General features: G+C 42.9%; 1 protein-coding gene, 1 long non-coding RNA gene and 1 other non-coding gene across 19 annotated transcripts; 2 read left to right on the forward strand and 1 right to left on the reverse strand.

Moving 5' to 3' along the window:
• Positions 1-24,326: 24,326 nt before the first annotated feature.
• Positions 24,327-101,174, reverse strand: LOC103878451. 5 transcript variants are annotated; one of them, XR_004177814.1, is made up of 9 exons: positions 101,015-101,174; positions 59,617-60,206; positions 57,991-58,098; positions 51,553-51,664; positions 49,951-50,083; positions 44,857-44,969; positions 37,825-37,910; positions 34,052-34,101; positions 24,327-25,013 (listed from the first exon to the last, which is right to left on the reverse strand). It is a non-coding gene; the product is annotated as an uncharacterized LOC103878451 (long non-coding RNA). The 5 variants fall into 5 exon arrangements; XR_004177815.1 differs by lacking the exon at positions 24,327-25,013 and adding an exon at positions 32,010-32,201; XR_001895988.3 differs by lacking the exon at positions 37,825-37,910 and having other exon boundaries at positions 101,015-101,171.
• LOC116270212 lies at positions 71,616-71,722 on the forward strand. Its single transcript, XR_004178127.1, has one exon. It is a non-coding gene; the product is annotated as a U6 spliceosomal RNA (small nuclear RNA).
• Positions 101,175-101,418: 244 nt separating the features above from the next.
• Positions 101,419-208,619, forward strand: TLE1 (TLE family member 1, transcriptional corepressor). 13 transcript variants are annotated; one of them, XM_031654097.1, is made up of 21 exons: positions 102,186-102,762; positions 103,546-103,646; positions 105,081-105,144; positions 105,257-105,301; positions 137,518-137,580; positions 139,577-139,681; positions 157,892-158,096; positions 158,829-158,845; positions 171,609-171,725; positions 175,541-175,594; positions 176,105-176,257; positions 178,374-178,518; positions 179,863-180,053; positions 181,520-181,596; positions 190,608-190,691; positions 199,310-199,559; positions 201,224-201,471; positions 204,455-204,602; positions 206,681-206,831; positions 207,777-207,853; positions 207,996-208,619. In XM_031654097.1, exons 1-21 carry the CDS (start codon positions 102,739-102,741, stop codon positions 208,101-208,103), a joined length of 2,427 nt encoding a protein of 808 aa, XP_031509957.1. In that variant the 5' UTR covers positions 102,186-102,738; the 3' UTR covers positions 208,104-208,619. The 13 variants fall into 13 exon arrangements, with proteins under 13 accessions (XP_031509962.1, XP_031509960.1, XP_031509957.1 ...); XM_031654098.1 differs by having other exon boundaries at positions 179,866-180,053; XM_031654099.1 differs by having other exon boundaries at positions 139,577-139,651.
• Positions 208,620-288,358: the final 79,739 nt, after the last annotated feature.

The following is a 288,358-nucleotide window of genomic DNA, read 5'->3' on the forward strand; positions in this document are numbered from 1 at the left end:
AAAAAAAAAAACGCAAGCTAATCTACTGCATACGCTTTAGCATCTCACCAATGAGACTGTTTGGAAGGAAACCTGAAGCCATTGACCAAAATGAAAACTCTGGAGTTTGAAGACCCATGCCAATTTCTCTTCTCCCAATGTTAGAGTCAATGAAGGGGTCATTTTTACACCTCAGTGTTAGCAAGATAACCACAAAATCCAATTCTTAAATACTGTGACTGAATGTTTATGAGATTTTTTCAGCTAGTATGGTATATATAAACAGTACCCCGTGAGTATTGGGATCCTAGCTGGATGTCTGAAAAAATCATAGTCTGCATCCTACAGTAATCTTTGTGTTTGAATTCTTACATATTATCAATGTCTCAAAGAACAGTTGAAGAATGAATTAATTTAAAATAATTTTTTAAAATTTTAAATAAATTTTTAATTTAAAGAAGTTAATTTTCTCAGCACGTTTTAACATTGCCAAGTTTAGTTTTCTTGACGTTTCTCCCTGTTCCCTTTCATTTCCTTCTTAAGCATTCACTATCACTGACCCAGATCTCTACCACCAGATTTGTACATGGCGGAGAAGAGGGAAACATGCGGAGAACAAGGAAGGGTGAGGAGGAATAAAAGAGCCAACAGAAACTTACTGGGGCCAGGGTTTGGAGATTAGGCTGCAAACTAAACACAAAGCAGCCAAATTGTTTATTTTGCAGTTAGTGGAATTTTCTTCTTCAACGTCAAGAGGCAGGAGCCAGACTTTTAGAAAGTCACAGTTTTCCCAAGACTTAAAAGAAAGATAGCCTTGATCATGCACATATTCTTGGAATGCTTGTAGGTTAGCACTGATGTTCTTCCACTGGGTGTATTTATAGGCCAAAATGCAATCAAGCCTAGGGCCCTTGGCTCCAGCTCCAGCTGCAAATGAGGTAAGTACAGATTTCCAAATCACATCTTCAATCTGCCAATGCATTCTCTACCACCCAACCCCCTTCCCCAAATTTGAAATTCTAATAATAATAATAATAATGACTCCGTATTATTTGAAGTATTGTAATCTAAGGAATTCACCTTATTTTCTAAGTCTTTGAAGGACAAAAAAAAAAGGTGTGCAGAGGTCAAAATATGTAAGGTGTTGAATGCCATGCCAAGAGACAGTTTTCCTTTAGTAGGAGTTAAACAGGTTTTTAAGCAGAATATAAATGAACTTGGTTTATTTTAGAAAGATAGTTCTGGGCCGGGTGCAGTGGCTCACGCCTGTAATCCCAGCACTTTGGGAGACCGAGGTGGGTGGATCACCTGAGGTCAGGAGTTTGAGACCAGCCTGGCCAACATGGTGAAACCCCGTCTCTACTAAAAAATACAAAAAATTAGCCGGGTGTGGTGGTGGGTGCCTGTAAGCCCAACTACTTGCGAGGCTGAGGCAGGAGAATCACTTGAACCCGGGGGCGGAGGTTTCAGTGAGCCGAGATCGTGCCATTGCACTCCAGCCTGGGCAACAAGAGGGAAACTCCGTCTCAAAAAAAAAAAAAAAAAAAAAAAAAGATGGTTCTGCTGATGCCGAACTCATCCAAAAGAATGTATAAATTTATTACAATCAACATAAAAATCTCAGTACGTTTGTTTTCTTTAAAAAAAAAATAAAATGATATAAATTATATTTGAAAATAAAATGTGGGGAAAGAAACATTGGAAAGCCTCTGCCAGAAGATAAATAAATAAATAGATAAATTAAAGGGGAGGAGCAAAATAGGAGGACTTGGCCTACCAAATAAAGCTACTACATTTAAAACAACAAGGCATTTTTGTTTAAATTTGCAGCCAGGCTGATAGACTAGAATAGAAAGCCCAGAAAGAAGCCCAAGATATATGTAAGAATTTAGTGTATGACAGAGTCGGCACTTCAAAATCATTGGAAAAAGATTGCATTTAACTACAAATAACATTGAGAAAGCTGGTCAAATATGTTAGGAAAAATGAAGTTCAGACCATGAATTCATACCTCATGCCAAGGATTTCTAAATAAAAAATTTAAAACTTAATTATAAATCACAAAACTACAAAAATATTAAAAGAAGTTGTATGTGATCAAGAATTCCATTTTACATTGAGAGATTAGTAAACAGATATGAAATATTTTCTTATTAAAGTTGTATTTATATGCTAAAAAATTCCATTTTAAGTAAATTTTTCCTAAGAAACAGAAAGATGGAGATATATGTAGGTAAATCTAGAAAAATAGTGAACACATCATTCATAAAAGCAAAATAACCTGAATGGCTATTGTATTAGTCCGTGTTCACGCAGCTGATAAAGACATACCCAAGACTGGATAATTTATAAAGAAAAAGAGGTTTAATGGATTCACAGTTCCATGTGGCTGAGGCGTCCTCACAATCATGGCGGAAGGCGAAAGATACATGGTGACAGGCAAAAGAGAGAATGAGAACCAAGAGAAAGGAGAAACCCTTTATAAAATCATTAGATCTCGTGAGACTTATTCACTACCACAAGAACAGTATGGGGGAAACCGCCCCCATAATTCCATTATCTCCCACCAGGTCCCTCCCACAGCACATGGGAATTATGGGAGCTACAATTCAAGATGAGATTTGGGTGGAGACACAGCCAAACCATATCATCTATCAAAAGAAAATCATATACATAACTTACAGTACACTCATATAATGAAATAATTTCAAGCCACCAAAATTGATGTAGCATGTTTACTCATTTAGAAAAATACCCATGCTCTATTAAATAAAAATGCAGATTACCAAACAGAATTATATTAAAATCCAATTTTTGCTAAAATAAAAATAGAACAAAGTTGTGTATATCTGTATAATCATAGAAGAAAGTTCTAGGAGAATGCACATTGGGTTTTCATTGGGTGACAGAATTTTGGCTATTTAACAATAATGAAGTTACTACTTTTGCAGTGGAGATAAAACATTAAAAGGCTAGCATTTTTAATAAAAAATAAGATTAGTTCTGGTAGTAGGGGTTGGAGTAAAGAAAGCTGGTGATAAGGTAGGAGATTGCTACAAAAGTCCTGGTAATAGCTGATGATAACCTGAAGAGAGCAGAGATAATGAAGAAATCTGAGAAATATTTAGGTGGTAGAAGAAGCAGGACATGGTGATCATCTGGGCTTCTGTAATTGGATTGTCATTTAGGATGCCTGTAACTTGAGTAAATCACTAATAAAGGTAGAGCATACCACTGAACCTTAGAGTAGGTGAGCAAGCAAATAGATCTGCCTTTAGACATGAATTTCAGGACATTGTGGAAGATCTGTCCAGCAGGAAATTGGAAATAGGCTGGAAATTCAGACTTGGAATTTATTTGCACGAAGGTATTGGTCAAAACCATAATTGTGGCTTTTAAAAGTACCTATAATTCTCAAGGGAAAATGGTCACCAGGTCCACACTGCTTCCAGCGCTTTTATCACACTAGACTCCATTTTCCCAATTACATGGGATTTTATTTTCTGAAACTCTAATCATCAAGTTCTCCTATATCATTAGGACTCTGACTCTACCATATTCTGGATTAAGTAACTGTCAGTCCCTGCTTTAAATCCTTCACTGGCTTCTCATTTCATTTTGGAAAAGAAAAAAAAAAAATTCCTGGCTAGGATCTACCAGCCAGGAAGATGATCTAGACCAGTGCTATCTCTGACCACATTTTCCTTCACTTTCTCCAAATAATGGGGAACAGATCTATTAGCTTACGTGATCTGAACATTCTGGCCTTCTTTCTGATCCTTGAGCACACTGAGTTCTCTATTTCTGGGCTTTGCACATGCTCTTCCCTTTGCTAGGAAGGTTCTTCCTTGGCTTGTCTCATGGGTGGTTCCTTCTCTTCATTCAGATCTCAGCTCAACTGCTACTTCCTCCAATGGACCCCATTTCTGAAGAACCACCTTCACCCATATTTGTCCACTCTGTCACATCACCTTATCCATACTTCTTTTATAGAACCTACCTCTACCCAAAATTATTTTGTTACTTGTCAGCCTTTGTTTATTGTCAATCTTTCCTTCAAGAATGTAAGCACTATAAGAATGTAAGCACTATAAGAAAGACCATGGAGTACCTATAAAAAAGCCTGACACAGAGCAAACTTTCAGGTAACTGTGGGATACTATAATGTGGAATGAATGAAAAATGGAGATATTTATCGTAAGTAGAACTAGATTTGCAATCAGAAGACCCAAATGCAATATATGCTTGGCTAAGCCAACCTCAATTCCCATATTTCTAAAACGTGGCCACAAAATGTCTACTCTGCCTATGTATTAGGGTTTTCACGAGACTTGTTACACATTCATTCATTCATTCATCAACAAATGTTTCCCAAGTACCTTCTCTGTGCTAGGCACTGTGTTAATGCTGGGGCACTGCTATGAATAAGGAGTTTTCCAGGTGCGGTGGCTCATGTCTGTAATCCCAGTGCTTTGGGAGGCCAAGGCGGGCAGATCGCCTGAGGCCGGGAGATCGAGACCAGCCTGGCCAGCATGGTGAAACCCTGTCTCTATTAAAAACACAAAAATTAGTCTGGTGCGATGGCAGGCACCTGTAATCCCAGCTACTTGGGAAGCTGAGGCAGGAGAATCACTTGAACCTGGGAGGCAGAGGTTGCAGTGAGCCGAGATCGCATCATTGCACTCCAGCCTGGGCAACAGAGTGAGACACTGTCTCAAAAATAAATAAATAAGTAAATAAATAAATAAATAAGGAGTTTCATCTAGTATATGAGACAGCCAGGTTTACAGGCAGTTACACATAGTACAACTGTTATCAAAAGAACCAAGCACAGAGTGCTATAAGAGCACATAGGAGCAGGGGCACCAAGTCTATCCTCATGGAATCAAAGAAGGGTGACAGTAGTAAGAAATCAACATGGTGAAGAGGGCTGGGGAGGTGGGTGGGCAGAGAAGGGGAAAATGGTACAGACAGAGGTAACAACATGTGCAAAGGCCCAAAGGCAAACAAAGACAAGGCATATTGAGGAACTGCATGTTATTCAGTATGGCTAAGACTAGGAAGAAGGATGATGGCAAAATTGAAGACTGGAGCCCCAGCGAGAATCCAGGCCATAACGGGACTCTGCACAAGCATGGATATTTTGGAGAATTTTATCAGAACCAAAACAAAGGAGGCAGTGGAGACGGGGCAAGGTTAACAAGGACATATCAGAGGTATATCTAGAAATAGGGAAAAACTGATTAGAGAGGGTTTTGGATGTCTTGTTAGGGGGTTATACTTCACTAGTGTGAATGAATAGGTACTCAAAGAATTTTAAGCTGGGCAATGACCATCCCAGCACAGAAAAAAACAAATTGGAAAGAGACAAAACAAGAGAACAAGAGAGTTGTTCATTAAGCCAAGAGAGGAAGAATGGGTGGCTTGAATTAAGAATAATGATGGTCATGGATCAGAGAGACAAGTTCAGGAGATACTTAGGAGACAGTGTGTTGTGACTAGGGAACACAGGAGAGGGAGGTGGGAGGTCTGAAGGACAACTCCCAGGGTTGGGCCTGATCAGCTGAAATGATGTTGGTGTCATTCATGGGCACAGAAAGCCCAGCAAGGAGATCAGATTAGAGGGAAAGATGACATGTTAAATTCTGGCGGAGAACAGTGTCCTGAAAATCAAAATTGCCAGCTGTCAAGCCATGTTGCTGGGGAGACATCAGTGTGTTAAAGGCTTCCACTGATGAGTCTTTTTTTTTTTTTAAGACAGAGTTTCACTCTTGTTGCCCAGGCTGGAGTGCAATGCCACAATCTCAGCTCACCACAACCTCTGCCTCCCGGGTTCAGACGATTCTCCTGCCTCATCCTCCCAAGTAGCTGGAATTATAGGCATGTGCCACCACACCCAGCTAATTTTGTATTTTTAGTAGAGACAGGTTTTCTCCATGTTGGTCAGGCTGGTCTCAAAACTCCTGACCTCAGGTAATCCACCTGCTTCGACCTCCCAAAGTGCTGGAATTACAGGCATGAGCCACCATGCCCCGCGATGTCTTTAATGATAGCTGTCTTTTTCCACATCAGTGAAATTATAATAATTAATGGATAGGATTTCCTTAATCTTACACTCTTCCACGCATGTTTCTTAAGTTTTGTATTCTGTTTCTGCTTGTTTACAATTATCTAGCTCAAGATAAAATTCTATGCTTAGTGAGTGTTCAAGATTGGGGTCTGTAGGAAGCAGACTCTAAGACAGAGTTTAATGTGCAGGATATTTATTAAGGAGAGTCCTTGGGATCAACATCTGTGGAAAGGCAGTGGAAGCAGTACTGGGTGAGGCAGAGGTCAAAGGCAGTGTGGGCCAATGACAGCCTTGGACAACCCCACAAGGAGCTCTGGAGCTAAAAACAGTCTGTCAGGGTTGTCCCATGCTAGACTGAAATGGCCAGGCCTCTATACCCATCCCAACCACCCACTGTGTGTGGGCCATCCCGAGAACGGTGTACTTGGGCAAGGCAGTTTTCTGCAGTTGAGATAATCCCTGATAACTAAAGACTGTCTGCGGACCACGCTTCCAGCAGCTGAGCCAATACATTCCTCAATGAAGGGGAATCAGAGCAGTGCACCTCCATGCCACAAATCCATGCCACAGGGTAATTATAGGTCTGTATTTCTTTCCTTTTTTTTTTTTTTTTGGAGATGGAGTCTCACTCTGTCACAAGCTGGAGTGCAGTGGTGTGATCTCAGCTCACTGCAACCTCCATCTCCTGGTTTCAAGCAATTCTCCTGCCTCAGCCTCCCAAGTAGCTGGGACTACAGGCACATGCCACCACGCCTGGCTGATTTTTGTGTATTTCTAGTAGAGATGGGGTTTCACCGTGTTGTCCAGGCTGGTTTCGCACTCGTGAGCTCTGGCAATCCGCCTGCCCCAGCCTCACAAAGTGATAGGATTAGAGGCGTGAGCCACCGCATAAGTCTGTATTTCGATATCTCAACATCCTCAGAGGACACCCTGCCAGCCAGGAAATATGCCACCCTGAGCAAGTTTGAGAACTTCTCCCCTTCCTGTATTCTTTTAGTAAACATTTATTGAGCACATTTTTTATGTCAGGCACTGGGTCAAAGGCAGACAATACAGAAATAGCCTTCTTCGAAATTATAATCTAACGAGGGAAACTTTAAAACATAATAATCAACATCATCATCATACAATTAAACAAAGTAGTTTCCCATAGAGATAAGCACTCTAAAGGAAGTGAGGCTGGGTGTGGTGGTTCATGCCTGTACTCCCAGAACTTTGGGAGGAGAAGGTTGGGGAATCACCTGAGGTCAGGCGTTCGAGACCAGCCTGGCCAACATGGTGAAACCCCATCTCTACTAAAAATACAAAAATTAGCCAGGCGTGGTGGCGTGTGCCTGTAATCCCAGCTACTTGGGAGGCTGAGGCACCAGAACGGTTGAGTCCGGGCGGCGGAGGTTGCAGTGAGCTAAAATTGCATCACTGCACTCCAGCCTGGGCAACTGAGGGAAACTCTGAAAAAAAAGAAAAAAAAAAAAAGAAAGAAGAAAGGAAGGAAGGAAGAAAGAAAAGAAAAGAAAGAAGAAAAGAAAAGAAAAGAAACGAAGGGAGAGAAAGTGAACAGGGTAACTGGGATGAGTCTCATTACACAAAGTGTCCAGGGAAAGCCCCTCTAGAAGCCACCTCATTCCTGGGCTCAAGGCCCCTTCATCTTCAAAGCCAGCTGTGTGGCATCTTCTCTCCTCTCTGATCTCTGCTTTTGTCCTTATATAGTCTCGCTCTCACACCAATCCTCCTGCCGCCTCATATAGAGGCCCTATGATTACATCAGGCACACAGGAATAATCCAGGATAATATCCTTGTCTCAGAATTCTTTTTTATTTTTATGAGAGGGGGTCTCGCTCTGTCATCCAGGCTGGAGTACAGTGGCGCCATCTCGGCTTACTGCAAGCTCCGCCTCCCGGGTTGACACCATTCTCCTGCCTCAGTCTCCCGAGTAGCTGGGACTACAGGCGCCCGCCACTACGCCTGGCTAATGTTTGTATTTTTAGTAGAGACGGGGTTTCACCATGTTGGCCAGGACGGTCTCAATCTCCTGACCTTGTGATCTGCCCACCTCCCAAAGTGCTGGGATTACAGGCGTGAGCCACTGCACCCAGTCAGAATTCTTAACTCAATCACATCTGTGAAGTTCCTTCTGCTATATAATGCAATATATTCACAGGTTCTGGTATTAGGGTGTGGAAGCCTGGGGGATGAGGGCAGCAGTATTCAGACTACCATATTCAATTGCCTCATCTTTGTTTTTTGTTTTTGTTTGTTTGTTTTTGAGACGGAGTTTTGCTATATTGCCCAGGTTGGAGTGCAATGGCGCGATCTCGGCTCACTGCAACCTCTGCCTCCCGGGTTCAAGCTATTCTCCTGCCTCAGCCTCCCGAGTAGTTGGGATCACAGGCGCCCGACACTGCGCCCAGCTAATTTTTTGTATTTTTAGTAGAGACGGGGTTTCAGCATGTTGGTCAGGTTGGTCTCCAACTCCCAACCTCATGTGATCTGCCCACCTTGGCCTCCCAAAGTGCTGGGATTACAGGCGTGAGCTACCGCACCTGGCTCAATTGCCTCATCTTTAAAATGGGTGTAATAACAGGTCCGCCCTATATGGTGGTTGAGAAAATTAAATTCGTATAAAATGCTAAGAACACTACCTGGCCCAAAGAAAATCCTCAACAAATGTTAGTAGCTGTTTTTACCATGTGGACTTTTTTTTTTTCTTTTTTTTTCTTTTTTTTTGAGACGGAGTCTTGCTCTGTCGCCCAGGCTGGAGCGCAGTAGAGTGATCTCCGCTCACTACAAGCTCTGTCTCCCGGGCTCACGCCATTCTCCTGCCTCAGCCTCCTAGTAACTGGGACTACAGGCACCCTTCACCAGGCCGGCTAATTTTTTGTGTGTGTTTTTAGTAGAGATGGGGTTTTACCCTGTTAGCCAGGATGGTCTTGATCTCCTGATCTCGTGATCCGCCTGCCTCAGCCTCCCAAAGTGCTGGGATTACAGGCGTGAGCCACCGCGCCCGGCCCCATGTGGACTTCTTTATCTACCCCCTGAACTTCATGCCTAAGGTTTCTTAGTTCTGCCCCTGATGATTTCAAATGTTTTCACAATCATCTCTTTGTCTTCAGTTTTGGTCTTCTTATACACATATCCCTACAACCCCCACTCACCACCCTCTATACCACCATCGGATAGAAACAAAATAATCACGTTTCATTAATTCATCCACTCAATCAATATGTAGCAGGCATCTACCAATGCCAAACACATGCAATTACTGTCCTCATGTCCAATTCCTCTGCCAGCTGGACTTCTTCAGCCAGGTGTTGAATCCTGTTTATCTCTTTCCACCAGCAGTTTACAGTCCCTGGACTAAACTAGAAGCTCAATAATGCCTAATGAATGAGTTAATGAATGGATGAATCTAGTTATAACATTCTATAGTTCTATGATTCTATAAGGACAGGAGCCCTATTAAATTCTCATCAGCGGAACGTATTTGCATTATTTGTAAGGCAGTTGAAATGCTGTAAATATTCACCACTGTAGTCTGGTGCCTCCCCAAGAAGCGTAACTTAAGCCATCTTAACCAGACTGCACAGAGACACTGTTGCAGAGAGAGCAACTGGGTAAGCTGACAAAGAGGCAGAATCAAGGAATGTCGCGACCATTTTGGTTAAGATATATTTTCTCTCTTTCAGCATAATCTCATTTCCTCTTCACCACAAAAATTTAAAAAAATGAAAAGTAAGATACTGAGAAGGGCCTTTCTCAGTGCTCCCCATTCAAGAGTGCCTGCCAAACCAATTAATACCTCCTGAATGTTATCTCCCTGCTATGTTAATGTTATGTTAATAAATGCAATTAAGATAACATTCAGGAGGTGTTAATTGGTTTGGCAGATGTACATGAATAAGAAGCACAGATATTTTGCTTTCCCTATTTATGGAGGCAGGAAGTGACACAAAGTTGGACAAAAGGAAACTTAATTTGCCTCCAGTCTCTTTTGATACCACTTAGGCCTTTTCTGTTAAGTAATATATGGGATTTTTTAAAATGCTAATTTAGATGGTATTACAAAGATGAAGCGATTGTCAAATATTGCAAAAACACTGAAATTGTCTTTTGCCACAGGAATTAGCATGATGTTTACTCTCTTGAAAATGCTATATATGCCATATATGCTATATATACACATACACACACTCTCTCTTTTAAATGTGTCTATAGCATATATGCAAATGAGCTCTCATGCTAATCTATGAAGCAGATTGTTCCAGAAGACTAACTTCTAGACTATTCTTGATGTAATTAGTCTTTAATGTATTCCAGTGATTTAAGAGCTAATGGTTCTTTTATTCTAACTTACCATAAGATGGTGGCTTTTACTTTTTGTGTTGGAGATTACACACACACACACACACACACACACACAACAGTACCTTACTTTGCAAAACAGAGGTTTTCTCTGAAATGAAGCCTAAATTTGCATAGACTTGGAGCAAAGAGAGATTACATCGCCTTGCCATCGCTTTGCCATCAAAGACATTGTGTTCATTTCTGGAAAGTGGCACTTGCCTGAGCGTCACGTGGCCTTGGTCAGGCTTAGCCCTCCCAGGGCTTTATCAGGACACAGCTCTGGTAGGAGTCCCACTAAGATCTGAGATAGAAGAGGACGTCAGTGTACAGACCCATGGAGGTGCCTTTCAGTTTTGGAGGGCAAATTATTAATGTCTACTCTGCAACCCAATGGGGAAAACTAAACGGAGACACTATTAAAGACTTATTCAACCTAGACTTCAAACAAATTGGAAGTGCATTACCTCAATTCCAAGACGCCAACTGTAAAATGCAGCTGCTCTTTAATAAGGGTTTTCCAGGAGGAGAAAAAAAAGAAGGGAAAAGAGGATGAAGAGAAGGAAGAGAAAGAACACATTACATTTTATATTTATTGCGAGACTGAAGTCCAACGGCAGACATGCTAAAATGTGCATCTCAAATTAAAGAATAAGCTGGGCATGGTGGTATGTGTTTCTAATCCCAGCTACTTGGGAGGCTAAAGTGGAAGGGTCACTTGAGCCTAGGAGTTTGAAACCAGCCTGGGCAACATATCAAGACCCTGTCATACCCCCACCCACCAAAAAGGAAAAAAAGAATATTATGTATTACCTAGAAAAAAGTAAGAGTAAGTAGCCAGAGCATAGTCACTGCTCCGGTCCAGGAACAGTGTTTTCAGCCAGTATCTGTTGTGTAATCCGCAGAGAATGCACCAATCCTGAGAAACATATGTAAGTTTGTTTGCTGAATGCCCATCTGTAACCCTTGCATGTCCCTTCCTCACTTTTCTCAGTGAAATTTCCTTGACTCTTACATATAGAATATTGGGAGTGTTCCTAGCTTTCAACCTGTGGGTATTGGTCTTAAGTGATAAGGAATTACTGTTGCTCTCCAGTGACAATGTTAGAAGAAGATTGTTGCGAAATACCTTTTTAATCTATGAGCATGTGTGTACAAATGTAACTGCAATATTTTCCGGTAACATAGAATCATTGTGGCTCAAATTCTTTAGGTTTTACAGTCCTGGCTTTCCTCCAGGCTAAGGAGGTAGAAGAACCCTCCCAAGTGCAGTGACGCTGACTCAGTGTTTAGGGGCAGTCCCCACTTGGCTGTTGGCCTTGGTTGTCTCAGGTGGCAGCAATGCCTGGACACCAATTCCAGTGAGAACCTCTTTCTAGACTATCCTGCTGTATCCTTTAGGGGAGTGTTGCTTACACTGGATACCTCCCCCTGCACTGCCCTAAAAGCTTAGGAGGCTGCCTGAAGATGAGATTATGCAATGAACTCTCATGCTCAAAGCAATGAACTTTAGTCAGGAGGTTGACAAACATTTTCAGGCTATTTCCTTTTAAGTAGGGTATCTTCGCTTATGGCAAAGATAGCAAATAGATTATATCTGAGTGCTAGGGACTGAATTGTGACACTCCAAAACTTGTATGATAAAGCCCTAACCCCTCATACCCGAGAATGTGACTGTATTTGAAAAAAAGGTCTTTTAAAAAGATGATTTAAGTAAAAGAGGCAATTAGGGTGGGCCCTAATCCAATCTCACTGGTGTCCCTTGTAAGAAGAAGAAGAGAGACACCAGGGATATGTGAGCCCAGAGAAATGGCTGTGTGAAGACAGAGCCAGAAAGCAGCCATCTAAAAGCCAAGGAGAGGCCTTAGGAGAAATCAAAACTGCCAACATCTTGCGCTTGGACTTCCAGCCTCCAGAGCTGCGAAAAATAAATCTCTGTTGTTTAAGCCTCCCAGTCTATGGTATTTTGTTGTGGCAGCCCTGGAAAACTAATACACTGAGTGGTTGCTGTTGGCTGCCTGCAGCACTACATTTAAAAGGATTCTGGCAGTGGGGAGCAAAGGCATGAAAGCAGAGGGGTGGAGCACACAGCAGATATCAGCCACCCTTACTCCATGAGGTGAATGGGGAAGGTTGGACCACCTATAAATGCACCTGTATATAAAAACAAACATGAAAGTACTGCATTAGAAAAAGCTGGGTCATACTCAACGCTGTTTACACATTCCACCCTCTAGTTAAAAACATGGCCAGGTGCAGTGGCTCATGTCTGTAATCCCAATGCTTTGAGAGCCCAAGGTAGAAGGATCATTAGAAGCCAGGAGTTCAAGACCAGCGTGGGCAACAAAGCAAGACTTGGTCTTTATAAAACAATTAAAAAAAAATAGTTAGTCATGATAACACATGCCTGTAGTCCCAGCTACTCAGGAGGCTGAGGCAGCAGGATTGCTTGAGTTCAGGAGTTTGAGGTTACAGCAAGCTATAACCTCAAAGCTCTATTGGCCAGGCTGGAGTGTATCACAGTACTATACTCCAGCCTGGGCAATAGAGTGAGATCTTCTTTTTTAAAAAAAGATAAAATGTGTGTGTCAACATCAGGTTCCTTAACTTTCACAAAAGAATGTCCATCTTACCACCAACTTTGCCAATTACTAAGCACTGCACTGCAAAGGAATTGCATCAACAACCCAGAATAGCTGCTTTTCCTGTCAGGAAGAAAAACTGGAAACTTAACTAATAATATTAGGTGGGAAATCAATAAATATTCTTTATAAATACATGAATTTCACTTGATGATTTCATTTTTTCTTTTTTTGAGGTGGAGAATCACTCTGTCGCCCAGGCTGGAGTGCAGTGGGGTGATCTCGGCTCACTGCAAGCTCCGCCTCCTGGGTTCACACTATTCTCCTGCCTCAGCCTCCCAAGTAGCGGGGACTACAGGTGCTCACCACCACGCCCAGCCAATTTTTTGTATTTTTTAGTACAGATGGGGTTTCACCGTGTTAGCCAGGATTGTCTTGATCTCCTGACCTCATGATCTGCCTGCCTTGGCCTCCCAAAGTGCTGGGATTACAGGCGTGAGCCACCGTGCCTGGCCGTATTTGTTATTTTTTGAGAACACTCATGTTTAGCTTCATTTCTCCCTCCATAGGATTTTGGAAAACCAGTATTCCTTCCTTAAAGGATTTGTGATCAAAAGCCGTAAGTTGTATATTTATGAAGGAGGGCCTATATGAGAGCCTAGTAAGGTTGCTTGATTTTTATTTCATTTATCTTTTAATACTTGCATTCATAATTTGGGGTGTGTTTTTAAAATTTAACATATACTTTTGGTTCTAACTAATCTTAACTGAAAAAGTGGATAACTGGGTTTGGGGTTTTTTGTTTATTTGTTTGCTATAGTTTAATGTGCCCCTAATGAATAAGTGTATTAATTTGCAAACGTTCCAATGGGGTGCACAGTATTAAAAGTGGCTAAAAGTCCAAAAGAGATCTTGGTATAAAAATACCAGAGACTTGGACCGGATGCGGTGGCTCAAGACTGTAATCCCAGCACTTTGGGACGCTGAGGCAAGTAGATCACGAGGTCAGGAGATCGAGACCATCCTGGCTAACACGGTTAAACCCCGTCTCTACTAAAAATGCAAAAAAAAAAAAAAAAAAAAAAAAAAAAAAAAAAATTAGCCAGGCGTGGTGGCAGGCACCTGTAGTCCCAGCTACTTGGGAGACTGAGGCAGGAGAATGGCATGCACCCGGGAGGCAGAGCTTTCAGCCAGCAGAGATCGCACCACTGTACTCCAGCCTGTGTGACAGAGCTAGACTCTGTCTCAAAAACAAAACAAAACAAAATACCAGAGACTCACAGGGCACAATGGCTCACGCCTGTAACCCCAACTCTTTGGGAGGCTGAGGCCAGTGGATGACCTGAGGTCGGGAGTTCGAGACCAGCCTGACCAACATGGAGAAACCTCGTCTCTACTAAAAATACAAAATTAGCTGGGCATGGTGGCTCATTCCTGTAATCCCAGCTACTCGGGAGTCTGAGGCAGGAGAATCGCTTGAACCTGGGAGGTGGAGGTTGCGGTGAGCTGAGATTATGGCATTGCATTCCAGCCTGGGCAACAAGAGCGAAACTCCATCTCAAAAAAAAAAAAAAAAAAAAAAAACCCCAGAGACTCTTGCCTGATGGACCCATCCTCCGTTACTCATGAACAAGGAAGAGGGGACAAGGGTGTGGTTATGCAACGTTAGAACTTCAGAGAAACTTTTATTCCACTTAGTCTATTATTTGTTTTGTTGTTGTTGTTATTGTTGTTTTTGTTTGTTTGTTTTTTTGAGATGGAGTCTTGTACTGTCACCCAGGCTGGAGGGAAGTGGTGCTATCTCGGCTCACTGCAAGCTCCACCTCCTGGGTTCACACTATTCTCCTGTGTCAGCCTCCCAAGTAGCTGGGACTACAGGCGCCCGCCACCACGCCCAGCTAATTTTTTTTTTTTTTTTTTTTTTTTTTTTTTTTTTTGAGACAGGGTCTCACTCTGTTGCCAGACTGGAGTGCAGTGATGCAATCTCGGCTCACTGCAACCTCTGCCTCCTGGACTCAAACGATTCTCCTGCCTCAGCCTCCTAAGTAGCTGGGACTACAGGCGTGTGCCACCACGCCCGGTTAATTTTTTGTATTTTTAGTAGAGACGAGGTTTCACCACGTTAGCCAGGATGGTCTCAATCTTCTGACCTCGTGATCTGCCGCCCATCTTGGCCTCCCAAAGTGCTGGAATTACAGGCATGAGCCACCATGCCTGGCCTCCGCTTACTCTATTCTTGACCAAGAGAACTAGCCACATATCACCAATACAAGTAAACCCAATTTGGGCAATTCAAGAAGAACTCAAGAACTCAAGCAGGCCACTTGTATCCCTTTCACACATTTGAATCTTCCTTACCTGTCCTCTCTAACTATTCATTGCTTTCTCCAGCCCAGAGCCTTTCATGTTCCCCTACTATATAGTCCTGCCAACACCATGCACTTGATTAGGTATCTACATTCTTTTCTAAAAGAATTGTAGTTTCCACTAGGTCAAGCGGCATAGGGGATTAGATCCTCTCCTCCAAGCTTACTGCATTTGTGTGATTTTCAACCTAAAGCCATCTTTTTACTATTTACAACTCTATTTTTAATTTAGATACAATAAAATTTACTTTTTTGATATATAGTTCTAAGAGTTCTGACAAACGCATAGGGACTGTGAAAATAAGTAATTCAAAAATCTAAGCTGGTAATATTTTGAACCTAAAGGGAATGTGTTTATGGGACCAGAGTCATGTAAACAGACAGCTATAACTTGGGCAGCTGTAACCTTTGTTTCTTTGATTATAGATGAGCCTTTTTCCTTACATACATTGTTTTGTAAAATGTTGTGAATGACTTAAGTGCACCAGGGGATACCTCATTTCTCTTCACTGTTGATCTTTATTATAGATTAATTTTCTTCTTTCCTTTCTCACATAAAGACTTCGTGACTGTCACGTTGTCTAGGATGGAATGTTAAATATGTGCTTTTCAGTAGGAAAGAAAAAAAGCCATATTTTAAAAAAAACTGTAACTAAATTGTTGTCACTCATAAACCAGCCTTATATAAAAAAATTGTAATCCTACTAAATTTCTTTGCTTTTGGCCTATATGTGAAAGACGTTAAGTTTTATTTATTAATATAATTTTTTTTTTTTGCAATGGAGTCTTGCTCTGTCGCCCAGGTTAGAGTGCAGTGGTGCGATCCCAGCTCATTGCAACCTTCGCCTCCCAGGTTCAAGCGATTCTCCTGTCTCAGCCTCCCAAGTAGCTGGGATTACAGGTGCCTGCCACCATGCCTGGCTAATTTTTGTATTTTTAGTAGAGATGGGGTTTCACCATGTTGGTCAGGCTGGTCTCGAACTCCTGACCTCATGATCCACCAGCCTCGGCCTCCCAAAGTGCTGGGATTACAGGCGTGAGCCATTGTGCCTGGCCGATGTTAAGTTTTAATTCTGGAGCACTGACCCCCACTTCTCTGATGTCCATATCTCCTGGAGGGCCATTCCTAGCTTTTCTCTCGAATAAACTTTTAAAAACTGGATTCTGATCCTTTTGATTATTTCAGGTTGACAAGACATATAACCAAAACCATAATCAAGGCACAAAAGAGTTCCATTACTTCCCCAAACTTCCTCAGACTGTTTTTAGTCAAACACCCCTCCACGTCCACACACACGCACACAACCGATCACGGAAAACAACTGGTCTGTTCTCCATCTCCGTATCTTCAGCTTATACAGAATGACATATAAATGGAATCACACGGTATGCAAACTCGGGAATTTGGCTTTTTTCACTTAGCATAATGACTTTGAAATTCATCCATGTTGTTGCATGTATCAAAGTTTGTTCTTTCTATCGCTGAGTAATATTCTACTGCATGAAGGTACCAAAGTTTGGCTATCCATTTGCTCATTAGAGAACATTTGGGCCGGGCATGGTGACTCATGCCTGTAATCCCAGTAGGATTTTGGGAGGCTGAGGCTGGTGGATCACCTGAGGTCGGGAGTTCGAGACAAGCCTGCCAACATGGAGAAACCCAGTCTCTACTGAAAATACAAAATTAGCCAGGTGTGGTGGCGCATTCCTGTAATCCCAGCTACTCGGGAAGCTGAAGCAGGAGAATCGCTTGAACCGGGGAGGTGGAAGTTGTGGTAAGGGGAGACTGCGCCATTGCACTCCAGCTTGGGCAATAAGAGTGAAACTCCGTCTTAAAAAAAAAAAGAACATTTGGGTTGTTTCACTTCACTTTGGGGCAAATACAAATAAAGCTGCTATAAACATTCTTGTACAACTTTTTGTGTGAACATAAGCTTATAATTCTCTAGGATAAACAGCCAACAGTGGTATGGCTGAATCATATGGTAAATATATGTTTAATTTTATAAGAAACTGTAAAACTTTTTCGGAATGGCTGTACCATTTTGCATTCCCATAGCAATAAGATAATTCCAGTTGTTATGCAACTTCATCAAGACTTGGTATTGTCACTTGTCTGTTTTTTATTTTAGTTATTCTAATACATGTAGAGTATATCTCACTGTGATTATAATTTGCCTTTTCCTAACAGCGACTGCCTAATGATGTTGAGAATTTTTCGATGCACTTACTTGCCATCTGATATGGTTTGGCTCTGTGTCCCTACCCAAATCTCATCTCGAATTGTAATCCCACATGTCAGGAGAGAGACCTGATGGGAGGTGATTGGATCATGGGGGTGGTTTCCTCTGCACTGTTCTCATGATAGTGAGGGAGCTGTCACGAGAGCTGATGGTTTTAAAAATGTTTGGCAGTTCTTTGTTTGCCTCTCTCCTGCCACCGTGTAAGACATGCCTTGCTTCCCCTTTACCTTTCACCATGATTGTAAATTTCCTGAGGCCTCCCCAGCCATGTGGAACAGTGAGTCAATTAAGCCTCTTTTCTTCACAAATTACCCAGTCTCAGGTAGCATCCTTATAGCAGTGTGAAAATGAACTAATATAGCATCTATGTGTTTCCTTTGGTAAAGTAATGGTGTTTGACAATGTTGACCTGTCTCTTCTTGAACTCCTGACCTCAGGTGATCCACCCGCCTCGGCCTCCCAAAGTGCTGGGATTACAGGCGTGAGCCACTGCGCCCAATTGGCTTTTTTTTTGGCTTATAGTTGAGTTTTGAGAGTTCTTTATATGTTTTAAGTTCAAACCCTTTGTCAAATATATGATGTGTGGATATTTTTTTCCACCCTGTGACTTGTCTTTTTATCCTCTTAACAGCAACATGGACAAAGTCAAAAATTTTAATTATGGTAGTCTAATTTATCTATTTTTCTCATATAAATCTTGCTTATGGTAGCATGTGTAGAAAATCTTTGCCAACTCAAGGCCATTAAGATTTTTTTCCTAGATTTTTTTCAAAACCTTTATGTTTTACATTGAAGTCTATTATCCATTGTGGGGTAATTTTGTCTAAACTGTGAAGTATAGGTCAAGGTTCATTCTTTTCTTTCTTTTTTTTGCACATGGATGCCCAATTGTTCAAACACCAGTTTTTGAAGACGGTATTCATTCTCTATTGAATTGGCTTTGTACCTTTTCCAAAAATCAACTGACCATATTTTTGTGAATCTATATGAAGTCTCTACTCCATTTTATTGAACTGTGTGTCTGTCTGCTCACCCGTATTTCATTGTCTTGATGACTGTAGCTTTATTCCAAGGCCTGAGATCAGGTAGTATGAGTCCCTCAACTTTGCTCATTTTCAAAATTGTATTGGATATTCCACATTTTTGCCTTTCCATTATACTTTTGTTTTTCTTTTTTGAGACAGGGTCTGAGTATATTGCCCAGGCTAGAGTGTAATGGCTCAATCTCGGCTCACTGCAACCTCCGCCTCCTGGGTTCAAGAGATTCTCCTGCCTCAGCCTCCTGAATAGCTGAGATTTCAGGCAAGCACCACCATGCTTGGCTAATTTTTTATATTTTTAGAAGAGACAGGGTTTCACCATGTTGGCCAGGCTGGTCTCAAACTCCTGGCCTCAAGTGATCTGCCCACCTTGGCAACCAAAGTGCTAGAATTATAGGCGTGAACCACCACGTCCAGCTATCCATATAAATTTTAAAATTAGTTTGTCAATAGATACAAAACCCCTGCTGGGATTTTGGTTGGAACAGCATCAAATCTATACATCAAACTGGAGGGAACTGACATCTTAACTATATTGAATTTTTCAATTATGAAAATAATATTTCTTTTCTTTTCTTCCTCTTTTTTTTTTTTTTTTGGAGACGGAGTCTAGCTCTGTCACCCAGGCTGGAGTGCAGTGGTATGATCTCGGCTCACTGCAACTTCCGCTTCCCAGGCTCAAGCAATTCTCCTGCCTCAGCCTCCAGAGTAGCTGGGATTACAGGCACACACCACCACGCCCGGCTAATTTTTGTATTTTGGTAGAGAGAGGGTTTCACCAGGTTGCCCAGGTTGGTCTTGAACTCCTGACCTCAAGTGATCCGCCTGCCTCAGCATCCCAAAATGCAGGGATTACAGGCATGAGCCACCATGCCCAGCGAAAATAATATTTCTTTATTTCATCACTGTTTTGTAGTTTTCCACATACAGATCCTGGTAACTTTATATCCAAATATTTTTTTCTTTCCATTTTTTAGGTATTGTAAATGGTACTAATTTTGATTTTTGTTTCCTGTTGTTTATTGCTATTATGTGAGAGTACAGTGGCCTTTCTTAGGTTTTTTAGGTGAAAACAGATTACTGACTTGAGACCTTTCTTCTTTTTTTTTAGAGATGGGACTTCACTATGTCACCCAGGCTGGAGTGCAGTGGTGCAATCATAGCTCACTGCAGCCTTCAACTCCTGGGCTCAAGCAATCCTCCTGCCTCAGCCTCCCAAGTAGCTGGGAACACAGGCACATGCCACCACATCCAGCTAATTTTTTGGTTTTTGTAGATGGGGTCTCACTATGCTGCCCAGATTGGTCTCGAACTCCTGGCCTCAAGCGATCTTCCTGCCTCAGCCTCTCAAGTAGCTGGGATCACAGGTGCAAGCAACCATGCCTGGCTCAGTTAAAAATATTGTATAACTTCCTAGTAGGTGTCTTCTTTGACACATAAATTATTTAGTATATTTTTATTTGCAAATATTTGATGGTTTTCCAGGTATCTTTATTATTAGTTTCTAGTTTAATTCTGTTATGAACAGAAAACATACATTTATAGTATATCTTGGTGAATACTCAAGGTGCAATTGAAAAGAGTGTATTTTGCTGTTGTGTGAGGTGTTCTATAAATGGGAACTGGTTGCTCAGGTGTTCTGTATATTTGTTGGTTTTCTGTCCACATTTTCTGTTAATTAGTTAGAGATGTTTCAAGTTCTCTATATTAAATGGATTTGTCTATTACTCCTCTGAATTTATAATATATTTTGGAACTCTGTTGTTAGGTGCAGAGATATTTAGGATTTATTTTATTTATTTATTTATTTTTATTTATTTTTTTTTGACAGTGTCTCACTCTGTCATCCAATCTAGAGTGCAGTGGCATGATTTTGGCTTACTATAACCTCCACCTCGCAGGCTCAAGCAATCCTCCTGACTCAGCCTCCCAAGTAGCTGGGACTCCAGGCATGTGCCACCAAGCCCAACTAATTTTTGCATTTTTTGTGGAGATGGAATTTCTCCATGTTGCCCAGGCTGGGTTTTTGTTTGTTTGTTTGTTGTTTTTGTTTGTTTTGGTTTTTGTGCCCAGGCTGGAGTGCAGTGACGCCATCTCTGCTCACTGCAAGCTCTGCCTCTCGCCTCCCGGGTTCACGCCATTCTCAGGCCTCAGCCTCCCGAGTAGCTGGGACTACAGGCACCCGCCACCATGCCCAGTTAATTTTTTTGTATTTTTGGTAGAGACGGGGTTTCACTGTGTTAGCCAGGATGGTCTTGATCTCCTGACCTCGTGATCCGCCCGCCTCAGTCTCCCAAGGTGTTGGGATTACAGGCGTGAGCCACCGCGCCTGCCCCCAGGCTGTGTTTTATAATGAATGTCATCATTGATTCATTGGTATATGTTGTATTTCTGTCTCTGACCCCTCCACTGGTGTCTGAACTTGTATATCAAACTACAAACTTAGTATATCAACCGAGTGGCCTCATAGGCATTTTAAACTTCAGAGCAAACCAGAACTCTTTCTATCATAGTTTTCTGCTTTCAAAATACCATTCAACCAATTGTGCAGGCCCCAAACTTTAGTGTCATCCTTTATTCTTCTCTTATCCTCACACTCCACGTCCAATCCATCAGCATCCCAACTCTACCTGCAAAATATATCTTGAATGTGTTTACTTTTCACCTCTGAATTCTTGGCACCCTAGTCCAGGCTACCATAATATCTCACCTGCACTAAGGTGACCATCTCCTTACTGGTTTCTCCTTGCACTGGGTCCCTGTTCATACTATTTCCATTTTGGGCGGGGGGGGGGGGGTTTGTTTTGTTTTGTTTTGTTGTTGTTTTGAGATGGAGTCTTGCTCTGTCGCACAGGCTGGAATGCAGTGGCATGATCTCGGCTCACTGCAACCTCTGCCTCCTGGGTTCAGCCGATTCTTCTGCCTCAGCTTCCCAAGTAACTGGGACTACAGGCGCCTGCCACCATGCCCGGCTAATTTTTGTATTTTTAGTAGAAACGGTGTTTTATCACATTGGCCAGGCTGGTCTCGAACTCCTGACCTCGTGATCCACCTACCTAAGCCTCTCAAAGTGCTGGGATAACGGGTGTGAGCCACTGCACCTGGCCTCATACTATTTCTCATATAGGAGCCGAAGTATACTTTGGTTGTTTTGATTAAAGAATAATTTTAAGGCCAGATGTGGTGGCTCATGCCTGTAACCCCAGCACTTTGGAAGGCTGAGGCGGGTGGATTGCTTAAGGTCAGGAGTTTGAGACCAGCCTGGCCAACATGGCAAAACCCCATCTCTACAAAAATACAAAAAATAGCCAGGTGTGGTGGCACACGCCTGTAATCCCAGCTACTCAGGAGGCTGAGGAAGGAGAATCGCTCAAACCTGGGAGGTAGAGGTTGCAGTGAGCCGAGATTGCACCACTGTACCCCAGCCTGGGCAACAGAGTGAGATCCTGTCTGCACCCCCTACCAAAAAAAAGAAGAATTTTAGTAGGAATTGGATCATGTTTAGCTTTAAAACTCTGCAATGTTTTGGGTCCCCATGCTTACCTGTCTTCTGTTTCATTCCCACTCTTGGCCCTAGAGTTAGGCCCTATCTTAACGTGGTATTTATCACCCCGATGCATGTCTTCCCACCTCTGCTATATATGTCTGCTCAGGTCGCCATCACAAAATACCACATAGTAGGTAGCTGAAACAACAGCTCTGGAGGCTAGAAGCCGAAGATCAAGATGCCAGGAGGGTGGTTTGGGTTAAGGCCTCTCCTTCTGGCTTTTAGACAGCTGCCTTCCTGCTATGTTCTCTCATGGCCTTTCCTCTGTGGGCATTGAGGAAGACAGAAAGAGAGCACTCTGGTAGCTCTCCCTGTTTTTATAAGGACCCCAGTCCTGTGAGATTAGGGATTCACCTTATGACCTCATTTAGCCTTAATCACCTCCATATAGGCCTTATCTCCAATACAGTTACTTTGGGGGTTTGGGCCTCAGTGTATGAATCTGGCGGGGAACACAATTCAGTCCATAAGAGTATGTATCCCTCAAATATAGGCAGGCAAATAAATAGGCAGGTAGGCAGGTAGATAGATAGAGTTACACTGTGGTAAAAGATTATCTAACTATATTATATTTACATCAACTAATGAAACCTAAGGAAATTGCTATTAGTAATTTTCCACTTAATAGTTGTGCTATCCTCCACCAAAAACTCATATTAATCATGTTTTCAAGAACTGTTTCCAAGTTCTAGTTTTACAAAATCTATATGTGAATTCAAATTACAAAGTAGTAAAGTCACCTCTGAGACTTCATTATATGATTTACACAACATGATGGAAATTATGATTATACAATTTTATATTCTCCATCTTTATATCCATATACTTGAAATCTCTCCCATCTGAAATAAGTATTCTGTGATCATACGAATTAAACTTTAAAATGTTTCTCAGTCCAGGCACAGTGGATTACACAGCTGTAATTCCAGCACTTTGGGAGGCCAAGGAGAGCAGATCACTTAAGCCCAGAAGTTTGAGACCAGCCTGGGCAACATGGTGAAACTTTGTCTCTACAAAAACTTAGCCGGGTGTGGTGCACACCTGAAGTCTCAGCTACTCAAGAGGCTGAGGTGGAAGGATTGGTTGAGCCCAGGAGGTAGAGGCTGCAGTAAGCCAAGATCGTGCCACTGCACTCCAGCCTGGGCAACATAGTGAGACCCTGTCCAAAAACAAAACATGTTTTTTAGAGGTTTAAGGATGGGATGAAGAGACTCAGCCTTGGTAATACTGTGTCACATGAAATAGTCTATATCAGAGAGAATACATTCTAGTATTCAATAGCACAGCAGGGTGACTATAGTTATCAATAATGTATTATATATTTCAAAATAGCTGGAACATTTGGAATGTTCCCAACACAAAGAAATGATATCTATTTGAGGTAAGAGCTATCCCAATTATCCCAATTTGATCATTACACATTGAATGCATATATCAAAATATCACCGGTACCCCATAAATAGGTCACAATTATTGCTGCTAACTTAAAAAAATTTCAATTTCTTTCAGGAATGAAGCCAAGAACGTTATTTCTAATAAAAAGGAAATGTGGATTGAGCACACCTGCAATCCAAGCACTTTGAAAGGCCGAGGCAGGAGCACTGCTTAAGCACAGGAGCTGGAGACCAGCCTGGGTAACAGAGTGAGACCCCATCTCCACAAAATAAAATAATAAAAAAATTAGCCAGGCATGGTAACATGCACCTGTAGTCCCAACTACTTTCGGAGGCTAGAGATCTGGGAGGATTGCTTGAGCCACTCAGGAGATTCAGAGTGCTGCATCTGTAAAATGCGGGTGATCAGACCACCTAGTTTTCAGGGTTGTTTTAAGGATTAAATAAGTGAATGTACATGAATATCCCTTGAGAAGTGTAATGCAGTGATGTTCATGTTTGCTCAGTTCAATAAACATTTCTTTAATAACTAATAGGGGTGGCAAACTCAAAGGACTACAGGTAACAGGTAACGTAAATGCATGCAGCAGGCAGGGCTCCATGCCTCAAGGAGTGGGGAAGGTGCGTGTCTGGAGACCTGGAGCTCACAAGCCTGTCTGAGGACAATCTTGGCTCAGCTCCAGTCTACAGTTTCCACCTCAGAAAAAGATCTAGTTTTGGCCAGATGTTTGGATTTTTCAAGAAAAGCTAGAAAATATGATCATTTCAATGTGAAATCTTTTTATTTTTAAATGTTGCCAACTAATTTTTAGAAATCCCTTTGTGGGTGAAAACACAATACTCATCTACCAGCTGAATTTGCCCCACAGACCTCCAGTTTTGCCTACTATGTGCCACATACCATGGGAGGCCCTAGGAATGCAAAGAAAAAATATATAGTCCGTGGTGGACATGGAGATGCAACTGCCTTGATCCCCTTTTGAGAAAGGATGTGCTGCCCAGCTGCAGGGAGCGCTGTCAGCAGACGGCCCTCAGCTGTCAGCCTCTTCAGGTACTGCTTCAGCTGCAGAGCTGCATCACTCATGGTCACGCCCCTTCCTGGTTGGCCCATACCTAATAATGGGTGGTGGCAGGGGTATAAAGACCTAGCTACCTCACACCAATTCAGAACAACGGAAGGCCATTCCAGCTCCAGAGCTCTTCACGGTGTCAGGTGAGACAGTTGTCAGGTTTGCATCAGAGCTTCACTTCACCTTAGGTCCATTCCTGTTTCCTTGTCTTCCTTTCCACAGGTGATGACCCAAAGGCCCACATACATATTTTGGTCACTAAACTCCATCTCAGAAGCAGCTTCCTGGGGAATCCAGCATGCAGCATGATCCTTGAACTCAGGGAACAATTTGTATGATGAGCCAGGTGGATAGATGAATTCAATACTGTGTGAGAAGTGCTAGGATAGACACATAAAGAAAAAGCGATAGGAAGGGAGGAGAAGTACACCAATTCAATCAATGAGGCTCAAGTTCTTCCTGGAGTGAATAATCTTGAGATAATTTTGAAGGTTTTTAAGCATATAAAGAAGGAAGAACAGGCCAGGCTCAGTGGCTCACACGTGGGATTTGGCTCAGTGCTGCCAAATCCCATCACTTTGGCAGTCCAAGGTGAGAGGATCACTTCAGGCCAGGAGTTCAAGACCAGCCTAGGCAACATAGTGAGACCTTGTCGTTACAAAAAAAAAGAAGAGAGAAGAAAGGAAAGTAGAAAGGAGAGGAAGAAGGAGGAGGAGGAAGAGGAGGAGGAGGAGGAAGAGGAGGAGGAGGAAGAGGAGGAGGAGGAGAAGGAAGAGGAGAAGAGAGGAGGAGGAGGAGGAGAAGGAAGAGGAGAACAGAGAAGGAGGAGGAGGAGGAGGAACAGGTATTTCAGGCAAAGCAAACACTGAAAGCAAGCAGTAAATAGACATCCAAGAAACAGACGCCATATACATGGAGGATCAGCAGCAGTTTGGTACTAACAGAGCTTAAAATATTAAGTTGGGAATGGGCCTGAGATGAAGTTGAAGAGAAAGTTTTAACTTAAGAACTTGGCCTTGATTCGGTAGATAAAGTGAACTGAAAATTTTTCCTCCTAGTTTACTAAACACTTATTCTTTCTTTCCTCCAATAAGCTTTATATGTTGGTCCTTCCTGGAGTCCATTTTCATTCAATAGGCATTCCTTGAGAAGTTTCATCTTCTATCATAGTTGAAAATCTAGACATGAGCACCCAACTCATCTCCACGTAAATGGCCCATAGGAATCACAAATTCAACATGTCCAAAATCAAGTTCATCACCTGATTCTCCTACACCTCATCTTTCCAAATTTCCTACCTTAGTGAATATTAGCACTGTCCACCCAATTGCTCAAGCTAGGGTCCTAAGCATCAGTCTTGGTTCCTTTCACTCCTTTACACTCCAAATTCAGTCTTTTTTAATGTGTCCTATAAATAATCTCACTTTAATATATTTCTGATCACTCCATAGCCAGTGCCACTTCTTTAGTTCAATCAGAGCTCTTTACAGTTGGCTCATTTGCCTCTAGTCTTATCCCCTTTCAAGTCTATTCACCAAATAACTGCAAGAACAATCCCTCCAAAGCACACATATGATCATATCAAGCTTCAACCTAAAGTCCTCCAGGGGTCTCCATAATCTTTGAGATAAAGTCCAAAGTTCTCAACAAAATTCATCATCTGATACTGATTTCACACTTTCTGCTTCACACACAATGTATTACTTTCAATTCCTCCAGCTCTTTATGCCCTCTTTCACTCCAGAACTGGTACCAGCTTGCCCACATAGTCTGAAATTTCTTTCCCTGGCTGTCTCTACTCTCCTTCTCTTCACCTGGTTAACACCTGTTAGTCGTTCAGGGATTAACGTATGTGTTGCTTTCTCTACCACCTTTACCCCTATTATAAGCTAAATGCCTTGTTTATAATTCTGCCATTGCACCTATCAATCTGTACTTCTGTCTCTCTTCTGTCACAAGATACAACTGAATGCAGAGAACATATCTATTCATTCCCAAATGTCCAATGCTTAGCACAACATCATTTCCAAATAAATGAATGAACGAAATATATTTTATTTCTAAATGTTCCCTCTGATAGCAATGTGACTAACTGTTTCAAGAGGAACTCACTAGAGGCCAAGAGACATGTTATAAGAGGCAGTGATGACCTAAACCAGAAAAGTGGGAGTGGCAAAAAAGTAGCTATATGGAGAAATAGCTTACAGATAAAATCAGCAGAATTGATGATTGGATATTGGGGCTAAGGAAAAGGTTATGGTATGAAATAATTTTTGGATTTCTGATTTGGGCACCAGGATAGTGATATCTTAACTAGGATACAATATGAGAGGAGAAGCAGGTTGGATAAAGGGCATAGCGACGATGAGTTTTAATGAGTTTGCTCAGGGCACGTTGAGGATGAAGTGCATATGGAAAGACCAGGTGGATTTATTTTGACTTTGGCATATGGAGTGGGGGGAGTAGTAAAAACCATAAATGAAATGGTATGATGAGCTGGGCATGGTGGCGGATGCCTGTAGTCCCAGCTACTTGGGAGGCTGGAGAATGGTGTGAATCCAGGAGGCTGAGCTTGCAGTGAGCTGAGATTGCGCCACTGCACTCCAGCCTGGGTGACAGAGCAAGACTGTGAAAGGAAGCAAGGAAGGAAGGCAGGAAGGAAGGCAGGAAGGCAGGAAGGAAGGAAGGAAGGAAGGAAGGAAGGAAGGAAGGGAGGGAGGGAGGGAGAGAGAGAGAGAAAGAAAGAGAGAGAGAAAGAGAGAGAGAGAGCGAGGGAGGGAGGGAGGGAGGGAAGGAAGGAAGGAAAGAAAAAGAAAGAAAGAAAGAAAGAAATGGCATAGTGAGGGCGAGCGTGGTGGCTCACACTTGTAATCCCAGCACTTTGGGAGGCTGAGGCAGGCGGATCACCTGAGGTCAGGAGCTTGAGACCAGCCTGACCAACATGGAGAAACCCTTTCTCTACTAAAAATACAAAATTAACTAAGCATGGTGGCACATGCCTGTAATCCCAGCTACTCAGGAGGCTGAGGCAGGAGAATCGCTTGAATCTGGGAGGAGGAGGATGGTGTGAGCCGAGATCGCGCCATTGCACTCCAGCCTAGGCAACAAGAGCAAAACTCCATCTCAAAATTAAAAAGAAAAAAGAAGAAATGGCATGGGGGAACAGCTGGTGTAAGGAAGAGGTCAAGCACAGTGCCCTGGGAACATCAACTTTGTTACAGGTTAGGCTAGATTTCTTCTTTTTGCCCCCTCCAGATCCACTGTCCATCCCACCCCAGGAGACTGACCTATATGGACTAAGCCAATGGGCTTCCTTGCCCTCTGGTTTTGCTTTGGTTTAGCTCATGAGAAAGACTACCAGTAGATAGAAGGAGAGAGGAGAATGACATCCAGGTATTTATTCTCCAGCTCACTCTCTGCTTCATCCCTTTACCAACTACCTCTCCAAGTTCCAGCAATGGCCCTCCCTACCTATCAGGGCCAGGTGTGGTAAGGAAGGCTTGCTGATACTAGCCAGGGGTACTGTCCTAGTCCTTCTTACTTTTCCTAAGCCATACACACTTTTTAAATAACTCTTTTATTAAAATCTCCCCAATTACGGCCAGGCGTGGTGGCTCACACCTGTAATCCCAGCTCTTAGGGAGGCCGAGGCGGGCAGATCACCTGAGGTTGGGAGTTGGAGACCAGCCTGACCAACATGGAGAAACCCCATCTCTACTAAAAATACAAAATTAGCCAGGCATGGTGGCACATGCCTATAATCCCAGCTACTCCAGAGGCTGAGGCAGAAGAATCACTTGAACCCAGAAGGCAGAGGTTGCGGTGAGCCGAGATCGTGCCACTGCACTTCAGCCTGGGCAACAAGAGTGAAACTCCGTCTCAAAAAATAATAAATAAATAAATAAATAAATAAAATCTCCCCAATTATTCAGCTTGAAAATGCCATCATTTTCCTAAAGAGACCCTGAGTGATAAACAAAGGATGCTAGGAAAGAGAGGCAAACTAATCTGATAAACGAACTCTATCATGGTGCCTTAGTAGATTACTCTTCCCAAGTAAACAGAGTTATCTGAAAACTAAAGAATAACCCTAAAAGTGGAAATTTCAGGCACCAGGACGAAGGAGGAAGTGGTTGATAGCTAGAATGAATGTAACGGCAAACAACTTGGAAATTCTTAAGGATTAAATTCCAACGAGGCATATTCCAAAGGGCTAAATAACTCTACATATAAGTCACTTCTAAGTGCCTGTGGTGACATGGTCTCATATTATAATAAACTTTGTAAGAGTTAATAATAGCAAGGGTTCCAAATAACTGAGTATAAAATACTGGTGTGTGGGGATCTAAAAGGATAGCAATCTTGCTAACTTAATGGGATCCAACTAATGGGGTCCAACAGCTGAGCATCAACATAGCACAAAAGATAGGCAAAAATATTAAGAGAAATTCAGCTGTCTGCTCCATTGGAACCACAAAGAAGTAATATTAACATATTCGGTTGTATTAAAGATAGGATTTTGACATACATGTATATGGCCTCAACATTATTTTGAATACATTCAAGCTGGACAGTGGCCTTTATTGGAGTTCTTCAGATTGTAAAATGTAGGTCACGCTGACTCTGGGCCAGTTCTGTGATATCCCCTTCCCTGTCTGTATCCTCCTGGTCATCTTTACTGCTCCACAATGTCTGACTCCCTTCCTACATGAGCCCTCTAAACAGATTCTACTTCATTCTAGGCAGCTGTTGTCGTAGCTACAACCCCTCAGGACCCTTATACTGCCAGCTTGTTTACGGAAATTGGCTAGATTACAAATTTAATTTGTTTTTCTATGATTTAACCCTGCAAGAATGTAGAAAAAAAAAAATAGTGGGGGCAACTCAAGAACAATTAAAATGTCAGCTGGGCACAATAGCTTGTGCCTGTAATCTCGTGATTCTGGAGGATCAATTGCGGTCAGGAGTTTGAGGCTGCAGTGAGCTATGATGGTACCAGTGCACTTTAGCCTGGGTGACAAAGTGAGACCCTGTCTCTAAAAAAAAAATTCTTTTTTGTTTTTTGAGACGGAGTCTTGCTCTGTCGCCCAGGCTAGAGTGCAGTGGTGGGATCTTGGCTCACTGCAAGCTCCACCTCCTGGGTTCATGCTATTCTCCTGCCTCAGCCTCCTGGGTAGCTGGGACTACAGGCGCCCACCACCACGCCTGGCTAATTTTTTGTATTTTTTAGTAGAGACAGGGTTTCACTGTGTTAGCCAGGATGGTCTTGATCTCCTGACCTGGTGATGCGCCCGCCTCAACCTCCCAAAGTGCTGGGATTACAGGCGTGAGCCACCATGCCCAGCCAAAAAAAAATTTTTTAAGGAACAATTAAAATGTCAACGTGTTTAGAAAGAGACCTATTTGTAATGCAAATATGAAATACTTTTGATGTTGATATTCAGGTCATTAGAACTCAGTGTCAATCACGGCGTTAGAATTTTGCTTTGACTTACCAATGAGGCAAAAAAAAAAAAAAAAAAAAAAAAGGCAGCAGACCCAGAGCTTGTTTCCCCTGCTTATCTCAAGTCAACAATCTAAAATCAAAGAAAAATCCCGAACTTCGAAATAACTCTAAAGTTCACCTCTTCTAACTTGCTTCTCCATTTGCTAACATCTTGTATGATGTCCCTGACAAAGTCACTTGTTCATGTATTCAACAGACACAAATTGAGCACCTGTTCTTGCCAAGCACCACTTATTTAACTCCAAAGATGAAAGCACTTTTGTTGCTACTTCCAAGAAACTCACACTAAGCCTGTCCTTGAATGGTGACTTCATGACATAAATCATTATGATCAAGTTCTCTTGAATTGAAATTGCCTCTGCACTACTTCCAGAAGAGAAAATTTGGTTCTGTCTTCACATATTTTTAGGGAGTATTAAGTTTTTGTGCTGTCCACCTTGACCTCAAGATTTTTTGGCAAAACATACGAAGTTCACTCAATTACTCCTCATATGATTTAGCATCTAAAACACTCAGAACCCTGGTCACACTCCTCTAAACACATTCAAGTTTGTCAAAGCCCCTCTTCGAGTGAGGAGATCAAAATAGAAAATGTATCACATTTCTATTTCTATCTTCTAGAATGACCTGGTTACTGACTTTTTTTTTCTTTCTCTTAGACGGAATTTCACTCTTGTTGCCCAGGCTGGAATGTCATGGTGCGATCTCGGCTCACTGCAACCTCTGCCTCCCAGGTTCCAGTGATTCTCCTGCCTCAGCCTGCTGAGTAGCTGGGATCGCAGGCACACACCACTACACCTGGCTGATCTTGTATTTTTAGTAGAGATAGGGTTTCTCCATGTTGGTCAGGGTGGTCTCTAACTCCTGACCTCAGGTGATCTGCCCACCTCGGCCTCCCAAAGCACTGGGATTACAGGCGTAAGCCACTGCGCCCGGCTGATACTGACTTTTTCTAATGCAACTACAATTCCTTGGCCTTTGAAAACACTTCTGTCATTCTGCTATATGAGCATGGTCTTTGGAGTCAGACTCAAGTTCATATAGATAGATGATTTTGTAATCTTGGACAAGTTGCTTCACATCTCTGAACTCTAACTTCATCTGTGAAACAGAGATAATCATTATTTCCTTATAGATTTTTTGGTAAGGGTGAAAATATATGACATGTAAAGCCCCTTAGCACAGTACTTGGTACATAGTAGATGCTCAAAAAATTGCCATTGGGCTGGGCGCATTGGCTCACACCCAACACTTTGGGAGGCTGAGGTGGGCAGATCACTCAAGGTCAGGAGTTCAAGACCAGCCTGGCCAACATGGTGAAACTCCATCTCTACTAAAACTACAAAAATTAGCCAGGCGTAGGGGTGTATGCCTATAGTCCTAGCTACTAGGGAGGCTGAAGCACAAGAATCTCTTGAACCCGGGAGGCAAAGGTTGAAGTGAGTAGAGATAGCACCACTGCACTTCATCTCAAAAAGGAAAAAAAAAATTGCTAATTGATGCCCTTAATATCATTTTTATTTTCACAGACACAGCAATTGCTTTATTTTTGAAACATAGTGTCTCTTTGTCGCCCAGGCTGGAGTGCAGTGGTGCGATCTCGGCTCACTAGAACCTCTGCCTCCTGAGTTCAAGTGATTCTCCTGCCTCAGCCTCCCAAGTAGCTGAGACTACAGGTGCCCATCACCATGCTTGGGTAATTTTTTTATATTTTTTAGTAGAGACAGTGTTTCACTGTGTTGGCCAGGCTGGTCTTGAACTGCTGATCTCAGGTGATCCACCCACCTCGGCCTCCCAAAGTGCTGGGATTACAGGTGTGAGCCACCGCACCCAGCCTTGTTTTTTATTTTCCACAGAAACTGACATCAAATTCAGGCCCATCCTTCCTTTATTCAACTGATTTTCTCCCTGACATTTCAGACTTCACGTTTGTTATTGTAACAGTTCATGTGTGTTCATCTTCTCTTCCCAGTGTATTGAGATTTTCTTTAGATTTGAATACTGTTGTGTTACCTGCAGATCAGATCAGACCTTTAAGTCTTCATCCTGGTTACTGATAACGCTGCAAATAGAGAGACCAAGGACAGACAGCCCCATGACACACTAGGAGACCTTCATCAGGTTTATGCCTGTTCCCAGTTTTCAGCAGTTGTTTAATGAGTTGTGAATAGACGTGCTGCACTGACACCTTACACAAATGCTATTATCTTTCCACAAGCACATCCTAAGAGAAAAACTGGAGGATCAATTTGTCTCTGGCATCCCCCAAATCTATTTGCCTAGTAACTCTGTTACATAAGAAAATATCTGCTATGATTTAATGAATTTATACTGGCTCTCGATGCTGATTTTCTTTTCTAATTATGTATAAGTCATCTCTCTAATAATTCACAGTATGTCTTTTCCTCCTCCTCCTTCTTTGTATTAAGCAAAATAATAATGGGTCCCCAAATATGTCCATATCCTCATGCCAGCCTGTGAAATTGTTCTTTCTGTGACAAAGGGACCTTATGGATGAGATTTTAAGGCTAAGGACTTTGACATAAGGAGAGCAGCCTGAATTATCCAATTACTGAATCCAATTACATAATTACATGAGTCTTTTTTCTTTTTTTTCAGATGGGAGTCTTGCTCTGTTGCCCGGGCTGGAGTGCAGTGGCATGATCTCAGCTCACTGCAACCTCTGCCTCCCATCCCGACTCAAGCGATTCTCATGCCTCAGCCTCCCGAATAGCTGGGATTATCGGGGCCTGCCTGGTTAATTTTTGTAGTTTTTAAAGTAGAGATGGGGTTTTGCCATGTTGGCCAGACTGGTCTTGAGCTCCTGGCCTCAAGTGATCTGCCTGCCTCGGTTCCCCAAAGTGCTGGGATTACAGACGTGAGCCACTGTGCCCGGTCTAATCGCATGAGTCTTAAGAGCAGAGAACCTTTTTCAGCTGTGGTCAGGGGGTGATCAAGTTCCTTGAGGGAGGTGCAATGTCACTGGCCACAAGCCAAGGAAAGTGGGCAGTCTTTAGAAGTCAGAAAAGGCAGAAAACAGATTCTCCTCTACAGCCTCCAGAAAGGAATGCAACTGTGCCAAAACTTGATTCAGTCCAGTGAGACCTGTGTTGGACTTCTGGTCTTCAGAACCATAAAATAATAAATCTGTGTTGTTTGAAGCCCCCAAAGTGCTAACTTGTTATAGCAGCCATAGGAAACTAATACCTTCTCATCATCTTTCTCCCACTCTTTTGTGAATTTATACTTTGAGTTAACATGGATTTTTTTTCAATTTCACTTTTGGCCAATTGGGGTTTAATTTGGCCAAGACATAGGAGACCAGGATAAATCTGGTGAGTAGCAGGAAGTCATCCGTTAATCTCTCAATAACAAATCATTCTTGTCTCTCCATTCATGTAGGTTGCAATGACACGTCTGTGTAGCAAAACTTTGCTGGAATTGTAATCACTATGACTACATAACTGTATTTCTTTTTTGACACAAGTTCTCGCTTGGTTATTGAGACTGAAGTGGCGTGAATATGGCTCACTGCAGCTTCAACCACATGGGCTTAAGTGGGCTCTGCCCACCTCAGCCTTCCAAGCAGCTGGGACGACAGGTGCACCACCACACCTGGCTAATTTTTTGCTTGTTTGTAAACAGGAAGTCTTACTTTTTGCCCAGGCTAGTCTTGAACTCCTGGGCTCAAGTGATCCTCCTGCCTCAGCCTCCCAAAGTACTGGGATTACAACTATATTTCTTTTTTTAAAAAAATCTAAAAATTCATCTAGTCTTCACTCCCTTGCACTTCTGATATAAATCAACAAAATTTGATGTAGTTTTACTAAATATATTCTATGCTTAAAACCTGTACAATTATGTCACTGTGGAAGCTACACTTGTGAGCCAGAGCCCAACTCTGTCACTTACCAGTTTGTGACTTTCAATAGTAATTTCTTTCTGCACCTCAGTTTTCATACCTAGGAAAACAAGGACATTTGATAAGACAATCTCTAAAGTCTCTTTCTTACTCTAAATTGCTGTGTTTTATTAGAGTATAGACCAAAAAAAAAAAAAAAAAATTGTCTCTGTTTCTTTGCCAAAAGGATAAACTGATTAAAATACATTATTTCCGTTATTTGTTCATGCCAGTCCATTTACATGAAATGCACTCTCCTTCTCCTTTATTTTCTTTTATCACTTAGATTTCCAGCTAGTAAAATGCTCCTCTGCTTTCAAGTCCCAAATCAAATGCCACTTCTCATGAAAACTTCCTTGATCACAGCATCAGGAGTTAATCTTGCTCTCCTCTGAAATACTACAGCACTCATTTCCTGTAGGCTTATCACACACTGAGTTATTCTCCTTTGTTGCCATGTCTTGCCACTCTAACCACACTTCAGCCTCCTGGAGATGGGACCATGTTCCTTGTCTGCCAATCACAAGTGTTGAGTAAATATCCTGGCCGGGTGCAGTGGCTCACACCTGTAATCCTAGTACTTTGGGAGGCCCAGGTGGGTGGATCACTTGAGGTCAGGAGTTCAAGACCAGCCTGGCCAACATGGTGAAACCCTGTCTGTGCTAAAAATACAAACATTAGCTGGGCGTGACGGCACGCGCCTGTAATCCCAGCTACTCGGGAGGCTGAGGCAGGAGAATCACTTGAACCCAGGAAGCAGAGGTTGCATATCATCTCCTATCTCTCCGTTTCCTTAAACTTTTCCAGCTTCAGCCCAACAGCTCAACTGTCTCCCATTTGATTAAAAAAAAAAAAAAAAAATCCTCCAAAGGCCCCATATCCAACTCCAGCCCCATCCCTGGATCTCCCACTGTCACATGTCATGGAGGAGTGGAGGTGTGTACATCTACCCCCTCTATTTCACCACCTCCTCCTTGTGCTCCACTGCCATCTGCCTTCCACCCCATCACTCCACAGAACACACTTCTCCCAAGGCTACCAATGCCCCCAACTCGCTGTAGACAGTGGACACTATACTTATCCTCTAGGCATCACTTTCTGCTATTGACCGAGAACTCCTTCCCGAAACCCTTTCTTCCATGGCCCTCTGTGGCAGGACGCAGCTCTTTCTGCCTGGATGCTCCTTCAGTCTCTAGCGCCTGCTCTCCCTCCGTCATTCACCTCCTGCACACTTACCCTCCTTAGAGTTCTATCCTGGGCCTTCTGCTGCACTTGGTCTACAGGTTTCCTTGTACCCCTTCCATCCTCAAAGCACCCATTGTCATATAAAAGAGCAAATTAGACTAGCAAGGCCTTTGCTCTCCAGAAGTTTATATCCTAATATGCAAACACAGACAATAAACAAGCAGACGAATAAATCCTAAGATAATTTCAGACAGTGATAAGTGCAATGAAGGAAATAATTAACTGGAGGAGGATATTTTAGGAAGGGGGGTGAGAGAAGGCTTCTCTGAGGAGGTGACACAGAAGCTGAAAAAAAAATACCTCTGATTACAAAGAGCCAGTTCTGAGATGAACCAAGGAAAAGCATTCCAGGCAAAGGGAATTTACAAGTTAGAAGGTCCTGAGATGGAAAAGATTCTGCCCTGTTTTAGAGAGACAATAGGAGGTCATGGCATTTGATGAGGTGGCAGCAGGACGCTGGAGTCCAATGCAAACAGCCTTGTAGGCTGAGATGAGGAATTTGGATTTTCGTCTAAGTGCACAGAACAGCTATAGGTGATTGCAGCAGTCATTACTATGAATTTCCTACAAAAGCCAAGTGTTTTTTAAAATGCAGGTCTGTTCTTATCACTGCCCTGAGGAAATCTCCCCAGTAGCTTCCTATGCTCTTAGGAAGGTCTGAACCCTTGAAATGACCTCCAAGGGCAATCACGCCTGCTGCGATCACTTCCTATATCCAGGCCTGTCCTTGCCACAACCCCTTTGCCCTTCACATTCTAACTACACTCTAGTAGCTTTAGGTCCTTGGACACATTGGGCTCACAGTAAATTCCAGACAGTGCTGTCCAAGAGAAATATACTGTGAGCCACATGTATAATTTTAAGCTTTCTAGTAGTCACATTATGCAAATAGAAAGAAACAGGTGAAACTAGTTTTTTGCTTGTTTGTTTGTTTGTTTTTGAGACAGGGATTCACTCTGTCACCTAGGCTGGAGTTCAGTGGTGCCATCTCAGCTCACTGCAACCTCTGCCTCCTGGGTTCAAGCAGTCTTCCCAGCTCAGCCTCCCAAGTAGCTGGGATTACAGGCATGTGCCACCCTGCCTGGCTCATTTTTGTGTTTTTTTGTAGAGCCCTATTAATGGGATTTGTAGTGTTCACCTGGTTGAAGGGATCACCTGGTTGAAGAGCAAAGACCATAGAGACAGGACCTCTTGTCAGTGTCAGGAGACATAAGGTGCACCTTTCGTTGTTGTTCTATTGACAGATGCGTTGTTATATAAGTAATGCATTTACTTGTTACAAAATTCAAAAGGTACAGATGTGAAGAGTAAGTCTTGCTTCATCCCAGTTTCTAAGCCATCCCCTTTCTGGAGACTACAAATATTACTTATTTCTGATATTTACTTCTGTTCTCTTCTAATGGGAAAAAAATCATCTTACAGACCAACATTTTTCAGTTTTCTCAATAATGCGAAGAATGAAAGAACCAACAACCCTTCCTTAGAAGGCACCCTTTGGACTATTATCTGCTCTCGGGCATGTGCTACAGAATTAATGGATTTCTGTACTTTCATTTAAATGGGGAAGCAATATAATTTGGAATTGAATTTTTTTTTCTTTTTTTTTTGCTATGGGAATTGAAATATTTTTATCCAAACAATTATCCTCAGTTGAGGTCTTTTCCACTGAAATATTACTAATCACTAAATGGAGTAGACAATTCTTTTTTTTTTTTCTTTTTTTGAGACGGAGATTCGTTCTTGTTGCCCAGGTTGGAGTGCAATGGCACAGTCTTGGCTCACTGCAACCTCTGGCTCCTGGGTTCAAGTGATTCTCCTGCCTCAGCCTCCCAAGTAACTGGGATTACAGGCGCCTGCCACTATGCCTGGCTAATTTTTTTGTATTTTTAGTAGAGACGGGGTTTCACCATGTTGGCCAGGCTGGTCTTGAACTCCTGACCTTGGGTGATCTGCCCGCCTCAGCCTCCCAAAGTGCTGGGATTACAGGCATGAGCCGCTGCACTCAGCTGGAGTAGACAATTCTTTAGACTTACATATCACTGGCCATGTAAGGAGCATTAAATGCCCAAGTCCATCCTTTTACATGTGTAAGTGTTAGGTATTATTCAGTCTATGTCTAAGAGGGAAATCTTCAATACAAAATGCCTTGACCAGTCAGGAACTGTGGCTCACACCTATAATCCCAGCACTTTGGGAGGCCAAGGTGGGAGGGTCATTTAAGCCCAGGAGTTTGAGACCAGCCTGGGCAACATAGGGAGACCCCATCTCTACAAAATATAAAAAATATAAAACAAACAAACAAACAAAAAACCCAAAATGATTTGACAAAGGCTGAAAGGTCATGAAGGGAACACTTTTAGGCATATGATTATTGATTTTTATTTATATTCCATTCCAGTCTCCACAGCCCCAACCCCTTGCTTGTATCTCTCTGGGCCTAGCAAAGCCTCAGCAGACCCTACAAAAGAGAAGTGGAGCCAGACACCAAAAGATTCTCAGGGCCCATATGCCCTGACTCTTCCTGTCCCCTCTTCCCCACCTTTGGCCACCCGGGTAGCTGGAGAAGAGGTTCTAAAAGAACGCACAGTTGGTTCTGGCCCCTTTTATCATCACAAGAATGCAGGTCTGAAAAAAAAAAAAAAAGTCTGTTAAAGGTACATTTTAAAAATTGGTAAAAAAAAAAAAAAAAGGCCAGGTGTGGTGGCTCAGGCCAGGACTTTGGGAAGCCAAGGCAGCTGGATCACGTGACGTCAGGAGTGTGAGACCAGCCTTGCCAACATGGCGAAACCCGTCTTTATTAAAAACACAAAGGTTAGTCAGGCGTGGTGGTGGGTGCCTATAATCCCAGCTATTCAGGAGGCTGAGGCAGGAGAATAGCTTGAACCCAGGTACCAGAGGTTGCAGTGAGCCGAGACTGTGCCACTTCACTCTGGGCTGGGTGAAAGAGAGAAACAAAGTTTCCAAAAAATAAATAAATTGGTTAAAATCTTTCAGATTTTGCTGTTTGAATGGCGTGTGTGTGTGTGTGTGTGTGTGTGTGTGTGTGTGCGCGCGCACGTGCGCATGTGTGCCTGTGTGTGACAGGGTCTTGCTCTGTTGCCCAGGCTGGAGTGCGGTAGCCCAATCTTGGCTCATTGCAATCTCTGCCTCCTGGGTTCAAGCGATTCTCGTGCCTCAGCCTCCCCAGTAGTTAGAACCACAGGCACTCACCACCATACTCAGCTAACTTTTGTATTTTCAGTAGAGACGATGTTTCACTATGTTGGCCATGCTGGTCTTGAACTCCCAGGCTCAAGCAATCTGCCTGCATTGGCCTCTCGAAGTGCTGGAATTATAGGCATGAACCACAATACCTGGCCTTGAAATGGCACATTTTCATAGACTTTTGCTGCTGTTGTTGTTGTTGTTTTGAGACAGAGTTTCACTCTTATTGCCCAGGCTGGAGTACAATGGCATGATCTCAGCTCACTGCAACCTCTGCCTCCTGGGTTCAAGCAATTCTCCTGCCTCAGCCTCCCGAGTAACTGGGATTACAGGCATGTGCCACCATACCCGATTAATTTTTGTATTTTTAGTAGAGACAGGGTTTTGCTATGTTGGCCAGGCTGGTCTTGAACTCTTGACCTCAGGTGATCCACCCACCTCGGCCTCCCAAAGTGCTGGATTATAGGCATGAGCCACCGTGCCCAGCTGCTGTTGTTGAGACTGAGTCTCACTCTGTCGTCCAGGCTGGAGTGCAGTGGCGCCATCTTGGCTCACTGCAAACTCTGCCTCCCAGGTTCATGCCGTTCTCCTGCCTCAGCCTCTTGAGTAGCTGGGACTACAGGCGCCCACCACCATGCCCATTGGTCAGGCTGGTCTTGAACTCCTGATCTCAGGTGATCCATCTGCCTCAGCCTCCCAAAGTGCTGGGATCACAGGCATGAGTCACTGCACCTGGCCAAATTCACCTACTTGGGAGGCTGGGGCAGGAGAACCCAGTAGGCGGAGGCTGCAGTGAGCCAAGATTGCGCCATTGCACTCCAGCCTGGGCAACAAGAGTGAAACTCTGTAAAAAATCAAAACAAACAAAACAAACAAACAAACAAAAACGTCAAATATACTTTCCTCTTTCCTAAAACTTCTTTAGAAACTTACCCTGTGATGGAGTGCTGATGGAATAATGTGTGACTGTCTTTAGGGGAAAGACATTCTCATGGACCTCTGATGTCATCCTAAGTGATTTTTATTAAAACATTATAATATATGTAAACTTAAAACTAGATATAAAGAATGTTTGCGTATAGACATCATGCCACAGTAAAACCAAAACAAACTTATAGGTCAACAAATGTAGGAAAGTCATACAATTCAAATGAATACTTTTAATTTAATGGAACAAATACAGAATGCTCACTCCCCTCAACAGCGTGAAAGTGGTGCTCCCTGCCCAGGCTCTCCTGAGTTCAGCCCGCTGGCCTCATGCTTCGCAGTGACTCAATGCTTCCACTGCTTGTCTCTATTTACGTTACGCAGAACCTTCCTTTGTACATCCTGTGATGAGGTCATTGGGCCTTCACTTGGTGAGAACACAACATTCACATGTCTGTGTGTTTTTTTTTTTTTTTTAATCATTTACAATGATTTTTCTGACAAAGAAACTGTCATTCCCTGTCACCAAGAAAATCTTAAACACAGATAAAAATGCAGGCCCCGAAAGTATGTGGAAGCTCTCCGTTAAGTTGATCAGCCAAATGAACCAAAATATGTTGATCTTCCCTGATTATTAGCATCAAAATGAAAATACAAAATTGAATTCTCATAGAGAACTCAAGGCCCCTTGAGAATATGACTGAAGACTTTCAAGGATCTTCAGCTCTCAATTTGAGAAATATAAATGAAGTGAAAAAGGTCCTTGATTAAAAGTCAAAAAAATCTGGATAAAAATCGGAGCACTAACATTTATAGCGAGTGGGCCTGGGATGTTTACCTCATAGATGTGTTAGAAAGATTAGCTATGATCTGATAAAAATTATTTCTGAAATCATCTTAGAACATGTTAGAAGATGCCTTGGCCAAGTATCCTGGAAAACAGTATGAGCGTAAGTGATAGGTGCGTGACAGCGGGCACTGCGGTCCCAGGGAAGAAGAGGAAAGAAAAGGGGAAAGGCCTGTTATTCTGTCATCATCATGGATAAGAATATTCCAACCTTCCCTTGCTCCTGTCAGGGGGTTCAGATTTTGAATATAATTAGAAAAAATAGTAGTTTGCAATTTTGCATTTAAATTATATTCTGAATTATTCTGTTTTTAAAATAAAGCCAACCCTCACCCCAAATTTTTATTATAAATAGAAAACATAAAATATTTTATCCCTAGAGGCCATTTGGGGATTTTATTGTAGTATAGTCTCATGTCCTGATTATGGTCATGTGTACCTGAAGTATATTTGCTGAAACTCGTTGCCTGATTTGAAATTCAAAACTTTAGAAATGCAAACATGCAAACATGATTGCAAATATGCAAAGTACAAGGTCTTATACGATTGGCCCTAATCAAGGCAAAGTCCTTTAAAATAAATACATAAAACAGAGTTTAGAATAGGCTAAGAAGCAGTAACACATGCAAAGTAGCTAATTGCTCTTGGTTCACCATGAATATTAATCTTATTTAACCTGTAAAAGATAACTACAGGGAAAACACCAAAAGGCCTGCTCTATGTCCCATCATTTTTTCCACCCAGCCATTTTGCAGTTTTCACTTCTCAATTCCAGGCTGTGCCTATTCTTAGATAGTCAGTAATACCAAGTATAAGCCACTGCATGTTAGGCATGAATTAATTAACAATAATATCCAGGTTGCTGGCAACATACTGCCAGCAGGTAGGGTCAGGCAAGATGGGTCATGGAAAGAAGGTGTGTTCTGTGGTCTTACGTCAGACACCACCGAGTTAAGTAAATAGACAATGGTGCATTTCATCCTGCCTATGGGGCTTTGAACATTTTACCCACCATCACGGCTCTTGCAGAGACAGCCACCCATGCAGAAAGAGACAGGACCCCTTGGAGCGTGCTGACCAACTCATCCAGGTCAGGAGGCCACAGTGAGCACAGCCTGTCCAGTGAGCTAGCTGGACGGAGGCAAGTCTCCAAAATAACAGTCCTCCCCTAAAGAGTGGACATCTCAGCTCAAACCAAATCAAGCAAGAAAAAAACAACAGTGAGCATGCAAAAGAGAATTCAATCCAAGTAAGTCTAGAAAACCCCCTTAGCTGCTTCAGTCTGCTGTGGTCACTGCTTCCGTAGGGAGGAGAAACTAGAGGTGAATATAAGAACTCACTGAAGTCCCGTGCACTATGGTACATATAAATACGAGTGTAACCGCTATGTATTTAGTTTGCTTTAGAGCATGGGTCCAGTCATTCTCAGTATATTCTGTCCTCTTTGGAGTTTTGAGTTAAAAACAAACCAAAAGAATCTTATAGTTTTTGCCATGTAGATGCATCTGATTAGGGTTTTGATTTCTGACTTTTACCAAGACTCTGATTATTACCAAGATGGCCAAAATCCCTAAGAAACATTTCTCAGGTCAATATGCAAGTACGTTATGTATGTTTAGTAAATGGCTGCTGCTTGCTTTGATTAGAACCCATCCTTCCAAGAAAGAAGCCCCCTTTCTGGAATTGCTCCTTTCCGCCCTATAAACAAGTGGTTCACGGGATGGGGGAAGTGTGGCCATGTTCATATATGACCCCGCCTCCGCCAAACTAGAGTTGCCTGGACCCGGCTGGGGCCCACACAGTCAGAGCCTTCCCCAAGACTTTTCTATCTAGAATTAAGAAACAAAATCAGGGCCGGGCGCGGTGGCTCACGCCTGTAATCCCAGCGCTTTGGGAGGCCGAGGCGGGTGGATCACAAGGTCAGGAGATCGAGACCGTCCTGGCCAACACGGTGAAACCCCATGTCTACTAAAAATACAAAAAACTAGCGGGGCGTGGTGGTGGGCGCCTGTAGTCCCAGCTACTCAGGAGGCTGAGGCAGGAGAATGGTGGTGATGGGCGCCTGCAGTCCCAGCTACTCGGGAGGCTGAGGCAGGAGAATGGCGTGAACCTGGGAGGCGGAGCTTGCAGTGAGCCGAGATGGCGCCACTGCCCTCCAGCCTGGGCGACAGAGCAAGACTCCATCTCAAAAAAAAAGAGAAAAGAAAAGAAAAAAAGAAATAAAATCAGCCCCTCTTTGGTGTTTTAACCCACAGTATGTGAGACTCAGATCTACAATGAGAGAGAAAGCCCTGGATACCAGGAGGGATAGAGCTGCAGACAGAGAGAGAAGGAATCCAGGGGGCACTTGGGAGTCCTGGTTCCGGTTTTATTTCATTTTATTGTTAAATTTCTGCCTGGTTCCTTGTCTTTCTCATAGATTGACCTCTTGACCCCTCCTTCAGTTACTTAAAATATCCCAATATTCTCCCAATACATTCCTCCCTTATTCTTAAACAAATTCAATTTGGGTTTCGGTTGCCAGCAACCCAGGGGATCCTGAATAATAAAGCAATATGTGGTTATTGTCTCAGGCCTCAAAGGATAAACATGAAAATGTACAACAGCTAAAGGACTAGGTGGTGATTCCAGCTACAACTTTATTTTAGCTAACGTGGACAGGTGGCTTACCACAAGTTTAGCCTCAAGGGTTAGGCTGATATCAAAGCAAAAAAAAAAAAAACCAAAACTCGATTTCCACATTGTTGGATTTCCACACTAATGAAAGGGCAATCGCTGTAGGAGATAGTGGGAAACAGTAAGGATTTTCAAAGAGGGCTTCTTTCTTTCATTCTTTTTATTATTATTATATTTTTAAAAATTCTCTGCTTCTGAACCCTTTGCTCCACAGGCAGTGCAGCTGGGGAAGCCATGGGCGATCTCCCCCTTACTCTACCAGCAAGGCCCGGAACGACTTGCCTCCTGGTCATGGCCCCTAACTAAACAGGGCCCAAGGCTGGGAGAAATCAAAGGAGTTATTTTTACAAAGAAGGGTTTTTTTGCATGCTGTGCAGGTCCATTAGGAACTGTCTGGCTGGAAGCTGAACCGTCTGAAGCAACTGCAACAGGAAGAAATGGCAATCGAGATCCCTCTGCCTAACTCTTCCCTCTGCTTTCCCTTCACTCCTGCCACCCTCGCCAAACCCACATCCAAATGGCAGCAGAGACATCAGCACCTGTCTGGTTCAGAAGAGCCTTTGAATCTCCCCTAGGGGTGCACAGTTGGGAAGCAAAACAGGTTTGCTTGTTTGTTTGGTTTTGCTTTCTTGAAGGAAACCTTAAGGTAACACAGCACTGCCCTCAACATCTCCCCCTATGTCGGTGATTGGGAGATGAAAGGGACAGACAGCACCACCCAGAGTGGAAAAGACAAATTAAGACTTGATCAACTGAGCAATCCCCTGCTGAGGCCCCCCAGCTTGGCCAGACCTCTTAACACAGAGACAATCCCGCAACGTACAGGTCGGCTTTGCTGCTGCCTGTGCAGCCAACTATTATTTTAAAGAAAATCTGAAATCTTCACCTCCCACACACATCTCCCAAACAATAGTCCTCCCCTCTCTGCTTCATCATGGAGGAAGTCTAAAAGGGTTGCAATTCAGAGATTCCTCTCCCTTCCTCCTATATGTAGGCATTACCTTCAGTCCAAAGACTGGCCTAATGTTAGCTAAATGAAATCTAGAGAGTTAGATTTTCAGCTGTCGTGAGTGTGCATTCCTTCACAAAGACACCACAGAAAGAAATGCCCTGAGATGAAAGGAATTCATGCGTGGGTTTGCTCTCCTGTACCTTGGCTGAAAGAGCTGTGCCTACGCAAAGAGAGTAGCTTCGCTGAAAGGTGCACAAGTTAGGCTAATGTTTCAATGTGTCATTGAGTTAGTAGAGTGAGGATTATTTATCTTTTAATCAGTAAAAATACTTTTGCTGAGTATGAAAACCAATGAAAGTGTTTTATTACCTGAATTGTATTCAGATCTGTTTATTACTTTTCATTGTTTTTAAGTCCTTGATCAAAGACTTCACAGCACATGGACTGAGTCCTGTGGATTTGTTTTGCAAATGGGTTTTCACATGTGTTAACTGTGACTTCTGGTAAAGAAAACCAGAGCTAGCCAGTGTATAAGCAGTAAAAACAGATTTTATTCAGGAACGATTGCAATCAGGAAAAAGCGACCTCAGTGTAGAACAGAGTTCAGTTGCAAATAAGACAAGGAGGGGTAGGGAGTTACAGCAAGGAGTAGGCTTGAAGAGTGGGGAGAGACTGGTGGATGGAAAATTACTAAAAGGAGACACCAAGGGTGAGGGGAGATTCTTGGTGCAGACAGGGCAGAATGATCAGATATTGAAGGTAGGGGATGAGGAATTTGATCAGATATGGAAGAATCTGATATCAAAGGTGTGAGATTCTCTTTAACTTAACTGGACTCTTGCTAAAACTGAGCAATGCAGGCCCAACCAAATGTACACTGAAGCCCACGCTTGAGCCATGTTGAGAAGAGGGCTTAGAGCAGTCTCACTAGAGCTGGGTTAAGGAGAGAGTTTTGTCATATTTACCATCCAGAATTTATAGGGCAGATGTATACTGTTCCCCTGAAAGCAGTCTTCTGAGGAGGCAACACTACCACTGGCATCGCTTGAAGTATTTCTGGATCCTTCTTAAACACTGCCTACAGAAAAGTGAAGCAGATCTGGGTTTGAATTCTTGCTTTACCACTCATTTACAATCTAATCTGATAATTAACTTCTCAGCCTGTTCTTTCATCCATGAAATGGGGTTACTAATACCTACCTTTCAGGTTATTGAGAGGGTTCGAGGAGATAGCTGATGTGAAACACTGGTTAACTTTGGAAACACACAAAGCCTAAATAAATAGCTATTCTAAAGATCGCCTTTAAAGCTGGCGATGTTCTTTTACATGTCCCTAGTGGTTACACACTTGGTTTTCTGGATTTTTGAAAGGGCCTAAATTTACCAAAGCCCATCCCTACGGGAAAGATATCAAACTGAGTAATACTGTTTTTGGTCAGAAACAGAGTTTACCTCTTACATTATGAGGCTGCTTTTGTCATATTACTTGGAAACTGGTTCTGAAGAAATGGCCAAAAAGAAATTCCTAAGTGGTTGCCATGGCCTTCCCTGGTGGTTGTTAGCTTCCACTCCACGTCTGCACAGCTCCATCTACCACTGCCCCCCGCCCCATGTATAGTCGCAGACCCAACACCCGTCTCCAACCTAGGCTGCCTGGCTTCTTGTCCATTCAGACGCTTAATGTTTAGGCACCTTACCAGACCTGGTTTCTAGTAACACATTTACAAGAGCTGGACTCCTGAATCAGCCCCCAAATCACTCTGTTACCATACAGACTGCATGCCCAAGAATCAAACTTTTTTTTTTTTTTTTTGAGATAGAGTCTCATTCTATTGTTCAGGTTGGAGTGCTGTGGTACAACCTCAGCTGACTGCATCCTCTACCTCCTGGGTCCAAGCGATTCTCCTACCTCAGCCTCCCAAGTAGCTGGTTCTACAGGCATGCACTACCATGCCCAGATAATTTTGCCTTCTTAGTAGAGATAGGGTTTTACCATGTTGGCTAGGCTGGTCTCAAACTCCTGGCCTCAAGTGATCCACCTGCCTCAGCCTCCCAAAGTTGTGGAGGCGTGGCTGGCCATAGATGTTAACTTCTTCTTCTTTTTTTTTTTTTTTTTTTGAGATGGAGTCTTGCTCTGTCGCCCAGGCTAGAGTGCAGTGGTCCAATCTCAGCTCACTGCAACCTCTGCCTCTTGGGTTCAAGTGATTCTCTTGCCTCAGCCTCCCAAGTAGCTGAGACCACAGGTGTATGCCATCATGCCCGGCTAATTTTTTGTATTTTTAGTAGAGATGGGGTTTTACCGTGTTAGCCAGAATGGTCTCGATCTCCTGACCTTGTTATCCACTGGCTTCGGCCTCCCAAAGTGCTGGGATTACAGGCATGAGCCACTGCGCCTGGCTGATGTTAACTTCTTAAGAAGCTATTTTTACCTTCAGATTCCAATATTGTCCCAGTTCACTGTCCTGGGCTCTTCCAACTCCCGGCCCTGACACATGACCACACTGAGCTCTCTGTATCGCCCTGGCACTCCCTCAGCATGCCAGTTCTCCTGCTATTTGAAATGGGCCTTGCTATACAGAAGAAGAATCCCTGTATAGAAGATTCATCACATTCTTCTTTGCAAGCAATAGAATCAAACTGACTAGTTTTAATAGAAAAGTAATTTATTGAAGGATACTGGGACTTGAAAGAAGATCAGGAAAGGCTAGACAACCAGGCTCAGTAAATGGGCAAGAAGAAGAAAAACTAGAATCAGCCACAGCCAGAGCCAAAATCATGCCCAAGCCCTTACTGGTGAGGACACCACTGCCACAAGTGCTGAGTGCTGGACCTCATGGCCACCACCTCAGCTCTGTGCATCAGATGCAGCACCCCTCAGCTCCTGCCACTACAGGCATCCCCCAAAGGGATTCTCTACTGTGCCTCTTTGTATAAACAGCCTCTGCCGCAGTCTGGAGGGAGCCAATTGGATTAGTCTATCCCAGGTCGCAGGGCAGTGCCCCCACTTCAAGAGATCCTGGGAAAGTATCTGATATCTGCAGCTTCCACGACAGGTGTCCAAAACAAGTATCCGTGAAGCCTCACAGGCTGTGTCTGCTATGACGAGGACATCAATCTCAATGTAGTAAACTTTAGCTCACTGGAATTTTAAAAGTTTGGAACAATTTTCCAGAAAGCCTTAAAAGAGGTTAAGCCTTTGCTTTAAGAAATTTCATTGCTGGGCACAGTGGATCACGTCTGTAATCCCAGCACTTTGGGAGACCGAGGCTTGTGGATCACCTGAGGTCAGGAGTTGGAGACCAGCCTGGCCAACATGGTGAAACCCCATCTCTACTAAAAATACAAAAATCAGCTGGGCGTGGTGGCGGGCACCTGTAATCCCAGCTACTCAGGAGGCTGAAGCAGGAAAATTGCTTGAACCTGGGAGGCAGAGGTGGCAGTGAGCCAAGATTGCACCATTGCACTCGAGCCTGGGCAACAAAAGCAAAACTTTGTCTCAAAAAGAAAGAAGAAGGAAGGAAGGAAGGAAGGGAGGGAGGGAGGAAGGGAGGGAGGAAGGAAGGAAGGAAGGAAGGAAGGAAGGAAGGAAGGAAGGAAGGAAGGAAGGAGGGAAGGAAGGGAGGAAGGGGGGAAGGAAGGGGGGAAGGAAGGAGAAATTCCACTTTTCAGAGTCTAGGATTAGGCTATAATGTGAAGCAGACTAAAATTTCTTCAAACATATGTTCATTTTTATTAACTATTACAACTGGAAAAAACTCTAAATGTTCACGCCTGTAATCCCAGTGCTTTGGGAGGCTGAGGTGGGAGGATAGCTTGAGGCCAGGAGTTTGAGACCAGCCTGGGCAACAATGCAAGTGATCCCATGCTATAAAAAAAATTTTTTTTTCATGAGCTGGGTGCAGTGGTATGATCCCATTCTATAAAAATTTTTTTTTTTTTTCATGAGCTGGGTGCAGTGGTATGCACCTATAGTTCCAACTACTTGGAAGGCTGAAGCAGGAGAATCACTTAAATCTAGGAGTTCGAGGCTGTAGTGAACTATGATCATGCCACAGCACTCCAGCCTAGCTTGGGCAACAAAGTGAGACCCTGTCTCTTAAAAAAAAATTACAATCATATTAATTTTGAAAATACAAAGCAAGATAAAAAGCTGCCTACAGTAAATGCAGAATTACATACAGAATGGTCTTACCATGTAAAAGTATTGACAGATAAGGAGCTAGACAGATAAATGCATCAGGAAGGTAGTCATGCTCACAACTGGTAAAAGCCATAAAAAATTTCTTTTCTTATTTCCACTTTCTGTATCTTTCTGATTTTTCTTTTAAAGGGATGTACTGAATATATTCCTTATATATTTTAAAAAGTGATTTTTAAAATATCTGTTTCATTTCCTATGGTCACTCCTGATATAACAATTTATCAATTAAGTTAGCTTATTTTATATTTTAAAAGACTAAGAGCCATACAGTTAAATGCAATGACACACAGTTCTTTTTTCTTTCTTTCTTTCTTTTTTTGAGATGGAGTCTCACTCTGTCGCCCAGGGTGGAGTGTAGTGGCATGATCTTGGCTCACTGCAACCTCTACTTCCCGGGTTCAAGCAGTTCTCTGCCTTAGCCTCCGGAATAGCTGGGACTACAGGCGTGCACCACCATGCCTGGCTAATTTTTGTATTTTTAGTAGAGATGGAGTTTCACCATATTGGCCAGGCTGATCTTGAACTCCTGACCTCATGATCCGCCCACCTCGGCCTCCCAAAGTGCTGGGATTACAGGCGCGAGCCACCGTCCCCAGCCGACACACACAGTTCTAAAAGTCACGTTATAAACAACTGGAGTTAGCTGAGTGTGGGCTCGGTGTTAGATGATATTAGGGAATTATTTTTTGAGATATATTGGTTCGAATAGTCACAATGTCTATAATTTAATTTTTAAAAATCAGCAAAAATATATGTAAAGGAAATATTTAAAAATTAAGGAAAGCCATATAAAATGTTCAAAATGATTGAAAGTAATTGGTTAGGAAAAGGCAAAGGGTTAAATAAGGATGGGCTGGGCGCAGTGCCTCATGCCTGTAATCCCAGCACTTTGGGAGGCCGAGGCGGGCGGATCACCTGAGGTTAGGAGTTCAAGACCAGCCTGGCCAACATGGTGAAACCCCGTCTCTACTAAAAATACAAAAATTAGCCAGGCATGGTGGCAAGTGCCTGTAATCCCAGCTGCTCCAGCTACTGGGGAGGTTGAGGCAGGAGAATCGCTGGAACCCAGGGGGCGGAGGTTGCGGTGAGCCGAGATGGCGCCACTGCGCTCCAGCTTGGGTGACAGAGCGAGACTCCATCTCAAAAAAACAAAACAAAAACAAACAAACAAACAAAATCGACGCAAGTATTAACCAGAAGAAAGAAGGTGTAGCTATATTAATATTAAATTAGTGGTTAAAGCAGAAAGTATTGCTAGAGATAAATAGAAAAACTTTATTATGAGATAAAGGTTAAGTTTACCAGAAGATATAAGAATTCTAAATTTGTATTCACCCTAATAACCTAGCCTCAAAATGTATACAGCAAAAACTGAAGAAAGAAATGAAGTCATACTTTCAGTGAGAGATTTTATCACCCCTCTCTCAATAAATGATAGAATAAGCAAACACTCAAAACAAGCAAAAAATAAGCAAATCATTAACAATACAGAAGGCTTGAACAAGGTTAATAAACTTGACACAATTGACAAGAGGAACACTCCCACCAACAACCACAGAAAACATTTCCTTTTCAAGTGTATTTGGAACATTTATAAAATTGATGTATGCTGGACAACAAAGCAAGTCTGAACAACTTTCACATGACTGAAATCACACAGAATCTGTTCCCTGGGCTTCACAGAATGATGCTAAAACATCACTTGTAATAGAAAGGGCTGGGCACAGTGGCTCCCAGTGCATTGGGAGGCAGAGGTGGGAGGGTTGCGTGAGGCCAGGAATTCAAGACCAGCCTGGGCAACAAAGCAAGATCCTGTCTCCACAAAAAATAAAAATTAGCTGGGTGTGGTGGTACATACCTGTAGTCTCAGCTGCTTGAGGGGGAGTACGGTTTCAGGCGAGAGGGTCACTGGAGCCCAGGAAGTCGAGGCTACAGTGAGCTGTGATCGCACCACTGCGCTCCAGCCTGAGCAGCAGAGAGACACCCTGTCTCTAAAAAAAAAGAAAGAAAGAAAGAAAAAAAGAAATATAGATACCATTAGGAAAAAGGTAACTAGAAAATTCACAAGTTGGTCTGGCATGGTGGCTCATGCCTGTAATCCCAGCACTTCGGGAGGCCGAGGTGGGCAGATCACCTAAGGTCAGGAGTTCGAGACTAGTCTGACCAATATGATGAAACCCCATCTCTATTAAAAATACAAAATTAGCCGGGCGTGGTGGCATGAGCCTGTAATTTCAGCTACTTGGGAGGCTGAGACAGGAGAATTGCTTGAAGCTGGGAGATGGAGGTTGCAGTGAGCTGAGATCACACCATTGCACTCCAGCCTGGGCAACAAGAGCAAAACTCCATCTCAAAAAAAAAAAAAAAAAAAATTCACAAATGAAATGACCCAGTTTTAAATATTTTGTGGTATAAAGACTAAATCACAAAAGAAATTAGAAAATATCTAGAACTGAATGATGAATAACTTACCCCTCTAAGATATTTTATGCCACACTGCCAAACCAAAGACAGTTCATTTTTTATAAAATAGCAAGACTTTTCTTATTCCAAAAAGAGCTATACATGACCAGGCAAAAAATATCCAGGTCAATTTTTTTTTTTTTTCTCTTGAGACAGAGTTTCGCTCTTTTTGCCCAGGCTGGAGTGCAATGGCATGATCTTGGCTCATGCCTGTAATCCCAGCACTTTGGGAGGGCAAGGCAGGTGGATCACCTGAAGTCAGGAGTTCAAGACCAGCCTGACTATGATGGTGAAACCCCCTTTCTACTAAAAATACAAAAAATTAGCCGGGTGTGGTGGTGCATGCCTGTAATCCCAGCTCTTCGTGAAGCTGATGCAGGAGAATCGCTTGAACTCAGGAGATGGAGGTTGCAGTGAGCCGAGACTGCGCCACTGCACTCCAGCCTGGGCGACAGAGCAAGACTCCATCTCAAAAGGAAAAAAAAAAAAAAAAAGTCAAATTAAGAAAACTAAGAAAGGCAGAGAAATTTCTCCATATTAAAGGAACAAAGGAGACATGGGAACTCAGTACAAGGCATGATCCTACACTGGATCCTAATCTGGGGAAAAAATTTGTTTATAATTAATTATTACATCATTCTAACAATTGAGAAAATCTGAATTTACATTTGAACTATGGATTACACAGATAATACAAAGAAACACAGCAAGTGGGGCAAGATATAAATAATGAATGAATGTAAAGGGCATTTGGGAGTTCCTTGCACAATTCTTGAAACTTGAGATGAAAGGAAATAATTGTTCCTGAACCATCATAACGGAATGGGTAGAAACAAACCCTGTCTTGTTTCTTTTTGGCCTTTTAATTTAAAGTCAATATTTTAATAATCTTTTTGATGCTCCAGTTGGTTGCTCCCAGCCTGCAAATGGACCACTACCAATATGTAATTAAAGGAGAATAACAAATAGAATATAGATTACACAGGTGCTGACTTACAAATGCAAACGTTGTAGCAGAAGATTAAGCTCCCTGGAGGCTAGAGGTGCGCATCTTTGCTTATTGCCATCATAATTCATTAATGGTCAAAGTAACGCTGAGATCAATATTCCTGCAGTCATGGGAATGAAAAAAAATGATCACCACCAAAACAAGATACAAAGACAGCCTCAAAATGTTTCTCCCTGCATAATTAAGAAACCACTCATTGTCATGAATTTTTGTTTTTTTGTTTTTTTTTTTTTTTTGAGACAGAGTCTGGCTCTGCCGCCCAGGCTGGAGTGCAGTGGCCGGATCTCAGCTCACTGCAAGCTCCGCCTCCTGGGTTTACGCCATTCTCCTACCTCAGCCTCCCGAGTAGCTGGGACTACAGGCGCTGCCACCTCGCCCGGCTAGTTTTTTGTATTTTTTAGTAGAGACGGGGTTTCACCGTGTTAGCCAGGATAGTCTCAATCTCCTGACCTCGTGATCCGCCCGTCTCGGCCTCCCAAAGTGCTGGGATTACAGGCTTGAGCCACCGCGCCCGGCCATTGTCATGAATTTTAAAACTGAACAGATTTTCTTAGGTATTGTGTGTTCAAGAGGTGGCATACGTTAAAGGATGTTGAAAAGAATTGTTGTTCCCTTACATAGAATGGTATGCAAGAGACAGAGAAACAGAGTTGCATATGTTTATCTAGTTATCTTCTTAGCTCCTCAAGAACAAATATTTTCCTTGAAGTCTTCTTTCCTTTCTCTCTCTCTCTCTCTCTCTCTTTCTTTCCTTCTTCTTTTTTTTTTTTTTTTTTTGAGACAGAGTCTGTTCTGTCACCAGGCTGGAGTGCAGTGGCGCGATCTTGGCTGACTGCAACCTCTGCCTCCCGGGTTCAAGCAATTCTCCTGCCTCAGCCTCCCGAGTAGCAGGGACTACAGGCACCCACCACCACTCCCGGCTAATTTTTTTTTTTTTTTTTCCAGATGGAGCCCAGGCTAAAGTGTAAGTAGTGCGATCTCCGCTCACTGCAAGCTCCGCCTCCCAGGTTCAGGCCATTCTCCTGCCTCAGCCTCCTGAGTAGCTGGGACTACAGGTGCCCGCCACCACACCCGGCTAACTTTTTGTATTTTTAGTAGAGATGGGGTTTCACCATGTTGGCCAGGATTGTTTTAGTCTCTTGACCTCATGATCCGCCTGCCTTGGCCTACCGAAGTGCAGAGATTACAGGCGTGAGCCACCACGCCTGGCCTACATTTTTCCTATTGGCCATTTGTGTGTCTTCTTTTGAAAAGCATCTATAAAGTCTTTTGCCCATTTTTAAATTGGATTATTTATTTTTTGCTATTGAGTTAAATTCCTTATCTATTTTGGATGTTAACTCCTTCTCAGATGCAGTTTATAAATATTTTCTCCCATTCTGTGGGTTGTCTTTTCACTCTGTTGATTGTTTCCTTTGCCGTGCAGAAGGTTTTTGGTTTGATGTAATTCCACTTGTCCATTTTTACTTTTGTTGCTTGTGTTTTCTTTTTTTTTTTTTTTTTTTTTTTTCTGAGTCTCACTCTGTCGCCCAGGCTGGAGTACAGTGGCGTGATCTCAGCTAACTGCAAGCTCCACCTCCTGGGTTCACGCCATTCTCCTGCCTCAGCCTCCCGAGTAGCTGGGACCACAGGTGCCTGCCATCTCGCCCGGCTAATTTTTTGTACTTTTAGTAGAGGCGGGGTTTCACCATGTTAGCCAGGATAGTCTCAATCTCCTGACCTCGTGATCCGCCTGTCTCAGCCTCCCAGAGTGCTAGGATTACAGGTGTGAGTCATTGCACCAGCAGGCCCTTTTTTTTTTTTTTTTTTTTTTTTTTTGAGAGGGAGTCTCACTCTGTCACCCAGGCTGGAGTGCAATGGTGCAATCTCGGCTAACTGCAACTTCTGCCTCCTGGATCCAAGCGATTCTTGTGCCTCAGCCTCCCAAGTAGCTGGGATTACAGGCACTCACCACCATGCCTGGCTAATATTTTGTATTTTTAGTAGAGATGGGGTTTCGCCATGTTGGCCAGGCTGGTCTTGAACTCCTGACCTCAGGTGATCCACCGCCTTGGCCTCCCAGAGTGCTGGGATTACAGGCATGAGCCACCGCGCCTGACTGTGCTTTTGAGTTCTCATCCAAAAAATCTTTCCCCAGATCGATGTCATGAAGTATTTCCCTTATGTTTTTTTTTTCCAGTAGTTTTATAGTTTCAGATCTTACATTTAAGTCTTTAGTCCATTTTGAGTTGATTTTTGTATATGGTGAGAGGTAGGTGTCTAGTTTCATTCTTCTGCATATGGACATTCAGTTCTCCCCACGTCATTTATTGAAGATACTGTCCTTTTTCCAATGTATGTTCTTAGTACCATCACAGAAAATCAGCTGGCTGTGTGTGGATTTCTTTCTGTGTTCCCTATTTAGTGCCATTTTTATAGTGTGTCTATAGCTTATGTGTCTATTTTTATGCCAATACCATGCTATTTTGGTTATCATAGCTTTGTATAGTATATTTTGAACTCAGGTAGTGTGATGTCTCCAGTTTTGTTCTTTTTGTTTAAGAATGCTTTGGCTATTTGGGAACTTTTGTGGTTCCATACAAATTTTAGAATTGATTTTTTTCTATTTTTGTGAAGAATGTCATTTAAAGTTTGACAGGGATTGCACTGAATCTGTAGATCATTTTGAGTAGTATGTACATTTTAAGAATATTAATTATTTCAGTCCATGAACACAGAATATCTTTCCATTTATTTGTATCCTCTTCAATTTCTTTCATCAGTGTTTTATAGTTTCCATTGTAGAGATATTTTACCTCCTTGGTTAAATGTATTCCTAGATTATATATATTTATATATATTAGTTATTATAAATGGGATTTTCTTGATTTCTTTTTTGGATAGTTCATTATTGGTATAAAAAAACACTACTGATTTTTGTATGTTAATTTTGCATCCTGCAACTTTACTAAATTGGTTTATTGGTTCTAACCGTTTTTTTGGTGGAGTCATTAGGGTTTTCTACACATAATATCATGTCAACTGCAAACAGGGACACTTTGACTTCCTCCTTTCCAATTTGGATGTCTTTTATTTCTTTCTCTTGCCTAATTACTTTGGCTAGCAGTTCTAGGACTATGTTGAATAAAAGTGATGAAAGTGGACATCCTTGTCTTGATCCAGATCTTAGAGGAAAACGTTTCAAGTTTTCCCCATACAGTATGATGTTAGCTGTGGGTTTGTGTGAGACTTTCTGTTAAACATTTCTTGTTTTTTCTTTTTCTTTGGATGGAGTCTTGCTCCGTCGCCCAGGCTGGAGTGTAGTGGTGCATCTTGGCTCACTGCAAGCTCTGCCTCCTGGGTTCAAGTGATGCTCCTGCCTAAGCCTCCCAAGTAGCTGGGACTACAGGTGCCCACGACCACACCTGGCTAGTTTTTGTATTTTTAGTAGAGACAGGTCTTCACCATGTTGGCCAGGCTGGTCTTGAACTCTCAACCTCAGGTGATCTGCCCTCCTCGACCTCCCAAAGTGCTGAGATTACAGGCATGAGCCACTGCGCCCAGGCTCTGTTAAACATTTCTGCTTTTAGTTTTCTAGTTGTAAAGAGGCTCTCTCACCCAAAACTTTTAAAATAAATACTGCCCTTTTATGATATGCTCATATTTTACATAAGTTGGAATAACAAGGCTCTCAAGAGTGATATGACTCACGCCTGTAATCCCAGCATTTTGGGAGGCTGAGGTGGGAGCATAGCTTGACTGCAGGAGTTTGAGACCAGCCTGGGCAACACAGAGGGACACTGTCTCTACAAAAAACAAACAAACAAACAAACAAAATTAGCTAGGCGTGGTGGTGTGTGCTTGTAGTCCCAGCTACTTGGAAGGCTGAGGTGGGAGGATCACTTGAGCCTGGGAGGTCAAGGCTGCAGTGAGCCCTGATCGTACCACTTGCACTCAGCCTGGGCAAAAGAGCAAGACCCTGTCTCAAAAACAAACAAAGAATAATGAATATTTGAAATAGTATAACCGGCCTATTAAGAAAGTCCCAGCTTTGGCAGGCACAGTGACTTACACCTGTAATCCTAATACTTTGGGAGGCTGAGGTGGGAGGGTCACTTGAGCCCAGGTGTTTAAGACCAGCCTGGGCAACATGGTGAGACCCCATCTCTGAAAAACAATTTTTTTTAATTAAAAACATGGGCTGGCTGCGGTGGCACACACCTGTAATCCCAGCACTTTGGGAGGCCAAGGCGGGCGGATCACGAAGTCAAGAGATCGAGACCATCCTGGCCAACATGGTGAAACCCCGTCAACATGGTGAAACCCCGTCTCTACTAAAAATACAAAAACTAGCCAGACGTAGTGGTGCGTGCCTGTAGTCCCAGCTACTTGGGAGGCTGAGGCAGGAGAATCTCTTGAACCTGGGAGGTAGAGGTTGCAGTGAGCTGAGATCATGCCACTGCACTCCAGCCTGGCAACAGAGCGAGACTCTGTCAAAAAAAAAAAAAAAATAGGCCAGACGCAGTGGCTCATGCTTATAATCCCAGCACTTTGGGAGGTGGAGGTGGGCAGATCACCTGAGGTCAGTATTTCAAGACCAGCCTGGCTAACGTGGTGAAATCCCGTCTTTACTAAAAATACAAAAACTAGCCAGGTGTGGTGGCACATACCTGTAGTCCCAGTTACTTGGGAGGCTGTGGCAGGAGAATTGCTTGAACCCAGGAGACAGAGTTTGTAATGAGCCGAGATCATGCCACTGCACTCCAGCCTGGGTGACATAGCAAGACTCTATCTCAATAAATAAATAAATAAATAAAGTTTTAAAAATAAGAAAGTCCCAGTTTTGTGCAAAATTTGAAATTATTTAACTCCAGTCAAGAGTAATTTTTTAGGCTGGGTGCAGTGGCTCACGCCTGTAATCCTAACACTTTGGGAGGCCGAGGCCGGTGGATCACCTGAGGTCAGGAATTCAAGACCAGCCTGGACAACATGGTGAAACCTTATTTCTACTAAAAATACAAAAATTAACCAGGCGTGGTGGTGGGCACCTGTAGTTCTAGCTACTTGGGAGGCTGAATCAGGAGAAATGCTTGAACCTGGGAGGCAGAGGTTGCAGTGAGCCGAGATCACACCACTGCACTCCAGCCTGGGTGACAGGAGCGAGACTCTATCTCAAAAAATAAATAAATAGGCCCGGTGGGGTGGCTCACGCCTGTAATCCCAGCACTTTGGGAGACCGAGGCAGGTGGATCACCATGTCAGGAGTTCAAGACTATCCTGACCGACATGGTGAAACCCCGTTTCTACTAAAAATACAAAAATTAGCCAGGCATGGTGGCGCATGCCTGTAATGGCAGCTACTCAGGAGGCTGAGGCAGAAGAATCGCTTGAACCTGGGAGGCGGAGGTTGCAGTGAGCCGAGATCGCGCCATTGTGCTCCAGCCTGGGCAACAAGAGCGAAACTTGTCTCAAAAAAAAAGTTCATCAAATTAAAAAAATATAATAATATTTTGTAGAAAGGAGGTCTTACTTTGTTGCCCAGGCTGGTGTCAAGCTCCTGGGCTCTAGTGATCTTCCTACCTCAACTTCTCAAAGTACTGGGATTACAGGCGTGAGCCACCACCCCTGGCCTATTATTTTAATTTTTAGAGTTATAATTTTTAAATAGTTTTTATTCTATAACAAGGTCATCTAAGGAGCAAGTTCCAGTGAGCATTTAATTCAGTGAGAACAATAACCCAATCTTGAAAATATATTCTTTTGGAACAGAAGTCAGAGACAATAAAACACTAGATAAAGCCACATGGCCATGTACCAAGCTATTAAATTTTGGAGACAGTACTCTGTGAAATATCAAAGATAATTCCGGGAAAATTTGAGAGAGTATTAAAGCAAATACAACTTTAAGTTTGCAAATACAATCTTATAACTGGGTATGGATAATGAAATGGAAAAAATGCTATGGCTGCAAGATCATTCCTAACACAATGTGTCCCTATGCTACAGAGATTGTCTGCACCTGTGCTATGAGATTATACCCCCATGACCACACAGACCTGCCTACAAAAAAACTACTCATGACTTATGCATGCTTTGAATATATGAAGTGTTTGGAAAAATCACTCTTCTTTCCAATTTCTTGGTTATCTAATGGCCTGCAGGTATAAAAGATAAGAACCTAGCTCATTTATGTTTTCTTCTTCCTTCCAATTCCTTCAGTGTTAGGTAGTTATGTCATTATTTTTAAGTTTTGTTGTGGTTACCCTTTAACTTTAAATAGTATGTTACACCTCAATTTTTCATTCCAAAAACTTGAGTCAGTATCCTGACTTCAGATTATAGAAGTTGCAGGTATCTATGATACTATCCTTCTCTTCATATTTCCTTAACTTTCCATTTCCCACCTTTTGTTACCTATACTTTTATATTATGAAGAATAATGCTTACCTTTTTTTGCAACATAACCAAGATCTTCCTTACTTTGTCCTTAAGTAAAGGATGAACTTTAACTTAGAAGATGAATACATTCTAGAGATCTAATGTACAGGATGGTGACTGTAGTTAAGACAACAACGACAACAAAAAGTAATTACATTAGTAAGACTACATCAATATTGTGCACTGCTGAACTAGGTAGCATGTTAGGAATGCAATTTTCCTCTCTATGAGGGCAGTGTCATATCCTTCATATATTTATCATACCCTTCATATGTTTATCATACCCTTCATATATTCAATGAAAAATGTCTTAGCACCATGTACTAGTCTTTTTCTCACACTCCCTACATTACTGAAAATTATACATTATTCTTCTAAATTGGGCCATAACATACTCAATTAGCTTTTGGTTTTTCTGGAATTATTAATTTCCTACCTTTTTATTGACTAAATATATAGTTTATCTTATACTAAAACTTTTTTTTTTTTTGAGACAGACTCTCGCTCTGTCGCCCAGGCTGGAGTGCAGTGGGGCGATCTCGGCTCACTGCAAGCTCCGCCTCTTGGGTTCACGCCATTCTCCTGCCTCAGCCTCCCGTGTAGCTGGGACTACAGGTGCCTGCCACAGCACCCGGCTAATTTTTTGTACTTTTAGTAGAGACGGGGTTTCACCATGTTAGCCAGGATGGTCTCGATCTCCTGACCTCGTGATCCGCCCGTCTCGGCCTCCCAAAGTGCTGGGATTACAGGCGTGAGCCACCACGCCAGGCCTATACTAAAACTTTTGTGGTTGTTCTCCTAGTAACACTATGGACTGCATGCAATACTTTTGCCCCAGAGTCCTTCTCTTTGGAACTCTTTGTCCTCCTACTTCAAAATGGATAATTTTTTTTTTTAATCACACACTACTTTCCTTTCTTGTGTTAGAAAGATCCCTTGCCTTAATCTTTCTTGGATAACTTCGTCATCCTGCTGGAATACATGCTCAAATAACTTAAAAAAGGAGTCCTTTACAAGCTCTGGTTTGTATGAAACACCTACATTCTACCCTCACAGTTGATTGATAGGTAGGCTGGATATGTAAATTAGTTTCAAATTTAATTTCCCCCAGAACTGAAAGGACTACTCGATTATCTTCCAGCAGCCAGAGATGTTAATGAGAATTTGGCTGTTCAATTTTCATTCCTCTATAGGTGGCCTAATTCTTCCTTCTGGAAGCTTTCAAAAACTTTTGTTTATTCTTAGAGTTCTAAAAATTTTACAAAATTATGTCCAAGTGGGTTATCTTCCCCATTTATCACTGTTGGCACTTAGAGGGTTATTTTAATGTAAAAATGTGTCCTTTTCTCGGAAATTTTCTTATATAATTTCTCTAGTAATGTCCCTTATGCCATTTTGTCTGTTCTCCACTTCTGGATCTCATATTACTTAGCTGTTGGACCTCTTAAATGGGTTTTTACATCGCCTATTTTCTGTCATATGTCTCATCAGTGATGGAGAATGCCATCTTCACCTCACTACTGTCACTTTTGTCTACATCAATTGATTAAAATAACTACTACTACTAACTATGTCAGCCTGGAGTAGAATCCTTGTTTTTACCATTTTGAGTGTTTTACACAGCGTCATACCTACCCAACTGCTGTTCAGATAGTATCCTCTCAGAAGGTTGATGCTGAAAATGCCAGGAAATGGAATATTTTAAATAAAAACAGAAAACCTTATTGAAGTCCGGTTGTAGATATTTCTTTGCCCTCTTCTGCCAGGCTCATCACTCTACCATAGATAAAATTAAATTGGTATGGCATAATTTGCACTTCACAAAATCATGTTGATTACGACCCAGTACCTTGTGCTCTTCTAGGTGGTTGCAAATTGATTGTTTGATGATTTGCTCTTGTATCTTCCCAGGTATCCAAGATAAGCTGAATAGTCTATAATTACTACAGCTGTCCTTTTCCCTGTTTTAAAAAACAGGTACTCCATCTGCTGATTCTACTTGTCAGGACCTTCTTCTGTCCAACCTTCATTTTCTAAAATAAAGGCTGGTGGTCTTGCAATTATATTTGCCAATTCCTTAAGTGTCCTGGGATGCGAGTAATCAAGCCCTGCTGATTTGAATGTACCAGGCTTTCTGAAGTGCTCTTCAATCACTTCTTTCTCCTTGTTTGCCTTTGCACCTCCAAGATGATAGCACTTAATCCAGTTTAGTTTCCTTATCATCGCTGATTAAAAAGAAAAATGAAACAGGTTAAAAACACAGTGAAAGCCTCTGCTATTACAGTTCTTTGTTAATAGTTTTTATTTAGCAGTATCTGCTGATAGTGTTGTTTTGTTGGTAGTTTTAGTGGTTGCATTTTACATCCTATAGAGCAAATTCCTTCTGGTATTCTTCCTTCCATTTTTTCACCCTTCCTGCCTTATTCATTCCTTCCTTTCTTCCTCCCTCCCTCCTATTTTCCCTCCTTCCTTCTCTCTGTCTCTCTCTTTCTTTCTTTTAAATTTCTTACAGAGAATGAGATAAGGGGAAGGGAGGAAAAAAGAGGCCAAGAATCCCACATAACATTATGATTAAGACATTTACTAATCACCAAATGCCCACATGCTGCCCGCAATTTTTCAGCCTGCTTGTAGCTGGAGTGAGGGGGCACATGACTAGTTCTGGTCCACAGGTACTGAAGAGCTATGAGTCTCCCAGGATTTCTTTCCTCTGCCCCAGGTAGCTAGAAGTCACATGTTCTGGACGGTGAACCAACAAAAGACAAGCAGCGTGGACCCCTGAGTCACCATTAGAAGGCCGCAGTCCTAGAGAGTCATCAGATCCCCAGAGGACTATGTGTTAAGCCACAGATATTTGGGGGTTTGTTTTTTCTAGCTTAACATCACTAATACAGTACCAGTTTTTGGATTAGTCAGATTAGGCTAGGTTTTTGTCAAGGGAACAAATTAACCCTGAAATCTAAGTGGTTTAACATGACAAAGGTTTATTTCTTACTCATGGTATGTGGTAGCTAGTCTCCAAAAAGGGCTCCCAATGACTCTTCCCTCCTGGTAATCACACCCTTGGAAAGTTACCTCCTACTCTGACTCTGCATGATCCCATGACTCACTTTAAACAAGGAAGTGTGCAGAAATAAGTGTGGCAGAAGTGACACTGTGGCTCTCCCCAGTGCCTTAGAAATCCTGGCACTTCCTGATATTGCATTTGGAGCCATTCACGATATAAAATGTCTAGAGAATGAACCTCTATGCAGAGGAGCACCAAAGTGCCAGACATAAGCAAAGAAGCATCTTTAGTTCAATCCCAGTCAAGCTTCCTAAGCACCCCAGACCCAGTCACCATCCGACCACAACCACAGGACAGACTCTAAGTGAGTAAAAACTCCCCAGGTGAGCCCAGCCAACTCACAAAATTGGAGAAGTAACAACAAATTGTTGTTTTAAACCATTTTGTATGGGATGGCTTGTTAGGCAGCAGTAGCAACCTGAAGCATCATACATACCCAATGTAGGTGAATGGGCACTGGGCTCCACACAGACATTCATGGAACCAGGTTGACATGGGTTCCACCATCTTGTATCTGCACCATTGGGAATGCGACCTCTTTGATGACAGTAGTAAGGGAAGAGAGGGCTGAGGGGTTGCAATCCAACTTTTAAATGTTTTCATCTCTGCTCCCATTCCATTGGCCAATGAGAATTGTCAGGGAGTAAACGGAGATTCAATGCACATTACATGACTCTGCCACGGACCTTGCCAAAAAAATTTGCCCTTGTTTCCTATAGTATTATAAGGCAGCTTATCCAAGTACCTACCACCCAACTGGCTTTCCAAGAATTATAAACAATGACGTAGGACTGGCTCATACATCTCACAGAACCAACTGGGTGTACCTCCTCCCAACTTTGCATTCTGTGATGCCATGTGGGTAGCTAGAAGTCAGCCACGGTAGAAATATTTGCACCATATAGCTTGGCAAATGCTACAAATCAGGGCTTTCTTCCCATGTATCTAGTTACACCAGATCCAAAATATACCTACTATTCAGGTTGCCTCTATATTCATGCACATTTGTTTATTATTATAGGTAGAATTTTTTAAACTAGCCACTGATGGTCTCATTTCTTTCCCTATTGCAAACAGACCAATCTATGAATTGAAGATGTTAACATAAACCTGATTAACCTTTTATTAATAAAAAAAAGATGGCAGTTTGAAGTTTCTTCTATATAACCAGAATGTGTATATTTTAATACACAGACACTAGGTTAATATTCGTATTAGTACAGTACTGGAAATGTTGCTATAAAAGAAGTATTAAATGTACCTGTTCTCAGTCAGCATCAACAAGGTTTTCACCCCTCCAGTAATTATTGCATCTAATAACACTGCCTTAGCTACTGATTCATTCTGGAAGCTTCAGTATCTTTTAGGCTTTAGAGTTTATATGACTAAACTCCTTTATTTTAAGCCTTGCTGAAAGAGTTAATTCAGTGTCCTGTTCTAGTTCACCAACTCTTTATTTCCAAACCTTCAACCTCCACATACAAACAATCAGGAGAAAGGCCATCAATAAGGTTTCAGCATCTATTACGGGATATGAAGCAATAACATTTTAAATAGCACCTTGGAGGCCTGGAGGAGTTAATACATCTTTCAGCAGTCCCTACTTTATAGCTCTGGAGTATTTTGAACCCTGAAAAGATGGATTATTTATGAGGAGATTGAGAAGGCTCCAGTTGGAGGGAAACCTCATTTCTTGTTTCTTTTTTTTTTTTTTTTTTTTTTTTTTTTTTTTTTGAGGCGAGGTCTGGGCTCTGTCGCCCAGACTGGAGTGCAGTGGCAGGATCTCAGCTCACTGCAAGCTCAGCCTCGAGGTTCACGCCATTCTCCTGCCACCTCAGCCTCCCGAGTAGCTGGGACTACAGGCCAGCCACCTCGCCGGCTAGTTTTTGTATTTTTAGTAGAGACGGGGTTTCACCGTGTTAGCCAGGATGGTCTCGATCTCCTGACCTCGTGATCCGCCCGTCTCGGCCTCCCAAAGTGCTAGGATTACAGGCTTGAGCCACCGCGCCCGGCTCTTGTTTCTTATACAAACAAGAAAGGGTATGCTTTGATAAGGTTTGAATCTGTGTCCCTGCCCAAATTTCATGTCAAACTGTAATCCCCAGTGTTGGAGGTGGGACCTGGTAGGAGGTGATTGGATTATGGGAGCAGTTTCTCATGAATGCTTTAGCACCATCCCCTGGGGGCTTTTCTTGTGATAGTGAGTTATCATGAGATCTAGTTGTTTAAAAGTGTGTAGCACCTGGCCCGGCGCGGTGGCTCACGCCTATAATCCCAGCACTTTGGGAGGCCGAGGCGGGTCTCATGAGGTCAGGAGATAGAGACCATCCTGGCTAACACGGTGAAACCCCGTCTCTACTAGAAATACAAAAAATGAGCAGGGCATGGTAGCAGGAACCTGTAATCCCAGCTACTTGGGAGGCCTGAGGCAGGAGAATCGCTTGAACCCCGGAGGCGGAGGTTGCAGTGAGCTGAGATCGCACCACTGCAATTCAGCCTGGGCAACAAGAGCGAAACTCCGTCTCATTAAAAAAAAAAAAAAAAAAAAAAATGTGATGCTGACATTCCTTCACTGAGAGATGGGGTCCCTCAACTAAGGTGGATTTTTGTAACTGCTTCCACAAATAGAATGAGATCAAATGACATTGCATGGCTTCAGAGGCTGGGTACTAAAAGGCAATGTGGCTTCCACCTGGCTCTCTCCTTGGGACCTGTGCATTCGGAGCCCTTAGCCTCCATGGGAAAGTCCATCTATCCTGAAGCTACCATGATAAAGAGACCACAGAGAAACAGAGAGGTTCCTATACAGCCACAACTCTTCCAGCCACAACTGCTTGAGTCTTTGCAACCCAAGAATCAGGCATGTGCGAGTGTCAGCCTTCAAGCTGTCAGCTGAAACCAAGTTGGAGTGGAAATGAGCTGTCCATGCTAAGCCTTGTTCAGATTACAGATCTGTAAGAAAAGTAAGTGTTGCTCTTGTTTTAAGCCACTGAATTTTGCAGCCCTTGTTTCTGAAACAGCAAGTAACAGATGCCCTTCTAGCTAGCATCCGCAGAATGTTGAAGAAGATTATAGGATGAAGGTCTAGAATCATCTGAGGAGCCCAAAAATAAGACGCACAGCTGGATCTCATGATGGCTTGACGAGAACCTAAACCAGAAGACCAGCAAAATTCAAGTCAGCTACTTAGCTCCAGTGTCCTCCTCTCTGTGCCTCCATGGTCTTCTCCTGTCTCTTATTTTGCGGCCCTCCTCTCTGCCTCTCAGCATGTCTACTTCCTTCCTTCTCTCTGCAGTCTGGTGTTGTGTGTTTCTTCTTGACTGTGCTGCAAAGCCAAAGCTCTTCAGTTGGGATGCTCTTAGTTTAAGAGATCAGCCTATACTAACTTGCATCCTTTCTCTCCAGTGAAAAATTCTTGGGAGAGAGGATCTAATTGGCCAGCCTGAGTCAGATGTCTCTTTCTGGTCCAATCAGATGACACTGGGGGCAAGGCCACATTGTACCAACATGGCTGCCACTCCCGCTGCCCAGCTCCCTGTGAAAATTCTTAGAAGGGGGCTCAGAGGCCTGCAAACATAGCAATACATCCAATGCTTGAATATTAGAAGGCATTTTGGATAGTCTTGTTCATGTGTAAAAACCTACCACAGCCAGGCACGGTGGCTCACACCTGTAATCCCAGCACTTTGCGCGGCCGAGGCGGGCGGATCACCTGAGGTCGGGGGTTCGATACCAGCCTGACCAATATGGAGAAACCCCGTCTCTACTAAAAATACAAAATTAGCCGGGTATGGTGGCGCATGCCTGTAATCCCATCTACTCGGGAAGCTGAGGCAGGAGAATCACTTGAACCCGGGAGGCAGAGGTTGTGAGCTGAGATTGCGCCTTTGCACTCCAGCCTGGGCAACAAGAGTGAAACTCCGTCTCAAAAAACAAAACAAAATCCTACCATAGACTCCCCTTTAAATTGCTTTTTGCTTTATTTACAAATATGCTTAGACAAGTGTATGCCAACCCCCTCCTCATTCCCAGTCCATTCTCACAGTTATTTGAAAGGGCACTTCTGGAACTCCACAAGAAGGCAGTGGATCCGAAAGATGTAACCTCAAGGAACAGAACTCAATGATTGATTTTTCTTATATTTATTGTTTGAGGTTTATCTTATAATGTGAAGTTGCCTTCCTTCCTTTCCTTCCTTTCCTCCCTTTTCTCCCTTTCCTCCCCTCCCCTCCCCTTCCCTTCCTTAGACAGAGTCTCACTCTGTCGCCCAGGCTGGAGTGCAGTGGCACAATCTCGGCTCACTGCAACCTCTGTCTCCCGGGGTCAAGCGATTCTCCTGCCTCAGCCTCCCGAGTACTTGGGATTACAGGCGTGAGCCACCGCACCCGGCCGAAACTGAGGCTTCTTGATGAACTTTGACAATTTTCCCACACTAAAAATTTTCTGGCAGGGCACGGTGGCTTATGCCTGTAATCCGAGCATTTTGGGAGGCCAAGGCAGGAGGCTGGCTTGAGGCCAAGAGTTCAAGATCAGCCTGGGAAACATAGCAAGTCTCTGAAAAAAAGAAAAAGATTTTAGAATTTCCCATTGCTAAGTAATCTGTGGTGTCAGAAATCAGGATAGAGGTTGCCCCCAGGGGAGGGAGAGACTGGACCGGATCTCTGGAGTGCTGAGAATGTTTTGTTTCTTTTTCTGGGAGGTGGATGAATGAGTGTATTCCAGTTTGTGAAAACTCATGAAGCTATACACATATGATATGTACATTTTTCTGTAGGTATATTATCCTTCAATACATGTTTAAATATACTTCACTAATTATAAAAGATCGCTCAAACCAGCGTCACTATCACATGTTGCTGATCAGTTTGTAGAAATATAGATAAAATATATGGTATATATACATATGATTTAACAGTACAAATAACATCTTCTATAAATACATACATGTTTGTTAGGGTGTAAACTCCATCGTAACATTTCTTCAGGATGCTGTATAGATATACTAACCTCTCATAGAAAACTCAGGCCCCTAAAATCCTCCATTTGAGTGACAGTGGAATAGTGAATGGCTCTAGAGTCAGACTGTTGGGGCTCCAATTCTACTGCATGCTAGGTTTTTTTTTTTTTTTTTTTTTTTTTTTGAGACGGCGTTTTGCTCTTGTTGCCCAGGCTGGAGTGCAATAGGGCAATCTCGGTTCACTGCAACCTCTGCCTCCCAGGTTCAAATGATTCTCCTCCCTCAGCCTCCCAAGTAGCGGGATTACAGGCAGGCGCGATCACGCCCAGCTAATTTTGTATTTTCAGTAGAGACAGGGTTTCTCCATGTTGGTCAGGCTGGTATCGAACTCCCGACCTCAGGTGATCTGCCCACCTTAGCCTCCCAAAGTGCTGGGATTACAGGTGTGAGCCACCGTGCCTGCCCTTTGTTTTGTTTTTGAGACAGGGTCTCAAACTTTCTTTTTTTGAGATGGAGTCTCGCTCTGTAGCCCAGGCTGGAGTGCAATGGCGCGATCTTGGCTCACTGCAACCTCCGCCTCCTGGTGTGTCTGGAATTGGTTCCGGCCGGTGGGTTCGTGGTCTCACTGAATTCAAGAACTGAGCCACAGACAGACCTTTGGGGTGAATGTTACAGCTCTTAAAGATGGCGCAGACCCAGAGAGTGAGCGGTTGCAAGGTTAATTGTGAAGAGCAAAAGGACAAAGCTTCCACAGCATGGAAGAAGACCCCAGTGGGTTGCTGCTGCTGGCTGGGGTGGCCATCTTTTTTCCCTTATTTGTCTCCTCCCATGTTCTGTTTCTGTCCTATCAGAATGCCCTTTTTTCAATCCTCCCTGTGATTGGCTACTTTTGGGATCCTGCTGATTGGTGCATTTTACAGAGTGGTGATTGGTGCATTTTACAATCCTCTTGCTAGCTACAGAGCGCCGATTGGTGCGTTTTACAATCCTCTTGCTAGACAGAAAAGTTCTCCAAGTCCCCACTTGACCCAGGAAGTCCAGCTGGCTTCACCTCTCACTGGGTTCAAGCAATTCTGCCTCAGCCTCCTGAGTAGCTGGGATTACAGGAGACTGCCACCATGCCCAGCTAATTTTTGTATTTTTAGTAGAGACAAGGTTTCACTATGTTGGTCAGGCTGGTCTTGAACTCCTAGGTTAAAGCAATCCTCCTGCCTTCACCTCCCAAAGTGCTGGAATTACAGATGTGAGCCACTCTGCCTAGCCTGCATGCTAGTATTATGACCTTGGGAAAGTGATTTAACTTCAGCTTTCTTATCTAAAATGGAAATATTAAAAATAACTACTTCATGGGAATGTTGTATAAATTTTAAAAATAATGCTTATAAAGTGCTTGAAAACAGGTCTGTCCCATAGTAAAAACTTCATAGATATTAATTATTATTATTGTTGTTGTTATTAGACTATCTGAAAATCAAAGAAGAGAGCATCCCTTTTTCTACCTTTTACTATCCCATCCACTCCAACTCAACAGAACTCACTTCAATTCAGTTTACATTGATTAGGCATCTCTGTGGGCCAGGCACCATGCTCAAATCTGGGCAGAGTGGATGCTTAAAGCATGTTTCGGGCTGTACAGAGTCCCCTACTGCAGAGACCTAAACCCCTGGGAAAATTCTATGCTGGTAGCATTTCCCAAAGGTTCTGTGGCTCATTTCTCCCCAAGTTCACTTCTGGTGCTATTAGAAGTTCTACAGATTTCAGTCTTGAGCCAGTGCGTGAACACAGGCAAATTGTCTCTGGTGGGGTTCTAATCAGAGGAACCTGGCAAGGTAAAAAAGAGGAAGCAGGATGAAGGCTGTGTTTATTTTTTGTTGTGGATATTGTGTTGTGTTTCACCAGAGTGCCAGTCTACTTGACCTAAACAGAAACAACCTGTGTAGTCTTGTGTGACACTGGTATTGTTTTAAGTCAACATTAGGAGGTGGGACAAGAGAAAATGGCCATTAATTAGAACTTAAGCCCCAAACTCTCTCTATATACAATGGGGCATGGAGCGTCCAAGCTGAACAACTGTTTGGAGGTCATTTGTAACCAAGGTAATCTGCTATGGACAGTATCAAAAATGATAGTCACCTCCTTCAGAATTCACTGTCACCGTTGTCCTTAATAACTCCTATTTTTACTGTTCACATCTAGCACTGCACCAATGGATGAGCTGAGAACGTCTTGAAAAGGAACTTGTGAAAAATGCGAAGGAAATACTACTGCTAAATAGGCAAGGCTAATGTTCTCACAACTGTGGAAAACAAAACTGAAAAGAAAACACAACACCAAAGTCCTAAAGCAGTGTTTTTGCATTCATTTTCTCCCTCCATCTTTCCTTCCTGAATAAGCAGCTAACGGAGAACAGCCTGATATGCATTCCTCTTCCCTTCCAGATAGAGAATTGGGTGCTCTGCAGCTGGGCTTCTGTCCTGTCCATACCCGGCAGGGACACAGCTGGTAAAAGAAGAAGAAGAGACTGGGTGCAGTGGCTCATGCCTGTAATCCTAGCACTTTGGGAGGCCGAGACGAGCAGATCACCTGAGGTCAGGAGTTCCAAGACCAGCCTGACCAAGATGGAGAAACCCTGTCTCTACTAAAAAAAAAATACAAAATTAGCTGGGCGTGGTGGTGCATGCCTGTAATCCCAGCTACTCGGGAGGCTGAGGCAGGAGAATCACTTGAACCGAGGAGGAGGAGGTTGCGGTGAGCCGAGATCGCACCATTGCACTCCAGCCTGGGCAACAAGAGCGAAACTCCATCTCAAAAAAAAAAAAAAAAGGAAGAGCAGGGGTAGAGGAGGCAGGAACTCCGCAGTGCACAGGGAGGGACTGTCTCCCCCCAGGTTAGGCAGCCCTGTGCCATGTATCCCGGCATGTGGGAGGTAAGGATCCTTCCCCACTTGATTGTTTCTGGGCAGAATTCAGCATGGTGAATAGCATGGGCTGGCACCCAAAGTGCTTGGCTTTGAGTCCTGGCTCAGCCATTTACCTTGCATAAGTAATTTAGTCTCTCTGTGCTTCAGCTTCCCCATCTGTAAAATGGGCATAACAATAGTACCTGCCTTCTAGAGTTGTGATGAAATTAAAGGAGTTAGTATGTGAAAAACAGTTAAAACAGGGCTTAGCACATATAAACCACCCAATAAATGTTAGCTGTTATTATTATCTCCTTTAGCTCCAAATCATAATTACGATGAACATCATTGTATTATTTTGTCCTCCAGTTGCATGCCATGAAACCACCATATAGGCAAAAATTACCAAGTCCTTTTTCTATTTTAGTTACTACATACTTTATCAGACTCAAGATGAAACACTTTGGGCTGACTTAACAGTGATGACTAAAGTGAGGTCCAGGATGCTATTTTACTAGAAATCCTACCTCTAGGAGTACCTTCTAAGGGAATTTTCAGATATGCAAATCCAAGGTACAAAGGGCATCACTGCAGTATTATTTACGGAGTGAAAAACTGGCCTAAGTGTAGAACAATCTGAGAATGATTAAATATGTTATGGTGCAGAAATAGGCTTTTAAAGAATTTTTAATGACTAGGAAATGCTCATGAAATAAACGTAAGTAGAAAAGCAGGCTTCAAAACTGTTTACAATTGGATCACATTTGGTAACTATGTAAGCACATTTGCAGAGAAAACAAAACCCTAGAGAAATGTATCAAGATGTTCACAGTGGAGTTTCTGAGGGTGGAACTTAAGTATGGTTTTTGTTTACATTTTCTTTATATTTTTTGGTGCCTTCCATGTTTTACACAGGAACACACACAGTTTTTATATTTGGGAAAAACATTAAGTCATAAAACCAAAACATTTAAAGAAAGAATCCTTCAGAAGACATACAGTGGACTGAGAGGAACTAGGAATTGAACCCATGTTTCCTAACCTCTAGTTACTTGGGTGTTTTAAAGCCCAGAATGCCACATAATAGAGACAGGTGTTGTTACTTTTGAAAAAATAAATAAATAAATAAATTATTATTATTATTATTTGAGACGCACTCCCGCCTTGTCGCCCAGGTTGGAGTGCAGTGGCGTGATCTTGGCTCACTGCAACCTCCGCCTCCTGGGTTCAAGCAATTCTCCTGTCTCAGAGTGGGATTACAGGTGCGCACCACCATGCCCGGCTAATTTTTTGTATCTTTAGTAGAGACGGGGTTTGTCCATGTTGGCCAAGCTGTTCTCAAACTCCTGACCTCATGATCCACCCACCTCGGCCTCCCAAAGTGTTGGGATTATAGGCGTGAGCCACCATGCCCGACTGGTGTTGCTACTTTTCAATTTACTTTGCTCTGGGAAGAAAAGCTACATGAAATCTCTGGGTTAAAAAATTACAGACAGAGCCCAGCGCAATAGCAAGTAACTGCAGTCCTCAGGAGGCTAAGGCAGGAGTATTGCTTGAGCCCAGGAGTTTGAGGCTGTAGAGTGATATGATTGAGTCTGTGTACAGCCACTGCACTCCAGCCTGGGCAATACAGCCAACACCCCATCTCTAACATTTAAAAAAAAAAAAAAGATAAATGAAAAGATACACGGCCGGATGCATGTGCGGTGGCTCACGCCTGTAATCCCAGCACTTTGGGAGGATGAGGCAGGTGGATCACCCGAGGTCAGGAGTTCAAGACCAGCCTGACCAACATGGAGAAACCCTGTCTCTACTAAAAATACAAAATTAGCTGGCTGTGGTAGCATGAGCCTGTAATCCCAGCTACTTGGGAGGCTGAGGCAGGAGAATCACTTGAATCCAGGAGAAGGAGGTTGCAGTGAGCTGAGATCGCTCTTGCTGCCCAGATTGCACTCCAGCCTGGGCAGCAAGAGCGAAACTCCCTCTCAAAAAAAAAAAAAAAAGAAAGAAAAGAAAAGATATATAGATATAGATGAGGACATCTGGGGAGAAGAGCAGGGACTTCTTAAGTATAGGATACAATTTGGTATTGAATAATCACAACCATTTGTTTTTACATGGGGGAGAAACATCCTTGGCCCACAGCAGAATGGACGAAAGCCATCCATCCGCTCTTTTGGAAGGAGTTTTTTTTCAAAAAAATTCCGTGGTTTAGCTGGGCACGGTGGCTCACACCTGTAATCCCAGCACTTTGGGAGGCTAAGGTGGGCAGATCATGAGGTCAGGAGTTGAAGACTAGCCTGGTCAATATGGTGAAACCCTGTCTCTACTAAAAATACAAAAAAAAAAATTAGCCAGGCGTAGTGGCGGGCACCTGTAATCCCAGCTACTCAGGGGGCTGAGGCAGGAGAATTGTTTGAACCCAGGAGGAGGAGGTTACAGTGGGCCAAGATTGCGCCATTGCACTCCAGCTGGGCGACAGGGTGAGACTGTGTCTCGGGGAAAAAAAAAAAAAAATCCGTGGTTTTTAAAAAAAAGAAAAGCTAACTAACACAAACAAACAGGACAAGAGACATATCTAAATAGACAAGTAACAGAATTCCCAAATTCCCATGCCTCTGCACGCAGGACCTTGCTAATAAACCTCCCATTTGGAGTCCTACATGTCAAGGAAGATTACTAAGAAGAATTCAACTTCGAAAGGGCTTGGAGTGCTCACTTTGGCAGCACGTATACTAAAACTGGAACAATACAGAGGAGATTAACCTGCCCCTTGCATAAGGATGACATGCAAATCTGTGAAGCATTCCATATTTTTTTAAGAAAGTTTTTTTAAACAAACAAAAAAAAATGAAACAGCTTGGAAAACATCAGAGAAAGCCAGCAGACGATCCAGGCCACTGGAGCCTATTCAGCCGAGCCTGGGCTCCTGCCCCGTTCAGCTGTGTGCCTGGGCCTGCAGCTCAGCAGGAGAGGGACCTTGCAGGACTCACACCTTGGCCTGAGAGGCCAGAGTAATAAAATTAGGATTATTTATGATGCAGAAGTGATTTAATAACATTTTTCAAGAACCTGAAGGATTTATGTAGAGGAACTGCTGTTCTAGTAACTAAACCCTTTTGGATGGTCTCCAAGATAAACCAGGCTTGTCTAGCTTCCGCCCTGAGCCCCTCCACCTCTTCCAGTTGCTCTTGGCAAATAATCTCTTCCACTTTACCGGAGGGTGATGGTCAAGGAGATGACCTTCCTGGCTGCTTTATCTACCCTCCTCCCCACCTCAAAATATCTCCCAACATCTCTCTTTGTTCCTTCACGTCACAAAGGAAGAATCAAAGGAGGAGGGAGCTAACATTTATTGACTGCCTGCTGCGTGCCAGCAGCTTGCAGAAACATTACCTCATTTAATTCCCACAAACACCCTGTGAGGTAGGCATAATTATCCCTGTTTTGCTTGTTAGGGGATGGAGGAAATCATATTCTTTTAGCAACTGGTATGAGAATTTCTCCTGGGGGCGAGGCGTGGTGGCTCGGGGCTGTAATCCCAGCACTTTGGGAGGCCGAGGAGGGTGGATGACTTGAGGTCAAGAGTTTGAGACCAGCCTGGCCAACATGGCGAAACCCTGTCTCTACTAAAAATACAAAAAATTGGCCGGGCGCGGTGGCTCAAGCCTGTAATCCCAGCACTTTGGGAGGCGAGGCAGGCTAGGATCCGAGTCAGAGTCGAGACCATCCTGGCTAGGGTGAAACCCGTCTCTATTAAATACAAAAAAACTAGCGGGCGAGGTGGGGCGAGGCCCTATAGTCCCAGCTACTCCGGGAGGCTGAGGCGGAAGAATGGCGTGAACCCGGGGTGAACTGCAGTGACTGAGAGATCCAGCCTACACGCCTAGGCTGACAAGCCGAGACTCCGATCTCAAAAAAAAAAAAAATACAAAAAATTAGCCCGGTGTGAGGTGAGGTACTTGCCTGTAATCCCAGCCTCAGAGTGGCTGAGCCATGAGGGGTAACGGAGGCCAGGAGGTAGAAATTGCAGTCCACACTCCAGCCTGGAGACAGAGCAAGCAGAGCAAGGCTCTGTCTCAAAAAAAAAAAAAAAAAGAATTTGTCTTGGGGAGAGAATCATCTTCATGGGAAAATGCCTTTATCAGCCTCTTTGGACAGTGTGGAGGGAGGGGAGAGAGATGAGGAAATGTGTGTGGAATGGGCAGGGTGAGGGGACAGTGGGCTCCTCACTCAGAAAGAAGAGGGGAGGGGCAGAGGCAAGAAAAGAGCAGGAGCTTTAGAGAAAGGCTTTGGGTGGCACAATATGCCCCTACCCTCAAAAGCATCTCTCTTAAAATCTCAAGTAAATTTACTAAGCTCATGAAATACTGAAAGAAAATTGTTGAATGTGCTTTCTGGCATAGGGTGAAACAAAGCCACGTGTGTTTCACCTGAGATGGTGACAGGCAGACCTGTAAAGGAAGTACATTTCCTAAATTCAAGAGCAGGAAGGCCCCCCACCCCCACCCGTTGACATCTGAGTTCTGTAGAGAGGGGAAAACTGAGGCTCAGAAGTTAATGAACTTCACTAAAGTCACACAGCATCACTAACAAAGGGAATTGATCCCAGGTCTGTTTATCTCGAATGCCTATTGTTTTTACTCTACTCCACATGCTGCTCGAACAAAGATAGCTTCTTCCTCTCCCAGGCCAACTCTTCCACTGCTGTACTCCATCTAATCATAGTAATTAATAGTAGTGAATATGCATTGAGTGTCTACCATATGCCAGACATTGTTGCATGCAGTAGCTCATTTGCTCCTCACAACGACACTATATTTTTGACCATATAATTATTCACATTTTATTATATGGAAACTGCTGCTCAGAGAGGTTAAGACACTAGCTCAAAGTCCCACTGCTGTAAGTGGTGAAACCAACATTTGAATCACAGCCCGTGGTCTTAACTGCATTGCACTCTCTCATCTCATCCCTTCTCACCTCTTGAAAGAACAGTTCTTCAAATTAACCCATCTAATTAACCTGTTCTCTCCCTCCCGCTCCTAGGATGGGACCTGGTGGGGTTTGCAGAGGTCACGCAACACTGAACAGGGAAGGTGTTCTGATGGGCTTGGGTCAAAGCTCAGGCTAATAGTATAACTTGGGGGTTGGTAAATTTTTTCTGTAAAGAGCCAGACAGTAAATATTTCAGGCTTTACGGGCCATATGGTCTCTGTAGCCAACTGCTCAACTCTGCTGTTGTAACATGAAAGTAGCCATAGTCATAAGTGAATGGGCAGGACTGTGTTCCAATAAAGCTTTATTGATGGACACTGACATTTGAATTTCCTAAAATTTTTATGTGCCACAAAATACTATTCTTCTTTTGCTTCTTTTCTCCAATCATATAAAAAGGTAAAAACCATGCTTAGTGTAAAAGTCACATAAAAATGAGAGGCAGGCTGGATTTGGCCTGCAGGTGACAGTTCGCTGACCCTAGTTTTACCAAACCTTCCCTTCTTTTGGATTCTACATCCAGCTGGGCCAACTCCAGATTAAACAGCTTCTAGGTCGGGCTTTGAGCCTGCCCTCCTTTGCCCGCTCCTCCTACATACGAAACCACACAGGTCCAGTCCACAAGCCTCTGCTCATCGCTGCCCCATCAGGAGCTCTCCTCCAGTCTTCCAGCATCTCCTGACCAACCACAAGCTGCTGTCTGCTGTCCCTGCAGGAGGTGGCCATAAAGAAAGATGGAACTGCCATCATTTAGATGACCCTGGTGAAGCAAAGCCCCAAGGACAGGTTAAAGGGGTATCACCCAAACACTATGACAAGCCTTGCAAATAATACACTTCAAATAGACTGCACATCAAAAAAGGAAATCTCTAGGAAAGGTGGAGAAGACATTGCTAACAATCTGGGTCCAAGGAAGGAGTCCTGGAGACAGAAATGGAAATGCCTTTCTCCTGCAGGAGACCAAGGCCAGAGGACAAGATATGGAAGACAGGAGTGCCCCAGGGTCACAGGACAGTTTAGGTCTAGTACCACAGAGAGGACTAAAAAGCACTGACAGTCAGGCGTGGTGGCTCACGCCTGTAATCCCAGCACTTTGAGAGGACAAGGCGGGTGGATCACCTGAGGTTGGGAGTTCGAGACCAGCCTGGCCACCATGGCAAAACCCCATCTCTACTAGAAATACAAAAATTAGCCAGGCATGGTGGCACGTGCCTGTAATCCCAGCTACTCGGGAGTGAGGCTGAGACACGAGAATTGCTTGAACCCAGGAGGCGGAGGTGCAGTGAGCTGAGATCGTGGCACTGCACTCCAGCCTAGGTGACAGAGCAAGACTGTCTCAAAAAAAAAAAAAAAAAAGCACTGACTAAGGAAAGGCTAAGAATAACAACAACAACAACAAAAAACTGTTAACTTTTTTTTATTAAACACCTATTGTGTTCTAGGCATATGTTGCTGGTTTTTAAAAAATAATACTGTCTCTTATTTAACTCTTTCAATACTCTGGCAAAATAGTCATTTAAAAAATCTTGCATTCATTTTTTAAAAATAAATATTGTGCATCTTTTATGTGGCAGACACTATGCTAGATGCTGAGGATAAGCAAGTAAGCAAAAATAGACCTTGTGCCTGCTTTCATGGAGATTATACAGGGATTGACAAATTTTTTTTCCGTAAAGGACCAGATTGTAAGTATTTTAGGTTTTGTGGGCCAGAAGGCCTCTGCTGCAACTACTCAACTCTGCCACTGCAGTGCAAAAGCAACCACACACAATATGTAAAAAAGTAGGTGTGGCTGCGTGCCAGTAAAACTTTTTTATAAAAATAGGCTTTAGGCCAAAGCTGGCTACAGTTTGCTGACCCCTGTTCTAGTAGGAGACAAACATTAAGTAAATAATTACACAAAAAGCAATCATTAAGTGACATCAGGTAGAAGTTCCTGATACTAAAAAACACTATAATCAGAGAGATTTAACCTATTCAGGGAGATCAGAGGTTTCCCTGAGGGAGCAGGTCTTAGATCTAATGTAGCAGTTAATTAGTGAGGTGAGGGTAAGACTATTGCAGACAAAGGAAACAGCTTGTGCAAAGGCCTGGGCCAGAAAGAAGCATAGTAAACCCAAGTTAAAAGAGGTTTATAGGGCCAGCGCGAGGTGGCTCACGCCTATAATCCCAGCACTTTGGGAGGCCGAGGCAGGCAGATTACCTGAGGTTGGGAGTTTGAGACCAACGTGGAGAAACCCTGTCTCAACTAAAAATACAAAATTAGCTGGGCGTGGTGGCACATACCTGCAATCCCAGCTACTAGGGAGGCTGAAGCAGGAGAATCGCTTGAACCTGGGAGGCGGAGGTTGCGGTGAGCCGAGATCGTGCCATTGCACTCCAGCCTGGGCAACAGGAGCAAAACTCCATCTCAAAAGAAAAAAAAAAAAAAAAAAAGAGGTTTATAAGCCTGGTGCGGTGGCTCATGCCTGTAATCCCAACATTTTGGGAGGCCGAGGGCGGGTGGATCACAAGGTCAGGAGTTCAAGACCAGCCTGGCAAAGATGGTGAAACCCCATCTCTACTAAAAATACAAAAATTAGCTGAGCGCGGTGGCGGGTGCCTGTAATTCCAGCTACTTGCGAGGCTGAGCCAGATAATTACTTGAACTCGGGAGGCAGAGGTTGCAGTGAGCCGAGATCTTGCCACTGCACTCCAGGCTGGGTGACAGAGTGAGATTCTGTCTCAAAAAATTAATTAATTAATTAATTAATTAATTAAAAGGTTTATATAGGTGGGGCAGAAAAAGTCAGTGAGTGTGAGCTCAGACTGAAAACAGCAGGGAGTGCTAAGCCCTGTAAGGTCTTGTGGATCTTGTTAGGGGATAAGGTCCCTATTTAAATACAGAGACTGCTGCACAGGGAGTTAAGTAACACGCTCAAGGTCATGTAGCCCGCAAAAGGTGGAGCTAGAAGCCTTATCTCTAGACCCAACTTCTGTATTCCCTTCGTGTTCATTTTGGTTCTGTTTGCCCAGTGTCTTTACAAATTTTCCTCTGTGAAATTCCCAAATCATTCAACAAAATTAAAAGGAAAGAGAAAGCCGAGTCCTGCACCTAGGCTAGGAGGCTAGCAGAGCCCTGATACCAGCGGGAAACCAGAGTGAACCTGGCAGATAAGTCCTACTGTGGAGGACCTACAGGTCTGGGGAGAGCTGTGCTCCTACTTCTCCTTTTTTCTCTGATGACCCCTTACATGAGTCTTAGCAAAGCTTCCTCTGTCCTTGATGTCAAAGGAACCTTCAGAATTATCGCCCAGACTCCTCCCCCTGCGTTGCCAGGCCCTCTGGATCTTGCCCTGCCTGCCTCTGCACTCTGTCCTCACTGCCTCACTTGCACGCTCCCCTTGGGGACACTTGCGTGGCTTGCTGCTCTGTGAACACTCCACGTCCCCTCCTCAGTTCCACGCTGTTCCGCTGCTGGAAGAGCACATGCCTTGCCCTTCCCCTTTGTCTGGAAACCTTCTCTTCTTGAAGAATCCACAAAAATGGAGCACATAGACACCATGGAATACTATGCAGTCACAAAAAAGGATGAGTTCATGTAATTTGCAGGGACATGGATGAAGCTGGAAACCATCATTATCAGCAAACTAACACTGGAACAGAAAACCATACACCACATGTTCTCACTCCTAAGTGGGAGCTGAACAATGATAACACATGGACACAGGGAGGGGAACATCACACACTGGGGCCTGTCAGAGGGTTGGGGGGCTAGGGGAGGGATAGCATTAGGAGAAATACATCATGTAGATGACGGGTTGATGGGTGCAGCAAACCACCACGGCACATGTATACCTATGTGTGCTTTCATAAGCCCTCCAGGTGACGCTGAGGCAGGCGAATGTTTGAGAACCACGGCCTCACCAGAAGTTATTGCTCATTAAATTGTTGATTCCCTGAGGATGGTAACTGGTTGTTTTCAGCCTAGAAAAGAAAAAGAGTAACTGAGAAAATGACACGAAAAGCTTTTACTAGGCTGGGTTTTTAGAAAAGAAATTTTCTGACACGATATTTCAAATATGGGACTTTCAAAGAAGGCTCTGCTTTGTAAGCGTTGAAAAACAAGATCGATTCTCCTCTGTCTGGCTTGGGTGTGGTCTTGCTGAAGGGCAGGGGTTTGGACGAGATAACCTCGCCAGATGCCCTCCACTGCTCAGATTCTCTGCTTCTCGATATTCTATGCTCCAGGAAAGAAATATAAGTTAGGGAGCAGGGCATTATTGCTAGGGGACTTTGGGCTTTCAGCCCACAAGGAAGTATATACTTCTTTCCTCTTCTAAGGTGAGTCTTTGCCAGTCTATACTCATAAAAAGAGATGACCAGGACCTTTGAGAAAGGTAATTGTTTGTTTTTAGGTCATAAAAATGAATCCTTGCTTTGTTTTCAAAGGAACATGCTCTTCATGCAATCTATACAATCTGAATGACAAGTAGGTGAGGTCCAAGATTGGAAAGATAAAACTTCATTGTTGGTTTTTGGCCTGGAGCTGAAACAATGGGACAAAGGAGTGGCTTGTTGGTATAAGCTCTATAAAACACAATAATATTAGTCATGTAAACAGGAGAAAATAGGAGAGGCTTAATGAGATAAATTACACCGAGTCACCACATTAGGGATTAAAAGATTCTGATTAAGCAAACGCTGAAAAGTACAAAAGAAAGGATAAAGGGAAGCGTGGTAACTTTAGTGTTAGAAAACAATGGGTCCTTCTATCTAGGGTGCTGTTTGACAAGGGGGAGCTTTGAGAGGCTGCCTGAGCCGACTGTGAGCGTCCATTAAGATCCCACTTTTCATCCAAAAAAAAAAAAAATCCTATACTCAAACCAGGGCTCACAAAGCCAACACATTCTTCTTTTCTTCCTTATTCTTTTTCTTTCCCTCTTCACAATTGCAAAGCAATCCATTTTGCTAGATGAGTCTGTGAAGGGAATAAAAGCACTCCAGGTTTCTGAATCTATTGGCATTCCCAGATTTGCTGGCCTAACTTCCAAAGTGTGACTGGCTGCCATTCTCAGGCTAAGGGGAAAATAGCCAACTCATTGATGTTTAAGATTGCCTGTGTACCTGTGAGAACAGCCACTTTTTCATAACTATTTTTATAAGGACATTTGAACAACTGAAGTAGAGGGTACAGATGTGTACTATTTCAACTAACAGAGCTGCTGGAGCCTTGAGTCAGTATTACATGCTCATCATGTAGCTGTCTGTATTAAAGTGCACATCTACAGATGAGAAGATATAAAACTCTGTCAAAACGCAGAACAGCGAAACTCTCAGTGGTTCACACTTCCACATACTTCTTGGCACCGGTATAAGTGCAAGGTCGCCAAAGACCAGCGAGCCTTTATATAGATGTATATTTTGAGACAGAGTCTTGCTCTTTCACCCAGGCTGGAGCACAGTGGCACCATCTCGGCTCATTGCAACCACTGCCTCCCAGGTTCAAGTGATTCTTGTGCCTCAGCCTCCCCAGTAGCTGGGATTAGAGGTGCGTGCCACCACAACCGGCCTGGAACAATTTTTTTTTATTACATAAATGTAAAACATAAGCTCCCAGAAGCAGAATTGCTTTCAAAGGGTAGGAATGTTTTAAAATTTTTGGTATTACTTACACATGCCTTTCAGAACAGTGATACTAGGCCAGGTACTGTGACTCATGCCTGTAATCCCAGCACTTTGGGAGGCCAAGGCTGGCGAATCGCTGGAACCCAGGAGTTCGAGACCAGCTGGGCAACATGGGGAAACCCCACCTCTACTAAAAATACAAAAAATTAGCTGGGTGTGGTGGTGCACACCTGTAGTCTTAGCTATGGAGGCTGAGTTGGGAGAATCACCTGGGCCCAGGGAGGTACAGGCTGCAGTGAGCCAAGATCCCAGCCTGGGAGTACACTCCAGCCTAGGAGTGAGAACCTGTCTCAACAATGAAAGAAAAGTGATATGAAATTCACTTCGACTAACAGTGAATGATTTTGCTTATTTCCTTGATTCCCTGAGCCATACTTTTTCGTACAAGTATTTGCCAATTTGAGGAGCTAAAAATGACATTCCATTTTTGTTTTAATAAGTATTTCATATTCATGTTCTATATATATAGAGAGAAAATTGTTTTTTCTTTGGGAATTGCGTATTCATGTGTTTGCACATTTTTTTTTTACTGAAATAGCGGTAGTTTTTTGCATGGATTATAAAAACTTCATGTATTAATGATACTACTTTACTTGCTCATATATGCTGTAGGATTTCCCTCTAATTTTTCATTTTAATTTTTTTCATGGTGTTTTTGATATGCCAAAGTATTTAACATTCATGTAGTCAAATCCAGAAATGCGTTGTTTTCTTCCTTTGCTTTTAAGCTTACAAAATTCTCTACTGGCTGGGTATGGTGGCTCAAGCCTGTAATCCAACACTTTGGGAGGCTAAGGTGAGAGGACGGCTTGAAGCCCAGAGTTCAAGACCAGCCTGGGCAACATAGCAAGACCCCATCTCAAATATTAAAAATTAAAAATTTTAAACATTAAAAATAAATAGATAGGGCCAGGCATGGTGGCTTACACCTGTAAAACCAACACTCTGGGAGGCTGAGACAGGAGGATCACTTGAGCCCAGGAGTTCGAGACCAGCTTGGGCAACAGAGCAAAATCCTGTGTCTATGAAAAATAGAAAAACTAACCGGGTGTGGTGGTACATGCCTGTAGTCCCAGCTACTCGGGAGGCTGAGGTGGGAGAATGGTGTGAACCCGGGAGGCGGAGCTTGTAGTGAGCAGAGATCGCACCACTGCACTCCAGCCTGGAGGAGAGTGTGAGACTCTGTCTCAAAAAATAAAATAAAATAAAGTAAAATGCAGTTGCCTCATCCTCTGAGGTGGGACCCATAAATCTGCATTTTCACCAAGCATCAGAGAGAATTCTTCTGCAAGGTGGCACAAGAAAATTTTCAACATTGATTATCTGATTCGATACATAGGTATACATCCACATCCATATCTGTATAGTACCCACGGATCATCTCCAGCTGTACATCCCCCTGGTACCTACAGCTCAATCCAAAACAGAATTCAACACCTCTCTACCCAAAACTCTTCCTCCTCTAAGTATCATTTTTCTTTCTGACACACACCATGACGTTTCCTTGCCCCAGATCTGAATCAGCCATGTCTTCAGGGAGCTCTGGGTACATTCTCATGGGTAATGACATTCAGATACTAAGATATTGGCACTAGGTATCATTAGAATTCTCTTGTCTTAATTTGAACTGTTTTCTCAGGATGCAGTTCCAACAGTGGGATTATTAAATTAGGAAAGGTGAAATATTTTATGGCTCTTAATTCAATATTGACAAAGGTACAGCCAGTCCACTGCTGGGCTCTGTTGGGACTGTATTCCTTTGCCTCTCCTTCGCCTGTTAGTGTCAGTCGCTAATATTAAAGCAGTAGCATTGGCTGACAGTGTCCTCAACTGTGAGAGCTTCAGAGAACAGTTCTGATGCACAGCTCCTGTCATTCCCCTATCTGGTCCTCTGGGGATCTTTCCTGAAGAGACACATTCTGAACTAGAGCCAGAGGGGGAATAAAGAACTAGCTGGGTAAGTGCATAAACAGCTCGACTTCTACCTCCTCCCCAAATTAGTGCAGCTCTGGTTAATTTTGTGTGTGTGTGTGTGTGTGTGTGTGTGTGTGTGTGTGTGTTGAGATGGAGTCTCACACTGTCACCCAGGCTAGAGTGCAGTGGCCTGATCTAGGCTTACGGCAACCTCTGCCTTCCGGTTTCAAGTGATTCTCCTCCCTCAGTCTCCTGAGTAACTGAGATTACAGGCGCCCACCACCACGCCTGGCTAATTTTTGTATTTTTAGTAGAAACAGGGTTTCACCATGTTGGCCAGGCTGGTCTCGAACTTCTGACCTAGTGATACGCCCACCTCGGCCTCCCTAACTGCTGGGATTACAGGCATGAGCCACTGCACCCGGCCAACTCTGGTTGATTTTTAGGGGAAGACATGGCCAAGGCCGGAACTCCTGAGCAGGGCATTCCACTTCTGTTTCTTTCCTGAGTCTAAGCAGCATCAGAATGTACAAGGAAGGCTAGCCTGATCCTTTGGGGTGGCAGGAGGTAAGAAAGAATAAAATGGAGGCCGGGCGCGGTGGCTCACGCCTGTAATCCCAGCACTTTGGGAGGCCAAGACGGGCGGATCACGAGGTCAGGAGATCGAGACCATCCTGGCTAACCCGGTGAAACCCCGTCTCTACTAAAAACTACAAAAAAACTAGCCGGGCGAGGTGGCGGGCGCCTGTAGTCCCAGCTACTCGGGAGGCTGAGGCAGGAGAATGGCATGAACCCGGGAGGCGGAGCTTGCAGTGAGCCGAGATCCGGCCACTGCACTCCAGCCTGGGCGACAGAGCGAGACTCCGTCTCAAAAAAAAAAAAAAAAAGAATAAAATGGAATGTGGTTTCTGAACTTTAATGAACAGTAATGACACACGCTGATAACTGTGGCCCAGGTTAGTATACTGAGGGGAATGCAGGGTGGTGAGGGAGTAGTCGAGAGGAAGGTACAAAGGGGACAGAAGAATGACGGCAAAGCGGGCTCTCCTAGAACCATTTTAGATGTGCAGGAGAAGAAATTCCCTCTCCCAAATCTACAGCCAGGCATACCCTCCAGCCATGTTTACCTCTCCCTTTTGGTGGTAAAGCCCACCGAAACTAACTCCAAAAGAGACTGAGAGCCCTAGAAAGAACAGGTCTTGCTTCAAGCTGTTTCAATATCTTTTTTTTTTTTTTGAGAAGAAGTCTAGCTCTGTTGCCCAGGCTGGAGTGCAGTGGCGCGATCTTGGCTCACCGCAACCTCCACCTCCAGGGTTCAAACAATTCTCTGCCTCAGCCTCCTGATTAGCTGGGATCACAGGTGGCCACCACCACGCCCAGCTAATTTTTGTTTTATTAGAAACGGGGTTTCACCATCTTGGCTAAGCTGGTCTTGACTTCCCGACCTTGTGGTCTACCCACCTTGGCCTCCTAAAGTGCTGGGGTTACCGGCGTGAGCTACCGCACCGAGCCTGTTTCAACATCTTTAAGAACTAGAAGTGAAGAAAAAGATGCTAGGTAAGAACCAGACCATATATTGTTTGACTTGACAAATCTTGTACTTATCTAAAATGTGCTAATACTATGTGGCTTCTACTGTCTGTGAGCTCAAGAGAGAGTGAGTTTCCTTCCCAGGCTTTTCTAGTGCTCCTGTGTCATAGAGATCCTAATATCTTCTGATTGACCTCTTCTTATTCTATTTATTTATTTATACTGTAATTTTAGAGACAGGGTCTCACTTTGTCTGCAACCTCGAACTTCTGGGCTCAAGCCGTCTTCCTGGGTTAGCCTCCCAAGTAGCTAGAAATATAGGCGTGTGCCACCAAACTCTCAGCTAATTTTTTTTCTTTTTCTTTTTGTAGAGACGAGTGTCTCACTCTATTATTGCCCAGGCTGGTCTTGAACTCCTGGCCTCAAGTGATCCTCCAGCCTCAGCCTCCCAAAATGTTGGGATTACAAGTGTGAGCCACCTCACCGGGCCCAAATTAGGTTAACAAATAGAAATTTTAAATTTAAATTTTCATGCCATAGGTTTTTATACCTTTAGTGCTAATACGTGTTTGGAAAGAATTAATACGTAGAAAACAAGTATTATTGGAAAAGTTCAGAAACAGTTGCTTAGGCCTAGCACAGCAGCCAGATTATGTTTCGTGATGATGTATCCGTGGTTTCTATTTTAGACTGCATAGATAGGACAGCCATTTTCCACCAGTAAAATTAGTCTTCATCAGGTTGTGCTCTTCCAGGAGCACAGCGTCAAGACTCAGTGACACTCATGACACCATTTCAAGTCACATGGCCCCACCAGTTCATCCAGGGCTCTCTGAAGCTAACCCTTATTTGACCCGTAGCATATATTCTGTGATAGTCTTTTACTATTACTCATAATTTAAAATATGAGTTTTGAATTTCCGGCTATCCTGTATGTTTTGACAGAAGAAGTAACATTTATATAAATAGTTCCTTATGTCCTCAATACCTAGAAGAGAACTGTATTTTTTGGTAGATCTAAATAAATACTGGCTGATAACTTGTTACCTCAAACAGATTATGCTTGAAAACTTTAACTTCCATTAACACACACATGCCCATCCTTGAAAGTGGATATGGGGCAGCTAAATCTTGATGAGTAAGGGATGAGACAATGTACACCAACTAACGACCAACAGCCCAGGAGTTTGAATTCTAGGAGGACCATGAGAGGTGTACAGCTGGACTTTGATGAGAAGGTCATTAGCCCCTAAAAGAGTTGTCATAGCTTTTGGGGAGAAAACGCTTCACCAAAGAAATTCTATTTATTTTATGATGAGATCGGGCACATTTAGGATGGTATGGCCTATTTATTCTATTTATTTTAAAGGCTTGCTGGAAGCCATCTAGCCACTGGCCAACTGCAAACTATTTGCACTTTTCTGGGTCCCAAAGCCAACTTAAGAGGCTGCATCCCTAGCGTTCCTTTTACCTGTGAAAGAACTGTTTTTTTCTATACAGACCTCCGAGCTACACTCAGTGAAACTAATTCCAACTTGGGATTCTTATTAATTATCTGTCGAGATTGTAGAACTAGGCAGTATCCTTTCGGAATATTTTTCAAGAAATGAGTATAATAGTATTCACAAAAGGAAAACATCAGGCTCTTTCTGCAATGCAAATAACAATTCTCAACATTAATCCCTTCCACCTGCCACCACCACCACCATCACTACCTTCCTAACTTTCCCTAATACCATCCTGGCTGCTATCTTCAACCCAAAAGGATGATGGGGAAGAGAATATTCCCTCCTTATGAAAGAGCTTCCTAGGGCTGGTGCAGTGGCTCATATCGGTAATCTCACCACTTTGGGAAGCTGAAGACGAGGATCACTTGAGCCCAGAAGTTCAAGACCAACATGAGCAATATGGTGAGACTTCATCTCTCCAAAAAGTTTAAAAATTAGGCCGGGTACGGTGGCTCACACCTGTAATCTCAGCATTTTGAGAGGCCAAGGCAGGTGGATTGCTTGAGCTCAGGAGTTTGAGACCAGCCTCGGCAACATGATGAAACCCCGTCTCTACAAAAAATACAAAAATTAAGCCGGGCGCGGTGGCTCATGCTTGTAATCCCAGCACTTTGGGAGGCTGAGGCGGGCAGATCACAAGGTCAGGAGTTCAAGACCAGCCTGGCCAACATAGTGAAACCCCGTCTCTACTAAAAATACAAAAATTAGCCAGGCGTGGTGGCATATGCCCGTAGTCCCAGCTACTCAGGAGGCTGAGGCAAGAGAATTGCTTGAACCCTGGAGGTGGAGGTTGCAGTGAGCCAAGATGGTACCACTGCACTCAGGCCTGTGCTACAGAGTGAGACTCTGTTAAAAAAAAAAAAAAAAAAATACAAAAATTAGTCAGGCCTGGTGGTACACAGCTGTGGTCCTGCTACTTGGGAGGCTGAAGTGGGAGGATCGCTTGAACCCAGGAGGTCGAGGCTGCAGTGAGCTATGACTGTGCCACTGCACTCCAGTCTGGGTGACAGAGCAAGACCCTGTATATGTATTTAAAAAGTAGGCTGGGTGTGGTGGTTCATGTCTGTAATCCCAGCACTTTGGGAGGCCAAGGCGGGAAGATCACAAGGTCAAGAGATAGAGACCATCCTGGCCAACATGGTGAAATGACATCTCTACTAAAAATACAAAAATTGGCTGGGCATGGTGGTGCATGCCTGTAATCCCAGCTACTCAGGAGGCTCAGGCAGGAGAATTGCTTAAACCCAGGAGGTGGAGGTTGCAGTGAGCTGAGATCACGCCACTGCACTCCAGCCTGGTGACAGAGCGAGACTCCGTCTCAAATAAAAATAAAAATAAAAATAAATAAAATAAATAAATAAATAAAGTTTCCTAGTTCTAGCCTGGTACAATCATGGACCTTCCAGTCCATGCTGTTCCTAATGTCTGCTAATGTATTAGTATGTGAATATGCATATTGAAAAAAGAGGAAAGTATTCCAAAGAATGTATCTGAAAACATTGGATAACATTTAACAAACTGTAAATCCTAAAGATGCCTCCCCATTTGACACTGAGGGAATTCTTAGTAAGTGAAATTTAAGAAGAAACTAAATACCACCTTCTCCTCTCCCTTGTTCATTATTCCTTTCTCTTCCCTCCTCCAACTCTGAGAGCTAGGCACTGCTTAGAGCATAAAGATAGGCTTTGTTCTGTCTTCCCAAGTAGAACTTTTCTTAAACGGCTGCAATGGGGAAGGAGAGGAATAGCAATGTAAAAGCTGGTAGAATTTGTCTAGGGATACAGCAATGCTAAGCAAACGATGGTTTTGTTTGTTTTGTTTTTTGCTTGAACTGTGTAGCCAAGATTGATTACCTGATGGTCCAATATTTCCTTACTGAAAAAAGCTAAATCTAGAGAGAAAAATCCCTTCTCCTTTTCTTTCATTTTTCACAAATGAAGGTTTTGTATTTTTATATATATATATATATATATATATATATATTTTTTTTTTTTTTGGTCTTTCTAAAGTAGGCCTGATTTGAAAGGAAAGATTTCAAATGAAAAAAGACACATAGAAGAGGTTCTAGGGAGTCTCCCAGACAGAGAATTGTTGAATTAAAAGATAATTGGATTAGGCCAGGCGTGGTGGCTCACACCTACAATCCCAGCACTTTGGGAGGCTGAGGAGGTGGATCACTCGAGGCCAGGAGTTCAAGACCAGCCTGGCCAACATGGTGAAAACCCATCTCTACTAAAAATATAAAAATTAGCCGGATGTGGTGGTGCATGCCTGTAATCCCAAGTACTTGAGAGGCTGAGGCAAGAGAATCGCTTGAATTGGGAGGCGGAGGCTGGAGTGAGCTGAGATCCCTCCACTGCACTCCAGCCAAGGTGACAGAGAGAGACTTCGTCTAAAAAAAAAAAAAAGATAATTGAGTTTGACTTCTACCACATAGTGGCAACCCATAGCCATTAGAATTCTTATTTAACCAGGGCTCATCAATTCTCACTAAACCTTATTCACAGATTTGAGAGACCTCAACCATCACTAATAAAATTGATGATGTGAAAGGAAAATCTCCAGGAGGAAAAATGGAAAGTTCCCAGTTCAAAACGAATACTAGACCAGATCATATTCCTAAAAAGAATCCAGCTGGTATCTAATTCACTTCCTAATTTCTATATGTGTTTCTCAAGCTCTTTCTAACATACAACTTAATATTCATTGGGTGAGATGGCATGACATTCAAGGAGAGCATATGTGAGATCTGATTCCATTAACCTCTCAGATTAGCACCATTTCGTTCTTATTATATTATGTAAATGGGCAACTCAGGGCAGTAGCCACCAAAAATAGCTGATGTATACTGTTCATTCTTTGTTTTCCTAGCCCTCTCACCCAAAGTTTGAAAGTTTGCATTTCTAGTTTCTTTCTTTCTTTTTTTCTTTTCTTTTTTGAGACAAGGTCTTGGCTTTGTCGCCCTGGCTGGAGTACAGTGGCGCGATCTTGGCTCACTGCAACCTCCACCTCATGGGTTCAAGCAGTTCTCTGGCCTCAGCCTCCTAAGTAGCTGGGACTATAGGCATGCGCCACCACATTCAGCTAATTTTTGTATTTTTAGTAGAGGCGGGGTTTCACCTGTTGGCCAGGCTGGTCTCCAACTCCTCACCTCAAGTGATCCACCCACCTCGGCCTCTCAAAGTACTGGGATTATAGGCATGAGCTACCGTGCCCAGCCTCTAGTGCTGTTTTTTCATGAGTATGAAACAGTCTATGAATGGATAGGGGGTGGGAGGGTATTCAAGGTCATTGGCTCCTGCCTTTCCCTGAGATCCATTTATCCTGCCCCCGAGAAATACCATGATGATGTCTTTCTTGGACCCTGGAGTTTTGGGCCGTGATTGGACTAAAGTTTCACAGAACATTATTTTTGGAGTCCATGCTGCCCTGTGATTGTCCAGGATGCATCTCTAGTAAGGGTGTTATTTTCCCAGCACCTGCTGACCTCAGACAGGGCCTTCAACATGCCTCAGGCAAAAAAAGGAAAGGGAATAATGTTCACAAAGTTAAACACTGTGTTAATTACTTTACTACCGTATCTCACTTCTCCTCTTTCAGTCCAAGAAACCACCTTGAGAGACTGTGTTATTATCCTTATTTTATAAGTGAGGAAACTGAGGCCCAGAGAGCAGCAGTTGTTTGCCCAAGGTCAATCTAGTAAGGGGTAGGGAGGAATTCCTTTTCAGGACCCTCTGTCTCCGAGCCTGGTTCTCTTTTTTTGGACCACTCTAGGCTTGGGGTGAGTAGATAGGCACGGAGGCAGCTGAGAGATGCCATGAGATGTGGCAGACAGGAGAGGGGTGCTGAGATTGGGGGTGCAGGTGGGGGCCTCAAGGCAGAAAAGAGCCAGCAGGGAAGGGAGCGACTACAGAGTTACTCAGAAATTCTCTGAAGAGCTTTGAATCCTATTGATTTGGAATTTAAGGGTAACTTCACCAAAGGCAGGGATTACGACTTCTCATTGCAAAAGGGATAAAGGAAAGAAAAATCTGTTCTGACATTATTGAGCAGACTATGTTGCCATTTTCCATGAGAACCTGGTTTTGAGGACAATAGCTTTCCAAGCTAGAGGGTTAATAATCAAATTGAAAAATCCTATAGCGTAATTTAAAGGAATGTTTTAAAATTGTGTGTTGTAACCTGTATTTGTGTGTATATGTGCACAAGGTTCATTTGAGATGTTTAAAATGTACTTATTTTTTTTCTGAGACTGAGTCTTGCTCTGTCGCCCAGGCTGGAGTGCAATGGTGTGATCTCGGCTCACTGCAACCCCCGCCTCCCCAGTTCAAGCAATTTTCCTGCCTCAGCCTCCGTAGTAGCTGGGATTACAGGCACCCGCCATCATGCCTGGCTAGTTTTTGTATTTTTTGTAGAGACAGGGTTTCACCATGTTGGCCAGGCTGGTCTTGAACTCCTGACCTCAGGTGATCTGCCTGCCTCGGCCTCCCCAAGTGTTGGGATTACAGGAGTAAGCCACCACGGCCAGCCTAAAATTTACTTCTTACTACAGTTCATGGTTAAAGATCTTTAAAGCTATTGATTTCAAGAGGGCATTGCAGGCTAGAAACACATCCATTGACATTCAGCAGACCAAATGTTTCCAAATGTGACACTAGTACTCAGACTACATGTCTACTATTACCAAGATCATCTCAAACCATTTTAATTGCAGAACTTTAGATAGATAGATAAATAGATACATAGATAGATGACAGATAATCTTCTGCTCTCCCCCCACCCCCCCTTAATTGTAGCATTTACAAAGTTGTAAATCAGCCTTCCTTTCTTTGTGGAACTGAAATTTAGGGCATGAATTGGGTGTTGCCAGAAAGCACACAACTGAAGGTGGCCATGTTTTTCCACTGGCAGACACAGTTCTAGAGCCCTGAGGCAGCTGTTAGTTCTATTTGCAGGAATATGAATTTTTAAAGTATCAACTTCACCTCAAAAGTACCAAGAGAAATCCTACCAAGCTTGTGGGGAAAGTACATATATACATTTTTCTATCAGTAGATCCATGGGGAATGTGAGAACAGAGGAAGAAATGGCACTGGAAGAATAGCTAAGAAGTCAGCTGTGGCTACTGGCTGCTAGTGAGCTCTCTAGAGCACCAGGATGGGACACCCAGCTCTCCTGCTTGGGACTCTAGGAAAGTACTGGGCCCCAGATTCCTTTTCAGTGAAATAGGGATGATAACAGTGCCTACCTAACAGAAATGATGTGTACAGTAAATTAGGTCATATTAACATGTAAACTACTTAGAACAGCATCTGGCACATAGTCAGTCCCTAATAAAAAATTATAGGCTAGGGGCTGGGCATGATAGCTCATGCTGTAAACCTAGCACTTTGGGAAGCTGAGGCAGGAGGACCACTTGAAGCCAGGAGTTTCAGATCAGCCTGGGCAATTTAGAGAAACCCAATCTCTACAAAAACAAAACAAAACAAAACAAATCTTTTAAAAATGTCATGCAGGCCAGGCGTGGTGGCTCGTGCCTGTAATCCCAGCACTTTGGGAGGCCGAGTTGGGTGGATCACTTGTCTGCGGTTCGAGACCAGCTTGGCAAACATGGTGAAATCCCGTCTCTACTAAAACTACAAAAATTAGCCGGGCATGGTGGCATGGGCCTGTAATCCCAGCTACTCAGGAGGCTGAGACAGGAGAATTGCTTAAACCCAGGAGGCAGAGGTTGCAGTGAGCCGAGATGGCGCCACTGCACAGTCTGGGTGACAGAGCTAGGCTACATCTCAAAAATAAATAAATAAATAGAAAATGAATAGGATGAGAATCCAAATTAAAACAAAACTGGTACATGAGAAAAAGGAATCCCATTGACTTTTTTTTTTTTTTTTTTTTTTTTTTTTAGATTGTGGTAAAATATAGATAACATAAAATTTACCATCTCACTTTTTTTTGTTGTTTTTTTGAGATGGAGTTTTGCTTTTGTTGCCCAGGCTGGAGAGCAATGGCGCGATATCAGCTCACTGCAACCTCTGTCCCCTGGGTTCAAGCCATTCTCCTGCCTCAGCCTCCTGAGTAGCTGAGACTACAGGCACGTGCCACCATGCCCGGCTAATATTTGTATTCTTAGTAGAGACAGGGTTTCGCTATGTTGGCCAGGCTGGTATACAACTCCTGACCTTGTGATCCACCCACCTCGGCCTCCCAAAGTAGGAGCCACTGCACCCAGCCTAATTTACCATCTTATTAATTTTTTTTTTTAAAGACAGAATCTCATTTTATCATTCAGGCTGGAGTGCAGCAGTGCAATCTGGGCTCACTGCAACCTCTGCCTCCTGGGCTTGAGCGATTCTCCCATCTCAGCCTTCCCGTGTAGCTGGGACCATGCCCAGCTAATTTTTGCGTTTTTTTGTAGAGACGGGTCTTCGCCATGTTGGCCAGGCTGGTCTCCACCTCCTGGTCTCAAGTGATCCACCTGCCTCGGCCTCCCAAAGTGCTGGATTACAGGTGTGAGCCACTGCACCTGGCCATCTTACCCATTTTCAAGCATACAGTTCGGTGCCACCGAGTGCATTTATGTTGTTGTGCAACCATCACTGCCATCCATCCACAGAACTGTTTCACCCTGCAAAGCTGAAGCTCCATAACCATTAAATAAGAACTCTCCTTTACCCCCTACTCCCAGCCTTGGGCAACCACCATTCTACTGTTGCCTCCAAGAACGTGCTACTGTAGGCCCCTCATGTAAGTGGCAGCATTTGGCATTTGTTTTTTGGTGACGGGCTTATTTAACTTAGCATAACGTCCTCAAGGTTCATCCATGTTGTAGCATATGTCAGAATTTCCTTCATTTTTTGGGCCTATTGACTTTCAGTCTGTCAATTCTTTTTTCAAATTTTCAGAAAGTTAAGATGTAAATATGATAATCCTCTCTTCTCTCCAGCAAAGGCAAAAATCACTTCTCTTCAAACACTCACTGCATTTACCTGCACATACAAATGCGAATTGAAAACTGGTTTTCTTAAGAAAGGTATCATTCCTTGAGGCAGGCTGTTTACATTAATCAACGTTTCCCTAATACTTGTCAGTGTTTTGTAACACTTTTTCAAGTGCCAATTGTAACTTGCTAGTTCCTCTGAAGTGTGGAGGCTGCAAATAGGGGAAACCAGGATGGGAATTCTGTTCCCCTGGGGCATCTACTGTCATGGAGAAGCATCAGTTCTTTTCATGGTTTCGTTTTACATAATAATTAGCTATGTGGATGGTGTCTCGAAGTATTGGATGGATGGATTTATCACCATGTGTGAAAAGTCCTGGTTTCCCAGTATTTTCATATTTGCCTCTCCTTTCAGGCACTCAAATTTTACATCACAAATTGAAGATTTAATCTGTTCACTCGCTAGAATCTGTTTACTAATGTCACAGAAAGTTTTCCCTTCAATAAACATAATGGTGACAGGAAAAACACAACATACTAAAAAGCTATGATTAAAGGGAAAAAGAATTGATAGATGGGATATCTCAACTGTCACCTCTCAGATTATGCCTTGTCGTTTTCACAACTTTTCTGCAAAACTATTTATTTATTAGCACATCATAAATATGTGCCCTTGTGATTCTGCATGAGCGCAACTTCAGTGTCCAAATTTAGTGCTATTTTCATTTCTTTTCATGAGTAATATTTAAAGCTTGGTACACAGCAATAATCTGCATCAGCATTACATTTCAAAATATTAAGGAAATTTAAAAATCAAACTAACAATTTATAAGTTTCACTGCTAGGTCAAATGATGAAAAGTCTAGCAAAACAACTATTCATAATAGAAATAAAGGGGCTGGGTGCGGTGGCTCATGCCTGTAATCCCAGCACTTTGGGAGGCTGAGGCAGGCAGATCACCTGAGGTTGGGGGTTCGAGACCAGCCTGACCAACATGGAGAAACTCCGTCTCTATAAAAGTAGCCGGGTGTGGTGCTGCATGCCTGTAATCCCAGCTACTCGGGAGGCTGAGGCAGGAGAATCACTTGAGCCTGGGAGGAGGAGGTTGCAGTGAGCTGAGATGGCGCCACTGCACTCCAGCCTGGGCAACAAGAGCAAAACTCCATCTCAAAAAAAAAAAAAAAAAAAAAGGCCAGGCATGGTGGCTCACGCCTGTAATCCCAGTACTTTAGGAGGCCAAGACAGGTGGATCATCTGAGGTTGGGAGTTCAAGACAAGCCTGACCAACATGGTGAAACCCCATCTCTACTAAAAATAGAAAACTAGCTGGGTGTGGTGCTGCATGCCTGTAATCCCATCTACTTGGGAGGCTGAGGCAGGAGAATCGCTTGAATCCAGGAGGCAGAGGTTGTAGTGAGCCGAGATTGCACCATTGCACTCCAGCCTGGGCAACAAGAGTGAAACTCAGTCTCAAAAAAAAGAAAAAAAAAAAAAAAAGAAAGAAAGAAGAAAAGGGATAAAGGAATTAAAATTTATTTGCTATTGTCTTATTCTTAACATAAAACAGTTTTCCTCTTTATTTTATAACAGATTTTCTGGTGATTTTGAGATTTATGGATCATAAAACAATGCTTTAGAGGATTGTTAATGTAATGCCCTAATGTATTTAAAGATTTTCATTTTATATTAATTGGTAACTAATGGACATTTGGGACTCCTGAAGAAAACCAAACAAAAATAAAATAGCATAAATAATAAAACTACTAAAAGATCCAGAGCAAAAACACTGGGTAATACTTTGGTTATTAGTATGACAGTTCTCCCATGATCAGGGGAAAAAAATCATTTTCTCTCATATATATATATATATATATATATATATATATATTTATATATATATTTATATATATATATATTTTTTTTTTTTTTCCTGAGATGGAGTCTCACTCTGTCACCCAAGCTGGAGTGCAGTAGCACAATCTTGGTTCACTGCAACCTCTGCCTCCCGGGTTCAAGCAATTCTCCTGCCTCAGCGTCCCGAGTAGCTGAGATTACAGGCACTCGCCACCACACCCGGCTAATTCTTTGTATTTTTTTTTTTTTTTTTTGAGACGGAGTCTCGCTGTGTCGCCCAGGCTGGAGTGCAGTGGCGCGATCTCGGCTCACTGCAAGCTCCGCCTCCCGGGTTCACGCCATTCTCCCGCCTCAGCCTCCGAGTAGCTGGGACTACAGGCGCCCGCCACCACGCCCGGTTAGTTTTTTGTATTTTTAGTAGAGACGGGGTTTCACCATGTTAGCCAGGATGGTCTCGATCTCCTGACCTCGTGATCCACCCGCCTCGGCCTCCCAAAGTGCTGGGATTACAGGCTTGAGCCACCGCGCCCGGCCTAATTCTTTGTATTTTTAGTAGTGACGGGGTTTCACTACGTTGGCCAGGCTGGTCTTGAACTGACTTCGTGATCCACCAGCGTCAGCCTCCCAAAGTACTGGGATTACAGGCGTGAGTACCGCGGCTTGCCTCATACTTTTTTTTTTTTTTTTTTTACTAGAAACATTACAAGTAAATCTTTTAACTATGAAGTGAATTCCATTATAATACATGAAAAAAAAAAAAAAAGAGATGTAGACAATGAACCTAGAATTGTCTTCCCAGACTTTTCATCATGAAAAATTTTCAAACATAGAAATACTGAAAGAATAGTAAAATGAATAGCTATAGACATTATCCTGAAATTCTGTAATGGTTAACACATTGCCAAATTCGCTTTCTTTTTCTCTCTCTACATACACTTCTTATTTGCAGTTGCGGGTGTTATTTGAAGTTGCATGTTTCACCATTTATCTTCTCAGAATAACATCCTCCAAAATAACCACAATACGCTAACATCAAAAAAAGACAACCCTAATTCTATACTATCTATAATATCCAGTCCAAATTAAAGTTGCCCAAGACATCTTGCATGTTTTTTTTTTTTTTTTTTTAAATCCAGGAGCCAATAAAGATTTACACATTGCATTTTCATTATATATCTTTGGTTTTAAGGAATAGTCCTTCCCCACTTCTCTCCTCTCTGTCTCTCTTGACATTAACTTTTTAAATAGCTCAGGCTAGCTGTCTTGTAGAATGTCCCAGCATTCTGTATTTATTCCATTTAACTTGCTCATCTAGACTTAAACTTTCCATTCTGGAAACGTGAAGGTATCTGGAATATCTTGCACTCTAGTCCCCTCCCATCCCCAGAGTTCACCTGCCCTCAGCTGTGAAGAACATCTAGAGATCATCAATTAGTTGAACTCAAGTTTTAACCCTTCAATGATATGGCTAGCTTCAGGAAGAAAAGTTATTTAAATGATACTGCCAAAGTGAAAGCGTTTAAAGGAAAGGAAAGATGTCTCGGTTTAAAGTTGATTTCCCAGCAAGTCCTGGGCCTGCAGCAAAGGCGGCTCAGCAGAGAATGTTAAGGGGCCCAGGTCCGCTCTTGTTATGTGAATATGTAGGAAGGAGCATCAAAGGTGCTTCCTTTACTTTTTTCTTTTGTCTACCAAATGCTCTTCAGCTTCAGTCGAGCTAAATGCTAAACTGAATGAATTTAAAAAAGTGTATGATCCCAACTTTTCTCAGACTTTAGAACAGGTTAATAAAAAGGAGGTTGGGTGCAGTGGCTCATGCCTATAATCCCAACACTTTGGGAGGCTGAGGTGGGCGGATCACGAGCTCAGGAGATCGAGACCATCCTGGCTAACATGGTGAAACCCCATCTCTACTAAAAATACATAAAATTAGCCGGTCGTGGTGGCGGGCACCTGTAATCCCAGCAACTTGGGAGGCTGAGGCAGGAGAATGGTGTGAATCCAGGAGGCTGAGGTTGCAGTGAGCCGAGATGGCGCCACTGCACCACTGCACTCCAGCCTGGGCAATAGAGCTAGACTCCGTCACAAAAAAAAAAAAAAAAAAGAGGGGGAGGGCAAACTTCATTGAGATCTTTTATTATGGTCTGAACTCCAGGCAGTGTTTCATCAAGCCCCAAAATACTGTTCTTGCTTTTCTGGGGCATCTCGCTGGTAGACAGGGAAAGCTCTGGCAGAAAGGCTCTCTGCTTGAACTACTTCAAAGAAACTAATCATGAATATATCCTATTAGTGTGAAAATCCCAAATTAATCAGGTAACATTAACACATAGGAGTGTGCTGTACATGTGCATTACTTGTAAACAGACTTGGTCGGGTGTGGTGGCTCACGCCTGTAATCCCAGCACTTTGGGAGGCCAAGACAGGCAGATCACGAGGTCAGGAGTTCGAGATCAGCCTGGCCAACACGGTGAAACCTCGTCTCTACAAAAAATACAAAAATTAGCCGGGTGTGGTGGTGGGTGCCTGTAATCCCAGCTACTTGGGAGGCTGAGGCAGAAGAATTGCTTGAACTTGGGAGGCGGAGGTTGCAGTGAGCCGAGATCACACCACTACACTCCAGCCTGGGTGACAGAGCAAGACTCCGTTGCCAGGGGGCGGCGGAGGGGAGATATAAACAGACTTAGGAGTAGAAGGGGCATTAATAGGCAGAAGAACGTGGTACAATGGGATTTATATCTGCACTCCTATGATTGCTTATAAACACATGCTATTTTAGACTGACATCTTTCTCGAAATATAGACTTAAATAAACAAAAGTTCGGCCGCAGCTGAGGTGGTGTTCTTCTGCAGGCCTCAGACACAGTCAAGCATTTTTAAAAACGTGATTGGTGGGCTAAGAAGTTTATCCGCCTGGTTCCTCAAATTCCCAAACAGTTTATTTGAATACTGAGTGAATAGCTAATCTTGTACAAGTTCTGGGGCTTTAACAAGGTAAACGAATGGGTGGGCTGTGAAAGTAAACACTGCATTTCCTCCCAGGCTCACCCTGGCTTCCAAAATTCCTCTCCCTCACTCCTTTCGCTCTCCCCAGCCTTCTAGTTCCCAAGCTTGGTCTCTCGTATCCTGTGAAAGTGCTGAAATTGCAAAGGAGACATTTTTAATTATAAGTACTACAGTAATGAATTCAAGTACACTCGTTTATCATAAAGGGCTTTCCCATCTGTCTCTAAAGTATACTTAAAAATGCTGTGTATTTGATAACATTAGCACCAAGCGTCTTCCACATGTTAATATCCAGCGTTTTAGATGTTCGCTCCCCCCACCTCAAAAGACCGCACAGTGGTGGTTCCAGAAAGAGCACATTTATCTCTCCGTGTTTGGGAGTGCCTGTGTGGTCTCTTCCTAATTTATTTGCACTCCAATCCTTGGGGATCTCATCGCAATCCCCCTAGGCAAAGGGAGATTAGGGAATAGGACTGTCTGCTTCTCCCCACTCTGACAGAGAAGGGAGAACAACTTCCCCAAGTCCCACAAGTTCTTCTGGCCACTGTACAAATTGTTCTTGAGCATGGAGGGTTTCCAAAAGCCCTAATTAGCAACTCACAGCAAACATTTCTTTGCATTAGCTAATGATCCGGCTGCACTTGTAAGCAAACAGAACCAACATATCTAATCAATGCTGAAAAACCAACCAAATGCCTATTAAACATCTGGATGTAATTTTCTAGTTAGAACAAAATGAAAACATATGCAGGTTCCTTTGATCTTCGTCTTAACAAAGAAATTGTTGATAAAAAAGCATACTGGTCAGTCAATGTGTCATTTTCATAAAGTCTGCTCATTTCTCTTCAAATGCTCCCAGTTTAATTTAGTTGGTTTCCTGCAATCTCTAATTTTACCATATTGTGTGAAACCGCAAGAGATTCTTTGGAAGTGATTTTATTTGAGGTTTTACTGCTGCATGGATCTGCTACTGATTTTTTTTTCCTTCTCTGCTTTCTTCCCTCCACCTCCACGTCCATCTTGTCCTTTTCTTTGGTAAAGGGGTGGGGGAGAAAAAGATTACAAAGCAATGCTGGGAACAATTCTTCTGGACCTTACATTCTTAGGTTTAAGAAAACTCTCAATTAAAAAAAAAAGAAAAAGAAAACGTGGGGCAGGGTGGCTCACGCCTGTAATCCTGGCACTTTGGGAGGCCAAGGCAGTCGGATCACCTGATGTTAGAAGTTCGAGACCAGACTGGCCAACATGGTGAAACCCTGTCTCCACTAAAAATACAAAAATTAGCCAGGCATGGTGGTGCATGCCTGTTATCCCAGCTGCTCAGAAGACTGAGGCACATGAATCGCTTGAACCTGGGAGGTGGAGGTTGCAATGAGCTGAGATCACAACCACTGCACTCCAGCCTGGGTGACAGAGAGAGACTCTGACTCAAAAAAAAAAAAAAAAAAAAAAAAGAAATGAGAAAATTAGCAATAATTCTCAGCTAAAATGAAGAGAACACAACAAAAGTGGTCTTTTAAAAACTATAATTATTAGCCAGGCGTGGTGGCTCACACCTGTAATCCCAGCACTTTGGGAGGCTGAGGCGGGCAGATCACGAGGTCAGGAGTTCGAGACCAGCCTGGCCAACATGGCAAAACCCCGTCTGTACTAAAAATACAAAAATTAGCTGGGTGTTGTGGCACATGCCTGTAGTCCCAGCTACTGGGGAGGCCGAGGCAAGAGAATCTTGAACCCAAGAGGCAGAGGTTGCAGTGAGCTGAGATGGCACCATTGCACTTCAGCCTGGGGGACAGAGGGAGACTCAGTCTCCAAAAAAAAAAAAAAAAAAAAAAAATTACAATTATGATTTCAAATAAAAAAGTAATAGATTTAAAAGATGTCTAGTTGCTACAATCAGCATCCATAACTTTTCCTATTTTGTGTAGTATCTGTACTAGATAACATCTAGCTTTTGCAATTACTTAGGCTATTGCTGAGTTGAAAATTTGATAATAAGCAACAAATGAATGGGAATATACCCACATATACATCAAAAGAAAATGAACAAGCTGACAATCTTTCTGTTTCTCTGCAGAGCATAAAAAGGGTACCATGTTTTTCAGAGAAAATTTCCAGTGGAAGCATCATACATTTCACATAAAAACATCATTGACATACGAATGTTAAAGGTAAAGAAGATTACGGTTAACAGGCTTTAAATGGAAGACCAAAATTATAGATTTCATAAGGAGGACTATTTTCTTTTAAACAGGCTGTAGGCAATCTGCACATATATTATTTATTTAAAACATAAGATTAAAGCTACTTGACTGTTTAAACACCATCATTTGTAATGCAGTTTGATGAGAGTTTTGTAGTATAATTATTACAGCATGACAATCATGGAGAAAATATGACCTTGAAAAGGGCAGAGCCTTCTCCCACTCTGACAGACAATGCTCTAAATGGGAAGAAAAGGCTTCAAAAACCAAAACCAACCATTTTTATGTGCACAATTAAAGGCCTTCCAATTTTAAATTCATAATGATCTGTAGATACTAGATACTACATTATAAGGAAATCAGAAGGCCTGGTGTTTTCAAACTCTATTGGCAAGGAAAGACTAGTTAAAAGAGAATTTCCAGTGTTTACTCATGGCAAACTGGGAAATATGGTGAGCAGACACATTGTCTGTGAGTAGATACATTAGAGAACATTTAAAGATGCCTTAGAACTGATTTTGAGGGCAGCGGGGTGGGGAAAGGAGAAGTAGCAACACTTTTGCCCCGTCTCAAAGCATATTTTAGTGGCTCTGTTTAAACTTAATGAGAGTGTGCCAGTTATTCAAGATACAGGCACCACGTAAAGCCTGGGTAAGCTGCGGAGGAGTATCAGTTGCTCCAGTTGTCACAGCATGTATACAAGCATACTTGTGGCATCCAAGCACTTTCTATCCAGTCCTGGAGCTGATAAGGGATGAACTGGCCGCAGACTGGAATATGTGGCTCGTACATTAGATGATTTCAAGGAAAACAGGTTGCTAAAGGCCTGGGGTCCTATGATTCCAAAAAGTCCTGTATGTCGAGCAAAACTCTCATCATCACCAAATTTAACCAAAGAAAGTGAGGCAGTGCTTTCTTCTTTTTTGTTCTCCATGTTAGCAAAATGAATAATACAGCCGCCTTCCCAACTATACTTAATGAGAACACCACAAAGCTACAATGCCCAACTTGTTTAAGAATTTACTATGGCTTCGTACAGACAGGCTAAAATAGCTTTTTTATTTTTCATTTATAATTGATATTTGGGAGTGATGCAATTATAGACAAATCAATATCATACATATTTTAAAACAACTCCAACAGTGAAATGTATTATCTAAAACAACTTCTAAAACTATTTCAAGAAAAAGATCTCTGTAAAAGCACATCTTTAAATAAAATGTATGTCTCTTTAAATAAGCTCCTTCCCATAAGTCTCTTGAAAGTAAAATAATGGGAACGTGGGGGTTATTAATGCCAAAAACTTAACTAGTTTCCAACATAAGATAAATACTTGTCCAAGATGTGCCCTTATAGAAAAAGTTACCACCGTTTGGCTAAACCAGCATTATTCACTCACTGCTCATGTGGAAGTAGCTCCATTGGACTGTTCTTTAAACAAAAGTATAAATGCAGCAATACTGACGGTTTTCTGCTGTGGGTGTATTTAGAGACATACACAAAAACCGAAGACTCTCAGCATTAATTATACAGCGTGTCTTGATTATTACAATCTCAAAATCCCTTTTAACTCAAGTTCTACTTCATAAGAACCTTAGCCACGTCATTTACCTAACTCTTCCCATTTAGCTCTTCACACAGCTCAGCTCAGGAGTACCACCCAGACTATGGGGGTGGGGTGTGCGGGACAGGTTTTTCAAGTCTCAGTGCTGGTTTATTACATTGTCTCTCTTTGTTCCCAGGAATTGGAAACAGACTCGTGGTCTTGTAGCTGAGAGGCTCCTAAAAACCTCAGCCGCTCCCCTCCTCTCCTAACAGCGAAGTCTGGACTTTTAAGACGAAGACCTGGGATTTCACGCCCCGGGCAAAGCGTCTCATCTGCGGACACGCGTGCCTTGTTCTGGCAGCACCCTGGGAATCCTTCCCGCCAAACGGGGCAGGACGATCTTTTTGAAAAGTGGCTTGAAATCCTGCAATAAAAACCAAATCCTACCACTTTGGGTGCAAAGGGGGTGGGTGGGGTGGGAGGACATCATAGTCGTCTCTGCGGCTGGTGTACCTATGCCAACCGTGCCGTTGCTCATTTACGCATTTCCAACTAAGTGCACAGTCCACTCCCTCTCGTACATCCGTAAAAAGGCAGTTCAAGGAAAAACAAACGTCAGATATATTTTTGAATGTGGCCTCACTTTCAGAGTAGCATCAAACAAGGGGGTCCAGCACTGAAAAACACATTTGCTCGAATTACCAAAACCCCCCCTCCGCCTCCAATAAGAAACTACGCAGCTAGTCTTTGAGTTACTTTCACTTAGATCTGAGGATTTTCATTAAAGGGAAAAGTGAGCAAGTGGCAGGATTTTTGCTAACTCGAGCCCCCAGCTTCCTCGGCTGCACGCTCGCCAGTCCCTCCCGCTAGCGCGCTCCTGCGCGCTCTCTAGCCAGCCCCACGTTACTTTGATTGACAGCCCAGCCCCGCCGCTCTCCTTCCCACCGACCTTCCCATCTTCAGTGCCAATCTCCGCGAATCGCCTCTTCCCATTGGATGGTTTTGCCGTCCCGCGGCTCCTCCAGGAACAGTTCCTCACCAAGCCCGGGAGGACGCGGCTGCCGGAGGAGGGGCCGGGGTGGGAGGGGAGACCGAGGAGACCGCGGAGAAGGAAGCGAGAGGACGGGGGAGGGAGAACGGCCCGTCCGGCGCTGTGCTGCCATAGGCTCCGGGGAGGCGCGCGTCAGCGCCCCACGTTGGGTGCAGCGCACGCGATTGGCTGATGAGGGCCTCCTGCCCCCCCCCCCACCTCCTGGGCCCACGTCCCCCGCCGGCTCGGAGCTCGCGCCCCCCGCCCGAGCGGGGCTGGGCGGGGCCGGCGCTGGTTAGCTCCGGAGTGTGAAACCGCGTGTTAATGTAACCGGCGCGAGAGGCGCGGGCGGCGGCGGCGGCGGTGGGAGCGGCGGCTGCAGGAGCAGCAGCAGCAGCAGCAGCGGCGGCGGCGGGTACTCTGTGCCCCGCGTCCCGGAGGCAGCCGACTGCGCTACCCCACCCTCGCACGGCCGGGCGGGACCCGCGCCACCAGCCCGGACCTCCGTCGTCCCGCGGCGACCAAAACCCCCCCAGCCCCACCGCTGTGACTACTCCGGACTCGCCCGCAGAGTTTGCCCGCCGGGGAGGGTGGCCGATTGGCGGAGCGCACTCCTGCTGTTTTCCCCACCATCTCGTGGATGTCGTCCCTCGGGTGGTGAGAGAACTTTGCAGCGGGCTGGAGCGCCCTTTGCGGAGAAGCAGAAGAAGGTAAAGGAAGGAAAGAAGACCGAGGAAGAAGGGGCTCGGAAGAAGGGTCCAGAGCGGCCGAGCCGGCCGTGCAGGGCGAGTGCGCGCGAGGCGCGGCGCCCTGATGCTCCTCGGGCTCGAGGAGCAGCGGGCAGTTGCTGGACTGCTCTCGGTGGAGTAGCCCCGTCGGTCCCGAAGGGTTTGTGCAACGGCGGAGAACACCGAGTGTTGGTCGCACGGGGCGTGCCGAGTCGCCTCCCGGCGCGCCCTCCGCACTTTCCCCGCCTCGTCATCCCTTGCTCCCCGGCCAGGAGCCTCCGCCGCTTCCTCAACCTCGCTCCCCTTTGCGTCCCAGGAGCCTGCGAGCACTTGGCCGAAGGCGCAGCCGAGTCTTGCGGGAGTCGCCCCGAAAGCGTCGGGTTTGTTTGTGTGGGGTTAGCGGGGGCCGCCTCGCCACCTGCATCTCGCCCGCCGCCGCCTCGGGGAAAACCCGAAGAGGAGGCGGACCAGGAGAAGAGCAAAGAAAAGCAGCCCGTCTGGATTTGTTTGCCCAGGACTGGCGCCGCGCACGCGGATCGCCGAGGGGAGTGCGGTCGGAGTCACCGCGCCCCCGCCTCCCCGCCCCGGCGGCTGAGGCCGGGGGGTTGGAGCGCTGCCCCCGCGCACAGTCCCCGAGCGCCTGGCGTCTCCGCGCAGGTTCTCCAAGCAGCTGGGCCTGGGGCGCCCACCAATGTGGCCCTGAGGGCCGGAGCCCGCACCGACGGGAGCGGGAGCAGGAGCAGCTGGGGGCGCCGAGTGGCCGGTGCGCCCGGCCGAGCGCGCCTGCGTGCGTGGCCAGCGCGCTCCCCGCTTCTGCCTGGCTTCCCGGCTTAATTTTCCTCGGCGGGATTAAAGTTGGAAATTGACCGGAGAATTGAGTTGCCGGGGAACAGAGCCCCGGCCGCCGCCAGAGCGATGTTCCCGCAGAGCCGGCACCCGGTGAGGCGCGGCTGGGTGGTGGGGGAGCAGGAGCGTTGGGGAGGCGCTTCTCCCGGGCGGTAGGGAGACGGGTGGCTTCTGCGGCCCGGCGGACCCTCTCGCCCTCCGCGGCATAAGGCTGGGGAGGTCTGGGGCCCTCTCCTCTTGGGGTGGGGAGTGGGCTGAAACTCTGAATTTTCTCCCTCCCTTTGGGCTCCTTCCTACTTGACGTCTATACTGAGCGGATAGGGGCGCTGGGGAAGGCTGGGGTTTCTCTCCTGCAGCCATATCCCCCCAACCTTCCCCAAGGGGGGCAGGGCGCCCCCCCCTTTGTTTCTCGTCTCGCCTATTTACATGTCAATGCGGCCCCGGTTCCGGTGCGTCTGGAGGTGGCCCTGGCGACTCTGGGAATGGGGAGCGTAAAGGAGTTGTTTTTCTCTTCTGGTCCTCCGGGTCATTATCGCCCCCGTGGGGGAAGGGGCGGCGACACCGACAATCTGGCCTGGTCTTCCCTGGCCGCCGGGGAGCCCCCTTCCCTTTGGCCTGGTGACCCGGGCGCACTTAACGCGATCCGCCCTGGAGACTGGGAAGAGCTTCCGAGCCTCTTTAGAAGCCGGGGCCCGGGGAGGGTCCACTTTCCCCCTCCCCCAAGTGAAGGGCAAACTCGAGTTTGGGGCCTCATTTTCAGCCACTTCTAACTTTATTTTTTGTTTATGTCCCACCCGTTCTTTCCTTCTCTGACTTACTGCTTTATTCATCCGCCCGCATTCCCGTCCCTCGGTCCCCCTCGCTGGTCGCCCCCAGACGCCGCACCAGGCTGCAGGCCAGCCCTTCAAGTTCACTATCCCGGAGTCCCTGGACCGGATTAAAGAGGAATTCCAGTTCCTGCAGGCGCAGTATCACAGGTGCGTGTCTGGCCGCTCCAGGCGAGTGGTCGCGGGCGTCCCCGTGCCCCTTGTCGCCCAGCCGGGTGGCGGCGGCGCCTGTACTTAGTTCTTGCGTCCAGGCGGTGGCGTGTGGAGTCTCAGTTAAGACCTGTCATTCAAGTTACCCCCTTTCCTGGTTCTTCCCGGGCCGCCTCTTCTCTTGTCTCCTCCTCCTCCCATTGTTTCCCTTTTGCTGGTTTGCTGCTGTTCCAGGGAGTCCTTTTTCGTGTCTTTAGAAGTTGCATGAGAATCGTCAATATTTGCACTTCATGTATTTATTTTTCAACAGACTGAGTTGAAACATTGGTTCAATCGATGTCTCAGTCCTGGAGTGTGGGTTCAGGGAAGCAAAGCCATGTTGAAATCGCTGTTTGCCATACTAGAAAATTGGGTTTTTGAGGCAAAGTTCATTAAAGAAGGCTAGATGCTTTTAACATTGCCCATCATTGGCGATGGTGAGGGAGGTGGGTATAATAGTGTGCAGAAGAAAGCTCACCTGCTTTGGCGTCATTTCAGGTTGGTTTGGGTAGGATGGGAGAGTGGAGTCACATTTATATCCATCTCAGCCTTAGTTTCTCTGAGTAATGAGGCTTGCCTCCAAAGGACTTACACATTTTTGTAAGATACTCTGCCAATAGTGAACTTCCCAGAAAGGTTAGTTTCTTTCCCTTGCTCCTATGAAGTTTTACCTGATTCTAACTCAGAAATAACTGTATTGACATTTTTTGGTTTTGTCATGCTTGAGAAAAAGCACACAGATGAGGCGAAGTGGCTTGGGTGTGAATTTTCTTACTTTGTCAGGGGCTTTCTGATTATTGACCTTTTGTCTACTTGTAGATAATATCTCTGCAGCTTGAGGCATACTTGCACACACCGTGTTTACCCAGCAGGGAGAACTTCAACCCACTTTATTGCAGTAGCTACTTGACATATTTTGGCAGGGATTTAAAAACCAAAGGTTTTGAAAGGGACTAGCAATTGTAGGAGTAACTTAACAGATAGGATTTTCAAACCTAGAGACCGTTTGAGTTGGCAAAGATGGCACAGCCTATGCGTAAGAGTGAAGATTGTGCAAGGGCCGGATTTTGGTGGAGTCCAGAGAAACTGATGCAGGAAGGTAGGGAGCAGATGACCATGAGGAGGAATCAGTTAGAGGTTCTGACAGATTTTTTGCATTCTTGTCATCTAACCAGATAGGCACCAAGAAGAATGGTAGCTGAATGGACACCTCGTATTGTTCACATTATTCCTTTTCCCTATTAAATGCAAGGACAAAGCTTTTGGGTGTTTACCTAGATAGTTTATGGCTTTTCCAAATTGGTCTGTGTTTTTACTTGAAGTGCAAATATGTGAGGCAGATGTTAAAACAAGTGACATAATGTTTACATTAAGTTGCCTGTTTTGTTTTCATAGCCTTAAATTGGAATGTGAGAAACTGGCAAGTGAAAAGACAGAAATGCAGAGGCACTATGTGATGGTAGGTATCAAAGAGTCGACTTTTTCCCTTTTCGTATGATATTAGCAAACGTGTTAGCAGAGTATAAAAAACGTGAGTTAATGAAATGCTTGATTCTTTTTTCTCTTTACAGTATTACGAAATGTCATACGGATTAAACATTGAAATGCATAAACAGGTAAGCTTTAGTTGAACTTCAAGCTGAAATGAGAAATCAGTTCGTATGATTTTATAATACTGGCTTTGTTCTCAGTAGTGGGCTCTAGGAGTGGGGGTTTGTATGCTATTTTTCTGCCTTGGTTTCCTGTCCTGTGGATTGATGGTAGTATTCTGCAGCAAGAGTTGCTTCCTGATAATTACGAGTGTTTAAATGACTAGGAGAAAGAGAGGTGTTTTGGAAATATAAACTAGCCTGTTTATTGGCAGATAGGAATTGAGACTTGAGTTTACTTTTCCACCTGTATAGATTTATCCTCTTGAAAGGGCTGGGTATCTTATAGAGTTGTTGAAGTTTAGAATAGTTAATGTTTTTGTGCTGTTTTGCAAGGACGTGTGGACCTGTAGGGGGAAAGAAGGGTATTCAGGAGTTTCTTTAATCATAGTAAACAAGGTATATGACTATCTGTGGAGTATTCCTTATGCTTTGGGTCTGCTCGAAGCAACAGTCAGGATTAGTGGCTTATTAGCAAACAAATTTTTGAAAAATTTCTCAGTTGTTCCAGGTTTGGATGTGAAAAAAGCATCTTTTTATGGCCAGAGCATATGTTGGGAGTTGCTTCAGTCCTAGTGGTTTTAAAAGCATGAAAAGATTAGTGACTGGAAAGCTCTAGCAATGACTATGAGTTTGCAAGTTCCCATAAAATTCACACTTATGGCTACTATAATGGTGTATAAAAAGAGTATTGAGCTGGAACAAGGCACTAAGGACCTCATAAGAGAAGAAAAGCTAAATGATTGCTCAGCCCAAAGGACCCTCGATTGAGTAGTCATTGTCTGCCAAAGAAAGCATTAATGGCAGGGTGTAAGTATTCTGGAGATATGCTGACATTCACTTTTTCATCAAGACGCTGGTACAATAAGTCTTTTAGAAATCGATTGCCTCTTAAAAAATTATCATCAGATGAAGTTGCACAGTTGGACACATTTCAAAGTGCAACAATACAATTCTTACTTGATGTATATGTGCTATTTCATCTCAAACCCTTGTTTCATTAAATTAAAGAGCATGGCTGACCGGCTGGGGCACAGTGGAGAAATTGATTAGTTCAGCCTTCAGATCTTCCTTATATTCAAAGACTTTCATTAAGCAAGTGTGTTTCAGAGTTGAATTCTGCTTTTGTAACTCTGCACTCTTTGATTTTTAATTCATCATAGATTTCATAATGTTAAGTTATCATCGTGTACATTAGATCTGTTCTCAGATATGTGTTTGGAAAGAGATTGTGATGTTCAGGGCCTTTTATTAGTAATGTAATTGGGCCTTTTAAAAAGGCAGATTTTACTATGATTTGCAAAGTTGGTAGCCTACTTTATGTTGGGTTTGTGCCTTTGTTTTTGTGTGTTTCTCAATGGCTAGTGCCTTATTCAGGCACTTGTAACTTGTTGATAGTAAATGGGCTAGAAGATCTATGGCTAACGTCTATCGTCATTTAAGTGAATTATGCAAATAAACTTGGCCTAGGCTGTTTAATTTTTTTTTTTAATTACTCTGAAGGGCACGTTTTTTTGGATAACACATTATGGAAGAGTAAGAGGAGACTGAGCTTTTTCTTAAATCCGTGAACTCAAAGGATTTAATAACCTCATTGACTCTTTTACAAGGAAACACCCCCTCGGTGTGATGCTATATGCTGGTGCTGGGTTTATTGGAGGAGCTAAAAGAGGTGTGTAATTCTTCTGGGTTCCTGTAGGTTATGTGGCAGGATGACCTCTTCTTTATCATGTAGGGAGAAGGGGTGAAGTGGGTCAGAAGCACCATGGTGTGAGAATAGTTTTCTAATGAGTTTCTATACAGCGTGAGGCATTTGTGGGTATATGCTGTCCGTCCGTGAGCCTGTATGCATTAATAATATGCTGTGTATAATTGGCTTACCAATTTGAAAAACGTGAAAAGCTGAGAGACACCATGTTCCTCATAGTAGGGTATTGAGCCCCCTGAAATTTAGTTGATATTGGAAATACTGACAGACCCTTAACTCGAGTGGTGTGCAAAGTAGTGCTATAATTCAGTTTAAAGTGGCCTTACATTTGAAAAACATCCTTCTGAATGTCACACATTAATAATAAGTTCTGAGGAGGCATTTGGTGCAGCTAGTAATCATAATTCTTATTAAAACTGGTGACGTCTGGCCCCCAGGGTGTAGCCAGGCTCAAATTGATGCTTTTTGCTGCCTGATCACCAGCATGGCCTAAGTGCTCATTATATTGTAGAGAGGGCCTTTGGAGCTCTCATTAGATTTGACAGGAATTCTCTCTAGGGGGAAACTGGGCATTAGCGAGACTCCTGACAGGCTGAAATTATTCCTGCTTTATGGCTTATAACCAAATGCTAGCGAGGCATCATCAGGGGACACAAAAAATTGTCATTTCTGACAACATCTTTGTTACTGGAAAAAAAAAAAAAAAGCAGTGAAGGGGAAACTTTCTGTACAGAGAGCTTTAATGCTGTTAAGATTTGTCTCCAGTGTGACGATCGCGCTCCCTTCCCACCTTTCAACGGGTTTGTCGAAGGAGTGAGTTCTAGAGATTTCAGTGTCAAATCTCACTGCTGACTTTCCCGTCTGGAAGTTTTAAAGTGAAAGTGCATCCAAATCAAGAATGGTATAATTGTGGTTTCCTTCCCTGGTGTGGTGCCCACAGCCCGTGTTTACGTTGTGTCAACACTTCCTGATAAGCCTTCCCCTTAACTTTCTCTGCTCCCATTTGTGGCGGGTTACCGAAAAGGCAATGAAACAGGAATGGTAATAGATACTTAAATCTTTTATGGTAGCACTAAGAATATTTTTTTCTTAGAGCCTTTTATAGATCCCTGCCTGCCTGTCTTTATCTGTGTGGATGGTAAACTCTAGATATCGCTATACAGTAGAGGTAGACAGTGTCTCCTGAAAAATTGAGGCAGTTCTGATACCATCAGAGTGTTAGGGTGCATTAAAAAACAACTAGTTGATGTGAGCCTGGTGGTTTGCTTAGCTATGCCTAGTGTGTGTGGTGGCGTGATCTTTAAATGTTTTTATCTGTCATATGGCTTGATATTACCTCATTTGATATTTTTGGGAACAAGATGTACTGTAAATGCACACATAAGCCTTATTTTAGCCCACTCGTGTATCTCTTCAGCATGCTGATGAAGCCATGCTATAAATTGTCATTGGTGGCTTTAATTTGCACAGTAATGAACAGTTTTCAATGTGATTTGTCTTCTGTGACCTCCATAGGCATCCTCTGGCGTAGACTGGGTAGGTGTTTTGCTCCACCCACAGCTGTGGGCATGTGTTCAAAGTCTGGGACTTGCTCAAGGCCAAGCATCTATTGAAACTTGAGTTGGGTTGCCTCCTCCAGGGTTGTCTGTGCTGCTTCTTCCTTTTTTTTTTTGAGATGGAGTCTCGCTCTGTCCTCCAGGCTGGAGTGCAGTGGTGCGATCTCTGCTTACTGCAACTTTTGCTTCCTGGGTTCAAGCGATTCTTGTGCCTCAGCCTCCCAAGTAGCTGGGATTACAGGTGCCCGCCACCACGCCCAGCTAACTTTTTTTATTTTTTATTTTTTTATTTTTAGTAGAGTGAGGGTTTCACCATGTTGGCCAGGCTGGTTTCGAACTCCTGACCTCAAGTGATCCACCCGCCTTGACCTCCCAAAGTGCTAGGATTATAGGCATAAGCCACCACACCTGGCCTATCTGTGCTTCTTCCTGTCCCCTCATGCTGCCATCGGCAAGATGAGGTGGACCATGTCTCCCTAGTGCCTGCCTCTTCAGTTCTCAGTCTTTGTGCTGATCAACTTCATGATTTATAAGACATGTCAGGGCTGGATGTATGTTCTAAAAGTTAGGAAAATCAGCAGTGCTGCTGACTGGTCTTTTCGGGGAGAGGAGGGTTACAGGCCATGGGTAGGTAAAAAGTTGTGTCCTACTGAGCAGTACTGTCCTCGGGTTAAAGTACGTTGAAGAAGAAACAAGTCAGGAATCCTGGTGGAGGCGCAGTGATGGGGAGGGAGTTTGCTCAATCACTGTGTGCCTGGGTTCTGAAGAGTGGGCAGAGTGAGAGCATTGGGCTCTCCAGGATGGTGAAGTTTGTTTTTGTTTGTGTTTTGAGACAGAGTCTTACTCTGTTGCCCAGGCTGGAGTATGGTGGCCCAATCTTGGCTCACTGCAACCTCCGCCTCCCAGGTTCAAGCGATTCTCCTGCCTCAGCCTCACGAGTAGTTGGGATTATAGGAGTCCACCATCACACCTGGCTAATTTTTGTATTTTTAGTAGAGACCGGGTTTCACTATGTTGGCTAGGCTGGTTTCGAACTCCTGACCTCAAAGTGATCCGCCCTCCTTGGCTTCGCAAAGTACTGAGATTACAGGCGTGAACCACTGTGCCCGTCTGATGGTGAAGCATTTAGAAATAAATGAAAGGATTAGCTCTTGAAGAAAGGATGATATATTATTCTGCAATCCTGGTTTGGGAAGGGGAAAGAGCTGCATGTGATATTTCAGCAAGCAGCGTCTCAGGCCATGTAAATTTTGGAGTGAAATTGCTTTTAGTTTTGATGTGTGCTTTAAAATTTCTCTTAGAATAATGTGTTGTTCTTTAGTGGGTTTTTAAAAAGGTATTTAGATGGGACTGTTAGGGACTCAACTGTGGGATATTTCCTTAGATGTGAGTCTTTTACTCTTTGCAAATTTTACCTTAGTGGTTTTTTTTTTTTTTTTTTAACCACGTGTGTTTTTGTCTAATAGTTTCTCACTTTGAGATTTCTTTTCCCCCTAAGTCAACATCTCACACAGGGAAATGACTAGAGTATAGACACTTAGAGTTAAGCTCCAGCAGGTGTTAATAACCTTGTTATATAAAGAGGGTAGCTGTCATCAAGATTGAAGTGGTCCCTAACTTCATTAGCCAGGCCTGTTCTTTGCAAGCATAAGTTAAAAGAGATAAAGCTCTCTGTGCATTTAGAGCCTAGATTCCGAGGTGCAAGATAAGCCTTTGTTTCTTATCAGCCAACAGGACTGATCTCTCACCTCTCAAACAGTCACCTTCCCCACCCTTCAGCAGTGGCTGGTTTTTGTCCTGGACTTGGCACTGGAGTAAGGCAAGGGAGGCCCTGGGCATGGATTTTAAGAGGGCACCATCAGAAAACATAGTCATCATGATCAATATTTTGAAAATTCAAACTGAATGCCCCCCAAATCTTCAAGGAACAAAATATCCAAATTTTGTATAAGAGCAGGATCCAACAGTGGGGGTTGGGAGTAGGATGAGGAAAGGAGGTAGAGTCAGGCCATTGCAGGGCCACAGCACCTCCCTTGCCTCCCCATCTTTCTGCCTTTGGTTACCTGTCTTGTGGGGAGTGGCCATGAACTGTAGGCTCCGACTTGGTTCCGTTGTAGTTCATTGAAGTCATTTAACTGGGGATTTCCATTAGGGACTGGGCAAGTCGTGAACATGTTCCCTGGCTTCAGTTCCCCTCTCTGTGTAACGAGGGTTAGATTAGACAGAAGTCTGTCTGTTCCCTCACATGGTGGGAGCCATCCCAGCATACAGCCGCAGAACCCAGCACCTCGTGCGTGCGAATTGAGGAGCGTCCTTCGCCAGAGGGCTTAAGATGTTCTCCCAAATAGTGTTTATTAAGAAACAGAAAGAAAATCTGTTTCTTTAGTAAATATTTAAATAAATCATCTTGAGTGGTAGTTAAACTAAAAATATATTCAGTTACTAGCTCATGGAACCATTTTAAGTTTCCATGGATCTGAGTCTTTGCTGTTTTATTATTAAACCTTTTGTGGTCTCCAGAAGTGGATTAAATGGGAGGAAACTGAGAAACTTACTGGCTTTCCTCAAAGCTTTGATTGATTCAGTTTCCTACTCCCTGTTGCTTATTGTTGCCTCTGATTTTTAAAAATGGAAATTCTCACAACTAGTACCTTTACTGCAGGGTCTTTAGTATAGTGGTTTTTAAGTAAATTTCAGACAGCTGTTTTTGTCGGTGGGCTTATTTGACAAAATTAGGCATTTGTACCTTCAAAGTACTCCTCACCAGCGGACTGCTCTGTGAAATCGGTGTGGTGTTTTAAGTGGAGCTAGTGTGCACAGGTGTGGGCAGGGGGAGAGAGGTTTTCTGATTTTTTTTCCCCCCCCGAGGTGTGGTTTGATCTGAAAAATGAAATAAATTTGCACTGAAATTTTAACATAAATTAAGATATTCATGTATTGCCATTCACTTGATTTAACACAAGTATGATTTCTAAAATGGTTTGCAAAGGAATGATTTCAGAATTGCTGCTTGTATTTCTTCCTGAGCAGGGTCCCCAAGGGAAAAAAAAAGAAAAACATGGAAGAAAAATTTTTTGAATTACTGTTTGTTGACTACCCAGTCACCATAATATTTTGTAATGAAAATCCAGGAAGTGTTGATACATGATTTTATTGAATAACCTGTGATTTAGCAAAATTACATGTTTCATTATTTAACATTTAGTTTTTTTTCCTTTTTTTTTTTTTTTTTTTTAAATGGAGACAGAGTCTTACTCTGTCACCCAGACTGGAGTACAGTGGCACGATCTCGGTTCACTGCAGCCTCTGCCTCCTGGGTTCAAGTGATTCTCCTGCCTCAGCCTCTGGAATAGCTGGGATTACAGGCGTACATTACCATACCTGGTTAATTTTTTTTAAAATTATTTTTGGAGGCCGGGCCGTGGCTCAAGCCTGTAATCCCAGCACTTTGGGAGGCCGAGATGGGCGGATCAATGGTCAGAGATCGGTGACCATCCTGGCTAACACGGTGAAACCCCGCCTCTCTACTAAAAATACAAAAATAGCCGGGCGTAGGTGGCAGCTCTGTAGTCCCAGCTACTCGGGAGGCTGAGGCAGGAGAATGGCGTGGAACCTCGGGAGGCGGAGCTTGCAGTGAGCTGGAGATCCCGCCACTGCACCCAGCCTGGGTTTAATGAGCCAGACCTCAAAAATTATTTTTGCAGAGATGGGTTTCACGCATGTTGTCCAGGCTAGTTTCAAACTCCTGGCCTCAAGTGATCCACCTTCCTCAGCCTCCCAAAGTGTTGGAATTACAGGTGTTAGACACCAGTCCCAGCCCCTAATTTTTTTTTTTTCCCCTGAGATCTTGCTCTGTCGTCCAGGTTGGAGTGCAGTGACTCGATCTCGGCTTACTGCAACCTCCACCTCCCTGAGTAGCCGGGATTACAGGTGTGTGGGTTCAAGCGATTCCCCTGTGTCAGACTTCCAAGTAGCCGGGGTTACAGGCGCATGCCCCCACACCCAGCTAATTTTTGTATTTTTTTTTAAGTATAGACGGAGTTTTACCATGTTGACCAGGCTGGTCTTGAACTCGTGGTCTCAAGTGAGCCACCTGCCTCAGCCTCCCAAATGCTGGAATTAACAGGCGTGAGCCACTGCTCCCAGCCCCAAAGTTTTTAGTATTTACTAAGTTGCAGGCCAGGCACGATGGCTCATGCCTATAATCCCAGCTCAAGAGGATCACTTGAGCGCAGGAGTTAGAGACCAGCCTGGCCAACATAGCGAGACCCTCTCTCTACAGAAAAAGATTAAAAAAAAGGTTAATTGGGCCTGGTGGTACAGACCTGTAGTACTAGCTGGTACTAATGCTGAGTGAGGCAGGAGGATCTTTTGATCCCAGGAGTGGGGAGGTTATAGTGAGCTGTGATCACACCTCTGTAGTCTAGACTGGATGACATAAGCAAGACCCTATCTCAGAATACACAATAAATTTTATTCTATTTACCTTCTTTGAAGCAATATAAAAATCATAATGGTGAACACAATTATTTATCCCCTCCCCTGTAAGCTGCTCTCATTGTAGGTATAAAAAACAGCTATTTTTTTTTTTTTTTAGTTTCTGTTGTAGTAGTATTTGCTACTTAGTCATTCTTTGACCACAAAATACGTTAGCAGAAAAAGGGTAGGATACAAGTCACTTTTGGTATAAGGAAAAAGCTGGGAGGAAAAAACAAATTCTGAAAATTCTGTCCTCTGAATTAACTTTTTCATCTTCCAAATAGAGAAAAAACTAGTAAGTGTGCTAGATGTACACCACTGTACACTGGAAGGGATAGAGTTGTATATATAGCTTGCTCATCATCCCTGAAATCTATTCCCAGTGTACTGATGGATATTTGTTTTCCATTAGATGAAGTGGAATCAGTCTTTGAGAATGTAGGTGTGTTTGAACTTGCACGTCCAAATCTTGCAGTTTGTCAAACTGCTGAAATACATGTACCATGAGACTGGGTTTGGTATTAGCACCATGACTGATCTAAGTTGTTACTAGTCTACGATACTAGTCTAGGTATATGTACAACCTCTTGGTAAAAAGCTTGAGTGCATTTACCTGAGTTGCTTACTTTTTTTTTTGAGATGGAGTCTCGCTCTGTCGCCCAGGCTGGAGTGCAGTGGCGCCATGTCGGCTCACTGCAAGCTCCGCCTCCTGGGTTCACACCATTCTCCTGCCTCAGCCTCCCCAGTAGCTATGACTATAGGCGCCTGTCACCAGGCTGGCTAATTTTTTTGTGTTTTTAGTGGAGACGGGGTTTCACCATGTTAGCCAAGATGGTCTCGATCTCCTGACCTCATGGTCCGCCCGCCTCGGCCTCCCAAAGTGCTGGGATTACAGGCGTGAGCCACCACGCCCAGCCTGAGTAGTTTCCTTTATATTTGTAAGGTCTTTTTTTTTTTTGGCGGGTGGGGGGGACAAGAGTCTCGTTCTGTCTCCCAGGCTGTGAGTGCAGTGGTGCAATCTCCGCTCACTACAACTTCTGCTCCCAGGTTCAAGCTATTCTCCTGCCTCAGCCTCCCGAGTAGCTGGGACTACAGGCAGCCCGCCACCACACCCAGCTAATTGTTATATTTTGGTGGGAGTTGGGGGGCGGGTTTCTCCATGTTGTCCAGGCTGGTCTCGAACTCCTGGCTTTCTAGGATCCTCCAAAGTGATCTGCCCACTTTAGCCTCCCGAAGTGTTGGGATTATAGGCGTGAGCCACCACACCTGGCCATATTTGTGTTATGCACATACATTGTTGTATTACAGTATTGTATACATTTAAAATAAATGGACATTTTAAACAGTGGTAAAATGAAGTGTTCCTATTCTCAGCGCACATTCCATTGGCTTGCCCAATGTCCCCACTGCTCAGAGACTGCTGGCCCACATGTCAAACCTGGCTGCACGCTGGGAACTCCAGCCCTGGAAAGGGAGCATCTTAAAGATAGCAGATGCGAATTGTCTTCAGGGTCTTGGAATTACATCCATCCTATCCTGCCTGTGTGTTCTTTTAAATTTTGACTTTCCCCTCTGATGACCTCTTTGTGCCTCACAGCCTGCTGTGTCTGCCCCTGAGTACTTTCCCTTCCCGTCTTGGCCACTGCCTCTTTCTCTTCCTGCATTTCCTTTTATCCTGCCAAACAGGTCTTTTCTTGCCGAAAGTATGTTTTGAGTTTTCCTGTTTTCTTTATAAAAAGTCCAGGCCTTTGTATCAACCTTCACATGGCCTTCCTCAGTCTCCTTCAAGTCCCAGTTCAAACACCACCACCTGTTTACTTCAAGGCGGCCAGGGACTGCCCAGTGGCAGGCTGTCACAGCACTTGTTTTGCTCAGTGTCCTTTAACAATGATTTTTCATGTGCTTCTTTGCTTACTCCGACTAGGCTGCAGTCTGCTTGAAGCTGAGTTAGAGACTTCCATCTACCCTTCCCAATGAGTTATATGGAGTAGGCATTGATTATATTGTGTTTTGGGTACTCCTTATGTGTACTGGTACTTGTACCCATTTTGGACCTTGAACATTTGGAAATCAGGTGAAAGCTACTTCGCAAGAAAAGTTTGCACACATTTTTACACACAAATACCCAGGATAGCTTTGCCCAACAATTTTGGCTGTTTGTGTGCATCTCAGGATCCTTCAGCAAGTCCATGGAATTCAGATTAAAAACTCAAATCAAGAAAACTAGTGTGGGTCCGCCTGGCGTGGTGGCTCACGCCTGTAATCCCAGCACTTTGGGAGGCCGAGGCGGGCGGATCACGAGGTCAGGAGATCGAGACCATCCTGGCCAACATGGTGAAACTCCATCTCTACTAAAAATATGAAAATTAGCTGGGCGTGGTGGTGGGCACCTGTCATCCTGGGTGCTTAGGAGGCTGAGGCAGGAAAATCACTTGAACCAGGGAGTCGGAGGTTGTGGTGAGCTGAGATTGTGCCAACTGCACTCCAGCCTGGCGACAGTGCGAGACTCCGTCTCAAAAAAAAAAAAAAAAAAGAAAAAAGAAAACTAGTGTGAGTGCTTATGCTAAAATTAAAAATGAAATCTGTTCAGTTCTAATAACCTAATTTAACCAATTTTGCTCAGTTTTTCTTTTGGAAGAGTAATCTGCAGTCAATAACCGCTGACACTTCTTAGGGAGGAGTTTTATTATAGTAATATGTTTGGGTTTGGACTAAAAAAGAGAGATAAACAAAACTAGCATGTTGCTGGGGTCTAGGTTTGGTGTGAATTGAGCATGTGCAGGCATTACTGTCCCTGGAACTGCAGCTGCCAATAGAGTGTAGACGAATTGCATTACAAACTTCTTTCAAGGCATTAAACTTGACTTGTCACCAGATTTCTTAGTAATAATGAGTATAACCATTGATTATTTACTTAAAGTCTTTACGTAGTATCTTCCATTCTCCCAAACATTTTATTATGAAAAATTTCAAATTACAGAATAAAAGAAATACACAGCATACCCATATTATACCCACCTGTATTATACCTGGAATCTATAAATTAAAATTTTGTAATATCTACCTGTCATATAGCTTCCACAGGCTCCTCCTTCCCCAAACATCAATAAATAAATTAGTAATATGGTGAACTTGGAAGGGCTTGCTCTAGAGGATCAGGCCTTTCTTTAGCTACTGACCTCGGTTTAGACTGATAACATGAAGCGGGGATTTCCATGTACTTTTTAAAAAATTTATTTATTTATTTATTTATTTATTTATTTATTTATTTATTTATTTATTTCAGTAGAGATGAGGTCTCACTGTGTTGCCCGGGATGGTCTCAAGTTCACCTGTTTTTGTAAGGTTTTCCTCCTAGACTTGCCCTTTGTGCTTTTGGTGTGGTTGTATTAGATGATCCACCGTTACATGGTTTTTAGGTGCTTTCTTTCTCAACTGTCACTTGAGATTTTATTTAACACAGAAAAGCTGGACTCCCCTTACCAAGTCCCCTCCTCTCTTCGTTCCTTCTGACCCCTTAATGAAACTTGACTTACACTTTACCTTTAAGATGTAACCAGTGTATTTGCTGGGGGAAATATTGTTAGCATTGATAGGTAGGAAAGTAGATATAATTCTGCAGAAGGACTCTGATTTTGAACTTTGTGTGTATGGAATTGTCCTGACGGAGATTTTCAGTTGGCCTCAGGGGCCTTGGGTGGTAAGGGGGTGTAAAGGACCAGAAACAAAACCCCATTGAGGACCCCAGTGTGTGGAGCCAGGCCCTCCAAGGCTGTGGCCTTCAGGTTGCTCCTCAGGAGTACAGCCTTTGTTCCCTCTCGTTGCCCTCTTGATGCCCTCTTGATGCCTTGAGCAAACAGCGGGTTGGAGCTCCTTATAAGTACGGTGGCCGGCCAGTGTATTGACACGCACAGACACAATAGAAAACTGCATTAGGAGGCAAGCCATTGGGATTTGCAGTAAATATATTACAGAACACAAGTGACTTGCCGATACTGCTTGTTTAGCAGTTTGCGAGGGCAATGGCAGTATGGATTTTTGAATTAGAAGGGAAGGGCTGCTCTTTCTCTGTGTGGGAACATCTAGTTGATGGCTGGGGAGAAAATTGATTTAGGGAACAAAATGCAGCCGCCGTTATTTGTGCCATTTGAAAGGCGTCTATGGATTAGTGAGTGAAAATAAAAAGGTTGCTTTTGGTTTAGGAAAGAGGGTCTTAACATTGATCTGCATCTTGGTCTGGTATGGAGAGAATAAAGGATGGACCACCGGATGGAGAAAGGGCATCCAGTCCCCAGGCAGTCTGCAGCTACAGGTGCACACTCCATTCTCACATAGTTGTCTTTCTCAGCTCTTTGGCTTTCAGAAGTCGACTTTTTGCGTTTATTATTACAGTAAGCTTTTCCAGAATATTAGAGTTGTCATAACCTCATCCATGGAGCTCCCATGTGCCCTAGGCATTGTTCCTCCAGGAGCCCCCTGTCAACCTTCCCAGTCTCCCTTTGTGTGGATACTAATTATTCCACCTTGAAAAAGAAAACAGGCAAGTAGGATTAGGGGATGACACCTGCCCCACAGGGTAGTTACCAAGATTAAGTGAGTTACCATATGCAGAAGCAGTTGCGTAGTTTCCTGGCATGGGGGTACTCTGAGGGATAGCTGTGATCTAAATAGCAGTCCCTTTAAAACTGTACCCCGGCTGTTGGACTTCTAGGTCATGCTTCATCGACACTTCCATTTGTTTTTGCAAACCCAGCTTCCTTCCTACCTCTGAACTGATTTTCTCATTACAGTGTTTTATTTGTTTCTTTCTAAGATCATAAGCATTTATCTTGAGGCTCAAAAGGAGAAAAAAAAAAAAACTTGTTGGCAGTCTTTTTTTTTTTTTTTTGAGATGAAGTCTCACTCTTGTCCCCCAGGCTGGAGTGCAATGGCAATGGCACAATCTTGGTTCACTGCAACCTCCACCTCCCAGGTTCAAGCGATTCTCTTGCCTCAGCCTCTGAAGTAGCTGGGATTACAGGTGTGTGCCACCACTCCCAGCTAATTTTTTAATTTTTAGTAAAATCAGGGTTTCATCATGTTGGCCAGGCTGGTCACAAACTCCTGACCTCAAGTGATCTGCCCGCCTCGGCCTCCTAAAGTGCTGGGATTACAGGCGTGAGCCACTGCGCCTGGCCTTGTTGGCGGTCTTTATTGTCTAAGTAAAATGTCTTTCTTTGGCCAAACAGCAGAATGTGTCCTTGAAAGACAATAGCTTTAAGTAATTAATATAACTATCAGTGACAATAAAGTTGTGTTGAGTTTTTTCATTTAAAGGGATGGAAGAACAACAAAGGATTTGGTTCATTCTATCAAAGCAAGTTTTGACAGAATAAGGAATAGGAGGTATATTTCAGAGTTTTTCTTTCTAATGTAACATAGAAAATCCAACTCTTAGAGAATTTGTCATTTTGAAAACAAGCAGGGTATATGGAATTAGAAGATCAAGTTGTTGCTTGGTTACAGAAAGGAAAAATTTCATTTCGATGAGGGGTATGTACACCTGTGGGGAGTGCGTGCATGTAGTTTTCTTTTTGCTCTGTAAAGTACTGCGTGTAAGTTTTGAGTAGAGTAGTTGTGGTGCTGTCTTTCTCTGTCTACTTCATGCGCTTGAGATTTTTGTTGACAGTCAACATTCACAGCTGCTGCTTATGTGCTCATATTTGGGGAAGCAAAAAAAAAAAAAAAAAAAAAAAAAAAAATTGTTGAGAGGTCGAGGCGGGAGAATCACTTGAACCTGGGAGGCGGAGGTTGCAGTGAGCTAAGATTGCTCCATCGCACTCCAGCCTGGGCAAAAAGAGTGAAACTCTGTCTCAAAAAAAAAAATAAAAAATTATTGCAAGGGAGAAAAGCAGAGCCATTGGGATTGGTCAGACTGGAAGTTTAGGCTGTTTACTCTTCATCCCAAGCACAATGCAATAGAAACTTCTTGTGTGTCTTTGTAAGTATTTGAGATAAAGCAGGGCACAGTTGAAACAAGTTGTGCCAGTACCTGCTCTCAAACAAGCTCCAAAGTTGGCTGCTTTCTGATCTGGGTGTGCTGAGAAGCTCTGCGTTCATGGCTCTTTCTGCTTAGCTTGAGAAGTGGCCCTGACACCCTGAGGATCTGTAGGGGAAGCACTAGGTTCTTGACAACCCCCTAGCCTGCCAGTTGGCCTGGGTCCCAGAACCTTTTCCATTTGTAAGTGGGCTGGCTCTTTTACAGTGCCTGGGCCATGAGCTCCCTCAGAGCCAATGTCTCTGCATAGCTACTGAGGAGATTGGAATTGGACCATTGAAATGTATCCAACTTCTGTACTTTTTAGCTGACCAAAGGCCAAAGTCACACCACTAACTTAGAAGGGGAGCTGCTGACATTTGAATCTTGTAAGAAATCTGTATTTTATAATTGACGACCCTAGATGCTATGATATTTGTGAATTAAATGGAAGCATAAGGAGGTTTCAAATACTGACTGGATTTTTCTGAGTGTTGATTTTTTTTTTCATTTTTCTTAAATAGAGACAGGGTTTCGCCATGTTGCCCAGGCTAGTCTTGAACTCCAGGGCTCAAGTGATCTGCCCTCTTCAGCCTTCCAAAGTGCTAGGATTACAGGCATTAGTCACCATGCCCAGCCTAAGAATACATTGGTTTTGAACTGGTTGTTAAATCTGTACTCATCCTTATTTCTTTTTTGTTTTGAGACAGAGTCTCACTTTGTTGCCCAGGCTGGAGTGCAATGGTGTGATCTCAGCTCACTGCAGTCATTGCCTCCCAGGATCAAGCTATTCTCTTGTCTCAGCCTCCCAAGTAGCTGGGATTACAGGTGCTCGCCACCATGCCCAGCTAATTTTGGATTTTTAGTAGAGATGGAGTTTTGCCATGTTGGTCAGGCTGGTCTCGAACTCCTCACCTCAGGTGATCCATCTATCTTGGCCTCCCAAAGTGCTGGGATTGCCGGCATGAGCCACCGCGCCCAGCCCATCCTTATTTCTTGACTAATTTATTAAGTATGGCTTACCTACCAAAAGGGCCCCAGACAGATCAATGTCAGTGCATCACTGACCTTATGCAGCCACTGTTTGGGTTATCATTTTTATCACAAGATCAAATACCCAAGAAAAGCTATGATTTTTGTTGTTGTTATTTTTAATTTTTTTTTTTGTGATTAGCTTCTGGAACTCTCAAAGTGCTAAAATTGCTCAAAGTTAATAAGGAATGAGTAACAATTGTTGCTTCTCAAATTAAAGCAGTATAAAAGGTGGCTCATGCCTGTAATCCCAGCACTTTGGGAGGCTGAGGTGGGCGAATCACAAGGTCAGGAGGGTCAGGAGTTCGAGAGCAGCCTGGCCAATATGGTGAAACCCCGTCTCTTCTGAAAATGCAAAAATTAGCTGAGCATAGTGGTGGGCGCCTGTAGTTACCCCAGCTACTTGGGAGGCTGAGGCAGAAGAATCACTTGAACCCGGGAGGCGGAGGTTGCAGTGAGCCGAGACTGTACCACTGCACTCCAGCCTGGGTGACAGAGCCAGACTCTGCCTCAAAAAAAAAAGGAAGGGGCTTTTGTGTAGACTTTGCATTGTGAGAATATTGGTATTGACACCATTTATAATTTGGAGTGTAGTTTGAAGACCAGATTCTACTGTTTGTCGCATACTGGTTAATATGGCTGTAAAGAGGAGATGAATGTGGCCACTTTTCCCAGTCTATTACTCAGGAGGACTGTAAATTTGATTGGCTGTTACAATTCTAGCAGAATCATTCGATTTGAGAGCAATAGAAAGATAAGATATCCAATTACCCAAATGATTTGCAGGGTTGGCCAACGTTGTCATGGAGACACGAGTTGGAACAAATTAAATTTTAAGCAATAAAATAATCTTAAAGCCCGTCTGGGAACAAGAAAATTTGGCAGTGGCACTTACCTGAATTGAATCTTAGCTTGACACGATGTTGTTTGACATTGATATACTGTGGGGGCCTAAACTTATATGTGGCACAACGCTATGTTTAAAAAGTAGCTCGGCCAAACCAGCAAAGGGGAGTATTGGTATAAAGTCGGGGATATTAACATTTATTTATTCTACGGCTTAAATGATGATTAGACTCTGGGTTCCCAAGAATATTTTGTATCTAAGGATTGAAATGCCTTAATAATGATTAAGCAGCTTTAATTAGACACTTGGGGGAAAAAAAAAGATTTATTTAGCAGCAACACGCAATTTTTGGAACTGCCGTTCCTCTTTGTGTGCATGTCTTTTGGTGAAGGGGGGGTGGAGGTGTAAGCATGCATATATTTGCATGTACAAGTAAGGAGATTTTGGCACATGCCCCTACACTGCAGATGATTCTCTGTATTAGTTAAAATTTCTACTTTGCAGTACTGCTTGCAGACTGGAAAATTGCGTTCCAAACTTCAGCTGATGATCTAAAACCTGAATAAGCATTAGTCTGTGGCTTAGAAGGTTATTTCCCCTCATTAATATATTGTTTAACTGGTTCCTGGCTTGTGCCACGGATTTGAAAACAGCCGAGTGGCCCAGAAGGAGGGAGGGCTTTTTATCCACATGTCTATTAGACAGATGGAGATGAAAATTGGTCTGAGGGCAAGCCATTTGCAGCGTTCTCACAGCCTTCGATTTTCCTCTCATCCTCACCACAGATCATCTCAAATGATTCAGTAATGACCAAAAGTGCAACATTGACCTTTATTCCCTGGTGGATTACTGTGTTTCACAGTCCAAATGGCAGGAAGTCTATTCTGTTCTTCCAGAAGGAGCGCAGCATTATTGAGCCAGCCCAGCCCTGTGGGAACCACACAAGTGCAGACCAGTGTAACAGAATACGTGGGTTAAATTTGGTTTCTGGTGCTCTGGGAAACGAGAATTGACATGTCCTGCAACCCACATAATTAATGGAAGAATATCTAGGATGTTTTCTAAAAACACACAGGAGCACATAAATTGATTTGTCCACTTGTAAAATAACTTGTGAATTACAGGAGTGGTAACTTCTGGTGGCCCCTGGTTTATAAATTGTTCTTGCTTCCATTATCTTCAGTTCCTCTCTCCTTCTTACTTAATGCTTCCCTAGTATGTCTTAGACAATACTGTAAGGCTTTATAATTTTAAAATTATAAACTGACATGACTGAGCATAAGGGGATGAAGGGCTTTTTCTTTGGCATACTTTTAATTATGTATATTCTTGGTCAGTCCCTGTAACCCTGAATAGATTGTCTCATAGGACACTTTTTTTTCCCATCCTGAAAGTAGGTTGATTGTTATCTTGGAGGAATGGTGATTATTTTTCTCTTACTTAGATTCCTCTGTGGATTGTATAATGATGCAGTGATTGGGTTTTTTTTTTTTTTTTGGTAAAGAAGTAATTTGTATTTAAAATGTTATTCCTGTTTGCCTCCACATGCATGGCTGAGTCAATATTCTGTGAATCCATATACCATGGCACCTGTCATCTAGGATCCTTTTGCTTACTCTCTTCTAAATACTTAAAATAATCTTTTCCAAAGGTTATGCTTTGAAAAATTTAGCCAGCATCTCAGATTTCATTTTAATCGTGACTATAATGCTTTTGAGAAAATAAAACTTAACTGTTAACTGTTCACAAGTTATTTTTCTGCCTCAGTGGCTCCAAATTTTAATCCCTACCCTTGCCCACCACAACTTCCAGCTTCCTTTACACATCCTTCTTTTTTTTTTCCAAGATGCAATCTTGGTTCTGTTGCCCAGGCTGCTGGAGTGCAGTGGCACAATCTTGGCTCATTGCGACCTCCGCCTCCTGGGTTCAAGCAATTCTTGTGCCCCAGCCTCCTGATGTAGCTGGGATTATAGGCATGTGCCACCACGCCCGGCTAATTTTTGCAATTTTAGTAGAGACAGGGTTTCACCATGTTGGCCAGGCTGTTCTCAAATTCCTGGCCTCAGGCAATCCACCCACCTCGGCCTCCCAAAATGCTGGGGTTACAGGTGTGAAGCCACCATGCCTGGTCTGAGTATCCTCACTACTTTGAGAGTAAGTTGTGGAGCACTGCAGGTTTTTTGGCATGTGATATTGATTAAAAACATAACTCCAGGTTCCATCCGGGAAGGCAGCAACCTTATCTTCCTTCCCAAAGGACCACCTCTCCCCAGCAGCTCAGCTTGGGGGAGCAGGAATACAGCTTAGGGGCTGAGACTTTCCAGCTGAAGTTTCAGCACTTAGTTTGAGGGGCCAGGAATAGCTTTGATACATCTATCAAACTTGGAGCTATTATGTGGATTGGGGGCCTAGACCTCCTTGCAGAGAGCTGCTTTCCCTAAGAAGTTGCTCAGGAAGTAGAGGGGCAGCCGTTACTCATGTATGTGTGTCATTCAGCTGTAGCCATGGCCCATGGAAACCTTGTGCAGAAAGTTCCTTTTCTACCATCCAGATTGGCTGAAGATTTCAATGTGTTAGGGAAACATTCAGAAGTAACTTGCTTTTTGCTTTTTTTTTTTTTTTTTTTTTGAGACAGTCTCTCTCTGTCACCCAGGCTGGAGTGATCTCTCGGCTCACTGCAACTTTTGCCTTCGGGGTTCAAGCCATTGTTGTACCTCAGCCTTCTGAGTAGCTGGGATTTCTGGTGTGCACCACAACACCCAGCTGATTTTTGTATTTTTAGCCACGTTGGCCAGGCTGGTCTCCTTCTGGCCTCAAGTGATCTGCCTGCCTCGGCCTCCCAAAGTGCAGGAATTACAGGTATGAGCCAGTGTGCCTACCTGATTTTTGCATATTTTAATCTCACTCTGTTGCCCAGGCTGGAGTGCAGTGGCTTAATCATAACTCCAAACTCTGAACTAAGGATTACTCCGAACAAGTGATCCTTTGCCTAAGCATCCCCAGTAGCTAGGACTATAGGCCACACCACCACACCCAGCTAATTTTTTAAATTTTTATGTAGAAATGAGGTATTACTATGTTGCCCAGGCTGGTCTTGAACTCCTGGTCTCCAGCAAGCCTCCTACCTTGCTCTCAAAAGTGCTGACAGATGTGAGCAGTGCTTCAGGCCTTTGTCTTTATTTACACAGGCATAGTTTATTTTATTATTTATTTATTTATTTATTTTTTGAGACCAGTCTCGCTGTGTTGCCCAGGCTGGAGTGCAGTGGCGTGATCTCGGCTCATTGCAACCTCCGCCTCCTGGGTTCAAGCGATTCTCCTGCCTCAGCCTCCTGAGTAGCTGGGATTACAGGCATGCACCACCACGCCTGGCTAATTTTTGTATTTTTAGTAGAGACGGGGTTTTACCATGTTAGTCAGGCTAGTCTCAAACTCCTGACCTCATGATCCGCCTGCCTTGGCCTCCTAGAGTGCTGGGATTACAGGCGTGACCCACCGTGCCTGGCTATACAGGCATATTTTCGTTTCACAATTGTCATTTTAACCTTCATCCAATGATGATGATAATATAGTCTGCTTTTCCTCCCACTAATCCTGCTATTGTATTATCTCATTTCTTATGAGCTCTCTAATGACTGAGATCTGTGAAGAGAGTTAAAGGTATAGGCTTGCTGGGGTGTGGCCCAGGGAGAGGCTTGTTTTCCTTCCCCAGGAGGGTAGGTGATGACTTCACGGTGATGATCTGTGACTCACTCTGCAGAGTTTGGAGAAAGATTTCTTTCTCCACCACAGAGTGCATTTTCCTTTAAGGCCACCAAAAGCTGTCCTTTTTCCGTCCTGGGACAAGTCAATACAATTTCCTGTGAACAGGCCCTTTCTGAACTCCATCACAAGGGTTTCTGAATAATGGAAATGTGCTATTTAGGAACTAAAACAGCTGTGATGCTTTTGTCAAAGATGCATCTTTACCAAAATGACAAATTAAAGCCCAAATGCTCTGCTTGGCAACAGTTGGGTCAAAACATTTAAGTCATTAATTAGAAGGAACTGAAGGGGGAAAAATTTACACAAACAGCATTGCAGACTCAACTTCATCTTGGAAAATGCAACTGAATTCTTAAAAAAAAAAAAAAAAAAATGAGGGCAGCCCTCAAGTGGGGCCTGGCAAGCTTGTCATTTGCAAATAAATCAAAAGACCATCATTGCAGGAAGGAGAACCAATGAATAGAGTTGCTTTGTCATTCTTTGATGGGCCCCACACTCAAGCCTGCTATTAAAAATGAATGCATTCAAGAGGCTCTGCATTAAGAACATAAACAATTAAGGGCACTTGAGTTGCTCTGCTGAGAGCTGCTGCGAAGATAGGAGAGCTTTCTCCGGAGATGCAGGCCCCTGCAATCTGCCTCACCAGGAGCTAGAGAATGGGAGCAATTAGTGTTGCTATCTCTGCCCGAGCAGCCTTCAGCGTGGTTTTTTTTTTTTTTTTCCCCCTTCCTTCCTTTTTTTTAACCCCTCCTTGTTTTCAGAGAAGCTGCGAGTGTGAAAGATGGGGAGTGAAAGGATAGTATCTGGGCCCAGTTGGAGAGAGCTCAGATTTAGAATGTTGCAGGAGCTGCCAAGTGAGGGGGAGATGGAACATAAAAGTTATTATCTGCCAGTAATTGGTGACTTGTGTTCTGATTAGTTGAGCCACTAAAGGGTTTCTGTCGTCTGGTACTCTTTGTTTTGTTTTAATCACAGGCTTGAAGAAGGGGCGAGATTACATTGCCATGGGTGGAATAACTTAAATGAATATTGTGCGAGGTTTTCCACAGAAGGCAAATGTGTTCCTACACCCCCGGTTTCTGTTCTTGCCTCAGTGTTTTGTAAAAATGTGTGAGAGGGCAGCCCTCATGTTGCTGCAAGGCTCTGGAGAGAGGCAGGCCTGACCTCTCCTCTCCACTGTCTCGTTCTGACATTAGGCAAGTTATTGTAACCTTTTAGTCTATTCTCCTGGGGCACCTGGTGACCACATGAAGATTAGAGAGTGGGCATCAGAGCACCTGGCAGGTGCCAAGCAGTTGATGCTGTTGACATAGATGGCAGTGCTTCTCAAAGTGTGGTCTCCAGTCCAAGAGCCTCAGGATTACCTGGGAACTTGTTAGAAATGAATATTCTCAGGCCTAGACTACAACAGGAGCTCTGCAGGTGGGCCTAGTCATCTGTGTATGACACAAGCACAAGGCCATCCTAGTGTACACTGGAGTTTGGGAACCACTGATAGCCTCACTAACCTTTATAAGGTTTTGTTTTGTTTTGTTTTGTTTTTTAAATTAAAAGAGAGACTGAGTTTCCCTATGTTGCCCAGACTGGTCTCAAACTCCTGGGCTCAAGGGATCCTCCTGCCTCGGCCCCCCAAAAGTGCTGGGATTGTAGGCGTAAGCCACTGTGCCCGACCTCCCCACATTTTTAAAATTTGGATTTCCTGAAAATGTGATTAGTCATTTTATCGGCGTAATTACATTTTAAACAAAAGCTACTCAGACACATTAGATTTAAAGATGAATTTACCTTTTCATGAGCTATTAGTGAGCAAGGCACTGTGATGGGAGAAATCTTGACTCTTGAGTAGCAGATATCCTGAAGGAGGCCTCTTGGCAAAGGAACTCTTCCTCTCCTATGAAGGGAAAGGGAGTATTGGAAGATTATTTGCTCTGTTTTGTGTGTATCATTTTCGGCACACAGTTTTTATGCATGCATCCCTAATTAAATTTTTTTTTTCTTTTGTAGAGGTACTGTCTTGCTGTGTTGCCCAAGTTGGTCTTAAACTCCTGGCCTCAAGTGATCCATCCCGCCCAAAATGGTGGGATTATAGGCATGAGCCACCATGCCTGGCTCCTAATTTTCTTTAGGTATAAAAATAAGATGTCATCTTCGGGAACTAGAGATGTGTTTGTGGATTTTGTTCTACCGGTGGGCCAGATGGTCTGATGTTAGGGTTGATGGATCATTCTTTCTGCCTGTGGAGGAGAGTATTAAAGTGGAGTTTGGCTACAACTCATTTACTTAAGGTTTGCAATTCATAATTGAGGTCCCTTATAAACTGTCTATTCTATGCAGAGACCTCTGCTAGGGTAGCAAGGGCACGGTGACCCTGTCATTGACAGATGAGAGGCACTTTCTGTAGTCCCTTTGTTGGCTGAGGGATCATGCCGACTTGGCCTTGTGCTGCTGCAGCCCTGTTTGGACTGTATGGCCTTTCAGCAGCTGCATTGCTTTGCAGACAGGGCCGAGTTCATCAGCTCTTTCTTGTTGTGAGTATCTCCCACTTCCCAACTTCTGCGCCTGGCGGCAGAGGTGAGACTCTGTCTCAAAAAAAAAAAAAAAGAACTAGGCAGGGAATATGTGGCTTCTAATCTTGTTTTATGATCTTGGACAAATCATTTCCTTTAGACCTCTGTTTCCCCACGTGTGATTTGAGGATTCTAAGAGGGCTGGGTACCCAAATGGTTCCAGGTTTGCCAGCACTGTTGTGTCTCAGGGCCACTGTTGATCGCAAACTTGGTGGGCCTGGCAGTGCTTATCTCTCTTCCTGATGTAATAAATGTAAACAGTAAGTTGGCCGGGTGCAATGGCTTGTTGTGCCTGTAATCCCAGCACTTTGGGGGGCTGAGGTGTGTGGATAATTTGAGGTCAGGAGTTCCAGACCAGCCTGGCCAATATGGTGAACTCCCATTTACTAAAAATGCAAAAATTAGCTGCATGTGGTGGTGCACACCTGTAGTCCCAGCTACTCGGGAAGCTGAGGCATGAGAATCACTTAAGCCCATGAGGCGGAGGTTGCAGTGAGCTGAGATCATGCCACTGCACTCCAGCCTGGGCAACAGGGTTAGACCCTGACTCAAAGCAACAACAACAACAAACATTTAAACAGTAAGTCAAGGGCAATGATTCCAAAGTCACTAAAGGGAGGAAAAAAAGGTCACTAAAAACCCTATCACCTCAGCATAATTACTCTTTTAATTTTGGATATCAACTTAAGGTGCTTGGCCACATTCCTAATTTTTTTTTTTTTTTTTTGTTACGGAGTTTCACTTTTGTTGCCCAAGCTGGAGTGTAATGTTGCTATCTCGGCTCATTGGGACCTCCAGCTCCTGGGTTCAAACTATTCTCCCACCTCAGCTCCTCGGGTAGCTGGGATTACAGGCATGCACCACCACGCCCGGTTAATTTTTTTGTATTTTTAGTAGAGACAGGGTTTCACCGTGTTGGTCAGGATGGTCTGAAACTCCTGACCTCAGGTGATCTGCCCACCTTGGCCCCCCCCCAGTGTTGGGATCACAGGTGTGAGCCACAGCGCCCGGCCCTTAAAAACACACACACACACACAAAAACAGGCATACTAATACTAACACTGTGTCTTTGTTTCTTCCCCTCCTGTGTCATCTAGTGAATGTCTTGGTCATTTTAGCATCATTATCACAAATATGACTTTAATGGCTACTCGCCATGCCTGTGGGTTGTGTGTAGTGTATTTAACTGTTCTCTTAGTATTAGACAACTGATTTATTAGGAGGGCAAATGTTAACTTTCTCAAAAACTGGGCAGATGGTTGTGATGTGTTGAATTGCTGTTACATCTTTACCTGGCTTTTTCTCTTTTCCCTTTGAAACTAGTGCTGCAGTGAACAGCTTCATGCATGGAATGCTTTTCATTTGAACTATTTCCTTAGGATAAATTCTTAGCTGTGGGAAGCCTTACCAAAGGGTTTGAATAATTTCATGCTCTTGAAACACATTGCCCAGTTGCTTTCCAAGACAGCGCTACCAATTTAATGTCATCAGTAACGTAGGATTGTTCCAGTTTCCCTGAGGATGCATCATCATTGAATTTTGTTAATTTTTTAAAAACTGCCTTAACCGTTTCTGAATGACCTACCTGACTTACAACAAAATTTACATTTTTGTTTGGTTGCCGGTGAGGTTTCTGTGTACATTTTTTTTTTTTTTTTGGATTTAAGGTTGTCATTTCACAGACTCAGAAACTTCTAGTCAGAAGGGATTTAGAGGTTATCTGTTTATTTCCTTTGTGTGCTTTGTTTTCATGTTCTTGCCCATGTATCTGTTGCCAGACACTTCTTACCAACACTCCACTGTGTTTTTATCTTGGCTTCCCGCTTGGTTCAAAGAAACCAGAAGATCAGTTTGCCAGCCCTCAGCATAAGCACCATTTTTTATGATCCATCAATTTGCAATTTAATGCTAGTGGAGTTTCCCCTCCCTAAGCTGACTTTGGGCAAGGTGCCATTGGATTGCTTTGAGGCCCATGGGCAATTACTCTTAAGCAGTCCTCGCCCTGTTTTGAGCTTCAAACAGCACTCATTATGCTGCACTACTGTATGTGTAGTGGGGAAGTGTGCGGGTGCTGAGGAGTAGGCTCTTCCGCATTGCAATTAGACAAAGTGTGAGAAGTAGGAAAAGGTGGTGAGACTTTTAGGAATTATAGAATCCTAAACTCTTAAACTATTTAGAAGACCATATCTTGAATTAATTAATTAATTAATTAATTAATTTATTTTTGAGACCAAATCTCACTCTGCCAGGCTGGAGTGCAGTGGCGCCATCTCAGCTCACTGCAACCTCGGCCTCCCGGGTTCAAGCAATTCTCCTGTCTCAGCCTTCCGAGTAGTTGGGACTACAGGCGCGTGCCACGCCAGGATAACCTTTTTTTTTTTTTTTTTTTTTTTTGGTATTTTTAGTAGAGGTGGGGTTTCACCATGTTAGCCAGGATGGTCTTGACCTGACCTCCTGATCCACCTGCCTTGGCCTCCCAAAGTACTGGGATTACAGGCGTGAGCCACCATGCCCGGCCATGTATTGAATTTAAAAGTCTTGCAGAATACACTAGAGTTTGATTGATTGCTGGTCTCTGAGGTCCTTGGCCATATTTCAGCTCAGTTAAAACATACATGTAGCTGGGCATGGTGGCTGACGCCTGTAATCCCAGCACTTTGGGAGGCCGAGGCGGGCGGATCACCTGAGGTCGGGAGTTTGAGACCAGCCTGACCAACATGCAGAAACCCCGTCTCTACTAAAAATACAAAATTAACCGGGCATGGTGGCACACGCCTGTAATCCCAGCTACTCGTGAGGTTGAGGCAGGAAAATCCCTTGAACCCGGGAGGCGGAGGGTGCGGAGAGCCAAGATCGCGCCGTTGCACTCCAGCCTGGGCAACAAGAGCGAAACTCTGTCTCAAAAAAAAAAAAAAAAAAAAAAAAAAAGGGCGGGCGCGGTGACTCAAGCCTGTAATCCCAGCGCTTTGGGAGGCCCAGACGGGCGGATCACGAGGTCAGGAGATTAAGACCATCCTGGCTAACACGGTGAAACCCTGTCTCTATTAAAAATACAAAAAAATTAGCTGGGCTTGGTGGTGGACGCATGTAGTCCCAGCTACTCCGGAGGCTGAGGCAGGAGAATGGCTTGAACCCGGGAGGCGGAGCTTGCGGTGAGCAGAGATGGTGCCACTGCACTCCAGCCTGGGCGACAGAGAGAGACTCCATCTCATAAAATAAAATAAATAAAACCATACATGTACATGAATTGTATACTTACCAACATATGATTTTGTTTTTATTTTTTTGTGAACAGCCTTTCTCTAGTACTGATTAGTAATTGTTTATGTGGGTGCACCTTGGCCATTGAATTTAGGGGTGCATGGAGATTTAAGTTTTAGTTCATTGAGGCATGACTCTGAAAGTATATTAAATATGTACCCTTACATCAGTTTTAGTAGGGGAGATACAGCAACGAAATGTGTCACAGTATTTAGTAGGAGTCGTGTTCTCCTAATGCTTCCCATCTTGTTGTGTTGAGAAGGCTTTTATGTAGAAAGCCGTTAAGAAACTGTATGGAAGCTTTCTTTGTATGACATGGTGATTTTTAAGCACACAGGTTTAGTTTACCAAATGACAGTAAGTGCTGTGGAGGATCTTGAAGGACCTAGAGAAGAGTGTGTTTATTGGTGTTATGGGGGAAAGGCAGCTTCTCAGTGAATTTGAGGCGGGCCTTGAAGGATTGGGAAGAGCTCTCATATTTGTATAGCACTGTGGAATAGTATACCTTAGCTTACATACCAGCTCATCAGCTCACTCAATTTTGATGAAACTCTGAAGCACAGTGGTGGTAATCCTGTTAAGTAAGAGACCTGGGAGGGACCCAGTGGTTTAAGTGACTTAACATAGAACACCTTACGTAGTAGTTTGCCAAGTAGATTGCCATCATCTAAAAACCAATTTTTAGATGCTGAGGGCTAAATGTATTACCATATGCAAATCAGTGAGGAGAGCTGGCATGGGTAAGGAGAATGAAAGACTGTTGTAGACAGGTAATTTGGACTCCTGCTTCCTGCTGCCTCAGTAGGCGGTGGCCATCCATGAAGAAAGGCTTGTTGCTGGAGCCTTCATCCTGCTGCGTACATTTCTGGGTGGAGGGTTTCATGCAGATTTGGTTTGTGGATAGCTCTTGAATGCAGATTTATTGTTGTTGCCTTATACAGTATCAAAAATCTAGGCACAGGGAAAGTTTATAAGCATTATGACTTAGCAGGTACCAAATAAGTCTTCATCATTGGGTAGGAAAATGATTTCTAGGTGGGAAATACAGTTAGCCCTCAGTTTTTCACTGGAGCTGTCTAGCCTTTGCAAGAGGTGGAAGGCAGCATGGTCAAATACCCAGGTTAATCTGCCGGCACACTCCGATCAGTAATAGAAGCATGGGTAGGAGTCACGAGAGGCCGGGCGCGGTGGCTCACGCCTGTAATCTCACCACTTTGGGAGGCTGAGGCGGGCGGATCACAAGGTCAGGAGATCGAGACCATCCTGACCAACATGGTGAAACGCCATCTCTACTAAAAAACAGAAAAATTAGCCGGGCGTGGTGGCACGTGCCTGTCATCCCAGCTACTTGGGAGACTGAGGCAGGAGAATACCAACTGTGTATTTTGAGCCTGAAAGAGCCGCAGATGCCTGCCTGCACTCCAGCCCAAGCATGAGCAAGACTCCACCCAAAAGCTAGCAAGGGCCTACATTAAAAATAAAGCTCACTACGAGACTGCCACCAGAAAGCAAATTAAGAATGTTACCAGAATACTCTTTTGTTGAAGCAAGAGATAATACCTGGGTGAAATTCAGCTTCAAGCGTTTTTTTGAGATTGAGTCTCGCTTCTGTCACCCAGGCTAGAGTACAGTGGCCGGATTCCCAGCTCACTGCAAGCCCGGGCCTCCGGTTTATGCCATTCTCCTGCCTCAGCCTCCCGAGTAGCTGGGACTACAGGCGCCCGCCACCTCGCCCGGCTAGTTTTTTTTGTATTTTTTAGTAGAGACGGGGTTTCACCGTGTTAGCCAGGATGGTCTTGATCTCCTGACCTCGTGATCCGCCCGTCTCGGCCTCCCAAAGTGCTGGGATTACAGGCTTGAGCCACCGCGCCCGGCCTATTGCCAGTTTTTATGCTACTGCAATCCAGATTATTTGAAGGGAAGATTTTCATGAAGCCTCTTGGGGAGCTAGTGATGTTTTAGGACTCACAGAGCATTGTCAGGTAAGCTCTGTACCCTCACCTGCCAGGAGGTAGGTTGTGCAGGTGGAGGAGTCAGGGTATTTCAGAGGACGTCAGCGCATTTTCTGGGGTAAACCAGTTTGTTAGTAGAACGGTCCAAGACTTGGATTTAGACTTTCTGACTCAAAAGTCAAGCTGGCTCCTCGGGATAGTTTTAAGATCAGGGTTTAGAGACCTGGCAGACGGAGGGGAAGTCTTACCAACACTCTCCTTTATTGCTCCTGTTTGCTTCTTCTCCAGACTATTTATGTAGAATTTCCAGAACATATGGTATGGCTTTTGATGTTTTTCATCAGGTTGAGCTTTGATTTCTAACTTTTCTTCCTCCTGTTTCAGGCTTATCCAGTCTAACCCAACTTACATAGTACAGTCGGCCCTTTGTATCTGTGGGTTCCGCGTCTGTGAATTCAACTAACTATGGTTTGAAAATATATATTTTTTAAAACATTGTGTCGGCTGGGCACAGTGGCTCATGCTAGGATTATAAATCCTAGCACTTTGGGAGGCCGAGGCAGGTGAATCACTTGAGATCAGGAGTTTAAAATCAGCCTGCTCAACATGGTGAAACCCCATCTTTACTAAAAATACAAAAAATTAGCTGGGTGTGGTGGCATGTGCCTGTAATTCCAGCTACTTGGGAGGCTGAGGCAGGAGAGTTCCTTAGGACACGGGAGGTGGAGGTTGCAATGAGCCGAGATTGTGCCACTGCACTCCAGCCTAGGCGACAGAGCGAGACTCTATCTCAAAAAAAAAAAAAAAAAAAAAAAGTCTGTAGTGAACATGTACAGACCTTTTTGTCATTTCCTAAATAATACAACAACCATTTACCTAGGATTTACACTGTATTAGGTAAGTAATCTGGAGATGATATGAAGTGTATGGGTAGATGTGCATTCCTTATATGCAAATACTATGCCATTTTATAGAAAGGACTTAAGCATCCTTGAATTTTGGTTTCCATGGAGGATTCTGAACCAATCCCCCACTGATAGCGAGAGACCACTGTATCATTGCCTTTGCTTTCGTATGTGTTTCTTTTCTTTATTTTATTTTTGATAACTTTAATATTATTAAAGGTTTACAAGTTCATTTCATTCAGACTCGATCTTAACTGTCCTCTGACGATGTTCAAGTCTACTTTGACGCCATTCTAGGTAGTAACACATAGTTGTTATGATAAAGATGAGGGCATCTTTTCTTAAACCAAAATAAATTCCAGCTAAATCAAATAGTTAAGTATAAAAATGCAGCCATAGCACACTAGAAGAAAAGTAAGAATGGCTTTTATGATATTGGTGTGTTCTAATCTTCACCTAAAGGCCAGGAGCATAGGAAGAAAATGCTTTCGTTTGACAACATAAAGACTTAAAGTTCTATACAGCAAAACATTCGTATCAAGCAAGGTTGAAAGACAAGTGGCAAGCTGAGCAAACTCTGATAAAGGGTTAATATTTGTCTCATGCAAGGAAACACCACCAAAAGACAAAAATGATTAAACAACAATGGAAGAATGGAGAAGGGAAACATAGAGTGGACCAATAAATACATGAAAAGATGTTTAACTAGAGGAAGAATTCAAGTAATGCAAATAAAAATGAGGTCATTTTTTAATCCATTAGATGGATGAAGATTAAAGAAAGGTCAGCAAAACCCAATATTGACACTGGGTGGGAGAGCAGGCACCCTCCTGAACTTGCAATAATTGGTACAGCTTTTCTTTTTTTTTTTTTGAGACGGAGTCTCGCTGTGACTCCCAGACTGGAGTGGAGTGGCGCAATCTCGGCTCACTGCAAGCTCCGCCTCCTGGGTTCACACCATTCTCCTGCCTCAGCCTCCCGAGTAGCTGGGACTACAGGCGCCCACCACCAAGCCCGGCTAATTTTTTTGTATTTTTAGTAGAGACAGGGTTTCACCGTGTTAGCCAGGATGATCTTGATCTCCTGACCTTGTGATCCACCCGTCTCGGCCTCCCAAAGTGCTGGGATTACAGGCGTGAGCCACCGCGCCCGGCCTGGTACAGCTTTTCTGCTGGGCAGTTTGGCAGCATGCATTGCAACTTAAAATATGCATACACTTTGACCCAGCAGTTTCACATCTAGGGATTCCTTTTAGAGATCTGTGTGGAGGGTTATTTGACACAGAGTCGTTAATTGTGCAAAATTAAATGAAACAAATATTCCCTGGTGTCAATAGTACTTAAACATCTTTATGCTTATATGGTGGAATATTTCAAGGTACTTGTTAATCTAAATTGACTGGGATGATGTCCATGACACATGTTTGAGTAACAAATTATAGACAGGCAGGGTATATAACGGAAACCCCTGGTATTAAAATGTGTCTCTCACTGTGGGTTTCTGTGCACATAAGTGAGAACCTGGAATAATGGTACCCTAAAATCATCAATATGTTACCCATGCTTATCCTTGGATGATGAACTCAGGGTTATTTTGACTTTCTTTTATATTTCTGTATATACATCTGTGTGCATGTGTATGAGTTCAAAGTGAGCATATATCATTTTTAAAATTGGAAACCTTTAAGTGTGAATTTCCAAGAAGGGGAACGTACAGAATGTTGCAGGAATATGTGGTAGGTAGGGAGTTGGGAGCAAGGACCTATGTAGGATACCCGCTAAAGGCATCTCTACTCCTTTACATGAGTGCAGAACCCTGTTGCAAAGGAGAGGAAAGCCTTTCCCATGCTTTCGAGGAGAGCCATGACCTTGAGGTAGCTTGAGTGGGTGGCTGTGATCAAATGAACTGGGTGGGGCTGACCCAGTTCTGTTTTTGTACCTGGTACAGCTGCACCCTTTTTGCATATATCTACCTCGCTCTCTAAAGCAAGGTCATGCATGGGCTTCCTCTCTTTACCAGTCATTTCCCCTCCTAGTACATTTTGTCCAAGGCATGGTCTGTCTGTAACCTTGTCTCATTGGTGGTCAGGTAGAATTGGGTTGGGTCAGCCTAAATCCAATCTTATAAAACCAAAGACTTTGTTTAGTTAATTCAGATCATCTTAGAAGATACAAGGCTGCTGTTTTTTATACGCTTGATTGTAAAGTTCCTGGGATTTTGTTTCCTTTTTTTTTTTTTTTTTTTTGAGACAGGGTCTTGCTGTGTCGCCTGGGCTGGAGTACAGTGGCACGATCTCAGCTCACTGCAGGCTCAACTTTGTTCCTGGGGTTTCTACTTTGTCTTTTTCCGTTCTCTATTTCTCAAGGTCATGGACTGTGTGCTTTTAAATTTTTTTCTTGTGATCCTTTTCATTGCTTAATTCAGTAATATAGGTGGCATTTAGTAAACATTGACAAAATGATGAAATAAGTAAGGTCAAGGATGGGCCTCTTTACAAATGACTTTTTTTTTTTTTTCTTTTTTAAAAAAGCAGAACTGGTTCTTCCCAGAGAGAGGAAAGCAGAACTGCTTTGCATTGCTGTAGGGTGTTGGAGGTGCTGCAGGTGGATCTTCCCCGGGCTAGAAGTAGAGTACCCTCTGTTCCCTCTCTTGCCAGTTTTTGTCTCTTGTAGCAGAGGGACTGCTGTGGATGTGGAGCGGAGCAAAGGCTTTTCCAGCCTTCTTTACTTTTATATTTTTTGAGACGGAGTCTCCCTCTCGCATAAGCTGGAGTGCAGTGGCGTGATCTCAGCATACTGCAGCCTGCACCTCCTGGGTTCAAGCAGTTCTCTACCGCAGCCTCCCGAGTAGCTGGGATTACAGGTGCCCGCCATCGTGCCTGGCTAATTTTTGTATTTTTAGTAGAGATGGGGTTTCACCATCTTGGCCAGGCTGGTCTTGAACTCCTGACCTTGTAATCCACCTGCCTTGGCCTCTGAAAGTGCTGTGATTACAGGCGTGAGCCACCGCACCCGGCCTTTCCTGCCTTCTTTAAACCAGCCTGTGCTGTAGACACTGAGGACACCTTTTTGTTTAGCTGACCCCTGGGCCCTGTCGGTGAAGTCTTTGAGTTTGACACTGAACTGTGGCGAAACTTTCAGAACACCCGGGATATCATGACTTGACCATCACCCTCTAGAATGGAATGTTTTTAGTCATGTTTTCTTGGTTTGTTGAAAGTTTGAGGGAAACCTGTGAACAATAAAATCCTGTTTCAATTGTACATGAGCTGGGACAAGTGGGAAAGAGGTCGGCAGATCTTTCTTCTGCTCTGTCACCTTAGGCCTTGTCTTTGAAAGCTGGACTGCTTTGACAGTGCTGTGGCTGCCGTGGCTTCTGACACCAGCTTGAATGAACTTGCAATAATGACATAAATGTGTCATGGTGTGCCGTCACTGAAAAAGTACACTTGGCCAGGCTCAGTGGCTCACACCTGTAATCCCAGCACGTTGGGAGGCCGAGGCAGGCAGATCATGAGGTCAGGAGATCAAGACCATCCTGGCTAACATGGTGAAACCTGGTCTCTACTAAAAATACAAAAAAAAAAAAAAATTAGCCGGGTGTGGTGGTGGACGCCTGTAGTCCCAGCTACTTGGGAGGCTGAGGCAGGAGAATGGCGTAACCCAGGAGGCAGAGCTTGCATTGAGCCGAGATCACACTACTGCACTCCAGCCTGGGCGACAGAGTGAGACTCCGTCTCAAAAAAAAAAAAAAAAATTATTTATATATATATATATATATATATATATATATAGTCACCATATTAAATGATCATGTAGCCTTAAACTGCCTAGATTTTCCAATTAAATTAAACTACTCATTATCTCTTATTATGCGACCAATAAAGTGTGCAGTTGTGGCTTACTTTGCGAGTGGGATTAATATCTACTGTTTATCTCAAGATAAGTATTAGTAACATAACCTGGGGAAAACTTTTTATGCACCTTTCCAGAGCAAGGGAGGGAGAGGAGGACTAAAGTGTTAGAGGTATGAAGTTTTACCTTTCTAAACTGATTGTGAAGTATTCTAAACATTTGTATGGCTTTGTCTTTATAGACTGAAATCGCCAAGAGATTGAATACGATTTGTGCACAAGTCATCCCATTTCTGTCTCAGGAAGTAAGTAAAACTGTTCAGCTGTTAAAGTGCAATTATGTTGCTTCTCTGTTTGCAAATTAGCTAGTTTTAAGATGTTAATTTTATCACAAGGAACAAGTGTGAAGAACATCTGTTACAGCTGAAGTGTGTAAACCCCCTGCTAGTCTATCCAGCACATCTGAGGGCACACTGTGGAAATGGTGACAATAGCTCAACCTCCAAATTAATTTTTTTTTTCCTCTGGAAAACTGCAAAATGACTATCCAATGTATAGTTTTGCTTTCTTTTTTTTTTTTCTGAGACGGAGTCTCGCCCTGTCGCCCAGGCTGGAGTGCAGTGGCCAGATCTCAGCTCACTGCAAGCTCCGCCCCCCGGGTTCATGCCATTCTCCTGCCTCAGCCTCCCGAGTAGCTGGGACTACAGGCGCCCACCACCTCACCCGGCTAGTTTTTTTTATTTTTAGTAGAGACGGGGTTTCCCCATGTTAGCCAGGATGGTCTCGATCTCCTGATCTCGTGATCTGCCCGTCTCGGCCTCCCAAAGTGCTGAGATTACAGGCGTGAGCCACCGTGCCCGGCCAGTTTTGCTTTCTTTAAGTAGCATAAGCTTGAGAGCTACTGAAAATTCAGGTGTCCTTTTTATCTTTTAAATAGAAAGCTGTTCTCATACTGACTTTTAAAAATGGTTCCATCAAGGTAGACTTTACTAGGGAAGCAGGTAGTTCTTTTGTACTTACGTATCAAGGCAGTTGTCTTAATACTGTCCTTGAAGGGGCGGATGATAATAGTCCAAAATACATTAACTTACTGAGTCATATGCATGTGTAAGCTATTTTGTTTAGTTACAAAGTCATAGAAGTTTAATCTTAACATTCTTTGAGGGGGGAAATCTCTTCATATGAGTAATCTGTGAAATTGACTCAGGACTATTGTATTTTAGCTTTGCCTTGAAAAGTTTACCTTCCTTTTGGATATAAGCTAGTAAATGCTGTAATGTGTTCTAAGTGTGCATGGGATGAATGTGTCTTCACACAGGGTGGAAAGCTTATTGGCCCGGGAGTTGGAATACTGGGTATCCTGGTTGGCATCTGTTGCTCCATGCTGGATGGTCACCATCTCGTTATTGTTGTAACAGCCTCTTCCAGTATAACCTTTGTCTGTCTGACATGACAGTAGATTTGTCTGCCCTTTGAATGTATTAGTAGTTGTTAGACTTTAGTGATCCAGGGCTCTATGTTACATTCTCATGCCTCCCAAAGTAAATGTATGGCTTTGTTTTTATTTGTGGGTGGAGTTGGGAGTTGGGAGATGTGGGGTGAGTTTCCATCTCTGAACTGAGGCTGGAGTCCTTCCTTTGCCTTGTGGAGGGTGAAGAATCAAAAGGCTGTAAAAGAGTGAGAGGAATTCCAGGAGTTTCCGAAAGTGACTGGGGGGGTCAAGGTTGATTGATCAGATAAGTGATCAACAGATTTAATGTTAAAGTTTTAGGTATTAAAATGGGTATTTTATTTGTTTATTTTAAAAATAGAGGTTTCACCATGTTGCCCACGCTGGTCTTGAACTCCTGGGCTCACCCCGTCTTGGCGTCCCAAAGTGCTGGGATTACAGGCATGAGCCACTGCGCCTGGCTGTAAAATGAATATTTTAAAATTGCTGTAAACTTATGGCCAAACTTATCATGGTGAACCTCTTCTGTGAAGAAGGACAATCTTCCAAATTCTGTTCTATTTATTTTTTAAGGTCCTATGTTATCATTCTTTATGTCCTTTTTTGTTTTCTACCATTCCAAGCCAAAATTTGCAGCCCGAAGTAGTGACTGGTGTTGTTTAGAAATAAAGGGCACTGCCATTCTCAGTTTTTCCCTGTGTTCTCTGAAAATAATGTGTGGTTGAGAAATTCCGCGTTTAAACCCCTCTACTTCAGCCTGCATTGCGCACAGCATTTGACTTTTTGTTGTTAGAATATACAATGAAGTTCTTGGCTGTTGCTAATGCCCTTTCTTCTCCTTGTTTTCAAAGCATCAACAACAGGTGGCCCAGGCTGTCGAACGTGCCAAACAGGTGACCATGGCAGAGTTGAATGCCATCATCGGGGTACGTGGCCTACCAGGTCTACCTCCTACAGTGTGTATAACCAGCTTTCATTTCTTATTAATTTGATGGCTTTATATATATGTGTGTGTGTGTGTGTGTGTATTTGTGTAGCTTAACGTTGACCTATTTGATAAGGGTGGGAGGAAGAGACTTGGGGTGTGCTAAGGTATATGGAGGAAGAGGGCTTAGCATAAGGAAGATGACAGGAGAAACATTTTAGGAGGGGACAAAAAATAAATCTATTAATTAAAAACATTCTTTTTAAACAGACTGGGGTCTTGATATTTTGTCTAGTCTGGCCTGGAACTCAAGTGATCCTCCTGCCTTAGCCTCCTGAGTAGCTGGGTCCGAGGGCAGGCACCCCCTTGCCCGTCCTTAAATCTACTTTTAAGTGGTAAAATAAATGTAGTTCATCCTGTGACACCTAAACCACCCTTGCTTCATTAGTCTAGTAAAAGCTTTAGGTTAGAATTTTAAATACTTTCCTCACTTCTCTCTTACAATGTGAGATCACAGTGAGGTCAAAATGGGTCTCTGAATTATCGTTTCATTTAGTTATCCTTGCTTTTTGCCTTTTGCTTTCTGGGGTATTCGAACCTACATAACTGTTGGCTCTTGTTCTTTCTCGCGCCTCTTTCATGAATTTTTAAGTGACAAACCAATGAAAAGAGCTCTCTCTTGCTGTGGAAGAAGTGTTAATTGTTTGCCCTAGTGCTCCCTGGCCTTTCACCCGGGTTCTGCTCTCCTCTGTTGAGTTCAGTTAGTGCTCTGTGCTGGCCACTGGTTGTCAATCACAAGTCATTTGCTCTGCATTAATGAATCTGGTGAACCGTGCATTCCATCCCCTGCATGAGTTCATCCCCTGCCCCCCACTGCAGGACCTGGGACGGTTCTCATGTGTTCTTCCCCTTCCAGACTAAGCCAAAGAAGGAGCTGAAACAAGAGACCATCCTTTCTGATTTTATTCATATGTGAGTGCCTTGAGCAGATTCAAATCACTCATTTATCAATTTATGTTAATTGCTTGTGAGATGATGCCCTGCTGGTCTTTATAGTTCCCTCAGACACTTTGTAATGATAATTAGACATGCTGCTGTACGGATTAAGAGTGCCATAGTCCAATGATGGCCACAGACAATGGAACCAGTTAATCCATCAGAGCTTAAAATTACATCCCAACTGGAGATGGAGAAAAAACATAAGAGCCAAGGAGGATTAAAGAACGAGCCTCAGCTTGAAAACTCTCCTTTCATCAGTTTCTCAATTGCAGATCTGCAGTTGGGTTGTCTGTGGTAAGCTATTGGCAGTCAATTAGGTGAAATAAACTAGGAGGGTGACCTTCATTTCCTTTTAATAGCTTTTTCCTCCCTGAAATGGGGAGCTTCAGTGGATTTTCAGCTTAAATTTTATTCAAGCTGCTTTATTACACTTGACAGCTTAGCTCTGCATAAACAATTCTCCCTCCTTTTCCCCCCAGATCCAGGCACTGCCTTCCCCCTCCTTCAGTATCACATTTTTGACTGTTACTTAGTGGGCTCTCTAATCACATTCAACAAAAAACACAATTACATCTGCATTTGTCTGCTGCCTTCTGTACCCTTTTCTTGTGTAATGAATTGCTTTATTTCAGAGATCAAATCAAATATTCACTGGTACTTTCGCATGTACTGTGTTTGATTAGCAAAGACTAATAGTGAATTGTACTTGTAGCTCAAGCACAGAATTTTTTCACCCAAATGAATGAGGATGGAAAAGCCTGTTTTGATTAAAGGAAAACATATGCAAAGCAGTTCTCAAGTACCCAGTTAAACTTTGTGGAACATGTTTGTTTTCTGATAGACTCTAAATTTCGACATATAATTTCTTGATGGTAAAACTCTGATGTTTACATTCTCAAAGGCACCGCCCAGCTCTCGTGAATCTCCTTCGCACCTACACTTTAGGAAGGAGGAAATCGTATTAACCAGATGTTCATAGGTAATACCCAGTTTGAGCTGAATCGGAGAATAAAAATAGCAGATCTTTTTCGAAGGGCAAATGAATTTCTAATTTTACAAATGGCTTTAGTCCAGGAAAAATGTTGTGGAGGTTATTATAAAGGCAGGTTAGCTCTGGGTGCCTTGGCAACAATAAACCAAAGTGGTGAATCAGGCGCAATGCAAATGAGACTTACGCCCATTGCGTGTCTTGGGCATACTGGCATGTGCGGTTTTTATCATTGTAATTTTTGGATTAGTATATGAATTTATGTCAGAAGGCTCTTTTCAAGTTTGTAGTGATCAATAATTATCCCACACCTTAAGTTTCATGCTGTGGCATATGCTTGATTTTTGCTTGAAAGGAATTGTGTTCGTCCTGGAAAATCGAAGTAGCATAAAATTGGGTTGACAATTCAGTGGACCTTTGCACCCCTTCATTGAACATGCAGTGTGTCAACCTGTCTCCCCAGAGGGGAGGAGGTACCGGGAGACTGTCTGTTCCTACAAGCAGCAGCTGCACAGAGTAAATGCAGCCTGGTTTGATAGCAGCTGTCAGTATTGTTCAGGGGCCGACTTAGGGTAAAGAACAATGGGAGAGGCCACGCTCTTAGTCTGCATCCACTTTCAGGCTAAGAAAAGAAATAGTAATTTAACGGTTTAGACATCTATTACAAGTGTGAAAGATCATGAAAGAGTACCCTTTAAAATGCAAATGAGCCGAAACATTCTCATTCCCTTTAAGGTACAATCAAGGAGCTTGACTGCTTGCTTGACAGGGCTAAAGATATTTCTTCTTATCAAACCTGGAAAAAGTAAATCTTCTCAAGGACATCCACCTTCTAGGTTAGTTCGAGGTGTGTCTTGGGCCTGCGAGTGCTCTTTGAGGAGGCAGAGAGAGGTTATATTTTGTCTGTGCTTGTTGAGGGAATTAGCAGAGTCCCCATTTCTCACCAGCATAGAAATTGTAGTTCTCCTGTCTGGCAGAAAATACTGAATTTTAATTCTTTCTCACCGTAGCACCTGCCTTCAACTTACATAGAGTATCGGTATTTAAGAAAAATAAGCTTCTTAGATATTTGATACTGGAGAGACTATTGAAATATTTCTGTAGACCTTTTTTTAAACAGCTTTGACAGCAAATCTGGTGACTGGCAGAATAATAACTACGGTCCTACTTTTTGAATTTTGCTTCTTACCAATTCTTTTGCTATTAAATGTGTTGTAGTCTTGTCACAATGAAAAGGCTAATTTATTGTGCAAAGGTGTACAAAATTTGTACGAGGTTTATTTGGTTTGACACATAGCTCACTTAGGCCTTAGCAAACAAGTCGCATTGTGAGAAGGGAACTTACTCATTTGAGACCTTGAGTTTTTAGATCAGGATCGTTGTTAAACCATAAGCAACATTTTTGTTTGTTTTTTAAAATTTCTACTAAGAATGGGCAAAACAAAATTGGTTATTAAACGTTGTAACATCTTATTTGTGGAATGGCTAATGGCTGCCTGAATGCAGGGAGAATTGATAGAAAGACTCTTCAAGACCACTTCTCCACTTTATTATTTGGGGAGTTTGCAACTAAAAGCTCTCTTCTACCTGCTCTGATAGGTACTGAATAATTGATTTCAGTTGGGATTGGGATTTCAAATAATTAGTGTTCTCTTAACATCACAGATAATCGAGGGATAATATAGAGAGATACATATCTGTACACACATAGATTTTTGTTTTGTTTTGTTTTGTTTTTTGAGACAGAGTCTCACTCTGTCACCCAGGCTGGAGTGCAGTGGCCGGATCTCAGCTCGCTGCAAGCTCCGCCTTTCGGGTTCACGCCATTCTCCTGCCTCAGCCTCCCGAGTAGCTGGGACTACAGGCGCCCGCCACCTCGCCTGGCTAGTTTTTTGTATTTTTTAGTAGAGACGGGGTTTCACCGGGTTAGCCAGGATGGTCTCGATCTCGTGGCCTTGTGATCCGCCCGTCTCAGCCTCCCAAAGTGCTGGGATTACAGGCTTGAGCCACCGCGCCCGGCCTAGATTTGTTTTTTTCAGTTGATGTCTAATTGTAATATAGTGAAATGCACAGCTTGATTTTTGACACCTATGTATACCCGGTAACCCACATTCCACAGTAAGGGGGTGGTTTCCAGAACCCCAGTGGATTCCATTATTCTTATCAGTTTTTCCCCTTCTCCTAAAGAAAGATAGTTGCTTTTTCTTTTCTTTCTTTCTTTCTTTTGGCATGTGAAAGAAGAGCTAAAGATGGTTGGGGTTTTTTTTGGAGACAGAGTTTTACTCTGTAACTCAGGCTGGAGTGCAGTGGCATGATCTCTGCTCACTGCAACCTCTGCCTCCCATGTTCAAGCAATTCTTCTGCCTCAGCCTCCCGAGTAGCTGGGATTACAGGCATGCGCCGCCAAGCCCAGCTGATTTTTGTATTTTTAGTAGAGACAGGGTTTCACCATGTTGGCCAGGCTGGTCTTGAACTCCCAAACTCAGGTGATCCACCTGCCTCAGCCTCCTAAAGTGTTGGGATTACAGGTATGGGCCACCGTACCTGGCCATAAAGATGGTGGTTTTTGTTAACTGAAAAGTTAAAAAAGAATCAGTCAATTACATTAAAAAAAATATTAATAGTAAACAATGGCACAGTTGTATGTTTTATTTCTAACCACCTGTTGTTCCATTTCATGGTGTTTTTGGTAATCCACATAAGAATATTTGCACTGTGTTGCCTTGGACAAAGCATGGGCCTTGGGATCAGATGGACTTGGGGAGGATGCTTAGCTGCCGTCTATTAGCTTTATGACCTCATATAGTCAGTTAACCTCTACAATGTCCCCCATCCGTGGATGGTAATACCGTCTCTACCTTCCCTGCTTTTGTGGGGATAAGACCCTGGCTGGCAGTCTTCAATGAACATGTGATCCTGACCCCTTGAACTGCAGTTTTGTCTGCCTGGTTTTCCTAAGTGCTTGTAGCAGATCCGTAGGTCCAGTTGGTCAAGCCCTGGTCGGGGATGGTTGTGCCAAGCAGCAGTTCACCCCTTTGTCTTGTTTAGTGGTTACAGGGATGTGGGTGTTTTGAGATTGGACCCAGCCAGATGCTCTGCTCCTGCCATTAAGTTGTTGTGCATGAATGACAGGGACACAATAGTGAAAAAGGACGGCCATTTCGCTTTTGATGTACAAACTTAGAAGTTCAAAACCACAAGAAAAAAGTTAAGTTTGGGGAACAGATGGAGACAGAATTGAGAGCAAAAATGTGAAGACATCATTGACTTCCTTACCTAACATGAGGAAGAAGGCAGACAGTGCCATTGTTGACACAGAGAGGTTATAGGAATCATTCTGATAAAGTTGGGAAGGAAGAGAGTTAGAAGAGATGGCCAGATGACCAGTGGGGATTGTCCTTCCCTTCCACAAAATGACAGGTTTCTATTTGTGGCCTCAAAGCTGACAGTTGGGTGTAAGACAATTTGAGCAGTTTCCTGTGGTAATGCCTGTGAACTTTAGGAGATCAAGAAATTTGGGTTTGTTTACATATAACCTATGTACAAGAGAGAGAAAAAAAAAGAAATTTGGGTTTCGGCAACCTCATTTTTCTTTCTCACTTATTTGGATGTAGTCTGACTTTATTTTTCATGAACATAACCTTGGTCAAGGCATATGGGGCTTATATGGGAATCTGTTTATTGATCAGATTTCTTTTTTTTTTTTTTTTTTTTTTTTTGAGACGGAGTCTTGCTCTGTCGCCCAGGCTGGAGTGCTGTGGCCGGATCTCAGCTCACTGCAAGCTCCACCTCCCGGGTTCCCGCCATTCTCCTGCCTCAGCCTCCCGAGTAGCTGGGACTACAGGCGCCCGCCACCTCGCCCGGCTAGTTTTTTGTATTTTTTAGTAGAGACGGGGTTTCACCGTGTTAGCCAGGATGGTCTCGATCTCCTGACCTCGTGATCCACCCTCCTTGGCCTCCCAAAGTGCTGGGATTACAGGCTTGAGCCACCGCGCCCGGCCTATTGATCAGATTTCTATGTTCCTCCTCCATAGGCAAATACCTGATTCTGTATATTTTAAAACAACTTAGTATAAAATTAAAAATAAGTCTAGGGTATTTTGTGATGTCTGGCTAGATGTTTTCGTGTAGGGGATGGCTGTGAATTCAAACTCCTAAAACATTTGTAGAAGGAGCCTGTCCATCCCTAAGAGATTGAGTTGTAGACCTAAAGGGCTCTCCACTGTTGCATGAGATGATTGGTTTAAGGATTAGTAAAATGTTGGATTATTTTTCTCCTTTGGCTGTAGCTGTCAGCTATCTATGGGATTGTAGTGTGTGAAGTTTAAGAGGATGAGGTTAGCCTCTTATTCTTATGAGTATGCGGTTAATCCCTGGAAAGCCATCAATAACCCAGCCGTAAGTTTCTTTATAAAACAAATTCTCCCTAGGAGAATAATGCATAGCCTGCTACCGAGAGAAGACTAAATAGCTACAACAAACATGGATCTTCTAGCTCTACTAACTTGTATTTAGTGACGTCCTCTCCACTTAAATTACAACAATCTAGCGCTTTTATTGAATTTCCACAGGGAAAGAACAATATTGCAAAGAAGTCTTCGCAGCCCATCTCTCCTTTGGTTAAGTTTATTTGTCTGTTTTTACTGAGGGCACAACTAGGTGCCTGACAAATGCAGAACTTTTCCTCAGTGTCCGGATTATCGTCATCACGCTTTGTAGTTATTAGAAAAGTGTTGAAGCATTTACTTTTTAATTTCCCCACGTATTTCTTTCCTTTTTTAAAAAAAATTTTAATTTAATTTTAAGTTTCGGGATACATGCACAGGATGTGCAGGTTTGTTACATAGGTAAACATGTGCAGTGATTGCTGCGCCTGTCAACCCACCCACATAGTTTCCTGTGATTTTTACTTGATTCCCTGGAATAAAGCATTATATATTCTTCTTTTTTCCAGAAGGAGGAGAAAAGCTTCAGAATAGAAAATAGAGTACCCCATTATAGGAATTACAGCTGTGTATTTTTAAATTTTTAATTTTTGTGGGTACATACTATCTGTATATATTTATGAGGTACAGGAGATGTTTTGATGCAGGCATACAGTGTTTAATAAGCACATCATAAAGAATAGGGTATCTATCCCCTGAAGCATTTATCTTTTTTTTTTTCTTTTTGAGACGGAGTTTCGCTCTTGTTGCCCAGGCTGGAGTGCAATGGCACGATCTCGGCTCACTGCAACCTCTGCCTCCCGGGTTCAAGTGATTCTCCTGCCTCAGCCTCCCGAGTAGCTGGGATTACAGGCATGTGCCACCATGCCTGGCTAATTTTGTATTTTTGGTAGAGACGGCGTTTCTCCATGTTGGCCAGGCTGGTCTGGAACTCCTGACCTTAGGTGATCTGCCCACCTCGGCCTCTCAAAGTGCTGGGATTATAGGTGTGAGCCCCTGCGCCCGGCAAGCATTTATCTTTTGTGTTACAATCTAATGACACTCTTTTAGTTATTTTAAAATTACAATTAAATTATTATTATTATTATTATTATTATTTTTGAGACGGAGTTTCTCTCTTGTTTCCCAGGCTGGAGTGCAATGTTGGGATCTCGGCTCACCACAGCCTCTGCCTCCTGGGTTCAAGCAATTCTTCTGCCTCAGCCTCCCCTCACAAGTAGCTGGGATTACAGGCATGCACCACCATGCCCAGCTAATTTTGTATTTTTAGTATAGACAGGGTTTCTCCATGTTGGTCAGGCTGGTCTTGAACTCCTGATCTCAGGTGATCCATCTGCCTCGGCCTCCCAAAGTGCTGGGATTACAGGCGTGAGTCACTGTACCTGGCCAAATTCACCTTTTTAAAAGCATATACTTAAGTGGGTTTTAGCATATTCACATTGCTGTACAACATCACGACTATAAAATTTTTCTAGGACGTTTTTTCACCCTATAAAGAAACTCCATATTCATTACCATTTATTCTTCATGCCTCCTCCCCTAAACTCTGGCAACTACCAATGTGCTTATCCATCTCTATGAATTTGCCTGTTCTGGACATTTCATATGAATGGAATCATATAATACGTAGCGTTGTATGCCTGGCTTCTTCATGTTTTCAAGGTTTATCCATGTTGTAGTATGCACCAGTATTTTAGTCCTTTTTATTGACAATTAACATTTCATTAATATACCACAGTTGCTTATTCATTCATAAGTTGATGGACATTTAGGTGATTTCCACTGATTGTCTATTATGAATAAGGCTGCTGTGAACATTTGTGTACATGTTTTTGTGTGGGCATGTTTTCTCTTGGATTTGTCTCTGGGAGTAGAATTACTGGGTCTGTGGTAACTTTATTCACTTTTTGAGCAACAGCCAAACTATTTTCCAAGGCGGCTGCATCATGTTGCATTCTCACAATAGCGTATGAGAATTCCAATTTCTCTATATGATCTCTGCCATTTACTGTCCATCTTTTTTATTCTATGCATCCTAGTGGGTGTGAAGCAGCATCTCCTGTTTTTGATTTGCATTTTCCTGATGGCTAATGATGTTGAGCATCTTTTCAACCAAAACCCGCGTAGTTTTTGTAGTGGATTTACCATCACATGGCTTGTCATAGCCTTAATGGCCTTCCGGGGAAATGGGATGAGCAAGGCAGTGGTCGTGCAGGAGGAGTTGGCCTGTGTGGATTAGCTGAAATGGAGAAAGAATAAAGACAGGCCAGGCATGGTGGCTCACGCCTATAATCCCAGCACTTTGGGAGGCTGAGGTGGGCGGATCACCTGAGGTTGGGAGTTCTAGACCAGCCTGACCAACATGGGGAAACCCCGTCTCTACTAAAAAGACAAAATTAACCTGGCCTGGTGGCACATGCCTGTAATCCCAGCTACTCGGGAGGCTGAGGCAGGAGAATCGCTTGAACCCAGGAGGCAGAGGTTGCAGTGAGCCGAGATAGCGCCACTGCACTCCAGCCTGGGCAACAAGAGCGAAACTCCGTCTCAAAACAACAAAAACAACAACAACAACAAATACCCCACCAAGTACCAAGTACCATTTTAGCAAATTTCAAGTATACAATACAGTATTATTAACTATAGTCTCCGTGCTGTACCTTGGAAATCCAGATCTTCTTTATCTTGGGTAACTGAAACCTTGCACCCTTTGACCAACCTCTCCTCATTTTCCCCTACCCCTCCAGGCAGCCACCATTCTACTCTCTGCTTCTGTGAGTTGTACTCTTAGATTCCACATAGTAGGGAGATTATGCGTTATTTGTCTTTCTGAATCTGCCTATTTTGCTTAGCCTACTGTCCTGCAGATTTACCCATGTTGTCACAAGTGGTAGGATTTTCTTCTTTTTCAAGGCTGAATGGTATTCCATTGTGTTTGTATGTACCACATTTTCTTTATCTGTTCATCCATCAACAGACATTTGGGTTGTTTGATTATCTTGGCTCTCGTGAATAGCGCTGCAGTGGTCATGGAGTGCAGATGTATGGTATACTGATTTCATTCTCTTTCTCTCTCTCTCTCTCTCTCTCTCTCTCTCTCTGTCTGATTTCATTCTCTCTCTCTCTCTCTGTGTCTCTGATATACTGATTTCATTCTCTCTTTCTCTCTCTCTCTCTTTCTTTCTAGATGGAGAATCACTCTGTCACCCAGGCTGGAGTGCAGTGGCACTGTGTCGGCTCACTGCAACCTCCATCTCCTGGGTTCAAGCAATTCTCCTGCCTCAGCCTCCTGAGTAACTGGGATTATAGGCGCCCACCACATCTGGCTAATTTTTTTTTTTTTTTTTTTTTTTTTTCAGTAGAGACGTGGTTTCACCATGTTGGCCAGGCTGGTCTCGAACTCCTGACCTCAGATGATCCACCCGCCTTGGCCTCCCAAAGTGCTGGGATTGTAGGTGTAAGCCACCGCACATAGATCCTGATTTCATTTTCTTTAGATATATACCCAGAAGTGGGATTGCTGGATCATGTACAGATTGAGCAGCCCTAATTCTAATTCTCAGCCAGTAAGAATATTGCAAATATTTAAAAATCTGAAAAAAAGCCAGAATCCAAACATTGCTGGTCCCAAGCACTTCAGAAAAGGGATACTTAACCTTTTTGAGAAAGTAGTTCTATTTTTAACTTTTTAAGAAACTTCTATACTGTTGTTTTCTATCAGGACTGTACCAGTTTACATTCCTAAGAACAGTGTACAAGGGTTACCTTTTCTCCACACTGTCACTAACACATATCTTGTCTTCTGTTGCCTGCCATCTCAATGGGTTTGAGGTGATATTTCTTTCTTTTTTTTTTTTTTTTTGGAGATGAAGCTTTGCTCTTGTTGCCCAGGCTGGAGTGCAATGGCGTGATCTCTGCTCACTGCAACCTCCGCCTCCCAGGTTCAAGCGATTCTCCTGCCTCAGCCTCCTGAGTAGCTGGGATTGCAGGCATGTGCCACCACGCCCAGCTAATTTTGTATTTTTCACAGACACTGGGTTTCTCCATGTTAGTTGGGCTGGTCTGGAACTCCCCACCTTAGGTGATCTGCCCACCTCGGCCTCCCAAAGTGCTGGGTTTACAGGCGTGAGCCACTACGCCCAGCCTGAGGTGATATTTCATTGTGGCTCTGATTTGCATTTCCTTCATGATTAATTATATTGAGCATTTTTTCGTTTATCTGTTGGCCATTTGTATGTCTTCTTTGAAAAATGTCTGTTTAGGAGGTCCTTTGCCCATTTTTAAATTAGGATACTTATTTTTTTATTTTCGTACTATTGAGTTTTTTGGATGTTAACCTCTTATTTGAGGTATGGTTTGCAAATATTTTCTCCCATTCCTTAGGTTGCCCATGCATCATTTTCTGTGTGCTCCTGCATTGAGATGGGGCCTTTAATGGATTGTTACTTTAGTTTTTATTATTGTCTTCGAGTGGCTGGAGAATTCTTGGCCCTGTAAGCAGTTTCTCCCAGTTTATCACCCTTGCCCCTCTTTACGTGAGAGGCCATTCACATAATGGGAGGTATTGCGATAACTCCTGCAGTAGTGTCCTTGATGTTTTCTGCTGCCAGACGGCTCTTTCCCACTTGTTTATGTAGCATACCAGTTTTCTTCTTCTTTCTTTCTTTATTTTTGCTGTCTCCCAAGATAGGATTTGAGTGTTTTAAAGAACAGGAAAATAGCAGAAATCAAGGAAGAGTGATTTGGAGAGAACTGTCAACAAATGCTCCTTTTCACGTTTTTTTCCCCTTAAAAAAAAGTGTTTAAATACCGAGTGCTATAAATGCCACTTACTGTCACTCTTAGCATCAGAGGTGCCATTTAGGGGCATGGTTTTAGTTTGGGTTGGGTTAAGTCTGTGATTTTTATGACATAGTTTTTCTTGGGGTTATAAAGCAGGTGAAGTTTCAGAAATTAAAGTTGATTCCATGGTTGGTGGTAAGGAGCTTAGGATCCAGTGAGGAGAAGGTGGGCATTGGCCTGTGTTTTCATACTGGGTGTCCTTCCCAGTTGTTAGAGGCTACAACAACATGGTGATAAGCCATGTGCTGTGACTCTGTGTAGAAACTATACCATTACAATAATACTCTGAATGTAAACAGCGAAGTCAGTTTCATTATAGTAATATAATTGACCCAAGCTGCACTAAGTAAAATGTGAATTAAAATTCTCAATGCGTGGCTGTTGTTTGACATGGATGAGATCGCTTTATTCCTTGTGGGTTTTCAGTATCATTAACTCAGGGTTTGGCATTTGTTTTATTTGTCTCACTCTCAGCCTATTCAAATGATTTTAGTTAGAGCAAGTGCATTGATCTCTTTATCCCCAAATCTGAACATTTGTCATTCCCTTTAGGGCCGCAGAACACCAGTATGTAAAATTTCCCAGTGTAGTCCTTTCTCAAATTGCTTTGTAAAATACAAGGACTTTTTTTTTTTTGAGACGGAGTCTTGCTCTGTCTCCCAGGCCGGAGTGCAGTGGCGCAGTTCGGCTCACTGCAAGCTCCGCCTCCTGGGTTTATGCCATTCTCCTGCCTCAGCCTCCCGAGTAGCTGGGACTACAGGCGCCCACCACCTCGCCCGGCTAGTTTTTTGTATTTTTAGTAGAGACGGGGTTTCACCATGTTAGCCGGGATGGTCTCGATCTCCTGACCTCGTGATCCGCCCGCCTCGGCCTCCCAAAGTGCTGGGATTACAGGCTTGGGCCACCGCGCCCGGCCTTTTTTTTTTTTTTAATTTTTGAAATCGTTAGTGGAATCAGCTTAAGAAAGCAGATGTTCATTTTTTTGTGTTGTGACAGGGTACTCAGATGGTGATGAAGGGACAGTGAATGTGATTGAATGTTGAATAGTATTTTTATTGTTTAAACAAGAATTTGGCAAGTCACTTAGCATACAAGAACATGAATTCTCATTAATGGCACAGAATCTCAGCTTAGGTCTAAATTCAAGTTAGTGAACCTTAGCACTGTTGACATTTTGGGCAGGATAATTCTCTGTGGTGGGGGCTGTCCTGTGCATTGTAGGACGTTCACAGCATCCTTGGCCTTCACCCACTAGATGCACCAGTAGCATCCTTTTCCCTTCCCCGCAGTGACCTCCACACACGGCCACCTGTCCCTGAAGCAGGGAGGGGAGGGGTGTCAAAATTGGTTCTGCTTGAGAACCAGTGGTCTAGAATCATAGCCTGAGAAACCAGCTATATTGCTAGAAACTGTCATTGATTATCAAAAATGCTTTTTCTCGGCTGGGCTTGGTTGTTCATGCCTGTAATCCCAGCACTTTGGGAGGCCGAGGTGGGTGGATCACTTGAAGCCAGGAGTTCGAGACCAGCCTGGCCAACATGGCAAAACCCCATCTCTACTAAAAATACAAAAATTAGCTGGGTGTGGTGGTGCTTACCTGTAATCCCAGCTACTACGGAGGCTGAGGCACAAGAATAGCTTGAACCCAGGAGGCGGAGGTTGCAATGAGCCAAGATTACACCACTATACTCCAGCCTGGGCGACAGAGTGAGACTGTCTCAAAACAAAACAAAACAAAACAAAACCTTTTTCTAATCACTTTACAAACTTTTGCATGTGTGTTCTACGTTGTATAAATCTACAAGCATTTTGACTTTTAAACAAATTTCCTAATTACTATAAACTAATGCTTAGAAGAATAAATTTCCTCATCCTTCCTGTCTTGTTGAAAAAAACATCTTGCAGTTTTCCAAATGATAGGGGCAGGTTTTGGTTAGAGAGGACAGATGCAGGCCAGCTATGGTAGCTTACGCTTGTAATCCAGCACTTTGGAAGGCCAAGGCAGGAGGATTGCTTGAAGCCAGGAGTTCTAGACCAGCCTGGGCAACATGGTGAGACCCCATCTCTAAAAAAATTAGCCAAGCTGTGGCCAGGGCACAGTGGCCCACACCTGTAATCCCAGCACTTTGGGAGGCTGAGGAGGGAAGATTGCTTGAAAACAGGAGTTCCAGACCAGCCTGGGCAACATGGTGAGACCCCATCTCTATAAAAAAATTAGCCAAGTGTAGTGGTGCACACTTGTAGTCCCAGCTAAGTATGTACTTAGGAAGCTGAGGTGGGAGGATTGCTTGAGCCCAGGCATTTGAGCTGCAGTGAGCCATAATTGTGCTGCTGCACTCCAGCCTGAGTGACAGAGTGAGACTTTGCCTGAAAAAACATGCATGTATCGGCTGGGTGTGGTGGCACACGCTTGTAATCTCAGCACTTTGGGGGGCCGAAGTGGGCGGATCACTTGAAGTCAGGAGTTCCAGATCAGCCTGGCCAATGTGGTGAAACCTCATCTCTACTAAAAATACAAAAATTAGCTGGGCGTGGTGGTGCGTACCTGGAATCCCAGGTACTTGTGTGGCTGAGGCAGGAGAATTGCTTGAACCCAGAAGGAGGAGATTGTAGGGAGCTGAGATTTCGCCACTGTACTCCAGCCTGGGCGACAGTGAAGACTCTGTCCAAAAAAAAAAAAAAAGTGTGCATAAATTCTCCTGATTGGCAGAGCTATTGGGTTTTGGCCGTATAGTAATATCAGTATCACTTTTTCCTAAAATATGTTCAAGTAGCATCCATGCTTTTTCCTTTTGTTGAAGGCGGTAAGTACCAGTGTCTCAGGTAAGCCTTGTTGAGAGCAAATGGGCATCCAAAGACAGATGGGACCGAGGAGCGCTGTCCTTTTGGAGATAGCTGCTTTACTCTTGTAGATTTGGCCCCTCTACTCATTTAAATGAATATTTTATCTTAGAAATGATACTTTGCATTTATCATGTTAAGAATCTACTTCTGAGAAAAGCCAGAGCCGCCACTGTTAGGCTTGATTGTTCTTGACATACTTCTTTGGAAGAGAGCTGGGGGCAAGGGATAGCATCCTTTTGAAGATATATGACAGGCATTGAGAAGAGGGGACAGGAGATGGTACTCATGCAGTCTAAGCATAAACTCCCCCTGTCACTGCCATTAGGCCTGTTGGTGAGGGTGGATTTGTCTCTGGGTACGTAGTATGGCACGTTCTCAAGAGCATCTCGTAATTGAGCAGCGGGGGAAATGCGAAGTCTTCAGCAGAGAACGACTGTGCCCCCTTTCTTATTCTTGAGAACATGACTGAGCTGCTGGGGTTACACGAGAAATGTTGTCCTAGGAAACAAAAGGGTTGTAGCCCTCATTCTGGCTCTGAGCCCCGTAGCAAAGCCTGTTGGCTTTGAGCCAGTATCATCTGTGAAATGGGAACCATGATACCTACCCTCACTGCCTCAGATGTGTTCTAAGCTTGTGCCAGACGATGGACACTTAAATATTATCTAGGAGCACTGCCCTGCAGAAACAAGAAGTTGAATATGAAGTGGAATGTCCACATTTCCTAGAATCACGACATCTTCAGCAGTTGTGATCCATTTGATTGTTACTTAGTACTCCTTTCAATTTGATAGGATTTTGCTTAAAAAAAAAAAAAAAAAGCAGCTTTCATTGTAGCCAAGCAATGGATGGAAGAACCCATTTACCTCTAATAATAGACAGTGAGCTGTTCGTTCAGGGGACCTAGAAGGTCAGATTAGGGTAGAGGTGGAAGTTACCCATGGCCAGTTAGGCTGTTGAATGTTGCTGTTGCTAGATATTAGTCAAACTGTTGGGTTTAACCACAAAGGTTTACTTCACAGCTGTGGCAAAGCCCCATTATGTAAGCCAACACCTCTTCACATTAAGATATCAGAATCTGCTCCCAGTTCATCTTTTTTTTTTTTTGGAGAATGAGTCTCACTCTTGTCACCCAGGCTAGAGTGCAGTGGCATGATCTCAGCTCACTACAGCCTCCGCCTTTCAGGTTCAAGTGATTCTCCCACCTCAGCCTTTCGGGTAGCTGGGATTACAGGCATGCACCACCACGCCCAGCTAATTTGTATATTTTTAGTAGAGACAGGGTTTCACCATGTTGGTCAGGCTGGTCTCAAACTCCTGACCTCAAGTGATCCACCTGTCTCAGCTTCCTAAAGCGCTGGGATTACAGGCATGATCCACCTTCCCCAGTTCATCTTTCTGAAAGCTAGCTTGGATTTTGAGAGGGGAAATCTTTTTTTTTTTTTTTTTTTTTTTTTTGGGATGGAGTCTCGTTCTGTCGTCCAGGCTGGAGTGCAGTGGTGTGATCTCAGCTGACTGCAACCTCTGCCACTTGGGTTCAAGCGATTCTCCTGCCTCAGCCTCCCTAGTAGCTGGAATTACAGGCATCCGCCACCACGCCTGGCTAATTTTTGTATTTTTAGTAAAGACAGGGTTTCAGTATCTTGGCCAGGCTGGTCTTGAGCTCCTGACCTTGTGATCCACCTGCCTTGGGCTCCCAAAGTATTGAGATTACAGGGGTGAGCCACTGTGCCTAGCCGGAAATCTTGACTTTCTTAGTATCTAAATATTACCGGCGTATGTTTGGTCTGACATAAGAATCCCAGCTCTGAAGTCATCTTCTGGTGACTGCATTCTAGATTTTTAGGGGAGTAGGGGGACCAGGGAGAAGGGTGAGAGGGTGGCGTCCTCCACCCTGTGGTTAGATTCCTTCCCCTCAGCTTAGTCTCTCTCATCTTCTTTTAATTAGTGCAGTGCTTAATTACCCGCTGCACTTGCTTGTGTATGCATCATTGCATTTCTCCCCCAGAAGCCGGACATAGCTCTTACTCTCCAAGTAATGATAGTAATTGCTGGTAGGGCAGACCTGTTCCTCATCCTTCTCCAAGCACATTTCTTATGGCAGGTGTCTAGTTCCTAATTAAGTGCTAATGAGCATGCCTGGTGGACCGTGATGCCACTGCAAGCTTCTTCAGTTTTATGTCTCACTATTGCCAAGCTCTTAAAAGGTGACAGAGCAAGAATTAGTGTCTTTGGAATGACAGGAAGGTGATTTTATGCATAAAGAAATTGTTGTTATGATCTCAAATGGTGAATGAGTAGTTTATACTTTCCAAGAATGCTATGAATGCTGCCTGTTCTGACCTCACCCCCTTTCCCATTTTGCTTCTAATTAGAACTGTGCTCTCTTTGAACAGAATGAAAGTTTATAAAGATGGTTGGCTGGCTCTTAGATGTTTTTATTTATTTATTTTAAAATAGAGATGGAATCTCCCCATGTCGCCCAGGCCAGTCTCAAACTCTTGGGCTACAGTAATCTTCCTGCCTTGGCCTCCAAAGTGTTGGGATTATAGGATTATAGTGAGCCACCGTGCCTGACCCTAAACATTTTTAGAAAGATTGGAGTGCTGGAAAATTCATTGTAAAATTTCCACAGACACTGATTTCTGGCTTTAAGATGGTGTTTTCTCTAACTTTTGAGGTTGGGAAGTGTATTTGGGATTCCGTTAAAAGTCAGTGGGCTGGGTAGAAATGACTGAAGATCTGGCATGAAGATTTAATATATTCAGTGCACGCAAGGGGATAATAAATAAAATGAGTAATTGAGTCCCAGGGAAGTGAGCACAAATCAGAATCTGGAGAATTTTCTAACATTACACCTTAGAAATTGAGCCTTAATCATTTTTACTGCCTCATCAAAAATAAGTTTTATGTTGGACAGCTGAAATGTGGTCAGATTCATGGTGCAGGGGCCATTTCTTGGATACTTTTTCATTTCATACAATGTGCTTTTAAATATAATGTGTAAGAGCAATGCTACTGTGTAATGAGAACTGACTTAGAACTTCTGGAATGGGTTAAACGATGGGGGCAAAGAGCAATCATGGAAAAGGCATTTGGGAACAGGGGCTTGGCTCCCTGGCTGGAGTCCCACACATAAGTGCTTTCCTCATCCATGGTCCTACCCATTCTAGGTCTCAGTATTTTCATGAGTCACGTACAAAGAGTGGGTTTGAGGCGTGGAGCTTGGTAGGAAGGAAAGCATATACAAAGTTTCGTCTCTAATGTTTCTTCCAGTGGCCACAAGCCTGGCTCCCTGAGATCCTCTCTCCTGTCTGTGGCCTTATGGTAAACAGCAGCTGTAAGAGTTGCTTCTGTACTGACTGCAGTCCCCTCCCACCTAGGGAGAGAGTTTCAGCAATTTACTGAATGCCTTTGAGCCTTTGTTCCTTCTGGGAAATGGGAATTGCAATACTTCCTCACAGGACTGAGAGGGCTTGATGGAATAAGGGGGCACAAGTGCCCGGGTGGTGCATGAGACACCCATCTTTCCAAATTCTGTTCGTTAGTGATAGTATTTTGGTTTTGTCTCATCATACTACTGTGGTAAGTCAATGCAAGGACGTAGGGTGGAATGGAGTTACCTGGTGACAGGTTGAGAGTATGGCTGCTATATTGTAGGATGCATCCCCACCCCCATTTTAAACTCTCCAAAAACAGCATGAGTCTGAAAATCTGTGGCATCTTAGATTCAGTGACGTGCTGGATCTCCCCCCTGGAGGCGCATAGAGACAGAAGAACTAGCTCCTGTTTACTTACTGATGTGGCCAGCCTTGCTTAATAATAAACGGCTCCTGTCTTGGGGTGAGTGATACCAGAAAGTGACAGTGTAGATGTGAGGATTATATTTTGGGAAGGTGGGAGAGGTCATTGAGCAGGTGAAAGCTTTTGATGAACTGAAAGCACTAATCGCATTTTTTCCCCTTTCCTCCCTCTCTTTCTTGGCTCCCTTTGTGTGTTTGTTGAACCTCCTGTTCTGTTTCCTCCTTCCCCTCCTGTCATGTCTGTTTTCCCTGGATGCCGCCTCCATCGCCATCACTGTCACCACTACCTCCTCCTCCTCCTTTTTCTCTCTCACCACCACCAACAGCAGCAGCAGTTGCAAGCTCAGCATCTTTCTCATGGCCACGGACCCCCAGTTCCCCTTACGCCTCACCCTTCGGGACTTCAGCCTCCTGGAATCCCGCCCCTCGGGGGCAGTGCCGGCCTTCTTGCGCTGTCTAGTGCTCTGAGTGGGCAGTCTCACTTGGCAATAAAAGATGACAAGAAGCACCACGATGCAGAGCACCACAGAGGTGAGAGGCCGGGCAAGCCAGATTAGGACTTTGTCCTCATACTCTTACAGTGCTGCAAAGTTGTGTGCATCGCTAAAGAGAGCCCCAACCTATACAGAGAGCAAACAATGAGATAAGAGGAACTGTCGCAAAGCTTTCCACTGAAACACAGGTCACCCTGGAAGTTTGCAGGGTTTGCTGTGGGCATCTGTAGATGTCTCGATCTCGTTAGATTGCAGGCATCTTGACATCTTGGCAACTGCCTAGTTAATGCCAGTGGCCTGTACCATATTATGGAAAACTGTTAACTGCTTAATTGGGTAATTTTCAAAGAAAGTAATGTTGTTAAATGGGGCGAAATAAGAAGTTAAATTTGAAAGTGAATGTGTTCAAATGAAAGGTTTGATAATTGCATCTGTTACTACTTAGTTTCATAGGCTTTAATTCTAGTATGCATTAAATATTGGGCAAAATTGCACTTGACTAATTTTTTGAAGAAAAGTAATTTATTCTGTCAAGAAATAAAAAAATAGGCTTTGTGTATGGTTAAACTGTAAATCTTATGTTTACAAAATACTGTAATTTTCAGGAAATCACTGTATTAGGAATGTGCAATGACTTATATAAATAAAAGCCATTTTTAAAACTGTTTGGGGCTTGTGTTCTAATTATTCCCCCCTTTTTTTTATTTCTGTTCTTGCCTCTGTGTCTGAACGGGCATGTCTGTGCGTTTCTTGGTAACCTCGGGAGCAGACAGAGAGCCGGGCACAGTAAGTACTCAAACGCCTGCTGCACACACACACAGACACACACACATATGCACATACTGTCCCCTTCTGACAACACTTCTCTACACGGGCACAGACAGACACGCACACTCTCCCTGTCTCTTTCAGTGACCTGGCTTTTTTCTTCTACTTTTTCTTCCTTTAAAATTTCTTTTTCTTACATGACTGTTTGCTCTGCTCTTGTCTTTTTATAAAACTTGCATCAGACAAGAGGGGCATAATTTGGAGGCAACATTGTTTGCTGTGATTACTTACTTGGAAATATACTTTGATCTATGTATGCCTCCGTCTCACTGTAAAAGTGTTAATGGTTGCATTCTAAGTCTGGGGTTGGCTGTAGTTTAAAAGAATATTCATTTTTATATCTTAAATCAGTTTTAGAGGCAAGAGATCACAATCCCTTTGTGAAGTTGGTTAGTAATATACTATTTCTACCTAAACCAGTCATTATCCTCTGCGAATGCATTTTAGTTGCTAGGTTTCCATATCTTGTTTTCTTTGCATAATTGCCCTTGGAATGTGAACTTGATCTTATATCTATTTTAGACATAAGAACTGAGCGTACCAGTAAGCTCTTAAAAAGAAGGAAATTCAGCGGACAGGGTTGTGTGCATAGAGAGTTCATGTTTTCACCAGTCTAAGTCACACTCATTTTTCATGCGCATGTGTGATCCGTACGTGCATCTGCCAGTTAGCTCTGGGGAGACCCGTACTTAAAGTGCGCCTCAAATGTTGTGTAGCAAATAGAGAGAATCCGGCCCCTTTTCAGCTGGGATATCCTGCAGGTTTTGCCTCCTTTCCTTCTTTGTGAACACAGCAGTATTTTGACCGTGTTTAATATGGTAAAAAAAAAAAAAAAAAAAATGGGATACTGAACATTTAAATAATTCTGATAACTTTTTTGGTCTAAGTTTTGGGGGAAGGATAAAAGTTCAGGGTTTTTTTTTTTTTTTTCTTTTCTTTTTAAACCCTGTTCTGTGTAGAATAGTAGCTACTTAAAAAATTGTCTTTGAGACAGATCTTGGTATATTTCATGTATCTGGATGTGTTTGGAGGAGTGGGGAATGGTTGAAGGAAAGGGTAGCTAGTTTTAAAGTTCTTGTCCTACAAGTTTCTCTGGAAAATGTTGGGAGGGGATGGGGGAGACAAAAAGTTATAGCTAGGAAATAAAATATTCTACACACAAAGTACAGATAAGTAAACTGGCTCTGGTTTATGGAGGAAGCCTTATTGTTTTGCCATTCCAGGGTTCCTACAGATAGCCTTTTTTTTTTTTTTTCTTTTTGAGATGGAATATCGCTCTGTCACCCAGGCTGGAGTGCGGTAGCACTATCTCAGCTCACTGCAACCTCCGCCTCCTGGGTTCAAGCGATTTTTCCGCCTCAGCTGGGATTACAGGCATGTGCCACCACACCCAGCTAATTTTGTCTTTTTAGTAGAGACGGAGTTTCCCCATGTTGGTAAGGCTGATCTGGAACTCCTGACCTCAGGTGATCCGCCCGCCTCAGCCTCCCAAAGTGCTGGGATTGCAGGCTTGAATCACCATGCCCAGCGAGATAGTCATCTTTTATGTCTGTTCAGTAGAGTATCAGATTAAAAAACCTAACCCTGGATGAAATCACAGAAGAAATTTGCGGAGAGCCCATGCCCTTTAGGCTGTTGTGTGTTTTAAATCTAGTGAACTTATTCTGGCTTTGGGACTTCAGTTTAACATGTTTTCCTCGGTCCTCCTGTTTCACCTTAAATGGCTGTGTTCATTGAGTGCATACCATATACGTAAGGCACTATGGGACACGTATCTGTAATTCGGGGTATGTAGGCACGCAGCAAAGCCCTTGCCCAGAGAACTGAGGAGGAGTGAGTGACACAGTTAACCAAAAGACGCAAGACTGGAGAAAGTTTCAGCAAAAGTTCTGTAACTCACTGGTATCAGAATTGTGGAAGTGATGCCACATGGTATGTGCCTCTCTGAAATGCCAGGGCTGTGAATAGGCAGAGGTTTGTATGCTTAAGCTAGTAGAGATGTATGTTATACCTCTGTGTCTTTCTGAATTTCCGAATGTGTCTGATAACCTCTTGTTGGTATTTTTGACTGAAAAAATATATGCGAGTGCTTAATTCATGGGTTCATTGGAGTGGCTGGAGGGAGGGTTTTTGGTTGTCCCCTTCAAGAAGTATGAAGCAGTTCTTGAGTTTCAGGCAATTGTGGGTTATTTTTAAGTCTGTAAGTTAGGGTTAGCAGTCAACCAACTTTCTAGTTCAAGTGTGGGTTTACGTGTTTTGGGCATGTGTCCTTTTTTATATCAAATTTTTGACAAGTTCTAATCATTTCAATGAATATTTTCAGAACAAGTATATATGCTGTGTTTCCTGCCTAATGACTACAGAAAACTGTTGGGCAATGATGATTAAAATGGGAAAACTACACTAATTGTAACCTCAACATTTAATTCAGTCCATAGAGAGGCATTAAATTGTTCACTGTCCACATAAGTGGGATTTTGCTACAGTTATGTAAAATTAAATAGCTCTTCAAACTTTGTATAAAAGTGAGTATGAAAAGCAGTGGATAATGAGATGATGCGTACTATTAGTGCCTAAAATGTTATAGTACTTATCTATTTAATAAAGTGGTTTGAATCAGAAAGTCTAATTTTACTTGGCAGATCAAGTCAGCCAATTGCTGTTTGCTGCTGTTTTTTAATCCAGTGAAAGGTTAAGGGCAGTTGCTACAGGCCAGTGATTTTCAAAGCCTTATGGCCTCATGATCTTGATACCCTTGAAATAAAATTATTGAGGACCCTGAATAACTTTTTGTTTATCTGGGTTATATTTTGATATTTACTGGGTTAATATTTTGATTTTCAATATTTACTGGGTAAGAAATAATAAAAAAAATTAAATCACCTAAACAGATGAAGAGCTACTTAATTTAAATTGTATTAATACAAATAACATTATTAGTGAAAAATAACTTTTCCAAAACAAAAAAAAAAATTATAGTGGGAAGAGTGGCATTGTTAGGTATGTCTACAACTGTCTTGAATGTCCTGTCATTTATTTAGTTTTAAAGAGGACAGCTGGATTCTTCTGCATTTGCTCTTTTGCGGTATTTAGTTGAAGTTTAGGAAGAAAATCTGCCCTCATAGATTTTCGAGGGTCTCTGGGACCCTTCAGGGATCCTTGGACCAAAGTCTAAGAACCTTGGCCATAAATAAGACTAACTCCTTACTGTTTTTTTTTTTTTTTCTTCTTGTTTTTCTTTCTATATTGAACATATTATTTATACCAAGTGCAGAAATCGGAGACTGATGGGATCCACAGGGAATGTGGGTGTGTATGAATTTTTATCTGTGAGCCTAAAACTGGTTGGTAGGTAGTTTGTTTAGTTTTAGTGGCAGAAATTAATTTGCTAGTTAAAGATTTTATGGTAGGAAAACAAATGAGCCTTAAATAAGCAATCTGTTTTAATGTGAAGCCTAGAAAACAGAAGTGCAATCAGTGCACTGCATGACAACACTTGCGTCAACAGTGGATTGCATATATGATGGTGGTCCCGTAAGAGCATGACACCGTACCTTTTCAATGTTTAGGTGTGTTTAGATACACAAATACTTACATTGTGTTGTAGCTGCCTGTAATATTCAGGACAGTAACATGTACAGGTTTGTAGTCTAGGAGCAGTAGCTTAGGTGTGTAGTAGGCTGTACCACCCAGGTTTGTGTAAGCACACTATTTGATATTTGCACAATGATGAAATTGCCTGACATCCCTTTCTCACAAAGTATCCCTGTTGTTCAGTGACACATGGCTGTTCCAAGAGTGAAAGTTTTTATGGAAACTACCTTAAAGTTTCTTATTTCTGAAAGGGATGAATGATAAAGCTAGCAACTTTATAGAGTTTTTGCGTTGGTTTAAAGGTTTTTTTGGCTGTTTTAAAATTTTGATATCTGTTTTTTCTTACATAAGTGCAGTTCTTGAGCAGAGAAATATGAAATGACCTAAAAAAGGCCATTGTTTCTTAGTAGTATTCAGTAGTAATAAAAACATAACTTTAGATATTTTAATTAATTTAAAGATAAATTACATTAAATTTTGGCTGAAGGGAATGCTATTTTTATCTGCTTGAAAGAGAGAATTGACAAGTTGTATGGTTTAAAAAAATGTATAATACGTCATGCTTTTAAATACTTTGAGTCATTTAACAAATATTTGTTGAGCCCTGACTATGTGGCCAAGTACTGTTTGAGGTACTGCGTATACTTGCTCTCATTTTGCAGCGATCCCTTTTATGTCACAGTTAAACATTTGTTGAATGTAAGGCACTGAAATACTTAGCCAGTGTGATCACTGTTTGGAAAAGGGAGGAGACTCTGGGGAAGACTCCAGAGCAGACAGTTTGTAGACGTACGCAGTGGCGTTCATGGATGGACTGTATAAGTATATGCAGATTGTGGTGGGTCTGTGTTCATTTGCAGAATTCTGGGGAGAGATTATAACTCGTCAAATTCTCAAAAAGGGGTTCCTGACTCAGAACAGTCTAAGCACCACTCATCTGTCTTTCAGGTCATATGGCACAGCACCATAAAAAAACCTCCTTTATCAAGGAGGCTGGATGCATCTGGTCACATAGTTACTTAGTTAACAGAGATTGAGAGTTAGTAATCTGAGGGACCATGTTGTCACTCTGTAATTGACTTCTAAAATCACCAGGAGTTTGTATTTAGAGCTTACCTAGAGATAATTACGACAAACATCACCTTGTTTTACATAAGGTGGTTTCTTTCTTTTCTTTCTTGTTACTCTTCTCTAGCTGTTCTTGACTAGTTAATTGTCAGAGGCAGGACCAAATCCTAGTTAGGACCACCCATATGTCACTTTTTCTCAAAATGACAACATTATGGAAGGCAAGGAGGAGTTAAGATGTGGGACTTTGGAAAAGAATACTGTTGGTCTTTTTCTGGGGAAAAAAAATCACCTTCACTCCCAGAGGCCCATGGGAACCGTGGTGGCACCAGGTGGTAGAATGAACGTGAGTTTTGTACAAAGGCAGACCTGAGTGGAATTCTGGCTACACAGGCAAGGCTTTTTCATTCTTTTGTGCCTTCCTAGTCCCATCTATAAGAGGTGATCGTAGTGGTTGCCTCATAGGGAGGGGGTTAGGAGGCCTCAGGTGGGAGGATAGCAGACAGCATGGAAGGTGCTTAGGGAATGCCCTCCTCCCACTGCCGTTGGCAGAGTAGCAAGACAACAGTAAATGCATCATTCATGACTCTCAATGCAGTTACTTCTGGGTTTCTCTCCTATTTATTTTTTTAATTAAAACAATTTTTCTTTTAATTTTTGTACACTCAGAGTCTCAGTATGTTGCCTAGGCTGGTCTCAAACTCTTGGCTTCAAGTGATCCTCCCACCTTGGCCTCCCGAAGTGCTGAGATGACAGGCGTGGGCCTCTGCACCCAGCCTTGGTTTTCTCTCCCTTTTTAAAGTACATATTACACAGGCAGTTATGGAAATAAGGATCCGCGTGCCAATGTGGCAGTTACTGTTGGTTCTCAGCACGTCAGCACCGTGAAACTGATCTCAGCTGCTTATTAACTTGATCAGTTTCCTGATAATCAAATTTCTCAAAAGTAGACACAGCCTTGGAGGTGCTGTTTTTGCCTAAATACTTATGAATTCATCTTGACCTGACATTTTAAGAGATTGCCTGGAAATAAAGGCTAAAACTGAGATGAGTCACGTAAAATTTCAATTTTTGGGCACAATGGAAAACGCTTACGTTTTCTTAAGCAGTCTCCTGGGCAGGTTTCCCTTCTGGCCAAGTTTAAAACTCTGCTTAAAAAAGATAGATCCTCTTTGAGAATGTTGGCAACACTGCTGTGAGTAGGTTGAACCCTTGAAAGCCCTGGTGGTTTCTAGATTGTCAGGAGCCTGTACCAGGTAGAGGCGTCTGTTGACTGTGGATGCAATAAGTCAGGTAGATATCGGGGCCTTGGTGGACTGGATTAATGTTCAGGTTTTATCTCACTGTGATTACAGTGAAAATAGAGCATCTTTAAAAAAAAAAAAACAAAAAACAAAAAGCGAGAGAACAATTTTTCCCTCCAAAACCTCTTTTTTGAGTTTGTGCTCTGTAATTAGAAAACCTGCGATTGTTTTTGTCCCTATAATCATTTTTATCATTTCCTCACTGGAACATAGGTGGACAACAAATTCTGTGTCCTTATCTTTGAGATAAGGAGGTATAAATGTAAGTGCTGTCAGATACAAGATGACTTAGTCAAGTCCTGACCTAATGGCTTTGTAGTTTCAGGGCCATTTCTTGCATTAGCAATTATCTCAACAGGGGCTAGAGAGCAAAGAGGCACAGAAACAGGTAAGCAGCTCTTAGAAACCATGCTTTCAAAAATGCTTTGACATAGAGGTTTTGGTTTTGCTGTGATTAGGTCCTGAGATGGGGAATGGCAGTGTCATGAGGTTATTTAAAAATTAATTTTAAATAATTGTATTTATTGTCTGCTCCAGAGTTTGTTTGTTTTGCTTTGCCTGGAGGAGGGTAGAAGGGCCAGCTACAAATGAGAGGGTGGTGACGAAGGCATCGTGGTTTTAGCACCCTGTCCATCCTCAACATTAACTGGCCCTGTATGTCACCTGCACGGCTACCTTTCTGTGAGTCCTCCTGACTCGATGAGTTGCAAAATCAAGGTGCAGGAATGCACTGGTTCTTCCCCAGAGTTTGCATTTAAACTGTGTGAAACATCAATGTGTGCCCTTCAGACGGGCTGCACAGGCAGGGTTGTGAGATGTGATGTGATTGCCAGTGGACAGATTTTCAACTTTGTCATGTTGTTAACAAGTGGGGATCTCATTAGTTTTATGGGTTAAAAATGCAGTAGTTGAAGTTTTGGGCAGAGTACGTGAATGACCAATTGGACCGTAGCAAAAAGTACGGCGCAGGGTGATGGCTTAATTGATACCAGGTGTAGATGGAGAAGGCACACAGATGTGATGGGGTGCGTCGTTACCTAATTGTTTTAATGTTCACCGAGAAGTTAATTGTCAGTGTGGAGTGTGCTAGTAAATTAGGTTCCTACTGCCTTAGTGTAACTGAGGATAAATGAGGTGTCACGAGTTTCCAATCTGTACCTCTGACACAAACACTTTTCCTGCGGGGAGGAGAAAGTTCCCAAGGGGAATCAGCATGGCAGCTAAAGAAATCCATTTGAATAATGTGCTTTATTTTTGCATTAGGGAAACCTGTCTTGCTTTTGCTGTGTGCATGAATGGGTTTTCCTTTCAGTTTTGCTGCTGGTGGTTTCAGGGTTTGAACTTGTTGGCAGAGAAGTTGCTTGGAGGTCTTAGGATGCATGAAGGCCTCTGTAACTAGTGTTTGGTAGCATTGACAGGGCAGCATTTTATTAAAGTTGCTTTTTCCCCTCTCCCCCCATAGTTTCTGGGGTTACTTTTCAGAACAGGTTAGTAGATGTGAACAACCATTAGTGTTAAATTGCTGAAGAAAAGTGAGATTATTGGAACAAGACTATAAAGACTGGTTTTTATCCTTATTGAAGTGGCTGGGTCTTTGCTACCTTTGTCTTGAATGGGTGTTTGGAGCATGAAATAGACACATCACTTGTGCTGAATGGTCAGGATAAAGGAATACAGAGTCCCAGTCTTAACATGTTCTTTTGATGCCACTGGGTGCTCTCTGAGGTTCAGTCAACCCATCTGCTTACATTGTAAGTTCTTATATGAAGGTATGGTTTCATAATTGTGTTGGAATGTTTATTTTTGCTTTATTTTAAGAGAATATGTTGGCCTCTTGCATCCAGGAAATTCAAACACTTTGCCAATTATCTAGTTACCCTGAGGTCATGGAGCTACCGCAGGGAAAGATCCTGGTGTGTGTTTAATAAAACATGGTTCCCACAGTTAGGAAATTGTGCTCAGAATTTGTCTCAGAATGCACACAAGCTGTAATATCGGAAGATCTGCCATTCCTCATTTCTTCTGACCAGCTCTTTTGCTGTCATAGCCGTTCTATTCTGTCATCCTATTAGTGCAAGTTAGATGTAACCCTTAGGAAGCATATATTAATAAGTAGTAATTTGCTTGTTGCCAGTGAAGATGCCCTCTGAGATTTGGCATTCTCACAGAATTCCAGATTTTCGTGAGAGAGAGAGAGAGAGAGTCCCTTCTTGTGGAGTATATGGTTTCTCTGTTCTTGCACCTCATCTAATCATCTCATGTACTTTCTATATAAAAGTTATGCCAGTTCTGCCCATTTTTGAACCCTCTTTATGTATCTGATACTGAGCATTCTAGGAGGATCTTTTCTTTTAGACTTCTCAGATATGCTTCTCCCTTTATGTTTTACTTGACCCTGTACCCGTAAGTGTGTGCCACACGTAGGTGCAGAAAATTATTTGGTTTTAGAATTTTAGTTTGTTTTGAACAGTATGTTTTCAACTGATTTGCCCAGGTTTGTAATGTCCTCCGTGGGCTGTATAACTCCTATTTTGAGTTTCTGTAGAAGACATAAATAAGGTGATTTTGTTTATTTCTTAAACAATTTTTTTAAATAAAGGAAAACTTACATACAGTCTAGAAACCTCAGTCCTTGGGACACTTGTAATAGAAGTCTGCCCAACATTTACAGTCTTTAAAAATCCTGGCAGATATTTAAATTTTACCAGCTGCAAGGTGAAATAAAGCATTGGGTTTCTTGGCTGGAATTAGAGTATATCAGTCAGTATGGTAACACTGGTTCTCATGTTGATCAAAAAGCTGATTCTCAATTAAATATTTATTTGGCAAATAAATATTTGAAAAATGAATTCTACTTGATGAATCCTGTTTGGTAGATTAAAATCTTTCAAAATATAGACTTAGGAAGAGGTGTCTACAGTGGCAAATAGGTCTGTAGGATGATTACCCGCGGTGATTGGCATCCCATGAAGCCTGTGTGTACCTGGGCTGCTTTGTCACTCTCTGCTGAGGCCTTTTTCAGCGTTAATTTTGGGTTTTGAGTAGCACGGCAGGAATTTGGGACTATTCCTAGTTCATTTTAAAGTAGACTTTAAAATGTTCATTTAAAAATTACACATTTCTATTTTTGGTATGGAAGCCATCTAACCTGATCAAAGCAAGGCATTCTGTTGGTTAGGAGGTGGGTCAGAGAAACCATGCGTCAGGTATTATGTCACATTAGAATGTTAAGTGCAGTAGTTTAAAGAGCCAGGCTGAATTTCAAATAAGTTTTTGGGTATAAGTGTTCCATGTATATAAACTTGAGTTTAAAAATCACTCTTCTGAAAGAGGAGGCACTTTGACTGTAATAGGAATCAGAAGGTAGTGGACAGAGCCGCTTGGCCCCAGGCAAATTACCTCTGTCTTGGGACATCCTAGTCCTCCAGATTAAAGGAGCAGGAGGAGGAGGAACAAAATGTCTCGACAGTTGCTTTAGCCTCTTCTCAGGTTTGTTTCTAATTATTTTCTGTGTTTAGAATGCATGACTTTTTTTTTTTTTTTGATTTTTCATTTTATTATTTTTTTGAGGTAGAGTCTCACTCTGTCACCCAGGCTGGAGTGCAGTGGCACAATCTCTGCTCATTGCAACCTCCACCTACTGGGTTCAAGCGATTCTTATGCCGCAGCCTCCTAAATAGCTGGGATTACAGGCTAATTTTTTTTTTTTTTTTAGTACAGATGGGGTTTCACCATGTTGGCCCAGCTGGTCTCGAACTCCTGTCCTCAGGCAATCTGTCCGCCTTGGCCTCCCAAAGTGCTGGGATTACAGGCACGAGCCACCGCCCCGGCCTCATAACCATTTTTAAATAGCTTAATGCAAAGCAACCTCTGTTTCATTCTTTTGCAAATGGTATCCTCATAAATGTTGCCTCGATTTGTTAGATGAGGACCCAGACAACATAGCATTCGAAATTTTGGAGGATCAAAATGACAATTTAGTCAATACCCAGGTTTAATCTCTGAATTCTCAAAATATGTATAAAGTGGCTCTTAATGGCCATCAAAATGACTGTGTTCTACCCTGGAGCCAGAAGCAACACACAGTAGGGGGTGCACAAGGAGAAATCACAGCGTGAGGGAAAAATACCTCAAAAAATGCAGTACCCACCAAGTCACTTTTGGGTTTCTGGGAACAAGTGAGGGAATCATGAAGGTAAGGGTCCCCCAGGCAGTAGTTTAAAAACCAGAATGGTTGCTGTTGCTGTTTCTGCCAGTGAATCTCATTAGGCTGGAACTATTTGCTCATATCCAGAACAACAATGAAAGCAACATCAGGGCTGGAAGAAGTCAGGGGCAGTTATACACAGAAAACTGGGTTCACGAGAACAAGAATAAAAGGAAGCGGTCTCTTTTTGGTGGGGTAGCCTTCAGGTAGAAAGCCGGCCGGGCGTCCGGCAGCTGCATGGGCCAGGGATCCCTGGGTCTGAGTGTGGTTTTCCTGTGCCTTTCCAGCCCACACTCTCTGCTGCCTTGTTTTGAGTCAATTTTACACCATCAAAGGTATGATGAGGCATCTTGTTTTGTAACTTGTTGAAGTCTGCTGTTGAATGGGGTCCATTTCAGATAAGCAGTGCTGCTAATTACTAGCCCTGTCCACCACATTTGGAGGAACTTTCAGAGCTTTTCAAAACCTATTCAGACTATAAGCTTCATTTAAGCTGCTCAAGCGGAAATTACAGTAGTAACTTTGAACACATAGACACAGAGGCCTCAAAGCTTGACAGTCTTAAACGTCCAGTCATAGAAAGGTTATTGTTTCTAACAGAAATTGTATTGTTTCTAACAGAAGTGTAGTTTACTTTTACGTTCACAGTACTACTTGACATCATTAAAAAAAAAAAAGACATTAAGAAGCTGCCTTGGAATGGCCCTGTGGCTTGGACGTGCAGTGCTGATGACAGCAGGAGAGCTTGGAAGACTGTGGAGAGACTGGTCAGCACACACTGACTCTATGCCCCATTTTGCTGGGCACTTGGGCGGATTTAAAGTTGAATAAGACATAGCCCTGCCCTGGATGCTGCTCAGAGTCTGGAGGAGGAGACCTCGGGGCTGAAATAAACTAGAAGAGAGAGGTGTATTTAAACATGTTTCCCATGTGTGAACAAGCAGCTGCTGCTCTGGCCCGGCTTTTCAGAGGGCGTGTTGGCACTTTGCAAGAGTTAGGTCTCCTGCAGCCTTGTCAGCTGTGGGTCTGGGTTGGAGGGGTTAGTTTTTAGCGGACATTTATCTAGGTAATTAGTTCAGGGATCCAGCCGGCTCACCTTTCAGCCCCAAACACTGTGGTAAAGACATTACTTTGAGCTTCTCTATATTGAATTGCATTGGTCCCTCCCAGCTGCTTTTATCTAAGCCTCCTGGCATTTGTGTAGCTTGAACAGTCATGAATAAAAGAGCCCAGCTCCTTTAGAGTCGGTCCCTGAGGAGGGCCAAGAGGCTTGGGATTGCCTTCTGGTCCCCAGTTTTGATTTCCTCCTGCATATGGTTGAGCTGGGAACAACCCTCCCATGGTGGGGTCCATGGTTTTCAGGGGGAGCTTTGAGGGCTGGCCACCTGGCTGATTACCTCTGGCTGGTTAGGAATGAAACTCACGGCTTTTAAAAAGGTACCATAAAGTATTTGCTCCTGTTGTATACTGTCGATTAGATGTGGTCTAACTTAAAGGCATCCCCCAGCCCCTTCTGTTTTAAATTGTGGCAGAGAAAGGTAACATAATTGTCTGTTGGCCCTGGACACCGCCCTCTTAGTTCTCAAACATCTTTCAGAGATTGGGGTTATCTGGGCTTTGTGAAAGGAGGTTTTTGCACAGCTCATTCAACATTGTTCAGGGCAGTAACACATCACTGAACAAATTGCCCCCTTGCATATGCTAATCCCACACTTAAAAGAACTCATTGTAACATGTTCTGATGCTTTAGCCCGAGGGGAGATGGGAATTGAAGAGATGTCAGATCATGTCATGTGACCCCAAAATATCTAAAATGCCTGTTTTCTTTGGGTCAACAGTTCCTACTCAGCATATGCGAATGAAAGTATCCTGTGTGGTTTGTGGAAAAGATTAGTCCTTGTTCCTGCTTTTGTGTGTGGGAGCTGGCCTTGCTATTGAAGATTCACTGGCCGAAATTCCCCCCTTGGGTCTTAAATTTCAGCGCTATTGGCGAGGAACACCAAGTCTTATTTTCAACAATAAATTAAAAGAATTCAAAAGAGTTCCTTCATTGTTGCTGTGGAAAATGTGATTTGCCTTTTAGGAAACCATGCTGTTAATCCCACCGCTTCCTTTGTGCCTTTTTAGAGTGGTACACATTGACTCTTACAGTTAAAGAATATGTCTAATAGAGTAATCTCAAGATTTGCGCATAGGCCATTCGCATTCCTGACCAGGAAGTCGCAGTGGGAAAGAATAAAAACACATCCACATACAACACAGTAAGCTCCTATTTCTCCAACAGTAAATAGAACAGAAGCACATTTCCAAGGAGGCCTGAAGAATCCACCTAGCTTTGGATGGTTTAATTGCAAAGTCAGGGTCTCCTTTTTAAGTGTGTAAACCTGTAGATACGTTTGCCATCAGAGTCTTTAGATGAGATGAATTAAATGGAATGAAAGGCTGTGTAGGTATCACCTTTCAAAAATAGTTCTCACATCGAGGTTGGGTTTTCATGTGTACAAAGAGGCTTGGGAAGAAATCTTTGATTAATTTTTTTGTCTTGCAGAGTAATTCCCTTCTGGTCCCAGACAGTCTGAGAGGCACAGATAAACGCAGAAATGGGCCTGAATTTTCCAATGACATCAAGAAAAGGAAGGTGGATGATAAGGACTCCAGCCACTATGTAAGTAATTAAAGGACTTGAAATAGCATTTGTTTGCTTACTGCTCACCTAAGTGAGTATCCAAGTATACTCTTAAGATCTTAGTGATAATTCCATGTCCTTAAAAATAATAACATAAAGAGGAGAGGTTCTTACATTGTAGGATATTATTTCCCTTTGGGGCAGTAAATTATGCTTCTGCCGGGCTCAGTGTTACGCTTTGGACTTCCTGCCTTTGTTACTCAAAAGGGAATATGAAAATGCAGGGCTGGCTTTGTGCGCTGTGGTTGCTCAGGGCCCTGCTGTTGTTAGGAGTCCCCCCAGCCCCTGCCCTCTCTTGGTGTAATGCTCAGATCTCACTCTCTTTACATTCTCAATTTTTGAATAAGGTCTCTGCATTTTTCATTTTGTCCTGGACTCTGTGAATTTAGTAGCCACTCCTGCTAAAATAGAGTAAAAATTATAGTGTCACAGAAGCTTTGTGGATGCTGTTCTGATGATACAGGCTCATACTACTTCTCAAGACAGAGCTCAACGTTTTCCACAGTGAGCGTTCTAGTGAACTAAGTTCGTGGTGAAAATGGAAGAAACCCCAGAGGCATCTTGTTTAAATTCTGTAGATGAGATCACTCTACTGGTTGATGGAGTGGGGACTCTTGTCACAGATCCAGCTAAAACCACATTCAAAAGGAAACCAAACCAAGCCAGATGGCCATTGGCTCTGGTCTCAGGGTTATAAACATTGCAGCCGATGTATGACTTGGAGTTGCCTGTGTGTCCCCGAGTGTCTGTTTCAGGATGGATGCATTCTCAGGAACAGTATGAAAGCAGAGTTGCTGAATTGGGGCTACGTCCCTGATGCCCTTGGAGGAAGAGGCGTCAACTGTGCAGGCTATGTGGAGTTCTAAACACTAGACCGACGATAGTGTCTGCTGCTGGCTTGCCCAAGCCTATAGCTGATGATAGGTAACATCTTTTTGAGCACCACCTGGAGTTGGTGCCAGGTACCTTGTGATTTTTACATGGATTATTTCATTTAACTCTTATAACATCCCAGTGATTTGCTGGAGCCAGCTCTAGTATCTCTGCTCTTTGACACTATGCTAAGATGCCCAAACCCAGCTCCAGTATTCGATTATTTTACCAGAGATCCTGTATTTGGTTCGCACTTTGCACCATGCTTTAATAACATACTAAGAAACAAAGCGGTTGGTTCTCCCCATCCTAACCCAACACTTTTTAGCATATATCATTCTCCCCTTGTCTGTTGCCCAAAGCCAATGTCCCATGCATGTACTTTCATTGTGACATTCAGCGTTACTAAGCAAGTTGGAAGGTTTATGACATGCAGATATTTGCTGAGGTAGAATTCTGATGTTACGAAGCAAGTTGGAAGGTTTATGACATGCAGATATTTGCTAATGTAGAATTCTGAATTGCCCTTCATGAGGCTGTTGTGTATAGTAAGTTATTTAGTAATGAGTGCTCTAGAATCCATAAAGCTTGGCATGGTAGTTTTGTAACCTGCGTGTACTAGGTTTGTCTGGTTGGATAATGGTTAGGGACCGTGTGTGGAGAGTATGTTGGAGAGTCTGGGACAAAGGCCTCAGATCTTAGATCACCGATGACAGACATGTACTGTCCTTTGCAGTACCCTTTGCAGAAGGGTCCAGTAGAAAGCTAAGATTTAAATTACAGTAAACTCACTTCAGAGTTCCATTGTCATAAAGGAATTGTTCGCTATTTTTGCTAGTTCCGTGTGTGTACTAACTTAGCCATTTTTATAATTTTCTTTGTAGAAGATAAACTCTTTTAGTTTATATTTTTCCACCACCACCACCCTTAATACCTGGAAACATTTGTGCTTTGCTGTGGGCTTTACCAAGAGAAAACGGATTTTCGTTAGTATTAGTTTTGTTCTTTATTGTATGAAAATATTTATTTCAGTAGACTGTTATTTAGGATTACCCAGGCTTCCTCAATGGTTGTAATTTGAATTGTTACTGGTGAATTGCATGGTGCCCTGTAACCATGGCTAAAATATATCTTGTAACACACTATTGAAGAAAATAAATTGGGTCTCCCACATGTAGTGCTCTGTGTATGATTAGGAAACAAATCATGTAAGACTTGAATTTAGAGTTGAGGGTAAACTTTCTAGCCTAGATCTGTGGGCCTACTTCAGAAGGCCAATGTGGATAATATTTGCACTTGTTTGTACTAAGAACTTTTCAGATATTATTTCTATATTCTTCATTGACAACAGTATCAGTACAAGCATTGTTTAGATCATAAATTTGGGACCTCTTCCTTTCCAAGAATTCAAACCCATTGAGATGTCCTGCTTTTTCCATATACCTACATTGTATAATGTATTACTCTGCCCTAAAGGACATGAGATATTTTGGCTAAGAGAGTAGACTTTTTCAGCCTGCCTCAAACTTGATGGAGGGGGTGATCGCATCATTGAATTGTTTTTTTGTTTGTTGTTGTTTTTTTTTTTTGAGATAGAGTCTTGCTCTTGTCACCCAGGCTGGAGTGCAGTGGCACAGTCTCGGCTCACTGCAACCTCCGTCTCCCAGGTTCAAGCGATTTCTCCTGCTTCAGTCTCCTGAGTAGCTGAGATTACAGGTGCACACCATTACACCCAGCTAATTTTTGTGTTTTTAGTAGAGACGGGGTTTCACCATGTTGGTCAGGCTGGTCGCAAGCTCCTGACCTCGTGATCCACCCGCCTCAGCCACCCAAAGTGCTGGGATTATAGGCATGAACCACTGCGTCCGGCCCACATCATTAAATTGAACAGGCTTTATTTTATTTATTTTTTTGAGACAGAGTCTTGCTTTGTCGGCCAGGCCAGAGTGCAGTGGCATGATCTCAGCTCACTGAAACCTACACCTCCTGGGTTCAAACGATTCTTGTGCCTCAGCCGCCTGAATAGCTGTGACTGCAGGCATGCGCCACCACGCCCGGCTAATTTTTGTATTTTTAGTAGAGACAGGGTTTCACCATGTTGGCCAGGCTGATCTTGAACTCCTGGCCTCAAGTGGTCTGCCTGCCCGCGTTGGCCTCCCAAAGTGCTGGGATTACAGGCGTGAGCCACCGTGCCCGGCTGAACAGCTTTTCCGAATATTTTCCAACCCCAGTGCTACCTTGGAGTTTCCTCTGATTAGTAAATACTGTAGCTTTATGAAGGGACAATGAGAGCCTTACTGCAGAATGCCAGTGCCTTTCAAATATTGCCATCTATTATCTTTCCAAAAATACTTCAAGCTGATTGCAAAAAAGGTTAATTTTTAATTTTTTGTTACTTAAGAGAAAAAGATTGGGTTTTGTTTGCTTATTCCATCCACCGGCTAGCTTTGCTGGATTCGTTTTGTTTTGTTTTGTTTTGTTTTTTTGCATTAACTAGTAATCCCATGGGAAAATGCTTTACCTTGAAATCATATGGAAAGACTTCGATATAAGGGTATGCATATTTCAAATTAGAGATTTCAGCCCTCAAGAGAAATTCAGCTGTTGCAACCATTTACTGAGCACTTACAACCTGCCAAGTATTTGCAACTTGCCATCACCTGTAAACAAGTTGTGATTGGATAGTTGGTTTGCTACTGCTACAGAATTCCTGCCTGAAGCTTTGCATAGCCCCAGGTCAGATGAGAAGAGGGGGAAGATGATAATAATTACTAGGGCTGACAAACTGATAGAGAGCCTGCAGGCCTGTCCCAGGTAGTTTTTTTGTCTGTCTGCTACCAAGAACTATAGAAAGAAATCTAACTGTGCCCCAAACCCATTCCTAGCTTTTAGTAAATGGTGTTAATGTTTCTTTCTTCCAGGACAGTGATGGTGACAAAAGCGATGACAACTTAGTTGTGGATGTGTCTAATGAGGTAACCATTCTTTTCATCAAAGTTTATCTTCAGAATTATTTGAATAATGTTATGAAAATAATCTAACAGTGAATGAAGGAAGTAGAGCCCCTCAGTGCGGGGGACCTCTTGCAACTTTTTGCATTAAGAAGTTAATGGTTGCTCATGTATGGAGCAATAATGGTCTAACTGACATAAAGTTTTATTTCCTTTAAAAAAAGATATTTCCGTAGACATTTTGAATGCCTAAGTTGGATGTCTGGCTCCCCTTTCCTTCCAATGCCCTCTAGGCAAAGTTCTTAAGCCTGAGGCACAAGGAGGGATGTGACTGTGGGGTTGTTTTTTATGGCATGTTTGCGGGTATGTTTGCGGAAACCATGTTTCTTGTTATAACATGGTGTTGGTCACCTTGTACACCCCCAACCCGAAGGACTTTCAGCACTGTCCTTAAATTTAGAGAATGAGTGTGGAAAGGGAAAGGTCAGTCTGTTACAAGCTAAATCACGAAAACTTTTGATTATGCTCGTTGAGGACCCTTCCTCTCCGCGAGCAAGCCCTGCCCACTCGCCCCGGGAAAATGGAATCGACAAAAACCGCCTGCTAAAGAAGGATGCTTCTAGCAGCCCAGCTTCCACGGCCTCCTCGGCAAGTTCCACTTCTTTGAAATCCAAAGAAATGAGCTTGGTAGGTAAAGAAAACTGACACTTGCCTGTTTGGCCGTGTATGTTTCATTGTGGACTGGCGGACCCTGAAGTATTGGAAATGTAGGGGTTTTGCTGCTTGAGGGTTGTATTTTGAAGAGTTTACTAGTGAAACTCATCCTTCTGTTCTTTGTCATCATTCAGGGTTTACTTTTTCCCCTCTCAGTCATCTCTTTTTGACCACGATTAGGGAGGGTGTACACGCATCCGTGTTCATTGCCGCCTTCTGCTTCTTTTTTGAGACAGAGTCTCACTCTGTCACCCAGGCTGGAGTGCAGTGGTACAATCTCGACTCACTGCAACTCCTGCCTCCTGGGTTCAAGCGATTCTCCTGCCTCAGCCTCCTGAGTAGCTGGGATTACAGGCACGTGCCACCATGCCCAGCTAATTTTTTTTTGTATTTTTAGTAGAGATGGGGTTTCGCCGTTTGGTCAGGCTGGTTTCAAACTCCTGACCTGGTGATCCACCCACTTGGGCCTCTCAAAGTGCTGGGATTACACGGGTGAGCCACCACTCCCAGCCTCATTGCCTTCTTACTTGGGAGATATGTCCTTGCCACACAGCTCTCTGAAACTTCCCAGTTGACAAATGGTTCAAACTTCTGAGATTTTTTTTTTTTTTTTCCGAGACAGAATCTCACTCTGTTTTCCGAGCTGGAGTGCAGTGGTGTGATCTCGGCACACTGCAACCTCCGCCTCCCAGGTTCAACCAATTCTCCTGCCTCAGCTTCCCCAGTAGCTGGGATTACAGGTGCCCATCACCACGCCTGGTACCACCACGCATTAGAGAGGGTGTACACGCATCCATGTTCATTGCCTTCTTCTTCTTCTTCCTTTTTTTTTTTCTTTTTTTTTTGAGATGGAGTCTCACTCTGTCACCCAGGCTGGAGTGCAGTGGTGGTGCAATCTCGGCTTGTTACAGGGTTTCATGTTGGCCATGCTCGTCTTGAACTCCTGACCTCAGGCAATCTGCCCGCCTCGGCCTCCCAAAGTGCTGGGATTACAGGTGTGAGCCACCACACCTGGCCTCAAACTTCCTAGATTCTTAAGTCTTCATTTTCTTAGGCTGACCATTTACCTGGTAGACCGATCCCTAATACCAGGGCATGTCATAGAGCATGCCCCGATGTTATGGAGCTCGTCAGATCAGTGATGCACAAAGGAGGCCCCAGGGGAAGCCAGGAACTGGTGCATCAGAACCCACTCGTGGTCATTCATTCATTCAATCAGACTTGGTAGACTGCGTCATCTTTTAACAATAACATTTCATAACAACCCTGCAGTTGATCCTTACCTGGTCCCTGTAGGCATTATCCCGTTTTACCGGTTGCGGAGAATGAATAACTTAAGGCTACACAGCTGTGGCTCATGATCCAAGGTCAGAAAGGGCTCTCTTTAGCCTGTGCTCTTTGCCACACTGTATTGGTTCTTGGACTGTGTTGTAAAGCACACGAAAGGTTGAAAAGCCAGAGAAGGTGCCCTGTAACCCCGTTACCGTCTGGCCTCTGAAAGGCCCCTTACTGGTGTTCAGTCTCTGCTCTGCACTGATGGGTCCACTTCGGTTATGTAGGCAAGTGGGCAGTGGCACTTAACTCCAAAGTGTTGTTCTTTTTAGGCATATTGGTAACGCTAACCCTGGGGCTTTTGTCTCTGAGATATTGGCCCCACTCTCTCTCACCATTTGTCTCAACCCCAGGGCTACCTAAAAAGGAGACTCGAAAAGGGGTCTTCCTTGGACTTTCTTGGCGGCCGGGGCATGTGTTTCTGAGTGCCTGGGAAGGATTCTCTGGGTGGTCATCTTTCTAACTTGGCGTCGACCCAAAGTCCACAGCCTGATGGAAAATACTTTTAAAATAAAATCTGCGGAGGAAGAAGTGTGATCATGTTCTGTGTCTCTAGCTCGAGTTTTAATTCTGGCAGGAAGAGGAAAGGTCAACATTTCTCGCTCACAAGTTAATGCTGTCAACATTGTGTGGATTTATGAAAATTGGCTGAGGGAGTAGCTAGAAGGTGCCCAGTGTCCCAGCTGCTGTTGTGATAAATTGTGTAATATGGCTTGGATTAAAAATAATACTCATTTAATTTGTTTAATGACACCAGCATGAAAAAGCCAGCACGCCTGTTCTGAAATCCAGCACACCAACGCCTCGGAGCGACATGCCAACGCCGGGCACCAGCGCCACTCCAGGCCTCCGTCCAGGCCTCGGCAAGCCTCCAGCCATAGACCCCCTCGTTAACCAAGCGGGTAGAGCATCGCCTCTTGTTGTGCTTTGTTTGGTTTCTCCCATTCCCAGCTTGATTTGCTGTCTGTTAATGTTGTGATGCAATTGCCCTACAAATATGAAATGTACTTAGGGCCACCCTCCTTCCTATCTCTGAAAAAGCCATGATAAGAAACAGATGTTTGTCCTTGGGTTTCAGCAGCTGCACTCTGTTCAGTCTCCAACTGTTTACATTCAGCTTTTCTTTTTTTTTTTTTCTTTGAGACGAAGTCTCGCTCTTGTTCCCCCAGGCTGGAGTGTAATGGCGTGATCTCAGCTCACTGCAACCTCTGCCTCCTGGGTTCAAGCGATTCTCTTGCTTCAGCCTCCCAAAGAGCTGGGCTTAAAAATTAGCCTGCCGCCACACCTGGCTAATTTTTGTATTTTTAGTAGAGATGGGGTTTCACCGTGTTGGCCAGGCTGGACTCGAACTCCTGACCTCAGGTGATCTGCCCGCCTCGGCCTCCCAAAGTGCTGGGATTACAGGCTTGAGCCACCTTGCCCAGCCTTCTTTTATTTTTAAATAATTCAAATCCTAGGGACTTCAGTAAAGTTTCTCATAATTATTTTGAACACAAGCCTCCCTACCTAACTAGCATTGTGCATCTGACTTTGCTAATATTGGCTGAAACAGTGGTTTGGCCGGCCCAACCACGCTCCTTGCAGACTGTAGTTGGTTGGTTTTCTGCCAGGGGAAGCTTCAGGAATCAGTGGTCTCTCCTTCAGTAGAAATTAGGAGGGTTTCCCTGTGACTCCAGCCCTTAAAAAACTCATAATTTGCAACCTGACATCCCCCGGTGGGAAAGGAAAAAAGCAACAGCCTGGGCCCAAAGGAAAACAGGCAACAGAATCTTCCTCCTAAACCCGTGCTTTGGTTTACGTAAATCCAGGATTGGGTTTTCATTTGGAATTGGTACCAGGGAATGGAAAGTTCGGACTGAAAGAGAAATCTTGGATTTTATCGAGAAAATCTTCTTTTGAGATTAAGTCAGGTAAACACTTGGTGTCTGTGCCTTGGTTTGCCCTCTGTAAATTGGGTATGGTAATACGCTTAATTCCCCTGGCTTCCGGTGCTGCTACTTACACGAATAAGAAAATGTGTGGGTTGTGCTTCCCCTGGAGTCTTCTCTTTCCTGGAGATGAATTCCACTCTGGGGAAGGAGGGATCCAGTGTATAAAAATTGGAGGTGATTTCCCCCCCTTCCCCAGAAGCCTTCCCTCTTTCTCTCTCCCCGTGAGTGACACTAACAAATGACGAGGCCAGACTTGCTGGTCAGGTTTGATGGAGTGGGTCAGTTGAGTGATGTGTGGCTTGTGTTTCTTTTCAGCAGCTGGCTTGAGGACACCCCTGGCAGTTCCTGGTCCATACCCTGCTCCTTTTGGGATGGTCCCCCACGCTGGCATGAACGGCGAGCTGACCAGCCCAGGCGCTGCCTATGCCAGTTTACACAACATGTCACCCCAGATGAGCGCCGCAGCTGCCGCGGCCGCCGTGGTGGCCTACGGGCGCTCCCCCATGGTAGGCCGCTGTCGGGTGGGCTCTGGTTGGGGTAGGAATGCTGCATGCTCCATTTAGCGCTGTCAGGTTTGGGGCCAGGCCTCTCTGCGCTGCATGGGCAGGAGCAGCCAGCCCCACACACCTCGGAGACAAAGACACCCAGTGTCCCAGCCGCACACTCGCCTTCCTCTTGTCAGCTTTCATCAGCACGCTGCTTCATTAAGTGAGAGCCAAACGTTTTTTTGTTTTACTGTTTTTGTGGATGAAAAAGGCAGTGTTTAGAAGCTCCTTCAGTGGTTCAGGGGACATCTGGTTTTCTCCCACCAAAGTCGATTTTTTTTATTTGAAGGCGATGAAATGATTCAAGTGGTTCACAGAAGCCTTTTCATTCATTTTCTTGAACTCTTTTTTCCTCATTAAACCTTAGGAAAAAATGTCTGAGAAGCCATTGCTCTCTCTTTCTATGCCTGTGCTACACTTTAAACCCAATCGCCTGATTGATGTATAAGCAGTGGTCTCTGTAAACAGGTAGAATTCTGGACAGACTGAACCACAGGGGCAGGCTGGCCTGTTTGCCCTGCCTCTTGCCACTGTGCAAATGGTCTAATTTTTGACCAGGAAGACACAGAACTGCATTTGAAGGGTAGAATTGGCTCTGCAATCATTGATTGCATTAAGGGTATAAAATCCCACCATCATTTCTCTTGGCTGTTTGAAAAATGCCCTGCACCTTTCTCTCTTGTCCCCTCTTCACATAGCATTACCTCCACTAGTTTGCGCTGACATTAAGATTCATTGGTTTTTCCTGATACTGCTCTTGTAGGAGAGGCTGTGCAGTGGCGGGCAAAAGTGTTGAAAGTAAGGTGGTCAGCTGAGAGACTCGATGCTATCCTTGTGCTGCACAAAGTAGGGAATCCATGTATGAATGCTTAAGCATTAAATTAGACCCATGGTACGCAACTGGGGATGATTTTCTTCCTTGAGGACATTTGATAATATCTGGAGACACTTTTGATTATCATAACTGGGGGTGGGAGGGGGCAGGTGTGGATTCCTCTTGGCACATCAACAGTAGGGGCCAGGAATGCTGTTCAACATCCTGCAATGCCCAGGATGGCCCCCAACAAAGAAAAGAACTGTTGGGCACAAAATGTCAATAGTGCTGAGGTTGAGAAATCCTAATACAACATATTGCTCTGTGAACTTCCTTGCAAGTCTAAGGGAGGTATTTACCATGGGGAAGTGGTTCTCAGTGCGCAAATAGATCACATCTCCTCTCTACCCCCCAAAAAGGAAGTGGGTCTTGTGGCGTTCAGAGGTGCTTATATTACCTCTTGCATAGTAATTAAAAAGAAAAACACTAGGCCATGTCACTGTTCCCATTGAAGTTGCTTTGGGGATCTGTGAGTTTCTAATGAAAGGTATTGACGTTCACAAAGTGCCTGCTACAATAACCTGAGTCTGCAATGCCTTATTTTTGTTTCCAGGTGGGGTTTGATCCTCCCCCTCACATGAGAGTACCTACCATTCCTCCAAACCTGGCAGGAATCCCAGGGGGTAAACCGTAAGTACCTCAAAGACCTTGGTTTTGTTTTAAAGGTGGTTACTCAGTCATTGGTATTAGCAGACTAGAATTCCAAAGGGAGTACAGGCTTGGGCGTTTCCAAGGAGATTTCTGGTATCTTTTCCTGAGGAGTGTTAACACTTTCTATAAATAGGCAACTTGTAGGTGTCATGCCTCTGTCTTCTCCCTGGGGGTGATCTCCTAAGTTCAGTTATTTCTAGAGAGAAACTGTTGGAGATGAGGACGAGGTGGGAGGAAAGCGCTGGAGGTGACTGGCCCTCTTCGCTTGACCCCTCAGAAAACTGCTCTGCTCTGCCATTTGGTTAGAGGGCAGCTGCTGGAGATTCCCAGCTGTGCTGTGCTGTGGGCAGTCAGCTGTCACAAACTCTTGCAGGCTTAGACATTCAAAATGTGTCATCTCTTTACCCAGCTCCGTGCCACCTTTTTCTTATTTTGGTGGAAACGAGAGTTATTTGAAGGGTAGGTTGTGTTGCATGCCAGCACCCCAGGTTTACTCCCAAGTAGAGTTTTGATGAGTGCTCTGAGAGATCTAGAATTATAAAAAGCAAAGTGGCTTCATGGGGAAGCAGGAAAAGTTAACGTTCATTTTGTGTCCAGTGCACAAAAAGCTTTGGAATTTGAAAAAACTCAGTTGGCTATTCTTCCTGGGTCACTTTAAAAATTGCTTGCTTTTCATCATGTTAGTAATTAGAAGTGTGATTTCAAAGAATTCCTAAAGTTCTCAAATTTTTTAAACAGCAGAATTGTTTAATTGCAGCAAAACTCTGCCTTCTAAGATAGAAAATAGCAGAGGCCAGGCACGGTGGCTCACGCCTGTAATCCTAGTACTTTGGGAGGCTGAGGCGGGTGGATGACCTGAGATCAGGGCTTCGAGACCAGCCTGACCAACGTAGCGAAACCCCGTCTCTACTGAAAATACAAAAATTAGCTGGGTGTGGTGGTATGTGCCTGTAATCCCAGCTGCTCGGGAGACTGAGGCAGGAGAATCGCTTGAACCTGGGTGGCGGAGGTTGCAGTGAGTGAAGATCACGCCATTGCACTCTAGCCTGGGCGACAGAGGGAGACTCTGTCTCAAAAAGAAAAGAAAAAATGGCAGGTCTTTACAAATGTAGTTGTTTTTCTTTTCTTTTCTTTTTTGAGACGGAGTTTCACTCTTGTTGCTCAGGCTGGAATGCAATGGTGTGATCTCTGCTCACTGCAACCTCTGCCTCCCGGGTTCAAGCAGTTCTCCTGTCTCAGCCTCCCAAGCAGCTGGGATTACAGGCGCAAGCCACTACGCCTGGCTCATTTTTGTATTTTTAGTAGAGACGGTGTTTCATCATATTGGTCAGGCTGGTCTTGAACTTCTGACCTCAGGCGATCCACCCGGCTCAACCTCCCAAAGTGCTGGGATTATAGGCATGAGCCACCACACCCAGCCGATTTTTTTTTTTCAATAAAGGTATGGGTGCTACATGTCTTAGGCCTTCAGTTTGTTTTTGTCATACCCTTGCCTTCATGTGGTTGCTTTCAGCTTTTATCAGTACGTCACTTGCATGTCACATTAGTGAGTTTTTTATTTTTAGAAACAGGGTCTTGCTCTGTTGCCTAGGCTGGAATGCAGTGGCACAATCACAGCTCACTGCAACCTCGACCTCCTGGGCTCCAGCAATCCTCCTGCCTTGGCTTCCTGAGTAGCTAAGACTATAGGTGTCTGTCACCATACCTGGCCAATTTTTAAATTTATTTTTGTAGTGACAGGGTCTCCCTGTGTTGCCCAGGCTGGTCTCAAACTCTTGGCCTCACACAGTCCTCCTGCCTTGGCCTCCCAAAGTGCGTGCATTACAGGCATGAGCCACCACGCCCAGCATGGTGAATTATTTTGAACAGTCCACTCAGCTGCCCTGTCATCCTTGGTATGGTTTTGATAAGAGCCTTGTTTCAAATAAACCACCAGCATGAGATAAAATTGAATTTCTTACCCTGTCACCTGCTTTTTGGGAAAGGCGATTCCCATTGCACTACTTTTCATGTATTTTAATATCTCTTTCACAATAATTTGATTCATGATGAAATGAGGTTTTCGTCTACACTAGGAATCAGTAGCGATGTTAGGAATTTAAAATGACATCTGTGCCCAATGAAGGGAGTGAGGGGTAGTATGGCTCAATGCTCACTTAGCTGGTAGTTCTCTTCCAGTTGAGTACCCATGGACTAGTTACTACCTGGTGTGTTTTCTTGGGGATTTGGGAATGCCCCCCTGCTTCCAGCCTGGGAGGTCCTTGGGGCACTTGTGAGCATTCCCTGTCTGTGGTTGCCAGCGGCGTTGTAGCTGTTGTGTTCTACCGATTGGTGAGTGGATAAAGGGCAAACCGGTAAAGTTGTGATGAGAAGCAGTAATACTAGTAACTGATGAACCTTTGGTGGAATAATAGGGAAATAAGGCCAAATTCAGCTGACCCTTAGGGAAAGTTAGCTTCACGAGTTAGAGGTACGGGGTGTGTGTTCAGCTGCTAAGCCCCCACCTTGGGTGTAACTGAAGATGCAGTGAGGGAAGGCGGGTGAGCAGAGCTGTGAGCTGTGATGCTAAGGTGGAAGGCTGATAGGTGGGCACAGTTAAATTGGACCCTGTTCCGTGTGTGTGTGTGTTAACAGGATCAGTTGTAAGATAGAAGTAGCATCGTGCTTATTAGAGTTAAGTATTGATGTCCTTGGCTTGTGAGCACCTTGCATTTCTTTGTGTTCAAAGCCGTGCAAACTAGAATCACAATGTGCCTAAGGACGTGGACAGTGGACACAGTGGCCAATGTTATGAGACTATGTCAGGGTACTTTTCTCATCTTGGTCAAAATGGCTATTGGCCTTTGGATCTGAGCAATCATTGCTCTCTCTAAAATAATGAAAATCTCTCTCTTTATTAATTTATTTTATTTTATTATTATTATTTTTTTTAGAGACACTGGGTCTCCCTGGGTTGCCTAGGCTGGTTTCGAATTCCTGGGCTCAAATGATCCTCCTGCCATGGCCTCCCAAAGTGCTGCGACTACAGGCATGAGCCACCGTGCCTGGCCTAAAATACATTTTTTAGGATTCTCTTTCATGTTTGAGCCATATTATGTGAGGAAGATAGACTTAATATCAGAAGGAAAAATGAGCTTTGCCATTGTTGCCAGGGTCTGGGCTATATACAATCTTACTGTGTCTCTCTCTCTTTCTCTCTTTCTCTCTCTATGTTTGTATGTATTTTATATATATATAAAATATATATATATAATTTATATATATATAATATATATATTATACTTTAAGTTCTAGGGTATATGTGCACAATGTACAGGTTTGTTACGTATGTATACATGTGACATGTTGGTTTGCTGCACCCATCAACTCATCATTTACAGTAGGTATTTCTCCTAATGCTATCCCTCCCCCAGCCCCCAACCTGCTGACAGGCCCCGTGTGTGATGTTCCCCACACTGTGTCCAAGTGTTCTCATTGTTCAACTCCCACCTATGTGGGTTTTGGTTTTCTGTCCTTTGCTGAGAATGATGGTTTCCAGCTTCATCCATGTCCCTGCAAAGGAACATGAACTCATCCTTTTTTTATGGCTGCATAGTATTCCATGGTGTATATGTGCCACATTTTCTTAATCCAGTCTGTCACTGATGGATATTTGGGTTGGTTCCAAGTCTTTGCTATTGTGAATAGTGCTACAATAAACATATGTGTGCATGTATCTTTATAGCAGCATGATTTATAATCCTTTGGGTATATACCCAGTAATAGGATGGCTGGGTCAAATGGTATTTCTAGTTCTAGATCTTTGAGGAATTGCCACACTCTCTTGCACAATGGTTGAACTAATTTACACTCCCACCAACAGTGTAAAAACGTTCCTATTTCTCCACATCCTCTCCAGCATCTGTTGTTTCCTGACTTTTTAATGATCTCCATTCTAACTGGTGTGAGATGGTATCTCATTATGGTTTTGATTGGCATTTCTCTGATGACCAGTGATGATGAGCATTTTTTCATGTGTCTGTTGGCTGCATAAATGTCTTCTTTTTAGAAGTGTCTCTTCATATCCTTTGCCCACTTTTTGATGGGGTTGTTTTTTTTTTTTTTCTTGTAAATTTAAGTTCTTTGTAGGTTCTGGATATTAGCCCTTTGTCAGATGAGTAGATTGCAAAATTTTTCTCCCATTCTGTAGGTTGCCTGTTCACTCTGATGGTAGTTTCTTTTGCAGTGCAGAAGCTCTTTAGTTTAATTAGATCCCATTTGTCTATTTTGGCTTTTGTTGCCATTGCTTTTGGTGTTTTAGTCATGAAGTCCTTACCCATGCCTGTGTCCTGAATGGTATTGCCTAGGTTTTCTTCTAGGGTTTTTATGGTTTTAGGTCTAACATTTCAAATTTTAATCCATCTTGAATTAATTTTTGTATAAGGTGTAAGGAAGGGATTCAGTTTCAGCTTTCTACATATGACTGCCCATATTTATCTATTAATTAGTATGAGAGAACTTGCTGTTCTTACTATTTAGTAAAGTAATATTGCCTGAGGCAGTGCTGCTCAAACCATTTATGGTGACCAGTTTTTTTCCTGAGTAAATCAAAGCTGGAGACATTTGTAACCTACAATACAAGTGAATAGGAAGAAAAAGATACAAAATCCAAGTCCATTTTTTGTTGTTACAAGAGTCAACAGCCCTAAGTCCTCAGGTTGCTGTGCTCACTCTTGATGACTGCACTCATCTCACTGCAAACAGTAGCCAGTGTTTGCTGACCACACGTTGAGTAGGGCTGGTCTGAGGCACTTAAGAGAAATGAGGACAAACTCGTGTGTCCAGGGTAGAGTGAACAAGGCGTTAAAGGTTATACAAATAGTTCTCTGAAAAATACCCATGGAAAGAATGCTTGGGTGAGGCAGACAGAAGGCACAGTTGCCATTCATAGACTGAGTGTGAACTGTTAGGCTTTATGTGCGATGCCAGGCGTGCTCCAGGAAAGAGGGTGCTCTCAGCCTTCTCTGCCCGTGGGGGCTTGATGATGTCATTAAAAGAAGAGTAAATATCCTAGTTTAACTTGTGATACGTGCTCTTGAGGCAGAGCAGTGGGTGATAGGGAGACATGTAAATAAGTGACCAAAATTAGAGTCAGAAAGACTTCCGTGGGATGAAGCTGAAGCTGAAGCACGTGCAGGAAGGATTAAGTTTCCCAGGGAACTGGGGAGGGACGGTCTGGGTCGCGCACAGAGAGAGAGCTTGAGGGATGAGAGAGAGAGCTTGCAGATGGATGAGTGCCTCCTGACTGTTACCGCCAAAAGACCTCAGTTGGGGCAGGAGGGACTTTAACATCCCTTTAGTATAAATGCTCATGCATGGTTCAAGCCTGCTAAGATAACCTGTGCAGTGACTATATGCCTCTGACCGTGCGTGTCGTTTGTCCAAGGACAGGGGACCCGCTGCTGCCCAGAGCAATGCATTTTCCATGGCTCTGTGAAAACTCTTCTAGCCCTTGAGCTGAATCTGTCTCCCTGGAACTTTGACCCATCAATTCTGGCTTTTTCCTACCCCCCGAGACCACACAGCACACTGCTAATCCGTCATCCCCATGGCAGCTCTTCAGTGTTTAGAGGCCCCCACACCACCCTGAGGCTTCTCTTCTGGCTAGAATTTGTCTGGCGCTTCAGCCCTCTCTTGTGGGCCGTGATTTAGGGTTCCCACATCATCTGCTCACTAAGATCCAGACCCTGTCACTTCCTTTCCATCCACACTTTCACGGATTTTATTGAGACCTCCTGCATAGGCATAGAGGGCCCCACTGGGAGCTCACAGCCTAGGATGGGGTGCAGGGAAGGAAAAATTCTCCTTTGCCCTCTGAGTCTGCAGCTGGGCCTGAGAATCAAACTGATATAAGATAGATTAACAGGAGAAATGCACGCAAGTCTTACTAAGGATTTTGGTGTACATGGGAGTCTTCACAAGGAAATGAAGACCCGAAGAAGTGTCCAGAGCAGGCAGCTTGTATCACTTTGCAGACTGGAGTGTAGTGGCCCAATCTTGGCTCACTGCAACCTCTACCTCCCAGGTTCAAGCGATTCTCCTGCCTCAGTCTCCCGAGTAGCTGGAATTACAAGCGTACACTACCATGTCTGGCTAATTTTTGTATTTTTGGTAGAGGCGGGGTTTCACCATGTTGGCCAAGCTGGTCTTGAATTCCTAACCTCAGGTGATCCACCTGCCTTGACCTCCCAAAGTGCTGGGATTACAGGCATGAGCCACCACGCCTGGGCTTGTATCACTTTTATACAAAGAAATGACAAATTTGTGAAGACATGACAAGAAAGAGTTTTGGGATGGAGGCAGTAAATTGTGGTTAGGTAACTAAGAGATAGATATATTGGCGGAAAACTTGTGGGAGACAAAGGTTGCTTTGGTAAGTTTATTTGTACACTTCCCTTTTAGTGTTGCTTCCCAGACTCTGGTGATGAGGCTGTTCTTCTTCTGTTTCTGGTAGAGGGACGGCACCTTTCTCATGGGAAATTGTATGGCCTGTGTTTGTGTAGAAAGCGGTCGGGAAGTCTTTCCTGGATCTCTCATTTCTCAAGTGTTTTCAGCTCAAAATAACCAGTATACCAAAGGGGCATATTTGGTTGTGGCATATCCCGAACTCCTTCAAGGGGAACATGAGTTAAATAATCACAAAATCAGAGGCAGAATTGTAGACCCCCAGGCTACCACAGAGCTATCACAGAGGAGCACTGTTCTAGAAAGCCTGTGACAGGGCATGGGGGACTGATCCCACTGGGGAGGGTCAAGCAGGGATTCCCTGCCGCAGGGTTTTCAGAGCTGCACTAACCCAACAGGGGCAGGGGCTGAACCTCTAGGTGGAGAGACCAGCATGTGCAGAGGCCCTGTGGCTTCACATTGTTGTCAGTCAGAGTAGAACAGAGCAAGATGACTTGCAGTGCTAGCATTCCACACTCCTGTTTCCAGTGTTAAGATGACAAGATCTCAGTAGGGTTTCCCAAGCACCCTGGTCACCTTCCCTCCTCTCTCATACCCATTCCAGCCTCCCCTAACTTCTTTTTGTTAAAGCATCATACCCATTCCCTCTGACATCTGAGCCCAAATTTTAGTGTTAGATTCTTCCCTATTTAACTTTTTTTTTTTTTTTTTTTAGCAGTCTTATTCTTTGTTAAAATTCTCACCTTTCTCTTGCCCAGTTTTGTCAGTAAGGTCCTAGATGAGTGTTATCTTTCTTCCTCACCAAATTGCTGTCAGTTTATTCTTTATTGTAAAGCACTTGTCAGGGCCGTGTGTTGCACAGAGGTCTTCAAAAGTTGAATACAGATTCAGCATCTTAATTCAAAAATTCAAAATCCAAAATGCTTCAAAATCTGAAACTTTTTGAGTACCGACATGATGCCACACGTGGAAAATTCCACACCTGACCTCATGTGACAAGGTGCAGTCAAAACACACAACACACAACACACAGTTTATTCGGCATCCCCAAGGGAAAACTAAAATCACCTTCAGGCTATGTGCATAAGGTCTGTATGAAACAGAAATGAATCTTGTGTTTAGATTGGGTTCCATCCCCAAGATAACTCATTTATGTTTATGTAAATATTCTGAAGTCTGAAAACAATCCGAGATTGGAAACACTTCTGGTTCTGAAGCATTTTGGATACGGGATGTGCGACCTGTATAAACCGACATGCCATTCAAGGCCCATGGGTAATATCGCCCCAGCCTGCTTTTCCCGTGTCATGTCCTGTGTGCTTTACATCCTGTGCTAACCCAATGGGATGAGTCTCTGTTCCCTGATGACTCCAGCCCCTGCTCCCTGGAGCAGCTTCCCTTCTCACTGGTCTCTTCCTGTTGAAGTATTTTCTGTCCTTCAAAGCCCGCTTGAGTTGCTGCCTCCTTCATGAAGCCTTCATGGATGCCTTCCCATCTCTGGTCCCCCTCCAGTTGCACCATGAAACATCTTATAATCATGTACAGGCCATGTTTCTATCTACTTACTCCCCAGGAGGATGGAAGTTCCCGAAGTCTTGTCCCTTGAGCACAGACACCCAGGAAACAAATGTTCATTGCCTTGAATAGGTGGGAGACAGGTCCAGGATTGTGTAAGACCCTGTGATTCATTCTTTTCTCAAGGAGATCCTTGGTTCGCATTTTCGAATTATTAAGTAGTGTTGGTTTATAAGAGGTAACCCTGAGCTTGTTTTCACACCCTCAAGGCTGGATTTAATTGGTATTGTTTAGTTCAGCATAACTTGAATTCATTTTTGGTTTTAGGACATTTATTCCCCTGAGCTCTTTGGAGATCATTGGTAAGAGAAATTCCAAACTTTAGTTAGACTTTTTTTTTTTTTTTTTTCCTGGCACTGTAGCACTGCTGTTCTCCCTAAAAATACCTGGGGGCTGTGCTCTACCTGCCTTATATATTAGCACCTAGAGGTCAGTAATAACTCTGGCTAATCATAGTTTGGCTTAAGAGTCTAGGGTAGTTACAGGTCCTTTCACCCTGTGTTTTAATGCCAGACATGTAATTTAGAAATCTTCTACCCACTTGTTTAGTGTTTAAATAAATCTTTAAAGTACCTTTTTGGTTTAGAGCCTAAAGGGAAAAGAAAAATCTTAACTACATTTGGGGTAAAATTGCCTCATAGGAAAACATTTGCAGCAGTGATTAGAGACCCTTTCCAGGCTTTTCGCCAAGAAAAAGTTTCAGTGGCCAGGGGCTTCCCCCTTTCACCCCACTTTTTCTGTTTCTGGTCTTCTGGTTTCTCTGTTTTTGTCTAGATTCCACAGCTCGCATATTTAGTGGACTTGAACATTGATTCAGCCCTCTTTTTATTTGACGGGGTTGTATTACTCTGGGTTCTCCAGAGAAACAAAATGAATAAACTATAGATATGGATATGGAGAAGGAGTTATTTGGAGGGGTTGACTCACATGACTGTGTAGACTGAGAAATCCCATGATTTATTGTCTGCAAGCTGGAGGCCCGGGAAAGCCGGTGTAGTTCTACTCCAAGCTGAGGCTCGAGAACCAGGAGCACTGATGGTCGAGAGCAGCAGCAGGTAGGTGTTCCAGCTCAAGCAAAGGGCACATTTGCTACTCCTCTAACTTTCTGTCCTGTCCAGGCCCTCAGTGATGCCCACCTGCATTGGTGAGGGGACCTTCTTTACTCAGGTTACCTGTTCAAATGCTAATCTCTTCTAGAAACAGCTTCAGAGACACACCTAGAAATAAAGTTTTATCAGCCACTCTGGTGTCCCTTAATCAATTTAATCAAGTTGACATATAAAGTTGACCATCTCAGTGATATTTGGGTAGGTTTTTTTTTTTTTAATCTATTAAATGCTAAAAATAACATGCCCATTCTGTTCCTTATTTTTGCCATGTGGGTATTAGTTTAGTTTCTGTTTTTTTACCTTCTGATAATATAGGAATATGTAGTTTAATTTTTTGAGATTAAGTTGAGGTGAGGCCCGTCCTTTTTAAAAAGAAAAATGAGATAGGGATGTCCAGGGTGACCTCAAACTCCTGAGCTCAGGGGATCCTCCTGACTCAGTCTCCTGAGTAGCTGGGAGGACCTTCCTTTTGATGTCAGTTGTGTTTAGCTACAATAATTCCTCACTGGACTTCTCTCTCTCCCTCTTCACCTTGTCAGAAATGACATTTGGTTTATGGGATATAAATATAGTGTGTGTATTTCTTGCTTGGATGATGCTCGTTTTTGTCTGTAGTGATAGTTCCTTTGCTGGAATGTTTTAGTTTAGCTTTGAAATAGCGATATATTAAGCCTCTTTTTGTTTTACTTTTCATCCAAGAGTTTCTCCATTTGTATCTTTGTCCTATTGAGGAGCCTTGTTCCTGCTCCAGCACACTGAGAAGTTTGGAAATGTATAATTGATAGAGAAAGTTAGGTCCTAGAACTCAGAATCTTAAATGTTGACTTTGGCTGGAATACCTCCTTGTTTATCAACTTAGGTCATCTGTTTCTTGTTTTCTTTGCTTGTAATCTTTTACATATCCATTTTAAGAAGTTTTGTATTTGCCTTTAAAAAAATAAATGAAAATCGAGTGTATGCATCTAAACAAGGAAACAGAGTCTCCCAACCTAATGCTTTGAAGTTTGCTACTTACAAGTTAGTTGGTAATAAAGCCCTCCGTTAACATAGAAATGCTGTCTTCTAAGTAAGGTAGGAATTATTATACCCGTTCTGCATATTTTCTATTTGGAAGAATACGCGAATGGCCAAACTGGAAAAATTTTGTAGATGTTATGGGTTAGATGTGCAGACCCTTAAAAAAATTTGACAGAGGGAGGTTTTACCTATAGCAGGTAAATTATACTTTCTTCTAAAATCTTAGAATAATAAGACTCTGATTTTCTTATGAGCTCCATGTCACTATTCCCCTCAGCCACCACCTTTATTAGTTTTCAGGCTAAGAGTATCCTCCGGAATCATAAATTACATTATTCTCATCCATTCTGTCCTTAAGGAGCCTGGTTCCCCCAGCCCCCACAGTCACGCTCACAATGTGGACATGCCTCATGTTGCTCACAATGTGTGGGGTGAGTGTCTTTGTCCTGGTGGGTCCCACGTTATCCCTCTTGAGGGGATAACGTCACAGGTAGTGCTGACGTGGAAGCTAAGGTAAAGATTAACAGCTCCACTTTTGCAGCTGGGCTGAGCTGGAGTTGGCTCTACCGCTTGCTAGCTGGGTAGTTATGGGCGAGTTACTTAGAGTCTCCTGTGCCACCTTCCCTCATCTCTAAACAGTAAGGGATAGTGAGCCCCTCCTGTGATGTGGCAAGCAAAGGTTGACTATATTGCGCTTCATAGTTTTCTTGAAGTACTTTCCCATGTGGCTTCATTACTTCACACCTCAGTGGTCCTGTTCATAGGCTAAGTTTTGTCAGGGTGCTTTGTAAAAATGGGGAAATGAGGCTCAAGTTAGTTAGGCATGGTGCCCACAGGTTACTAGTCATTAAACTGAAGCAATTGCTTGTGCCTCCTGACTTCTTGCACTTGACCATGTGGGTCCTGCTTTCCAGGGCCTGGAGGCAGGATGGAGCTTATTCCATGTGACCTGTGGTTGCTTCTGCCACAGCTTGCTTGGGAAGGGCCCAGTGTCCACTGGATTTAGCTGACTTAGGGTAAAGCTATGGATTTCACTTCATTATTGTCATTGCTTTCATTGTCTTTTTTGTGGTCTAAGTCAGCTCTGTAGGGACTGCCTTTGCCCCTTAGGAAAACTGTTACCATCTCTTAGTGACATTTGGTATAATTGCTAGACATTGCCTGGGAAAAGTTGGCTGGCATCACCCAGGGGCTTAGAGAGGAATGCCCACCTTATTTTAGCAGATTTTCCTTACCATGGCAACTTTTCCTGTCTCAATATATAAGTGATTAGGTAACAGTAGACAACTTGTGTTCTGATCCGTGGAGAGTGCCGGCCGGTGAAATCCTCTGCCTACCCCTGAAGAACTCTGGAATGGGAAAGACAGAAATGTTCACCGTGTGAGAAATACTCTTAGAGAGGTTAGTAGGAAAGGTTAGGACCCTGGGAAAGAATCATCAAGGCTGGGGAGGTCATGGCAGTCAGAGGGAGGGAGGCAGCGGCGTGTACTTGGGAGGTTGTGGCAGTCAGAGGGAGGGAGGCAGCGGCGTGTACTTGGGAGGGAGGCAGTGCTGTTCTAGCAGGAGGGAAGTTTGTGTGCAACTTGGAGATGTGACAGCATGTGATATTTTAGGGGACTGGCCTGTTGTCCCACGTGGCTGGGAGTTCAAGGTCACATGAAGTAAGACTTGTTGACACTAAATTGTAAAGGGCTTCATGAGCCCTAAAGAGCTTGAAGAGCGAATGAAGGTTTTTGACACGATCGGATTTTTGAGCCTTGTTAATATAGCTAACAATGTCACATCCAGAGTGCCGAATCCACAGGCAGCGGGGCTTGACCACAGCCGTCATCTCTGGGGTCTGTGGTTCTTCACTATTGTTTACTTGATTCTGCCACTGCAGTTCCTATTTCCAGCAAACCAACAACCCTGTAAACACCTGTTTTCCTTTGACCACAGAGCGCAGCGTAGTTTTATTAAGAGGAGCCTGGTCTGCTAGGAAAAAACAACCTGCGCCCTTGGAACACAGTCTTGTTTTCCAGTTCACCGCGGCCGCGAAGGAGCCCAGTGGGGACTCTCTGCTTTTAGTTCCTTCACCTCTGCTGTGTGCCCAGTAAATGAAAAGCCCCTCGCTCTTAATGGGTTTTTATTTCATTCAATTTTTGAATCTGTGAAGTCGAGTGGGCTTTATTCTTTTTGATTCTGACACCAGACTTCAGAATCAGACACGATCCTCATCTGTAGGAGCTTGATTCAGAAAGCTAGGTGGGGGCGGGGGCTCAGTTCTGAGGCTTTCTGAGATGCGGGTGGGCTTCTCTGTGTGGCCCCTAGCGAGGGATCCAGGACTGACTTTCTGCCCTGCAGTTTGCCACAATTCTATCCAAACGTCCATCTCTACTCTTTGGGCGTTCGTTCTAGTCTTTGCTGAATGCCATTTCCTCCACTCTCACCTTTGATGATTTATGAATTTTGTGTTTTTCGTTGCCTCGTCACTGCCCTTGTGCTTTCCTGATTTCCCACACCGCGTCTTCCTCCCTTTCCGCATTCCCTGACCCACATACTTGTCCACTGGTTGAGATAAAGCCCTCAATTCAATGTATCTTCACTTGGCATTTTCAGTCGTGGTGGTTCGATAATAATACTGTCATTTCCTGAAGACTCACTGCAGGTGTCAAGTGCAGTGTTAAGTGTTTTGCAGCTGTTACCACTTTAATCCTTACAGCAACCCCTGCGACCTCTATATTTTATTGTTATTCCTGTCTTATGGATCACGAAACGGACACATTCTAGACTGCAGGCTGGCTGATTGGCAAGACCACGGTTGATGTGGCCAGAGACCCAGAGAGAGGTTCATTTAACAGCAAAGTTTGGGCACTTGATTTGGCTGTGGACCTAATCTAATGTGTTAACTGGTTAAGAGCCTTCCCCTCGACTTCCTCTAAATAACTAAAAGAATCTAAACTTTAAACATTGAAATACCATACACATACAGAAAGTTCATGAATCCCATGTGTCTAGCTCAGCGACTTTTCACCAAAGGCAGCCACCTGTGTAACCAGCCCTTGGATCAAGGAACAGAGCAGGATCATTGCCCAGAAACCCTTCCCATGCCCCTTGCAGTCACCAAGGTTAACTACCACCTTGACTTTCAGTACTGCAGATAAATTTTGCCTGTGTTCGAAATTCTAGAAATGCAGTCATTTCCATGTCCGTTCTTTTGTAGCTGGCTGCATTCGGAATTCAGGTGTGAGCGATATTCATGAATACTCACTATCTGTTTATACATTCCTCTTTCTGATTGGTTTTACTTTTCTAGTTCCTCAACCAGTAGAGAAAGTTAAGTTTCCTCCTGGGATCCCTTCACCATTGTCACGATGAGCCCTCAGTGTGGCCTTTTATCGAAAAAGCTCTGTTATTATTGTAGGTGAATAATTTCCTCCCCTGGTTTTTTCCTTCCAGTTGATCCCTCCTAAAGACCCATCTGCCCTTTGCGTTGCTCTGGTGTGTTCATTTGATTTGGCTCTGCAGCCCAGCAGGCAGCACCAGCTTCCTGCGGGGCCCCCTGTGACTGATGTATTAACATCCATATGGGTTTCCCCTGGGACGGATGAGTGTTCACAGCTTCTGACAGCAGCTCACTGCATTGTGAATCAATTTTAAATTGCCTCCGTATGATGATCGCGGGCCTCCTGTGCATTTTAAAGAAGAGGACACCTGGGAGAGAAGTGGGTGTCTTCCAAAGATCAGACAGATCTCCCGTCTGTTACTCGGTGCATCTATTTAATCTGGAACATTTAACTCTATGATAAGCAGGCTTCTGGTTGAAGGAAGATAAAATTTCCTTTCGCTGAAAAATCTGGGATTGCTGAAAGGGTGCCTGAGGGAAACCCGGCCTTACCTGGAGGCGCCCAGCTTGATTTGTGGTACACAGAGAGAAACTAATCCTCACGTGTTATTTCTCTCTAGCACCGAGATCTTTGAGAAGCAGTTTCCCCACCTTAACCACCATCCTTATAAATCATGTGCAACTCAATTGTTTTACTTTTATTTTTATTTTTTTAATTATTATTTTATTATTTTTTTTGAAATGGAGTCTTGCTCTGTTGCCCAGGCTGGAGTGCCGTGGTGCGATCTTGGCTCAGTGCAAGCTCTGCCTCCTGGGTTCACACCATTCTCCTGCCTCAGCCTCCCGAGTAGCTGGGACTACAGGTGCCCGCCACCACACTCAGCTAATTTTTTTGTATTTTTAGTAGAGACAGGATTTCACACTGTTAGCCAGGATGGTCTTGATCTCCTGATCTCGTGATCCGCCTGCCTCAGCCTCCCAAAGTGCTGGGATTACAAGAGCGAGCCACAGCACCAGACCTCAGTTGTTTTATTTTATGGAAATTTACTTGTCATTTCTTCAGTATCACCTGGCTTTTTTGTTGTTGTTTTTGGACCCAGAGCATGGAGCCTGATTCTGAGTCATAGAACTTGGCTACTGGACGTTGTTCGTTGAGCATTCTTCAAAGCCTAGAATTCTTGTAGGACATGAATAGACTTAAACTCTCACAGTTCTGTGGCCATCTTTAAGGGCAACAAAATGCTATTTGATTATTAATCCAAATATCCCATAATAAACGGCATAGGTTCCTGTTTAACTATAATGTGCACGTTGAAATATGATGTGGGTTCGATATATTGCTAAGGACACCAAATAATCCTGTTCGATGAAAAATGAGATTGAGTGGTTTGGTGATGTGAGGGCTTAGAGCTATGTTGTTTTTATATGTGTATTTATTTCCCAGGACAGTCTCCATGGTTCCCATTATATGTGCTTATTCATTCAAATTAAGAGTAACATTAAGGATTTGGGCCAAATAGCTATTTTACTATTAGTTACTGGAACCAATTTGCCAGCAGGTAACAGATTGAGATTGTGTCCTGTGGTTGAGTCGGGGGGAAGTTTAAAAGTCTTCATGTGTTTGATGTTTTGCTTTTATGGAGGGAAGATAATAGCATGCATTTTATTTTCAAACAAATGTATGTGGCTTTTAAGTGCAGGGTAGTAGAGACCTGGCATAATCGTTTTCAGTTTTGTGCTTGCTAAGTTACTTTACAAAATTTGAGTTTGTATTAAAATGAAAATTTAAGCACTGTGTTAGTACTCATGGTGTTTATATTATGTATAAAGCTGCCAATGACAGGTTCCAGAAAGGCACAGTTTTTCAAGGGTTATTGGCAGGAGGAAGCAGTGCCTACTTCACTTATTGTTGATGGTTTGAACTTTTAGCGCTTCTAGTGATTTCAAGTTAAGAAAGTGGAAATAGTGGTCTTCAAAGTAGAATGTGCATACTTTTTTTTTTTTAGACAGAGTCTTGCTCTTGTCGCCCAGGGTGGAGTGCAGTGGCGTGATCTTGGCTCACTGCAACCTCCATTTCCCAGGTTCAAGTGATTCTCCTGCCTCAGCCTCCCAAGTAGCTGGGATTACAGGCATGTGCCACCACGCCCAGCTATTTTTTGTATTTTTAGTAGAGACGGGATTTCACCATGTTGGTCAGGCTCGTCTTGAACTCCTGACCTTGTGATCCGCCCACCTCTGCCTCCCAAAGTGCTGGGATTACAGGCGTGAGCCACCGCGCCCAGCCGAATGTGCATCATTTTATCAGTTGACATAGAGTGAAAACATTAGCACTTCTCTTTCTTCTATCCTCTAAAGTGTCTTTTCTTTGTTTATGTTTTATCATGTCCCTAGGATCTTAGCTCTTGGAGTTTAAATTAAGTTCGTTGGAGGAAAAAATATGCTTTGAATTTTGGTGTAGAAGTAGAAGTGGGTAATCAGGATTAGGTTTGTTTGTATTTAACAGGGGAAGAAAATGGTAGCTTAAATAATGTGGAAGTTTATTACTCTCTCACATAAAAGACACTGGCTCTCAGCGGCTCAGGGCAGGTATGACAGCCCCATAGTGTCACCAGGGCCTCTGCATCCTGTCTTTCTGTTCTGTCTCCCCCAGCAATTCCTTCCTTCCTCCCTTCCTCCCTCCCTCCCTTCCTTCCTTCCCTTCCTTCCTCCCTTCTTCCCTCCCTCCCTCCATCCCTCCCTCCATCCCTCCCTCCTACCTCCCTCCCTTCCCTTCCTTCCTCCCTCCCCCCCCTCCATCCCTCCCTTCCTTCCTTCCATTTTGAGTTCTGGGATACATGTGCAGAATGTGCAAGTTTGTTACATAGGTATACACATGCCATGGTGGTTTGCTGCACCCATCAACCCATCACCTACGTTAGGTATTTCTCCTAATGCTATCCTTCCCCTAGCCCCCCACCTCCTGACAGGCCCCAGTGTGTGATGTTCCCCTCCCTGTGTCCATGTGTTCTCATTGTTCAACTCCCACTTATGAGTGAGAACATACGGTGTTTGGTTTTCTGTTCCTATGTTAGTTTGCTGAGAATGATGGTTTCTAGTTTCATCCATGTCCCTGCAAAGGACATGAACTCATCCTTTTTTTTTTTATGGCTGTATAGTATTCCATGGTGTATATGCGCAACATTTTCTTTATCCAGTCTATCATTGATGGGCATTTGGGTTGGTTCCACATCTTTGCTATCCAGCAATTGATTTCTGTCTTTGAAATCAACCTCTGGGCCATAGGAGCACCAGTCATCCCTCTTAGCTCAGGCAGTGGGAAGGAAGAAGAGAAGAGGGCAGGTATGCTCCCTCCCTATTTATTTTTTTAGAGCAGTTGTGGGTTCCAGGCAAAATAGAGTGGAAAGTTACAGAAGAGTTCCCATATTCCCCATCCCTCTCCTCTCTTTCAAGTTCAGAACTTCCTCAAAATGCCATCCAGCAGCTTCTTCTTAGACTTTATTGGTCAGAACAGAGGCACGCTGGGCTAAAGGAGAGCGGGGAAGAGTAGTTTTTTTAGCTGGGTACTTTGCTGCCTTATCTAATGGCGTTCCTGACCAACATAGGCAAGGAAGATTGTTGAGTAGGAAACCTAAAATCCTGTTTAAAGCCATATAAGATAATCTCTTATTTTCTCTTCCTTAAGCAAAAGAAAGTTGAAGTCCAAACCATAAACTGGTATTTTTAGAAAGCTGTTTTTTGGGGTGTGGGGGGGTTGTTTTTGCTATTAAAATACACTATCTACTCTGTTTAATTATTATTAGTTCTTAAGGGCTTCATCTTTAGCAGGGAAAATAATCATTTAAAATTATACTAAGAAATCATAAAATTACACAAGATACATAGAAGGAGGTATTTTATGTTCATTTGGAAGTGCGTTAAGTGTTTTATAAGGAGATTTGAGGGAATACTTTATAGAATGGATAAGAACGATTTAAATACCTTTAAAAAATTTTAAATACAGTTCTATGTATATGTCATTTGGTACACACTAGATTTCTGCTATTAATTATTTTAAATTTGCACCATCAGTAAATACTTCAACTTGTATTGTTTTAAAAGGAAAATATACAAGAGAATCTTTCCTTTTTTTCATCGTTTTCGTAGTCGTAGCACGTTGCCGAGGTAATGACTGCTTCCTCTGTAAATGTGTTTTCTGTCTTCTCTCCATTCGTTTTTCCAAAAGTGCGTACTCCTTCCACGTTACCGCAGACGGTCAGATGCAGCCTGTCCCTTTTCCCCCCGACGCCCTCATCGGACCCGGAATCCCCCGGCATGCTCGCCAGATCAACACCCTCAACCACGGGGAGGTGGTGTGCGCGGTGACCATCAGCAACCCCACGAGACACGTGTACACGGGCGGGAAGGGCTGCGTCAAGGTCTGGGACATCAGCCACCCTGGCAATAAGAGTCCTGTCTCCCAGCTCGACTGTCTGGTGAGTGGACAGGAACTGGTGCACAAGGGCAATTTCTCCCTGGAGATTCAATAAGGAAATAGCTGTGTGGGCCTGGGTTTTATTCCCATTATGAGGAAATAGAAGCCCCTTCTGTTTCCTGTGTTGGGTATTTAACCCCCTCAGCCCCCCGTTTAAATGCGAAGGTTTCATTTGTTGCTGTTGCACTGGCTAAATCCCAGAGTTGATGGATTTCTTTTTATAAAATATTTTACACTGGTTTACAGAGGCTCTCCTTGTGTATGGATGTACATTACAAAAGGGGGTTTCCCATTTAATGGACAAAAGCACAACTTGGCCTGGACTCTGGTCCCTGCCATCCACTCAGTTTTTAATTTCCCTATAGCCTTTAGATAAATATAGAATAGTAAATATTTGATAACATGGCATAAAAACCATTCTGAACAGGGTAAGGTCTGTGTTTTTAAGGGAGACCTGAGAGAGCTGGTTAGGTTTTATGACCTTCACTTCAGGAAAGGGTTAAAGGCTGTCACTGCAAAGACCGGGGGCAGCCATCAACAAAATAGAGCGGTGAGAATGCTTTCCCAGAGTACCTAAGCCATGTCCGCTCAGAGCCTGAGAATACCATTTTGCATTTTTCAGGGACATAAAACACGTTGGGACATGTTCCAGTCTCTAAACCGTAACCCCAGGATTTACAGAGCACATACCACTGGCCTTAAGCAGACTCCGAACTGCCCTGCCCTGCCATGCCCTGGCATGGGGTCTGCCTGCACTCTGCGGTTGCAGATGGTGCCGTGTACCACTGCCTGCCTGGAAAATTGTAAAGATTCCGGAGAGAGTGTTTCCAGAAAGCTGAGTGCAGTGTTTTTGAAACACAGACTTGTGTTTAGAGTAGTTATTAGTGCCTTTTTAAAAAAAACAAATAACTTCAAAATGTCTTCATTCATGAAACTTGTATTTAAATATGGCCCAGCATTCTATAGTAGTGGGAATATCCTTTGTTGAAGTCACGTGTTTAAAGTTTCTTTAATCTTTGAAAGACAGTCCATCGTGAAAAACACTTAAGCAAACTTTAGCCATATCTGCATCTTTCAGGGGTTGATCATATGAGGGCCCCCCACCCCCACCCCCTTCATATGTGTTGGTTTTGATGGCAAGGTGCCTGCTTTTATCAGGTTCTTTGGCCTTTGCATTGAGGGGCTTAAATATAATAGCAGCCACATGACAACTTGAGAAAGCAGCTCTGGTAAATTATTAGCAAGAATCCCTCTGACTAATGAAGTAATGTGCTCAGCATAACGAAGACCAAAACATAGACGGGGGCCTGCAGTGTCCAAGCAGTAAATGATGCAGGGTGATGAGGCAGATGTATAAACGAGCTTGGAAAAGTGGTTTCTTCTCAGGGAACTGTGTGTACACCTGTACCTCATACCTAGATAGTTTCAGCTCTGTGATGCAGGACACCAGAAACAGTTATCTAAGCTCCTGTGAATTTGTTTTTTTTACTGTTTTGAAGGAGACAGTTGCGCTTGGACCCCAATCTTGACTAGAGATCTCTTGCTCTGTTAGAGTGTCCGTGAAACGCCACTCTTTAATTCAAAAAACCAAGACGGCCATTAGAGAACATGGTGCTATGATTGCTCGGTAATTCATTATAGCAATGAATTATGTTTATTTTACAGAACAGAGACAATTATATCCGTTCCTGTAAATTGCTACCTGATGGCTGCACTCTCATAGTGGGAGGGGAAGCCAGTACTTTGTCCATTTGGGACCTGGCGGCTCCAACCCCACGCATCAAGGCGGAGCTGACGTCCTCGGCCCCCGCCTGCTACGCCCTGGCCATCAGCCCCGATTCCAAGGTCTGCTTCTCGTGCTGCAGCGACGGCAACATCGCTGTGTGGGATCTGCACAACCAGACACTAGTGAGGTGAGCAAAGATGGTCGTCTAAGGAGGGGTTCCCTTCTTGAGCAGCTGGGCCTATCACCTCTGCTTCTCTCTGGCTGCCCACAGCCTGCACAGTAAGAGCCTCTTGAATGCCAGGCATGGGGTTAGATGATGGGGGAACAAAGACAACCGTGTTGCTGCCTTTGGGGGGCTTACAGTCTTGCTACCATGCCTGGGGTCACCGAGACGTTCTATCTCCTTATAGATAGTCTGTATATCCTATAGTCTGTATGTCAGCCCGCATACAGACTCCAAACTTGTTCAAAAAATATTTCTGGCTTTTGCCAAGGGGTGGCCTAATGTGAATTACACGGCAGCACAAAGGGCCCTTGCTACTAGATGTTTTGGGCTTTGGCTAGAACTTGGTGCAGACAAGAGCCAACTGATAAAAGATAACAGAAAATCAACAAGGAGACATGAGAAGAGCAGATTCCATGAATTTCACCCACAAAATGGTTTTAAAGTATCTCAATAATGAAATAGGAGACCTGCCCAGGGGTGGTTCCACTCAGGAGCCCGCAGGGTTTTGCCTCGCGTCCTGGCATTGGCCCTGTCCCCTTAGCAGCAGCTGCAGTTCTGGTACCCTTGTGTCTCTCCTCAGCTCCCCCACCAAATGCCCCCTTCAGAAGTCAGTGCTCACACCAGAACTGTTCTCAAAAAGTCTTTTTAAAGTAAGCACGAATGAAACATGAAAGGTAAAATGAAGCATGTGTTTTACTCTTGTTTCATCTTCACTGGGAAGCCGTCCCTGCGGATGGTGCAGTTTGGGGTCCATGGCTTGTTTGGTAAGTCCCCTCTTGTGCTGCACAGAGAAGGCACGGGCTCCAGAAATCATCATGACAGCTCACTCTCTTCAAACCTCTGCTGTAGAAATCCATTAAGTGTCATTGAGCTGGGCCCGGTCCCTGCGTGTGGGCGACAGTGCGGCAGTTATTTTCCTCTTCCGTTTGCTGAGTAGTGTAGGTGAGCAAAATGGAATAATGGAGCCAGAGCCGAACGCCCTCTCAACCTTTTATCCTAGCAAAGTGACTTGTTTTTTCTTTTTTTAAAACTCCATAAGTAGCACTTTCAAAATATCAATTCCAAGCACTTTTCAAATATTCCTCCACTTAGTCCTCATGACACTGTCCTGCTATTTGCCCCATTTTATAGATGAAGTGCCTGAGGCTCAGAGAGGGTGAGTTACTGGCTTCAGGTTGCACAGTTGGATGTGGTGGAGTCAAGCTGGGGCCCAGGCATTCTGCTGTCTTCTCTGTGCTGTGATCCCTTGCTCCGTGCCAGCTCCTGGGGAGTAAATACCTGTTGGATAGGATGGGGTAGCATCTTACAAATCTTTCTCTGGACCGCCCACAGGTAGCTAGTGGCTGCCGCCTGTAACAGGGCCATGCACAGCCTATTGCATGTCTTTGTATCCATCGTAACCCAGCACATTCTGAACAGTCATAGGATGTGCCTGAGAGTCATGCTGAAGTATATGGATGGAGGGAGGGCAGCGGGACGGGGGGCAGCCGTCAGGTACCGTATGTCAGCAGAGGAAGGTGTTTTCAGTCAATGAGGAACAGCGTTTAATGAGTTAGAAAGGCCCAAAGAAGTCAGAGGGTCAAGAGATCACTGGATTTCCAGAGCGGTTTGAAGGGAAGAAAAGCAACACTTTCAGCAAGAGACGCAGCGACTGCTCCAGGCCTGGGTGTTCTGTGGGGATGTCTGGGAAGCGAGCAGAAACACTTGAGGTCCCCCTGCACGGCCGCAGTAGAGGAGAGAGGACCCAGCCTGGATCCTAAAGTGCAGAAGTTGGGAATGGCTTGCAGAGAAAAGATGTTTAAAGTGATGGTTCACATCTTGGCTTAGAATTTAGGACAGTAGTAGTGCTTTTTCCTTCCCTTGCACTCTTTAAAATCCAAGCTCAGGTTAAAAGTTTGGAGCTCTATGGGAATGATAAGGTGTGGGGATCCTGGAGGAAGGAGCAGCGTGGACACTTTCCTCTCGGGGTTGAAATTCCCACACAGTTCTTTACTGGATCCCGCCTGGTTCCGAGGGTAGGTCTAGACTTTGTCCACCTTTTCTGGCTGCTCCCCCACCAGCTCCCTCTCAGCATGCAGAACTGAGTCCAGGACGGTCGCCATCCCTGCTGGGGCTTACACTGACCTCCCCTCCGCCGCTCTGCTCATTGCCTTGCACAGCATCTGTGCTCAGCAGATCCCTGTTGGCTGATTGTTTCTGGTGGCGATTTTTGAATGAAGCACAAGGTTCTGCTTTAAAGAACAGCCTTGTGCTCAGCTTGGAGGCAGAGTCTTTCTGAGGTGCCCATGGCAATTACCTCTGTCTCTGCCCAATGCCTCTGAGGTCAGGAGGCTGGTATGCGTGACCCTTTGTCTCTGGGAGTCCAGATTTCCTAATGCAGGGCTCTTTCTAACACAGAAAGCAAGGTTGAGTAAATACATGAGCTCATGCTCTGTTGGCACGTAGAGCATTGCTGTGTTGATCCACTCATGGAAACAGCAATGCTTCTGTCCACTCTGTGCTTGGAACGTCCCCATTTCTTTTTCTCATGGATTCAGGCCTGCACCATTCAAGAACAGACCTTTATCTTTCCATAAGGAATACAGTTGGGATTTTGTGTGTTTGTCTTTTATTTTCTATTTAACAATTCAACACTTTACCAGAGCTGGCAAGAATTGTACCTCGCAGACGGATTTGTCAGAGCAGTGTATTTAACTTCTGGGTAGTGACCTGCAGTGGCATATTCCATTTCTTTAGCACTTGGATCGTGAAAAAAAAGGAAAGACAATCAGCAGGTGCTGTGTCCCCTCCTCCTCGGGGGAAGGTTAGTTTGATCTTGCACATCAGCAGACACTGGCGGGATGACACACACACATGCACACACAGGGTCCAAAACTAACAACACAACAGTGTTTACCTTGAGCTCTGGCAGGAAATCATTATTCAATCTGGTTTGTTTTATCAGGCAATTCCAGGGCCACACAGACGGAGCCAGCTGTATTGACATTTCTAATGATGGCACCAAGCTCTGGACGGGTGGTTTGGACAACACGGTCAGGTCCTGGGACCTGCGCGAAGGGCGGCAGCTGCAGCAGCACGACTTCACCTCCCAGGTGACTGAGTGGCTTCCGCTTGCCCCAGAGTCTGGGAAGTGCTGGGGTGTGTCTTCCTCCTCACACCCTCCCCCCTTACCCTAGGATGTTAGTGGCTGGACAAACAGATCAGGGCCGAATTTGAGATAACTAATTTAAAAGCAATGACCACCACCTCCTCCTTCACGACCCTCCCCCCTACCTTCCCCAAAACTCCTAGAGTGGTTTTTAGAATCCTGTAGGTTAAGGGGTGTTCGCTGTTATATTTATATATGAATTTGTTTAAGGGATTTGTATGGTGAGGAATATATAGTTTTCCTTCAGCAGTGTTTGATCGGTGGCACGTATTCTCACCATCTAATGTAGGAGTAGGAGATGATTTTTTTGATTCCCAAATAAATAGAGCTTGAGAAATCTGCAGAATGTCACTAGGAGTGGAGAGAAGTCACAGCCCCTCTGAAAGTTCATTTATTTCCCCTGCACCAGAGAGCTTAAAAAAATGCAGAAATACCTCAGTGATATGCATTTTATTCCTCATCCTTTAAAAAATGAACTCATGGCTGACTAGATTTGCAGACTTTTGAAATAATATATAAATGGCAGCTTTGTAGATTGTGAAAAGTATTTTGATGTCCAGTGTCTGAGTGTAGACTTGTTTTGGAAAAAACAGTGGTTGCCGTTTTAAATGCTTTCTGGTGGTAGAATTGTTGCTTTGATCATGACTTGGCAATTTTTTTTTTTTTTTTTACCTTGTTTTGTAATAAAAATAATTCTACTCAGAAAACTAGGACAGAAACAGAAAACAGGCATATATACTTCTAAATTTCATATTCCGGGTAACATTTTGTTGAGTTTCTTAGAGTCTTGCTGTTTTCCCTCTTTCCTAACATAAGTAGGATACAATTTTTGGTCTGCCTTTTTTGTTTTTTTTTAAACTTCTTAGAGAAATTCTCAAATACATATGAGTACAGCAAATGTCCAAGCAGTTATGAGAGTACAGAGAATTGTACAATAAACGCCACATGCCCATCGCTCAGCTTTAAGTTATTTGGCCGTGTGATAACTCTCGTCCCCATCCCCAAACACTGGATTATTTTAAAGTAAATTCCAGACAGCATATCATTTTATCCATAAGCACAGTCATGCACCATGTAACCTTTTGGCCAAGGACAGACCTCATATGTGACAGTGATCCCTTAAGATTATAATACCATATTTTTCTGTACCTTTTCAATGTTTAGATATATCTGAGTGTACAAATACTTCCCATTATGCTACACTTGCCTGCAGTACTCAGTACAGTAGCATGCTGTGCAGGCTTGTAGCCTATGAATGATAGGCTCCCCCATCTAGGTGTGTGTAACTGCACTCTGTGAAGTTCACACAATAAAGTAACCTAATGAGGCCAGGCGCAGTGGCTCACGCCTATAATCCCAATACTTTGGGAGGCCGAGGCGGATGGATCACGAGGTCAGGAGATCGAGACCATCCTGGCTAACATGGTAAAACTCCGTCTCTACTAAAAATACAAAAATTAGCCAGGCGTGGTGGCTCATGCCTGGAGTCCCAGCTAGTCAGGAGGCTGAGGCAGGAGAATCACTTGAACCCAGGAGGCAGGGGTTGCAGTGAGCTGAGCTCGTGCCACTGCACTCTGGCCTGGGCGATAGAGCAAAACTCCATCTCGAAAAAAATAAAAAAATAAAAATATAAAAATAAATAAATAAAAAATAAAATAAAGTCACCTAATGACACATTTCTCAGAACACATCTGCCTCGATAGGTGATATATGATTGTATTTCAGTTACTGTCTCGAAAAGGTAAGGCCTCCTTTAAAATGTACACGTGAATGCCATTATTATTAGGAATCATTTCTTAATTTTATCCCAAAGGACAGAGGGGTTCAAATGTTTCCAGTTTCCTAAAGGTTTTGACACTTGGTTCATCTGCGTTAGATCACTTGCCCTGTGGCCCTCCCCATAGTCTGGACTCGGATGATTACCTCCGCCTATTCTTGCTCTTTCCCCCGCTTTCACATTGCGTCTTCCCTTCCTAAGTGTATCAGGCGGAATCATGAGTGAGCCTGTCCTGCTCCTTGCAGATCTTCTCCCTGGGCTACTGCCCCACTGGGGAGTGGCTGGCAGTGGGCATGGAGAGCAGCAACGTGGAGGTGCTGCACGTGAACAAGCCCGACAAGTACCAGTTGCACCTGCACGAGAGCTGTGTGCTGTCCCTGAAATTTGCTTACTGTGGTGAGTTCAGCCGAAAGGAAACTGGCGGTCGTTGATGGCCCAAATGGAAAATGCTTCTTAAAAAAATATGGTAGAGATCATATCTGGAAACAGTGTTGTTCTTTGAGCAGCTGGATGCAATAATTCCATTGTTTTAATATGCCCTTCAGAGCACAGCAATGTCTGTTTCAGTTTGTTTTGCTGATTTGAGAAAAGTCAGCAGGCAATGTGATTGCCTAATACAAGGTTTGGACACAGGTTTGTTTCAGTGGGGGTTGGGAGACGACAATGAGTTTCCACTCTGTAGAGGGGTGGGTGGGAATTTACTGAAGAATGGGGCAGGGGCAGTGGAAGTCATGAGCTGTCCGTGATGAGGAATCCAGGGTCAGAGAAGCGGGTATTTAGGTGTACCCAGACACTTAGTTACACTCTACAGTGAGGTTGAAGAGGGAAGAAGTTCATGTGGAGACCCTTCTTGTGCACTGCAGATGGGCAGATACCTGTTCACAGGATGCAGAGGTGGACGGACGGACGGACGGACGGACGGACGGATGAGTGCCTGTCACTTATTGAGCATTTTTCTTCGTGCTATATGATGTGACTGGCATTTTACTTAAGTTAGATGTTTAATCCTGTCTAGTCCCATTTTATCATGGGAAGACTGACTAAAATAGAAGACCTTCTTCATTGGTTCTATATTTGAGGGTTACCGTGTGTTGGATATGATGCTACTAGTCCTGTATCCAGTGACTAAGGAGGCTGACACCTCTTAAATTATACCCAAGATCACACTGATAAATCACTGAGGAGCCCAGATTTAAACAACTGTTCATGTCATGGACCAGTCCCTTAGGGCATGATAGTTCATACATTAAAAATGTTCTTAGTTTGATTAAGTCCAAGTTGCTAATTGTATAGTAGGAATTTTAATCTTGTGAAAACGAGATACTCCTTTGCTAATTCTAGGTAAATGGTTTGTGAGTACTGGAAAAGATAACCTCCTCAATGCTTGGCGGACCCCCTATGGAGCCAGCATATTCCAGGTGAGTAAGTGCTCCTCACCTAGATCCACAGTTTCACCACAGTGTTGCCTTTGAAACCAGGAGTGAAGGTGCCTCAGAGGGAGCGGGGCCTCTGAGTACCGTTGTTCCACATTAAACACGTGTTCATTGTTTTCTCTTCCAGTCCAAAGAGTCCTCGTCAGTGCTTAGCTGTGACATCTCTGTGGATGATAAGTACATAGTCACTGGCTCAGGGGACAAGAAGGCTACAGTCTATGAAGTCATCTACTGAAAACATTATGTGGTTTAACGTTGATAGTTGAATTGGGCCAAAATGTTTCGAATTTGTAGAAATAGAAAAGTTGTAACTTTAAAAGAGAAAAAAAAATACAAACACCTGTTTCCAAACCTTGACACGAAACTACTTTGAGTCTACAAAGAGGAGGCGACAAGTCCATCAGCAGAAAGTCACCTGTCTACATAGACCAAATGGAGCACCAAGGCCAAGCAGACAGAGGGGCCATGGGTTGTAGGATTGAGGAACGGAATCGGCCGACTCACGTGACAGCCCATTCTTTCTTTCTGGGTGATCTGGGGATCACGCCTTGCCCAAGTGTGAGATTACCTTTCCTGTTCCTTGCAGTTCACCTCACTTTCCGTCCTTTGTAGAGCAGTGGTGTCTCCAATGAACTTGTTTCCTGGTTTTGCATCTTGTGAAATGTTTTTTTGTATTTTTGTTGAAGGTTAAACATTTGTATAAATTGTAAATATATTTGGTTTATTACAGTAAAGGCTTTAGTACCAATAAGTGGTTTTCCTTTTCTTTCTTTATTGTTTTTTATTACAGCTTTGGGATCATCAATGTGGGTTTTGTAAGCAAAGATTATACATTTGTAGAGGAAGTTTTGAATTGCACTGCTTATTTTATAAGTATATTTGGTGGTAGGCTCCCGTTGCATTAGAACCTAATCCTTCACAAGCTTGAGTTACTGGGAGCTCAAGACTAGGAACTGTGAGTCGTTGAAGGTTTACTAATGACAGTTTTCTTTAGGAAGGTAAAATTACTTCATCAAGATTTGTTCTTTTGTTGTGATACTGTTGTGATTCAAGGTCACAAATTAAAACTCTGCTTTTTTCTGGTGATTCATTGGAAGGCAAAATATTCCTTTTTCTAGGAAGGCCCAATCTTTTCTTTCTTCTCCCTTTCTCTTTTTCTTTCTTTCGTTCTCTCCCTCTCTTTTTTTGTTTAAAGATTTGGGTTCACACTCTGTTTGTTACCCAGGTTGGAGTGCATGATCACATCTCACTGCAGCCTTGAGCTCCTGGGCTTAAGCAATCCTCCCACTTTAGCCTCCTGAATAGCCAGGCTAATTTTTTTTTTTTTTTTTTTTATTTTCATTTTTTGTAGAGGCAGAGTCTCACTTTGTTGCCCAGGCTGGTCTCGACCTCCTGACCTCAAGTGATCCTCCTGCCTTGGTCTCCCAAAGTGCTAGGGTTAAAGGCGTGACCAACTACACGCCGGCCCCAATAGTTTCAAATCTGTATTCTCTCTCTTCACAAGCTTCACTTGGGTTTTGTGTTATGATCGATGATACATAGAAAGCTGCAGAGTTCATTTACCTGTAAAATGTGGAAAGCCAGCTGGTTTTGGCTTCATTAGTACTTATTTGGTCTATTATACTAATTTAGTTAAGCCAACCATACCCAGCACTTCTCCCCATTCTTCTCATTAAGGCCCTCCCTATAGCTCTAGCCATTATTATCTCTCATTAGTCTTTGGTCTTTATCTTTGTGGACATGCTTTTACTAATTTGATGAGATGAAATCTGTAACCCTGGGCTTTTAATAAGTTACCATCCATGTTTCCTCCTGGAAAAGCTACACGACTCATTTTTTATATACTATTATTTTCTATTATTTTATAAAATAATAGCTAATAATTTTAAGGCAGCGTTCCTGGCTGTTTAAAAATAGCACCTAAGGAATTTTTAATGTTCTTGTTTTCTTATGATCCAGCGAGTTGTTGGCAGTTTGTCTTAATATTTTCCATTTGTTACCAAGACCTTGTTCTTTATATATTCAAAAACATTACTTTGTTTGCTTTTTGCCAAAAAAAAAAATGTTTATGTACTGAGTTAAATATTTTCACTTCTCATTAAGTGCATGGCAAACCCCCAATTATTGAAGCTGATGTTGCTATCATCCCTTCCTAGTATAACAAAATAGGTTTCTATCTGACGGACTCAGATGACTTGTTAATGGAGTGTTTATCTTTTCTGTTCTCTCTCCCTCCCCACCTTACTTTCCTATTTTCTCTAATACCAACAATGAAGTAGCTTAAAGACCATAAGAGTTTGTCTCCCTCCCACCTGTGACCCAGGGACCCAGGCCACAATGCGGCTGTGCACCTGTAAGGCCTCTCTAGTTGCCACCACTTCCAGCCAGCGGCTGGGAAAGGGCAGAAGTCCTGGGAAAGGGATGTGCTTTTAAGCAGGTGACTAGAATTTCTTCCATCACTTTTATTTGCCAGTCCATCGGCAGGGAGTTTGTCACCTGGTGGCCACAAGGGAGACTGGAAAGGCGATGTCTTGCTTTGCAGTCATATGCCTGTGGAAAAGGGGGATGCATGTGTGTGGCTTAAAGAGATACTCCTGTTTTCTGTTAGTGGATTTTCTCCCTTCATTTTCCCTCATACTTTATAGTTCCCAAACTTCTGACATTCTTTCTGTAATGGGATTTTTCTGAAACTTTATCAGCTCATAGATCGTCTTGAATCTGATGAAACCACTTCTCTTTGACTTTGGAAAAGACTCCGACTGTGTTGGTGGCAAGAGTCCTGGAGATGACTCGTGCAAGCCCAGCTGCAGAAGGGTTAGAGTCTTAGGAAAATTGCCAGGACAATTCAGTGTTTCCCACTTGGAAAATGGGAGCAGTAAAACTTGTGTCTACCTTTCAGGGTCTGGAGGATGGCGGTAGGTATGAGAACAGGGTTGTGAGTGGCGACTGTCTCACAAATGCGAGTACAAGTGGGAGAGCAATTTCTTCCTACGCTGTGACCGTAGGAGTCACCACTCCTGTCCCTCAGGAGATTGTAATCATGTGATTGTTGAGACCCAGTAAGCCAAATATTTATATACCTTTTGCCCTGAATATGGGTTACAGAGTAAGTTTCAACAAATTCAGATTCTTCGGTCACCATGTGCCAAGAGCTATGTGGCAATTTCGCATAGAAAAATGTCAGAAGGTGGTTATCATTATCCTCATATAACCAAGGGTCAGGGAAGCTGTGTCCCCATGGCCTCACAGGGCAGACCAAATGCAGGTTCTGCCATGAGCCTTGTCTGTGTTCTTTCACATTTCGTAGAGTGGGCTGTGATTTATTTATTTATTTATTTATTTATTTATTTATTTATTTATTTTGAGACGAAGTCTTGCTGTGTTGCCCAGGCTGGAGTGCAGTGGTGTGATCTTGGCTCACTGCTGCCTCCCAGGTTCACTCCATTCTCCTGCCTCAGCCTCCTGAGTAGCTGGGACTACAGGTGCCCACTGCCACGCCTGGCTAATTTTTTTGTATTTTTTAGTAGAGACAGGGTTTCACGGTATTAGCCAGGATGGTCTCTATCTCCTGACCTCGTGATCCGCCCGCCTCGGCCTCCCAAAGTGCTGGGATTACAAGTGTGAGCCGCCACGCCCGGCTGAGTGGGCTGTGACTTTTGTTTTCCCCCCTAGTTCTCCAAATTCCCTCCTCATTTCATTTTAAAGATTTATAATTTGCACGGTTCCCTTAAGTAGAACTCCTATGTAATATTAGGTGTATAGATATGTTTGTGTTCACTAATTTATAACCTAATTTGTACAAATATTTGTTTTCCTCGTTCTTTACCAACAAATCATATGTATTTAATCTTGGTTTCTAAAATCACTCACAGTCTTTACTCATACCTTGCATGTACGTTTCTACCATGTGACTCTTCTATGGAATTGGCTTGAAAAATCAAAATCCTAGTGAGATTGGTTTTGTAATACTTTTTTCATAGCTAGATGTTTCTAGCACCTATTTTATAATAAGGATAAAATATTGCCTCAATATAATTACCACTTATTAAGTTTCTGTTATTTGTGAGGTGGTAGGGTAGGGGTTTGACATAAATTCTAATTTTTGTGGTGGCTGATGGGATTTTGATGGACCACCTCTTTTAAGATATGACTGCTAAATAGCAGCTGCCCCAAAGCTGAGAACATTCACACAGGGAGTTTTATTTTTATTATATTTTTTGTAGAGATGGGGTTTCACCATGTTGGCCAGGCTGGTCTTGAACTCCTGACCAAGGTAATCTGCCTCCCTTGGCCTCCCAAAGTGCTGGGATTTCAGGAGTGAGCCACCATGCCCAGCCCATATGGGGATTTTTTTGATTGCACTTTTGCTAATAGTTTTGACTTTACCCAGATTTTCCAACAGATCAGAGAAAGGTATCAGATTCTTAATTTCAGCATGTTGTTTAATTCCATCAAGAGACTGCTGCCTCTGTCACCATGGCGAGGAAGTTGAGTGGTGACATTTCATACTCTCTGCTTGGGTGTGTGGATTGTTTACTTCTCAAGGATGTCCACTCTTCACGTGGCAGTGACATCATCAAATCACCACACTTTCAGGCTTCCCTGAGCAAGATGAAGCTCATATAAGGGTCTCTTTCTAACCTGGGGAGTTTGCTATCCAGATATCCAAAACTTTTTTGCCTGCATATTTTAAACCAGCACTTAATAAACAGTTAAATATTTTGTTCTTAATCAGGTTCACGTTTCTGGAGAAGTCGTCAAACGTTTGTCTGTATCAGCATCACTAGTTAAAATTCAGATTTCTGGACCCCGGTCTCAGAGTTTCTGATTCAGTAGGCCATGTTGGAACCCGAGAATTTGCATTTCTAAAGTGAGTTCCCAGGTGGTCCTGAGACTGCTGGACTGGGGACCACACTTTGAGAACTACTGATCTGGCATAATCTTTTCAACAGAGCCATCAATTTAATAAACTGTGAGAGCATATTAATAATTTCCTAAAGACTGGAGCCCTCGCAGTATTTGAGAGTTTGAGGCTGAAGATGAAAAGGAAGATGGCAATAAAGTGGAAGGCTTACTGTTTTGAAGTTGCTTGACATCTGTTCTTTGAGTTCTTTCTTGATTAGTATCTTTGCCCAAAACTAACTTTTGAAGCAGAGTACTGTAATAACCCTACAATAACTGAGCTCTTAAAAATGTTGCTTCTTGCTTAGACATAAATCAGTGTGAGTCTGCAAAGGTTTGGAAGACGTATCGCAAGGACCCAATGTGGAGGCCACAAGAATGTACATGGTGTTTAACTGGAGTGGTGATGCAGAGTTAGAAATCATTCCTTGAAAACTGGAATACATAACTGTGTAAAACAGTAAGCTGCTGACTTTACAGAGTGTTGTCCTTCAACATATATTAGATTCAGTCAACCATTTGACTTCAGCAGGGTGGTCACTGGGCTGGTGACTAAGATGGAGTTATTCCAAAGAGGGAAGCTGGGGAAGAATCTGCTGATGGTGATAGAGGGGATGTGGTGAGGCATGGCCCTAAGGAAACCAACAGGAATGATGGGCAGGCAGCTCTCAGCAGTCTTGGATGTGAATTACACTTTGGCATTGCTGACCCTTGGTTAGAACACCCAATGGTGCTATTCCAACAAGTGGAAGCACTATTGTATGCCAGGCAATGTGCCAAGGGCTTCCAGATGTTCTTGCATGTAATTACTGAACGTGCTCATATACATAATAAAAAACAGTCTGCTTTGTTTTTATTGATACTTTTAAGAAAATCAAAAAGTTCACACACCTGATTATCAATCTGGAAAAGAAGAAAATTAAAACCCACTGTAATTGTTTCACCTAGAAACTGTTCTGTTTTTTTTTTTTTTTTTTTGAGAGAGTCTCGCTCTGTCGCCCAGGCTGGAGCGCAGTGGTGCGATCTCAACTCACTGCAAGCTCTGACTCCCAGGTTCATGCCATTCTCCTGCCTCAGTCTCCCTAGTCGCTGGGACTACAGGGGCCCGCCACCACGCCCGGCTAATTTTGTGTGTGTGTGTGTGTGTTTAGTAGAGACGGGGTTTCACTGTGTTAGCCAGGATGTTCTCCATCTCCTGACCTTGTGATCCGCCTGCCTCAGCCTCCCAAAGTGCGGGGATTACAGGTGCAAGCCACCGCGCCCGGCGGTTTTTTTTTTTTTTTTTTTTTGTGACAAAGTCTTACTCTGTCTCCCAGGCTAGACTGCAGTGGCATGATCTAGGCTCACTGCAATCTCCGCCTCCCAGGTTCAAGTGATTCTCGTGCCTCAGCCTTTCCAGTAGCTGGGATTACAGGAGTGTGCCACCACACCCAGCTAATTTTTGTATTTTTAGTTGAGACGGGGTTTTGCTATATTGGCCGGGCTGATCTCAAACTCCTGACCTCAAGTGATCCACCCACCTTGGCCTCCCAAAGCACTGGGATTACAGGCGTGAGCCACCACGCCCGGCTGGAAGTACTCTTTTTTTATGCCAATCATGCCAAATATAATACAGATGATTAATAATGTGTTTGCTACTTACCAAAGGACAGGTAAGCACTTTGTGTTATCTCACTGAACCTTCACAAAAGCCCAGTGAGGTCGTTACTGGGTTCATGCTTATTTAACAGATGAGGAAACCAAGGCACAGAGATTAACTTGCTTGAGATCACACAGCAGATTGTGGCATCACATTTTAACTCAGATGTTCAGACTCCAAAGTTTAAATTCTGTTCTACCATCTTGTCCATGAGGTTTTATAACCTGCTTCTCACTTTTTTTTTTTATTACTTAAAATTTACAGTGTTGGGTATATTATAATTTGCCCATTTCTTATTTGTTAGGTATGTAGGCCATTTTAAACATAAAGATACTATAATCCTTATAAAGAAAATGTTCATATTTAATTTTCTGTCTTGATTTCTGCTCCTTTCCTTGGGATTAATCCTAAGAAGTTGAATTACCACATCAAAAGATAAGATATTTCAGATCTTTGTTATTATAAACTGCCAAATTGCTTTCCAGAAATATTGGGCTTGTGTATACTGTCTCTAGCAAAGCATGGCAATGGCTGCTTTTCTCAGGTCAACCTCATTAATGTTCTTACTCTAAGAAAGTATTTCCTAACGATAGGCAATAAATATCTCATGTTCCCATCTAGTTTTGTTCTAGCTTCCATTCGTTATTTTCTAAAGGATCCTGAAGTCAGTTCATAGGCTGTCTAACACCATCCTTAAGAACAGTGGATGTCTGTCCTGTTAACAATTCCTAGAAAAGCTTTCATAGACTCTTGATAGCTTCTTTTAGACAATGTGAATGCCTAGTTTTCTTGATCGGTTTCTATCGTATATACTTGTGTGTTCTATTTTCAATATTAAGAATCTATAGTTTTCCAGGATCATGATAATTATTTTTCATTGTTACCATTTGCTTGCTGCAAAGGGGTAATTTAGAAACCCCCATGATGATAAACCTTAATAAGTTAAGAGCAGGGATCTATAACCTACTCCTGTATTATTATTATTTAGAAAGATCTTCTGTAGTTGTCTGAGTAATATGCCATGGGCACTGTGGTGTGTTAAGAAGGACACTGCATTTGTGATCAACTCCAGACCAGGCACAGATGGCAGGTGTGATACGTAGTTACCTTTTTTGTATATCCTTAAGCGACTTCCTCAGCCCTTCTCAGGATCTTCAGCTGCAAGATTGGAATAAAAGTGTATACCTCACAGAGCTGTTAACAGAATTAAACAAGGTACTGCATTTTGAGAATTTAACATGGGGGCTAGTCATGCATTTCCTTGAGAAGTTGCCACGTTGGGCCCAGTTTGGCTGGCCACTGGACCTCCCCAGCTGGTTGTTACTTGGGACTGCCTTGAGTGGTGAATAAATGGGTAGACTTCAACAAAAGCTTGTACAAAGTGTAACTAACACAGTCAGCAACTCTTGTTTAGTTTGTTTAAGGGCATGGGTGGTGACTGGGAAGTCAGGCCTCGATACCCAGGACCTTCTGAACTGGTGTCTTTTCCTGGAAAAAACCAAATTCAAATGTTACCTTCGGAAAAGGTGATGTTTGAAGAAACTTGTAATGCTTTGCAGCATGCCTGGATTGTAGGGCTACAGCCCATTTGTGTGAGTCCTGATATGATCAACTTATGTTTGCCCAATCTGTGGATAGCTTCTCTCAACTCTAAAAAAAGATGCTGATGGTGTCATTAAATGGGTTACCTAGTAAGTTACTAGGTTTTGAGAGTATCCCTCATTATCCTAGAACAGTGATTGTTCAGACCATTTTCCATAGAAAGAAAATGCATGTTTCAATACCCCTTAAAGTATAAGTGGCATTTATCTCTTGCAATTTAAAGGCTATACTTACTTATATTAATTTCCCTCAAAATGAGTGAGCTCTATTAAGGCTTGCACAGTTTCCATCTGTTGTATGTTCCTGTTAATTGTTAGGTTTTCAGCAATTTCTTGATGTAAGTGGTCATTTCCTTTGCTGTGAATAGGATATGCTACTATTTATCCTGTTTTCCTTACGCTAAGTCTAGTTAGAGAAGTAACCAGTGTAATGACCCACCTTACATGCCACGAACTGATGAAGTAAGCAACAGCCAACGTGCAAATCCACTTGCAAAAGTGAGGCAAGAAGGGCCCAAACATTGAGTTTACTGCCTTATTTTATATATTGTTGGAGGAAAAGGCTACAAAGCATTAAAAAACAAAACTGCCAAGCAAAAATATCTCTATTTTTGGTGCATTTCCCTTACATTTATTTGTAGATGCATGCAGACATGTGTAAACACACCACCATTTTGTGTTCTGCTCTCACTAGCTATCACAAATTTTTGCCCCTTTATTTCTGCATAGTCTTTTGGCTCATGCCTGTAATCCCAGTACTTTGGGAGGCCAAGGTGGGCGGATTGCTTGAACTCAGGAGTTTGAGACCAGCCTGGGCACCATGGTGAAACCCCATCTCTACAAAAATTAGCCGGGCGTGGTACTGGGTACCTGTAGTCCCAGCTCTTAAGGAGGCTGAGGTGGGAGGATTGCTTGTGCCTGGGAGGTGGAAGTTGCAGTGAGCCAAGATTGCACCACTATACTTCAGCCTGGGTGACAATGAGATCCTGTTTCAAAACAAAAACAAAAACAAAACTCTTCCATCCTAGTATTTCTATTTTTGGTGTATTTCGCTTACATTTGTTTCTTCATACATGCATACGTATGTAAGCACAACACCCATTCCATTTGCTATCACAAAATTTCCCCCTTTATTTCTGCATAGTCTTCTATACTTTTTATTGACCCCATCAAATAATACAATGCCATTTATTAGACTACTGCCATTTTGCATGGTTTTGTTTTGTTTTTTCCTTGAGATGGTCTCACTCTGTTACCCAGGCTGGAGTGCAGTGGCACAATCTCAGCTCATTGCAACCTCACCTTCCTGGGCTCAAGTGATCCTCCCATCTCAGCCTCTTGGGTAGCTGGGACTGTACACCATCATGGCTGGCTAATTTTTTTGTATTTTTAGTAGAGACAGGGTTTTACCATGTTGGCCAAGCTGGTCTTGAACTCGTGGGCTCAAGACATCCACCCATCTTGGCCTCCCAAAGTGCTGGGATTACAGGCGCGAGCCACTGTGCTTGGTCTTGCATGGTTATTTTAACTCTAATAACTAATACTGTATTAAAGTCTCCAAATATAGGACTTTCTTTTTATTCTCTTGAACTATTACCTTGCATTTAATCACAAGAATGGGCTTGCTACATCATAGAGTGTGACTATATCATAAGCCTATTTTCCATTTCTGTTGTTGGCTTACGTAGAAGTAAAATTTGTTACCTCTACCCGACACAAGCATCTCAATCAAGAGTTTTCTATTTATCAAGCATTTTTGGTATAGCCTTTCCTAAGAATGTTTTATACGGCAAAATTAAAGAAAAGGAACAAACTGTTTCCCTTTTCATTATAGAAACCATCAACACCCAAGTACGGCCTATGCCAAAGCCTGTGCCCTTCTAGATTTCTTCTGATGTTGTGTGAAGTGACCCATGTCCTGCATAAAAGACAGTCGAGAAGGACAAAGCTCTTGTTCTTTGCGTGAGTGATTCATTGGTTGATTGCCTGGAGTTTTCCACTTGGGAGCAAATTCCTTCTGTGGTTTCCAGGCTTTAAGAGACATTAGTTTGCTTTTCAATTTACATGGCCATTCTACTGAATCCACTGCACAGCTCTCTGCCATTGTAATAGCCCTGATACATAACTTCGCATTTGGAATGTAGAGGGCAACCATTCTTAACAGTTTACTTTAATGGCCACTCTTTTCTTTCCCTTATGGTTTCTTGTATAGTATTATTTTTTTAAGCAGACAGCCATTGTAGTGCCACCACATTCTGCATTTAGCATACCCTCTGCAGTGAAAATCCTTGAAAAACAACTGTAGTTCCTTGGAAAGCAAATCCCTCAGTGTGAAGAACATTGATTGGTGGGGAAAGAAAATGACCTAATGAGCCCTTGTCTGGAATTTTCCTTTCTTTTTTTCTATCTAAGAAAAGTGAGCATGATGTCTTAGACAGCGCACAATCAAGTGGTCCAAGCCGCAGAGAGAGGAGCTGTGTGAACCAGCTGGATTAGGTAGTTATCCGCATGATGGCAGTTTTTAAGGTCTGAGCCAGGCCTCGCTACCTGTGTATTTGTTTTACTTGAAAGACTAGTTTTTGAAATAAAGGAAACCTTGTATTTCTTTTAACCTTCTTAGAAAGTTTCAGGTCACTTCCAATTCCTTTTCTTCTTGACCCCCCCTTCTGCTGATTGAGGGAGTTGCAGCCTGGGCTGATTGTCCTCTTCAATGCTGTCGTCTGAGACCAGCGAAGTAAGAGTTCTCGCTCTCAGCTCTTCGGAGGGCAGCATCCCTGATGCCGTTGTCAGGGAAACTGGTTTCAGATGGGTGCAAAGAAGGTAAAGGATTCAAACATCTTATTTGAAATAATGAAATAAAAACGCAACCCATAACTCTCCCCTCCCCCTCACCGATCTAATGTCAATTTCCATGGAAACAAGATCAGAAAGGCCGCTGACAGCCAGCAGCTGACAGCAAACTCCCATGTCTCTCTAGGTGGCAGGCATCCTTTTGATATCCGCAAATGCCAATTTGTACAATCCCATGACATATCACTGGGCTGGAAAGACTCTTTTATTTGAAGAGTGAATAAAATAGAATACACCTAGCCAAGATGTCTGTCCTTCTAGCATTTTATCAAACAAATTATAATTCAGGAATATGGCCCAGGCGCTTTTTATTGCTTTTCGTGCTATCCACTTTGTCAGCGTGCAAAACTCCTCATCTACCATGTTTATCTTTCTCATTTCTGGACCTGTACTTAGCAGCATGGTAACCATCTACTCAGAGATTTGGAAGATGCAGACCTCCTGTACCTTCAGTTTACAGAACATAAATATTAGTGTTGTCTTTTTTTCTGAAAATCTCTGTTAGTGCCTAAAAACTTGGTCATCTTGTCTACTAATTTATATCCATTTCATTTTATTTTGTTATTTTATTTTACTTTAGACAGGGTCTCACTCTGTCACTCAGGCTGGAGTACAGTGATGCAGTCACAGCTCACTGCAGCCTCGAGCTCCTGGGCTCAAGCAATCTTCCCATCTTGGCCTTTCGAGTAGCTGAGAATGCAGGCACACACCACCACGCCCGACTAATATTTTCTATTTTTTTAGAGACAGGGTCTCATTATGTTGCCCAGCCTGGTCTTGAACTCCTGCGTTCAAGCGATCCTCCCGCCTTGGCCTCCCAAACTGTTGGGATTACAGGCGTGAGCCACTGTGCCCGGCTTGTATCCATTTCAGATGTTTTCACTTTTAGACAACATGGATTTTTAGTATGTAATATTTAGAAATTTCTAATGTACACATCTAAATAATTAAAAACTCTATGCTGTTGCTCGCATCTGTGGAGCAGAATCCTCCACAGGTAAGTGAGATACTAATGTCTCATCACAGCCATAATTCAATTGAGCATTTCAACAAAGGATGATGATTTCTTAGTAACGTGGACACATTCGTAGCAGAAAGGACTCAACGAAGGAAAAGAAGCTGAGTGCAGTGGCACACGCCTGTAGTCTCAGCTACTCAGGAGGCTGAGGCAGAAGGATCCCTTGAGACCAGGAGTTCGAGGCTGTGGTGTGCATTGATCATTCCTGTGAATAGCCACTGCACTCCAGCCTGGGCCTTTCCCATGTAGAGATGCTAGATCACTCACATGAATTTTAGATGAGTTTTAGCCTTTCCAGCCATCTTTTGTTAAAGTGAATACAATTCAGAATGCTCTCTACTATGGCCTCCTCTACTGACATTAGACTTAAATCATTTGAAGTAAATTGATTAGAAGTTTTCTGCTTTAAGTTTTAAACCTCGATGGATGATTTGCACTTAGTAAATATCAATTGCTACCTATTAATGGTGGTACAGAATATATAAATTATACTTTTTTTTAGCACAGACCTGCCTGTGTGGTAAGAGAAATCTAAGGCAACACACAGGTATGAGGAGCTCAGCACCATGGCCGTACTGTCCTTGCCAGGCACATTCCTCTTACCATCAGCAGCTAAAGGAAGCATTCCTGGTAGCCACAACTGAACACATTTCTGAGAGTGAGGTGCTTGGTTGAATGGCTCACATAAGAAAAATAGTGAATGGGCCGGGCGCGGTGGCTCACATCTGTAATCCCAGCACTTTGGTAGGCTGAGGCAGGCGGATCACCTGAGGTCGGGAGTTCGAGACCAGCCTGACCAACATGGGGAAACCCCGTCTCTACTAAAAATACAAAATTAGCTGAGCGTGGTGGTGCATGTCTGTAATCCCAGCTGCTCGGGAGGCTGAGGAAGGAGAATCGCTTGAACCCGGGAGGCAGAGGTTGCAGTGAGCTGGGATTGCACCATTGCACTCCAGCCTGGGCAACAAGAGCGAAACTCCATTTCCAAGAAAAAAGGAAAAGTACTGAAAGGATTTTGTTGCTGATCTTTCTCTCCACTCCTGGGAGCAGGAAAACATTAAGATAAATCACCAGTGAGCTAATATCATCACAAGCTAAAAAAATAGTAAACCCATCACTTTCCCCTTTTCCTTTCCCCTCTGTTTCTGTCTTTACCCAAACTGACTGGGAACGGGGTTAGGATTGACTGAAGTCCATGATGCATGTGTGATTTCTTTTTTTTTTTTTTTTTTTTGAGACGGAGTCTTGCGCTGTCGCCCAGGCTGGAGTGCAGTGGCCGGATCTCAGCTCACTGCAAGCTCCGCCTCCCGGGTTCACGCCATTCTCCGGCCTCAGCCTCCCGAGTAGCTGGGACTACAGGCGCTGCCACCTCGCCCGGCTATTTTTTGTATTTCTTAGTAGAGACGGGGTTTCACCGTGTTAGCCAGGATGGTCTCGATCTCCTGACCTCGTGATCCGCCCATCTCGGCCTCCCAAAGTGCTGGGATTACAGGCTTGAGCCACCGCGCCCGGCCGCATGTGTGATTTCTTTAAGTTTGGTGGGGAGATACACAAATGTGTGGAAATAAACCTTTGATTTGATTTGAACAGAAATTTTGTTGTGTTGTGGTAAATATGATTCTTTATGTTGGCAACTGACAGCTGTTCAAAAGCAAGTTATTAAGTGGCTTGCCTTACGTAATTGTGAGAACTTTGGGGATAGCTTCTTGACATAGTCAGAAAAATATCAGTGACTATCCTGCCAAAATGGGAAATTTTTCTCCCAGCCTTTCCATAGGCTGTTTTCACAAGATTCAATTGTCATTATTGTTTACATTGAGAATTCTGGTTTATGGCTATTTCTACTTTAAGAATTACAATTCTGTAATTTGCTAGTAATTGAAATATTTTTTTTTTTTTTTTTTGAGACAGGGTCTTACTGTGTTGCCCAGGCTGGAGTGCAGTGGTGCAATTATAGCTCACTGTGGTCTTGAACTCAAGCGATCCTCCTGCCTCAGCAATTGAAATCGTTAAAGTCATTTGGACCAGCTCTTCAATGATTCTAGAATGTGAGGAAAATCAGAAGAAATAAATGCTGATCTCTGTACATAAAACTACAGTTGATAAAAACATTGGAGCAAATCCTAAAGTCAGTACTGAGTTATACTTTATTTTATTGAACTTTAAATAGAAAACAACCACAGTGACATGTCATCATCTGGAAGAGAGGCTGCCTGGTGCACTTTTTATTGAATTATAATGTTATTTTAATCACCAGTAGAATCTCAGAGCAAACGCGTATCCTCACTGCACTCCATCACAAGGAAAGCAAGGAAAACTGCTTTTTTTTCTAGCCGAAGTAGAGAATCTTTTCTCCATCCAGGATTCAGTGGAAGCATTTACTCTACCTGAAAGCACAAGGCTTGACTTTTAAAAATGCAACCTTTGAAATGTTAGAGGTGAATATAAAGATGTGGACAGGCCCCAACTAACAAATGTGCTGAGCTGGACAAAATAGGCAACAATGTGCTTTTATTAATAAAATAGGTAAAAGGTAAAAGGATATTTCAATGATATAAAAAGCAGTGACATCATTGAACATTTAGTATGTACAAATAACTCTGGTAGGCACTATTTCAGAATAGTAATTACTATGATTAACATTTTTCCAGTACTTACTATGTGTCAGGTACTTTACTCAGTACTTTACTTGAGATATTTTCAAAAATCAGAAGAAATGGTTTCTGCCCTGAAGGAGCTAAATCAAGAGCCAGGATTAGAGTGAGGTGAGGAAGGCATTGGCCTTAGGCTCAAAATGTAAAGTGGTGCCAAAAAATGCAGTGATCGGTATATTTTACTGTAATATTAAAAATAATGAAAATCAGTTCAAAATATGTATGAGGATATGGAGTAATGGGAACTCTCATTTTTTGCTGGTGAGAATGCAAAATACAGCCACTTTGGAAGACAGTTTGTTGGTTTCTTACAACTAAACAAACTCTTACCAGAGGATCCAGCAATCTCGCTCCTTGGTGTTTACCCAAATGAACTGAAAACTTATGTTCACACCAAAACCTACACACGGATGTTTATAGCAGATTTACTATAATTGCCCAAACTTGGAAACTACCAAGATATCCTACAGTAAGTGAGTAGATGCGATGGTTTATTTTGTGTGTCAACTTGACTGGGCCATAGGGTGTCCAGATATTTGATTATTCTGGCTGTGTCTGTGAAGGTGCTTCTGGATGTGAAGAACATTTTATTTGGTAGACTGAGCAAAGTAGATTGTTCTCCCTAGTGTGGGTGGACTTCATCCAAACTGTTGATGGCCCGAATAGAACAAAAAGGCTAGGAGAGAATTTGCTTTGTCTATCATTGAGTTGAAACATAAGTCTCTTCTGCCTTTGGACTTGGTCTCAGACTGGAACTTAACACCATGGGCTCTCTGGATTCTCAGGCTTCTGGACTTGGACTGGATCTCTACCATCAGACCTCCTGGGTTTCAGTTTGCCAACCTCAGACCTTCAGATTTCTCAGCTTCTATAACTGCATGAGCCAATTCCTTATCATCAGTCCATTTCCCCATACCCTCTGTACCTACATATATACATATATATGTACATACACACACATATTACACGTGTGTGTGTGTGTGTGTGTGTGTGTGTGTGTGTATCCTATTGGAGGACCCAGACAAATATAGTGGATAAACTGGAACATCCAGACAAAGTTTTATTATTCAGTACTAAAAAGAAACAAGCTGTCAAGTCACAAAAAGACATGAAGGAAATTTATATCTTACTAGCCTAAGAAGCCAATCTGAAAAGGATACATGTTGCATGATTCCAGCTATAGACATACTGGAAAAGGAAAAACTACAGAGACAGTAAAAAGGTCCGTGGTTGCCAGGGCTTAGGGGAGAGGGAGGAACCAATAGGCAAAGCAGCTCTGAACTTGCACACAGCCTCACTCGCCTAATGCTAATCTTGGCCCCGTTGGAGGCTGTCTTTACTTCAAACTTTCATACTGTGTTCATCATGGATTTTTTTTTTTTTTTTGCATTTATTTAAAATATTACATTAAAATAGTACTTATTTTGATTACAGAGTTTTCTGGCGTTTCCTTAGATTTTGTGCACATGGCAAAGGCCTTATTCCCCTGATCCTAGTCCTGGTCCTGAGTATGGTAGATGTCACACACACGATTAATTATAAAATAAGGTAATAAATTATGCATTGCATGAAGGTAACTTTTATAGTCTCCAAAGACGTGTGAAACATGATCCCTGGAGGCATAGGAAGAAAAAACGGTATATATATATATATATATAAAATTAATATATAATATGTATTATAAATTATAAATATATAGTTATATAAAATCTATAATAAATAATAATATAAGGCTTACTACTATTTAATAGCGGGTTTGATGACATATCCCCTACCTGATCCATATGTCAGCAGAACACATGTCACATTCAGTTCACAAGGTATCTCGAGGGATGGCAGGGACAGTGAAGAAGGGTTGACAGTGTTCTATTAGCAAATTATGATGTGTTGCAGATTTCATGTTCAGGTAAAGCAGATTTCTGTATTAGCTTCCCCAATTTTAAGCAACGCTTACCAATTGTATGGGTGGCTTAGAAACCCTCTAGCGATGGAGCTGGAGGATGAATAAGATAATACTAATCATGCAAACATAAGGCAATCAAAAATGCCTATGCTGACACTTTTCCCATTTGGAATACTTGAAACTCTTCATCAGCCAAATTATGAGGTTCAAAAAAAGTGAGGTTTTCATTAGGCCTGACAAGTTTTTCCTGAAGAAAAATTCAAAATTATCAAGAAGACGGTTTGTAAAAAAAGGGGTTACATCTATTCTGACGAAGGATGTACATCAACCTAATTTGTTGGATTCTTCAGTTGAATGGTCAGCGGTGGGTAGGAATTCTTTGCCTCCTCTGCCACCATCTCACTACCAGATGAGGGAATTGATCAATGTAATAATGGCTTTCATGGGTCATTCTTTCCTGTGGCCATGACTCTTTGCAATGTGATGTTGCTGCTAGTCCTATCAAGTGACAGAGTCTATTTCTCTGCCCCCCTTGAATCTTGGCTGGCCTGTAACCCACTTTGACCAATGCCATATGTCAGAAGTGATGTTGAGCTAGTCCTCTAGAGGCTATTTAGCTTCTACTCTCATGCCCTTGGAAGCCTGAGATCATCACGCTGTAACAAAACTTAGCATTGTCTCCTGGGGAAGCATTAACAGAGGTGCCCCCATCGACAGCTGGCACCAACAGCCAGACATGGAATTCAGGACAGTCCCAGCACTTCGGGAGGCCAAGGCAGGCGAATCACGAGGTCAGGAGTTCGAGACCAGCTTGGCCAACATGGTGAAACCCCATCTCTACTAAAATTACAAAAATTAGCTGGGTGTGATGGTGGGTGCCTATAATCCCAGCTACTCGGGAGGCTGAGGCAGGAGAATCGTTTGAACCTGGGAGGCAGAGGCTGCAGTGAGCTGAGATCATGCCATTGCACTCCAACCTGCACAGGGCGAGGCTCCATCCCTGAAGGAAAAGAAAAAAAGACCCAGATTGCCAACCAACAGAATCATGAAACATACTAAATTATCGCTTTAAGCCATTGGGTTTAGGGGTGGTCAATAGCAGAAGATAAGTGAAACAGGTTAAAAATGGAAGCTGGTCTCAGACAGAATTCTTTCACATGTAGAGACTTGTAAGAAAACAGGTTCAAAAGCATCATACAACCTTTTCTCTAGACTTGGTGTAGCCCCTGTTCTCTGTCTTCTTGGGCGTTCAGAACAGCCCCCTGCGGGGAAGGAACAGCAAGTCTTCCAGCTGGATCAGGCAGCAGAGTCCTCTGTGAATGGGGCCATTCAGGACCACATGGAGTTCTGTGACTGGGGTACTGCTTTGAAGGTGTTGGACTGCAGGGCGGTGGTGCATGCGTAATCATTTTAGCCAACTATACACCTTGAAAACATTTTCGCAATGAAAAGCCTAAATCTAACATCCATATGCTAATTTAGGAGCCTTCTGGTGCTGATTTAGAGGATGCTGTTTGGAGCATTTGCAGCATCTGGAGAATGGACTTGTTTAGGATTCCTCAGTTCCTAATTATCTGCCCCTAGAGTGGGGATTCCTGAGTAGGGCTTGTGCTAACTCACGGCAACCGAGGAGATTGACATTAACTAGCACATACGTGTGGATCACTGATTTTCTTTGTTTCCTCCCTTTCTCCAGGCAGCAGCCTCAAAGGTAAGTGTAACATGGTCCTACACAAGGCTGGTGAATGGAAAGAGGATAGGAAGTCTCCAAGAGAGACAAGCAGAGTTGGTGATAGAGGATGGGAGGGTGCTGGGGTCCCATGACGGAGGAGCCAGGCGAAAGCAAGAAAGCCTTGTGTCACTTGTGACTTCCACCCAGAGTTTTAAAATCAGATTTCCCAGTTTTCTGCAGTTCATGGCCCTTACAAAAAAGGAAAATATTCATAAAACACAACAAGGAAGACAGAGGCTGCCAGTACTATGGATCACTGAGGGGATCTTGTGGTTTCCCCAGGGTGCCTCAAGGCAACAATGCGATGTTTTGTATATTTGTTAAAAAAAAAAAAAAAAAGCCCTTCTTTGTAACTTATATATTTAATTAAAGTAAATGAAAGTTGACAGTTTCAATAAAATGTAGGAAAAATTCAATACCCCTTGAGATCACTGGGAACACCCTAGGCAGAGCACAGCCAGGGGTGAGTCTCTGCACCCAATCATATTTAACCACAAAAAAACTCAGTAGGAATAAGCAGAAGAGTGAAAGGAAGCAGACAAGTCTAAATCAATGGCAATTTAAAGTTGTATATTTTAGAAACAAAAGATTGCTTTACTACTTCCATAAACTTTATAAGTTAGACACTAAGGTATAAGTAGCAATTTCATAGGTTAAATGAGAAGAGTTAACAAAACAACTACAATTCCCAAGTAAACAGAAGTCTCCCAAATTGCCACGTCTGCCATCTCGAGCTAGTTGGGTCAAAGTACAATTTAGTCACATGGGTAATGATGTGAACCCCATGTATCGAGTGACTGCTGTGTTCCAGAGACTTCCTCATCCTACCTCATTCTCTTCAGCATATTTCAACCCATGTAGCTGTCCCATCTCCCACCTTAAAACCAAAAACCAAAACGTAAAACCCAAAGCCCCAAACCAAAACCAAATCCAAACAAAGTTTTCTTAACTCCACGTCCCCCTCCCCTCCCCCATCCCCAGGTACCGCCCCATTTGTTTTCTCATGACATCAGTTCTTTTCAGAATTAGTCCACACTGCTTGCCTCCATGTCTTCGTTTCCCGGCTTCAATTCAACACACTCATCAGGCTTTTAATCCCAAGCACTCCATGGAAACTGCTCTTGACAAGGTCTGCAAAGCACTCCTTGCCAAATCCGTTGGCCAATTCTTTATGTTCTTCTTGTTCAACCTCTCAGCAGCATTTAGAACAGTGGATGACTCTGTCCTTCTAAAAACGCTCTCTTTTCTTGGCTTTGGAGACACCAAAGCCTTCCAGCTCCCTTCCCGCCTCCCTGGATTCTGGCTTCTCCTCACTGGCACTCTCCTGTTTCTTTACTACTCTCCAGCTGCACTTGCCTGCTTTCTGTTTCTGAAGCATGCCAAGCTTGTGCCTCCTGCCCAGTGCCTTTGCACAAGCTGTTCCCTCTGTCTGGTTGCCACGTGGAGATTCTTTCGCATCGTTCAGCTCAAATGTCATGACCTCATAGAGTCCCTGGCCTCATTATCTGAAGTCACACCCCCACCCCACCCCGTTGCCTGCTTGTTTTATTTTTTTCATACATGTATTTCTGTCTTAAATCCCTATTTGTGGACTTGCTTACTGTTTGTTGTCTTTCTCAGGAATGCAAACCCCTTGAGAGCAAAAGCAATGTCTGTGGCTACCTGAAGATACCCATTACAGCAGCCAGCCTCCAAACTGACCTCCAGTTATCCTTGCCTCCTGCTATTCATGCTCTCGTGCAGTCCCTTCCTACCTTGCACTGGGGCTAACCTGTGTGAGCAACAGAATACTAAACAAAGTGACAGTCTCAGACCTTCTGCCTTGGCCTCTTGGATTGCTTCCTTTTGGGGAAGCCCGTTGCCATTTTGTGAGGTCACTCAAGCAGCCATCAGTGGAGAGGAACTCAAGCCTTTGCTTGACTTTAGCCTGCCAATATCTGGCTGCAACCTCATCAAGACCCCAAGCCACGCCAGAACTGCCAGCCACATGTGTCCTGAATTCCTCATCCACAGAAACCATGAGAGATAATACATGAGTATTGTCGCTTTAAGCCATTAAGTTTTTTGGTGGTTTGTTATGCAGCATTAGATATTCACAGATATGCTTACATTCAGTTGAAAAGGATGCTCAGACTAGAAAATGAATTTCTGCATGTCACTTCATATTTGACTTCAACATGAATCCACATAATACCCGTCAGCCTATCAAGAAGTATTTGTTGAACACATGCCATGTGGCAAACACTGTGCTAAGCCGGAAATCCAGAGCTACACAAAGTATGGCCCCTGCTCTCAAGCAGCTCGATATCATTTCTAAGACAAGACAATAGCTATTTGGGAGATAACTATGACCGTGTGAAAAGTTAACAACATAAAATAGAAATTTACAGGATGATAATTTCAGAGGAAGGCAAGAGACCTCAGGGTTTGATTAGCATAAAACATTTTTATTGTAGAGATGGGCATGGACCTACACGAAAACGTAGATCTAGAATGTTTGCAGTTCTCAAACTTTAGAACGCATCGGAACACCTGGAGAGCTTAAAACTCAGATTTCTGGACCCTATTCCAAGTTTCTGATTCAGTTGGACTGGGGTGGAGGTCCAAGAATGTGCATTTGCAACAAGCTCCCAGATGATACTGATGATGCTGGTGCAAGGGTTACCCTTTGAGAAACCACACTCCTCTAGATGCCAGCCACTCAGTGTGGTTCACACACCAGCAGCAGAAATGTCTCCTGGAACCTTGTTAGACATGTTGACTCTCAGGCCCCACCTCATGCCTACTGAATCAGATTCTGCAAGTTAACAAGGTCCCCAGGTGACTCATGTACACGGAGAAGCTTGAGAAATCCTGCTGCAGAGGGTAGATGGGTTACGCTCCCTTTAGCAAGCTGGGCAAGAGCTGGATTTGCTGGACACAACTGCGGTCAGGTATGACTTGTGTGTATGTGAGAACTTTTCTCGATGGTCACCCCATTTGGGTTTCATTGATTTTCTCAGGCAGACCTTTCTTTTTGTTTTGTTTTAGAACTCATTGATTTTTGCGGCAGACTGAGTCCTCCTCATCAGTTCTCTGCAGGTAATTTCAATTCATTTTGATTCACTTCCTCACTGGCTTGGCATTTCTCCACCGGCACTTGGCAGTACCACTAATTGTGCTTGCCTGTGAGTGACTGGATATGACACAACTGTGGAAAACTGCAAAAGGTCAAGGGGCTACTGCCTTGTGCAAAAGCAGAGAGGCCTGCATGCCTTTTGGAAAGCCAGGACATTTGAACTCGGGCCAGGCGCAGGAGTCCAGTGATGTTCATGCATTTCATTAAGTAAGAAGCAGGTGACAAAATGAACATGGCTATGGAAATGCTTTGAACACAACTGAAAAATTCTATGCTTGCTCAAGGCGAATGGGCTGTTTTCCACTGGTGATTATGAGCTAGATATGGTGACATCAACTGCTCTAATGTTCAGCCCAAGGAATTTTATCTTATGCCTTTTGTGTTCACATGAAGGCCAGGCCACTCCCAGGGACAGAGGAGGCCATTGTGTCTGCTCTGTCATGTCAGGACACAGGGAAAGCTCCATTCCTCACATTTTTAGATAGGGATAAAAATTTCCTTGCTTTCTTCTCTATTTTTGTGGGTTTTCAAAACTTACCCCGTCAATTGAAATCACATGTTAGCCATGCTCTTCCGGGTATAACAGGCTGCTAATTCTCCCACTTTCATTCAACTGCCATTCAGCAAACATTCTCTATCTTTGGACAGACAAAGATGATTAAGACAATGCCTTTCTTCAAGCGGGAGGAAACACGCTTACTTTCAAAAGCTGCAAATTAGTGTGCTATGTATTGTATAAATACTGCTAAATTTATGCAATCATTCAGTTCTCTTAGGCAGAGGTTCCCAAACTTTCTCTGCTCTCGGTACCCAGTGATGTTTTGATGGCATTCCAAGCCTAAAGAAAATATCTACAGTTCTGCTTTTTTTTTTTTTTTTTTTTTTTTTTTGAGACAGAGAGACAGAGTCTCGCTCTGTCACCCAGGCTGGAGTGCAGTGGTGTGATCTCAGCTCACTGCAACCTCTGCCTCTTGGGTTCAAGCAATTCTTCTGCCTCAGCCTCCTAACTGGGACTACAGGTGCACAGCACCACATCCAGCTAATTTTTGTATTTTTGGTAGAGACAGAGTTTCACCATGTTGGCCAGGCTGGTATCGAACTCCTGGACTCAGTGATTCTTCTCTCTCGACCTCCCAAAGTGCTAGGATTACAGGTGTGAGCCACCATGCCTGGCCCAGTTCTGCTTATTAAGTAGTTAGGTTAAAACAACTTAATAATACCTGTGCCGTATATATTACTTAGTAAACATTTAAATAAATACACATAAATTGGAAGAAAAAAATTTTTTAGATGACCATACTTACTAATGAGATTGTGTACACTGGTTGAGAACTTTACAGCTTCTCAAATTATGGAAGCACCACCATCCCTCACTTTCTGTTTCCTGTTGAATTTTGTGGTCTCATGTTAAAGTTGAACTAGTTGAGGCTAGCAGTTTGTACAGTTTGTACAGTGTCTGGCAGTTGTTAAGTACCTCTGTGTTTCTCTTGAGAATTTAAAATATCTCATGGCATCTGTATGAGTTTGCTGGGGAGCCACAGGGAACCAGGAGGTCTTATGTAAGTACTGAAAAAACATGCAACTCAAAAAATCCTGGAGCTGTGCATTAGTCCGTTTTCTCGCTGCTGATAAAGACATACCTGAGACTGGGCAATTTACAAAAGAAAGAGGTTTAGCTGGACTCACAGTTCCACGTGGCTGGGGAAGCTTTACAATCATGGCAGAATGCAAGGAGGAGCAAGGCCCCTCTTACATGGATGGCAGCAGGCAAAGAAGGAATGAGGAAGATGCAAAAGTGGAAACCCCTGATAAAACCAACAGATCTCGTGAGACCTGCTCACTTCCATGAGAACAGTATGTGGAAAACTGCCCCCATGATTCAATTACCTCCCACTGGGTCCCTCCCACAACATGTGGGAATTATGGGAGTATAATTCAAGATGAGATTTGGGTGGGGACACACAGCCAAACCACATCAAGCGTATATTGCTCAGTCTCCTCAGGGACGCAAATTTATTAAAGTGCATTCCAATGAACAAATGTTAAAAATGAGGTCCATTTTTCTCTGACGTTATTTAGATTCATTATCCCATTATCTAATTCATTTTTTTAACCCATTTTAAGGTCTCTGATACTGTAAAGAGTTTTGTTGGTTTAAAATTATTTTTGTCATCAATTTATTTATTATAATATACACACAGTAAAAAGAGCAAGTGTGCTTTGAACGAGTGCCTTCTTGCTGGGTTTTTACGTAGGTATACACTATTGATGTGTGGGCTGGATAATTCTTTGTTGTGGCGGACTGTCCTGTGCAATACAGGATGTTTAGCAGCCTCCACCCTCTGGGTACCAGCAGCATGCCCACCCAGTTGTGACAACCAAAAATATCTTCAGACATTGCCAAATGTCTGCAGGGGTAAAATCACCCCCAGTTGAGAAGCCCTGGTCTATACCATGTAACTACTACCCTCAGGTTGCCAGATTTAGCAAATAAAAATACAAGATGGCCAGTTGTATTTGATGTCAGATAAACAACAAATAATTTTTTGTATCAGTGAGTTCCAAATATTTAACTGGGCATCCTGTATTTTATCTGGCACGCCTACACCTCCCAGATCAAGATAGAGAACACTTCCAGAACCACAGAAGGCTCCTTTGTGCCCCTTCTCAGTCAATCAATGCCCACACCCCAGGGCAACCACCATTTTGAATGAAGTCAACTTTTATGTTCTTGTGAAATCCACAGCAACACTTCCCAGTAACCCCTTTCTCTGTTGCTCGGTTTTTTCTCCCCGAAAGGGCCTCAAAACCTCTCCCATGCTAAACTTAAAGAATCTCTTAGACCCGACTCCTGTACCTTTTCAGTTTCCCTCCTCCTCCTCACTCCCTGTGACCCATTCACCTTCTTGTTTTGCTCTTTCTGCCCTGCTGCTTCTCTTCACAGAAATGAGAGACTGAGAACCAATCCCGCAAGCAGTTATCATTCCACATTCCTGTTGCCTCTCTCATACTCTTCCTGCCACACATTTTCTGCATTCTGCATGACCACAAACTCAGAGCTAGGCTGACAAAGCCTTCTCTGTAGGGAGGAGAGGGATCTGGAGGGCACATCTGGGAGAAGTGAATGGCCCGCAGTCCTCGCCAGTCCATCTGGCTGTCAGGGTTGATGTAATCTCCGGATCCCCGTAGCATCTCCTCCACCTCAGTCCCTTTAGGCCTTTCTCCTGGCATCTAACTGTGGGACGAGACTGAAGGATACAGCTTCAGGATTCCTCATTCTGGGAACAGGAACAAATTGCAAGCCTCCTCTTTGTGCTGGCGTCTCTCTACCACACACTCTCATTGCATAACATTTACGCACACACTGAATTACCTTGTTTTTCTGTTCATACAAAAGCGTCATGTCAGTCACATTTTAGAGGTCATGAAGGGAACAATTTGGGTAGGGCTGAATTTGCAGAAATCAAGTGAATGTTGCTGAGAGTTGCTGTCATGAACTAGGTACGATTTTGACACCAAAAGTAAGCCACGACCTTTGCCTGGGTAGGTGTGAGTCAGGGAAGTTTCTAGAGGAGGTAATGCTTGAACTAAGATTTTGGCCTCAGATGTTGCTAAACAGTAGTGACTGAGCAAGTGTGTTCTAGATTAAGAATGTTTGGAAGAAAGGTAATCGTGTCGGTCTGGGTTCTGGGACAAGAAGAGGGAGAAGCAGGGTTGATGTCTGGGCGGAGATGGGTTGAATAGGGTGACGATCCAGGAGGAGTAAAGTTGGGAACTTCAACATTTTCTGTGCGTCACAGGGAATCATCATTTTAGACCGTTCACCCTAGTGGTTCTGTGCAGAGGGATGAGTCAAGAGATTCGTAATTCAGGTCAAGGGGCCAATCATTCACCTCTTAGTATGAATTCCTATACACCCATCAGTTCTGTCCAAAGCTCTAGATGGCATTGGCAGTAAGAAGAGAGGGTATTACTGGGGCAGTGAGAAGACAATAGGACGTTTTGAGGCAGTGGATGCTGTGAGGGAGTTCAGGCTCGGTGGAGGGATATGCCTGGCTGCAGAAGGGCTGTCTCCAGTGATTTTCTGTGACTGAACACATGAAGTTGGGACAGGGAGGCACGTGGGGGACTGAAGAAAGAGTGAAAAGGACACAGATGGCCCGTGTCATAAGTCTGCCTGGAGTAGGTGTCAGTCACATGAATGGATATGCCAGTAGGGGATTGTCAAGTGCTCTCAGAACTCAGGGTTACAGGTGTGACACCTCCGGAACATTTGTTCTTGTATTTATCAACATGTCCAAGAATGAGTATGAGATTAAGAGAACAAATAGTTTGAAGATTAAGTAATCATGCATTCTGTCGTGGCAGTCCCCGTAGTGCCTCGTTTGATCAGTTTAGTAGAAGCAAGAGACAGTAGTTTACAACTGCAGAGCATGAAAGCTGCTCTCCCAGAAAGGTCTGAGTTCCTGGTAGAGGAATAATGAGCTCACAGGCTGGAAAGGTCACAAAGCAAAGTTAACCCATAGCATGGAAAACTAAAAAATGACTTGTTACATCGCTTGTCATGGGTCTAATTTGTTTAAAATCAAATCCATCTGTTCATTTCACACCCTTTGTTCCACTTCCTTGCTGCAATCCACAGTGGATTACTCCATTACTTTAAAACTGGCTGCACTTACAATAAGCTAATAACTTATTTTGTGGTTAACTGCATCAAGATATTCTGGAACACAACCAACATTCACTCTCTCTCTCTCTCTGTCTCTCAGTCTCTGTTTCTCCCTCTCTGCCCCTTTGAAGAAAGAACTTCTTAGTGCAGCACATTGACCAGGGAAATCCTTTAAGTCTCCTTCACAAAATATCGTGTTTACAGGCTCTGAGGAGAGGCAGGTAGGAGAAGAGGCATGTGTCACTCTCTAGCCCTTCCTCTCACTACTAGAATAACCTGCTGCAAAGGCTTATTTTGTCTCCCATGGGCCATACATTACAAAAGACTTCTTGGCTCAATTGATTCCATTTATGATCTCCAAATCTTAATTTCAAATGAAGCTTGCTCCTTTTCAGGAAAGAATTATCTTCTATGTAATAAACCAGAGTCCCCTGAGGCATTCATTTGAGATGCATCAATTCCCTTAAGGTCTCCTAACCCATTAAAATATGTACAGTATTTCTGGTTAACTAATGGATCACTGGAAAAAATGGGATTGCATGCATGATATAATTCAAAGAAATGCACTTGGGGTTGTTGGCCAATCCATTCACAGGAACATTTGCTGATTGGGAAAATATTTAATTTTTTTGGCTTAATCTTTTGCCAGACCACACAAACTAGTGGAGGTTGTTATTTTTGATTTGTTGGACCCAATTCTGAAGACAGAGCAGCAATGGAATTTGTGATTTTGTCACTGCTCCTGATGAAGAAATGACTGGCTGGCATTTAAACACAGTTGGAGTTGTACAATCCATGGATTTTGCCTTTTTTTTTTTTCTTGTTGAGTGCAAGTTATGGCTAGATGTTATTATGTATTCACTCCTGCCTTGTTCTGAAGGGCCAAACATTTTGGAAATATTGTATTTATGAAATTGGATATTAAAATGGCAAGTGATTTAAGCTGAGGAGTGGGTGTTGAAAGATCCCAGCACACACGCTTATAGTAATTTTACATTTTTCATTACTGAGGTAATTAAAAAATTCCTTAGGGCTGAATTATAGTAAAATTTTATGTATCCTTATACTAAGCATAAACTAATTTTCTTTCCCACTGGACAGTGTTAATTTAAGTAGGAAATATTTTTAATTCTATCTCACTTATTCATATCATGAAAAATTGCAAACCTTGCTAATTTTATTCAACATCATTTCTTTCTAAATAGTCTTAGATTTAGTAACTGATATGCATTTAGTATCAAAGGGTAAGCATATCTGAAAGCTTTTTTTTTTTTTTTTGTCTCATCATGACCTCTACATGTTCATTCCTAGTTCTTTTATTTTATCGTATTTATTTTTGTTTTTATTTTTATTTTTTTTTGAGACGGAGTCTCGCTCTGTCACCCAGGCTGGAATGCAGTGGTGCAATCTCAGCTCACTGCAAGCTCCGCCTCCTGGGTTCACGTCATTCTCCTGCCTCAGTCTCCTGAATAGCTGGGACTACAGGCGCCTTCCACCACACCCAGCTAATTTTTTGTATTTTTTAGTAGAGATGGGGTTTCACTGTGTTAGTCAGGATAGCCTCAATCTCCTGACCTCATGATCCTCCAAAAGTGCTGGGCCTCCCAAAGTGCAGGGATTACAGGCGGGAGCCACCGCGCCCGGCCGTTCATTCCTAGTTCTTATGTGCCCTCAGAAAAGTTTTAGAATCTGCACTTCTTGTTATCTAAGTTTATGAAGGTCATGAAAATGTGCCCATAAGTTTTTCTTTTAATTTTGAGATTGAGGAATATATGAAATGCTATGTGACCTTGGACAAGTCCTTCACTTGTCTTTATCTTTGAAGGAAATTTAATGAGCCAAATTCTCTCCCTGACCTAATTCCTGCTCTTGAAGTAACAAGTAAAACACTCACAGAAGCCCCTTGACTCTTTCAAGCCCAAAGGGTGCCATTTTGTGTATTATTTCCAATGGTATTAACTATAGGGTTCACTTTTCTGTTACTTATGGAAAGAGAAGTGAATGTAGCATATAAGGCGTAGTACAGAATCTGATTCAAAACCATTTTATCTAGAAATGACAAGAAGGAACTGAGTGCCTCCATTCATGGAGCAAGAATCTTCTATAATGGCTCACCCATTTGGAAGTTATGCCCAAGAGGCATGCAATGCCAGAGAAAGGGAAGAGGGAGAACAAAGAGAAAACACTATACCTCAGTGCTTAGGCAGGTTCCGTGTGACACCTGAGACCTGGGGGAAGCTTTGCACTTCATATATTAGGGGGTGGCTTAAGCAGGGGGAGCAGAGCATCTGTTACCAACCTGGGAGATGGAGGAGGAGGAGGATGAACAGAATAGGAAGAGGAGGAGGAAGAGGAAGAGTAGAAGAAGGAGGAGAGGAAGGAGGGGCTTTCTGTAAGTGTACTCTGTATGAGGTGCTCTGCCAGTGCTAGTCATAATGGCTGAGGTGAGTAAGCACTGCCCTCTTCATAAGCACTGCTTCCATAGTGCTTCATGAGCACTACCTCCTGTAATCCACCTACACTGTAACAGATAAGGAAACAAAGTCACAACTAGTTCACTTGGCTAAATGCCCATAGCTGGTAAGATTTAAAGTGGGGCTTTAAATTGAGGGTTCATTCCTATCTTTTTCTACAGTGTGTCATTGCCATTCTTAGAGATTCATTATGAGGTATACATTTGGTGTCCCGTTCCATTCATCTCACCCCATACCTATCCCAGGGGTTTTCAACCTAGCTGTGTGGCAGAATCCACCAAGAGTCTTTCCTGAGACCTATTCAGTTGGAACCTCCTCAAATGTGGGGGGCAAATGGATAGTGACTGGTTTATACCAAAAAGTATCAGCACTTTAGCTCAGGGCCTCTTCATTCCACTTAGTCAATCAGTGTTTTTGGAGGATTATTAGTGGCCTAGCTCTGGACACTTTGTTTGAGATTAAAAACATTCTGTCTTCAAGACTCAAGATCATCAAAATAACTTTTCGGGGTAGGAATAAGTATGGATGATGAAGCTTCAGATCCCACAATCGGCGAGTGGAAGAGATGGTCTGGAGCAGAGACCTCACTGCTTTTGTATTGCTTGGGCAAACCTCCCCTGTCTGTCCTCCACACCAGCAAGCCAGGGTAATCTGCTTAAATCAACCCTGCAAATCTCAAGGTTTGAAAATTTCCATGCCAAAACTTGTTCCCTTTTCTCTTTGAGGTGATCTTTTTTGGCGTACCGCTACGCATACTGGTATGATAATGAGCCAAAAATAAAGCACCATCATACTACTTTTTATAGAGGTATCAGCAATATCAGCAAATAGAGCAGAGGCTACCTACTCTTTCCAGAGGCTAATCCAGTTCAGAGAGATGAGAGGTGTTTCTGCCTCAGTGTTTATTAACCTGTGAAGATTAGGTACTTCCTAATCTTTAGGAAGTGACGGTTTCAGTTTTTATTTTCTTTCTTCCTTTAAAAAGAATCAGCCTTCTTTAAGTTCTTTGAAGATAGATATTATTCAGAAATGGGGTTCACAAGATTAGCAAGGGGTTCTGCATTCCTCTCTGGTACATACTGTGCTCTTTTTTTTTTTTTTTTTTTGAGGCGGAGTTTTGCTCTTGTCACCCAGGCTGGAGTGCAATGATGCCATCTCAGCTCACTGCAACTTCCGCCTCCCTGGTTCAAGCGATTCTCCTGCCTCAGCCTCCTGAGCAGCTGGGATTACAGGCATGCGCCACCGTGCCTGGCTACTTTTGTACTTTTAGTGGAGACAGGGGTTTCTCCATGTTGGTCAGGCTGGTCTCAAACTCCCAACCTCAGGTGATCCGCCCACCTTGGCCTCCCAAAGTGCTGGGATTACAGGCGTGAGCCACTACACCCAGCCACATACTCTGCTCTTAACCCCTTCTTGTAGGCTCCTGTAACCTTGAGACTCACTCCAACCTCCTTATGCCAGGGCACGAGTGTGCAATTATCCTAATGTGAGAGCAATTTAGAGCATAGATCAGGTTGTCCAAAACATTCCTGTTGATCTGCTTTTCCAGTGACAGTCCCTAGACGCAGATAACCACAGAGTGCATTGGTTACCATTTCCATACCCTTCCATCATCCCTTCAAATAGAACCACATGAGGATAGCTGAGCTGACTGAATCTCTGCTGTTTATTTACTTGCACTGTTTAATTCCATCTGAATTGTTCTGTTTCTCACCTCAGTTTACTTTTGTAGGCAGTTTGTTCCTCCTTTCTTCAAAAGAAGCATCCAGGTGACTGTGGCCACAACATCTTGCGATTTATCTGTTTCTATGCTGGTCTTCTCCTTGAAATCCCCAGCAGCAGCAGGGATCCTGTCTTATTCATCCTTGTAAACCTCAGGACGTGCCAGGCCTGGCACAGAGTAGGTCTTTTATAAATTAGGTTTTTAAAAAATGCCTGAGTTGGTACAATGATTATATTTTTTCCTTAATCAGACTTTTCCCCCTTCCCTTATCTATCCTTTCTAAATCTTTTAGGTTGAACATGTATTATTTATGTAATATGAGAGAAGATTTAAATACAAAATAAAGATGTTTCTATTTCGTTCTATGAAAACATTTCCATCGTTATAGTATTACACTGTTAGCTTTCAAGAAACAATCTAGGCAAAGCGTAAATCAGTGTTGCAAGCATATTTTGCAAATGTTTCTGTTATTTTTTTGAAATGCATTTCACTGTACACAAGGACATGGTCAGAGGAGATATAAGAAAGAGTTTCGACTGGGCGCGGTGGCTCATGCCTGTAATCCCAGCAATTTGGGAGGCCAAGGCGGGTGGATCATGAGGTCAGGAGATCGAGACCATCCTGGATAACACGGTGAAACCCCTGTCTGTACTAAAAATAGGAAAAATTAGCCAGGCGTGGTGGCGGGTGCCTGTAGTCCCAGCTACTCGGGAGGCTGAGGCAGGAGAATGGTGTGAACCTGGGAGGCGGAGCTTGCAGTAATCAGAGACCATGCCACTGCACTCCAGCCTGGTTGACCGAGTGAGACTCTGTCTACAAAAAAAAAAAACAGGTCTGTATTTGCTAGCCAGAGAGTTGCAACCTGTTACATGGTGCCTTCTTCCTTCCATGTTGGCTCTTCCTTCCAACATTCCCACCCCGTGACTTACAAATTGCCAGCTTAGCCCTAACTCTATAAACAGAAATTATTGAATGCTAATAATTTCTGGTAAGCCATTTAAGAGACATTGAAGTCACTAATATATGTGTGATCCCCTTTTTACTGCCATTTCCAGGGAAAGTGCTACGAAGTGATATGTGGCAATAACAAATTCAGAAGGAAGGGAATATGAAATTCAGCGAGCAGCGTGAATGATTTGCTGTTAGCATGAGGCCCGATAACACTACAAAGCTATAAACTCTGTCCATCTAGATTGCCCAGTTAGGTGGCAGAGATGCAATTTGTCTTTTCTGAAGCCCCCTGCTGCTTGCTAGCTCCATCTCCTGTCACAGCCTATTAGCTCCCCAAGAAAATTGGTGGGAAATTGCCTGCAGATTGTAGGAAATTGCATCTCCAGGCCCTGGAAAAAATGTAGGATAGCACAACACTGACCCTCCCAGAGCAGCTATTAATACAGCAAAAACTGACCTTTGACTTTCTGGGAAACGACTTTGCTATTTGCTGAATAAAGACTGTATTATATGTGGCTGAAGGAGGGTGCAAATGATTATCCTAGTGAGGCTCGCAGCCAACCTGCTTTTGAAAGCTTAAATATTAGTTAGACGATTTTTTTTCCTTCTTCTCTTTTTTTTTGGTTTGTTTGTTTTAGCTGGAGAGGGTTTGAATGTTGTACCTCTGCAGGAAGAAAACAGTCCAGTTGGCTTGTTTTTGAAAGCACCTTTTTCCCCGAGTTAAAAAAGAAAAACTAAATTATGTCAAGGAAATGCTCATGACTCTCTAAGGCAAAAATCCAGGAAGTCAGTCTTTTAAAGACGAGATTAAAAAACAAAGATGAGGGCATTTGAGCATTGTTTTTCTTCCCCTCTGTTCCGTGGCACATACATTTGGGGCTTCCCCCGCAATCCCCGATTGCGTTTTACAATTCTACAATTCTGTCTATTTCTACTCACTTCTGAATCATTTTCTTTATAGGCCATCCCCAGAAGTTCAGACATCAAGATAATTCAGTGTTCCACAGGGGTACATATTGTGCATATTTTAAGCATCATTAACTTTATGTTACAAAAAATAAAGACCCTGACATGGTATTTACAGGCTTGCATTTCTCCCTAGAAGGATCTGAGCTCCCATTTACGAGCAGTATTTTTGAAGAGGGAGAAGAGCAGCTTAGTTGCTCTGAATGGGTGGGATGCCCTCAGTGCTGCTATATCCTAAATATTGTCCCCTTGGCACCAGCCTCACCCCCCTCCCATTACTGGGTCATTTACTTTCAGTACTCTTGGGAACAAGTCTGAAATGAGATGGTCGGATGCAGATCATCATTTCTATAAAGCAGTAAGATATAGACCATGTTGACAAGAAGGCACCCCACTCAGGGAAAAATAGCTCCATTGAAAGCTCCAAATTTATACATGATAGAAAGCATTGCCCATTCATTCATATGCTCGTAATTTAAGATCAAAATTGCTCTCAGTTATGATATACCAGTTTCTCTTTCCTTGTGAAGTGCAATGATGTCACCCCTTTTATTATTTGTACAGATTGAAAAATTGCTGAACAGGACTCCTCTCAGCTTTTCTAAAGTCCAGAGAGGTCTGACGTTTGTTTTCTTTCTTTCTTTCCTTCCCTCCCTCCCTCCCTCCCTTCCTCCCTTCCTTCTTTCCTTCCTCCCTCCCTCCCTCCCTCCCTCCCTGCCTTCCTCCCTTTCCCTCCTTTCCTACCTCCTTCCTTTCTTTTTTTTTTTTTTGGCACAAGGTCTCACTCTGTCACTCAGGTTAGAGTGCAGTCTTGAATTCCTGGGCTCAAGTGATCCTTCTGCCTCAGCCTCCCGAGTAGCTGGGACTGAGGAGTGCACTGCTGCACCTGGCCAGAGGTATTCTTTCAACCTGCTGCTTTCTTACATTTCATTCTTATTTCTAGAGAGAAAACTACCGGACACCATATTGTATCACAGAGTGCTGAATACCGCCTGAGAATTTCTGAGCTCTTATATGGGCTCTGGTGCTCTCACTGTGTGATCTTGGATAATTAAAAAAAAAACTTCTTAGAGCCTCAGTTTCATTATCTAAAAAATGAATGTTCTCCAAGAACTCTTCCAGATATTAAATTCCATGGTAAGGGGTAAGAAGCTGTGGTAGGATGGAAGGCTGAGCTGGTCCTAAGTCAGGCTCCCTTACCCTGCTGCCTGCCTACTTCTTATGCTTGACTGACTGTTCTTGGGGAAAGAGTTCTGTTTGGTCAAAGAATCTACCTTGGATTCTACAAGCACTCAACAGTCAACCAGCTAATTTACCAGTCATTATATATCAAGTAAACTACTTCCTTATAACTACAGAAGAACCCTAAGGAGTTCTTAAGAAATAACCCCTCGAAACATGGACTGTCAAGGGTCAGTGGACATTGGGTGTAGAAGACCCATCACAAGGGGGCTGCTGGGATATGGAATTTAGGTATAGAGTTGGTCTTTATAGCTCCATATTACACAATATGAAAAGGAACATTGAAAGAGTTCTGGTTAACCTCAAGAACATATACTAAGTGAAAAAAGCCAGACACAAAAAAATCATACATTATGTGATTCCATATATGTGAAATATCCAGAACAGGTAAATCCACAGAAATACAAAATAGGTCAGTGGTTGCCAGAGGCTGGGGGTGTTGGGGATGGAGTAGCAGGGAGTGACTGCTTAGTGGTACTGTTTCCTTTTGGAGAGGTGACAATGTTTTGGAACTAGATAAAGGTGATGATTGAACAACAGTGTTAATGTACTATAAATGCCACTGAATTGTACCCTTTAAAAATAGTTAATTTTATGTTATCTGAATTTTACCTCAATAAAAGAAGGAGATCTAGTTAAATTGATAAGTGAACAAATGTAAGGAGATATAATTACTTCACATTTAAAATGGGAACTTTAGCCTAGGCAGTGTAGCTCTTGCCACAAACCACCCCCGTGACCTTTCTTATCTGCCTCTGTTTCCACTTTAATCTTTGACCATGAGGATGATGTGAGAAATGACTGGATGTTTTGATTCTGCAGACCCTTAAATAACTCTACAGCTTCAAAGCCCAAGGCCAGGGCTGGTTTTGAGATATTTTAATTTTCAGGTGATTTATGAATGCTATTTTCCCTACAAGCTCCTTCAAAATCCAATTCAGTTGCTACGTCTTTTCTGAAAAGTTTCCAATCCTTCCAGCTCAGAGAGATCTCAGCCTTCTCTGAATGAATGGCATTTATCGACCCTTTTAGGGCTTTACTAACTTCCTACCTTGGATTATGGTTGTTTATTTTTTCAGAGAAGCTTTACCTCCCCTGCTTGAGGCCAGAATCAAATCTTTGGATCCTCCCAGACACCAGGGCGTATGTGCCCAGTAAACATTTGCGCTTTTGCTCGTTTTCTTCTCTACCTGAAGTGTGCTTTGTAGAATTCCACAACAGTTCTTTCCCTCCTTCTGCTTAGCTGCCGAGGTATTTTTTTTTGTAGGGATCTACTCCTTTTCCATTCTCAGTCCCCATGATGACAGTTAAGCTAAATGCCTCCGCCATTTGCATGCCACCCTTCCAGTTATTTCCAGGGGCGAGCTCATTTACATATTCCAAATCTGAGACTCTTTCTACCATAGATTGCAGATTTGGGCTCACTACACCTGAAAGTGCAGGTGACCTTTTGCCATGGTGTGGGAAGAGGCTGCCTGGGAATAAAGCCAACACAAAGAAAAGCAGAGCCAAGCAAAGGAGAGAGACTGGTTCCGGGAATCTTGTTCACATCCCAAGACTCTGCCCACCTAGAGCTAAAGTTGCCCTTAGATTTCTTAGTTTCGTGAGCCAATCATTTCCTCTTTTTTTTTTTTTTTTCCCAGGTCCAATATATTCTTTGAAGTTTTGGGTAAGGGCAGATGTTCTCTGGGAAGCCCTTGCATCATTTTTAAATTTTTTTAATTTTTTTATCTCATTCACCTGTTTTTCATAATTCCACTTTCAACAGAGGTTTATTAGGCAATAGAATATAAATAGATATATAAAAGAATAAGACTGTTTTTACCTCTAGGGAATTATATTTACAGAAAACCTTGTGTTTAGTCAATTTTGCTTAATTTTATCTCCTTTAATCCTTATTTGAGTCTTGTGAGATGAGTATTACTACTCGGATTTTATAGATGAGGAAACTGAGAATCAGAGGCTATAAAATTATTCACAGGAATAACCCCACAGTTTGGTTATTTGAACTCCAACTTAGACATCTGCTTCCTTTGCTCTTCCAGTGCAGTCTACCTTGCACTATGAGTTAAGTATGTTTTGTCTCCTTTACTAATCTAGGTTCCTTGAGGGCAGGGACTGTGGCTTACTTATTTTTCAATCAGCCACAACTCTTGGCATAGTCTTTTAATGATGGTAGGGTTTAGTGAGTATTTTGGGGGTAACTTGATAGATATATGAGTGAACCACAGCTAAATGAATAATTTGTGTTCTCTGAAGTCTGTAACAGTATCTATATCACAATATTCTTGGGAGCTAGAAATGCCAAAATGCTACTCCTGAAGCTCACCCTATTGGACACCTTAATAGCAATCTATTTCCTCAAAGGCATCACCTCCATCATGGGAGCAGGTGTGGAGACATCAAGACTCAGGATCATAGGAAGGTTTATCATGGAATGAATGATGGTTAAATTTTAGGGCCACCTGACTGGGCACGGTGGCTCACACCTGTAATCCCAGCTCTTTGGGAGGCCAAGGTGGGCAGATCATAAGGTCAGGAGATCGAGACCATCCTGGCTAACACAGTGAAACTCCGTCTCTACTAAAAACACAAAAAATTAGCCGGGCATGGTGGCAGGCACCTGTAGTCCCAGCTACTTGGGAGGCTGAGGCAGGAGAATGGCTTGAACCTGGGAGGTGGAGCTTGCAGTGAGCCAAGGTCGCACTACTGCACTCTAGCCTGGGCGACAGAGTGAGACTCTGTCTCAAAAAAGAAAACAAACAAACAAACAAACAAAACATTTAGGGCCACTCATTTGCAAAGTCATATGTTTCTGTAAAGTTTGCAAAAGTATGACATATTGTTTAAGATCACAGTCTCTTTCCATTCCAACTTCCCTTTTACTACTCTTTCTCTCATATAGGATGGCATTGGAATGGCCATGAGTGTTGGCAATCCAAGTAAGAGGAAGCTGAGTTGGGAATGCGGGTAGTTTGAGGTTAACAGGATATGTTTATGTGGTTCACAGTCACTTTCTGGAAGTATGTAGTGAATGTTTATTTAGAATGATAATTAGGATGGGTATCCTCATGTGGGAATGGCTTCTAGAAATACTCCTATTGCCTGTTGTGTTAATTAACCCAGTATCGTGCCATGAAGATATGGGGAAGAATTTTCTTGCACTATGAACGTGTCTTTTAGAGCCCGGCATTGTAAGTGAGTAAGTGATGGAGGGAAACGAACAGTCAGTAGCTAACATGGAAAATTCATCCAATTGTCAGCTCTAAGTAGAATATTTGTTTCTCACTGAAGCCTAGTAAATGGGAGGTCTTTCTTCTCAGGAATACAACCGGATAGTGCAACATGTACAATTATAAAAACACCATCTTGTTTTCTTTTTAAATGAGAATTGAGGAAAATAGAAGATTGGTATAGGGCCTTGCAAGGGACCCATGGGAGTGAGAGGTCCTGAAGCTCAAGTTTGATGGTAAATCCACTTCTGGAAACACTTTTTCAAAATTATTGTTCTGTGAAGCAGTTGTCAAGAATGCAGACCCAAAAATGTAGAAAAAATAATATAGAGGGGTATCAGACAGTTACAAATGTAAGTGTTTTTGCATTTTGTACCATTTGTGCTATTAATATTTTAAAAATTTAGAATGTGACTTTTTTCATTCTAAAGACATAGTTATTAAGTAATCCTTTTACTAAAGAGTACTCACCTTTCCCTCACAAAAATGTAAATACTTCAGACCTCACAAAATCTAGATTTGCTCCCGCTGGGAATAACTATCAAATGATTTGTGTTAGTTCATCTCCCTAAACACCCATGAAATTTAGCTCACAGTGTTTCTTCCTGGAGAAGAATTCCCTTTTGGTTTTCTTTAGGGACATGAACAGGCATGTTGTGATCTCTGTGTTTACAAATTCCAAAGTGACAAGATGCCTCGTGCTTTCCAATTGTGTGGCAGTTTCTTTGGTTCTCTGTAATAACTTCAGCTTCAGGATCTGTTAGGGCATCGCTTTTTGCCAATGAGAAGTACCCAAGGCAAGGCTTTTTGGCTTACCATAAAATATTAACTACAATTTATGCACAGATAGGCCAAGACCCAGGGGGGAAAAATTATTTTGCCCAAATTCATGGGATAATGAGTATCAGAGCGGCAATTACAGTTTTCCAACTCCCCAACTGTACATGCAATTTGCAGGTTTACAGTCCTGTACAAAAAACCGCCAGAGAACACAGATGGGCTTCTAACCCTTGCTAATGAGAGCATCACTCTTCATTGCTGGGATAATTAAGCAAATATTTAGTGGTCAGAAACCCACCCAGACTTTAAATAAAATCAGTCAAATCCCAATCCCTTGGGAGTTGTTGATTTTGGAATTAAAAAAAAAAAAAATCTAAACTGTAACTCTGCACGTGTGTGTGTATGGGCACGTGTGTGTGTATGTGTGTGTGTGTGTGTACAGTTCTTACTTTTATGATTTAAAGCAGAGAAGAGTTAATCCGATAGCATTATGCCTATTGAAAAGCCACATTCCTCAGAAAGGCCGTGCTTCTGACACTCAAAATGCTCAAGGTCAAGAGAACATTTTCTCTTTGTTGATTGCTCCTTTTTTCCCACTGAATTTTACTCTTCCTTATGGAATTAGACCCTTTAAGTAAATTGCCAACAGTTCCCCCTGTGTGAAGCGCTGTCTAGCCTACCAAACTGCCTGAAACAATCCTTGACATTTCTTGTGTAAATAACAGCAGTGGATTCAGCGCTTCCAAGAATGGGAGTTGAAAAAATAATGAACTATGTTTTTTTCCAAGATAAAACACACTGTGCTCTCCAGAAATTAGAAGGGTTCAAGGAATGAAAGAACAGATTAATACATAATTCCTGTGTTGTTTTTATTACAACCCATTCCTTCCACCCACCACTACTAATTCTCCTTATTCAGCTATATTTTTGCTTATTTCCATAGACTTTATCAACTCTGAACAAACTGTAGACTTTATTTATTTATTGTGACTATAGTTTATAATCTGTCTCTGCTTGCTAGAATAGAAGATCTAAGGGGACAAGAATTTTTATCTGGAGATATTGTAAGCATCTAAAATAGCACGCAGGACATAATAGGAGCTCAATAAATAGTTTTTGAAAGACTGCATACTGTGTGTCAGCTCATGGAGAGCAAAAAGTAAATATGATATTACGCCTTTCTCTGAGAAGCCAAATTACTGTCCCCATGGATTGAAATTCTAGAATTTTGGCATTAAATTTCATGCTATTCATTCTTATCATTGGTATCAAGACCTTGATTTGTTTGAGGTAATAGTGCGTCTACTAAATACAGCCCATTTCCCAGCTTTCCCTGCAGCTTTTCTCTCACTTCTGGCCAGTGAGGCATAAGTTGAATTCTACAGGGATATCTAGGGAAGTGTTGCTTTCCTGATATTGGCACACACTTTTCCTCTTTGTCACTTTTTTCTTCTTCCTGCCTGGAATGTGGACGCCATGCCCAGAGGAATAGCTACTATCATGAGACCCTGAGGATGATAGCAAAATGCTCAAAAAGGCAGACGAAAAAGATAGAAGTAGAATAAAATGGCTTAGGGCACGTGTGGTGGCTCATGCCTGTAACCCCAGCACTTTGGGAGGCCGAAGGGGGCGGATCTCCTGAGGTCAGGAGTTCGAGACCAGCCTGATCAACATGGAGAAACCCGTCTCTACTAAAAATACAAAATTAGCCAGGCGTGGTGGCGCATGCCTGTAATCCAAGCTACTCGGGCGGCTGAGGCAGGAGAATGGCTTGAACTTGGGAGGCGGAGGTTGTGGTGAGCCGAGATTGCACCATTGCACTCCAGCCTGGGGAACAACAGTGAAACTCTGTCTCAAAAAAAAAAAAAAAAAAAAAAAAAAGATGGCCTACTCTTGGACTTGTTACATAAGAACAATAAAATCCTATTTGGTTAAAGCCTTTTTATATGGATCTATAAATTGAATGGAAAACAATCCTCAAAAATATACCCATATCAAGTCATGACTTAGTGAAATATCTTTAATATTTTTCATAATCCCAATCCTTCAGAAAGTTAAACCCATTGGATAAATTCTACATTTTGGTACCTTACTATCACAGATCCAGGGAGTCTCAAAAATAGAAGAAAAGGAAAGATGACTGGAGTGCAGAGGATCGCTGCAGGATCTGCTCCAAAGAATAAACTTAAAGAAATCTCGATTCACTTAAAATGCACTTAAAAATATATTGATCATATCTACCCTTCAAAATGCAGCCCATTTCTAGCAAAGCCTTTCTTGTTTGCTTTCTTCCCTCTTCCAGTACTATATTGTGATAGATTTATTGCTGTCCATGGCCAGGCGCGGTGGCTCACGCCTGTAATCCCAGCACTTTGGGAGGCTGAAGCGGGTGGATCACGAGGTCAGGAGATTGAGACTATCCTGGCTAACACGGTGAAACCCCATCTCTACTAAAAATACAAAAAATTAGCCGGATGTGGTGGCGGGCGCCTGTAGTCCCAGCTGCTGGGGAGGCTGGGGCAGGAGAATGCCATGAACTCAGGAGGCGGAGCTTGCAGTGAGCCGAGATGGCGCCACTGCACTCCAGCCTGCGCGACAGAGCGAGACTCCGTCTCAAAAAATAAATAAATAAATAATTAAAGATTTATTGCTGTCCATTTTCATGGACTAAGTATAGATCTGAAATCTGAGGTTTCAGATAATAGGGCTGAATCATTCAGCAATCTTTTGTGCTCATGTAGTGGGTTGTAGTGACTCACATTCAGGTGTATGTCTATGGGTGTATGTACAAGTGTGCAAGAATTGTGTGAATGTCTGAGAGGCTTCAACAGGAGAAGTTTCCTCTTTGCACCCCAAATCAGCCAGTAATTTAGTCCACTCTTTCCTTACCCAGGACAATCATTCCCGCCAGTAATTGTCATTTTGATAATTGCCCAACAGCAAGTTTTAAGGTTTTTTTTTGTAGATTAGTGGAAGCACTACACAAAAATAAAATACTTTCCTTATTTCTGAGAAGTTACATATGGCCTTCTAGTGGACTTTCAGATTTAGTGCTCTGATTTTTTTTTTTTATAGTGTACAGCTAATCCTATAAAGAGAAACTTTCAATCGCCTTCCACCAAGACATTTAGAGCATTAGCTATCTGTATGTGTTTTTATTTTTTGAATGAATTAAATAATTTTAAACTTAATTTTATTAAAATAAAAATTATGACTTTCTTAGATATGGGGTTTCACTGTGTTACCCAGGCTGGTCTCAAGCTGCTGGACTCAGTGATTCCTCAGCCTAACCTCCTGAGTAGCTAGGACTATAGACATACACCACTTTGCCCAGCTTGTGTGTCTGTTTTTAAAAGATGTTATCTTATCGTAGAAAATATCCCTTTTAAAAAGTTTAAAAAGTTTAACTTTGCAATTTCCTATGCTTTGGTCAGACACCTAAAAAAACAAAAAAGAACAAAAAACAACATTCCATTAAAAGGAAACCAGTTACTTCTCTGTTTTTCTAGCTTTGCAGGGGGGGTTTACCATTACACTCTTTTGAGGAAACTTGTGTTATGAGAAGCAAAATGAAGGAAACAGAGAAGAAATAGTAAGGCTGCTTCGGTTCTGATCGGCTTTGTCTACCCTAGGGACTGAAAATTCCCCTAGACGTAGAACTTTAACTTCAACTTAATTGCACTTTATGTAATTTCTTGCTCCTGGATTCTTCTTTCCTTTTTCCTATTATTTAACAAATTGATTCTCAATTTCAAATATATATTTTTATACTTTTTAAATGAAAAGTTGAAAGGAAACAAAACTGATTTATTCCACAATAAATTTCAAAAAACCAAACAAAAAGATGTCCAAGGAGAAAGTATTACCTTAATTCTCTCTTTGGGAATTGTCTCAGGATTTGAAGATCAAGGCAGAGCTTACTCCCACTCCCCACCCTCAATATTCATTCTTCAGTTTCTTTTCATGAATAGAACCTTGGAACTTATAATAAAGACTATATTTTCCAGCATCCTTCATAGCTAAGCGTGGCCGTGTGACTAAGTTCTGGCCAGAATTGGTGTGTACAACTTCATAGCATGTGGATGTGACAGCTGGACCACTTAGAGAAAACATTGTTTTTTAGTATGTATTTTTTTTTTTGAGTCACGCAGACAACTAAAATTCTGACATCAAACTCACATAAATAAGGCTTGTGTTTAGAAATCCTTAATTTATAATTTATTTTTTATTTTTTTACTTCACTCAAATCCAAAGCCAACATCAACAGAAGCATAAATGCCAAACATCTCCCTTTGCAGTGTGTGGAATAATTTTCCCCTACACTCTGAGAATGTATGTATTTGGAGGGACCAGTGTTATGCCAAAGCTCTGTAATCTGAACTGTTTCTTTGCTAAAGCCCCAACTTGTACTGGGTGTAGCCCAGTAAATATGAGCTACAGGTCACTTGAGGGGTCTTCAATGCCTTCTCTACTGCTTGCTTATCTTTCTAGATTCACACTTTTCATCTCTGGCCTCCAATCCGTCCATATATTTTCCTGCCAGCCAAGCCATGCATTCAAATGACATTTTAAATATTTTATACAGCATTTTAGTTATGCCCGGAGGGATTAGTCTGCCATGTTGCTGGAAATAGAATTCTAAATCCTGTTTTGTCTCATCTTCAAAAAATAGTGCTTACTTGATCACTTTATATTCATCAACATCACTTCCTTTATTATCCCACCATTCCTCATGTTAGACATAGAGCTATGGGGTTTCTTTTATTTATTTTTCTTTCCTTTCTTTCTTTTTGAAAAACCTCTCCTCTTCATTTTCTTCCCTCCTCTCGCATTCCTCCCCCCTTTTTTCTCTCCTCCTCTCTCTATCTCACTCTATCTTTCTTTTGGAGAAATCTAGGGCCACAGAGCCATATCACCAGTGGGCTTTTATTTATTTATTTATTTTTGAGACAACCTTGCTCTGTCACCCAGGCAAGAGTGTAGTGGCACGATCTTGGCTCACTGCAGCCGCTGCCTTCCGGGTTCCAGCAGTTCTCCTGCCTCAGCCTCCTGGGTAGCTGGGATTACAGGCACCTGCCACCATGCCCAGCTAATTTTTGTATTTTTAGTAGAGACAGGGTTTCACCATATTGGCCAGGCTGGTCTCGAACTCCTGACCTCAGGTGATCTGCCTGTCTCGGCCTCCCAAAGTGCTGGGATTACAGGCGTGAGCCACTGCACCTGGCCGGCTTTTAAGGAAAAAGTAGAAGAATCACTGTTCACTTCTCCAGTCAAGAATATATTGTGACTTCTCAGTCATTTGTATTATAAGATATTTTAGTCAGTTTGGGCTATACAAAAAAGTACCACAGATTGGGTGGCTTATAAACAACAGGAACTTATTTCTTACAGTTCTGGAGGATGGAAGTCCAAGATCAGGGTGCAAGCACTGTCAGGTTCTGATGAATGCTGTCTTCTGAGTTGCAGACTGCCATCTTCTCCTTGTATCTTCAAATGGTGGAAGGAGGGTGTGAGAGCTTTCTGGAGTCCCTTTCATATGTGTACTAATCCCATTCATGAGGTTTCACCCTCATGACTTAATTACCTCTCAATGTCCCCACCTTCTGATACCACTACGTTACGGGGTACGATTTCAACATATGATTTTTTGTTGTTGTTGTTAGATGGAGTCTCATCTCTGTCACCCAGGCTGGAGTGCAGTGGTTTGATCTTGGCTTACTGCAACATCCACCTCCCAGGTTCAAGAGATTCTCGTGTCTCCCTCCTAAGTAGCTGGGATTACAAGCATGCGCCACCACGCCTGGCTAATTTTTGTATTTTTAGTAGAGATGGGGTTTCACCATGTTGGCCAGGCTGGTCTCGAACTCCTGACCTCAGATGATCCACCCACCTCAGCCTCCCAAAGTGCTGTGATTACAGGCATGAGCCATTGCGCCCTGCCTCTCAACATATAAATTTTAAGAGGACCCATTTATTCCGTTGCCAAAAGCATACTATCTAATAATGTTTTATAGATTAAAAGATCAGATTTATTTAATAAGCATCCATCAAGCACTTGCTATAAACCAGTAGGGGATCCAAGATAAACAAGGCATAGTCCCTGCCCCTGAAGTCCTTACAATTCAGAGAAGCTTACACACTACATCAGTCACTGAGCATATGGCTGTACAACGTGGGTCTCTCACTCGGCTTCAGAACAGCACCCAATGATTGGAGAAGGAAGAACAGACAGAACACTTGTTGATGAAGGAGATGAGCTTCATCTTATCACTGTGGACTTGCACCAGACTTAAAATATCATGACATGGTGTCCTGAACTTTGTTTCATTCATTCATACAGCACACGTTAATTGAGTGCCAACTGTGTGTCAGGCAATGTGGGAGGCACTGGGGCTCCAGAGATGAATAAGATCCTGCCTTAAAATAGCTGGTTGTGTGGGGTGGCTGTGCAGTGCACTAGTGCAAGGGCAGGAAGAAGCACAAGGTGCTAGGTGAGCGGGGGGGGCGAGGCATATGCAGAAGATGTCTAGAGGAGGTTAATCCGTATGTGGGAGTTCCCCTTTAAGAGACCCCCACATGGGCGGGGCGCGGTGGCTCACGCCTGTAATCCCAGTACTTTGGAAGGCCAAGGCGGGTGGATCATGAGATTAGGAGATCGAGACCACCCTGGCTAACACGGTGAAACCCCATCTCTACTAAAAATACAAAAAACTAGCCGGGCGTGGTGGTGGGCGCCTGTGGTCCCAGCTACTTGGGGAGGCTGAGGCAGGAGAATGGCATGAACTGGGGAGGCGGAGCTTGCAGTGAACTGAGATCGCACCACTGCACTCTAGTCTGGGCCACAGAGCGAGACTCAGTCTCTAAAAAAAAAGAAAAAAAAAAAACCCACATGAGCTAATTTTGTAGCTCAAGAATGAGTGACTGAGGTAGTCAGGTCCCTGGAGTTGGAGTTTTGTCTGGGAAATAAACATCATATAATTATTAATTATTGTTTATATTATGTGTGTGAGACTGTTTTTGGCCTTAAAGAAATCACAAACACATTTCTTGTGGAAGTGTAGAGGAATATTCTCCTTTTGAATGAATGGATAAACTGATCAGGAAACTCCAAATTCGAAAAACAGACCCCCTGTCAGTCAGAATGTAGATGTCAGCCTCGGAGATAAACCAACTGCCGTGGTTTCTTTTCTATCACAGCTCGGTGACCTCAAATAGCCCTTTGCAAAAGAGCTGGCACAGACTATTACAAAAAGCATTATATTGCACTTCAGTATTTGAACACATTCTAATTGGGATGGGTGAAATAATGACCCAGAGATAGGATTGTTTCCACAGGCTTATTTTCCAATTACCACAACGTACAGTGGAAATAATCGCTTTGTTAAGATCCATTCTGTTAGGATTATGCTTTACATTGGTGTCCCAAGACATATAAATTTTTATTAGTACAAAAGTGCAAAGGGAGAAAACAAACAATTCATAGAACTGCAGGATAATGGACGTCTCAGTGCATACTGTCTCTATTCTTGGTAGATCAGTGGCTAGAGTAGGGCCTAGCAGATGACGTACTGAATGTATTCTTGGTTGTAGATCACAGCTGAACAAACTGCTCTGGAGTGTGAAGGGTCAGTGCAGTGTAAACAGAACTCAGCAGTGACCTATGGAGTCGTCTCAAGACATAATAAATACAGTCTTCATGCTCCTTCCCGCCTTCTGCTGATTCAGGTATTCTCCAGCACCGTGGGGCTCGTCTCCGGAGCAATATTTCAAACCCAGCAGACCATTGTATTTGGAGTAAATGTTCTAACTGTGCTTTTAATTTTGGCAAAATAGCATTTAGCTCTTTCTGAAAATGTCATCATACACATGGAGCTTCGTTGAGAAAGAATAAAACGCTTTTAGAACACTCCATTAGCTTTGGCTACCATTAGTTTTGCTATTCTGGAAGAATTTCTCTTAGGTTTAGGGGATAAAAACAGAATTATTTCTTTCAGTTCAGAAAATAATTTGTGGCAGAATCATTAACTTTCCTCTCCTTGAAATCCTCCAACGACAATTTAGTCCTGTCTTCTCTCATCGAGGGGTGTCTGGGCTGGTATTACCTCCTGCCAAAGTAGCACTGAGCCCACATCCACCCTGTTTCCTTCCCTGGACAGCCACAAGTCCATCAGGACAGCCTGTACCAGTTCCTGCCCTTGTTGGATGAAAAGGTTCTCTGATTAGGCTCTGCTATCAGCTCATACTCGCTTATGGAGGTATTTTAAGACAAAGCTGCTCACCTGGACCTGAGGCAATTGGAGCTGGTGAGAGGGTAACATACTCCTTATGTTCCCTGTGCACCCCAGGGCAGAGGAGAAAGAGATTTAGGAAGCTGCATGAATATATCTAGGAATGCTTTCCAGCCTTCATCATGTGCAAGATTAACACAGATTTGCTTATCCAGTGGGGTAGTCTTACATGAAGACAAAAGCTGCTCATAGAATGGTACTCTCTGACACTGCGCTGTTAGATACAGTGTAACCTCCCTTCACCTCAAGCCAAGCCAAACAGACAGCTCAGTCCATAACCTACAGTAATTTAATCCAGATGGTCATATTTTCTTTACACTGCAAACCATTTCCAGTGAATTCACTGTTTTTTTTTTTTTTTTCTTCCTATTTTTATAATTAAAGTTTTGGCTTGCTAAGTACTAGCTATCCAAGAAGAGGAAAGATCAGATGCTTAAGGTTAAGCATTGAAAGTCAATAATGTTTGATTGTATGCTCTCACTCATAAGTGGAAGCTAAGCTATGAGGATGCAAAGGCATAAGAATGAAACAATGGACTTTGGGGACTCAGGGGAAAGGGTGGGAGGGGGGTGAGGGATAAGAGACTACAAATTGGGTACAGTGTATACTGCTCAGGTGATGGGTGCACCAAAATCTCAGAAATCAACACTTATTATTATTGATTAACTTATTCATGTAACCAAACATCACCTGTTCCCCAAAAACCTATGGAAAAAAAAAAACAAACAAAGTCAATGATGTTTGGTTAAGATACAATGGAATAAAACGAACTGCACACCCACAGGTCCAAAAGTTAAAACTTGACTGAGACTTATGCTATTAGATAGTTGGTTTTATTTGGAAGTCAAGTGATCATGAAGGATAAAGCTAATAATGGTGGCATTGAGGAGAAGATGGGGATGTTATGGTAAAGAAATGGCCCATACTGAGCTGTTGTGTGGCATCATTGAAAATCTCAACAGAATTTTCCAGTGAAATAAAACAACAACAAGAAATTGACACAGAGGGCTAGAATATGTGGGTCATTAACTTCTTCAACTTGGAGACCTGTGATGAGTCAGGGTAGGAAATCTCATGAGAAAAAAAAAAAACTAAAAGTTGAAAAGAACAACTCGAAGAGATCTGATTTAGAGAATTATGTGCATCCATTTATGTCTTAGCCATTCTTCATCTTGCACTAGATGCATTTAAAAGTGAAATACAAGGGCTCATATGACTAGCTAAAAATAATTTCAAGACCTTTCATCAGTCATTTTTACCCAACACCTACTTGATTTCCAAACTCATCGCTTTGCTTGGCAAATAAAGATGTGCTTAGCTTACTTTGAATACTGTTTCTTGTTTGGCCTTTATGTCTACCCCGTATTTATGAAACTTTCCATGCTCATCTCTCTTCACTTCTTCACAGCACTGTAAATCTAGCACCTGCCTAAAATTATTCCCAACTTAGAAGATTCAACTTACTCTTCAATACAAAAGGAAACATATCGCTCCTGGACATCTACACAACATTCTGTACACGTCCACATGGTCTTTGTTGGCATATGTACTTTGCAAGGGCAAAAACCATGTCTTTTGTAAGCTTGTGTGGTTTCTGCTTCTGTGTCATGACCCATACGGACGCTCAATAAATGTTGAATCAAAGTGAATTGCTTTCCAGTGCATTTATTGGCACACGTACTCTGGTGGGTCAAGATCCATCTCTTTTTGCAGTGCTCAGTGGTTTTCTGTTTGAATGCATTCCTGATCAGGCCAGAGTTGTTGGATGGCTCTAAAAATTGTTCACAGTTTGCTAAACAAGGAAGCTGCACGGTCGCATTATTGTATTGTAGCCACGTACCAGGTTTACAAATCAAGAAAATCCCTCTTATGTTGTACAAATGGTTGTTCTTTCTCTTTTGTTCTTTTCCTTTTTCCTTCCTTCCTTGCACCCTTCCTCCCTTCCTTTCTTTCCCTTCCTTCTTTCTTCCCCTCTTCCTCCTCTATCCCCTCTTTTATTTCTTTCTAACAAAGCTCTTATGTGAACACTTATAACAAGATCAGCATCTGTGAAGGACTGTCTTTTTCAGCCCAGCCAAGATAACAAATACAACCCCAGAAGCCTGGCCTCATACCCCAATTGAGGAAGGTGTCAACAAGATGAGTTGAATCAAGGTTGGCCCTGTTCTCTGCCTGGGGGTGGCACTGGCCCTACCAGCAGGGACACCGCGTTTCCAGCTTCAGGCTTTCAATTCTCTCTGTAGCTTAATGGCTCACAGACCTTTTCTGAGACAGCTGGATGACAATGTGCCTTTATGACAGCCTGACTCTTTTCTCCCCATTGAAATCTCAAACTGAACTGTTTAAGACAATCTGTCTCCTATCGTTCCATCAACAAGGCCTGAATAGGCAAGGCAAGCACTCCTGCAGCACTAGTTTATTTTCTTGATTTTTTTTTTTTTTTTTTGCCACAATAAAAGAGTAAGGGGACAAGACAGTCCAGGGTGTGAAAGATGGCTGGCAAAGGCCTCTGTGTGAGGTCCTCGGCGAGATAATCTCATTCTAAAGATCTGGGTGACTGGAATTTCCCTTCCCCCATCCCCGCAGACATTGCCCTCCCCAACATCCCTCTAATACAAATCCTTAAGCATTAAGTCAGGCGGAAAATGAGTCTACTCTACATTTATCTTCCTGAATGGCAGTCAACTCCCGCTTAATCTTTCAACATATATTTGTTCAATGGATCAACAGATTGTGTAAGCAGCATGACGGTTGGGTTTAGAAATGTGTCTGCTCATGTTTGGTTTGTGCTGAACCATTGACCATTTTGTTTGTGAATCCATCATAAATTATACCTCTGCATTACCCAGCACTAGGGATGGGACAGAAGACAATGCTCACACAGGCGGAAAGACTTTTTTAGTCACTGTCATTTTCCAGCATTGAGAATGCTGACTTGTTTTATTTTGTGAATGCTTTTTTTTTTTTAAAAGAAACCTTTTCATACTAGAAAACTTCCTATTTGTTTAATCTTCTTTTTCCCAAAAGCTTCTCTTACACATTCTTTTGCTATCTTTTTCCCCATTAAAATAAAGAAGACTTTCAGGATACAGAGTAAGTAATAACATAGTATAAAATATGAATAAAAAGGTTAAGAATTAACAACCTTTCCTAATGTCCTATATGGACATATTTCATTCATTCATTAGGACTTTCTTACTGTCCTATATGGACATGTTTAATTCAAAACACTGTTCCTCAAAAATGAGAAGAAGAGTTTGAGTATTAAAAGATTGAAGAGTTGATCAGTCAATTCATGATGCAACTGATATATGCTTTTAAAAAAAAAATGAATTATCAGTTGTTGCACTGAATATTTAGTCAAGCAACCACTGTTTATTGAGCATCTGCTACATTAAAATCCATGGAGAAAATATAAAAAAAGACAAATCTCTTGACCTCAATAACTTAAATCAAATTGGAGGACTAAAATTATAAGCATATTTTTAAAGTTTTATGAGGATTCCTAAATAAAAATGAGGGGAAGAGAAAATTTGCTTTGCAGTAGTATAGTCAGTGAATAAAAAGGAATAATTTTCAGGGCAGTTTTACTCTTTGACTTGAAAACTGTTCAACAATATTTATTGTGGAATACCTAGTATATTTTGAGCACAGCATGCATAATATAAAGTAAGATTTATTTTCTATCTACATGACACTTAAGATTGAAATAGAAAGAGAGGAAGTGGGGCCGTACGGAAAATTGATGTCAGCCATCATGTCCAAGTCACATCTAACTCATGTCCCTGTCAGGCCTGAGGTCAGGAACACAAAGCCGACTGCATTTGCTGGTTCTCATGAGTAGATTTTGCATATCAAAGTGGAGGCATTAGATAAAAGGACATTTCCATATATTTTGAATGTCACATTCTTATATTTTAAAATGGAAGCATAAGCATTACTTTGAAATAATCAAGGCAGACTTGTACTTAGACCAGTAGATGATACATCGTTTTAAAAAAACCTATTTTTCATGTTGCATTCTAACTACTGAGTCACCGCTATGCATCCACTGTTGCTGACTCCCCATAAGGACCCTGTCAATAGCTCAGGTAGCTGTTGTTATGCTCAGAGAGGTAAGGAAACTGCAAGGGCTTCTGGGCAAGTCCCTGAGGACACAGAGTTATTTGTTGAGTGATCTGGCATAGTGTCTAGGCCTCCTGATTTCTAGCTCTGCGTTCTTTCCTCTTCTGTATTTAGCATTCTTTGATTAAGCTTCACAGTGAATGGGAAGAACCCTGATTTGAAAACTCATCTATTGGTTCTTTTTTCTTTTTCCTGATAAGCAATATCAACTGGAGTTTTTCTTTAGCTCAAGGTATGTTTTATTGTTTATAGGGAAATCCATCTGCAGATGCCAAGACAAATTCTTTGCAAATGGAGATAACATGTTAAGGTGATTCAGCACCGACTGATGCCTCACACACTTTGAATATGGAATAACAGTAATAAAAAATGTCACCTAATGTCTAATAAACAGAATGTCAACAGAAAGTCCTTTTTGGTAGACTAGATTGAGAGACATTCAGGCATTGGAGTGTTTTCCTAGATTTGATGGCATTGAAAGGCACAGCCAAACTAGAGTCCTGAACCCCAAATTAGTAGTGATAGTTCCCTTGATTGCAGAAAGAAAACCTTACACCAGCCAGCCCAAGAAAAGAGAAGGGTTCTTACGAGGTTTTGCTGAGTCTGTCAGGAAGTAGCGCTAACAAATGGACCTTATGGGCCTGGTTGCTGGGAAGACGGGGAACAATGGCCTTTCCTTGACTAATGTAAGGTTAGGCAAACCTTGGGTTAGGAATCCACCCCAGGTCTAACCACCTGAGGGTCCCCAGGTGCTGTGCATCACCACATCCATTCAGAGGAGGGTATAGTCAGAGCTAGCAAGGACCTGTGTCTCTTGTTAAGAGTATTCTTTTTATTCTGTTTACCTTACACCACAGCTAATGGACTCAGTAGACTCTAAATGTTCCCTCAATTTGATTAGTGTTGATCTGGTTATTTATAATTGCTGAGAAGCATAACATAGTTTTGTTTTTTTTTGCTACAGTTTATTATGCAATATTTGATTTCCTCTAAAAATAGAAGAAAATTGTAATACTCAGAATGACCATATTAGTCAATGGCAGGGACAGAAATTAGAATGCTGCATATTCTGGCCATGTGGACTATGGTTATCCCAATGCTTCCTAATACAAGAAAAGGATACAATTATCCATTATTGAGTTATCTCTGATAAATAATAAATATGGAATCTCTGCTAACAGTGACAGAGAAAATATACAAGCTAAGTTATCTCCTTTTCTTCTTCTCCCTACCACCCCTCCTTTCCCTCCACCTCTTCCTCCCCAGCTCCTTCTTTGGAGACTGTCCCAAAGCAGTGCACCTCGATTTGGCCTTCTTTATCTCTTCTTATTCCCTGTACACATTTCAAGGCAGGAGTTCCCATCATAGAATGTGAAAAATCTGGGCATTATTGAAATCATGCAAGGTAGGTGTTAGGGACTGGATTATGTCTTCTCAAAATTTATTTATTTATTTATTTATTTATTTATTTATTTATTTATTTTTTTGAGACGGAGTCTCGCTCTGCCGCCCAGGCTGGAGTACAGTGGCCGGATCTCAGCTCACTGCAAGCTCCGCCTCCCGGGTTCACGCCATTCTCCTGCCTCAGCCTCCCAAGTAGCTGGGACTACAGGCGCCTGCCACCTCGCCCAGCTAGTTTTTTGTACTTTTTAGTAGAGACGGGGTTTCACCGTGTTAGCCAGGATGGTCTCGATCTCCTGACCTCGTGATCCACCCGTCTCGGCCTCCCAAAGTGCTGGGATTACAGGCTTGAGCCACCGCGCCCGGCCTTATTTATTTATTTTTGAGACCGAGTCTTGCTCTGTTGCCCACGCTGGAGTGCAGTGGCACAATCTCAGCTCACTGCAACCTCCGCCTCCTAGGTTCAAGCGATTCTCCTGTCTCAGCTTCCTGAGTAGCTGGAATTACAGGTGATTGCCACCATACCCAGCTAGTGTTTTTTTTTTTTTTTTTTTTTTGTATTTTTGGTAGACATGGGGTTTCCTCATGTTGGCCAAGCTGGTCTCGAACTCCTGACCTCAAGTGATCTGCCTGCCTCAGCCTCCCAAAGTGCTGGAATTGTAGGCGTGAGCCACCGCGCCTGGCCCAAAATTTGTATTTTAAAGCCCTAACCTCCAGTGTAACAGGAGACAGGGACTTTAAAGTGGTGATTACGGTTAAATGAGGTCATAAGGGTGGGTTCCTAGTCCAGCATGACTGGCAGCCCATAAAAAGAGAGAACGACACCAAGGATGTGTGCACACAGAGAAAGGCCACGTAGAAGGTGGCCGTCTGCAAGCCAAGGAGAGAGACCACAGGAGAAATCAACCCTATTAGCACCTTGATCTTGGACTTCTAGTCTCTGGAACTGTGAGAAATAAATTTCTGTTGTTTAAGCCTCCTAGACTGTGGCATGTTGTTATGGGAGCCCTAGCAGATTAATACAATAGAAATGGATATTTTGCAGTTATTTCTAACATTTTGAAAACATGGCTAAAACACAGCGTGTAATTAAACAAGTCAATATTTGTTTTGATAGCTCATATTTCATTATATGTTGTATTTTTAAATGGGAAAAGGAATTAATAATGAATAATTTTTAAGAAATGTAGAGCAAATAATGAATAATTTTTAAGAAGCGTAGACCAAATGTGAAAACCATGTATGTGTACCTCTCGGATGTTTGACTTTAGGGAGCATTTTTCTTTTTTCTTTTCTTTTTTAAAGACGGAGTTTCGCTATGTTGCCCAGACTGGTCTCAAACACCTGGGCTCAAGCAATCTTCCTGCCTCGGCCTCCCAAAGTATTGTGATTACAGGCATGAGCCACTGTGCTCAGCCCAAGGAGCGTTAGCCCACCTAACCGAAAGCCCCAAGCTACTGCATGTGGAAGTTCACCACCACGTTCATGCCAAGGCACACTTCCCCTGGCCGTTCCCTGCTGTTGACTGAGTGTGGCAGATATACTAAGGCAGGCCCATTCCGGGGGATGGGGACTGCTGTGACAGGCAACTCAAGCTCCATAACTATGCATTGATCTTGCTCAAATTTCCCTAGAACTGCATGGCAGTCCAGGTCTCTTCCAAACCCGGCTCGGCCTCCTTTTCTCTCTTCTCACAGGCGTTAGACCTCCATTAAGATCTGACAGCTCTCCCAGCTTCTTCCTGTTTCCTCCCAGTTCTCTCTCACCAGTGGCTTCCCCAATAAGTTTTTTTGCACATTCATTCTGTTTGGGTATCTGTTTTTTGGAGGACCCAATCTAGCACACCATATTTTTTCAAAACATAAGATGGTTGAGAGTGGTGATAGAGAGAAACTTATTGGGAATGGTAACTCTTCTTTATTATTATGAATTCTTTTTTTTTTTTTTTTTTTTTTTTTGAGACAGAGTCCTGCTCTGTCACCCAGGCTGGAGTGCAGTGGCCGGATCTCAGCTCACTGCAAGCTCCTCCTCTCGGGTTCACGCCATTCTCCTGCCTCAGCCTCCCAAGTAGCTGGGACTACAGGCACCCGCCACTTCGCCCGGCTAGTTTTTTGTATTTTTTAGTAGAGACGGGGTTTCACCGTATTAGCCAGGATGGTCTCGATCTCCTGACCTCATGATCCGCCCGTCTCGGCCTCCCAAAGTGCTGGGATTACAGGCTTGAGCCACCGCGCCCGGCCTATTATTATGAATTCTTTTAGGTGCCATTTCCTCCGGAAATGACAAAACTAGATTCTTCTTTGCATCTTTCCCATCCTCTTCCAAACCTCCATCCCTGAAGACGGTAGGGCCCATCTCCCCTTTCCTGTGCTCCCGTGATACCTCTGTCCATTCACCTTTCTCTCCCACTACATAGTAAGCTCCTTCGAGGCTGCAACCTCGGCTTTTTTCTTTGAATCACTCATGCCTAGCACAGAGCTACCATGTGAAAATTACTCATTAAATGTGAATTAAATGGACGAATCAACCACTAAGTTAATAGATGTTCACTGTCTCAGGAAGTAACCTAACTGAGGGATTACAGAAGATCATGAAGGATAACCAGGAAAAGATGGGTTTCCGAATCTTCCAACAAAAATCTAATGAAGAAAGGTATTGGTGGAGTGGTGTGAAACTGTGGGAGAGGGCAGATTAGTAGAGAGACCTTTCCACCAGCTGTACATACTGTCTCAGGAACAGCACCCTCAAAAGGTTAAAAGTCAGCAATGAACACTACAGATGTGACTACTGTTCCCTCTTCACTTCCTGACTCAGTTTCTTAGCCACTTAGGGCTGAGTGGGAGATGCAGAGAAAATGGCTTCGTTCCCTACCTCTGCCTTTTTTAGACTTTGGGGTAAAATGAGTAAAACTTGACATTTTATGTTCCGAACTATTATTCAGTGTCATGGGGGAAAAAGTGCCTGCTATATGGAAATACATTTGCTTGAAAGGGGAAGGGAAACTCATTCAACGAGAGTGCAAAGTTCTTGGCAGCATGCTCTGTACTTCTCGTAGGTTGTCTCATTTACATCTTATACAACCTTTGATTTTGTTGTCTCAGTTTTTATAGATGAGGAAGCTGAAATGCAGAGAGGTTAAGTGGTAGGTCACAAAGATACTAAGTGGAGAAACCAGAATTTGCAAACAGGCCCTCCCTCCTGAATCCCAAGATGATGGTCTTTATCCTACGTGGTCTGCCTGCTTCATAGCCTAAAAGCTTTTATTTTGAAAACTCTTACCATTGTCAAATTTAAAGGCAGATAAAAAATTTTGGTAAGGCCACTGGCAGGTAGAGAAATGCTGGGTGAAAATAGAGGTGGAGAAGGAGAATAATCCAGATTCCAAATAATTCCCTCTAGTAACTACAGGTTGGTTATAATGAGGTAGAAAAGTGAACGCCCTGGAAGCTGGCCTCCAGGCAAACACATGGTGCTGAGTCACACTAAGAAAGTCACTTCTTCCAAGAGAAGCAGAGAAATGGGGCCATTTAAATATCAGCTGGAAATGGAACTGGGAAAGATCAGAGGAAGCTAGAGAATTTTCAGACTACTGCCTCTTTGTGTTCAAAACTGAGACTATTAGGAGCAGTTCAAGGAAGTGGGCCTTGCATAGAGGGGGTTAAAATATGAAAAGAATTGGCAGCAACATTTACTGTTAAGGAGATGTTGAAATGCTGCCAGTTAATTTAACAATAGTCTGCCTTAAAAAAAAATCACATGGGTTTACATAGCCTTCATTTGTATTTGCTAAGCAAAGCTTATCATCACACCCTTTCCTTAATTTTTTATCTTCCTCATACAATGTCCAATGTGGAATTTCATCAGTATTTTCTTTTTTATCCTTGGATGATAGAAGCCTCCAATTTTTTCCCCTTTCCTCTTTACTTTAGAGAGAGGAAGAACACTTAGAATTTGCCCTTGAGATACAATGTCTTCCAAATATTAGCTGAGGGAATAGCAAGGCTCTGAGTTGCCGTGTGCTGTTGTTTGCTGGAATAAATAATCATACAAAGGCCTCGTTCTTTCCTCTCTCTTTCAGCAGAGTTCAAGCCAGGGTTATTTACAGGTATCCTCTTAAAACCAATGGAAAGACTCTGAATATCTCAGCTTTTCAATCTTGCTTTTGCTTTTTCTTTTCTATCACGGTGTCCCTTTTTATTTCTTTCTAGGCTCTTGACCTTATTTTTTTTTTATTTTTCCCAAACAATAGGAGCTCTTCTGTGTGTGAGTGAACATGCATATGCTCATGTGTGTATGTGTGCACATTTGTGCATACTTCTATGTGTGTCTGTGTGTCTATGTTTCTCTGTGTGGTGTTTCTTTTCTTTAAAAGCAATACTGCCAGGTGCAGTGGCTCATGCCTGTAATCCTAGCACTTTGGGAGGCCAAGGTGGGCGGATTACTTGAGGCCTGGAGGTCGAGACCAGCCTGGCCAACATGGCGAAACCGCATCTCTACAAAAAATTAGCTGGGCATGGTGGCACAAGCCTGTAATCCCAGCTATTCGGGAGGCTGAAGCGTGAGAATTGCTTGAGCCTTGGAGGCAGAGGCTGCAGTGAGCTGAGATGGCACCACTGCACTCCAGCAGCCTGGGCGACAAAGTGAGACTTTGTCTCCAAAAAAAAAAAAAAAAAAAAGCAACACTCACGGTACCACATCACTGAATTTCCAAGGCTCTGCCATCTGTAATTATAATTTGCTAGGTGTTGATAGACTAAAAGTCAAATAAAGATCTTAAACACTCACTCCCCAATTCTACTGCCATTTGGAAACTTAAATGTATAAAATGCCTTGAGATGCCTTGAGGAGGTTATGACACTGGCTCAGATTTCTCAAATGTTCATGTATGTATCTGTTTTTAAAAACAGGAATTTCTTTTCTTTTTTGAAAGAGTAAGCACCTTACAAACTGGAAGTCATCAGAATTTTGCCTTTCCCTATTCATCATACCTTACATTTGCCGAACACAGATTAAGGCACATTATCAACCTACTCAATTACAATGGAACTCCTATGGAAATGTCTGTTACAACCACATTAATATCTCATTAGTTCATCATGTTAATGTTATTACAATGGTTATCAAAGGAATTGGCACTGATTGGTACCTAATTTTGAAGGGTTGTTGCCCCGAGCATCATTGGAGAGGGAGGCTCAGGAGTAGTAGAAACCTGCTTTCTGTCTTCTTCCTTAACAAAAAAAAAAAAAAAAAAAAAAGAAGGAAAGAAAGAAAGGACAAGTGAATATTCCTGGCAAAAACATGCTGCAGAGACTGTCTGAGACGCAAGATAGAAATCTATTTTGACAGGTGCAGTCATTATTCTTATCAGCTAGGATAGCATTATTCTTTTGTTTTATTGGCAAAGCTAGCGAGAAGACAAAATTTGTCTTTACATAAATGCATTAGAATGTAATAACAATTAGCTGATATAATTAAATTATTACTAATGGTGATAACATCACGTCTGTGTCTTTACAATGAACATGTAGCTCTGCTTATTTACATCTTTCCCCAAAGGAGTTCAAATAGATTTACAGAAAAGTTAAACCACTCCTACTTTCCCATCCATTTGCATACATTGAAAGAAATAAGGCATAGAAGTTGATTATGCCATTTTATCAGAAAATAATGTCCCTGCAGTTTTAAGCCTTTCACTAAGTTGGTAATCCTCCATGTTAGGGCAGTAATGTTTGTGCGGCAGTAAGACGGGCAGAACTAAGACCAGGATCCAGGTGCCATGACTTCCAATGGGCGTTAATTTCCATGTCTGCAAGGTTTCCGGCTGGAGGTCCTCCACAGTGATATCAGAGCTGGCCTTGAAGACAGATAGAAAGAAGGTAAAGTCCATTGCTTATGCTGCCTGTACTTTTCCCACCTGTCTCCCTACTTTTCCTTTATTTATTTATTTGTTGAGTCAGGGTCTCAGTCTATCGCCCAGGCTGGAGTGCAGTGGTGCAATCTTGGCTCACTGCAACCTCCGCTTCCCAGGTTCAAGTGATCCTCCCACCCAAGCCTCCCCAGTAGCTGGGACTACAGGTGCACACCATCACGCCCGGGTACTTTTTAAATTTTTTGGTAGAGATGGGGTTTAACCATGTTGGCCAGGCTGGTCTCGAACTCCTGACCTCAGGTGATCTGCCTGCCTCAGCTTCCCAAAGTGCTAGGATTACAGGCATGAGCCACCATGCCTGGCCACTTTTCCTTTAGATATTTCAGAACACTCATGGTCTTTTCCATGAAATTTTGAAGTGGATTGTCATTGCAGTTTACCTTTTGATTTTCTTAGCAAAACAAAACAAAACAAAAACAAAAACTGAAAATTAGTTATAGGGAGTAGTTGTTATTGAAAGTCTGCAGAGAAAGAAGACATGGTGAAACAGGCCTCCTGGAGAGTGGGAGAGCAAACTGTGTCAGAAAATGTGACTAGTGCTTGTCTGGCAGTGCTGATGCCCTGTCTGAAATTAGCACAAACATTTAATGAGTGAGTTGTCAGTGTGGTTGTGAGGATTTCTCCTTTCGTGTTCAGCTGCTTAGATGCAGACACATGGTTGTACTGGGATCTTGCTGGGTTTGGAAGACAGAAGAAGAAAAGAATAAAAACACCAAAGGTATATGAAAGGGAAACATTGCAGTAGGGGATTGTGGAGTCTAACCAGGGTGAGGAGGCAAATGAAATGGTGGCCGTATGATAGACAGTGAAAAGTGGAAGGGGCAGTCAATGGGAGGTTCCACTGTGGTTGAAGCATATTGGCTCAGAATTGTTGGAGGGATGTCCAAGAAAAACAGAAGATGGTGATCTCAGTGAGACTCTTGAAATGGAAATTTTGTAGTCAGTATAGTTATTGAGAGTGACGCTGTCTAGGACATCAACATGAATGGAAAGTAGATTATTGCAACAAGGGCAGGTTAATCTGGTCATTTATTCTGACAATACATGCTTCCAGGTAACTGGGGAATGTTAGAGTTCAGGGAAAACAATAGCTTGGCAGTAGAAATAAGGAGTAAGGGGAACCTAGCCCATCTTCAACAGTTGTTGAGCGTCGGGTGTGAGAATAAAAATAGTCCTTGCTTGAAAGGGCTGCCCTCGAAGTGATCCCTGAAAGCTCCAGCTAGAACAAGAAGGCGAAGGTAACTTTCAGAGGGAAGGTCACCAGCATAGGGGATTTTGAGTTCTTCAGGGTATAGGGCAAGGTGTTAGGGAGTCATGGGGATGGGTGATTGAGTCAGATTAGAGGAGGTACAAACCCATATGGGGGTAGAGTCTACGTGGTGAGAGATGACTCTGGGGAGTGGACTCTTTGTTGAGACTGGGATGGCAGGTATGCAATGTATGATGCATGTAGTCCTGATCACTTTAAGGGGACATGGAAATCAGTTCTTATGGCATCCACCGTGAGCATAATCTGCTATATGATGTGAAATGTGAGACTGGAGATACGCAGTGGGATGTGGAATGGGAGGATCTTGCCAGAAATACAAAGGGTTCTATGGGTTTTCCTGAAATTAAGTTGTGGGTAATTTAGGAGTGGATGGGATAGGAAATCTTTCCGAAAGACAAAGAGTTCTGTTTAGAAATTTCGAAGTAAATGTTGAAAGAAGAATTATAAAAAAAGTCTAAAAGAGTTATTTTTAAATTTTTATCATAAGCCTTTGTGTACTATTATTTAAGTGAAAAACTACATATTTATTATTTTGTTAAATAAACAAATTACTTAAAAAATGATGAGTTTCTAGAGAGGATGGGGATTATTTTAAGAGAGAACACTGAATAAAAAGGATATATATAAAGAAGAAATGGCAAAGACTCCTAATTGCTGATCCCAATGTAAATACTTCTTCCTCCTTAATAACAGAACCTCGGTTTTTGGCAGGGCACTACTAAATAAGCGAATAAATAAACAAACAAATAAATAAAAAGATTGCTTTACATAAAGTATTTTCCCAGCCTCTCGATGCTAGATGGGACCAAATGCTTGCTTCTGGCCAATGCGATATAGTGGAAGACTGAGCAATGGTGGATTAAAAAAGGCCAAACATCCTTTGGCAAACCCTTCATTGAGAGACGCAGTCTAACCTCCCTCACCTTAAATCTGGTCAGGTTCTAAAGCTGCATTCTACCTGCTGTGCTATGGAAAGTCCAAGTTACATGCAAAGGCCATGTGCAGACACTCAGGTTCAGAGTCTCAACTGAGCTTCTGACTGACAGCCAGCTTCATCTGCTAGCCATGTGAATGATGCATCTTAGATGTTCAGCCCAGTTGAGCCTTCAGATGACACAGCTCCATCTAACTGTAGTGACCCCCAAGTAACAACTGCTCAGCTGAACCCAGTCAATCCACAGAACTGTGAGGAGTTACTATGTTTTGGCATAGCTTCTGCACAGTAATAGATAACCAGAACAGTGTCTTTGTGGTAATGTTATTGTTTTTACCATTTGCTGCCCACCTGTGAAAGAATTATATGTCCATCCCCATAACCATGTGACTTGCAGTGTTTCCCTCTAAGAAGATTCTACTCTGTTTCTCAATTAATGTAGAGTTTGGTCATATAATTGTCTTTGGTCAATGGAATGTGAACAGGTGACAAATGCCACATCCAAGCAGAAGCTTTAAGAGAAATTGCATAGATCAGCCATTGTTCTCCTCCCTCTGCCACGAGACTTAAGCCTGCTTCTTTAGTTTAGATTCCTGTGTTAGTTTGCTAAGGTTGTTAGAATACCACAGACTGGATGGCTTAATCAACAGACATTTATTTCTCATAATTCTGGAGGCTACAAGTCACAGATCACAATGTCTGCAGAGTTGGTTCGTTCTGAGAGCCACGAGGGAAGGATCTGTTCCAGGCTTCTCTCCTTGGCTTACAGATGTCTGTCTTCTCCTGTCTTCACACTGCACATGTCTGTGTCCTAATTTCCTCTTATAAGGTCACCAGTTATATTGGATTAGGACTCACTCTAATGACATCATTTTGAAATTAATTACCTTTTAAAAGACCCCATCTCCAAATATAGTTATATTCTGAGCTACTACATATTAGGACATCAATGTATGAATTTTTGGAGTGACAAATTTAGCCCATAACTATTCCCAAATGGGAGAAAATGTGGACTAGAGTTTCAGCCAACCCACAGACAACTTGTGAAGAGAGTGAGAAAAATATGTTGTAAGCCTCTGATATTTTGGAGTTTGTTGCCACAGCATAACCTAACATAAGATAACCAATGCAGTCCTTTACAGGGAAGAACACGTTCTTCTGCCTCTCTTTCTCCTTCGTGCTGCTTGGGATTTGGACAACGTTGACACTTTTAGCCAGCTGGACCATGAGGTTTATGCTAAAGATTGCTGACTATGATGACTATGAAACTGCCACACCTGCCGTGGGTGAGCTACCTCTGGACTTTTTCTGGGACAAAGAAACTTCTATCTAATTTAACACAGGAAAGAAAATGATGACAATGCTTCCTTAATTAGAACTGTGCTTCAAGGAGCTCTGACTGGACAAAGGGGAAGAGAGAATCCCAAACAGGTAAAGAAATTGTAAAGAGAGGGTAAAGCACATGATCCCTTGTTGTAAATGCATATTTTTCTATAAATGATATTTCCACATCTTCTTTTTTTGAGACGGAGTTTTGTTCTTGTTGCCTGGGCTGGAGTGCAATGGCGTGGTCTTGGCTCACCACAACCTCCGCCTCCGGGGTTCAAGCGATTCTCCTGCTTCAGTCTCCCGAGTAGCTGGGATTACAGGCATGTACCTCCACACCCAGTTAATTTTGTATTTTTAGTAGAGACGGGGTTTCTCCATGTTGGTCAGGCTGGTCTCGAACTCCCGACCTCAGGTGGTCTGCCCGCCTCAGCCTCCCAAAGTGCTGGGATTACAGGCGTGAGCCACCTTCTCCAGCCGCTATTTCCACATCTTAAAAAAAATCTTGTAAATGAGATTGGTGAGTAATCTCAGCAAACATGAGGTATACTAAAAGATCAGATATGGGCATATGCCATTTTGCCATTCCAGTTTTCAAAAAGAGGAAGGGAGATTCTACTAACCATTGAACTTTATATTTATATGAGCTTTATTTTATTTCCTGGAGTTCCACGAAGAGGATTGGTTGGGTCACCATTACAGTAACCTCATTTCCTTGTTTGACAGATATATTGGACTATGGAGCCAGGGGAAATGCGACAGTGTACTTTTGAACAAAGCAAAGCGTTTGAAAGGGCTTTCAAAATGTCTTCATAGATCAGTTAGAAAACTATCCGTTTATAGATCAAAAAGGTGTACGAAGAGTAGTTTCTACTGGACAACCATAACATAGTTTCTATCTCTACTGTCATGGTGTCAGCTTCAACGTAAGGGTTGGCTCCCTCTTGTGGTTAAGAGATGGCTTCATTGCTACTTGTTATGAATATGGAGAGAGGATTCCTTCTGGATCTTCCTTCTCTGTGGTCAAAAAGCTTCAGTCCCAGATTGTGACAAAAGAAAGTCCCCAAAAAACAAACAAACAAAACCCTTTTCTCATATTTAATTGACTTCCAATTGGATCAGGAGTCCATCCTAGAACCAATTATTCTGCCCAGGGAAAGGAATGCTCTGCTTAGCCTGGAGCTGACAAGCTAGGGGTGGAGCTTGGCTTCCCCCAAAACGCATTGACTTCGTGGGCTGGAAGGGCGTGCTTACGTATGGATGTGGGTGTCTAAAGAGAGCTGAAGAGTTAACAAAAGAGGGAGTGGATTTTTTTGGTGGCCAAACACAATATTCACTGTTCTTGGAAGATTTTGAGAGTGAGATTCTTTAATTATATCATGCAAAAGTTTAAATTTTGATGAGCTAGGCATTCTAATAGATTTATCAGGATTCCATCAACCACAAAATACCCTCCAGTTAATCAGATGAATGAACCCAGGGGCAGAATTGTTTATCATTATTTATCTTGTGGCAGAGACATGTGGGCCAAAAATGGACTTTGGCTTAATTATAAACTAAGTTAACACTCTACTACCTAATTATAGTTGACAAATATGTTTATCTTCTTTAGAACATTAGAGAAGGAGTATGTTCTCAGAATGGATAAGAATGAATTTACAAAAAGAATTCTTTTTTTAATTACAGGAGAGCCCATATCTGGTTTATCTGAAGATTTGTTTCAAGTTGCAGGCAGGACATGGTGACTCATGCCTGGAATCCCAGCACTTCGGGAGGCCAAGGTGTGAGGACTGCTTGAGTTCAAGAGTTCAAGATTAGCCTGAGCAACACAGTGAGTCTGCGTCTATTCTAAAAGTCAAAAGAATTAGCCAGGAGTGTTGGTGCGTGTCTGTAGTTCCAGCTACTCAGAAGGCTGAGGCCGCAGGATCACATGATCCCAGGATACTGAGGTTGCAGCAGGCTATGATTGCTCCATTGCTCTCCAGCCTGGGTGAAGAGTGAGACTCTGTCTCTAAATAAATAAATAAATAAATAAATAGGCCAGGTGTGGTGACTCATGCCTGTAATCCCAGCACTCTGGGAGGCCGAGGTGCATGAATCACTTGAGGTCAGGAGTTCAAGATCAGACTGGCCAACATAGTGAAAACTGAAAATACACAAATTATTATTATTATTTTATCTACTGAAAATACAAAAACTAGCCAGGCATGGTGGTGCATGCCTGTAATCCCAGCTACTAGGGAGGCTGAAGCAGGAAAATTGGTTGAGCCTGGGAGGCGGAGGTTGCAGTGAGTGGCGATTGTGCCACTGCACTCCAGCCTGGGTGACCGAGTGAGAACCTGTATCAAATAAAATTAGATAAAATGAATATGTAAATAAAGAAAAAGATTTGTATTAAATTATGCTGACATAAATTAAAAAGGAATTTGCTAGAATGCAGTCCTTTTTAAAATGCTGTTCGAAATAGTAGTTTGGAATACTTAAACTTCAGTGTTATCCTCAGGGTGATATTCTAAAAAAGTCTCTCAAAAGATCCTTAAGTGTCTTGCATCATTTTATTGAGATCAGACAGATTTTACTTAAAAATGCTTAGAGTTATTCAATAGCTGTTGCTGTTTTTAATGAGATCCTCTGTTCATTGATGCAGAGTGTATCAAGGGTCAATGGTAAAAAGTTCATCTGCAAAGTACTTTGTTCCTTATGCTGGCTCTTTAATTGAGAAATCAATATGTACAATGTATTGAAGAAAAAGAGACCACAGAGTTTGGGTTGATATTTGGTGAAATGATAGATGTGTAATTCTGGGGATGCTGAGAGAAGTTCTTGTAGATAAATCATTCTTTAGGGCGTGTTCCACAAGATCTCAACCTAAGAACTTAAAGAAGTTTTGAAAACCCTGTCGTTTACAGGGTTTAATGAGTTCCATCAGCAGAAGATTGTCCTTGGGGGCTTTTATCACCTGAAAATGGTTAAATATTCTACAGCTCCTTATTACTCAAAACCTGTGGTCCATGAGCTAGCAATATCATCACCACGGGAAGCTTGTTAGACTTGCAGAACCTCACCTCCATCCCTGGCCTGCTGGTTGGAATCTGCCGTTTTACAAGACCCCCAGAGGATTCATGTGCCCATTAAAATTTGATCCTGGATTACTACAGCTCAGTTAGGGAGATTTCCACAGTCCACAGAGCATTGTGAAGTGTGGGTGGGGCAAACAAATTCATGTTTCTTCCGGTCCTCTCAAAGATAGACCTTCAGCTTTCTCACAGAATTTTCATTTCCATTGACTGTAATGGCTACTCATGAGGTTTCCTCTTAAAATCTGTATTACTTTTTTTTGTTTGTTTTCCAAGTTAGCTGTCTCCAGAACAAAGGCTGTGGACTGGAGCAACCTCAGTTTGAAATCTGGATCTGCCACTTCCTGGAAATATGACTTTGGTCAAGTTACTTCAACTGTGGAAACCCAGTCTTTTTTTATTTCTAGAATGGGTTAGTATTGATCTTATACTATTGAGAGAATGAATTGAGATGATATGGAGGAAGCATGTAGCCCAGTGCCTGCCAAATATATATATATATCTCACTGAGTATTAGTTCCTTTCCTCCTTGCTAGAGCATGCAGTCAATTGAAACAGAGTTATCTACTGTAAATGATGCAGAAACTACAGAAAGTTTTCCCTTGCATAGCAAAATCCCAATGTGGCTCCCGTAAAACAGATTTGAAGCAGCTCTACTTGCCAAGTAAGTGACTTGCAAAATGATATTTAAATAATTAAGTAGAAATGAATTGTTTAGTGTGGTCCATCTGGACGCCAAATTGCACCCGCCAAAATGATAATTTGGATTTTAACATAATTGATACTTTACTGTTCTTCCTGAGTTTGATTTGTCAACAGGCTTTGCTACTTCTTTGCTACTTAGCTTTTTACTCTGTAGCTGCTTCTGAGTGCTGATAAAAGGTTTACATCTTGCTAAGTTTCCTTGACTTTTTTGTAATTCTTGTCCATGGAGGAGCTGGAGTGGTGTACTTCCTGGTTCTCAGATATATGGCTAAGTGGGTCTTGATGAGTCATTGAGCAACTGGCTGAGAAGTTGCACCTGAAAGATAGCCTGGGCTGAAAGCCATAACCATCATTAGCTCTTTACAGTTAAACTGTGACTCTATCTTGAATTCCATGATCACCCTATCCCAGGATAGATGGATTGTGAAATGACAGTAATATGGTTTGACTCTGTGTCCCCACCCAAATCTCATCTCAAATTGTAATCCCCATGTGTTGAGGGAGGCTGGTAGGTAATTGGATCATGGGGGCGGTTCCCCCATGCTGTTCTTGTGATAGTGAGTGAGTTCTCACGAGATCTGATGGTTTTATAAGCTTCTGGCATTTGCCTGGCTTGCACTTCTCGCTCCAGCTGCCTTGTGAGGAAGGTGTTTGCTTCACTTTCGCCTTCCACCATGACTGTGAGTTTCCTGAGGCCTCCCCAGCCATGTGGAACTGTGAGTTAATTAAACCTCTTTCCTTTATAAATTACTCAGTCTCAGGCATTTCTTTATAGTACTGTGAAAATGGACGAATACAGACAGCCGACTGCATGGCAGCACTTCAGACATGGAGGGGGGCCTTGAGGGCCATGCACAGGCAAGTCTGTGTGACTGAAGATGAGGTGTCCATTCCTGGGTTCTTCATGTGGAATGCAGGTCTCCACAATTCCTTCCTCCAGAGAACTTCATGAAGTAGGTTCTCAAGATACTATCATTTATTTATAAATGTTTTTTAAAATTCAAAATATAAGAAACTATACAAGAGAACATAACAAACACCTGTATTCCCACCACGTAGAACTGTTAATATCCCATTTAACCCTCATTTCTTATACCATTTTTCCCCAATACTTCCAAAGGCAAACACTATCAATAGTTTGGTGTATGTCATACATGCCTTTATAAAAAAACAAAAACAAAAACAAAAAAACTATGCTGGCCGCGCGCGGGGGCTCACGCCTGTAATCCCAGCACTTTGGGAGGCCGAGGTGGGTGGATCACGAGGTCAGGAGATCGAGACCACCCTGGCTAACACGGTAAAACCCCATCTCTACTAAAAATACAAAAAAATTAGCTGGGCGTGGTGGCGGGCACCTGTAGTCCCAGCTACTCCAGAGGCTGAGGCAGGAGAATGGCGTGAACCTGGGAGGCGGAGCTTGCAGTGAGCAGAGATCATGCCACTGTACTCCAGCCTGGGCAACAGCAAGATTCCATCTCAAAAAACAAACAAAACAAAAAAACCTCTATCCTGTCTAGCTATCTATCTTCATCTCTCTCTCCATATCCATATTTAATATGTAGTAGTATTTTGTGAGTGCTTTTTGAAATTTACATAAATGGCATCAAATTGCATCATTTATCACCTCCCTCCCTTCAACATTATGATTTTATGATCTAGCCATGTTGACAGAGCCAGTTAATTTCTTGTAATATAGACCCAATCAGTTTCATTTAATGGTAGAACTTTGAATCTTGGAAACAGACCACACTTCTCTCTTTTTAGGATTTATGAGTTGTGGCTAATATCTAGACACCATCAGTAGATCTATGCTATGCACTGGCATTTATGTTCCCACCCTAATGGTTTGCGTATTTAACTAATGTCTGCTGTTTCATTAGATTAGCATATTAATTAAAACAGTACTTATCCCTCCTGGTAAAGTGATGACTTGTATGGTTTATTCTTTTGTTCATAAAGTTAAGAGGTGATGTTTGTGCCCCAAATAAAGGTCAACACATTAAACAATCCATTTGGTAAAAACAGGAGTAGTCCACTTAAGTATCCTCTTCTAATTTGTTGGCTATTGTTAGACCCAGACCAATGAATAGATTGCTTCCATGTTTAGACAGGTCTAGACTTAACCCAGCATTCACAGTTTGCCTTTCTCTTTGGCAGCTGGGGAGAGAAGTTTCTGTGGCTTCTGTCTGTCAAAGAAAATGTGTTTACCCTTATTAACAAAGTCAACAGAGTAATGACGCTAAGGTCTTTGAGGTCATCTTCGTGCCACACTGAATGGAGTAGTTATTTTAGTGGGAACATTACTCCCCATATAAACTATATTTTCCAGGTGCCTCAATACTCTTATTTTCTGACACCTTTTATTAAGGACTTTTTCCAAATTGTCAAATAAAAATGTAGCTATGCAAAGTTGTACATTGAAATGAAATATACTACAAAGAAGTCAATAGCCCTAGAAGTTAAGTTCTAATTTCAGGGAGAATGAATTTGTAAGCAGGACTAAATGTGTGTTTGTGTGTGTGTGTCTGCATGGGCACACAAGGACCGTATTTTTGGTTGGTGGTGTAAACAGGCACACTTTAAATGAGCTATGTGCTGACTACCCTCTCTGATCATTGATGGTTTACTTTTCATTCCAATTACATTTTTCTCCCCACTCCTCCATGACAATCTTTCTGGTTAAAGTCACCAGTGACTATGCACTGTCAAATTCTGTAGTTAATTCTCAATCTTTGTCTTACTCTAGCCCTTAGAATATTTGACACAATTGATCACTCCCTCTTTGAAACACTTTCTTCATCAGGCTTCTAGGGACAACATTTTTTTCCTCTTGGTTATCCATTCTTTTTCTGTCTCTTCTGTGAGGTGCCCTTTATCTTCCAGACTCCTTAATTTCAATGTAACCAAGGGGTCAGCCCTCCCATTTCTTTACTTTTTAAAAACACACCAATAGATGTGACCACATCTGGTCCATACCCATGAGGTAATGATTCCCAAATTTATATCTAGTCCAAATCTCTTCTTTGACTTTTCAACTCTTATGTCCAGTTGGCTTCTTGGGCAACTCCACCTTAAAAACTGTAAACTGAAACCTTCAGTTCCATACCCCAAATCTTTGTGACCTCAGTATTCCCCATTTTAATAAATAGAACCTCCATCTATCCAATTGTTCAGGCCACAGACTTTGAATCCTTTGCTCACCTTCATAGTCTGTACCCATTCTATCAGCATATCTGTTGTTTTTAGCCTTAAAATATATCCAGACTGTGACCCTTTCTTAACATCTCCACTGCTACCACTCTAGTCCAAGTTGTTGTAGTGTCTGCATGGACTATCCCAATTGTCTCAAGTAGCTTCTCTTTTCCCACTCTTGCCATATTATAGATAAGTTGCTGACCAGTAGTTAGAATGATTCTTTCAAAACACAAATCTGATTATGTCATTTTGTCACTTTAATCCTTAAATGGGTTCCCATCACACTTGGAATGAAAGAGAAAGCCCTTCTAGTAACCTTCCACATCCTATAAGATCTGGCCTTTCTTAAAGCGTTTGTACTCACTGTTTTCTCAGCCTAGAGTATTCTTTGAGACATTTTCATGATTTGCTCTCTCACATCACTCAGATTTCTGCACAAATGCTGCTTCATTAATGAAGCCTTTTCTGGCCATCTTATCTAAATCTTTCCTCTACTCTTTCCCACTTAACTTGCTTTATTTTTTCCCTTTTTTTATGCAGTGTCTATTTTCTTCCACTAAAACCTAAGGTCCTAGTGAGCAGGGACTCTGTTTAATTCACTACGTATACCCAGACCTAGAACAATGCCTGACACATGCATTTGGTGAAGTGAGGAATAATGGATTCTATGTCATTCTTCCCCCCATTTACATTTTCATTATAGTTTTAGTTAAACTATAATGAAAAATGTCACTTTAAAGTGTCACTTTAAAGAATGTTGTCAGGAGGGCATCTGGTTCCCTTGTGATTATCCCCATCCTGTCCTGATCTGCTACACATTTTCACAGGTATTAAGACATTTGCTCGGGAAGCATGAATACTTCTGCAGACATTTTGGAAGCAATGGTACCTCATGTACTGCTCAGGTTCCTGTCTTTCTTCTAAATGTTTTCTTCAACTTTAATAAATTGTGACTGAGAATGACATAAAATCAGCAGAAATGTTGTATGTAGATTACCTTTGCTTGTTTAGAACAATAGGAGATGAAGAGAGACTGTCTAAATTAATAATTTTTAGTCTTGCATTTGCACATATATGAATATGTAGCCTTAAGTCTTTTCCTTCATTCTTTCCTTCCTTCCTTCCTCCCTTCCTTCCTCCCTCCCTCCCTCCCTCCCTCTCTTCCTTCCTCCCTCCCTCCCTTCCTCCCTCTCTCCCTCCCTCCCTTCCTCCCTCCCTCCCTCCCTTCCTCCCTCCCTTCCTCCCTCCCTTCCTTCCTCCCTCCCTTCCTTCCTCCCTCCCTCCCTCCCTTCCTTCCTCCCTCCCTTCCTTCCTACCTCCCGTCCTCCCATCCTCCCTCCCTCCCGTCCTCCCTCCCTCCCTCCCTTCCTCCCTTCCTCCCTCCCTCTCTTTCCTCCCTCCCTCTCTTCCTCCCTCCCTCCCTCTCTTCCTCCCTCCCTCCCTTCCTTCCTTCCTTCCTTCCTCTTTGAGGCAGTCTTGCTTTGTTGCCCAGGCTGGAGTGCAATTGTATGATCTCGGCTCACTGCAGCCTCCACTTCTTGGGTTCAAGCGATTCTCCTGCCTCAGTCTCTCAAGCAGCTGGGATTATAGGTACACGTCACCATGCCTAGCTAATTTTTGTATTTTTAGTAGAGATGAGGTTTCACCATGTTGGCCAGGCTTGTCTTGAACACCTGGCCTCAAGTGATCCACCTGCCTCAGCCTCCAGAGTGTTGGGATTACAGGTGTGAGCCATCATGCCGGCCCTTAAGTGTATATTTCTTCGTGCAAATATCTACTAAAGTTTGCCAAGTAAAGATTCCATTGAATTTGCTTAAGATTATTAATGTAACACTCATAATTACTATAATATCTGTATGCAAATGAGCCCCAAAATATTTAGCACAATTAAAGACATGTGAATTTCTTTAGTAACTAATTGCTTGTCTTCTACTTGGTATGTAGTAAGGGGGCAAACATTGGCCTTGTAAGTTTTTTTTTTTTTTTTTGAGACAGAGTCTCACTCTGTCTCCCAGGTTGGAGTGCAGTGGTGCAATCTCAACTCTCTGCAACCTCTGCCTCCTGGTTTCAAAGTGATTCTCCTGCCTCAGCCTCCTGAGTAGCTGGGATTACAGGTGCGTACCACCATGCCTGGCTAATTTTTGTATTTTTAGTAGAGACAGGGTTTCATCATGTTGACCAGGATGGTCTTGAGCTCCTGATTCCAGATGATCCACCTGCCTTGGCCTCCCAAAGTGCTGGGATTACAGGCGGGAGCCACCGCACCCGGCAGGCCTTGTATGATTAAATCACTGCAAATGTTGAGTTAAAATTTTCTAAATTGAGGAAGTGTTCCTGTGATTTTAAGAGTTAAAAGGAAGAACTGAGACTCTGGTTTTCTTCGTTTAAATGTGAGGAAGGTCTTTTGGTGACTTAATCTTGACCCTTGTGAGGGTTTCTATTTCCTCAGAGAAGCCACAGAAACCAGTGTAATCCCCTAAATTGGGAAGGTCTTTACTTTTGACACTCAGGTAAGTCCAGAGTGACCCATTTTCTTGCTCACCCTGATGGTTCTAGAAACTGGGGGAGAGAAAGATGGCCTAGTGAGAGATCAGTTGGGCTAATTGAAAAGAATCCCCTCCCTGCTTTCTAAACTATCTCTTGGCTTACTGAATTATCCCTTGGAAACAAAGGAAGAACGGCAAAATGTTAAACGCTCTAATCATGCAAGCAAAAATATTGTCCAGTATCAAATTAGATAAACTGATGGTGCATACCCTGAGAGTGCCTCAAGAGACTTCTCCGTCAAGACCACTGGGGAAGTGAGTGAAGTGGATTTAGATGATGCTTTTTGTTCTGGCTGAAAGTATTCTTCCTGAATTTTCTTCCTCGAATCCCTTCTCCTCCCTTTCAAGTCTCTAGTGTCATTGGTTCTCTTCCAACAAGAGTACCTAAGTATGACATCAGAAGAGCTAGCGTGCCAAAATGATGCCATATTTATTTTCTGCGGTGACTTTCTTGTAGGCTTCTAGTTATTAAGTTAGGGGCCTGAGGGTAGGCTTGGTGATGGGGGGTAGGTGACTGGTGCTTTGATGGGTAAAAGCACAAGCCCACAATAATGCTTTTGTCTGAAAACAAATCTTTGTATCATGTGTAAGAGAGAAAAATTCCTGCTTGCATGACTTTTTATGATAAGCCAATTGTCATGTTAACACATTACCTTAAAAAACTGTTGAAAAGGCCTACACCCAACTAGGTAGTCACTAATGATAGGGTGAGAAACGTATCCAGTCTTATTACAGAAAAGAAGATGAAGATTGACATTGGATACTAGGCTCGACACGAAAGGCAGAAGAGAGCATAGATTTAGCAAAGGGCAAAAAAATTCATGCTGAAGAACCAAGGGATGTTTGTGCTCAGCTGCTGAAAACAGAAGGATCCAACTCTGAGTTCCATAAAACCAAATTGAATTCCTTCCTTCCTTATTTTATATACACATTTCTCTATGCTGTACAAACTCTTCTGAACCTTGCTTTTAAACTTATCAGTATATTTTGGAGATTGTTTCATAATATTACATATAGAGCTACCTTGGCATTTTCGAGAGTGCCATAATATTTTGTTATTTTGATGTATTGTAATGGTTTAAAACGATGTCCATTATGGAACATTTTAATTACTTCCAATACACAAATATGGTCTTTTTTTTGGAGGAATGCTCTACATAAATTTCATGTGCATACATCTTTGTGTGCATCTGTAAGTGTATTTGAAGCACAATTTCCTGAAAGTGCAATTGCTGGGTCAAGAGTATGTGAATAATTTGAAAAGACACTGCCAAATTGTCCTTCATTAAGAACATGCCAGTTTACACTTCCACTTACAAGATGCAGGAGTGGCTGTTTCCTCATTCTTTTTGTCAACATAGGATGTTACCAAATGTGTTGATCTTTGCCAATATGCTAGTTAAACCACAGAATCTCATTATAAGTTTATTTGTATTTCTCTTATTATTAATGATTAACATCTTTTGAAATGTTTAAAGGTCATTAGTTTCTTTGAACTGCCTTTTCGTAACTTTTGTTAATTTGTGCTTTTTCCCATTAAACAATTAGATCGGTTAATGGTTCATCTATTTGATTTGTTTTTTCAAGAAACCAAATTGTGAATTTAATTATTAGTAGTGCCACTTTTTTTCCTGATTTCTAAGTCATTGCTGTTTTCATCTGCTTCACTTATTCCTTGTGTGTGTGTGTGTGTGTGTGTGTCTGTGTTAACATTAAATGAAACAAGACTAGCAAAATGGTGAAAATAACTGACAGTGGATAAATGAGTACCTGAGAGTTCATCATAATGTCTTTTATACTTGCATGTTTGTTAGAAAAATTTTAGAATAAATGAATACTCTCCTCAATCTCTATGCAAATTAATTTGAAAGCTTTACAAAGTAAAAGGTTTTCTTGAAAAGATACAACTTAATAGAACAACTCTTGTATTCCTTTCTTGGCCTCATTTTTTTTTTTTTTTTGAGATGGTTCCAGGTTGGAGTGCAGAGGCACCACCTCTGCTCATTGCAACCTCTGCCTCCCAGGTTCAAGCAATTCTCGTGCCTCAGCTTTCTGAGTAGCTGGGATTACTGGCGTGTGCCACCACACCCAGCTAATTGTTGTTATTTTTAGTAGAGATGGGGTTTTGCCATGTTGACCAGGCTGGTCTAGAGATGAACTCCTGACCTCAGGTGATCTGCCTGACTCAACCTCCCAAAATGCTAGGATTATAGGTGTGAGCCACTGTGCCCAGCCTCCTGCCCTCTTTTTTAAAAAATATATATTTACTGACATTATTTTAAAAAGTGAACTTTTAATTCAAAATTTTACATTTACAGAAAAGTTACAAAGATGGCAGAGAAGTTCCTTATTCACTTATACCTTTATAGCCCTTATGCACTTTCCTCACTGTTTACATTACCATGGTACATTTGTCAAAGCTAAGAAACTCATACAGGCACATTACTATTAGTTAAATAGCAGACTTTATTTTTATTTAAAAAAAATTTTTTTTGAGATAGGGTCTGGCATTGTTGCCCCGGCTGGAGTGTAGTTGTACGATCTCAGCTCACTGCAACCTCCACCTCCTGGGCTCAAGTGGTCCTCCCACCTCAGCCTTCTGAGTAGCTGGGACTACAGGTGTGCACCACAATGCCGGGCTAATTTTTTTTATTTTTTGTAGAGATGGGGTCTTGTTATGTTGTCCATTCTGTTCTGGAACCCCTGGGCTCAAGCAATCCACCTGTCTTGGTCTCCCAAAATGCTGGGATTATAGACATGAGCCACCGTGCCTGGCCAGCAGACTTTATTTGGATTTCACTAGTTTTCCATTAATGTCCTCTTTTTGTTCCAGGACCCAACCCAAAGGGTCATGCTGTATATAGTAGTCATATTTTCCCTGGTCTGTGACAGTTTCTCAGTCTTTCCTTGTTTTTCATGATCTTGACAGTTTTGAGGAGCACTGAACAGATACTCTGTAGAATGTTCCCCAATCTGGGTTTGTCTGATATTTTTCTCATGATTAGACTGGAGTTCTGAGATTTTGGAAAGAAGACCACAGTGCCCTACTGATCATATTTTATCAAGGCGTACATAACACTCTCATGGCATCATTGAGGATGTTAACTTTGATTACTTGAATAAGGTACTATTGGCTGGGTGCAGTGACTCACGCCTGTAATCCCAGCACTTTGGGAGACCAAAGCAGGTGAATCGTTGGAGGTCAGGAGTTCAAGACCAGCCTGGCTAACATGGTGAAACCCTGTCTCTATTAAAATATTATATATATAAAATTAGCTGGGCATGGTGGCAGGCACCTGTAATCTCAGCTACTCAGGAGGCTGTGGCGGGAGAATTGCTTGAACCCCGGAGGCAGAGGTTGCAGTGAGCCGAGACCATGCCATCGCGCTCCAGCCTGCGCAGCAGAGCAAGACTCCATCTAAAAAAAGAAAAGAAAAAGAATAAGGTACACTTTTCCTTTTTCCTATTCTATTCTTTGGAAGTGAGTCATTAAGTCTAGCTTACCCTTACAGAGTGTTGGAGGTGGAAATGAAGCCATAGTTCCTGGCTTTATAGCCCCTCTCCAGTAAGAATAAGTCTCTACACATATTATTTTGTGTATTTCTGTAAGAAAGATTTACACTTTATCTATTATCTATCTATCTATCTATCTATCTATCTATCATCTATCTACTTATCTTTTCAATCATTTATTTTAGTATGGACTCATGGATATGTATTCATTTAATACTTTGAGTTATAATAATATAATACTACGTTATTTACTGTATTGTCCAAATCGTTCCAGCTATGGCAGTTGGAAGCTCTTTCAGGTTGCTTCCTGTGTCTTTTTGACATGACCCCATCTGTTCTTTGTGTATTTCTCACGTTCTGATACTATAAGATGTGGCACCCTCATTTTCCTTACCCCATGTGTAGACTTAGCCATTTTTTCAAGAGTCATTTCTTTTTTTTTTTTTTTTTTTTTGAGAGGGAGTCTCGCTCTGTCGCCCAGGCTGGAGTGCAGTTGTGCGATCTGGCTCACTGCAAGCTCCGCCTCCTGCGTTCATCTCATTCTCCTGCCTCAGCCTCCCGAGTAACTGGGACTACAGGTGTCTGCCACCATGCCCGGCTAATTTTTTTTTTTTTTTTTGTATTTTTGTAGAAACGGGTTTGCACCGTGTTAGCCAGGATGGTCTCGATCTCCTGACCTCGTGATCCTCCCGCTTTGGCCTCCCAGAGTGCTGGGATGACAGGCGTGAGCCACTGTGCCTTGCCCGAGTCATTTCCTTTTATTGGAGAATTAGAAACCAAGATCATCCTGCCTTCTTTTTGTTTGGTTATTTTTTATCATTCTATTTTCTACTTTATTAGGTTGAAATTAAATATTCTCTTTTTGTCTTTTCTTAGTGGCTAGGCCAGAAATGGCTACATACACCTTTGACTTGTCAAAGCCTAATGTCTGTAATGTCTTCAGTTTTGTTTATTTTTCCATTATTTGAAATGTATTAGGATAGGCTTTCTAACATCCCCAGCTCCCGCTTCCATTGTAGCATGTCCTGTTCAGACAGACTTGCCGTCTGAGTTTTCCTAGCATTGCTCCCTCGCTGACTCTGATGTGAATCTCTTCTTGCATTGGCTCTAAGGTCTCTGTGCCACTCACTTTTGATTCTGTTTCCGTAAAGTCCTTCTCAGGGCAGGACCCTTTCCTAGAAGGGAGCTTGCCTGGCAGCTCCCAGGGCTTACGTGGCCCAGGCTGCTCCAGCCCCTTGAGACCTCACACCGGCCCTCACACTCCCCTGCCATTTTCTTGGGCTGAAACTCCTTGTTTTTGCTGCTCTTCCAGGCTGGACCAGCTGGCTTTCCAGTGAATGCTGTGCTCCTGTTCTCAGAGCTTCAGACGCTCTTTTACTTAGCCAAGTTTTGTGGCTATTGGTCATTTGTCCCTACTACTTATTTATACTTTGGTATGCATGGTTTGTTGTAATTGTTGTTCTTGCATGTTTGGCTTATCATATATTTCCTTTGTTTGCTTTTATGTGAAGATTCTGCGACCTAAAAACTGTGCTGCCCCCTCTGCTTTCAGTCATCTCAGTCCTTTTACGAGTCTTTTTTTTTTTTCTTTTGAGACGGAATCTCACTCTGTCACCCAGGCTAGAGTGCAGTGGCACAATCTCGGCTCACTGCAGCCTCCGCCTCCTGGGTTCAAGCAATTCTCCTGCCTCAGCCTCCCAAGTAGCTGGGACTACAGGCGAGTGCCACCACGCCCAGCTAATTTTTGTACTTTTAGTAGAGACGGGGTTTCACCATGTTGGCCAGAATAGTCTCGATCTCTTGACCTCGTGATCCGCCCGCCTTGACATCCTGAAGTACTGGGATTACAAACGTGAGCCACTGCACCCGGCCTACTCTACAAGTTTTAATGATGCTATGTTTGCATAGATATATGCCTAATGGATCTTTACTTTTTAATACTATGAGTTCATTTTTAAAAACTATTGGAATTTATTACCTCTTCATTTCCTCCTTCCTCCCCTCCTTCCCTCTCTCCTTCCTTCTTTTCTTCCTTTCTTCTTCCCACCTCCTCCCTGTCTTTCATTTTCAAGGTTTGCTTTTGCCACGTTGAAATCAGTCTACATTAGAGGTAGACCTTGCATAGCATTAATAGTTGGGTTATCTGAGTATCTGAGTAAATTTTGAAAATATGGCATCATTCCATTCACAATTTTTAATCACAGATTTTTTGGGATTTATTGCTGCTAGCACCATGTTACATGTTGTGAGAGTTAACGTTTCCTTTGTTTTCTTTTTCATTTATCCTCTGGTCTTTTTGCTCTTCTTTGCTTGGTATATAGTCATCTGATAATCTGAAAGTTTCATATTGTTTTTGTATGTCATGATTAGCCTTATAGTTACAATCTTATATATACGCTTAATCCTCACTATTGTGAACACTGATAAAAAATGTTCCTGCAATTTTGTCTACCCCCATTTTCTCCTTGCCTTTCCTGATTTTAGCTAATTATATTGTCTTTTTCTGTTTTCCTAGTGTTTTCTTTTTGTTTGTTTGTTCGTTTCTTTTTTTTTTTTTTTTTTTTTGAGATGGAGTCTTGCTCTGTCACCCAGGCTGGAGTGCAGTGGTGTGATCTCGAATCACCGCAACCTCTGCCTCTTGGGTTCAAGCGATTCTCCTGCCTCAACCTCCCGAGTAGAACTACAGGTGTGCGCTGCCATGCACTAGTAATTTTTGTATTTTTAGTAGAGATGGGGTTTCACCATGTTAGCCAGGATGGTCTCGATCTCCTGACCTCATGATCCACCTGCCTCGGCCTCCCAAAGTGTTGAGATTACAGGCGTGAGCCATTGCTCCTGGCCATTTGTTTGTTTCTTTTTGAGATAGGATCTCATTCTGTCACCCAGGCTGGAGTGCGGTGGCATGATCATGGCTCACTGCAGCCTCCATCTACTGGGCTTAGGCGATCCTCCTGCTTCAGTCTCACAAGGAGCTGGGCCACAGGCATACGCCACCGTGCCTGGCTAATTAAAAAAAATAATTATTTGTAGAGATGAGGTCTCACTATGTTGCCCAGGCTGGTCTCAAACTCCTGGGCTTAAGTGATCCTCCTGCCTTGGCCTCCCACACTGCTGGAATTACAGATGTGAGCAACCACACCTGGCCCCTAGTGTTTACTTTAAACTTTTAAATACATTTATGCTTCTATTACTGGATTAATCAGAATTAAATGATCCATTTAATTTCAGACCATGTAATTGCATGACATTCTCGTGTTTTCTCAGTCCTTATTTTCAAACTTTTGTTATTAACTGGAAGCAGAAGAAATTGCCATTTTTGTAGGTTAAAATGATAGTATATTGCCAGTTTCATGGTTGTTACTCGATGGCTACCCAAAGAACTATTTCATTAACTTTACATTTAATTACTTTCCTGAGGTATGGCTTGATGTTTATCTCTCTGATTCATTATTTCTTGGCATGTAGTATAACCTTCAATCTGTAGTTTTAAATCTGCTTTTACTTAAGATAGCTATGTTAAATTATATCTTTGATTTTTTTTTTCTTCTGTTCAATTCTATTTTTTCAGGAATAAAAATTATTTGAATTTAGGATCTCTTTTGTCTCACAGCTGTATCTTCTATGTCCTGTCTAATCCTATAAAAGTCACTATATTCATTTAAGTTTATTCTCTTTTCTCAGTCCTGTGTTTTCTCTGGTGTCTGCTTTCCTCTTTGATATTTCCATACTGGCCTTAATTTCTGTGGCAGCTTCATTTTTTTTCTTCCACTTATTTCCTGAGCCCTGGCCACCTCGCATCTAATCTGTTGTGTCATCTTTTCTTCCCTCTTGCATATTTGTGTCTCTTCTTTGTGCTCTTGTTTTAAATTAACATTTAGTTTATTTAATTCTCTGAGATTCTGGATACGTATTTGTGACTTTCATCTACTTCATTATAATAGTTTTTATGATATGTAGTTTTTGCCATTGTTTTTTCTTTTGTGTTTTACTATAGTATCTTTGTCTTGATCTTTTGCTAATTCCTTTATATTATCCCTCATCTTTGAGTGATAAACCAGACTTTGGGAGGTGTCTGGTGTTGCGGTGTTCTGGAGTAGCAGGAAGCCTTGATGGTGCACAGTGAAACTACTTAGCTTTAGGGTTTTGAGTGTCAGCTAGTTAACTCCAACATTTCTGGGGCTGTCAGAGTTCAACATCTCCTCAAACTTCAGAATCTTTCCGCTCTCCTACCTCAGCAACATACGATGGCAAGAAATGATGGCAAGTTTGTTTCTTTTTCTGTCTTGGAGTCTCTTATTCCTTCCTACTAAAAAGAAACCAAGGAAACTCCCACGTCACTGCACAATCTCACCCTGTGGCTGCAAATAAAGGACTATTGCTTCTACCTTTGAGGATACCACCTTCTTCGGGCTCTTTAACCTCCAGGTACAGTTGTCTCTTCAGCACAGTTCTGTGCTCTAGGCTGGTATTTGCTGAGTTTGAGAACTCTTCCTCTTAAAATTCGGTCTCAAGTACAGAGTATACCTCGTACCTAGGTTTTGTTCAAGTTGAAAGTTGCCTTACTGCCTTTCAGATGTCTTGTTGCTTTTAGGCAATTTCAAAGAGAAATGTTGGAAGGATGTGTTCATTTTGCCTTTGTAAAATTGGAAGTCTCTGCGTCATTCATTTTTGAAATTTGTAGCATGACTTTAAAATGGGATTGAGAGGGAAATTCAGTCATTCTCTTAAACTACTTCAGAGAGGTAACCATTCGGGAGTAGATGCACTTAGTAAAGTAGGTTGAACAATTTTTAACCTAACTGTATATAACCTGTTGGCTAATTCTAGGATAGCCTAGCATACTTGGATTAATGAACGGTAGGGAAATCTTAGGTATTTTTCTCTGAAAATAATCTCGTTTGGGGAAGGCAAATGATTTAATTACATTCATGTTCTAGTTAAATTTAGGAGACTTTGAAAAGATTTTAATTTCTTAAAATGGTGTTATTTTGTGATACCTAAGGGACTTATAGTTAGACTTTTAGAAAGTTTATGAACAGATTTCAAAAATGAAACCTCACTAGAGTCATGAGAGATATTAAGAATGTCTGTAGATTTTATAGATGAGGAAACTGAAGCTTGGCGAACTCAGCACATCTAGTGAGTATTAGAGTGAGTTCTAGATGAGCGTATTCCTAAATTCAGTTGTATATAAGAGTTTCATGATTTTTGCTATATCTGCATATTATTTTATGTAACTTTTTTTCTATATAACATTTTCCTCTAATATGACTCATCTATTTTATTAAAATAACTGGTTTTTTTTTTTTTTTTTTTTTTTTTTTGAGACAAGATCTTGCTCTGTCACCCAGGCTGGAGTTCAGTGGCATGATCACTGTAACTTGAAACTCCTGGGCTCAAGCGATCCTCCTGCCTCGGCCTCCTGAGTAGTTGGGACTACAGGCGTGCATCACCATGCCTAGTTAATTTTTTATTTTGTGTAGAGCCAGGGTCTTGCTTTGTTGCTCAGACTGGTCTTGAACTCCTGGCCTCAAGTAATTCTCCCTTCTCGGCCTTCCAAAGTCCTGCCATTACAGGTATGAGCCACTGCACCCAGCCTAAAATAACTGTTTTTTTTTTTTTTTTTTTTAAAGAAGAAATTTTGTGTAATTGCTCTGATAGTACTCCAGGTATAGCCCTCTGAGCAGTGGCATTACCATCACATAGGAACTAGTTAAAAATGCAAATTTATGGTCCCTCTGCTGACCTAGTGAACCAGAATCTCTAGAGATGAGGTCCAGGAATCTGTGTTTTAATAACTCTCCATTGATTTTTGTGCACATTCAAGTTTAAGAACCACTGCATTACTGTCAATTGAAAGCCAGCATCAGTTGCTGTCAATGAAAGGAACTATAGAAAATAAAAATGGATCAACAATATCAAATTTTAGCTGGATACTGTTGCTTGCAGAGGCTCTGAGTTTGGGGCTTGCTCTTTTTATTAAAAGTGCAATTAGCAAATGCTATAAAAGTATTAAATATATATAAACACCAAATGGAGAGTTTATCCTCGAAATATTGAAACAATGAAGAAAATCACTTTCTTACCATGTCCTATGCCACGTAAAATAGGTTTTCTTACTACCAAGTGATAACCTATTCTACATTTTAGTACATATTGGTACAATTCCCAAATGTGTGGTAAATTCGAACTTCCAGCACCATGCTGTTTCCTTCATATCCAGCTCTCTTAGACTCTGATCTCTGATTTGGAAGTTGATTATTTTAACCTTTGGTCACCTTGACTTCTTTGTTTCTATATATACAGAGATGTGGTTTTGTGGGCAGAAATGCTTTATAGCCTCTCCATGAAACTAGATTATCTTTAGTCTTTTTTAAAAATCAAATCATCCTGGCTGGGCGCGGTGGCTCACGCCTATAATCCCAGCACTTTGGGAGGCCGAGGTGGGCGGATCATGAGGTCAAGAGATCGAGACCATCCTGGCTGACATGGTGAAACCCCGTCTCTACTAAATATACAAACATTAGCTGGGTGTGGTGGCGCACACCTGTAGTCTCAGCTACTCGGGAGGCTGAGGCAGGAGAATTGCTTGAACCAGGGAGGTGGAGGTTGCAGTGAGCCAAGATTGGGCCACTGCACTCTAGCCTGGGCGACTGAGTGAGACTCTGTATCCAAAAAAAAAAAAAAAAAAAAAAAAAAAAATCAAATAATCCTATCTCTACTTAC

This window comes from Papio anubis, chromosome 13, assembly GCF_008728515.1.
Source record: "Papio anubis isolate 15944 chromosome 13, Panubis1.0, whole genome shotgun sequence".
Taxonomy (NCBI): Eukaryota; Metazoa; Chordata; class Mammalia; order Primates; family Cercopithecidae; genus Papio; species Papio anubis.

Bases quoted from the DNA above. Each gene is read 5' to 3' on its own strand.
- TLE1 (XM_031654097.1), top strand. From the start codon at position 102,739: ATGTTCCCGCAGAGCCGGCACCCG. The intron at 175,595-176,104 runs GTAACCATTCTT...ATGCTCGTTGAG, and splicing joins TTGTGGATGTGTCTAATGAG to GACCCTTCCTCTCCGCGAGC. The intron at 206,832-207,776 runs GTGAGTTCAGCC...TGCTAATTCTAG, and splicing joins CCTGAAATTTGCTTACTGTG to GTAAATGGTTTGTGAGTACT.